Below are 288358 nucleotides of genomic sequence, written 5' to 3' on the forward strand. Positions count from 1 at the left end.
TTCTACCACCTGGCTTTTCTTATTTTATCCCTTCCAAAGGCTTGATGATAGTTGCCTCTCAGAAGAGGAATTAACAGATCATGGACAATGTAGAAGATCTTTTGTTCCTTGTTTTCTGGCTCTGACCATAAAACTGTAATTTTTCTAGGGGAAATAGCTACAAGGCATGTTAGACACTCAATTTTTCTGATAACAAAGCAGCAGTTAAGTTTAAGGGAAGGGCCCTGACAGGAATGTAGATGATACATAAGGTAACATGAATCTCCCCCCGCCTTTTAAAAAATATTCCCAGCCTTGGTTTGGTTGATTTGGCTTAACTGGTCAGATTCATGAACTCTTTGAGTTTCAAAAATACTTAAAAAAAAAAAAAAAAACTCTAGGAATTATTTAGGCATTCTTCTCTTTCTCAGTCTTTGCTGGAGGCCAAAATAATAATAATAATAATAATAGGCTGTGTACTTTCTTAGCTTGACAGATCCTAAAGAAAATAAAGAGAAAGGGAGCAGAAGATGTTTACTTTCTCTTTCTCTCTTGGTTTTAGATGGCAAGTCACTAACATTTTGGGAGGACTTATAGGTTTTTAGTTTCCTGAGTGCACTTGGATAGAGAACATTCTTGAAGAAGGTCTTATCTGACATTTTATTGAGTTGCTGCTTTGTATCAGAAAGTATGTTCTATTCAGATGACTCAAAGCCATTATTTCCATTGCTACCCCCAGTTTCTAGACAGCCTGTTGCACTCATCTGCTTGAAGGCCCCACGAACATCTTGAGAACTCCCTGTCCCTAAATTAAACAATAGCGGGACTGCACACACTTACTCCATCCCTGTTAAACAATGTTGGTGCCAAGCAAAACAACTTAGCTTCTTGATCCAGGAAATACTCTTTCCTGAAAGCTAAGACTGTAAGCCAGTTAGACAGCTTATTCATCAAGACTTGCTTTAAGAATTTTGCCTCAGTGTGCCCACTGATCCCTACCACCCTCCTCCTTGTAAACTGTACCTTAAAATTCCCTAGCCAGGCCTTGAAATTCTATAATGTTCTTGCCTTAATATTTTGAGATGTCACAAACTGTGTCACATTGTAATAAACTTAGCATTGCTTGATTAACAGGTTTTTCTTTAGCCTTTTGGGGAATTGACAGCCAACAACCTAAGTTCAATATGTCAGTTAGAAACAGAGTTATCTTTGACTACTTTCCCTCACCGCCAATAAATAATCAATTCCAAAGTCAGTAATTTTGTTCTTAAATATTTTTCAACTTTCACCTTTCAATTTATTGTTGTGGTCTTCTTCTTTTCCCTTTCTTTCTTTCTTTCTTTCTTTCTTTCTTTCTTTCTTTCGAGAGTATGAGGTGAGGAGAGGCAGAGAGAGAGAGAGGGAGAGAGAGAATCCAAGCAGGATCCACACTCACTTATGTGAGGATCAATCCCACAACCGTGAGATCACGACCTGAGCTGAAATCAAGAGTCGGGCGCTTAACTGACTGAGCTACCCAGGCACCCCTCTTCTCACTTTTTTCCATCACTGCCCTGAGAATTCTAGGTGATTAATTTCACTTACCTGGTTAGAATACTTTCAGGTTGGCATCATGTATGCTGCTTAAATCCAGTGCTAAACCAATGCATTTAGGACCAATGCTAAAATTCACATCCTAGAGAGAGGGTTTGGAGGCTTCCCACCCCTCATCTTTCTCCATGGCTCGGGAAGTGGGATTTGCTGGGCTCTCTTTCCTACTTAACTAAAGATCCCCTTACTTAAACAGTGCCACACCTTGCCCTCAGCCCCACAGTGACTATTACTGTTGCTTTTTACTTTGGTGATAACACATGAGATTTTGCTTGGACTATGCGGGAAAAGTGAGTTTGAGGCTATGAAGATGATTTTGAAGGCAGATAATTTTTGAAGGGGAATGCTTTTGTCTGTCCAGAGTCCAATACTCCTTCAAAGAAAGGAGCAGGTTCTCACCCCACCAATTCCATACTGGCGGCCACAGGAATGAAAAAGAGGTGGCATTATCAATTTACAATCCCATGCACACCTCATCATCTCATGGGCCACAATTTTTAACCTTTTAACCAACCGTTTGACATCCTTTGACTGTCTTCTTTTGTTTCTGAAACTGGCTAAGAGCAAGGTTGATGGCTCAAAACTGAAGTGTCTGGATCTTGGCTTGCCGAGTTCCCAAAGGAAGGAGCAACCAAGATGGAGGTCTTCAGTTGTTGACCTGCAGAGGCAGCCCTGCCACAGGGCCTTCTCGTGGAAGAAAATGTGAGCCCTAAGTAAGCAATTGCCAGGGCGTGAGAACTCAGAGTCACAGACTTCTAACGTGAGCTTCCTGTATGCTAAGAGAGGTGTGCACGGACCCCAGTCACTATATTAGGTATGTCTCGTTGCCCTTGATGATTAGATTACATAGTTCAGTGTTATTTTTAGCTGCATCGTGAGGTCAGTAACATACTTGGGCATGCCCTATCACAAGGCGACGATCAAGGTTCGGTTTTTCGCTTTTACTTTTGGCCCCCACCACCCTACCACCCCACCCCTCCCACCAGGGAGTAAGATTAAAATAAGATTAAGTTACTTGATTAAGTACTTGATTAAGTACTTAATTGATTGACTCAATTAATTGATTGACTCAATTAAGTACTTAATTGAAAGACTCAATTGTAACTTGATTAAGTTACATTTATTGAATGCTAAGCAAAACCCTATTTGTAAAACTTTATGAAGTAGGTATATTACTCTATTAATTTTACTGATGAAGAACAGAATAGGTACAGAGAGTTTCCCTAACTTTCCCAGTTACACAGCACCTAATGGTAGAGCTTGGACTTTCCCTGAGCCTATGCACTTTGCCATTTTTAGCAGGGCTTCTCAAAGTGTGTTCCACAGGAAAGCAGTCCTACAAGATTCTTCATAAGAATCATTCTAGCGACATACAGGTACCTTAATTTATGGCAATTTACCACAAACGTTACCACATAAAGGCTCTGAAAAGACCTGTGTAACTTAGTATTACAACAACGTTAGCAAACTTATGAAAGCACAGCCCATTTGCTGCATAACTACCACTACCACCCCAGCAAACACGAACACGGAAGGATGGTACAGGATGAAACCCCACACTCTCTTTACATCCTTTCTGGATCCAGACACAACATGCCACAAAGAGGTTTGCTCCATATTTCCCAACAATAGAAATTCTTTCACATGAATCTCAACATCTACGACATGTGTCTCTGTGTGTGTGTGTGTGTGTGTGTGTGTGTGGTCTTTAGCTTTGCCTGGTGGATGACCTTCCAGGGTAAACCTATCAAAGTCCAGTATGTAAGATCACTAATTAAAGTGCTGGACATGAGTCGTAACCTCTCTGTGGTTTCCTAAAAATGAAAACATAAAATTGTAGTGTCTCGAACCCAGCTGGCAGCCCTCTGAGGTCGGCCAGAGTTTCTACAGGTAGGCAACTGCGAAAAATTCAGCTGGTTAGTTCATAAAAGGAAATGATCATGTAGAAATAAAGAAAAGGGACAAATTCAGAAGAAGTTAATTTTTTCCTTTCCAAAAGATATATGCACTCCACAGGACTCATAGGGACAATAATTTTCCAACACAAAATCCTTCTATCCAACATTGTATAGTGTTAACAGTGCACCCTGGCTCTGAACAAATACTTCTCTTTACTTCAGTTTCCTTATATGAAAATGAGATCATGTAAGTCCCAATCCAAAAGGTTGTTATGATGATTAAGCAAGATAATGCATGTGAAGTGCTAACTCAATGCCAGTACATAGTAAATGCTCATTAAAGCTGGTTATGATGAAGAGAGTAGGAATTCTACAGAAACGGCTTCTGTCAAGTCACTTCCTCCTTCCAAGTGCCTGCTTTCTTGTGTTGACAGTTTTCTCAATAATTCCTTGGCCTACAAAAAAAAAAAAAAAAAGCAGTGGGAAAAGGTGGCCTCATTGGATACAAACAGTCTATGAAGATACAACTGGTCTCAAGCTGACACACAGATTCTGACAGAAATAGGATGAGTTCCCAATTCCAGGACCTCTGGTCTTATGAGTACTAAAATCATTTAACAAAACACAAATTAGAGTTCCCTGAATAAAGCAGGACTTGGTGTTAATCAGGAAGAACCTTGTTTTAATTGTTATGTTATTCACTAATGCAAAGTTAAGGTGGGAAGTATCTTCAAACGATACTAAAAAAAGCAGCTAAAATGCACTGAGGTCTTATCATACATTCTCTGGGCAAAGCACTTTATAAGCCTTCTCAAACTGGATGCTCAAAGTAAACTAATGATGCTGGCACTATGTTTATGCCAATTCTCTGGACAAGAAAATACATCCTGAGAGAGGTTAAGGAACCAGTCTGAGGTCACACCCAAGGTAAATGCTTTGATCTGATCCCAATGAGTCCACGTCCAGAACTAGTCCATTCAAGGACTCTGCTGCACTGTATACCTGGGCCAAACCCACTGCCCCACTGAGATAATCCATTGTAAGTCACCTACAAGAACATAATGTAGATGCATGTTTTCAATGACTAGAGAATTGACCAGAATGTTCTCTTTTAGACCAGGACACTCTGCCATGTTTCACCAACATTTTGTCCATCGCTGCACGGTTTCTAATCACCAGAAACTCTTGTGTTATTTAAATAATGCCAACTGGATATTTCACTGGTTAAAAAACATCTTAACTGCATATGACCTGTTCATGAGTCTTCCTAATCTCTAAATAGGGATTGGTCCTCAATACCACAACTTCTGTCTTCAGCTAAGCCACTAGCAATCCTAGGAGACAATCGTCCTTAAGATGAAAGGCAGTGACAAAGTTTAGGGATCCTAAAGTCATATGGATGTTAGATGGAGTGATTATATGATAAGGTCACCAGATTATTTCACTAAAAATGAAATCAGCCCTAGAATTTAACTATTCTGAAACCAGAGGCTTGTGATGGAATTGGTTAGTTATTTGTTGTGATACTGTGAAGGGCTCGTCTTTCAACAGTCTTTTTTTTTTTTTTTAATTTTGAAAACAGTCTATTTTTTGGTTTGACAAACATGTAGCACTTCTGCATTGGGTAAAGACATTAATAAAGAAAGCCCAGCCCTTGAAAATTTTAATGAACTCAAAAGTAAAGAAATTATAAGAAAGATATTTAAGAAATGTTAAAACAGAAATATTGATGCAAAATGGTGGTTACAGTCTAGTCATTATACAGATTATTTTGGCACCAACTTTGTGTAGCCAAGCAATTTTCTAAGTTGATGCCACTGGTGTACAGGCCCCACACAAATCGCAAATGTTGACGTATGTCTGAATTGGAATGGACACAAATGATGATAATCTCACTTACATAATGTTTTCTCTGTGGCAGACAATGTTCTCATTTCATCTTCAATACAGCCCTATAACAAAACTGAGGAAGTGAGCCAATGAGGCCAATAGAGGTTCAGCAATTCACCTGAGGCCACACAGCTTGCAAGTGGCAGAGCTGGGACTCAAACTCGGAAAATACAGCTTCAGAGTCTGGGATCTTCACCCTCATGCTCCAATTCAATATTATTCCCAAGATGTCAGCTTCAAGCACAAGACAACTCCTAGTCATAGGAGCCCTGGGGGAAGAAGTTCATGCTCTAGCCTTCCACTCAGAAAATACTGCAAGAGCGACCCAGACTGAGAATGACTGGAAAAACACAAACTGACTGGCCCAGCCAGGGCCTGCCAAAATGGCCAGCCTCACAGGACAGCCTCCTACTGAGAGACTGTCTAGGATGTCCACCTAGGTCAGGATGTCCACCTAGAGTTGCCGATTGACGCACATGCCCCTCTGGCCTGCTGTGCTTATGTTTCAGGAGGGAAGAAGGGTCTCTGTCATATATGAATTTCCCTGGAGTTTCCCCCTACAGAATGTAAAGTGTCACATCAGGTGACCGATAGGGACTGAGGATAGAGAAGTCATAGGTCTATGCCTTCCAGAAAATCATATTCTAAAGTTCCTTACTGGCAGCTATTCTTGATTCTTGTTTCCCTCCAACTTCCCTCAAATATCTGTATTTAATTTTCAAGAAATGCATATTATTTTTTAAAATTTTTATTCTTTAAGTAATCTCTACACCCAACGTAGGGCTCAAACTCACAACCCGGAGATCAAGAGTCACATGCTCTACTGACTGAGTCAGCCAGGTGCTCCAAGAAATTTTTAGTATTACATATAGGTTCCATCTTTATCAAACAGAGAAATGAGTTGACTTTCAAAGTTAATCCATTGACTCATAAAAACCAGCCAAACAAGTTACAGTGAATCTTGCACCCTTATGCCTTGCTCTGATTCAGACATAGGTGTTAGTGAGATTAAGGATCTGAATGAGTTGACTCCCAGCACTACTGATATCCTTCAGCTATGGACTCTGGGACTGATCGGCACCAACGACCTTGGGACAGACAGAGGACTTTGTGCTACAAAAACAACTTAATCCCACATCTATATATGCCAAGCAATGACAATTCAGGAGTTATTTGACAAAGCCAACACCATTTGGTACATTCACAACAAGCTGGAAAGTCATTACCAAACTGCCTGAAGTGTGGTAATAGGAAAATTAGAAGTATTCAGTAGGGGTATTGCCTACTTCAGAGATAGTTTGAATAGAGAAGAGCATTTATGAATTTTGTGATAGAGACTAATGGTTGTTAGTCCAACAGCCTATCCCCTTCTCCCCTACTGAGAAAATCCTGATTTGACTGTGTACTTTCCACAATGTGACACTGTGAATTCTGTCCCCCAGAGATGAATTATGATTGATCTTAATCCAACAGGACAATCCCATTTTCCTTTGCTACTGATCGGTTTAGGGGTTGACTTGTGACCTATTTCTGGGCAGTTGGATGATAGAGCAATATACTAGAAAGGCTCCTGGGAAGGACTGTCTTCTCTATTAAGATAGAAGTATATGATAGATATGCTCTCTTTTTACTAAGAACATTGTTCTGTGCAAGTAGGATACCTGGAGGTGCCACCCCCATCTTGTCGACATTGTCTATGTGATAGGATCACTAGAGCCTTAATAACACGATCAATCTGTTGAGCCACCCTTACAACCAACCATTTTATGACTTTCTGTTATGTGAAATCATAATAAATAATTTAAAAAAAAATTTTTTTAACGTTTATTTATTTTTGAGACAGAGAGAGACAGAGCATGAACGGGGGAGGGGCAGAGAGAGAGGGAGACACAGAATCGGAAACAGGCTCCAGGCTCTGAGCCATCAGCCCAGAGCCCGACGCGGGGCTCGAACTCACGGACCGCGAGATCGTGACCTGAGTTGAAGTCGGACGCTTAACCTACTGAGCCACCCAGGCGCCCCAAATAATTTTTGACACAAATGCACAAAGTACATTGTCCCAGGCTCAAAGATAACTAATAGGAAGGGCTGAGATTTCAAACACAGATATACCCGATTCAAAAGCCATTGGCTTGGTCCTCTAGGCCAGGCTGAAGAAGTAAAAAACTGAGAAAGGAAGAAATGAATATTAAATGTCCTGGTTCTTGCCCTGGCATACCACTAAAGTGGATATCCCTGTACTGTATACTGGGCAAGTGCCAAATTTGTTCAGGAGTTTCTGCCTTCTATGCCTTAAGTCAAGGTCAGCAGCAGGGCAGGTAATAGCATTCTAACCGGTAGAGTTTAGCTAAAAGATTCAGAACAAGACTGTTCGGTTTAAAACTGCTTTAGGGGGGCGCCTGGGTGGCTCAGTCGGTTGAGCGTCCGACTTCGGCTCAGGTCACGATCTCTCGGTCCGTGAGTTCGAGCCCCGCGTCAGGCTCTGGGCTGATGGCTCAGAGCCTGGAGCCTCCTTCCGATTCTGTGTCTCCCTCTCTCTCTGCCCCTCCCCCGTTCATGCTCTGTCTCTCTCTGTCTCAAAAATAAATAAATGTTAAAAAAAAAAAAAAACCAAACTGCTTTAGGTATTCAAATCCAAATGTCAGAAGTATCAACAACTGTTGATAGTTTTCAATCTAAACGAACATTGCCTGAATAAGCATTCTTCTTGATCTTTAGTTATGCATAAATTACCTTCTTTAAAAACTTTCCAGAGCAATCAAATAAATGTCTGAAGTTGTCCACATTAGGTGAAATACTTTAGCAACTTCTTTTTCCTGACCAAATTTTGAGTCATCTTGTAACTGAAAACAGAGGTATATGTTTCTCACATATCAAAATTAATTTAAGAAGGCTACGGCAATTCGAAATACTCCTGGAGAAAGAACAACATTCTCCTGGCATGGATAAAGATGACGGTGGCCTCAGGAGAAGAAGCGCCACCTGGGAGAAGTGCAAGTCAAAACCAGGAATATCACCTCATGCCTGTTAGAATGGCTACTGCCCAAAAGACCAGAGATAATGAATGCTGGTGAGGATGTGGAGAAAGGGAGCCCTGAGGCAGTGTTGGTGGGAATATAAATTGGTACAGTCACTATAGAAAACACTATGGAGTTAAATTTAAAATAGAACTACCAGGGGCGCCTGGGTGGCTCAGTCGGTTAAGCGGCCGACTTCAGCCCAGGTCATGATCTCGCGGTCTGAGTTCGAGCCCCACGTTGGGCTCTGTGCTGACAGCTCAGAGCCTGGAGCCTGTTTCAGATTCTGTGTCTCCCTCTCTCTGACCCTCTCCCGTTCATGCTTTGTCTCTCCCTGTCTCAAAAATAATTAAACGCTAAAAAAAAAAAAAAAATTAAAAAAAAAAAAAGAAAAGAAAATAGAACTACCATAGGATCCAGCAGTTCCACTTCTTTATCTGAAAGAAACAAAATGCTAACTCAAGAAGATATATGCCCCTCACCATGTTCATTGCGGCATTATTTACATTAGCCTGGGCATGAAAAGAACTCAAGTGTCCACTAATGGATGAACAAATAAAGAAAATGTAGGAGGTGTGTGTGTGTGTAATGGAATATTATTCAGTCATAAAAAAGAATGAAATCTGCCATTTGCAACAACATGAATGGACTTTGAGGGCATTCTGCTAAGTGAAATAAGCCAGACAAAGAAAGACAAATACAGGAAGACCTTGGTTTGTGAGCATAATTAGTTCCAGAAATATGCTTGTGACCCAAAGCACTTGCATATCAAAGCGAACTTCAAGAACCATTGGCTCAGTGGTGATCATGTGACACTGGGCATCACATATTACTCGCATTGGAAGATATCACTCATTCATCAAGTTAAAATTTATTAGAAATGTATACTTGTTTGGTGGAACACTCACAGAACAAGTTACTCACAATCCAAGGTTTTACCATACTGCATAATATCACTTATACATGGAACCTCCAGAAAAGCAAATTCACAGAAAAAAGAGAACAGATTTGTGGTTACCAGAGGCAGAGCGCAGGGGACAAAGGAATTGAGTGAAGGTGGTCAAAAGGCTCAAACTTCCAGTTATGAGATAAATATGTCCTGGGGTGTAATGTACCATATGATGACCATATTTAACACTGTTGTGTGGTATATTTGAAAATGTTAAGAGAGCAGGGGTGCTTGGCTGGTTCAGTTGGAAGACCATACAATCCTTGATCTCAGGGTCATGAGTCCGAGCCCCACACTGGCTGTAGAGATCACTATCAATAAATAAATAAATAAATAAATAAATAAATAAATAAATAAACAAACTTAAAAAAAGTGCTGACAAAGCAAATCATGCAAGCTTTCCTCACAAGGAAAAAGAAATTATAATCATATGAGGTGTTGTTACGTTAGCTAAACATTGCGGTAATCCCTTTGTAATAGATGTAGGTCAAGTCACTATGCTGAACATCTTAAATTGACATAGCACTCTATGTCAATTATATTTCAACAAAACTGAATGGGAAAAAAAGCAATTTCTGGGAAACAGAACGTATGTTTTACAAAAGGCTTTTTTTTTTTCTTCTCCAGAACTGGACAGTGGCAGGAAGAGAGAGAGAAATAAGCATCTCAGAGCCTTGCAGTAGCTCTGGCTCTGGAGGTCCTGGAATCAGTAGCATTGGCAATGCCTAAGAGCATGTCGGAACTGAGCATGCCCAGACCTAGAGGATCAGAACCCATGAGTTAATAAGACACCCAGTGATTTGTATGCACTTTACAGTTTGAAAACCAATGGCTTAGAGCAATGATTCTCCACCTTGGCTGCACTTTGAATTTTCTGCAGAGCTTTAAAAAAATACTGCTGCTAGGTCAACCCTCAGAACTTCTAATTTAGTTGTGCTAGGGTCCAGTCGGTGCACTGAAGTTCTTTAAAGTTTTCCAGTGATTTCCATGTGCAGCCAAGGCTGAGAACGACTGATTTGGTGAGCTGATGGCAGCCATTCCAGCTTATTTGTTCTCCTCAGTGACACTAGGGAGTATGTAAGTTTCTCAGTCTTAGACCTGCAGCCATGGGATCCTGTGACAGGAGAAAGCTTTGTGATTAGATGTAGGACATCAACAAGAAATCAGGGAACTCTGAGCGCAGGCGTGATTTACATCATGTAGTAGATCTTTCCTTACAGCTGTACATGTTCAATATATCTTTATAAAGAAGAATAATTTTTGTGCTCTTCATATCTATTGCACCCTGTGCTAGACAGCTATGTCTATTCCTCTGATAATCCCATAAGCTCTACAAAGAATATACTATTGTCCCTCTTTCACAGTTTTGGAAACTGAGGCTCAGAGATATTAAGGCATTTTCCAAGGTTGCACAGCTGATGAACGGCACTGGCAGGATTTGAGGACAGGTCTTTCTGTCTCCAGAGTTGATGTTCTTTCCCTTAATCTAATTGCTTTTGTATGAACATAAGTCATATTTCGAATTCACCAAGTTTATCACTTCTGAAAATATACAAGATAAATCACTTTGAAAAAGCAAAGAGTTATTTGATGCAATCGCTCCTAATTCACCTTCTTCATACACTACAGAGTTTACATACATTTCCCAAAGGCGTGCAGTCCAAGCTCTGATTTTATCACTCAACTGGGTGAGCCTGAAAACAAGGAATCAGGGTTACTTCACCTCCTTCCTCCCTGCTGTCCACTGTCCCCACCCCACCTCTAGCCTCGATTCAAACGAAATGAAAGCGTTACAGACCAAAAGAGAATCACTTCGTTATTGCCACGTGAGTATATTCAACTTTCTAATTACTTGAGCATAAGGAAGTAAGGAAGGAATAATCAAAGCATGATTTCTCTGTATGGGCCTTAATGGGGGCAATTTTCCCTATAAGAAACGATACAGGGCCAGGAAGATGATACTGGCACCCAGCTCTCAACTGTGTAAGAATGATAACTTAGCCTGCGAAGGACTCTCCCCACAGGAACACCTGGCGGGGCTTCTTTTTAAACGTTCATGCCACAATGTACCTCAATGCGTCACTTCTTCAGGATCAGAGCACTCTTTAGTTTCAGGGTCCAAGAATTGAGTCTGCCTCAAGTGAATTTATTAACCGACAAAAATGACCTGGGATGGGTAGAGAATTTTCCAAAATGTCGTGAGCAGCGCGCAGATGCCTAAGCAGATAAAAACAATGCCATAAGGAGTCCGTCAAATAACTATTTTACATGTAAATATAGTGTCCCCTGTATTTAGAAAACAAGCCCTATGCTAAGTACTGTCTGTGCATCATTCCATTGAATTCTCATATCAGCTCTGCAAGAAGGATTCTGTTAATTTCATTTTGCAAATGAAGATGCTGAGGCGTGTACAGCTTAAGTGACTTGTATAAAACCATACTGCTTATAACTGGTGGACCTAAGAAATGAAGGGCTGCAACCCAAGTCCAGAGCCCATGTTTTTAAGCCCAACACTGCCACCTATAGGTAAAAGGAGATATCATTTCCTGTAGGGATAAGGTTTAAAATGGAAAGTCCTACCTAGATAGACCAGACCAGCATCTATTCTCTTTCCCCTGCCCAACAGATCTCTGATTTCCTTTAAGGAAATACCTGTGGTAACCATGCAATATTCATGCATTAAGCACAATGTTAAAACGGACTACTCACTTCCAACCCCAAGTGATGGTCAGTTGGCATAGTCTCATACCCCTCGCAACAATGATCAATGTGCCTTGGTTCAACCTTAATGAAGAACTGGACACATCATGTGATATTGTGAGAAGTGCTACCTTCTTCCCTGGAAATGGACAAGGAAGCAGTTGCTGCGGGTAGCCATCTTTGTGACTGTGGGGTCACATGGTGGCTGAGGATAAAGCCAGAATGAAGAGAGAGAACCAAGATCTTGCCTAAAACATGTCTGATGCTGGATCCTCCTTTGGTTTTCAGTTACATGAGCTAATAAATCCACATTATTAAGTCTCATTTACTCAGATGTTTTGCAACTGAAAGTTCTTAACTGACATGTAGATACCGATACTGTATAGTTTGGTGCCTGAAATAACTTTAGAAGAAGGATTTACTTTCTACATGCTATATTTTAGTAAGGACTTCGTTGTAGATACCTTCTTGAAGATTAAAAAACAAAAAGATCTAGAATTGTCTCCAGACCAAAGCAGTGATAAGATTATTGTCAGGCAGCTCGTGTAGATTGTGTAATTTGAAATTCATCATGATCGGTTCATAAAAATAAAGACATTCACACTGAGCCAACCATATTACCATTCACCAACTTGTGTAACAGTGTGAAATACAATTTATGTCAAACTCAAGGAAAACAAGCCTCATTTTCTGAGAATTTGGAGGAAATGTTATCAGTCATAGGTACGTTTCCTTCTAAGAACAGGAAATGATGTTGAGAAATAAAACATGACCCAACCGCTTGTTTCTCGTTGCATTTAAAACTATTTCCGCCATGAGGTTTTCCTTAGGAATCCAAAGAATTAGATGTATGGAGCATGACTCAGTCTCTCCACTGACCTTACTTACTGACAGCTGCAAAATTTGACTTCCTCCTATTGCATCTAATACCGTACCAGAGCACTTGCCATTAAAACAGACCCCTCTCCAACCTACATCCTATTTACCTCTCTGCATGTTTCCTGGGGGCATCTTTCTACCTACCCACAGGTGGCTGGATCAGCTCTGCTCAAGTTAGTAGGAAACCTCAAAGTTTCAAAGTGACGTACAAGGAAATGACAAGAAGTACACCTAGCCAAACACAAACTGGATTGTTATCTCTCCATAAAATTGTGTAAAGAGAGAAATATGTAAATATAAATAGCTATGCATTTATATATATACACCTACATGCATATATGAAAATATTGGGGGAGGAGGAAGAATGCCAAACATTTAACAGAATTGTTGTTGACCTATTACTTGTCTGGAGAAAAGCGTACCGAAGGTTGAGGAAATCAGGAAGGAAAATACTATGTAAATTAGAGAAGCTAACCTGGAAGTCTAGATTAAGATCAATTGATCTTTTGATTTAAGATCAATTGATCAATTCTAGCCAATGTTTATGTTGAAACTACTCACAGGTGAAGTAAAGAAGTTATCCTGCCCCAACCCAGCAGGACATCACAGCAAGCGGTATGTGTTGCTCTTTGAGAGAGAAAGTGCACCATGGGGAGGGGTGTCTCACTAAAATGCCATTTGGGAAAACTTCTGTTAGAACTGGCACTTGTGTTAGGACATTTGGGGACAGGGCTGGGAAGCAGAGCTTTGGTCTGGGTTGCATGTTGTCAGGAAGGGGGCAATCCTATGACTGGGTCTGTAAATAAAGCTTATCCAGCTTGGGGAAGTCTGGAGCACCTGAGACTGTAACCAAGCAGCAAACACTCTGAGTAGCCAGAATAGGGGGATGTTGGACCATTTGGGGGGCTTGAGTCACGTTTGTGATTTTGTCTGTGTACAGACGTGGTTACGGAATGCTCTCGTTTGTGTCTTCGTCCACCATGGTCACAGAGTGGCTTCTCTGATGTCGGTGCTCTGTGAAATCCTTTATTTCAAAAGGAGAACACTGCGGTCTCATTGGGAGTGCCAGGCCAGCTCCTGATGTGAGGGGCAGCTTTTCTCTTTCTCAAAACCAGACAAGTTTTCCAGTATCTAATCACATAAAGCAAATCTTCCCAAGAAACAAAGAAACAGATCCAAAGGGACTGACCAAAGATTTGTAAAGTTATCGTGCAGGTGAGTAGGGAATTGTTTTATCAACCTAGCAACTTTCATTAGAGCAAGTTGGTAAAATTTCTCCTCTTCACCATTCAAATTTAGATACATTGTTTAGACTGGGTCAACATAAAATTTCAAAATTAGCTGAATTATTATTTTATGCCAAGAAAAACTGGGCAGAATTTTTAATAGTCCACAAATACCCAAGAAATATGTTATTTTTCTCTTTTTAAAGAATATCTACGTAGAATAAAGCTTCATGATCAGTGTTGCTAACTCAAAGCCCATGTTTATGTTTATACCTCCCGATGACACCTGTGGCCTAATTGCTTTTCAAAAGGATCGTGGAGATTGCTGTAGCATGTGTCAAAATACATGTTCCCATATAGCCCATGCTGTGTGTGGAAATGTTTACAAAGCATGGGCCGTAGGGAAACATATTTTAAAAAAGAAAAACTACATACTTAAGATGCTATCATCAAGTTTTTTTATGGTAATTAAAATTTAATTGCATCCTAATTTCAAACAACAACAGAAACTTTAAGTAAATTTGCATTTAAATCTTTTAGTCTATTAAGTCATAACTTAAACGATCATTACTGGAGCTGCAATGGTCCATCAGAGTAATCCTGCTTTGAGTCAAATGAGTCTTTATACCTCCACCGTATCAGTCATTGGTTCTGGAACCAGTGGTTTAATGGAAGGGTCCAGAAAGGTATGACCTTGGCGGGGTGACTCCACAGCTGAGGCAAACGCTGAAGGATCTGAGCTACAGGCCATCTGCTCACAGTACCTCAGTAACTGGGGCAATGCAGGAGAATTTGGGGGCATAGCTCATGTCTACTGTGGTCGACCCTCAGCACTGCCGGGATGGACTTCTTCACGTACTTACAGGAAGCAGCTCTTCCAGGATCTTAGGGGTCTCTCTTCCTGGGAGAAATGTGGGAGAAGAAATTAAGTGGGAAGAACTACATTCCCTGAACTGCAAATGGTCTTGGGATTGACTGATATTGTCTCCCTTCTCCATTATCCCTTGTAGATTACCCTTCTCTTCAGCTTGACTTTGAGTCTTCCTGGTGCCATGATCCAGAAACTCGTCCTTGCAGAGCCTAAAGTCCTGATCACTGTGGCCTTCTCGAGCCAGGATTGCTAAACTTGTCTATTGACCATCAAAACTGGGCAAAAGAGTGCCAAGAGTCACCCAAGTGGATCCCCTGAGCGTGAGCCACTGCTATGGGATCCCACATAATTTCATGTCCAATCAGGACATGAAATTCCCTCAAAGGAGATGAACGAATCAGCCCATGACTTTGAGCTCCACTAGTACTTAACACAGTGTTTGGCACCAAGAAAAGTACCATCATTCTCAGCAAATGTGGATGGGAGGAAAAGGGGTTTACTATGCAGATGAAATGGCTTAGTGTGTGTGTGTGTGTGTGTGTGTGTGTGTGTGTGTGTGTGTTTCAGTTGAGCCTAAAACATGGTGGTTGCTCAATAACTATGAATTGAATGAACTGTAATTATGCATGTACATCTTGTGAAATAAGGAATTTTAATCATTGACTTCTCCTTGCTATCTCTAAGCACAGGCAGTGCCTGTCCAACCATGGAGAAAAGGTGACTTTATGTTCGAGAATACAGACTTTTCTATACCAGTTAAGTTCTATTACATATTTCATTTTTATATTTATATTATGTTAATCCTTCTAAGGGTTTCTCACACTCCTGTATTTGCCACTCCAGTCTCCTGTCTGCAGACTGGGGCGAAAAGGCTAGTTACTATTCATCACAAATCAACAGAATGTATGGAAAACAATCTGTTGTATGGATAACACGATTAGTTACTTTTTCGCCAGCTCCGGTGGCAGCTCAGGTAAGTCTCTGAATCCATGACCTCTGCTGTAGAATAAAGCAGCCGGAATCCAGCTCCTTTCCTTTCTAACAGGATGTTTGTTGAAGGTTATACAATGGAAAATGCGGCTGTGGCTGCCACAAAAGAAAAAAAAAAAAAAAAAAAGGCATTTCAGTTTCTGCCACTAGAGGGCACCGCAGCCCAAGACCTAAGATGAGGCTCTCGCTAACCTCACTGCACTGCAGGGGCAGTGAGACATTTCACTGTATTGCATTGCATGGTTTTTTGGTTTTTTTTTTTCTGTATTGTACTATACTGTATTATACTGAATTGCATTAAGTTACATTGTGTCGTATGGTATGGGTTTCTAACGGTATTTAATTGGATTGCCTTAGAGAAAACGCTATTTGCTATTATCTTTTTAAGTTGATGCCTATCCTTGATGCCCATGATTGTCATTTTCGTTAATATCAGTGGCTGAAATCGAAGCACAGAAAAAGCATAATTCATCTCCAGAATTCTTTATCAGGCTCATTGAGGAAGATAGGAAGAGACATCACGTTATACATGAAAGTGCGTGGGTGATTCGATCAATCTTGTGAACCATGGCCTAGAACTTTGCTTACACAGAGTAGGCATTCAAGAACATAGTTCGGTGAACTAGACATGATTCTATTGCATGTGTGCTATTATTGGGTGAGCTTGGGAAGACTATTTAATTAAATATTTCTGGAAGTGGGTCCCCTGATTACCTATAATTGAATCATCTGGGTGTTAGTTTAAATGTTATTACTTTTTTTTTTTAAATGTTTCATTTTTTGTTTTTGAGAGAGAGAGAGAGAACACATGTGAGGGGGAGACGGGCAGAGAGAGGATAGAAGATCTGAAGTGAGCTCTGTGCTGACAGCAGAGAGCCCCACGCAGGGCTCGAACTCACGGACAGTGAGATCATGACCTGAGCTGAAGTCAGTTGCTCCAATGACTGAGCCACCCCAGGAACCCCAAGTGTTTCTGAAGCTACCTTAGACCTCATACACCAGCACCCCTGTGGTGATGGTGGCATTAGCGGAGAATCTGCATTGTTTTAACATTTTTTTAATGTTTATTTTTATTTTTGACAGAGATAGAAAGAGAGACAGACAGACCATGAGTGGTGGAGGGGCAGAGAGAGAGGGAGACACAGAATCCGAAGCAGGCTCCAGGTGCTCACCTGTCAGCACAGACCCCACGGGGGGGCTCGAACTCAGAGACCGCGAGGTCATGACCTGAGCCAAAGTCGGAAGCTCAACCGACTGAGCCACCCAGGCGCCCCTAATCTGCATTTTGAATAAGCGTCTTATGTGTGTATTAAAGTTTCAGAACCAGTGGCTTAATCTCCTGCTGGTCTTGGTTTTCTCCCTTTCTTCATCTGAGGGACTAATGAAGAAACTAAATCAATTCTTCGGTACTGGTGCGTCTGTGGAGTCATCACCATTTGCCAGGGGCGGGAGATGTCAGTTCTCATAGTCACAGAAGCAAAGCTCAGCAGGAAGAGTGAGACTGAGCTTATTTCCATCCACTGCTTCCAGTCCCTCAGCCACCGGCAGCATCCCTGGATGTGAAGCAAGGGAGCCTGGACCTGGGCACAGCAGACAAATCCAGCCGGGGAAAAGAGGAGCAGCAAACAGACATCAAATCTGTATTTCAAAGTCTGATCCCTGAGCCAGCCAGGAACTTGTTTAAAAATGCAAGTTCTCAGGTTTCACCAAGGACTGAGTCAGAAGCCCGGGGACTGGGGTCTCGTAGTCTGTGTTCTGACAAGTCCTTGGGTGATTCTGAAGCGCACTGAAGTTGGAGAGCCAGTGCGCTGCCTGTCTCCAGTGCTCCAGGGACAGCAGAACCTGAACAACTTGAGTCACTGTCCTGACTCCCTATGGCCCACGGCTTTTGGGTGGACAGTGCTGCAAGGTTGGACCTCTCCTTCGTGAACCAAACAGGCTCTTTAGTAAAAAAGATTTTCCTTCCTGGAAAACTGCCCAGACCCTGACATAATTATTAAAAACACCTGTATACACATAAATGCTCATTTAGACTGATGCCACTTTGAAGCAGAAGAAAGGAATATATCACCATTTTGTCAATGGCTTCCATGCAACTAAACAAGAAGAAAAGGGCTCTGCTTTGTCAAGATTCAAGGGGAATAGTCCTTTTAAAATTCTCTATTGGAGCATATTGCCTATTAGGCTAAAAGTTTCCCCCAAAATATAGTATTCTCCTGAGATGTTCAAGTTTATAGATGGGAATACTACTCAACTTTATGTCTTAAGGCCTCAAGAAGGGCTTCAGTATATGTTTGGTAAACTGCAAAATAATCCACCATCACCAGAAGGACACTCCCTTCTGTAATAGAGGGCCCAATACTATAAGGACTTATTAAAAATTGGCACCATGTCTTTTACCTAATAATGTAGTCTAAAGTAAATATATTGGGGTGCCTGGGTGGCTCAGTCGGTTGAGCGTCCGACTTCGGCTCAGGTCATGGTCTCACAGTTCATGGGTTCGAGTCCCGTGTCGGGCTCTGTGCTGACAGCTCAGATCCTGGAGCCCGCTTCTGATTCTGTGTTTCCCTCTCTCTTTCTGCCCCTTCCCCACTCATGCTCTGTCTCTCAAAAATGAATAAATGTTAAAAAAATTTTAAAGTAAATATAATTATCAGCATATTCATTCATGTGTCAATTTTAATCTGCCAACATATATTTGTTAGTGTCTACTGTGTTCCAGGCACGATTAGAACCACTAAGATTACAGCAGTGAACAAAAGAGATGAAAATCCCTGTCCTCATGAGGATTATATTCAAGTGAAAGAAGATTAACAATACACAAACAGAAAAATGAAAATCAGTAAGTGCTGTAGAAAAAATAATGCAGGGAAGGGAGACAGGTGGTGCTGGGTGGGGGTGGGGTTGCAATTTTAAGTAGTTAAAGAAGGAATCTCTAGGATGGTGACTATTCAGCATGCTGTGTCTCCTCTGGGGAAATGTAGGTCAGGTAGAGGGAACAGCGATTGCAAATACACTGAGGGACCACCAGGAGGCCAATGTCACTAAACAAAAAACAAAAAATAAAAAACAAAAAACCTGAGCAGTGTGGAAAGGACAGGAAAATGGCCAGTTGTGTCATGGAGAGCCAGACTGCACAGAGCCTTGAGAGACATTTGCAGGACTTTTACTCTGAGTGAAATAAGGAGTCAGTTGAGCTTTTTAAAACAGCATGAATGGTATGATCTAAAATACGTGCTCTACGAGGACCACTTTGGCTATGGTGCTAAGAATAGGCTATGTGGGAGAAGCAGAACGAAAGCAAGAGAACAATTATTAGGTTTTCCAAAATTCATGAGTGAGACAATAATGCCTCCGACCAGATGATAAGAAGAGGTGCTAATAGTTGGAACATTCTATATATATTCTGAAGATAGAACAAATAGGACTTGCCCATTGCCTGGATGATGGAAGAGAGAGGTTGGGGCTATGTCTGTATTTTATGGTTTGAATAATCGGAAGGATAGATTTTTCATTTACTGAAGATTGAAAAATGGCAGTTGGGGTGGGTGCCAAGCAGGAGTTGGCTTCCAGACATTAGATTTGAGATGCCTATTGAAAATCCAAGTGGAGGCGTTGAGTTGGCATTTGGAAAGAAGATGTGGTATATATACATGATGGAATATTCATCAGCTTTCAAAAAGAATGAAATCTTGCCATTTGCAATGATGTGGATGGAGCTAGAATGTATTATGCTAAGTAATATAAGTCAAAGAAAGACAAATACCATATGATTTCATTCATATGTGGAATTTAAGAAACAAAACAGATGATCATATGGGAAGGGGGGAAGAGAAGAGAGGGAAACAAACCACAAAAGATTATTAATGATAGAGAACAAACTATGGGTTGACAGAGGGAGATGGGTAGGAGATGGGCTAGATGGCTGATGGGTTCTAAGGAGGGCAGTTGTGGTGATGAGGACTGGGTGTTGTATGTAAGTGACGAAACGCTGAATTCTAATCCTGAAACCAATATTGCACTTTATGTTAACTAACTAAAATTTAAATTAAAAAAAAAGTCTGTAGTGGAGGGGCAGATTTAGGCTAGAGATATAACGTTAGAAGTCAGCCATATATGTAGACTACAGTTGTCACGAGAAGAAAAGAACAGTTTTATAAAACCAGCTTATAACTTATACAAGGTTGTTCAGAGCCACTCCATTCATAATTGTTTAAAAGTGGAAATAGTTCAGGTGTCCAGTAGTAGGAGAATGGATAAACAACCTGGATATACAACAGTATATATACTGTACTATCACTCAGTCATGAAAAGGAACATGCCTCTGAAAACGGCAACTACCTGAATGAAACTTACAGAAATGATAATAGGTAAAAGAAGTTAGACACGAAAACTACACACTGTATGATTCCATCCACATGGAATGGGCAAAACTAATGTGTATGGGAAAAAATCAGAACAGCAGTTGCCTCTGAAGGGTTACCTCTGCAGGAATCAATTGGGAAGGCAAATGAGAGAACTTTCTGATATAACGGTAACTTCTGTTTCTTGATAAAGGATTGGGTCGCATTGGTATATGCATTCATCAAAACTCATCCAATGGAACATTTAAGATTTGTTCATTTCACTGTATGTAAGTTACATCTCAAAAAGAAGCAATATTTGTTCATATGCAAGTATTGAACTCTAGCTAATAAAAATGATATGCATACAAAGTTTAGGAGTAAAACAAACTGATTTCTATAATTTACTTGGAAATATGTTTTTAAAAATATGATCATAAAGAATGGATGGATGGATACATTGATATACAATTTTAAAAACAAGTATAATAAAGTGTTAATTGCAGAATTTATGTGGTGAATATTTAGGTATTTGTTGTAAATTCTTTCTACTCTACATTAAAAATTTATTATGAAAATTTTGAAATTGAAAACTATGAAATTACTGAAAAAAAATCAGACTACTATGGGTTCAACGCATTGGTTGGTTACTTTTATACCCTTCAACTTCCATCTGAACTTACTAGAGTGTAAGTCCCATGGGAGCACAGGGTCTGTCTTCCTACATGCTGCTCTGTGATGGACACTTGTCACAGTGCATTGGGACACTCCCAATGTATATATATTTGATTGTGATTGACTCAGTGGCTCAATCACAAGGTAGTCTCAATTTATCTACTCAACCGGGAGACAGAGCCGCAGTTAACTTAATGGGGGTTGTACTGGGGGAGAAGAATTTATCAATAAATTTGAGGAAATACAGGAAAAAAGAAAAAGACTTCACTCTTCAGGACGTCTTTTTAAAATTTGTTTATTTATTTTGAAACAGAGAGAGACAGAGAGAAAGAGAGAGTGAGAGAATCCCAAGCAGGCTCCGCACTGCCAGCATGGAGCCCAATGCAGGGCTTGGACCCACAAACCACAAGATCACAAACCTGAGCCAAAATCAAGAGTTGGATGCTTTTTCAGCTGAACTATCCAGGTGCCCTTCATTTTTTTTTAATGTTTATTTTTGAGAGAAAGAGACAGAGCATGAGTGGGAGAGGGGCAGAGAGAGAGGGAGACACAGAACTGGAAGCAGACTCTAGGCTCTGAGCTTTCAGCACAGAGCCTGACGCGGGGCTTGAACCCACGAGCAGTGAGATCAGGACCTGAGCCAAAGTCAGGTGCTTAACCGACTGAGCCACCCAGGCGCCTCATGTGCCCTTCATTTTTCAGGACATTTTCAATACCTCTCCCCACTCTCTTATGTTTTGGGGCTCCAAGGAGAAGTTGGATGTAATTCTTCTCTTTGCCCTTCTATAGGTAAGAGGTTTTTTCCTTTGGCTTCATTTAATAGTTTTAGTCATCTTCTGCAATTTAAATACTAGTTTTGGCATTTATCCTGCTTGGTGTTCTCTGAGCTTCCTGGCTGTGTGTTTTGGTGTCTGACATTAATTTGGGGGAATTTTTCAATCATTCTTGCTTCAAATATAGCTCCTGATTTTCTGTCCCTTTCTTCTTCTTGGGGTATTCGCATTATGCGTACTTGCCCCACCGTTCTTAGATATCCCATTCTGTCTTTTTCAGCCTTTTTTTTCTCTTTGCTTTTCCGTTTGGGATGTTTCTACTGACCTATCCGCAAGCTCAGAGTTTCTTCCTCAGTCATGTACAGTTTACCTACGAGCCCATCCAAGGCTTTCTTCATTTCTCTTACAGTGTGTTGGATCCCCAGCGTTTCTTTTTTATTCTTTCTTAGAATTCCCACCTCTCTGCTGACATGGCCCTTCTGCTCTTGCAATGTTGCCTACTCGGCATATTAGTTATATGAGTTTTACCTCCAGGAGCTCTACCAGGTCCTCACGTTAATCATAGTCTTAAAAATTTTGTGAGGTTAAACTTACATAAGTGACCCCTCCACCACCAATAATGGATCCCCCTGGAGTTTCTTTAATGTTTATTTATTTGGGGGGGGGAGGGGCAGAGAGAGAGGGGGACAGAAGATCCAAAGCAGGCTCTGCACTACCTGACGCTGGGCTCAAACTCATGCACTGTGAAATCATGACTTGAGCCCAAGTTGGACACTCAATGGACGGCCGGAACCACCCAGGCATGCCCCCCCACCCCTTGCCCCACATGGAGTTTTTAACTCTCTGACTTGTCCACAGGAGCCTCCAGCAATTCAACAATTTCAGGTCAGGTTTTCTTACCCCCAGCACTGGTTGCCTGGACTTTTCTGCTCCTGTGTTTCTCTTCTGGTGAGTTGTGATTCTCTACGGTTACCTGTTTTCCGGAGAGCAGTTGGCCCCGCTAATCCCCCTCTCTTACGGATTTAAAAATTTTTGGTCAGTTCAGATTTTTACTTGTTGTTAGCAGAACGGTGACATCTAAGCTCCTTACATTCCAGACAAGAAACCGGAAGTCTCTCCTTTGTTCCTGAGATTTGCAAGTGAGGCAGAGAAAGAGAGGCAGCCTTCAGAGGGAGGATTCTCTGAGGCCTGGACCTGAACAGTAGAATTTAGGCTAGTGACGGGGGGAGGACAGGAGCAGGAAGCCTCTCCTCCTAGATGTATTCACCACTTTGGCCCCTCCAGACGTGACATTTTGGGAAGCCTCAGGATAAAACACTCAGGCTTGGGCATCAGCCTTGGTCCCAGCAGAAATGCAATGGCAGTGAAAGGGGTGTGGCTTCAAATGGTTGCAGCCAGGGGTCAGGAGAAATCTAATCTTCCCCAAGCCTGGGGAAATCTAGAAGCCCTTACTTAGAAGGGATTTTGCTGGGGCTGAGTTCTGGCGCCCTTGAGTTAGAGAACAAATGGCCGTGAAATATGGGGTTTACCATTTACCCCATGTTGAGCCACATTTCACCCCCTTGGGAGTGTCCACATCTCCTCTTACAGCGGTTTCTGGGTTCAGTCAAATGATTAGAGCAAAGACAGTCAGGAATATTGTGACTCTTTGGTGACAGCAAAGAAAATATGTTCAAATTTGCAATGCAACAGGCCATAAATAGGTCAGATACAGTTGACCCTTGAACAAAGTGGGGGTTAGAGACACCAACTCCTGCATGTTTGAAAATCCTTGTATCACTTTTGACTCCCCCAGAACTTAACTACCAATAGCCCACTGTTGACCAGAAGCCATACCAATAACATGAACAGTCAGTTAACACATTTTGTAAGCTACATGTATTATATCCTGTATTCTTACAATAAGCTGGAGGAAAGAAAATGTCATTGAGAAAATCATAAGGCAGAAAAAAAATGTTTATAGTACTGGACTGTATTTATTGAAAAAACCCCGCCTCTAATTGGGCCCACATATGTCAAACCTGTCCTGTTCAAGGGTCAACTATAGTAACATGTGTAAAAGGGGAAACTGGTGATTTGTGGCCCGGAACTGCAGTTTCAACATCAGGAGTTCAACATCATGGGTCCCTGTGGCTTCAAGTTCCCCAGCTGTAGAAAATAATGTCAACAAAACCAGACTCAAAGTGAGAGATGGACAGGAACCAGGGAACCCTCTGGCTTTAAAACTGCAATGGAAATGTGAGCCCCTAAGTTTCAGGTTCCAGGGATCTGTACCCACAGGAGCCTGAGGCTAAAAAAGCCAGTCCACTGCTTCGGATGACAGCTGATGTGGAATTTGGAAAGGAGGTGCTGATGTGTTAGTCCCTTCTTGTGCAACTGAAGCCCAGAAACACATCCTGAGTCCTGGTCGCAGGACGCTGGTCTGGATGCAAGATGCTTAACTGCCTGCAAGTGAAACAAGCTTCTTAACTCCCTTCCCTGCCTTCTATCTTCTTTCGATTTTTCCCAGGCCTTAATTTTGCTAGGGCTGATGCCAGGGGATGGGGCAGCCAGTAGGATTGACGTGTTTGATGTTGACACATGAAATTAGGAAGCGGAAGAAGAGCTACTCAAACAGTAATCTTCCCCCTTCCTTGCTACCCCATGCACTGGCTATGATGAAGCAACACTAGTCCCTAGAAAGATGCTGTGGGGATTAAAACATTCTTCCTCTTGTCCACTGCCTTTGATAGCTGCAGTATTGAACACTCATTAACGCCAAAGTTCTTTTAATTGTATACAGCAACCTAAGAAGATTATACACAGCTTGACATCAAGATTATCAAAACCTCATGTGTGTATTTATCTTTATATTTATGTGTATACGAGTACACGTGTGTATATGTTGGAAGGGGGAGGCGCAAAAACTGACAACTACTTTGGGCGTTAAATTAATCGCTAACATTATTTACCATAGCCAAGATATGGAAACAACTTAAGCTCATAGATGGATGATCGCATAAACAAGTTGCAGTATATATACAAACAAGGAGATTCTGCCATTTGCGATAACGTGGATGGAATCTGAGGGCGTTAAGCTAAATGAAAAAAGAGAGAGAAAGACACATACTAGGTGATCTCACTTCTATGTAGAATCTAAAAACAAACAAACAAAACCAAAGTCACAGAAATTGGGATAAGATTAGCAGTTACTAGAGGTGAGGCAGAGGGGGAGTTTGGAGGAATAGAAGGAAGGTGGTATAACCTCCAGTTATAAAATAAATAGGTACTAGGGATATAAACGTACAACATGATGACCATAGCTAACACTGCTTCGGGAGATATAGATCTATCTATCTATCATCTATCTATTTATCTGAAAACAAGAGAGTAAATCCTAAGAGTTCTTATCTCAAGAAAAAAAATATTTTCTTTTATTTTTTGCTTTCTCTTTTTATTGTTTTCTATAAGAGATGATGGATGCTGACTAAATATATATGGTAGTTATTTCGCAATATATGTAAGTGATACATATGTAATGTATGTAAACATGTTGTGCACCTTAAGCATATACAGCATTCCATGTGACCTATATCTCAATAAAACTGGGGGGAAAAGTTATTCTGTGCCAAAAGCTTTCCTAAAGGCTTTGCACATTCACTGTGTTTACTCATTTTATCCTGACAACAACTTTGTGAAACACCTATTACTATTTTCATCAGTATTCCGTTTCTAGGGATGGGGAGGCTAAGATTGCAGAGACGTCAGGAATGGAGAGGAATTTGGATCTAGGCTGTTAGTGCTACCATTCCTGGACTGCAGGTGCTCTCTTCCTGGGGGCCTGAACCTCTAGCAATTTCTGAGTGACGTCTTTCAGGTTTTCTATGTAGAGTCTCATGGCATCTGCAAATCGTGAGAGTTTGACTTCTTCCTTGCTGATTTGGATGCCTTTTATTTCCTTTTGTTGTCTGATTGCTGAGGATTGTACTATATTAAATAGCAGTGGTGTGAGTTGATATCACTCTCTTGTTTCTGACTGTAGAGGAAAAGTTCTCAGTTTCCCTCCATTGAGGCTGATATTAGCTGTGGATTTTCCATTTAAAGTCTTTCTTTTGTTGAGGTGTAGCCCCTCTAAGACTACTCTATTGAGGGTTTTCATCATGAATGAATGTTGTGCTTTGTTAAATGCTTTTTCTGCATCTATTGAAACGATCATATGCTTCTTATCCTTTATTTCATTAATGTGGTTTATCACATTGATTGATTTGTGAATATTGAACCTTTTGCAACCCAGGAATAAATCCCCCTTGACCGTGGTGAATGATTTTATTTAATGTATTGTTGGATTAGGCTTGCTAGTATTTTACTGAGACTATCTGCATCCATGTTCATCAAGGATATTGGCTTGTAGTTCTCTTTTTAAGTGGGGTCTTTTTATGGTTTTGGTATCAGGGTAATACTGGCCTCATAGGATGAATTTGGAAGTTTTCCTTCCTTTTCTGTTCTTTGGAATAGTTTGAGAAGAATAGGTACTAACTTTTCTTTAAATGTTTGGTAGAATTTACCTGTGAAGCCATCTGGTCCTGGACTTTTGTTGGCTGAGAGTTTTCATTTTGTGTTGTTTTTACTGGTTCAATTTCTTTGCTGGTTATCAGTCTGTTCAAGTTTTCTATTTCTTCCTGTTTCAGTTTCAGTGGCTTACTTGTTTCTAGGAATTTATCCATTTCTCCTCGATGATCCAGCAATTGAGCTACTAGGCATTTGCCCAAAGAACACAAAAATACTCATTCAAAGGTATACATGCACCTCAGTGTTCACAGCAGCATTACCAACCATAGCCAAATTATGGAAACAGCTCAAGTGTCCTTTGACGAATGGATAAAGAAGATGTGGGATATTTATAGAATGGAATATTACTCAACCATCAAAAGAATAAAATCTTGCCATTTGCAATCACGTGGATGGAGCGAGCGAGTATTCCGCTAAACAAAATAAGTCAGTCAGAAAAAGACAAATACCATATGATTTCACCTGTATGTGGAATTTAAGAAACAAACAAAAAAATGACCATAGGGGGAAAAAAAGAGAGAGAGAGGCCAATCAGGAAAGAGACTCTTAATTACAGAATACAAACTGATGGTTACCAGAGGGGAGGTGGGGTGGGGGGAGGGTGTTAAGCAGGTGATGAGGATTAAGGAGGGCACTTGTGATGAGCCCCGGGTATTGCATGGAAGTGTAGAATCACTACATTGTACACTTGAAACTAATATTACACTGTATGTTAACTCACTGGAATTTAAATAAAAACTTACGGGAACCTGGGTGGCTCAGTGGGTTAAGCATCTGATTCTTGATTTTAGCTCAGGTCATGATCTCACTGTTCGTGGGTTTGAGCGTTGACAGCATGGAGGCTGCTTGAGATCCTCTCTTCTCTCTCTCTCTTTCTCTCTCTCTCAAAAAGAAATAAACTTTTAAAAAAGGACTTACAAAAATTCATTGTAGAAAATGTAACAAACAAACAAACAAATAAACAACTAAATAATACTGCATCCTCAAGGCTACCTAATTCTGCAATTCAATTTAATTCTCTAATACCGCTAAAAGAGCTTTTTCTGCAGTAGCTTCCTTGTTCAGATCTTTGCTTACAGGTACACATTGGGGGTTGGGACCTTTGCCTGTAGGATAGAAAAATGACAGATTAGGGGAATGGAATGTCACATTTCAAGACAGTCTAGGGAGAAAAAAAAAAAGATTTATAGCATTGGGTTTCTTTGACCTCTTCCTTCCTTCCTTTGAACAATGGCTGCCTGACATTCCTTCTCTCATTGACAGGCATCTACATAGTCCAAGACCAAAAGAAAATACCACACTTCTCCCCAAACTGTAAGTCTTCTGGGCATTGCAGGCACCGGGATGAGTGTGTCTGCCAGGTTGGTCGTAAAGGGTGAGCACAACTGAAATGTTAGAGAAGTTGATCAAATGTTACACAACTGAAAAAAAACTCTTCATCTCTGCAACAATTACGTAATTGTAATTGTAGCCACAATTTAATGAATAGCCACCATTGGTTGGGCATCTCACATGCTCTCACTAACCCATAAGATAACCTTATGTGTTATTATCCTCAGTTTACAGACAATGAAGCTGGAGCTTCTGATTCCCCCTCGGGCTGTCTTCACTCCAGCTACCCTGAATTTTTTTCAGTCTTTTAATTTTCCCTGCTCTTTTCCGCCAAAGATCTTTTGCATAGGCTGCTCCTTCTGATTGGATGCCATTTCCTCCACCCTGTGACTTATAATGCAGTTTAGAACTTATCTCAGAGTATAATCATATATTCATTAGTGTCATTTTTAAAGAATGTCTGTCTCCCACTTGATACTGTGAGGTCCATAAGAGTGGGGATTATAGATGCCTTTGCTCATTATCATGTCATAAGAAATTAGTACAATGCCAGGGACATGGTAGGCACTCAGTACTACAGGTTGCATTAATTAATTTGCCCAAATTCACAGGGCTAAGAGTCAAACCAACTTCTTCCTGGCTCCAAAGCCTGAACCGTCTCTATCTGTGCTGTGCAACCTCCAACATTTTCATGGCACTGTAGGAAAATAAATTGGCCTTTAATGAATAACCTACATAGAGATTCCATGGAAATGGAGCCCAGTAGACCACAGCACAACCACAGTTGCAAAATGTGGGTGTTGGTATGAATAACGTTGCAGATGCTTTCAGCTTTTGAATTTGCAGGGACTTCTCCACCTCTCTTCTGTCATAGTTGTCTGTCCATCCATCTATAGAAACCACTCTTCCTACCCTCTGCCCAACGCACCCTGAATTTCAGTGGCTGCCAGTCCATGTACTCGCTTCAGTGAATAGATGGACAGATAGATACATGTGATATAGGTACAGATGATACAGATTTGTACGCATGTCTCTCCTTTTGGAAAGGATTAAAACGGATGTTTGAATCACAGTGGAAAAATAAAACCTTCAAACTATGAATTTTTTTTTCTAAAATTGTTGTTCAGTATTCACAATCTACTTTCATTTTCCCTTTAGTTCCATCTCTCAGTTCTAATGCTGCACTTCAGTCTTGGAAGTATCGGTTTCTTGCTTTAGAGATCTTTGCCCTTTCCTGCTTGGGTCTCAGCAAACAGCAATATAGTTTTCACTTACTAAGCAACGATTACGTGTAAGGTACATAGCACTTCACCTGCATGGCCTTGAACAGTAGGACTCCCAAGGTCTCTGTCAAGCTTCTCATTGTACAGAGTAGGAAACTAGGGCTCCAAAAAGTGGAGTAACTTCTCATGGTCACACAACCAGTACGGAGCACAAGCAGAATTCAAATCACATCTGATACCAATGTCTTTCTGTTCTTTCTGCCACACTGAAAAAATAGCTAGAACATTTGAACCCAATTTAAAAGAAGTAATAAAGTCAGTCATCTCAAAGGCAGGGGCTGCTTGAACCATATGAAAACAGTAAGGGCAGATGACAAGCTACACTTACCTTTCCCTTCATTGTCTCAAGCTTTCTCTCCCCGCTTGCTTCCCATCTACACTTGCTCCTGCGTAAAGGAAACTAGGAGTGCTTGACTGGTCAATTGGAAATGTCTAAGAAACTAATTCTATATTTGAATTAAGAAAGATAAAAGATTCAGGGGCGCCTGGTGGCTCAGTCGGTGAAGTGCCCGACTCTTGATTTTGGCTCAGGTCATGATCTCACATGAAATCAAACCCTGCATTGGGTTGACATGAGCAGAGCCTGCTTAGGATGCTCTCTCCCTCCCTCTCTCTCTGCCCCTCCCCTGCTCATGTGCTTGTGCATTCTCCCTCTCTCAAACATAATTAATTAATTAATTAATTAATTAAAAGATAGAAAAATAGAAAGTAAATATCATGTACCTTCTTCATAACAAGTGCTTTACAAACATTGACCCATTTACAACAATGCAAAGAACACTATTCACATTTTGTAGGTGAGGGACACTTGGACAGGTTAAGAAACTAAAGCTCATCATTTTCTTGTGAGTCATTTCTGTTCCCTTTATAAACTTTTTCTGGCCAATTTCCTCCACATTCATATTTCAATCACCAGCTAAATGCTGATTACTCCCCAAATGTACTATTCTAGGTCCCACGCATCTCTTTGTTCCCAACCAACAATTCTCAACTTTTTTAGTTACTTGAAATCTCTTTACATTTTTCCACATTATTGACAACCCCAAAGAATTTGGCTTACGTAGATTATATTTATAGATGTTTACTGTGTTAGAAATTAAAACTGAGAAAAAAATCAATTTACCTGTTAATTTATTTAAAAATATAAATTCACTACATGTCAATTCTATATTATCAAAAATGGCTATATTTTCCCAAACAAACAAACAAAAAATGTACTGAAGAAAATGTCACTGTTTTGTAGTTGGCAAATCTCTTTTCTATCTAACTTAATAGAAATAAGTCTTTTTTTTTCAGTCTTTCAATTTTCAGTCATTAAATTTTAATTTTATGTGTCTGCATTTAATTCTCCTATCTGTTTCTGCATTTAACCTGCTACGATATTGACAAAAACTGGCATCATACGCATATATAGTTAGAAAGAGGAGTATTTTAATAGCCCCTCCTTTTTATTCTAAGTAATAAACAGACACTACCCAGAAGATACATAATTACATTACTAAAGTGTTTAACCTTGCTCCACCAGTATGTTGTGAATTACTTGATGTCACAGGAATTTGTCCCGGGAAGGATGCAAACAGGATATGTTCCAGGAGCTACTTACAGTGGGTGCAGCCAACATAAGCTCAACCACGTCCTGTTTTCTGAAACTATACAAGCACCTATGCCTAAGATATATGACCATATGTAGCTAGAGTTATCAGGGGATAGAAAAACAGTTGTGAGAGTTTGAGAACTTTTTAAAAATCAGTTAATTTATTTTGAGAGAGAGAGAGAGAGAGAGGGAATCCCAAGCAGGTTCCGTGCTGTCAGCATGGAGCCCAATGTGGGGTTCTATCTCACGAACTGTGAGATCACAACCTGAACTGAAATCAAGAGTCGGGCGCTTAACTGACTGAGCCACCCAGGTGCCCCAGAGTATGAGAACTTTTAAATGAAAAACTAAAAGAGAAAAAAAACAAAACAAAACATACACACACTTAGTTACTTCTACATGTGACTGCTGTGTCAAGTGTGTGTTATAAGCAACAGGGTGGTTTCGATATATGCGAGATGATGGGAGCTATCCAAAGTGTGGTCCCTTAGCAATAATACAGACAGGGGTCAAGAACACATCACTCACAGTCTGAATAAATGAGAACTGTGTTACTTATTTAACATTCATATGTCCCTGATTTCCTAGCAAATTCCTTTTTTTTTTTTTAATATGGAATGCTTCATGATTTTGTGTGTCATCCTTGCACAGGGGCCATGCTAATCTTCTCTGTATCGTTCCAATCCTAGCAGATTCCTAAATTCATGGATTCTGCCCAGAAAGCAGACCAAATGTTATGGTTTTTCTTTCAAAATATGGTCACTATTACAATACACCATTAAAGAATGTCCAGGCTGTGACTTGACTTTCAGTATCATTCCACTGCTTATACGGAGATGTAAGAACATTGACCTTAACTGCTTATATGGTGTTATTATTATTATTACTATTGCAGTTATTTTATTCATCTTTTTCCAAAACTGGAAGAATGTGAAGTGTGTGTGCATACTCTGGGGGGAGAAGGAATGAAGAAACAGAATGATATACAAATCCAATTGACTAACTGCCATATTTAGGAAAAAAGCAATCACTGTCACATTCTATTGGATGTCTTTATGCTTATACACAATTACCAATATTAAAAGGCAGTAACATTTGGAGTGGGAGAATGATGACTGCTTATTCCATTTGAAAAGGACTCTCCATTCCTTTAAAGAGTCCATTTATGGGGCATCTGGGTGGCTCAGTCGGTTAAGCATTCAACTTCTGCTCAGGTCATGATCTCATGATTTGTGGGTTCAAGTGCTGTGCTGATAGCTCAGAGCCTGGAGCCTGCTTTGCATTCCGTGGCTCCCTCTTTCTCTGCCGCTCCCCCACTCACCTTCTGCCTCTGTCTCTGTCTCTCTCTCCCAAGAATAAATAAAAACCTTACAAAAATAAAAATAAAAAAATAAAGAGTACATTTATCTGTTAAACAAAAATGTTGAGGCTCCCACCTCTTAAAATCTATCAAAACACCATCATGCCTTAGGTTTCTTTCTGTTACTGAATTTTGAAAGTATGTGTGTTTTGAAATCGCTTCTCTCCTGTGGCAGAGAAGACTGAATGAGGTCCATGTCCATGTTGACGATTGTGGCTTCTTGAGGGCAGAGACTGTCTTGTGCATCTCTATGTGGCCATCTCTGCATCTGCCTGGCACACAGCAGTTTTTCAATGACTGGGTAATTTGAATTCTCTCCACTGGCCATTACACTGTTGAAAAACAGTGTCTATTGAAAGTGAGAAACTTTCTCTTAAAGAGGAAAAGTGCTTAGAAATAGAAATTATTGGGGCACCTGGGTGGCTCAGTTGGTTAAGCATACGACTTCAGCTCAGGTCATGATCTCACGGTCCGTGAGTTCGAGCCCCATGTCAGGCTCTGTGCTGACAGCTCAGAGCCTGGAGCCCGTTTCAGATTCTGTGTCTCCCTCTCTCTCTGCCCCTCCCCTGTTCATGCTCTGTCTCTCTCTGTCTCAAAAATAAATAAACGTTAAAAAAATTTTTTTAAATAAAAAATAAATAGAAATTATTTGGATCATTCTCAATATTATTTTTCACCGTTCAAGTTGTGAACGCAGTTGTGTGGCATTTATCCCCATCATGAAGACGAATCATAGCCTGATTCAAAAGTTACTGTTCAGCCTGCAATGCAACAACAGAGGGTGAGCCTTTCTAAAAATTCATCAACTATGGGGCGCCCAGTGGCTCAGCCAGTTAAGCATCTGACTTCAACTCAGGTCATGATCTCACGGTTCATAAGTTTGAGCCCCATGTCAGGTTCTGTGCTGGCAGCTCAGAGCCTGGAGCCTGTTTCGAATTCTGTGTCTTCCTCTCTCTCTTCCCCTCCCCCACTCATGCTCTGTCTCTCTCTGTCTCTCAAAAATGAATAAATATTAAAAAAAATTGTTTTAATTCATCAACTATGTAAAAGTTTTTAAATGACCCAATCATCAAAAATAGCATGGCCTTAATTAAACTTTGGGAAGAATTTTAAAAGGGAATTTCTCCTCCCTTATCTTATCTTTCTCAACAAAGAAAAATTTTTATTTTTTTAAATCAAAGTTCGAAAGCCTTTGTTTTCATAGGAAATAAATTACATGTTCCTTAATCTAAATAGGAAATGATGGTTTACTCCTCAAGTTCAAGACAAATGTCAGGATTTTTCCCAGAGAATTAATATTATCATTGTTGTAATTTACTAAGATTTTGAACGTAAAAATTCCCAATTGTTAAATATATTTATTTTAAGCATTACATATTGGAAAAGTAATTTACCATGTTGCCTCATTATGAATGGCTGGCTTCCTTAATAAGGCAATCCAGTTTGGTTTTTACTGGGAGTCCCTTCAATGTTTAGAGTTGTGCTGCTTCCTTTTTTATTTCACTTAGTGCCTAGCATAGGCCTCAAGTACAGCTTCAGATACAAAATGAGGTGTGAGGTCACGAAACAAACTGATAAGAATGACCCACAGCAATTGGGTCACACAGTATTAGAATCAGGTAATTTCTTGTTCTTCGTGTATTTTCCTCAAGTTACAATCATCTCTAAATATTTTTCAGGAGTGATATAGTGGTCTGTGGAAATGACCTAACCTAATTATAACCCACATCTCTTTTTTTTCCTCCTTTTCTGTTCTATTGCTATGGGTCATTGTATTCCTGCAACAGAATTGTAGTAGAAACACAACGTAATCTAAGTATTCCTTCCGACTTTCAATTAATGATATATTGGCATGCATGCATGTTTGTATTTGTGTATATGACAAAACACACCAGATGTATTCATTAGATTGTACTCTAAAAAAAACCACCTCAAAACTTAGTGGCTTAGCACAACCACCATTGAAATAGCTCATAGTTCTATGGGTTGGCAATGTGGGCTGGGCTCAGCTGGACGGTGTTTCTGCTGTTCTCAGCTGCACTCATTTCTGGGTCTTTAGTCAGCTGCAGATTAGCTTAGTGGCTCTGCCTTTAGGCTGTCAGCTATGGTAATGGAGCAACTGGGCCAAGGGTCTCTCCTCATCCCACAGGCTAGCCCAGCCTTGTTCATATGGTGGTTCTGACTTGAAGAGCCCACCAAAGCTTAATCAACAGAGTAACTCCCGTGGCCCAGCTGATTTTCAACTTTCTGCTTATATCACTTGGTACTGACCCTTTGACCAAAGCAAGTCACATGTCCAAACCCAGAACCAGTTTAGAAACATCCTTCCAAAGAATATAGGGAGGCATGAACAAAGCAGAGCTATTCCTGTAGTCAATCTAGCACTCAGTTGAGTACCCTAAAAGAAGGTATTAACGAAGAAAACTATCTCCTCTTAGGAGACTTTCTCCCCTAGACCTGAAGTCAATTGATAACATGGATGAACCTGCTGGCCTAGGAGAAATTGCCAACAACAATGGTTAATGGTGAAATCACAAAATATAAACTAAATCATTATTATGCTATAGTGAGCAGCTATTTATGGTATTATAAGGCTAGACTAATCGAGAACATTTGAGAAAAAAAATGATGATCAAATTGTACTTCCAGACATTAAGCTGTACCATAAAGTTAGAATAATAAGAAACTAATGCCAGTATAGCTACATAGATGAATGAAATGAAACGTAAATTCTAGACTCGTGTTAAAAATATATATATACCTTAATACTTGCTAAAAGTATCATTTCAAGTTGGGAAAAAAGTAGATTTGTATTTATATACTCAACATGTATTTTTTAAGCCACTATTATTTGTTCCTCTACCAGTGTTTCTTAAACTTCTGACATGGGCCTAACATTGTTTTAGGCACAGAAGACAGAGCCATGAACCCAGAGGTCAAAGTTCCCGTTTTCTTAGAGCTAAAGTTTTAATGAAAGGAGACATAAAATAAACAAATCACCCAAAACAATAAATACATGCTCAGTAATAAAACAGTAAAATGAATTCAGATGGTGATAATTGCCATTAGGACAATAAAATAAGGGACTGTGTTAGAGAAATATTGGAGGCCTTATTAGGATATGATGGCCATGGAAGGTCTCTCTGAGGTGGTAACATATAAGAAAAACCAGAAAAATGAAACCAGCTGTGTTGAGAGCTGAGCTTTCTGACAGAGACAATGATAAGAGCAAAGGAAATGAGGCCTGGTCTGTTTCAGGAACAAAAATCAAGCCAGAGCAGCAACTATAGAGTCAGGACCAGGGAAACAGAATCAATCAAGTAAAAGAAATAGGGAAGAATTTGGTCACGGGAGCCTCTGAGGCCATGGAAAGGAGTTCAGATTTAGATTTTCTCCTGGATGTGGGGGTCAACCAGCAGAAAGGTTTTCAGCAAAGGAAATCAGAGGTAGTATTGTGATCTGATTTTTGTCTGTAGAAGATGTTGCTGGTTGCGGGTGGAGAATGGACATAGTGAGACAAGAGTGAAGGCAACGACCAATTAGGAGGACATTGCAGTGTTTGAGGAAGAAGTGATCCTGGCCTAATTTAGGGGGTAGTGAAGATACAGAGACTAAGATACAACATCAGGACTTGCTGATTTACTGGGAGTGGATGAAGGGAAAGAAAGGAGTCAAAAGTGACTATTAAACATTTGACCTGAGCGACCATGAGCCTGACAGTCACTGTGCTATATTTTGGGGATAAAATGGAGAATAAGACATAGTCCTTGCCTTGTGGAGTTTGTAATCTATATTATTTAATAAATGTTACTTGGTTAATAAACTACTAGTTTAGAAAAATTGTTAGATTTAAATATCACGGTTTTTCAGAAATATAGATCAATGGAACAGAGAACCCAGAAATGGACCCAAAAATGTATGGCCAACTAATCTTTGACAAGATAGGAAAGAATGTCCAATGGAAAAAAGGCAGTCTCTTCAAAAAATAGTGTTGGGAAAACTGGACAGTGACATACAGAAGAATGAAACTGGACCACTTTCTTACACCATACACAAAAATAAATTCAAAATGGAATAAAGACCTACATGTGAGACAGGAAACCATCAAAATCCTAGAGAAGAGAACAACCTCTTTGACCTTGACCACAGCAACTTCTTACTAGACATGTCTCTGGAGGCCAGGGAAACAAAAGCAAAAATAAACTATTGGGACCTCATGAAGATAAAAATCTTCTGCACAGTGAAGGAAACAATCAGCAAAACTAAACGGCAATGGGAGAAGATATTTGCAAATGACATGTAAGTAAAGGGTTAGTATCCAAAATCCATAAAGAACTTATCAAACTCAACACCCAAAAAAACAAATAATCCAGTGAGGAAATTGGCAAAAGATATGAACAGACACTTTTCCAAAGAAGTCATCCAGATGGCAAGCAGACACGTGAAAATATACTCAACATCACTCATCACTAGGGAAATACAAATCAAAACCACAATGAGATAGCACCTCGCATCTGTCAGAATGGCTAACATTAACAACTCAGGCAACAGCAGATGTTGGCGAGGATATGGAGAAAGGGGAATCCTCCTGCACTGTTGGTGGCAATGCAAACTGGTGCAGCCACTCTAGAAAACAATATGGAGGCTCCTCAAGAAGTTAAAAATAGAACTAACCTATGACCCAGCAACTGTACTACTAGGTTTTTATCCAAAGGACACAAAAAAATGCTGATTTGAAGGGGCACATGTACCCCAATGTGTATAACAGCACTGTCAACAATAGCCAAATTATGGAAAGAGCCCAAATGCTCATCAATTGATGAATGGATAAAGATATGGCATATATATTCATGGTATATATATACAATGGAATATTACCCGGTGATAAAAAGGAATAAAATCTTGCCATTTGCAACAATGTGTATTATGCTAAGTGAAATAAGTCAGTCAGAGAAAGACAAATACCATATGATTTCACTCATGTGGAATTTAGGAAACAAAACAGATGAAAATATGGGAAAGGAAGGAAAAAATAAAATAAGATAAAAACAGAGAGGAAGGCAAACCATGAGAGACTCTTAAATATAGAGAACAAACTGAGGGTTGCTGGAGGGGAGGTAGGGATGGGCTAAATGGGTGATAGGTATTAAGGAGGGCACTTGTTGGGATGAGCACTGGGTGTTATATGTAAATGATGAATCACTAAATTCTACTCCTGAAACCAAAAAATAAAAAAAATAAATAAAAAGCACAGTTTTACATCACAAAGTCTAGATGTGTTGAATGTTAAATTTAATATATGAATAATATCTAAATAAATAAGCTAGAAGAAAATAAATATGCATACTTATATACTTCAAGGACAGGAAAGCTTTTTAACAGATGTAACTGATAAGGAAAAATATTAATAGATTGAATACTGAAATTTTCAAACTTTTGAATGTAAAAACATCTACAATAAACAAAATTAAAAAGCAAGTAATACTTGTGAAATATATTCATAGCATATACGATGAAGAGTTGATGTGCCTAATAAATCAATATGGAAAAGATGAGCAAAGAATACAATAAGTAAAATAAGCAAAAATACAGGGTAAATCTATAGAAGGAATTTAATCTTACAGAAAATCAATAACGTACATATTTAAAATAGGACTTGATTGGTAAATAAAAAAATGAGAAGAATCTAGGAGTTATCCTAGGGGTATAAAGTTGACATTTTTTGGAAAGAAATTCTTTAAAAATACACAATTCCCTCTGAGTTGGCAGTTTCATTTTTGGAAATGTATCTAAAAGGCATGATCACGGTTGTGTGCTGCTATATATAAACATTTACTGCAGTCTTGTTTACAGTAATATAAATTTCTCACAATAAAGAACTGATTAAATAATACCTTATATGGTGTAATATAGTGCAGCTAGTTAAAATCACATTGCAGGAAAAAAACAACCGACTGACATATGGTAGATAGTTCATAATATGTTTTATGTGATAGAATCAGGTTATAAAACATCAAGCCAAAGTTAATTGCATTTTGGTAAATACCTGTAGAGAAACTACATCAATGAAGACATACACCAAATTGTTTATATATTTGAGTGTTGGGATCGTGGGTGACTTTTTCTTCTACATGTCTGTGATTTGCAACTTTCCACATTGCACATGTGTAACTATATATGTTTTATATTACAAAATTTAAAAAAGGTATATATTTATGGAAGGGTAAGTACTCGAAAATAAAATGAGTCACTGAGCCTCTAACTAAAGGTAACTAGTTGGAAACCAGAAGTCAGAATAAAGGCTTCAAGGATGCTTGTGATAAAAAATGCAAAACAAAGGTGCCCTGATATTGATAATAAGCAAATGATCCCCATAAGAGTGCAGGCAGTGAAGGTGAAGCATAAACTTAGACAAAGAAGTTCTGGAGTCTGGAGGCTAGAGACACTGTGGGGCCCGTTAGCCATCATTCAAAGGTCAGTCCATACAGCAGGGGATTATGGGGCCAACTAATCAAGTTAACACCCACAAGTAATCCCAACTTACACTGACCTCATATTCGAGGTTATAGAAGCTTTGACTGTGATCTAATAAGCCCCTTGCTTGATTCTGTTCAGTTTATTAAAATAACCCCCCAACGTGATAAAACTCATCATTCCTGACCTTCACACACAAGTTAAACAGATAAACTGTCTGACCTTTTGAACATACAGAATCCTTAAAACACTCCATTGATCAAACAGGTAACCTGTAAATCTAGAAAAATGGTCTATGACTTTGACATTTGAATTCAAAGGACACCAGAGGTCACATGCGCCTGCTGAACTCATTGTTGAATTATATTGAAATTCTTTTGAGGACTCTAAGGTTTACACTTGTAAAATAACTTTTTTAAAAAATTATCAATAGTTGCTTTACATGGGAAACATAAATGAACAATGATACTAAAAAGTTTGTGTGTGTGTGTGTGCGCGTGTGTGTGTGTGTGTGTGTGTGTGTGTAAATAAAAGCACTTTGCATTTCCACAGTATCTGTCATTGGAGGGTCTCTAAGTCTTTGGTGCCCATTTTGAAATTGGAGGTACTGAGGGAAAGCAAAGTCCCCAAATTCCAGTCAGTAGCCTAATGACTAAATAACTCTTTAATTCCTCTTTTGTACTTCATTACAACAGTTTTTGAACGTTGATACTTACAAGATTCTTCTTTGGAACTTAAAAAAAAAAAAAGTATCAGTGCCTGCGGTCTATCCAGACCTACTAGATCAGAGAGGCTCACCGGTGCGGAGGCGCAAGGCGTGCGGGTTCGGCGAGTTACAGAAGTGGTTCTGGTGTGCCCTGAGGTGTGAGAACCACTAGTCTGGGTGAAAAGGTGCCGGCAGGGAAGGAGCTGGCAATAGAACAAGGAAAAGAAAACTGAGACATTTCTAATTCAAAGCGAACATTTTTAAAAGAAGGACGTGTGAATAATGACATTCCTTCCCAGGTAGTGTCATTTCTTAGGGACCCTTCACCTGTAATCTGGGCACAGAGTCGAGGTTAGAGTCAGTCCAATTCAGTGGGTAATGTCAATTCACTTCTCACGATGTGTGTCAGGGAGCAAAGGAGTGTTCCTATCAGCTGCCCCTAAGAAAGAAAGTAAACACTCCCAACATGCACTGAGGTAAAGGGAGTGGCTCAGGTTTCTTACACGTCCCTGCTCTGGCGAAAAGGGGTAATAATTAACAGCTCCTGGGGCTCGATGATCCTGCGGAGGGCACTGCCAGGTGCAGAGCTGAGCAGCACGGGGCGTCGGGTCGCCCCTCCTCCACACTTGGCTCCGACCTCCAGGACAGGTGAGGGAGCCCTGCCTTTCCAAAGGACGCTCGGAATTGGTGAATCTGTGACTGAGCAGGGGAACAAACTCTCCGGAGCAAGTTCAGCTCAACAACTCAGGTAAAAAGCCTTCTCCTGGTAAAAAGCCTTCTCCTGGTAAAAAGCCTTCTCCTGGTGTGAATAACAGGTGACATATGGGCCTGGGGAAAAGAACCCCTCTAATCCACCCCCCGCCCCAGGTCAGGTTGAGGACACGTTATTAGAAAGCGGCATCCACGGGCAGCCAAGTTGAATGTAGGCATGCATCAGACCAGTTGAAACTCAGACATTGCTTTTCCTTTTTGATCGTTTTCAGAATACCCTTTCCTGACGCAGGTAAGCATGTGGGGAGGAGGGAAAGGCACGAACTGAAGTGTGGCCACTGAAGCCCTTCTCCCTTTCCTCAAGGGAAATAGCTCAAAGAGCGCTTTATCTGGAATTGCACTTAACCCTCACATCCCCCTTTCTCTTGAATCAGCGGACTTGAAAGGTCCTTTTAAGTGAGGGTTCCGCTAAACTTTCCACTCAGAAACTACAGAGCTACAGAGACATATCCCTCCAAAAATTGAAAACGATTTCTGCTATAATTTAAGAGTTCACCAAACAATGAATGAATGAATAAGCATAATTAAATGGGAGCCCATGAGTTAAGGATACAAGTTCTGAAGCAGGAGAGCCTTAAGTTCAAATCCTGGCTTTGCCACTTATTAGTTTGTCCTGTAGCAAGTACTTAACCTAGCCAAGCCTCAGTTTGTCATCTGTAAAACAAGCCCCATAACAGGATATGCCAATGGGGCTTTGATGGGAATTAAACACTTAGCAAGCATCCTATAAGTGGTACCTCCAGTTAGGATTAAGAAATTAGCAGTTCTGCCAAAAGGGCCAGATCAGGGAGGGTGAGCTAAGCTGGGGAGACCAGACAGTGTGGAGGTGGTAAAGATTAACTGGTTTCCAGAGAATGGGTCTCGGACACATGAGCGGATGGCCAGTGGGCAAAGAACTACCTCTGTGAACAGCAATGAAATCATCTGGCTTCTTGCTCCTTTTCAAATAGTGTACATAGTGGCAAATTCAAAATTATCTGCTACTCAATCACTTTTGCTTTGGAAAAGTCACGTTCATTTTAACTGTTATTTCTAAGCAGAAAATATAATTTTGTAGTAGGAGACTTACACACAACCCCAGATTGTGCAACCTGTGACATTTAGTTTTATAAGACAGATAACCCTTGAATGACTTTGATAAAATAGACCATGGTAGCACCCATATTGGATTGTTTGTATTGAAGTGATATAGACTTTCGTTTGTGTTTATGGACAGAAGCATACAAGAACAATACCTGTGTTTGTTGGTCTTCACCTCTGAACTTAAATTACAGGGAAGTGACCTTTATGAAATTTTATTTAAAGGGCACTTTTGTTAATGTTGCTGTTAGTTTTATATTAATGTTGGTAATTTCAAGAAGGGAACAAACTTAGAAGTTGCAACTAGCAACGTATTTTCATTGATGACATTTTATATTTTCATTACATTAATATACATTTAAATGGTTTGCAGTTGATCCCAGCTTAATATCATCATTGTTTTGATGGATTCTTATTTCAAACTGCAGATTTGAGATTCTCCAATGTACTTATAATTGGATATTTGCTAGAATTCTAAAGCCAACCAAACTGAGCTTTACTATGTTATTGTCCTCTGGGTCTTAATTGTGTTAGTGTTTATAGCTAAAAGCTTATAAAATATTCTAACCTATTTAGAATATAACTTTATGCCAAATATATATGGTTGGAACTTCTTAAACCAAATTATTTGATTTAACATTTTGTAATGTTGTATGTTTAAACAAACAGTAACCCCAACTGAGATAAATCTACTTAACTGTACTTGAGATTAATATGAGATTAATTTATCTAACCACATAACTAGATTAAGTCTTCCTAGTTAAACTCTATTTTAGTGTACATATGTTCCTCTACTATCTCCAATATGAATAACATTTTAAGATATACTATTAAATGTATTGGTCCATCGAGAGAGAGAGAAATAACCAGCAATGACTAAGAAAAAATGAACTTTCCCAATTATATGGAAGATAGTGTAACACATATATAATATTTTTTAGCATGTAATTCAAAGTTTCATATTTGATACTTGTTTTCACTTTTCCTAAAATAAGAAGCACCCTATACTTTTCACTGAAATGGAAATCTAGTCCTAATAGTCAATTTACCTGTACAGATTCATTGAAGGTAGGGAATTTAGGATTTATAGAGATACAGGAGATTCCTATAAAAGTTTAGATTTGGGGGATGCCTGGGTGGTTCATTCGGTTAAGCGTCTGACTCTTGGTTTCGATGTAGGTCATGATTTCATGATTCATGGGATCGAGCCCCATGTTGGGCTCCATGCTGACTGTGTGGAGCTTGCTTGGGATTCTTTCTCTCTCTCTGCCCCTCCTCAGCTTGCTCTCTCTCTCTCTTCCTCTCTCTCTCTTTCTCAAAAAAAATAAACATTAAAAAACATTAAAAATAAATAAATAAGATAAATGTTTACATTTTTATCTTGCCATTTGCAATGACATGGATGGAACTAGAGGGTATAATGCTAAATAAAATAAGTCCATCAGAGAAAGACAAATACCATGTGATTTCAGTCATATGTGGAATTTAAGAAACAAAACAAATGAGCAAAGGAAAAAAAATAGAGGGAGAAACCAAGAAACAGACTCTTAACTACAGAGGGCAAACTGCTGGTGACCGGAGGGGTGGGGGGTGGTGGGATGGGGGAATCGGTGGTAGGGATGAAGGAGAGCACTTGTCATGATGAGCCCTGGGTGATGTATAGAAGTGGTGAATCACTATATTGTACACCGGAAACTAATATTACACTGTATGTTAGCTAACTGGAATTATGATTTTTTTAAAGTTTAGATTAAAAAAAAATTTTTTTCAAATATAGGTCAATCAAAGATACAACCTCTGAGAAAGAACTTCTGAATATTCTCTCTTTGCCCTAAGGTCTAGTGTTAGAGAAGGTTGGGTTTTGTTGCAGAAATTCATCTGTGTCTTTCAAAGCTATCAGATACGGTGATTATATCACTTCATAACATCATTTCAAATTGCAGACTAATGTCACTGCTTTCAGTAGTGGAACGTGACGATGTCTCCCTTTTAAGTGATGACAGTGTAATCTTAATCACCTAAAGGACCACTTCCCCGTCACCATCCCAGAGCCCAGTAAACGGGGTTCAAGAGTAGAAAGTGCTCACTCTGCAGCCAACATACAAATAAGAACAAGAACAATGATTCACCGTCCCTGTGAAGTCAAGCTTAGAATTTCCTCTTGGAAACTAGATGAAGCAGAGAATCCTTGAATGGTACCACAGCAGCAGTTCCAGAACATGCCTTTGGCAGACTGAGCAGCTGCCTTCCAGACTGAGTGGTGGCAAGATGCCTTGAGTCCTGAAGTGGCTGAAAACCCATGTGCTTCTGTTACAGTTCCTGTGCCTTGAGGGAGCTCTGGGGACAGTCAAGCCAGTGCATTAATGTCCTGTCAATATGGAATAGAATATTAAAGGTTGGCATTTCAAATGAGATTCCACTGGGACTGACAGGAATGGTATATTCACATAGAAGCCTGGGTGTTTTTTATCCATACCCTGTTGAGTCCCGTCTTATATTCAAGCATTATGATACATTGTTATGCATTTCAAAACAAGCATTTCTTAACTGTAATAAATATCACTTAATAAAGTGATAGTTTTTATATGCCAGCTTCTCACTTTTGCCATCTTTGCAAATGAGGCAAATTCTTTAGAAAGATAGAGCCGGATATTTCCCAGAAACCACACTTCTCTGGACTCTTGTACTGTTTTACTAAGAACTGGATAATGGATAGAATTATAGATTTTTTTTCTCATTTCCTTGAAGTCATATAATTGTATATAGATCTGTTCTTCTGAACTTTAAGGTTCCTGGTCAGAGTTTAGAGAAAAAACTTTATTTTGGAACTGAATACATATTTGTAACTTTCCATTGCTTTTTCCGGCCAAAACAATGATTAAAAAAAAAAAAACCTTCATGTTTACTGCCCTGAATATAATCTTACTTCATAATTTAAATACACATTTGCTATTCCAATGTGTTACTTTCCATTCTTTTTTTTTTCTTAGTAACTTTTATGGTGTGTGTTATGTAAGATATGTTCCTTGTATATGATTTAGAAAGAACATATGAATCAAAAAGAAAATAATTATCATTCATGATTTCATAGCTTATATAGCTTTATAGTTAATATTTTAATATGTCTCCCTATATATTGCATATATTCATCCTTTTATATATGTTTTTACCTACATACTTGCATATATACACTCACTCTAGAAGGTACAAAAACGAAATAATCCATAATCTTGTTCTAAAGGAATAGTCAAATTAACTAAAGTAAAATTTAGTTAGAGAAAGCAGTAAGTAATTAGAAAGCTGCAGATATTTTGCTGTGTAATTTCAGAGGCAGGAAAAATATCCTTTGGCTGGGGAATGTTGGGAAGTTAGCACCTATATTCTTTTAGTTCATTGTAAAATTCTGACTGTTCGGCACCTCATGCACCAGTGATCCCAGGAATAAGGGGCTATGGACACAGATGTAGGCTACGCTTCCTGTGCCTAGCACAGGGGCAAGCCCAGAGAGGGAACTCCTGAAACATTTGTTTACTATACAAAGGAGTGAATCAAATTTTCCACTTGTTAAACAAGTGGCCATTTAATCCATGATAGGCCACAGGAAGGTACTTTAAGTGACTGGCCCATTTGAGTTCATTGGGGCTGGGATTCACCTCCCATCCTCTGGCCTCCTTCTGGTACCTGGCCAATCCAGGCAAGCACACGTCTTGGCGGGGTACAGGCAGGATACAGGCAGGATACAGAGCAGGTGGAGGCAAAGCACAGGTGCTCTCTGATGCTCCCAGGTCTCACTGTGGCCTGTGAGCTGGTGCTGTCTGCTCCTGCCTTCTCAGGCTCCTGATCTTGTCTGCTTGCTTAGACCTTGCTTGTCTGCTTTGCTTTGCTTTCTCAGTCTCTGCCCTTCCCTGTCGAGCCACCTAGGCCCATCTGAGCTTAGACCCATCTAGTATTTCCAGGACTGTTTATTTCTCCAGGACTTGATTACTGACCTAATTTCCTGTCTTGTGAGCTCCATCCTATCTGGACAAAATGAAAAAATAAGTAACCAAACTTATTCAATAATAATCTTATTTCATACACAAAGTCAATAAACTCTGGCCCGAGGACCAGATAGCTTGTGTGATTCACTCTCCCAGTAAAGTACATAGATTTGTAACAACTACCTTCCTCCTCAAGGCATAGTTTATTATGCCCTACCAAGCAAATTGTGAATGTCCAACATGAGACCTCTAAGCTTCTAGAATTATCATTTTTCCTTTTTTCATAAATCCTCATCTCTGCTAATCATGACCTCTCTTATCTTGCTCTTAAGGTTTTTGAGGTAACTAGCTCAGATCCTTAAATCTACCCAGTCTCTATAATTTAGGAGATATTCACAAATGTCCTACCAGGTTTTAAATTACTATGAGTCATAATTAATGGGATTGGAGAGGGGAAACTGTTTGAATTCACAGATCTATTTCTCACCTTGGCAATTAATAATAAAATGAGACTTTTACCTTTCGGGTATTTAGACTGTTTGAATATTTTGTTGAGCCAATTTTTAGATTCAGATATGGCCAATATGATTCCTATTTAATTAGCATATATTGCCAATGAACAAAAAATTTTATCCTGTTTTTTTCCCCCATAAATTCCATTTAATTGTCTTCCTTCCTAAGGTCAGAGAATAATGTAAGTGCTTTTGAAATCCTTTAATCACACCTGAAATCTTCTGATTGGCTTTAGCATAGCTCACCAGTTTGACAATATAATTCCACAGCAATTGTTTGGTATCTTTAATGACACCTTAGCTATTTTCATATAAATACAAATAGGAAGCCAACCAGGAAGTTCCTGCAGTGATTTTCAGCCCATCACTGTCAATGTCACTTTGTGATTGTAAGAAACTTCCACTGGTGATTCTTCAGTTCAATATATACCCAACTTCTAATCTCAGCAAAGCTATCATGTTAACTATGAGGTCAAGAAAGATTTACAAATACCAATTAATCAGGCCATATCTGCAATTCTACATTTAGTCAGTCACTCAGCAAATATGAATTGAATTCCTTGCATGTTCCAGGCAAAATTCTAAGAGCTGGGTGTATACAGATAAATACAAAAAGCCCTGATCCAAAGAAGTTCATGTTGTGGTTGGGGAAGACAGATAAGTAAATAAATAAGATCCTTTCAATTACTGTTACATACCTAAATGGAAATCATGTGGTAGTGGCTGACTGAGAATTGCTTAGGGAAAGCCTCTGAATGAAGAGATAAACTTGGCCCACGATCAGCATGATGGAAAACAGATGTGGAAGTCTAAGAGCAGGGTGTTCTAAGTAGGAGGAGTAGCAAGTATAAATCCCCAAGACGGGAATGAGCTTAGGGAGTGATGGAAAATCAGCAAAAAGGCCAATGTAGACAAAAGGTAATCAATGAGGAAAGTAATGAAGGGAATGAACACTGAAGAGATTGATGGGATGCTGTGGGTAATCGTAAGGAAGCTATATTTTATTCTATCTCATTCTTGGAAGTCATTGCAAGTTTTTAATCATCAGATGATGAGATTTATTTCAGTCTTTAAAAGGAATAAATAAAATAAAAATAAATAAGAAATAAATACAATAAATAAAATTATCATCCTAGCTTCTGTGTGGAGAATGGAAGACTAGTCACTGGTGGATGCTGGGAAACTAGCCATGAGGCTGATGCAGAAATTCAGGAGTTAAGGTGGTGATGATGATGATGGCTTGACTCAGGGTGGTAGCATTGGAAATAGAAGCTTTTGAGTTCAGGTGATAGATATGTTGGAGGTACAATTAGTAGGATTTACTTTTGAATTAGAATCTCGTTCTAATGAAAGAGGAAAAGATAAAACTGAGTCTTAGTTATGGTGCCAAATTGGGTAGATGGGAAAGAATTGTCAGGGAGGGAATTCTGGAGACTGAAGAAAGTCCATGGTCCTGTCTGGGCCATTTGTATGGAGATATCTTCTAGACTTCCAAGCACAGATTAAGTAGGTAGTGACATGGGTCTGGAGCTCAGAAGGGAAGTTGGGTTAGAGATGGATTCGATTATCTGGAAGAAAGTGTAGACAGAGAAGAGGACACGGGAGAGGATAGGTTAGTAGAACTAACCAGCATTCTGTGATTGTGCAGAGGAGTCTGGACAGGAGACTAAAACGTGGAGTCCCGTGAAATAGCAAAGAAACAAGGCAAGGTTGTTGTGGTTGCTGCTTTGTCTCAAAAGCCTCAAGAAAAAAAAAGGGGGGGGGAGTTCAAAAGCAGGAAACAATCAACCTTGTCAAATGCTGCTCAGAGAGAAAATGAACCACTTGTCAAGATATAGGCCATTGGAACATGGGAGGAGAGGTGCAGGGAGGGGTAAATTAAAAGAATAAATGGTAAATAATAGATATCCAGGAGAAGACAGTGTTTGGACGATGAGGTTACCACTAGGGGATTCTCAGTAGGGAGCAACAATAACCTTTTTTGTGGGTGATTCAAATGATAGCACCTAGAGGCAAAACTCAGGTTTTAGAAGCAAGAGCAAGGGCTATATAACGAAACAGCCCAGACCAAATCCTATGAATGAGTAACTGGGATCTGTTGGGCTCCTGGAACGTGCTGTATCTTTCTCGCAAGGCAGCCTAAAATACCCATGTAACTTCTGACTTACAGAGTTGATTTGCCTGATGGCTAAGCTTCTGTCCCTTCCATCACAAGTCCTCCAAGAGACCCCCTTCCAATGATGAGCTGTCAAAGAAGATGACATCCCCAACTAGAGGAACACTGTTCTTTCAGCAAGAAGATAGGAGTAGAAAAGGTATAAATCAAGAGCAATGATACAAGGTGAAAAGCAGAAAATGGCATCAGAGCAGTGCAGATAAGAGACTATCGAGAGACTTGATAAGTCCCACTTGAGCAGAGACTAGGAAGAAGCAAAAATCTGAACATCAACCTGTGGTGATGAGGGCCCTCTCGTGTGAGGGAACTAACTGGTGACAAGAGACTCAATGGCTTGAGAGCCATTGGACCAGTAGGCCTGGTATTTGAGAAAAATCTTCAATTTTAAGTTTAGAAGAGTAGATGGTTTGGTGGAATTGCAGAAAACCTGAATGTCAGGTTAGGAGACCTGGACTATATTTGCTAAGAATGAAATCCCAGGAAAGTTTGTGAACAAGAAGATGATGTGATGGTCCAGATAGTAAAAACATAAAGGGGAATTAGTCAGGCGTTCAGCTTAGAGACTATTACAATGTTCCCAGTGAGATGTGCTCACAGCTTTCAAATAGATTATATATTTTCAAATAATGTGCTATAATGCATCAGGGAATTTGTGAACATAGCTTTCCTTTTTTTTTTTTTTTCTTCTTTTCTTTTCTTTTTTTCTTTTTTCTTTGTTTTGGGCAGTGGGTGGGAGGATTGCTATTATCCTGGAGAAAGATGATATGAATACCTTCCAAACACCTTACTCCAACCAAATTAAGCTAATTTGGAAGTAAAAGGAGGAAGTCCCTAGCCCTCTTTTTTTTTTTTTTAATAAAAATTGAACTTTTCTCTCTAGCCTAGCCTTTTATCCTGGCTATATCCCCTATGATTCTATAGGCTTGAAGCAATAGTAATTAAATATGTAATTTCTGCAAAATGGAATGACTGGAAAACATTATATTTAAAATCTCTGGTCACACCCGAATGCCATTTAGATGAAGACATAAAGGAGGATGTTATTCACATCTGACCACGGTTTCCAAAGCCTGAAGGAAACTTGAAGGATGTTACATCACACTTAATCAACACTTGCGAGTCAGAGCTTGATTTTAGATGCCTGGAAACTTAAAATTGTGTTTGCAGGACTGGGGCACAGTTCAGTCAATTTGGGTTGAGTGGCTGTAATAGAAGAAATGTATTCCCTTGCGCAGAACCATATAGGAGAGAACTCATTCTAGAAATACTCCAAAAACAGACTTACCAAACTGGCCAATCCTTCCTTGCCTTGGACCACTGATTCTGTAGTTTTTTAGTTTACTTGGTACATTTTCCTCTTTTCTGCACATCTCCAAACATTGATCCAGGATTTCTTTTCTACTTTACCTATCTTGTCTTCCCATGTTGCCAAAATAATTTCAATGATTGTAAAATGCTTTTGGTAGGGCAGGGGGATTGTAGAAGCCTTTGGGACTTTAGTATCTTCCTAAAGAGAATAACACTGAGCTGTCAAGTAAGCAGAACTTTAAAACTGACTGAAAATTTTTTTCCACAAGTTTCTGGAAATTTCCTTGAAAATGTAATAAGAGCAAGACATCTAAATTTTTTTTCATAAATTTCTGGAAATTTTACTAGAAACTGTAAAACCAGCAAGGCTTCAGAAACTATTATTCCAGACAGTCAAAGTTCCTCATGTAGCTTCTTCTTTTTTTTTTCTTTTTTATACTTCTCAATAAAAGTAAGATCTGAACCAAAAAAACAGCAGTTTCAAACACCCCAAGCACACTTGTGCATTTATAGAGCGAGCAGGAACATAACTTTTGAATCACTAAAACCTGGTAGTACCAGAACTGTGGATAAATCGAAAAATGAAAAAAATCCTTAGAGTGCGTTCCAAATCAAATACTAAAAATTCAGAAGTAGAATTCCTGACAGGAGTTATGCCAAATTTAACCATACCGGATACATTCATTACCAGGAGCATAGCTAATACAGCCATCAACTGTAAAGTGATCATCAGCACAATTTTGACCCGGGGTTTCACTTACAAATTTGCAAATCATTTGCATTTAACACGGGCCAACATTGCGGTTTGTATTGTGCTTTCTTAGAAATATCTTTCTATCCTGTTGGCCTTTCTTTCTCCCTATCTCTCCATTCCATAGTTGTCAGTCTCTCAGGTTGATTACCAAGGGGAAGACTGGAAGTGAAGTTATATACTTCTGGCCCATCTAGTATTTCTTCATATGCCCTCTTTATCATCTTTATTCAGAGATTGTTAAAATTAAATTATATGTTCCTCTTCCTTTACTATTTTCCCTAAGAACATGAAGAATATAATTTTCAATTTCAAATGAGAACTATATCATGAGAGATAAAATGAATTTTTCTCAGAAGCACATATGGATAACAAAAACAGGAAAACACCTAAACATCTTAAAACTTATAAAGGTCAAGTGGGGGCAAGAGCAGAGAAAACAAGACATTATTACTTGCTGTCAAGCAAGTCACTTTGTGAAAAGTCATGAAAAGGTGGTTTACAGGATGCCATTTAGAAACTCACTCAAAATGTGTTATAGTTAAAACGCTGAACTGAACCTACTTTCTAACAATTAAAATTTTGGAGGGCATCTCACTTATCCTCAATAGTAATTCTCTTAGAAAAAAAAATATATCTTTGAAAAGAATCTTGGAATGGGCCAACTAATAGAAAATCAAAGATTGGAATTTGTATAACCTTTCCAAAATGCAAAAACAATGTTGGTGAAAAGAAAAAAAAATTAGAGGCCTTCAAGATTCAGACTTTGTTTCAAATTATGTGTCCCACTACTTACCAAGTGTTGGAAATAGAGGTAATAACATCCACACCCTGCTGGGACGGTCTGAGGATTGAGTAAGATAACATCTGGAAAGTGGCTCACAGACAGAGTATAAGATCTGTGGCACGTGGTAAAAAAAAAAAAAAAAAAAAAAAAAATCTTTCTCTTTCCTTCCCTTCCCAACCCTCATGCCCGTAGAAGAAACACTACTTAAAAACTTGTCCCAAATACTTTTACTCACCGGGGACAAAGCAAAACATTTCAATTTAAGTCAGAAACTAATTTATGAATGCATCACAGGAGTATACCATTAATGTTATCCTCACGTCTTAGGGTATCCTCAGATGATCTCAAAAAAGGAGAAAAGTTGAATATGATGGCTCACCAGTGCTCTTCCTGGATCTTCATCAATGAGAGGACATTCATTACCAGGTAATTATATGCCTGTATGTGTTATCCTACTCAGCAATCATTGGTGGATTAAGCCCCAGGACTTTGTCATTCTAAGTATGATGAATGAACCACAAAATCAATATGAATCAACAGTGCAGTCAGTGAGTACTAGTCCTAAAGACTGCTAACCCATAACCTCTCATGGAACAATCACTCATATTTTATAAATAGTGGTCTAATTTCACTATAGTTGGCAGAATTCTCAGGAGCAGCCTTAACTAACGGATCTAAGTCTCCTCATAAATTGGATATCCAAAGAATTGGTCCAGGGGCTCAAAACAGGCCTTCCCATCCTCTTCTCTCCCTCCCTTACTCCTTAGGACACACTTCATTTTCACTGTGTCCCTCTTGATGTTAGGTTATGCAATATATAGAACATCCACAGTGGTTTTCTTATACACAGCAAATAGCATCTTATATTGGTTTGGGAATAACTGAGCAGGAATTTGAAAACTCTAAGAGTAAAGCTGAGCACTGAACTGGCTGAGTTGGAGCAAAAGCAGATGAGAAAAAAAGACGGGGAAAAACACACACACACACACACACACGTGCACAATTGGCCCTGAAACATGACCCATGTCTCACTGGGAAGAGAAACAAAGCCAAACAAATGATAGGAGGTGGTGGGTATAAATTGATGCTGGATCGGGCCACAGGAAAGCAGAGAGAACAAACATGGTCAACAATGGAATTAAAGTCAGAACGGAGGATAAACATGAAATATAAGAGGTGGGAAGAAGGTGTGAAGTAAAAGACAGTGGATTCATCTATTCATTCCTCAAGTATGTATTAACTGCTTCCCAAAGACAGGTATTCTGGACCCTGAGCATTCAGCAATGGCCCGAACAAAACCTTTAGCCTTGTGGGGTGGCCTCCTCAAAGGGGGATGCAGTTGCTGTGTAAGATAAATGAGTAACAATATATATATTATTAGACACTGAAAGGTAGGAAGAATAAAATAAAGCGGGAAAGGGAATAATGAGTGCTGGAGGTGGACAGCTGGGGGTTATGATTTCATATATGATGTCCAGGGAAACCTCGGTGAGAAGGTAGCATTAGAGGAAAAGCCTGGAGGAGATGAGCAAGCCAGTTGTGTAGGTATCTGGCTGGGAGCAAAGGGGACAGCCAAGACCAAGCTCTGAGGCAGGTGCATGCCTATATGGATGGAGGAAGCCAGGCTGGGGTAAACGAAGTGGGAGGAACAGCAGAAGCGAAGGCTCCTGACGTCATGGGCCAGAGCACGCAGGATCTCGTAGGCCGTTGTGAGACTTCATCTTTCCCACCGATGGGAAGCCATTGAAGGATATTGAGCACTTGGGTGACTGGATCAGTGTGGCCGAAGAGGGCATAAGAGTGGAAGCAGAGAAATTATCAAGGAGCTGAAAGTTCAGGGGAGGGATGATGGTGCCTTGGGCCAAGGTATCAGTAGTGGAGGTTAAAAAAAAAAAAAATCAGATTCTCAGATATTTTGATGGAAGAGAATGAAACCACTTTTTTTGGGGCGGGGGCGGGGGGGGGAATATTTCCAAGGAAAGGTCTGCAATTCTGAAGACCCTTATTTTATGTCATATTTTAAATTGGCCAAATTGAGGACTGACAGTTTATATTTTGTAGCCCAGCGCCCCTTTCAGGCCCTGGTGTCTACATATCAGCTGGAACTCCAGTAAAATTTTATTACATTTACACAAACGCCAGACTTGAAGATAGCACTTCTCAAAATGTGGTCCACAGGCCGCCCACCTCCCAATCAGACAATTGTTGACAATGCAGACCCCAGGCTCCCCTTGACAGTTAATCAGATAGTTCTGATGCATACTGAAGTGTAAGAACCACTGCTCAGAGGAGGAAAGGATTAAAGTTCGAGAACTTCTGACCTCCTGAAATAAACAAAATCCCAGAGCCCGGGGAAATCTGTACAAAACACTTGTCAGAAATTAATACCACTGACCACCCAGGATATCCAACATGTCACAAATCTGACAGACACCTCCATTCATTTAGTCACTGGATGAGTAATCATTTCGCTCCCGCTCTGCGCTAGGCTTTGTTCCAGTGAACAAGGCAGAAATTACAAACTTATTAGGGATTTTTATTTTCCTGCACAAAAACATGTGAAAATAATGGAAACGAATAGGGAAATAGAATCGACTCAATGGAGATTTTGGCCTCAGCACATTGCATGAGAGCTACATTTGATCGATAAAATAAGAGGTTGTGACATTAATAGCATAGCAGCAATGGAACATTTAGGTCTTACTGCTGAATGAGGATTCTCTGAGTTTAGAAGCTTCCCTGGGTAAATGGCGTTGGCATAAGTCAGCTTCACGCTCCGATGACTAAGTTTCCAGTTGCCGTTTTCATTGCCTGGGGTCATCACTGGTCTGCTGCTTCACATGGTAAATATTCTAAGTGAGCAGAGTTTCAAAAAAAAATATATATGGTTGCTTTCAAAGTACTTTCAGGTGCTAAGCTGAAATCAGGGCACTTGAGAGGTGAGTAAATGCCAACCAGAGTACTTGAAAAAAGTTCAAATCCGGTTTTAGAATGCAGATCAGATTTGATTCTCTGGATTCCTTTGTCTTTGTCTCCTCCTCAGGGAGCCCAATGCACACTCCTGTGGGCTGCAGCGCTACCCACAGCCCACAAGCCATGTGTGCATTCCTGTCCTTAGTAAATAATTTTAATGAGCATGATGTAATAAATTTTAGCAGAAAGTGCATTATTCCACACGGTGTCTCTTTCCAAGCATGTTGGCCGGGCACCCTTTGCTGAAACAAAGGAACCAGCCACCTGCACCTCTGAGCACAAATTCAGCACAAAGAGCCAATGTTCCACAGGCTGCTTCTACCTGGCCAGTAGAGCTAGAGGGCAATGTTTGCCCAGTTTCCATGGCCAGGGTCTTCTCTAATCAAGGAAACTGGATCAAACACTGCGTGCCTCAGCGTGCCCTGCAGGTGGGTTTATAAAGAGGACACCCCTCTCCTGAAGGCCACTGGACTCTTGTCTTTTTTTAACTTTTTAATGTTAACTTAAAATTTTTGAGAGCGAGAGAGAGCAAGTGGGTGAGGGGCAGAGAGAGGGGGAGACACAGAATCCGAAGCAGGCTCCAGGCTCTGAGCTGTCAACACAGAGCCCAATGCGGGGCTCAAACTCACAAACTATGAGATTATGACCTGAGCCAAGGTCAGCCACTTAACTCTTAACTCTTGTCTTTAATAAAGGATAAGAGAGCCCTCCCTGACATTTGTTTTAAGGAACCAGGATTTTAAAATAGGTCAGGGGGCGTCTGGGTGGCTCAGTCGATTGAGCGTCCAACTTCGGCTCAGGTCATGTTATCACAGTATCTGAGTTTGAGCCCCACGTGGGGCTCTGTGCTGACAGCTCAGAGCCTGAAGCCTGCTTCGGATTCTGTGTCTCCCTCTCTCTCTGCCCCTCCCCTGCTCATGCTCTCTCTCTCTCTCAAAAATAAATAAACATTTTTTTTAAATAAAATAAGTCAGGGACAAAAAGTTCAAGACATGGTTGGGACCATCTCCTTTAAAAATGAGAAATTTTTTCTACATGGAGATCATTTTTTAAAATTTATTTTAACATTTCCACTATGAGGTTTGATAACCTAATGAAAATAACAGAAATGTTCATAATGAAAAATTGGATATACTAATGACATTAGTTACTATGTCAAAAAAAAAGGTGAATAATGTCCCCCCAGATATGTGAAAAAAGTTCATTTTTTTAAAATTTTTTTTTAACGTTTATTTATTTTTGAGACAGAGAGAGGCAGAGCATGAACAGGGGAGGGGCAGAGAGAGAGGGAGACACAGAATCCGAAACAGGCTCCAGGCTCTGAGCTGTCAGCACAGAGCCCCACGCGGGCTCGAACTCATGGACTGTGAGATCATGACCTGAGCTGAAGTCGGACGCTTAACCGACCAAGCCACCCAGGCGCCCCAAAAAGTTCATTTTTTAAAGCTTTCCTTATATCAGATATTTTTCAATGAGCATTGACAATCACGAAGCATATTAATGTGACTGTTATTCCCAACCCAATTTACTTATTCCACATTTACCTATTTTATCACTTTGGTCAGATCATCCATCTGTCTAAGATACACTGAAAATATTTCAATAGGCATCTGATAAAATCAAAATTCAAAGACTAGAAATATATTAACTTATGGAATTTACTTGAATTTCTGGATATGTTAAGTGGTGGCACTGGTAAAAGGTTTTTTTTTCCCCTCTAAAAATAGGTCAGAGTTTAATTTTCTATATTTTATTCCCTCAACAAATAATTATTGGGAACATACCACAAGCCAGAAGTTGTGCTAGAAACTGAGGTATGGAATTTTGAGCAAAAAAAGACAAGAGCTGCTTGGAGCTACGGATCTCCGATTTGAGCCTTCACTAGAATGACCTGGAGGGCTTGCTACACTAAAGATTGAGGGACCCACTCCCAGCTTGTGACTCAGTGGGTCTGGGTTGGCGTGAGCATTCCCATGTCAAAGTTCCCGGGTGGTGCCCATGTTACTGGTCTGGGAATCACACTTTGAGAACTACAGGTCTAAAGGCCTGATCGATAACAAACTGACGCAGATGTTCAGAAGGAAAGGGATCCTTTAGAGAATAAGGAACTAGCCTAAACAGTGGCGGGGGTGGTGGGGTGGGGCTCCCGATATCTGACCAAGGAGGAAGCTAAGGAGTTTAAGGAAGTGAGCAGGAGAGCATTCCTGACATAGGGAGTCTGCCTGAAGTCCTTATGGCCAGAGAGAGGTCAGGGTTCCAGCAAGTGAAGGGGACCCAGTGTGGGTGAGGTACAAGACACAGGGAAATGCATCTCTTCAAAGTAGGCTAAAGAGATGTAGCAGGACCTCCCCTGCTGTGATAAAGATTTGTAGTTTTTATCCCAAGAGCAATGGGAAGACGTTTAAAGATGTTAAGCAAAGCAAATGCTATGTCATGTTCTCTATGCTCTGTATAGAGTGTGGAGTATATGGAGGACACCCAGAGGAAAAACAAGGAGGTCCCTTAATATAAATTTTTATTTAATTTTTTAAAATGTTTTCTTTATTTTTGAGAGAGAGAGAGACAGACAGACAGACACAGAGTGTGAGCAGGTGAGGGGCAGACAGAGAAGGAGACACAGAATCTGAAACAGGCTCCAGGCTCTGAGCTGTCAGCACAGAGACCAACGCGGGGCTCGAACTCATGAACCACGAGATCATGACCTGGGCCAAAGCCGGACGCTTAACCGACTGAGCCACCCAGGTGCCCCTGTATTGTTTTAAACGTAAGGAGAATCAGTGGTCAAAGTCATGGCAGCGTCATAGAAGAGCGAGGTAAGAGCCTGTGTGTCAGGAGAGCTCCTGTCTTCAGCTCATGCTCATGTGCTTGGCCCCGAGGATCACTGGCCACCTGCTGTGTTTCAGGTACTCTGTTAACAATCCTAATGGTCCAAGAGGCTGTTAATGAATTAACAGAGTAGATAGATCATTTCCTCATCCCTAGGGAACAAGGGGCATCAGACTGTGGAGCCAAGGTCGTCATCCTCAACAAGCACACAAGCCTCCAGCTGTTCATACATGAAGGGTGTTATTTTACAGCCAGCCTGTGTGTGCTCCAGTAATGACCAGAGTTGTGTGGCACACTTGTGTTTACTTTTCAACTGGCTTACAAAAATGTTTAAGACTTGGATTAGAAAAAAAAAAAAAAAAAAAAAAAAAACGAAATGAAAGTTTAACTCATGGGAGAGTAAGACCCCAATATAAGCTACATACCAACCCAGCTGTGCCATTCCCTCATCTCTATACCCAGCCCCACAGCAAATCTAATTGGCTCCACCTCCAGAATCCAAACAATTCTCACCACCTAGTCCAAGCCACCATTATTTCTTGCCTGGACAACTGCAGCAGCTTCCTGCTTCCATTCCCTGTCCCTAGAGATCTGGCCTGGAGGACCTTTAGAACCTCATCTGAAACCACTCTTCCCTTCTTTCTCTCCTTCAAACATGCCAAGCTTAGTCTTGTATACAGGGCATTTCATCTCTTGCTTGGGACAGTCTCCTTGACTCTTCACATGGTTGGCTCTTTCCCATTATTGAGATTTCAGCTTAATATGGCGGGCCTCCTGATCACCCTTGCTGACACTTCCTCCACTATGCACTCTGTCACATGACCCTGTTTTATTGTTCTCAGAGCATTTATCCCTATGTAAAATTAGTGTATTTCTTTAAAAAAAATTTTTTTTAACATTTATTTATTTTTTTGAGACAGAGAGAGACAGAGCATGAGTGGGGGAGGGTCAGAGAGAGAGAGGGAGACACAGAATCCGAAACAGGCTCCAGGCTCTGAGCTGTCGGCACAGAGCGCGAAGCAGGGCTCAAACTCACAGACCGTGAGATCACAACCTGAGCCAGAGTTGGACGCTCAACCAACTAAGCCACCCAGACGCCCCAAAATTAGTGTATTTTGCTCTTTTGTTTTCCTCTGTCTTCCTCCCCCTCAGAATGTAAGTCCCATCAGTGCAGGGGGTCTCATTCACTGTATACTTTGCCGTATCGCTAGCATCTATTACATCATCTATTATATAGTAATCCCTCAAATTCTTGCTGATGATGCATTCCTATGGGAACTAAACTTCAAAGAACTAAATTAGGAGCTCAGTGTTTTGACATGTGCTACCCTTAAATACTGTTTCATATCTAAGGGCAAACTGATTACATCAGCGCTCCTCTTGAGTTTAATATATATGCAGATTTCCTGGGTATCTTGGTTAAAATACAGATTTTAATTTCTAACAAGATGCCTCCTATGTGTTCAGATGATATGAGAGGAGCCACTCTTAAATCCTGTGATAGGCATATTAATGGCCTCCCAGAGATGGCTACATTCTACTCCCCTGAACCTGTGAATATTTTACAGTTGCATGGCAAAAGGGAATTAAGGCTGCCAATCTGCTGACCCTAAAATAGAGAGATTATTCAGATGGGCCCAATGTGATCCCCAGGGTCTTTAGAGATGAGACAGGAAGGGGGCTCTGTGAGGGGAGTCTGTGTCAGAGTGGGCCTGGTGAGAATGACTCCATGGTCATTGCTGGCTTTGAGATGGAAAGGGGGACAGAACTGAGGAATGTGGCAGGCTCAGGAACTGAGAAAGCAAGGAAACAGGTAAATATGGTCTCTGGTTCAAAGCGCTACCACTATACATAAATCAGTACCTGTTCTCTCCAAACACTCAGCTACAGCAAGGGGCATCTGGGTAGCTCAGTCGGAGGAGCATCTGACTCTTGATTTTTGGCTCAAGTCATGATCTCGAGGTTCGTGGGATTGAGCCTAACGTCAGGCTCTGTGCTGACAGTGCAGAGCCTGCTTGAGATTCTCTCTCTCTGCCCCTCCTCTTCGCTCTGTCTCTGAAAATAAATAATAAACATTTTTTAAAAAGACAAAACACTCAGCCAGAGCAAGAAAACGGACTGTTTCATCAAAGTGGAGGTGGTTTCAAGTCCTTACTTCGGTTTGGAATAGAAATAGAAGCATCAGTCCTGATCTGTGAGTAGTGTTAGGGCTGTGAACCAGAGGCCATATTTCTCTGTGTTTCCGGCCAAAGACAGAGCACAGACTTCCCTCATTCTTTCCTCCCCGTCCACAAACTGCTCAGGCTGCCCATAAGGGTTCAGCTGCTGCAAGTGACAGCAGAGAACAAGGTCTGACACGGAGGCAGCTCCTCGCAGCTGCCAACTAGAATATAGTAGGTTGTGAATTTTTTTAAAATCTTTTTCATAAAAATCTTTGGAAGCCAAACCATAGAGGAAAAGGGAATAGATAAGTATCTTCCCTCGTCTGAGGCTGTTGGAAAACACGCCAGTGTGTCAATATATCAAATACTGAGATTTACCCTTATGAAAGGATTCTCTCAAAAATCCGCTATCAGATCTGGAGCACATTCCTGTTTCCTTCAGAAGCACCGGTATTTGAACAAATGGCACAGTCCTTTGCCTCTCCCTTCTTATCCCCTCTTTTATGTCTTATCAATGCCCAGTGGCATTGTTCTGAGTAGCTAAAGCCCCTGTCTTCAAGGGTAGAGTTTTCATCCTCAAGAAAACACTTTGGGCATTTTTCTTTGTTTTGTTATCTACCAACTAGCCATCACTTCCAGTTTCTTTTTAATACCATGAAATTACTCCTTAATCTTTAACCCTTTTGCCCTTAGCTGAGTTCTAGGGGTTGAGGACCCGAGAGAAACTGACACGTCTATCCACTAATGGCTCCAGGGCCATTTTTTACAGGCGTTATCAAGAAAAGATGAATGCCCAGAAAATACAAAAGTCACAATATGGCCAAAAGCAGTGAGGGGGAGTGTGGTGGAGGAGAGGCAGGTCTGGCTGTACTATCGTATTGATTAGATTACTAGTGGAGCTCACGAAACTCCCAGGCCCTTTTTATTGTGGGTTGTCAGCTCTGAAGAGGGAGTTAGGTCTTAGGATAGAACTGTTTGGGAGAACAAAGCAAACAAGTCAGGGGCACCATCATCCTGACCGCCAGCAACAATTACTGATATTTTAGCAGAATTACTAACAATGTTAGGAGCCCTTTCTTTTCAAAAAGAGCAGCCTCCTCAAAGGAAGCCGGGAGAGGCAGACAAATTCAGAGGTCCCTGATCAGTTAGGGTTTGCATTTTTCCTGCAGTCAAATCAAAACAGCCCTCCTTCCTCTTCCCAACTTCTCTCTTTTCAAACTGTGGAATCCAATCCCTTCATTTGCAATGGAAATGTGAATAACCTACTTTGCCAGCTGAGGAAGGTCTCTATGCAAAGGTGGAAAGGTAGTCTTCTTTCTTCATTGAGCCAGGAGCTGAGGCTAAAGGCAAAAAAAGACCCAGAGCTGTAGCCGCTTATAGAACAGTTGCAGAAGTTTGCGATTTGAATTCCAGGATTCAAGTTGACAGTAATGAAGGATAAAGCGGGTTAAGAGAATTCTGCTTCTGCTTGCAGACATCATGCAGACATCAGTAACATGGAATGATGGGTTGTCTTGGCATAGGGCTTAATGATAAGTCTCCATTTATTCTTTTCTGTTGTCCTCCTATTTCCTGGTTCCACCTTTCCAAAAACATACAGGAGCTTATATTATATATATATATATATATATATATATATATATATATACATATATGTATATATATATATATACATATACATATATATATGTATATGTATATATATATATATAAAATTTTTAATGTTTATTTATTTTTTGAGAGAGAGACAGACAGAGTACAAGCAGGGGGAGGGGCAGAGAGAGAGAGGGAAACAGAATCTGAAGCAGGATCCAAGCTCTGAGCTGTCGGCACAGAGCCCGACACAGGGCTCGAACTCACAACTCCTGAGATCATAACCTGAGCCAAAGTTGGGCGTTTAACAAACTGAGTCACCCAGGTGCCCCTATTTTATATTTTTGTTGGAAGTAAAATTATGACAACATTATAAATGCATTATGCACTTATTATATGAAGTTTGGAAACTATACAGAACTATGACCCATAAAATAAGTCACAATCTTTTTTTCCCAGAAAAATGGTCAATTTGTTACCTTTCCATGCTTAATTCATAACTATTTTATTAAAAACATATTAAGTTTTAAATTCAGTTTTGTAACCTAACATGAAATTGTTGATCTCATTGCTAGAATTTAACATTATGAACAAAATCCATGTGTGTTATGGGGAAAACTAAATGTTTAAGGCAGCAAGTTAGCATTTTTATTCTGCCTAAATTTTTCAACTCTTTGAAGATATCCTTTCAAATGATTTAGGCTCCTGTCCTTAAACATGGAAATATGCACAGCAGGATGTTGTTTCTAATACTGCTGTCACAATGCATTTCAGGGTCGGCCGGATTTGGAGCCTGGACACTTTTCAACAAGTCTCCAGGAGGCAGAAGTAACACAAAGTCAGGAAGCTCAGCCGTGGCCAAATATGCCTTTGGTGGCTGAGTTGGGTTGTGTTTTTCTCTGGTTTAGTTTGTGTCATGTGTAGCCTCTGAAGTTTGTGTTGGGTTACATTGTACAACAGTGTTTCTCATTTGCCTTTATCGGGTCCAAATAGTCAGAATCACTTAGCAAAGAGGGGGCCAGGGTTTTTGGTTGCCAGGAAAGGGATCGAATATCCACTTAATTACATTGCAAATCATTACTGAAACTAGAGAGAGAATTCTATTGCCACTAATATTTGACATCCATTCTGTCTATGGATGCAGGGCGTAACTCCGTTCCATCCGTCATGCTGTCCCACGTCCATGAATATTACACTTTTATAAGATCAAATAAAAATGGTTTCTTCCGGCCAGCTCAGTAGCATGATAAGATTGAGGAGCTCATTTCTTGCAAAGTCCATTATTCATGGCAGACGTCACTATGTGGGTAATTCCCATCTGCTGAGCAGCTGTAGTTCGGGCCACAAAGTACAAAGTTCACCTAAGCATTTTACAGTGAATTCTGGATCCACTATTGCTCATAAAACCAACCTGGGAGCCTTAAAGGAACAGGAGCCTGGGGCCCTCCTATGCATTGTTCCCTGCACCTGTCACCCCTGTATCAAGTCTCTCCTGCCTGACACTCTTCACGAGCTGCGGTGAATAATTCTGGGTGTCCACCAGCAACTATCAAGATGTGATTTCTGCCCAGCCAGCAGACGGTGCCAGCTTCCGTCTTGGGAAGCTTATGATCCTATGTCTTCATGTAGGTTGGAAGTCCAGTTTATACGGAAGTTTGCCATTCCTCAGTTTTGTAAAAACACTAATCCATATTATTTACTGTGTGGTTTAAAAAAAACACACACCTTGGGGCGCCTGGGTGGCTCAGTCGGTTAAGCGGCCGACTTCGGCTCAGGTCATGATCTCACGGTCCGTGAGTTCGAGCCCCGCATCGGGCTCTGTGCTGACAGCTCAGAGCCTGGAGCCTGTTTCAGATTCTGCGTCTCCCTCTCTCTGACCCTCCCCCATTCATGCTCTGTCTCTCTCTGTCTCAAAAAAATAAATAAACGTTAAAAAAAATTAAAAAAAAAAAAAACAACACACACACACCTTGTTATATATTATGATGCGGTATTTCATGTTCCAAAAAACCAAGCTCTCAGAAAGTCATTGTTTTAGGTATCAAACATAAACTGTATAGGCTATTCGATGTTTGTTTCTTGGGTATCTCTGTGACTTCTAAATATCACAGAATTGTAAACTGAGAAGATTGCATGTGGAATCTATTTCTTGTCACCCATTTTATAGCTTTGTTAGGGCAGCTGAATAGTTGCTAAGTGGTCTGATCTAGGCTGGGTGGGGGGCTTTTTTGGCAGCTGAGAGGAAAAGGTACACAGATGCCTGTTTCCTTTTTTGATGGGGGAAGGAAGGTCCATATGTGACATGTAAATGGACCCAGAAAAATCTATTATAATTACCATTGACAAGGCACAGAGTGTATTAAATCCCTGTCCCCTTTCCTGACTAGGGACTGCCTAGATAGCGCTTTAGTGATTAGATGTCCTAAATCATGTATAGGTCCCATCTAGACTTCAGACCCTTCTGTACATGCGGGACACTTGACCCCATTTCCATAGAACACAGCCTTGCTCATGCACCTTTACCCCAGTACTGTTTGCCAATAGTCCCAAACATCTTTCTGTTTCCATCTTGTCCTGAAATCTGTCTTCTGTAAGTTCCCTAGTGGCCCTTATCATCATGTCTTTCTTTTGCCTAGAACCTTCCGTAGCTGCCCCCTGCTGGCAGGGCGAATGTTAAACTTCTTAAAATGGCTCACGAGGTTCCTGCCTGCTTCTTCAGCTATTCAATTCTCACCACTCCCCATTTACATGTTCTACCCTTAGAATCCCGGCACTATGAGCTTCCTCCACAAAAACTATGGAAATAGCTACATGTCCTTGTGAAAGGTATTTTTGCCTGGTAAGCTCCTCACACGCTTCATGTTTAATCCCTCCCTTCCGAAGTTCACTGTAGGAAGCATCTATCCTTGAAGCTCTCACCCATCCTCAGAATATGAATGAAAGCCCTCAATGGAGCTCACACGGTGACTATATGACTGTATGAGAGAATGACCGTTCACTGTTGGAAGACACAGTTTGAATCAGTCTGCAGATACAGGTGATCGACTTGACAATAACTTCTTAAGCCCTTGTGCCTTCAGTGCCAACGTGTAAGATCACAATGTTGCAGGCTGGGTTTCATTACTACCAGCGTTCTATTAGACCCACTGTTCCATCAGATGAGCAAAAAAATCATCTTCAAAAGTTCCTCTGGGAAGGGATATACAAATCAAATGTAATGGTGCTTTAATATTTGCAATGTATTCACTTTTGCTATAGTTGTTTACATAACTTGTGAGGTTTTGTGTTTGTTTGTTTGGGTTTTTTTGTCTAATTCTTCACTTTATCCCAGAATCCTTCAAAGTCTCATTAATATTCGGTCAGAATGATCCTGCCTATGGTAAGAAAAATATGGATGACTTCTGTGGTGTTCAGCAACAGCCTATGTTATACTTGGGGAGGGGTGGAGGTTGGCTGACCCTCTCTGTAAAGGGCCAGATAATAAATATTTTAGGCTTTGTGGGTCATATGGTTTCTGTCACAACTATTCTACTCTGCATTTATAGCAGGAATGCAGCCACAGACAAGAAGCAAGCAAATCAGCGTGACTACATTATAATAAAACTTTATTTATAAAAACAGACAAGCTAGGACCGCAGTTTGCTGACTCTCTGGGTCATCTGGAGACTTATTTCTGTAGAGGAAGATTTAGTCAGGTTCTGTTCAGGTACAGAAACATTTTCCAAGTGGCTTGTTCCCTGAGAATATCTTTCTAATTATACATGATTCTTAGGTAAATACTTTGAAGGATATTTGTACCATATCCTATTATGCAATTTTATCAGAAACAGAAGCTGAGGGAATAAGATTATATAAAAATTCATTTGCCTTAATAACAACCCTCACAGCTCAGCATATCAGGAATTGCATCTCAAGTGAACCAGAAATTTCTATATGCTGCCCTAGCACTCAATAATGAGAGCTATAAAAAGTGTTCATGCTCCTCACCAGTACAATAATTTTTAGGAGATATCCCACAGTAATGACTCCAAGGGAACGAATCTCTTGTGTGTGCAATGATATTTAGAACAGAAATATTCATTAACATTGAAATTCTAAAGTAACTCAGTTGGAAATGGAACCATAGCATGGAGGAATTCTGTAGAACTTTTTTTTTTTTTTTTAATGTGGCAACTGAAGTGTATTGAACCTTGAAAATCTGTGTATTAAAGTTACAAAGTGAGGGGCGCCTAGGCGGCTCAGTTGGTTGAGAGTCCAACTTTGGCTCAGGTCATGATCTCCTTGTTCGTGAGTTCGAGCCCCCCCATTGGGGGCTGTCAGAGCCTGGAGCCAGATTCAGATTCTGTGTCTCCCTCTCTGTCTGCCCCTCCCCTGCTCACACTCTCTCTCAAAATAAATAAGCATTAAAAAATTTTTTTTTGATAAAATAAAATTGCAAAGTCAGATGGAAAGAGTATGTCTACATGATATCAAGCATAAAAATCAATATACATGAATTCTGTCATTCAGCATTTAATAAATCTTTATTGAATAAGAGCCTACTCTGATCAAGTCTCTGTTCTAGCACTGGGAAGACAGTAATGAATAAAATAGACCAAAATTGCTGCCCTCATGGAGCCAATATTCTTATGGGAGGGAAACAGATATTGAAGATCGAAGGAATTTTAACAAATGATATATTTGGAAATTTAATGAGGTTTCCCACCCCATCCCCCATAAAACTATTTATGTAAAGATGTTTTTCCCCCTTTATTTGGCATGTTTCCATTTTTAGGAATAAGAATTTCTATGATCATTTCATTCAACCAGTGTTCATAGGGTTCTTACTATGTGCCAAACACTCTTCCAGGCACATGGAACGTAGTGCAAGCAAAATATACAAGCACACCTATTCTCATGGAGCTGTGGTCTGGTGAGAGAGACCGAATATAAGACAAATAAGTAAAATACATGTAAGGTTAGATGGTGACTAAGGAGCAGAGATAAGAAAGCAGGATAGGAATGTTGGGAGAAGGCAGACCTTTAGATCAAGTGGTCAGGAAGGACTCCTTGTAAAAAGGACTTCTGAGTAAAACATTAAAGAAAATGTGCTAACAGTGTGACAGTGGGGGTAGGGTAGGGGAGCTCATTCAAGACAGGGGGATGAGCAAGTGCAAAGGTCCTGAGGTGAGAATGTGTCTGACATATTCAAGGAACATTAGAGTCCAGGGGCTAGATAGTGTAGTGAGTGAAGGAAAGAATAGTCAGAAATGGATCAAAGGGAAACAGAAGACCAAATCACATCTGGCCTTTTAGGTCATCAGAAGGCTATTTATTGGCTTTTACTCTGAATAATGAAAAGATAATTGGAGAGGGGCACCTGGGTGACTCAGTCGGTTGAGCGTCCAGCTCTTGATTTCAACTCAGGTCATGATCTCACAGTTTGTGAGTTCAAGTCCCACATCAGGCTCTGTGCTGACAGTGAGGAGCCTGCTTGGGATTCTCTCTCTCTCTCTCTCTCTCTCTCTCTCTCTGCCCATCCCCAGCTCTCACTGTCTCTCAAAATAAATAAATAATCTTAAAAACATTTTTTAAAAGATAGTGGAGAGTTTTGAGCCAAGGAGAGATGATCATGTTTGCACCAAAATAATACCTACTGTTACAACAGACTACAGAATCAGAGAGGCTTTTAGGAGACTGTTGCAGTAATCCAGGGATGAGAGGATGGCTTGGACCCGTAGGTTAGGTAGGGTAAGGATCTTAGGCTGTGGTGGCAGGGGAGAGGAGAGAAGAGTGTCAGGAACCAGTATTCCCACGAGCCCAGCTGCCTCACAGGAAAAGTAACTCGGGAGCAGTGACCATTCCTGAACTGTGACTATACCGCTGGTGGGAAACACAATGTCAGGCACATACTACGTGCTTAATGTAGGCTGCTTAAATGTTGCAAAACCAAAAAGAAATGTGAAACCAAATCTCTATTTTATGGCTGTCTCCTGTCTACCAACAGTCTTCTCACCACTTTCCCCTCATTTTCCCTCCTTTGGTGATTTATTTGTGAATTAGCCCCTCCAGCATTTGTCGATGTCCCAAGAAGACTTCCATTTTCAATGACCTGCATTAAGGTAAAACCACAGAACAGTAAGGATTCCATTGAGCCATTTCTATCTCATACCTTTGCGAGCTGAATGAATATTATTGCCTTTTACTGTCCAAGGGCATGAGTATAACCAAATGTAACTTTTTTTAGGGAACAACTCAACTCTTTATTGAAGACCTATAACATTTTTTATGAGAACCAGAAAAACCTGCATATTTTATGTGGACAGGTAAGCCCATGAAACTAATGCAAAATATGGTTTAATTCACAGAAAGAAATTCCATAGAGGTTATATAAAGGAATCAGGATGGGTTGGAGTCTATAATCTAGCAGCACAAGTGGTCTGGAAAAACAGGTGAATCTTTCACTGGATCATGACTTTCATATTTAGACTCTATCACCAAATCCCAGTCCTGGGACATGTGACCTTTTAAGCAGCTTTGGGGACAGGAAAAGCATTTAAAAATCATTTTAATGACCTGTTTACTTTCTAGTTTTAAAACAGTGTATGAATAGATTTTGAACAGCAGTTCCACTAGAAAGCTATTATAATACTTTCTTGCAAATGTGCCAGAACAGATAGAGAAGGTGGTGTTATCCCGTGGTGACATCATTTGTAATGGAGAGAGTATCTTCAGTCCATACCAATGGGGAAATGCTCGAATAAATACGACGCAGGCTGTAACATAGTTTGATTTGGTTGTTAAGATGAATCAGATTCCAATGACTGTGTACTGTGGTATAATAACAAATTTTAAAATGTGAAAGAAACACTTCAGAAAAGTCCTGAATCTAGAAAGTATTTTTAGGAGTGCAAACTGGCCTTAGACTTTTCCTTTCTTCCTTTTCTTCTCCTTCTTTGAATGCTTCGTTCTCCACAGATCTCTCCACTTAGCCTTGCATTCTAATGGGACTCGCTTCACATCGTTACGGTATATTCCTGGCCGTAAGGAACATTGGAATTTTGTACCTCCTATTAAAATCTTCACATTTGATGGTACAACATTGAGTTTAGGCCACTGTGGTTTGACTTAAAATTGCAGTTGAACACAGAGAAACTTACTAGCCACTCTGGCCTTTACTAGTGAAGTTAAATGAGTTAGTTTGATTGAATATTTCAGTTACCTTCCCATATGTAATAGAAAAAGGAAATAACTAATCTCTTTACAAAGAAATGGGCCTAATTTTAAATTATTTCAATATCATCCTATATCTTAGATCTCTAATCTATATCATTGTAAAGATAATTTAAGAAAAAATCCAAACTTTAAAAAAATGACTATTTATATTTTAGTTCAAGTTTCTACAAAGTTCACGATGTGAAGAAGTTTGTTTCCTTGAGGAAAATGTTCGAATTTTGATGTTATGAACATATAATGTGAGGCATGTTCTTCCCAATTCTGCAAATCAGTGTTCAATTTACCATACAAAAGTCATTTAATTTTTTTTTTTAATTAAGTGAAGTAAAGTCCACAGTGAGACTGTCAGATTGCTTTAACCTTTCCAACTTTACTCACTGGTCAATGAAGTGAGAGTCCAGAATTCTCAAAGCATTCTGACTGAATTTCAATAATAGACACTGTTAAAGGGGGCAATATGGAGGACGACATGTAGCTTTCTTAATCTCTGGTTAAGTAAGCAAATATTGGTTGCCTACCATGTGCCAGACACTGTTGTAAAAGCTGCAGATAAAGCAATGAAGAAATGGGACATAATATCCTGCCTCGATGCTTCTTACACTAGAGCACACTGACAAGAAACGAAATATGTAGTATATCAAATGGTAATAAGGGCCAGGGACAACAGCAAAGCAGGGAAGAGAGCTCAGGGATCTAAGTGGGGAAGGGGAAGAGGAGCATTTGACCTGAGACTCTGAAAGATGTGAAGAAGCAAACCTTGCAGAAGCCTCTGGGACGCACATTCGGGCAGAGACAGCAGCCCCAACAAGGGGCCGGAGCTGAACTAGTGTCGTTGAAGTACAGCAGGGAAGCCAGTGGAGCAGAAAGCTTGTGGGAATGGGGAATTAGTAGACGATGCAGCTAGAGAGATAACTGCGGAGGAAAGCACCAGAGCGTCTGGGTCTTTAGATCATTGTGAAGACCGGAGTGTGTACTTGGAATGAGATGGAAAGCCACTGGGGAGTTTTGGGCAGAACAGTGACATTATCTGAAAGGATTCACTTTACAAGAATCTCTCCAGCTATGGGGAATATATGAAAGGCCAAGAGAAGAATGAGAAAGAAAACTCCTGCAGTAATCCAGGCAAACAATGAAATGGCATGGACCAGAACCATGGTAGTGGATATAGTGAGTACAGTAGTCACGTTAGGGATATATTTTCAAGGTGGAGCTCATAGGATTTGCTGTTGCATTGGATGTTGAGTACAAAAGAAAGATTAAAGGTGGCTCTAAAATTCCTGGCCTGAGCAACTGGAAGGATAAGGCTGCTATTTACGCAGATGGGAACAGAATGACTTGGAGAGGAAAATATTCATGGGAGAAAGATCAAGAGTTAATTAGGAGCATCTTAAGTTTGATGTCAGGAAGGCAGTCAGACGATTGGAGTTTAGGGGGAAGGTTTGGGCTAGAAATATAAAGTTGGAAGCTATTAGTTTAGAGATGGCATATAAGGATCTTAGAGACTGCCAAGGATACTGGTATAGATCTAGAAGAGAAGAAGCCTAAGGATTTAGACAATGAGATTAAATTAGTGTAAACAAGCCTTTGGTGACATATTTAGTTCATCTATAAAGAGATGCTTTGTGAAATTAAAAAAAAAATTCTTGTATTCCTGGGACACCTGGGTGGCTCAGTCGGTTGAGCATCTGACTCTTGATTTCAGCTCAGGTCATGATCTCACAGTTGTGAGATCAAGCCCCACATCGGTCTGGGTGCTGTGCATGGAGCCTGCTTAAGATTCTCTCTTTCCCTCTGCCCCTCCCCTGCTCGTGGGCTCACGTGCACTCTTCCTCTCTGTCTCAAAAAGAAATATTCTGATATTCCTTACATGAGAAAACCTAATGTTGTCTGATAACAGTTGGAGTGTTTCTTCTTGAAAGCAAGAATGTGATCATCTCAGAAGAGCAGTTATTCTGTGAGTTTTTGATGTAGGGGATCAGTTGAAGTATAATTAAACAAAGAAGGGATGCTATACATCGGTAACTAAAAGTAGGACCCGCATCATGTGCTGCCATTTCAAAGACCAAATTATGTTTGGTTGTTCAAAACAACTGATGGGTATCCTGACCTCTCAGTAATCTGAAATGTGAACTCAAAAGCGGCAGAAAGGGCATAACTTTGTTTCAGGAGTGACTCTGAAGTTAGTTTATCAGCCCAAGAAATAATAAGCAACAACATTTATGAAGCGCTTATTAAATATCAGGTCCTATGAGTTAGGGACTATAATGATGTCCATTCTTCAGAAGCAGCAGGCTTAACTGTGTTCAGCATCTTGTCTAAGGTCACCCAGTGAGGAAGTGACAGAGCCCAGGTTCAAACACAGGTCTATCCGGTTCCAGAGTCTGGAGTGTTCATTACACTCTCAAATAACAAGTCCTTTACATTTTCTGATAATTGATTTTTCATAAGAACAGTAGTTATTGGATGTTATAGTAATTATTGGATGGTCGGAATGTGATTTTTCTTGGTTTCTGCATTTTTTGAAACCATTTTTTATGTTATCATTTCTGTAATGATAGCATTACTTTAATAGCAGAAAGACTTTTACATATACAAGCGAAAAATAGATTAGAAAATATATTCTACGCGACTATGCTTTGGCATTAATATTTACACCCACAGAATACGTAAGTGTTCACAGTCCGTGTTTGCATGGAATTTCCTTCTTTTGTTACATTTCCAACTTAAAAATTAGTCAAATGCTATTGATTTTTTCCAATATGTAATTTCTGTTATACATTTTACACTGTTTTTCATACATTTCTAACTCATTCAGCATAATAATTTCGTGAGTTAAAAATTTCCTGTTCAGAAATGAGCAAATAGCCACTAAATCTCTGAAGAGGTATTCTTCTGATTCCTAGTTTAGTATAGTTTTCAATTCTGCTTTAATTTTACGTTGACTAGAATTAAACTTCTACCTCATTGAAGAATCCTGGAGTTCAGAAAGCATTTTAACATGCTCTGCCCTCTGGTGGGCATATCATTACCATTATGACTTACTTTACTGGTTAGAGCTGTTTTCAAAAATAAAAGAATGTTTCCAAAATTGAATTATTTTGAGGATAAATTGAAAAGCCAAACAACCCTATCGGGGAATTTCTTTTTATCTATTAAAATGTCTTATAGACTTGATCTCTCCATTTTCAGTTAAAAGATTAACCTTCTATAAATAACACAAAAACAATGTTTGAGATGATTGGTTTCTTCTGCAGACAGAAGATGGCAAACTAATTGTTGAAGGAATGTTGGACATTTTCTGGGGAGTAAAACGGCCTATACAGCTAAAAATACAAGATGAGAAACAAATCCCTTCTTTTACTAGGTTGAAATCACCAGATGTCTTTCCCAAAAGGTAAGCTATCTTTCACTTTTTTTTTTTAATGTTTATTTATTTTTGAGAGAGAGAAAGAGAGAGACAGAGTACGAACGGGTGGGGGGGGGATGCGCAGAGAGAAAGGGAGGCACACAATCCGAAGCAGGCTCCAGGCTCTGAGCTGTCAGCACAGAGCCCGACACGGAGCTCAAACTCACAAACAGCGAGATCATGACCTAAGCTGAAGTCAGACGCTTAACCGACTGAGCCACCCAGGCACCCCTGTCTTTCACATTTTAACTCCTTAGAAGATCATCCTCATATTGACTTACATTTATTGTGTGCACTCTTAAAGATGGGAGCTCTAAAGCTTCTAACACCATCTCATTTAATCCCCAGCAATTCTGTGAAGTAGGTGTTCAGAACCCAGAGCTCTAAGGGTTTCGGTAATTTGTGCAAAATGTCTAATTACCATGTAGCAGGACTGGGCTGGACCTCAGGTCTACCTCTCTGCTGTGTTGTTTCTCTCCTGGAAGATTGCATTCCTTCGTTAGAAAAGACAAATTTCATTAGCCCGTTAGCCTGGCCTTGTCACCAAAAGGGGAGGTAAAATTTAAATTTCTCTTTTCCTTGGAACAGAGGGCTCTTCCTGCTTTCTAGAAAGGAGATTTAATTATGCTCCACCTGACTGTCCTGATCTTGTTCAACAGGGCACAACAAAATGCAGTTGGAGCTCAGTAACAATGTGAAACCGTTCTCTGTGTGGGTTTATGCAACTGTACCTTGAATACATTAAGTTGGGCTGATTTTTTTCATTATCCTTTGCAATTTTTATAAAAATAAATACTCTGAGAAGGACTCGTGCATGTAATTTTTTTTCTTTTTTTCTTCCTTCCTCCCCACTTTCCCTCCTTTTTAATCCTTAACTTTCTGACTCCTCCCCCCTGTTGTGCGTCTGTGGGAGGACCGAGCCTTCTCTCCCATCCTGCCATCTATAACTGGATGGGCTGGGGTTCTAGGAAGAGGGGATGGAAAGAGAGCTGCCAGGACCTTTTCCTCAATCTGATCTTGGGCTATAAGCAAGGAAAACCAAGGATCGCCTTGAGGGAAGCCCCACTTTTTCTCTGGACGCCCCACTATGATTTGCACCTTGCCAATGTTCTCAAACATGATCCAGCAGTTCTGAACATTTCCTAATTCCCTACACATGCCATGCAGTCTCTTACTTTCCTGACTCCTGGAAAGTCTACTTGCATTTCAACATCGTTTGCCTGACTCCCCTCTCTCAGTCCTAGGAGACGCTGGTCAGGTAACACATTCTCCAGAAAGCCTTTTTCTGACCCTACAGTCTCTCCTAGGTGCACTGGCAATTTTTCAAAACACGCCGTTAATTGTGTTTTTATGCACCCACCTCGTGCTCTGGCCTGTGAGCTTTTTCAGGGTACGGAGCATGCCTTATTCGTCTGTTATTGGGGTGTGTAGCAGTGTGCCTGGAATGAAGAGAGTCGAAATACAAAATTGAATAAAGCCCCCATGATCCTGGTAGTTACATCACCTCTGGTCTGTTGTGAAAACTGCCTCTGTCTACCACTTCTGACTAGTCTCCCATCCAGGCTAAGGGTTGCCCATGGGCGAAGGGTCCAGTATTTGTGGAAGAGCGGAAGGGGGACCACAGACTTGGGCAGCCTAATGAAGCCCTGCAACCCTCCCCTTCAGGTCCTAGGTGACCGATGGGGCTGATGATTCTAAGTGACTAGGAGCATCCTTTAAAAGGAGAAATTACCCCTGGGCTCTGCTTTTAGATAACTGCACAAGAAATGAATTTGGCAAAATTAGCTATCATTAGTCATATTGCCGAAAAACTCATTGCAAAGTTCTCTGAGCAGCCGGCTGCTTTTGATGCAATTTAATTATTTGAGTCATGAAAACTTAATAAGTATGGCACATTAAGGGAAGATGTCAAGGAGATACAGTAAGATACTTGTATTATCACATTGTCTTTTTAAAAAAAAATAGCTACCCCCAAGATATTTTTAATTTTTTCAAATTAAAATTCAAAACACTTGTTCCTAAAAATCCTCACTGTGGGGAAAAGTTTCAAGAGACCAGGTAGACAAAGTGATATTGATGCCCGTCCATATACTGTGGCAGATTAAAAGTTAATATTTTCACGATGTGCCTTCCATGGACACCAACTGTGGTTTTCATTGTTTATCAGCACATTGCTGTGAACCAAAGAGGAATTACCTCCCTTAGTTTAAAGTTGAGAAAGAATTCCCTAGAAAACTTTGCTTGCCCTTTACCACAGTAATGAAACTTACCAGGAGAACATATGAAGTGAAGGGCACACTTGTGGTGTATCAGATCTTTCTGGAGGTTGAGAATTATCAGAAAGAGATCCTACTGCTCTCACACTCAAAAGCAAGATTAGATTCAGTCACGATTCCTTAGCCAAGAATCCTCCGTGGGAAGCAGCTGAACACTCAGCGGGAAGGTGCATATAATTTGGAGTGGCTGTTCCTTGGCCTCTGTTCCCTAGTGGGGTGCAAAACCACCTAAGGTCCTGTCTTTGTTTCAGTCTGGTCCTAGACACCTTCACTCTGGTTGCCATCCTTAAGGGTAGCATTCATTTAAATTCTGAGCCTTGAATGAAATCATATAAAGAAAGGGACTAGGGGCACCTGGGTGGCCTAGTAGCTTAAGTGTCCAGCTCTTGATTTTGGCTTCAGGTATGATCCCAAGTATGGTGAGATTGAGCCCTGCATCAGGCTCCGCACTGACAGTGTGGAGCCTGCCCGGGATTCTCTCTCTCTCTTTCTCTCTCTGCCCCTCCCATGTGTGCACATGCACATGCTCTCTCTCAAAATAAATAAACATTAAAAAAATAAAAGAAAAGGAACTATTCCCTCACTCTGTAACCCTCCTCAACTCTCCTTTCTCATACTGGGTTTCTGTGTGCAGAACTTTTTAATTTTTTTTTTAAGTTTTACTTATTTATTTTGAGAGAGAGAGAGAGAGAGAGAGAGAGAGAGTCAGTCCAAGGCAGGCTCCGCAGAGTGCAGAGCCTGACTGGGGGCTTGAACTCATAAACAGTGAGATCAAGACCCGAGCCAAAAACCAAGAGTCAGATGCTCAATCATCTGAGCCACCCAGGAGCCCCTGTGTGCAGAACTTCTACCTTTGGTCTCACATGGTCACTCATGTGGTATCTTCAGTGGGTGTGTGTAGAATAAAGGACGGGCGTGGAAGTTGTGTACTCAGCTGCAGGAAGGGCTGTGATCTTGTCTTTCTGTTCACCCATTGAGAGAATCATCAGTTTGTCATGCTAATTTGTTTTAATTATCTTGGAAATGAGTCACACTGAGTTAGCTTAAGGGGAGTGGTAGAAGCTTAAATATAAATCAGTCTGTTTGAACTGTGACCCCTTATGATCCTTTATGGAAACAATTCTGTGGGAAGTACTTTGATCTCTCATATCTGGTCCAAGTATTTTGTTTTGAAATTTTTTCAAAACCTAAAACAAAACAAAACAAAACCACCAAGCCTTATTGAGGTTATGTTTACTTGCACTAGTTTTCATTGCTGTTTTTAATCTTTCTAAAATCAGCTTTCGCACATTTTGTACAAATCATGACAGAATGACATAAAGAGCAGAAACTGGACAGGTGTACATTTGAATAACATTTATAGTGTAGGTTTTTGTTTTTTTTTTCTCCCAGCGCAGGTAGAAAAATAACCACATCCCGTTTGTCTATCAAATTACTACCTCCTTTTTTATTTTGCAACTCATTTGAAAACTTGCCCACAGTTTAAATTTACCAACGTATACATCCTGAAGCATGGTCAGGGCAATGCTAACAGTCTTGTGCTTGAGCAAGTTAAACTATTTGATGTTGCATAAAGTTCCACCTAGTTTTCTTTGAACGACTCCGGGTTAACTGCCCTCAAGCGTAGCCATGTGCACAGTTGCGCGTGGGTGACTCTTCAAATTACACAGTCCAGAGCTCAAAATTGGTGTTTTCTGCTAAGATGGGTAGAGAGGGGAAAGGGCCAGACACTCATATATGGAGCCATGTTTGTCCCCTGTATTTGTGTGACGCCACTAAACTGTAAGAAAGTGAGGACAAGTGTCCAGTCTACCAAGATTACCAAGGATCTATAGAATACCACTGGCCAGGCACTCTTGGGCTTTCTCATCTTCCCCCGTATGAAATAGCATCAGGCTGCCTTGCCGTTTTAGTTTCTGCTTTTTATTGATATTGGGCTTTTCCCATGACTACCACTCTTTCTGTGATAACAGCATCTGCTTCCTCTTGATAATTAAGTTCCTAGCGATTGGGGAAGATGAGCAATTTTATCTACCGTAAGAATAACTTGAATCTGAGTCAGGACCTGAAGAGGTTTCCCTTGGGTTAGTTATTATTACCTGTAGTTCTTGGACTTTTCTTACGTGTGTTTTAACTGGCTATGTTCTGGATAGTAGAGCTTACTGAAAAATTAACTAACAAATATGTTAAGATTACCTTGTTTACATTATAAGACTATTATGAGACTCAAATGACATAAAAGTTGTAAAAAGACACGAAAAGAATTCAAAGATCAAGGAGAAAATACTCGTGTTTGTCATATTCACCACCACTAGTCTGAATAAGCATTTTTTGTTATTGTTGCCACCAGTGACATTCGGATAGAAGCAATGTTACAAATGTCACATTTGGATAGAGCATATGCCACCACTTACAGTCTTTGGTCATAAGGAAAACAGACATTATGGAAGAGATTTTTAGTAAGAATAAGACCAATCCCAGCAATAACAGTATCCATTAACCTAGAGAAACCCAAGAATATCTTGGATCCCTAATGATTCTTCACCCATCATGAAATGGATACAGGTGACTCTGATGAAGAAGACGATGAAAATGATAACTTTGAACACATACTGAGTGCTTACTCTGTATTGGGCACTATTTCAAGAATTTTACACAAATTAACCCACTTAATCTTCTCAGCAACCTCACACTGTTATCATCCCCATCTTATAGATAAGGACACAGAGAAGTGACATGGCTAAGACCAGATAAATGAAGTAAAAGTGACTGTTGGTCCAGCTGGTAAAAATAAGTAGCTGCCCAGTTTTATGTATTGTAATTATTAGAATGCATTGAAAATTGTTAGTGTCCTATATATAAATCATGTTTTAGAAAAGAAGCGTCCCATACACTTTCCTCCTTTGTAAATTGCATTCTTAGTGGTAAAGAGCCTTAAAGGTAGGCACCGCATCTTATTGAGAGCCACTCTACCCAAAAATGCTTTGAATACAATAGGAACTCAAAGTATGTTGGCAGAATGAACAGTTTTATATCTAAACTCTCCTAAGAGCATTGTAAGGTATCTGTGTAATGATGGATTATGTTGGTTTCCACTAATTCCATTTGCATACACACATTTTAGAGAATCTATATAACCTTGTGTTTCAGGGTTTACTCAATTATTATATCAGATTTGCTCAAAATCAGTACAGGAATTATTTAAAATACCCACTGACCATCCCGGTATAAATATAATTTTAATAATATCATAAAATTGTTATAATTTAGGATATGCCTACCATAGTCCCTCAGTATCATATTAATACTCTAAATCTGAAAATCATCATAAGGCTTATTATGAATAGAATTGATGCCATTTACAAGATTTATTACTTTTCAGGGGAATGACACGCTGGGGGGAGTTTGATGATCTTTACCGTATTAGTGAGCTGGACAGAACCCAGGTTCCAGCATCTAAAGGAACAGATTCCCAAGAAGGTCAGTATCAAACTTTTATTAATGGAGAGACATTTTTTATGTAAATCACGAATCCTAAACGTTTCTCTGAAATTTAACAGTTTACACACCACTATTTAATAAAACTCTTATGTTAAAAAAAAATCTCTTAGGATCATACTAATTTAAGTCACTACAGTGCTCATGTGATGTTTAAGAACTTTACTACATAAAAATACGATGATTTTTAAAATTACATCAAGTCACTTAGATTTACTAGGTTAGGGAAAGCTAATGGTTTGAATAAACTTGTATACATAAAATTCTTTAATATTTTCCCCAAAGTTGGGATCATTTATTATACTCAGCAGCTTTTTATATCAGACCAAGCCCCTCACATTAAATTCTACATCTTTTTAGAAGCTGAATGTCTTAGTTAATGGATATTTGCGTGACAACACTTCCCAGAAAGAGGCAAATATACTGGAGTCAATATATTTAATAGTTGTTTCAAGCATTTATTTGAAAAAGAGAAATCAACTTGAACATCAAATGAATTCATATCAAACATGACAAACCAATGGTAAATGGCAGCTCCTATGGCATGTGACATCAGTAGTCATAATGATGATGTGATAGTTGTAATATTACTAGCTGTCATTTACTGAGACTCTGATAAGTGTCCGGTATGATGTCATATATCTTACATAGATTTGGTTTTCATATAATATGTAGAGATACAAGGAGGAGCTGATGACTGGGGTTGGGAGCAGAGTTCATGTTTCTGGGGTGGCCGTATTACCAAGCTGACTTCAGACTGAAAATAGTACCCTGCCGACATTACCTTCATGAATGCACCAACAACTTCCGATGTTGAGTTATTTTTTCCAAACGTTTCTCAAGTCAGTCTTCTCTGCTGTCTCTGTAGCAACCCATATTCAATAACAACCATGATACTCCTTCCAGGATTCCCTTATTTTTGTGTGATGGCTCTTGGCATCTTTTATATTAGGGTCCTTCCAGTTAGCCCTTTGAAAACACTCATCTAAACCCAAGGGAATTCTGATTTCTAATTCTAAATTCTAAGGGAATTCTATGGTGTCTTGGCACCAGAGATACCACAAAAACCTAGTTGCAAAAGCACCAATGCTAGAAGAAAATGAAATCTCCCATGCCTATGGGTTGGTACTCTAATTACAATAGAAACTTCTTTAAAATCCCAAGGTTAAATGGAATACTATTTCCCACTGTTTGATGCATTATAGTTCACTGCTTAGCTGCATATTTACTTATTAAATACATATACAATTTCACCCAAAGAGGTAGGCAGCTAAATGATATGGCCTTATAATCTTTATTCTTCCTAGATTATTTATCTTATCCCAGTAGCACTCTGAAGCCTTATGCAGATGAAGAGCCAGAATCCCCATTGCTCTATCGAACCATGAGTGAAGCAACCCTGGTGAGAAAAAGGATGAAGCCTCCAATGATGGACAGAAAAGACAGACAGAAGCATAGGGCCTCTATTAATGGGCACTTCTATAACCATGAAGTGAGTTTTGATTCCTCTAATGTCATTTGAAAATGATGTCTGTTTTTTTTAATTTTTTTTAATGTTTTATTTATTTTTGAGACAGGGAGAGACAGAGCATGAACAGGGGAGGGTCAGAGAGAGGGAGACACAGAATTTGAAACAGGCTCCAGGTTCCGAGCTGTCAGCACAGAGCCCAACGCGGGGCTCTAATTCACGGACCGCGAGATTATGACCTGAGCCGAAGTCGGACGCTTAACCGACTGAGCCACCCAGGTGCCCCCCCGAAAATGATGTCTATTTTAACAACACCACTCAATTCAACTTACAATTAAAAATAGTACTAATAAAATAGTGGTAGTGTATTTAATATTTATTGGGTACTCTCTATGTGTTAGGTTTTAAACTGTTTTAAATTGGATTTTGATGGATTATCTCATCAATCACTAAAACAATTCTTTGAAACAGGTACCATTATTTTCCCTACCTTACGTGAGTTAACTGAGGTTCACAGCGGTTAAGTAATTTGTCTTAGGTCACATTACTTTTAAGTAGCAGATCGGAACATGAATCCAGCTTTGTCTGACTCCAGAACCGTTATTAACCACCGTGATGAGTGAGCCCTATCTAAGTGGCAGGATCTGTACTAAACACTGGGGATCTGAAGATGATTCCGATGATGCCTCTGCCAGCATGGAGCTCAGGTGTTGGGCAAAGAAATCAGTAATCGACAAATGACATTAGAATAATATAAATGCTACGATGGAGATTGGTTCAAAGTACATTTGAACATTAACATTTAAATAGAGGGGAAAAAACTCCATAGACCTATTCTTCCAATAAATCAAACTTCTCATTTTGTCAACATCTCCTTCCAGGTCTTGTACATATACACATATTTTTTTATGCAAGGATTTTTATGCAAGGATTAGTTGTTTATAATTTTTATTCTGACATAATTTTTATTCTGATTTTTCACTTAATGTGTTAAATTTATGTGTTTCTTTTCCACAGTTTTTGTAAGACATTTCACTTTGCCGAAGGTAGGCAATGTGTCGTCTTTTTTTTTTTTTTTAACTCAAATTTTTCATTGTCTGGTACTTCAGCAATTATTCATCCATTCATTTAATAAATACTTAAAGAGCACTTGCTCTGTGCCAGGTACCATCCTAACCCCTTTCATAGAAAATGTTAACTCATTCATCGTAAGCTTTTTTCCTGTAGGGCTTTCTACCTTATTCCTTCCTCTACCCTTGGGAGCATATCCACAGTGTGCCTTTGGAGACTGGTGGGGAGAAACCTCCTTCGTGAATTCTTTGTTCAAATTAGATATCTTCCTGGCTCAAGCATTTACCCTTCGCCATAAAGTAATTTTGACAATCCCCCATAGATGTGCAATGACCAATTGTCCTGGTTTCTATTTCTCAGAATCATGCCGTGTCATCATCTTGTGGGGTGATTTGTGTTAAAGAAGGCTGTGAAAGCCACATTGTTCCAAATGAGCGGCTTCCAGATGGGACCCCTGTACTAAGAATGAAATTGGCACTAAGTGGGCAGCACGGTGTAGTGGCTAAATGCTTGGGTGCCGGAGCTTGACAACCTGATTTCAAATTCTTGCTGAGCAAAGTTTAAAACTACCTCCATCTCTTAGCCTTTATCATTCCTACTTTACAAGGTTGTTGATGGGACTAAATGGAATAAGGGGAGCTAAGCACTTAGCACAGCGTCCAGCACAAAGGAAGAACTCAATTTACATTAGCTTTATTGTCATTCGTTAAAAGAGATCAAGCTGGAACTACACATATTTCATACAGATGCCAGTCGCTGCATTGTAATAACTAGCAGGAAAAAAAAACCCAAAAAACATTCTATCCATGGATGGGCAGTGAGAGGCATCTAGGAGTTTAAGTTGATAGAGTCATTAGATGTGTTTTTATATCATGATACCCCACGAGAACACCAATATTGTTAGGACACGAATAACACTCATTTTAGAGGGTTAGATTATGATATTTGTATATAAGTTATGACTATTGACTTGACCTGTGGTATATTTCTATCCGTGCAATAAGGATAGATGATTTTATTTCATTTTGTGTTTTGGCCAACAAAACTAATCTAAAACTCTGAAAAACATGATTCCAAATTCATTGTATGTTGGTACTTTAGATGGGCTCTTGGGGTCATCTAGTCCCACTCTCTTATTTTACAAATGAAATCCTTGAGGCCTCTTTAGGCCTCAATGTGAAGTGAGTTGACAAAGTTGGAGTTAGAAGACACTATGATCCAGTTCTCCTAAATCCTAATCTAGTGCCGTTGCCAAACTCCGTAAAGATTCTTCTTATAGACAACATCAAGCCACATATGTAACATATCCTTGCCTTAGTGCCAGATGAACGTATGGCTCTCCAGGGCTCCACAGAACTCATAAGCACTGGTCTTATGTGTCACAGAGTGATTCATCAATGCCTCACAATGTCCACAAACATTGAATTTTCTTATACTTAGCAAGAGTTTATTCCAGACGGCCTCCATATATCTACTTTGAAAAATTATTTCCATATCCATATTTCTACTCACACAAGTGCTGTGCATATATGCACTTTAGTGTTTATTTTGACATTTATTTACTGGTTTCCCAATATAAGGCTCATCTATCTAACATTCCATTGAGCCACCCAGAACCCACCCATCTCCATGTCTGCTGAACCCACCACCCCCCTCTTCTAGAGTCTTGGAACACTATTAATATTACGTTTTATTTGTTCTTAGTTATAGTTAATTTATTTTAAATATTTGAACCACATTGAAGAATGGTATGATTATCTAGTGAAAATGTTTTGAACATCCTCAAATGATGTCTTACCTAACTTAATTCTAGAAACAATGTAAAGTTGCTTAAAAGGATGCATAGTATCCAACAACAAAGAAAGCAAACACGAGAAAACAAAACTTTTAAATTGGTAATTTGTGATTTTTCTTTCTTTGCCCATAAGAAGGCCAGTTTCACCAGATGCTCAATATCACTCATCATTGGGGAAATACAAATCAAAACCACATTGAGATACCCCCTCACACTGGTCAGAGTGACTAAAATTAACAACTCAGGAAACAACAGATGCTAGCGAGGATGTGGAGAAATGGGAACCGTCTTGCACTGTTGGTGGCAATGCAACCTGGTGCAGCTGCTCTGGAAAACAGTGCGAAGGTTCCTCAAAAAATTAAAAATAGAACTACCTTACAACCCAACAATAGCACTACTAGGAATTCACCCAAAGGATACAGGAGTGCTGATTCACAGGGGCACATGTACCCCAATGTTCATAGCAATGCTTTCAACAACAGACAAATTATGGAAAGAGCCGAAACTTCCATTAACTGATGAATGGATAAAGATGTTGTACACACACACACACACACACACACACACACACACAAACACACAATGGAATACTACTCATCAATCAAAAAGAATGAACTGGAGGATATTATGCTAAGTGAAATAAGTCAGTCAGAAAAAGACAGATATCATATGTTTCACTCTCAATTTGAGAAACTTAGATGACCATAAAGGGAAGGGAAGGAAAAGTAAGTTACAGAGAGGGAGGCAAACCAAAAAGATTCTTAAATACAGAGAACAAACTGAGGGTTGATGGGGGTGAGGGGTGGCCAAGACTACACTGTGTACACTGTGTGTTAGCTAACTTGACAATAAAGTATTAAAATATAATATAAAATAATATAATATAATATAATATAATATAATATAATATAATATAATATAATATTGGGCTCCTCAAAAAAGAAGTAGGAGAAGGAGAAGGAGAAGGAGGCCAGTTTCACCATATTGATTCTTGTTAGTTTGATGTAAGTTTAAGAATTTCCATGGCAATATTTTTTTCTTGTTGTTTCTAGACATCAATTTTCACTCCAGCCTTTGGATCAGAAACTAAAGTCAGAATAAACAGTAATATGAGAACTGAAGAAGTAATTGAGCAACTTCTCCAAAAATTTAAGGTAATCTTTATCACTAAACTGAGCTATAACTGTCTTGTATATAAGTTAACTATAGGTACATAAATGTACTCTTCTGAAAAAGACCTATGAACATGTACATATAAATTAAATGGTTCGTTTCCGAAGAATTCTTTCTCACGAATAACACCTTTTCATAATTGGGCCTTGAGAGATTATATTATTCTCTCAACAGGGAGCAGAAAAGGATTCTTGTCTAAAAGTGTATAACAAAAGTGAGGAAAAATATACAGATTTGGGGCCTGGCTGGCTCAGAAAACATCTGCCAATGACCAATCAAATATGAAAGAACTCATGTCTGCTTATTTTTTTTTCCATTGACAGATTGAAAATAGTGCCCAGGATTTTGCACTTTACATTATTTTTGCAACAGGAGGTAAGTGTGATCCCTCTTTTTACATGATTCCAGTGTGTTATAGTTTTCTGTCCACAGGGGAGGCCCAAGAGCAGCTAACCCTCTTTCTGTGGAAGAAAGGGAAGGAAGGGAAGAAGAAGAAAAGTGGGGAGGGTATTTTAGAAGATTATTCATATTGCACAGTTTCAGAGGTGGATAACCTATGAATAAGATATCCTAGAAGAGTTTATAATACAAAAGAGTTTGCTTTTTGGCCAGACATCAAATTACCTGAATGGCAGTCAGTGCCTGGGAGAGTCTATGGAGAGTTCCAAAGAATTGTTACACACTGAAGTCCTTGACTTCTGGACCTCTTTCTTTTTGGCTTTCCCTTCTCCTTCTAGCTCTTACTGCAGTCATCAATGCATACCATTTATCTCTGATCTTGTTATTACCTCTTTCTTACACAGTGTCTGACACACTGTAGGAGCGTTCTCTCTTCCTCAGTAGAGAAAAATATGCAGAAGTTGGCGGTAGGGAGTAAAAGGTTGGCATTGGGAAGAGGCTATATGTGGGGTGCTGGGAACAGGATGGAAGAGAGATTAGAGAAAAATCTAAGGCAATAGTGAAATGATCTTTTTGAAAACTCTTAAGTTGAAAAAAATTATATATTAAATTGTAGAAATATCTCCAGTTAGAGTTTAAGTGTCAGAATGTTTGAGCTGGAAATTGAACAGAATAAAATAATACATTTTGATACCAGGAAAACTGTAAGAAAATGGAAGTCGGATCTTCAAACATATACAAAATTAAAGTCCTTATTAATTTAAAGCTTAAATGTAAGAAATATAATATAAAGTTTAAAAATTCTAAGGGTGTGTGTATATATTCATATTCTAATTGTTTAGGAAAAAACTAAAAGTATAAAATAAAAAGCAGAGACAAGGGCACCTGGGTGGCTCCGTTGGTTAAGCGTCCGACTTCAGCTCTGGTCATGATCTCACAGCTCATGGGTTCGAGCCCCACGTCAGGCTCTGTGCTGACAGCTCAGAGCCTGGAGTCTGCTTCAGATTCTGTGTCTCCCTCTCTCCTCTGACCCTCCCCCACTCACACTCTGTCTGTCTCTCAAAAATAAATAAAATGTTTAAAAATTTTAAATAAATAAAAAGCAGAGACAGACTTATAAAAATGTAAAAGATAGAAACAGCAAATTATGAAAAATATCAGATAAAAATTTAATACGTACAATATCAAATAGTTCTAGCAAAGTGACAACAAAGACAACTCAATGAAAATAGAACCCACAATGCAATATTATCTCATATTTATCGGATTGGCGAAATGTTTTTGAAGGATTCTACCTATGTGTAGTGTGGTGAAGGGTAAAAGGGTATTTTCATGCAGTTTTGGTGAAAATATGGCTGTTTTTACTTTTTTGGAACTCATTCTAACAATATTATTAAAATTTACAGTATAAGTACCCTTTAACCTGGCAATGCCACTGCTAAAAATCTATTCCACAAAACTAAAAGGACCAGTACCTATAGATTTATGTGCAAGGCTATTTATAATGACAAAAAATTAAAGACAAAGTCACCTATCACAGAAGAATGATTGAATAAGTGGTTATGCAGCCATTAAATGGAATGTGTCAGATTATACCAGTTAAATGGAAGGGATTCCATAATATATATTACATGAAAGATGCAACATGACTAAAAATGTATACCATATGATCCCATTTTTCTAGAGGAATTACAAACCCCTATTTAAATATACGGGTATATATGATCATATGATCAGGAAGAAAGGTATGAAATGATAAATATGAAGTCACTGACACCACTTACCCCGTTAGGGGGTCAGGACAATGCAGGAAAGAGGATGGAAGGAGGAGGAGCACAGAAGGAAAAACAAAAACAACAAGTAAATCATTTTTTTTAAATATGTCTGCGATAAAAATAGCAAGTATGACATGACCACCTGTACGTATTGTGTGTTTGTGTGTGTGCATAAAGAGATATACGAAGGGTTGGCCACACAGAGGGTAAGGCTGATTGTCTCAGGGTTCTGGGATTCCAGGTGATTTTTACTTTCTGCCTTTTACTTTTCCCCATAGTTTCAATTCCAGTAGCATACGTGGTTTTTTAAGACTTTACTGGGGAAGGGGCACCCAGGTGGCTCAGTGAGTTAAGTGTCCCTCCGACTCCTGCTCAGGTCTTGATCTAGTGGTTTTTGAGTTTGAGCCCCACGTTGCACTCCCTCTGACACGTTGGAGCCTGCTTCGGATTATGTGTCTCCCTCTCTCAACCCCCTCCCCACTTGCTCTCTGTCTGGTCTCTCTCTCTCAAAAATGAAACATCAAAAAAAATTTTTTTAAAACTTTATTGAGGAATAATTGGGAATAACTGACAAATATAATTGCTATATTGAAAGTACAATGTGATGATCTGATACACATATACATTATGGGATGATTACCAAGATCAAGATAATTAACATATCCTCACATCACATAATTAAGGCTTTTTGGGTATGTGTGAGAATGCTTACGATCTACTCTCAGCAACTATCAAATGTACAATACCATACTATTAACTCTGGTCACCAAGCTGGAGATTAAATCCTCAGAATTTATTTATATAATAACTGAAAATTTGTACATATATCCCCCTCGTTTCCCTCCCTGATAGCTTGAATTATTTTTATAATTAGAAAAAAAATGTTTATTTTCACCACAACACTGTAGTTCTTTAAAACTTTATCTGTGAAAATCATGTTTTATTTTGTTTTTCGTGTCAAAAATGCTTGCACACAAAATCCAGAACAGAAGATAACCCTAAGTAGCACCTTTTAGGGATCAGGAACAGAGAAAAGAATGGAACCTATAGCACCTGTTTAGGTATTAATCTGGAAAATAAAGGCAGGTTCATTTTAACACCTCGTATCTACTAAGCCCAGGATCTATAACAGTGTTTTTCAAATTCTAGTGCACTTCGGGATTACCTGAGAAGTTCATTTAAAATACAGATTCCCAAACCCCTCCAGATCTAGGAACAGTCTGGGAATATGTATTTCTTAATAATTATCCCAGAAGCAAATTCATGAAGCAAGAAACCTTGCTCTGGAATATTAAGAACGCAACAAACAGAGGAGGCAGTTATACCACATGTAGAGGTCAGAAGAGGATTCTAGTATGTTATTAAGATGAGCCAAATTACCGGGGCTGTAGCCTTGCCTCAGAAATGCGGAGGAATTAAAACAATGAACTCTGACTCTGTGGAAACAAGAACGGATAATATGACTGACTTTTTCCTGGGGTAAGTCCCATCCAGGGGATGAGCACAGTTCTGATTCTTGAAACTTTTAAGTGCCTGACATAATTGATTTCCTAGATGACAGTGTAGAAAGGACTAACTGGTCTACCCGTTTCCCTTTTCAGTCTCTTTCAACATAGCAGACAGATTGTTCTTTTTTTTCCTTATAATTTATTGTCAAATTGGCTTAAATACAACACCCAGTGCTCATCCCAACAAGTGCCTCAATGCCCATCACCCATTTTCCCCTCTCCCCCACCCAGACAGATTGTTCTTTAACAATAGAAGTCAGACAATGTCATATCACTTCTCATCCTCCAGGGGTCTCCCTTCCCGCAATAAAGCCAGAGTCTTTATGCTGGTCCCAGTACTGTTCACTTCAACATTTAATATTCCTTTGCTCATCTTTATGTTAGCTTCCCTGGTCCCTTGCTGCTCTTTGATAGCATTAGGCATGCACTGACCTGTAGGATGCTCTACTTATTTACTTACTGTGTTTGGAACACACCTCCCCGAGAGCTCCATGGTTCCATACCACATCTGCTTCTGGTTGTTTTCAAATGTTATATCTTCAGTGAAGCCTTTCTCAGCCACCCTACCAATAATTGCATACTTGTCCCCTGTACACACCTATTTACACAGACCCATACTTTCTATCCCTCTCCTTGCTTTATTTTTCTTCTGAGTACTTATCACTAATACATGATAGGTTTTATTGGTTTATCCTCCTTATTGTCTGTGTCCTCCACTAGAACGTAAGTTTCGTAAGTGGATTTTACTCTGCTTTGTTTTAGAAGGTGCCCAGCACAGAGAACAATGCCTGACACATAGTAGGAACTCAAAAAATATTTGAGAAAGGAGGAAAGGAGACGAATGTAAGGACACAGTGTTCTGTTTGTGCTTCATTCTGATAAAAATGAAATGACAGATGTGAAATTATTTTGACAGAAAGTTGGAAGTGCTTTTGTGAGTGGGAGTATTTATAACTTTTGGAAATTTGAAATTCTTGGAATATACCAAATTGGAAGTTGTTTCCTTTCTCATCTCATTATCATGGCATGGATGAAGCCCACAGATGAATGAAATAATAAAAACACTGACCTGTGATGTGAAACACATTCTCAACAAGTTTTTAAGGAAGATCCAAGGATTTGATTGAGATGAGAAACAAAGGGATAATTGAGGATAGTTATAAAGTTTTGGACCTAAACAACTGGAAAGATGGAAATACATTAACTGAACTAGGAAAGAATTAATAAATATTTGTTGAATGAATGAATGAATGACAAATGATGAAGAATTTTTAGGTGTGTCGCTTGGTAAAAGCATAAATGGCACTGGAGATTTGTCTGAACATCCAAGCTAAAGGCAAGATTGAATTATCTGAGATATAAATCAAACCTTAAGATCTAGCAAGAGAAAGAAGTTCTCTTTGGGTTCTTTTAAAGGTTTTACTTTTAATTTACTCCTTTGAATGAGTGCCTCCTGTTGTATGTTCTTCTTAGGTCTTCTCCCCACGTGAGCTAAAGAAAGAAAATGAGTGGACAACTTGTCTTTCTTCTTTTTCTCTAGGATGGACTGCTAACTATAGTTGATTCCTGTTTTCATTTGTAGAGCGGAGGCGGCTAAAGAAGACAGATGTCCCGCTACTGCATAGGCTCGTGCAGGGACCTTCCAAAGAGAATGCTCGCATTTTCCTCATGGATAAAGATGAAAAAGAAATTAGCAGTGATGTATGGATACTGTCACCCTGAATCTCTCTTTGCTTCCTCCTGACTCAGCACCTCTCACAGAATCTGCATTCTTTTTTGTTTTGTTTTGTTTTGTTTCCCTTTTCAGGTGGCTCAGTACATTAACTTTCATTTCCCTCTCCTGGAATCCATCCTTCAAAGATTAAATGAAGAAGAGAAAAGAGAGATTCAAAGAACAATAACAAAGTAAGTTGGGAGTATGTATGCTGGGTGCCTATTCCTATAAGAGGTTCAGCGCACAAATTGTGTTCAATTTTTAATACCCTTTTTCTCCTTCTCCTTTTCAGATTCAGTACAGAAAAGGCTATTATAATGAAATGTCTCCAAAGTAAACGGGTAGTAAAAACTGAGACAACCGTTTAGCAGACCAGGCTGTAATTGCTGAAACTCTGAAACGCTTTAGCAAAATTAGAGGGATATTACTATTTGATGAATGCACAAATTCCATACTTGCATTCATACAAATGTCTGTGAACTTGAATCTGTGGAAAATTGAATGTTGAAAAAGCTTGTCTCCCTTTGAAGTGATGAGTTTACCTAGGCTTCACAGTTGCACTGAAAGGAGCTGGAATTTGTTTCAGGAACTGAAACACGCTTGGATACTGTGTATCCAAAATACTTTCTTATAGTAAACCACTCCATGAACTTGAATCTAAATGATGTCTTCAGATATCATGTACGGTAAACTTCTTTCAGCTTGAACTGTCAAGAGAATTAAAAAATCATCAACGGATTCTCACAACTGATTCAGAAGTAAAAGCTGCCAGCTCTTGAAATAAAAAGGAAGCACACTCTTACCCTACAAAGGAGTCTGATAGTGAGTGATGGTGTTTCTCAGCTCCGTGCAAACTCTAGCTTCTTCATGAAACCCAGGGCTGTCTCTATATGGTTGGTGGCTTTTGGCTATTTGTAACTTCAGAACTATCTGTCCTTTGGGACAGAAAAGATGATTGGATTTCTGTTAAGAAATCCAAATTGCAATTTCCTCAATCCGAACTCTTCTTTTTTTTTTTTTTTTCTGTTCTTCTCATGACTTTCAAAAAGTATTTTTAAGCATTTTTTTTTTTTTTTTTTTTTTTTTTAGAGAGAGAGAGAAAGTAGGGGGAGGGGCAGAGGAAGAGGGAGAGAATCTCAAGCAGACTCCACAGTCAGCACAAAGCCTGGTGTGGGCCTCCCAGCTCATGACCCTGAGATCATGATCTGAGCCAAAATCAAGAGTCGGACACTTAACTGACTGAGCCACCCAGGTGCCCTGAGTTCTTAAGCATTTTTAAAAAGTCAGTTAAACTGGTTTTCATTATTTTTCCAAACAAGTATACCACAGAGACTTAATACGTTTAATGGGTTAGGACATTGTTGATCCACAATAACCATTTGTTGCCAGATGAAAACAAAGGATAACGCAACTGTTGTAGCAAAAAATAGGCAGGGAATCTGGAGCTCTGCTCTTTTTCTCCAAGACAACTCATCCCACAACTCCCAAGATACTTAAAAGTCTGCTAAAACTGACTTGAAGAAAGGGGGGACAAAAAACTGGTAATGCCACAAGTATCACCTATGATTTTATTTGTGAACTCTATGTTAAAATGGAATTTTATGCAACATTGGTCCATTCCCTAAACCACTTTCCTTCACATTCCTCATAGGCATTGTGTTACCTGGTTTGATTACATTACATGTACTAAGGGAAAAAGTTGTATGTAACAAGCCCAAGTTCGAAGACTATCAAAATTAAAATATGAAACATTTTTAGACAAAGCTATTACTTCCTAGTGTCACCAAAACCGAAACCTAAACTCAATGAAGGTAAAAGTGTGCTGTGACCTTTGAGTCCTAGGAAATCTTTTATTGAGGAAAACAGAGGCTTGCATCATTATCTTTCCAGCTATCGGTTAATAAGAAATTATGTTCTCAGGGTGCCTGAGCATCTGACTCTTGGTTTCAGCTCAGGTCATGATCTCACGGTTCATGAGTTTAGACCCTGCGTCAGGCTCTGTGCTGGTAGCACAGAGCCTGCTTGGGATCCTCTCTCTCTCCCTCTCTCTCTGTCCCTCTCCTGCTCACATACCCTGTCTCTCTCAAAATAAATAAATAAACTTAAAAAAAAAAAAAAGAAAAATATCTCATCTTCCTAAAGTAGGGCAAAAGAAATTGTTAAAATTCAGAAAAAGTCTCATCTTGCTAAAGTAGGGCAAATGAAATTGTTAAAATTCAGTATACTTATAAAAATTTAAAATAGTGTCAAGTGCCTTTCCTAAATGACAAAAGATTAATCATTAATATATTGAAAGTCTACAGGATATGTAAGAAAAATTCCAAGACATGGATAGAAAAAAAGAAAAAAGACATGAAAAGTAAAATCACAGAAGAAATACAAAGAGCTACTAGGTGTGTTGTGAGAGGAGACTTGTATCTTAATGGTGATCAACTGTATCCAGCAAGGAGACAGAAACACAGTAATTTAAGCAGGAGAAGTTTAATATAAAGAATTAAGCTGTGGGGCGTCTGGGTCGCTCAGTGGGTTAATCGTCTGGCTCTTGATTTTGGCTCAGGTCATGATCTCATGGTATGTGAGATCGAGCCCTGCCATCAGTGCTGAGCCTGCCTGGAATTCTCTGCCCCGCCCCCACGTCTCTTTCTCTCTCAAAATAAATAAATGGACTTTTTTTTTTTTTTTTTAATTAAGCTGTGATGATAGGAGAATAACTGTAAAGTAGAAGTGTGTGTGCCAGGATTGGGAGCTATAGGGGCCTCTTTTGCAGGAACCCAGTACAACTCTGTGCATCAGTTGGGCTGCAGTATCTTTGAAGCTGTGTGGGACAGAGGGTGGTCAGGTAGCTTACTAGATGGCCATCCCCGGGGGCCCTCTCTGTGAGCAGGCACTGAATCCAGGGGGTGGTGTGGAAAGCAGTGATTTGTGTTCAGGTTAGGGTTAGCTCCAGGCTGTGCCACCACAAACCCAATCGAAAGATGAAGGAGTTGGGGGAACAAACGGTAAAGAAAGCTGCACCCTACAGGCAAACTGCCCTGGAGAAAGCACTCTGGGCAAAGCAGTGGAGGAAAAAAGTGGGCTTCCCCAAAGCCTTGTCAGTCAGCCCTGGGAATCTGGAAAGACCAAATTTCCTGCTACAATGCTTCTTCAGCGCCCTCTACCGACGAAGCAGGACATCATGCACAATGCAAAGGAAACACACTTAAAGGGTCCATATCCATTTTCACAGAACCAAGAGCTAAGAACAAATTTGGAGGAGAGAGTCAATAAAATAATTCTAAAGGGTCCGTATCCATTTTCAAAGAACCAACAGCTAAGGATGGATTCGGAGGACAGAGTCAACAAAATAACTCGGATGTCATCAAAACACAAAGTTAAGAAAAACAAAATGCACTTTGTGGTCTATTGGCAAAGATTAAGAAATGAGATTAAATACTCAGCAAATTACAATCAGATGGCCACTGAGACTACTGGTGGAAATACAAGTGGATATAACTTTTCTTGAAAGCAGTTCAGCAGTAAGTTCATCCTATAATTCAGCTTAGAGGATCCTATATTGAAATAATCAGTCATACAAAGCCATTGTGCAAAGATACTTATTATATTGCTATTGTGATAAAAATAATTAAATAGTCTAAATTTTCAAAATTATGGAAAAAAACAGAAGGAAAAAAACATTTACCCACAGAATATTATGCAGCTATTAGAATTATGTTTCCAAATAAATTGTAATTATGGAAGAAATTCTTCTTACATATCCGATATCTAAATAAGAATATACATACAAATATTCAAAATATCTGTTATCCATAAAATATGTTTGTGTGTGTGTACACTAACCAAAAACACATTAGATGTGGTTATATCTGAATTGTAGAATTATGGGTGAATCATTTCTTATTTTTCTATGCTTATTAAATAGCCTATAATAAACACGTGTTACTTTTTGAATTAGGGCATAGATAAGTTATGATTAGAAAGTTACCAACAAGAAGTAGCAAGTACATGCAAGCAGAGTCCTACCAGATGCAGAAAAATAAAATTATTTAATAAGACATTAACTTCGCTTCTGTGGTAGTTTTAAAATATATTCATAAAGTCTTTGATATTCCTCCTCTCAAGAGGTGGGGCCTAACCCTTCCCACCTTGCAAATGGACTGGACCTAGTGACTCAATCCTGATGAGCAGAGGACAGCAGAAGTGACACTGTGTGATTTGGGCAACTAGGTCATATAACGCTGTGGCATCCTTCTCGCTCATTCTCCTGGGTCACTGGCTCTGGGGGAAGCCGACTACCACGGCGAGAGCAGCCCCAGAGAAAGATTTGCATCATGGGAACAGAGACCTTTGCCAGAGCCAGCAACAATTGAGGCCTCCTGTCCACAGCCAGATGAGTGGGCCATGGGCTGGTCCCGGTCAAGCCTTCAGATGACACAGCCCTAACAGTTTGACTACAGCCTCCTGAGACACCCTGAGCCAGAAAACCCAGCTAACCCACTCCTGGATTCCTGATCTTTGGAAAATGTATGAGAAAATAAATGGCTGTTGTAGTATGCCAAATTTTAGGATAATTTGTTACATGGCAATACAATTTCAGAGAGAAAAATCTGTTCGGAGGTATCTTTGCATAATACAAGAATATAAACTTTTGTCATAAAACTCTTTATCCTTGCTTCAGGTGGCTCAGGTTTTTTATTACCAGTTACATATTAGTTCAAATTCAACCCCATACTTATTACCATACTTATTACCATACTTATTACCATACCATACCATACTTATTAATGGTAGAGGACCTGTTACATTCATCTTTGTATACTTGGCTGAATTTAATGCTGTGTTTTGTATATAGGATGTGCTTAATAAAAATCAATTGAATAAAAGACTTAATGAATTAGTGAATCAGTGAATAAAAGAATGTGCAAATGAGTTATATGAAATGTTTTTCTAAAAGCTCCTGTATATATGCATCCTTTTCACAAATCGGACCCAGTAGCTAAAGAAATATAGATCTTTTCTGTATGGTTTTCTCTGATTTGGTGGTATATTTTACTATCTCTTGGTTATATGAAATGTTCAGTTAGGCAGTGTTGCTATGGAATTTTGCTTAGGGCCGTTCACATTGGTTTCAGGAACTGAACGGGGAAGAAGTCCATTTTCAAGGCAGCCTATGAGGTGGACAAGATGGCAGGTGTAACTGTCATGTTGCTATATCTACACGGGAAAGGAAAGAAAGGAATAGGATGCATTAGAACAAAACCCTTCAATGGCATCCATTTGTCCTTTTTTCTTCTTTTCTTTTTTCTTTTTCTTCTTTTTTTCTTTCTCTTTTTTCTTTTCTTTTTCATTTGTCTTCTAAATAACAATAGTTAACACCTATTAGATTGATTGAGCCCTTTGAAATTGTCAATATTTAACCTACCAAACTGGCAATTTCACATCATTCAAATTAATAGCACTTACCATTTGTCAAGTACTGTTTTAAGCTTTACCTATATTAGCTGATTTAGTGTTTATTATAGTCCCACAAAGAAGCTACCCTTTCAACCCAATTTTATAGATGAGGAAGGCCATGGAGAGGTTAGGAGATTTGCTAAGGTCTTTAGAAAAACTGGGTAGGATTTGAACCACACTCCGGAATCCACACTCTCAACCCCCATAATCTATGGCTTCACCCTAAACTACATTCTGTCTGGCATTCTTATTTGTCCTCATCTGTAAAATGGGATAGTAGTACCGACTTCACTGGATGGTTGTGGGAGTTATAGGAATAATACATGTCAAGGCTGGCACCTTACACGTTAAAAATGTGATAAACCTTAACTGTTGTTAAAATTAAACTACAGTATGTCCCCACCCACCCTTATATCCCTATCTTCCGCTGGATCGCACTGCCCACAACTACTTAATTTTTGTCTTACAACAGACCAAACTGAATCACTCACCATTCCCCAAAACACCTCACATCCCACCACTTCTCTATCTGTTCAAACCTTGCCTAATTTCCAGTCGTTGGGCAGGGTCACTTCTTCCATGACTTTTCCTGGTCTCTGTGACAATTTGTGAACTCAGACTCTTGTGAATCACATTACCAGCTCTGCTCTTGTGACACTGGAAATTTGAAATCTGCCCTTTGTTGTAATTCCTTATGTGTTTGTCTCTTGTATAAATGCATTAGTTATCTGGTCTTAGTAAATTCATATTCTTCTCTATAGCACCTAGCAGTGTATTAAACACAATAGGAACTTGCAAACGTTTTTTCACATCTAATTTGCTAATGTATATGAACATGTTGAAATCACTGGAGTGAGGTAAAACTATTTAAAATCAAGGTGAGATGCAATATAATGAGAATTTTTTTCTCTAATCAGAATAACTCACTTATTTAGTAAGCACTACACTATTACTGCTTATTTTTTATTAAACACAAAAAAATCTGGAAAAATAAACATAAGTCCAAATGATAAGTTCATTATGTCATTGATCCTAGGATTGCTGGGGAAAAGACTACTACACAAATCATCACCGAAAGCTCAAGTTTATAAACATTAGGGCCCCTGCATTCCAATGTCAGCATCACATACATAGGGTAAAGATAAAAGGTGGAAGGATGAGAAAAATGCGCCAAGGGGGTCAGAACTCAATTTCAAAGTTTAAAGAAAGAAATGAGCACATATAGAAAAAGGAATTAACAAATATATATTAAAGAGATGAGAGAAAGAAAGAGATAGAGAAAAAAGAATGAGAAATTGAATGAACCTCTGAGGGATTCTTCCAAGGCGTTGGTGGCAGAATCAATGGTTAAAGGAGACGGAGCGAGTTATTTGGTTCGCTGTTCACAGAAGGAATTAGCCATTCTCTTCTCAACATGGTGCAGAGAAAACTACCACTGTTTGCAATCAGTGCTTCAGGGAGATTACTCTGCTATTGAGTTTTTAGATAATGATGTTCCTTGACATGACAAAAAAGCATGAATGCACTGATTAAGAGCCCAGTTTCTGGAGATGGATGGTCTAGATTTGAAACCTGGTTCCAAACCATCTGTGAATACTTGGGCAAGATACTTAACCTCTCTGTGCTCATCGTCTTGGTCCGTAGAATGGGAAGGTTACTAATAGTACCTTCCTCATTAGATTATGATGAGGACTAAATGAGTTTTTACAGGTAAAAATTTAGTATCTGGCACCATGCTAGTTATTATTACTGTAGCCAGTGACAATAATAAGCAAGAAGTTACGTGTAATGATGTGTCTTTAGGACACCGGCTGTTGCAAAAGCAGACTTATCTGGCACGTAGGAGACAATGTACGGCCAACAGAACCTATTCCCCACCTCAGTTATGACCTTTTGTAGCTTTGCAAGTAACTCAAAGGCTCTTGGCAAACAGAACGTTAAATATTTTCTTGATTTCATCATGTGTTCAATGCCATAGGCACAAGGCAAAGTCCTAGTTAGTTCAAGTCTAACTGATGGTGAAAGAGAGAGAGAGACAAAAAGAAGGAAAGATATGTTTTCACCAACCTCCCCCAGAAGGTAAACATGAGGAAGATAGGGATTTTGTTTAGTTTTTCATGGTCACCGATGTATCACAAGCTCCTAGGATAGCGCCTCATACACTAGACCCACTAAAATCTATTCAATGAATGTTATAAGCAGTTCCAAGTACCCTCCCGGTTCCACACTTTCTCAAAAAAAAAAAAAAAGCCAAAGCAATTCTAAAGTTAACATTATAAAGCACATTCCATTCAGTTCATCAATAATCATTTTCAGCAGTGATATAGACAGAAACTTCCAAACTGCAGGTGGGTCTTTTTCACTCTGGAAACCCAGCAGCCAGTTTCCAGCTCAGTGTGGCAGCCCATCGCGTCTACCTGAGGCTTTGAAAGGCCCCTTGATTTCATATTTCTGGTGCTGCTTCTGAGAAGCCGAAAGCTTAGGGGAGAAAGGAAGAGTGTAAGCTGGTTGTATCAGGGTTACGATAAGTAGGTTTCTCTGAGTAGAAAAGGAGAGATTTAGTGTAGCCACGCTAGTGTTCTTGAGTAGCATTGTGAGTAGCTAAGAAATGATTTTGTTGAATCTTATTTTGAATCTCAGACATGGGTTTGATTACTCATGAAAAATAAAAAGCGGATCTCACCAAAGATTCCGCACTGACATTTTCTGGGGTCATTTGTGTCCCAAGAGAGACTGGCACTTTTCAATCAGTTTGGACCCCTAGAAAAGAAAGCAAGTAAGTACATCGGTAAAGAAAGAGAAAAACAGAACAAAAGAAGACACCCGAACATTTATGATCCCCAAACAGAAAAATCTTTAAGACTTACCTGTATATGCCTGTTGAGGGGCTCTTAAGTGCTCACTGCTCAAGATCTTAGAATTTCTCACAGCCTAGTCCCTTAGCTTAAGCTCTTACTTAACTGCAATACCTCTCTCACTCTGAGGACCCCAGATTTGGATTTTAAAAAAAAAACTTTGCTTTTTCCTCACAAAACTATGGGACTCTTTTGGCGCAGGGTAAAAACAATCAACATCAGTTTCTCAATGCATTTTAAAACTGCTCTAGGCTAATCCCATGCTAAATCATTATACAATTAGGTACAAGAATTCAAGAGGATCAAAACCACGAACTTCGATCCGTGTCCTTACCATCTTCGTATACACTGGTATTGACCTCTATTCTAAGTCCAGCAGTTTTCCCCAATTTTTACCTGTATGCTCTTTATTCAAATGAAAGTCATTCTTGGAAGCCCAGAGAGATAGGTAAAAGTTAAGTGATCTTTAGTGAAGTGGGAATAGGGCCCTAGAATTCCATTGCTAAGATTAGTGCATGAGCGAGTGTGTGTGCGTGTGCACGTGCATACACACACACACACACACACACACACACACAAGCCCGCGCGCCCTAGTGGATAGGTGACCTGAACTCCCCAGAACTCCTAGCACCCTGTGGGACATGCTTAAAAGTCTATTAATTTAGCTTTTCTTCCTACCCTCAAACAGTACCACATCTAAATTATCTAGAGACTGGAATCTATTTAAGTTTGGTTTTCAAAATAGCTCTGCAGTTTAAGGAATCTTTGTTTCTCTGGGAACCCATGACATTTTAAATCAATCTTCATGGGACATTTTCCCATAAGCTCAACCTCAAGACCCTCATATTTAATCTTATCCATTTGCTCTGAACCTAATATTAGTGGGTAAGTCCCATTTCTCCATATCCGTCCTTCCTGACTTTATTTATTCCTATTTATTCCATAGTTCCTTGGTAAATTTCTCACTTGTAATGATGACAGATGCAGAGGTGGGGGGAAAATGTTTCTGGTAAAGGTAAGGTAAGGTCGAAGAAAGGAATCTGAAAAACTACTGTAATAATGAGAAATGTCCTACATGAAATAAGGGATAACTCAACATCTTGCGGCAAAGCACAAGCAAGATTTAGAAATAGAAAGCATGGACTCCTGTTCCATGAGGTGATGGAATGCAGAGAACAGAGAAAAAGAGGAAACATTTTCCTTACACTGACATCAAATTAGTCACTCTAATGTCCTATAATCCTGGACATGTTGGTAGACTGCTAACAGGTCACCCATCCTAAGACTTTGGGATAACCATTACCAGTCAATTTCTCCATATCCTTGTGACATGCATTTCAATCCTTTTTTTTCATTCTAGATACTCTCTGGACATAACAATCAGCTAATATCCTCTTAAAATGTGTTTTCTCTCATCTCTTCCAAGACCCCAGTGAAATAATGGTAAAAATGCTTTTAAAAAAGAAGAAAGCCTTCTCGATGCTAAAAAGAAAAAAAAAAAATCAATGTAAGAGATATTGATGAACTGCTAAGGGGGAAGAAAAAGGCCATCAGTATGACATTGACCAAAATATCAAAGTGCAAAAATAGGGGCGAAGAATAATGAAATGATGATATGTCATAGCAGTAAAATATCAGAAAGTCACTAATTTCTGAGTTGCTTTTGGTTTTGGTCTACTGCTCAGCTTGTTTTTCAAACTGTAGCTGCCACTATTCTTTCAATAAACTAATATTACTTAGCCAGAATTTGATCCTATTGTTTACACCTAAAGAACCTCCATTGACATATCAGCAAAAATATTGTGCAAATATATGGACAAAATAATATTTTAAAATACAAGAACCCAATGGCCCCTGGGTGACTCAATCGGTTAAGCTTCCGACTCTTGATTTCAGCTCAGGTCATGATCTCATGTTTTGTGGGATCAAGCCCTGTGTTGGGCTCTGCACTGACAACACAGAGCCTGCTTGGGATTCTCTCTCTCTGCCCTTCCCCAGGCTTTTTCTCTCTCTCTCTCTCTGTCTGTCTGTCTCTCTCAAAATAAATAAATAAACTTAAAAAAATAATAAAATACAAGGACCCAGAAAGTTTATATATTATTTTGAAATAATACATACATACATATGTACATATGTTAAGAATGTAGCCCAACAAAACGTAAACTAGTCCAAGAAAAAAACAAAAAAAATTGTATTTAGAAATAGTCCAATTTACCCAGGATTACACTAAAATGAAACCCTATGTGAATAGCCATGGATAAGTCCAGAAATAACTACATCTGATTGAAAGATTAGCTCAGAGGGCTTTTTGAAATATTCTTTTAAGATGACAGAATATTCTATTAAAAAACTGTCTTATTAAGAACTTAAAAGAGTCTAGTAATCTGATGAAAGTGCGTGCTTTATTTGCCAACAGAGAAAAAGAAAGGAAATTAGAAACTCTTAAATACAGAAGGATATACAAGAAAATCATAGTCCAAATATGTGAAACTAAATAAAAGTGGCATGATTTTCTGCAGCTGGTAGTGGTAAGAGAAGAGTGTTCATTTAATTTCTACACCTTTTAACAGGGTAAATCATTCGGTTGGTCAATCCATTCATGGTACTGATATAAGTAATATTCAAAGTAAACACACAATTAAATATACTATTGAATCATTTCCAGTTTTTAGCATTAACTTCTGAACAAAGCATATAAACTTTGTATTTAATAAGCAGATACATAAACCCAGACACTGTAGAACAATGGTATAGCTTTAAAGAGTAAACTTGGCAGGAAGTCAAAGGAAGTTTAGACATGTTACTTATGTTTGGGAGAATCACTAGATGCTGACTGGAACTGAAGGGCCAAGAAATAGAAGCAATAAAAGAACTAAAAATACTTTTAAATAAATTAAGAAAGAGTCTCTGGATAGGGTTCTTGAAGTCAGCAGAAGCACACCATATTCATTATGTGACGTGAATATTTTGAATATTTTAGGAAACTATTAAGGTGATGATGGGAATCACTAGGAAAACTAGAAGAAAGAACTCAAAATTGGGAAGGGGAAATGTACCCTGGTGTTCTGTTTGAGCTCTTGTTGTGTTCATGTATTGCTTATATTATTTTCAAAGCTTGTGTAATGTATTATAAGAAACTGAACATAGTAACCTGTGACCACCTGCATTGGTAGTTCACCCACATTGATCCACCTACGTTGGAATTATCACCTTGCTTAACCTGGTCCTTGTTTTTTCTTTGGAAATGCATCCAAGACTACAGTGACTCTGACAGTAGACCCATCAAGTTGTTGGGTACAGACTACTTACCCAGCAGATCTTTTCCCATGAACTTGTGTTGAGTCGCATCTAAAAGTAGACCTTCGCTTTTTTTCATTGTGAAATTGCATGTATTATTTTCAAAGCATTGTTCCAACCTGCCCACATTTCTGCTAATTCATGTTTGCTTTCTTCTATATTATACTCTGCTGGTTGACAGAGAAATATCTCAGGCTATAATTATCATTCCCCGTTGACCTGGCAGAGAGTATCTGTGAGTAGGGTTTTCTCCTTGAACCTGCTGAGGTCTACAATTTGTGTTATTATTTCATGAAATGTGAGAGATGCCTGTTCTTTGGACAATCCAAATTCACCCTCTATAGCTGAGTTTCTTTTTTTTTTTCCTCTTATATATTCGTTTTTCTCTTGTCAACATTCCAACATTGTTGGTTCACCCTTTTTCTCCTTAGAATTTGGCTTCCTTCTCAAACTATGTCCTCCATCTTATCTAAAAATGCTTTGTCCTCCCAACAGCCAGAGCTAGAAAGGCAGTCTTCAAACCTGCTCACCCTCTCTTTTAGCAGGCAGGACATGTTTACATAATTGACTACTATAATATCAGAAAAGAAAACAAAGAAAATGCCCGTAGGTCCCTAAAGTGGTTAGTCTTTTATAGCTAACTTGGAACAGCCACAGACTGCCAACTGGCTGAGCCTCTGAGCTTCTGGGGTCATGGTTCCATGGAGGCTCCTAGAGTCTCTAGGCATTATTCCTCTGCCCTATTGTCAAACCTAGACTCCTTTCACAAACACAGAAGCATGGAGATTTGCACAAATTCTTGAGGATAAGATTCTAAAGTAGTTTTATCATCCATTCCCACATTTTTTGCTAAGCCTGTTTATATACTATAAGGTTATTTTGTAAATATTCCAGTCTTATCTTCATATCTAATATCCACAGATCCTTTCACTTCCTTTTATAAATGTTATTTTCCAATTGTTTCATTATTTCTGTTACTGTCCTTGGTTCCAACTTCTCACTGAGAATTAGACAATTCAGAAACATGGGGAGGGAATGGGGGAACAGTTTATGATTATCTACTTGCACCTTACTAAAGTGACCCTTAAAGTGGTCCCCAAACCAGCAGCACCAGCAGCACCTAGAACTTGTTAGAAATGCAAATTATCAGACCCCATCCCAGAACTACTAAATCAGACACCCTGGGGTGGAAAACACTGATTTTGTTTGAGTAAGCTCTGTAAGTGATTCTAATGCACACTAAAGTTTCAGACTCACTGCCTTAGAATAATCATACAAGGATCAACTTGACCAAACTTTAGAGATAATGCATAATTACAGATAATAAACATTTTTATCTGAAGAAGTAATTCTGGCAAATTATAATTAACATGATATATTCTTCAGATAGCTTCTGTTTTCTCCTTTAATTTGGGGGAGAGAAATCCTAAAAGAAAGTAGAGAAGGAAGGGGGAAAGGGGAAGATATTGGGCTTTTCAACCACTAAGTTGAAGATAACTGTTAGGCAAAAAATGTGGGGGAAAGAGCACAGAAATCTTCCTAGCAGGCCATTGGTTAAACAGTTTGAGCAAGTAGTATTCTTACTCAGGAGCAAGAATGCCTCAAGAAAATTCCCTTGGGAGTTCCCAGACTAGGCCCTTCTTCAAAGTGTTGATCTGTGTGGTTATGGAGTTGTCGCTTAGATGGAAACATGTTTTCTGAATGCTTTACAAAAAGTAAAAAGACTTTTTAAAATAAATAAATAGAAGGGCGCCTGGGTGGCTTAGTCAATTAAGCGTCCGACTGTGGTTCAGGTCATGATCTCACGGTTCATGGGTTCAAGCCCCGCATCTGTCTCTGCGCTGACAGCTCAAAGCCTGGAGCCTGTCTCAGATTCTGTGTCTGCCTCTCCCCTGCTCAAGCTCTCTTTCTGTCTTTCAACAATAAAACGTTAAAAAAAAAAAACTAAAATAAATAGATTCTAGCATAGGTGATTACTTTCATTTTTTGTATCAGCTAATCTGGGAGTCAGTGAAGTTTTTCTGTGAACAGCCTGATAGTCAATATTTGAGGGCTTTGCAGTTCATGCAGTCTCTGTCACAGCCACTCAATCCTGCAATTACTTAATTCAGCTGTTACAGACAGAAAGCAGCCATAGACAATATGTAAATAAACGGGCAGGGCTGTGTGTCAATACAACCTTATTTATATAAACAGGAAGTGGAGCCCATTAGCCTGAGAGCTGTAGTTTGCCTGCCCTTGGCTAGACTATAGATATGTGACTTTTAACATAAACACATGTACAGTTTAGCTGAATAGGTAGAAAAGAGCCACTGAAGGTAATCAAGGCATTCAGGAAAATTGTTACCTGTGAAAACATTTCCCTCGGCCATAGCTAGCCTTATTCCCCATCTGAACCATCCACAGCCTGTTTTCACTATAAAGACTACTTTATTATTATTATTTTTTAACTACACACTTGCATTCCTTTACTCAGATACTACAATATCTGAGTTTCTGCTCCTTGAATCACGTTCCTGGGAGAGCAGTTTGTCCTAGGTCCCTTCCATGAATTGACATGAATTTTCTGGGCCACAGCCTACCATGATATTCTTAGCAGTTTAAGTCCTATAACTTTACCATCTTAGGAAAAATCATTTACTTGGTAACCATATGCAATTAGATTAGTTACAGAAACTAATGTAGTAGTCAGTTTGGTGAGTAAGCACGAGCACTCTTTTCTGGTCATTTCTCTTTCCTCTCGGTAGTCTTCACCCCTATTCCAATGATCTTCTGGCCACTAAGAAAATGAAACCCTTGTCCCTGGTTCCTTAGTTAAGCCCCAATTGCATTTGGCAACTATTCCTGATTGTGCCCCCAGAAATTTCTGGAACAAAACTACAGTTTGCCCATAAGGTCTTCAAACTGTCATTTCTTTAAAATTTCACTCTATTTTTAAGGACACCGTTTCTCTACAATTACCAAAGTCTTCAGTTCATGTTTCTCTCTCCCACCCCCAATCCACCTCCATCTGGTGCCACGACTCTGGTATTCAATTCTAATGGTTTCCTCAAATAAGCATAAATAGTAACATAGCCTGAACCCAAATGTAGTCAATTACACCAATCCGTCTACACTGTGCTTTTCTCCCAATCCGTTCACGTTTGGAATGGAGAGAGTACTTTGTTTAGAACTTCAATAAATCCTAAGAGAATAGACAAGGAAACAGGGATACCTCTCCTCTGAAGCACATTTCACTTTCCTCTGCTTGGCAGCACGTCTCCACCAGGTGAGCGAAATCTGCAATAATTGATTGGAACTGCATCTCCGTTGCCCGTGGTTTCTGCTTCACAAGATTGCTCAGGAGCCTGAATCGGAAATCAGTGGCAAAAATGCAAGTGCTGCCTGAGTTCTAGATGGCCAGCCTGCACACCTGCCTTGCTAACTTAGAGCTGAACACCACCCACGCCTCTTTGTCACTCCCACTCTCAAGTTTATAAAAGGCCTGGGGCCTCTGGGTGGCTCAGTTGGTTAAGCATCGGATTCTTGATTTCCGCTCAGGTCGTGATCTCACGCGAGATCAAGATTGAGCCCCACGTCGGGCTCTACACTGACAGCTCCGAGCCTGGTTAGGACTCTCTTTCTCCTTCTCTCTCTGCCCCTCCCCCACACACATGCACCCACATGCTCTCTGCCGACAATAAATACATTTTAAAAATATTTAAAAGCCCTGAAAATGCCGTGGTGTATTCGTACTTTTCACACTGCCCGTCTCCATCTCTGTGTTTTATCCAACATACTTTTCTTCCAGTACATCTCTTTAACATAATTGATACATTAAATTTAATTATTTTACATGACTATTACTAGGGTAAACATGTTTGTTTTCTCTTTTCATTGCATTGGATGATAAATAGATTATATCTTAAAATTAAATGCTTTTTCCTATCGCATTTTGTAATGAACATTTATTCTGAACAACTAACTTCCAAATAAATATTACAAGTATAGCACACCTCGAAGTTGAGGGTCCTTCATATGTTATTAATGATAAACCAATAAACTAATATGAAACTATAATGGCTTGACAGTCATCTCCAATTTCCTTCACAAAAGAGTTTCCCCCACAACTGTAGTTTCTAGCCACTATGAATCTTCAAAAGTGTAACCTGGTTTCTGTGTCTCTACTTGATGAAATAGTATTCCAAATCTTCCAATGTTATCTTTCTCTCTCTCTCTCTCTCTCTCTCTCTCTCTCTTTTTTTTTTTTTTACTGTTTTAGACCAAGACAGATTTAACCACAAGGAAAATAAGGCATGAAGGGTAGGGAAAATATACATTAATCCGTCTTCTACTGTTTCACCAAAAACCTTTCCTTATTCTTCATTTTCAAGTTCACATGTATACTACCTAGTGGCCTTATTTGTGCCTTGGATGGGTATAAAAGAAAATATCTCAAAGCTCTAAGTAGCTACTTCTATGACAATTTAAACCAGAGGTCCAGTAAATAATTCCAGATAGTAAAGATTTTAGGCTTTGCCCACAGACAGGTAAATGGAGGCTAATATAGAAGTGCAATGCGATACTCCAAACCCCTGTTTGCCTGAGGTGGGCTGCCCCATGTGGCAGCCACAGTTTGTGTCCAGTTGCGTCAGCTGGAGAAGAGGGAGAAGAGGGAGAAGAGAGACCAGGCAATGAGGGAGGAGGTAAGCACTGTGGTTAGTTTCACTCTGGGCCCCAGACACGCCCTCCTCTTCTCCCAGCTACCTCAATGTGGGCCGCTGGCCCAAGCAACTTGCTGAGTCATTCGACTCCTGGACTGAGATGCCACCACCTTTTGCTGCCCAGAAGCGACCAACAGCGAAGTCCCCCACATGTAAGTGGCACAGCTCAGGCACTGTGCGGCAGTGAGCATGGTCACTCGCAGGGAAGGCAGGCACCGGGAGCAAAGTGGGGGACGTGGGTAAAGCAAACTTGGCCATCCGCAGCTCTCAAGCCTAGCCCAATCAAGCAGTGCCCTCAGGACCTACAAAAACAGCCGTGCCCTGTTGCCCATAGCATGCTGATCCCATTAAACAGTAAAATAAGGTATCCAGCTTAACATGGCAGCCCAGGGGACATGCCTCTTTGAACTAGCCGTTTCACCCTCTCCCACTCCTCCAACTCTCACATCCCTGCCACCTCCCCCCAGAAATATTAAAAATAATGGCAACGCCCAACATCTTCTGAGTATGCTGATGTTTACTATGATCCAGGCAAGGTGCGATAACTTATCGATGTTATCCCATGTAATACTGTCTGTTAGCTTTTTAATAAGGTTCTATGTCCTCTCCATTTTGCATTAGAAACATTCCCTGGGAGCGTTATAGTTCTGGGCATATACAGCAAACCAGGGAAGTGAGCCTCCCTCCCAGAAGGCATGAGGATTGGGAACCACGTGGGAGAACTCATCCCGACACAAGAAGTCAGGCTCATACCCTTCCCGTCCCGGAAGAAAGGCTTGGTCAGTGGAAGAAGCAATGATTCTGTGGTTCCCGAACCAAGCCTTCATTGGACTCATTTCTGAGTCACATGGGATCAGGGTAACTCTTTGAAAAAGCACCGTAAGAGAACTTTCGTTAAAGTTCTGCAAACCATGAAGACACACAGGAGCAGCCCCGCCCTGGTACCTGCTGAAAGGGCATAATCCTGGGAGTCAGGGGAAAGGGCTGTCTTTCTTCTTACAACAAAACATAAAGTAGCTTTGTCATTTCAAGGGATCCAGTCTGCAGCTGAGCAGGCGACAGCAGCCCCTGGAGGGCATGACTGTTCCCAGTGGCCCAGGAGTGGTGCCAGGGAGAGCATGCTTGGAGAATGCTCCAAGGGGGAGGGGGAGGGAGTTTCATAAGCTCTCCCCAGAGGACTCTAGGGATAATTGCTGGGACTGAAATTTGTGGAAGCAGGTAGTCGCAAGGCTGTGCAAAACTTGTATTATTAAATATTAGAACCACAAAGGGCAATTGCGGGAGTGTGCACTTGCATACATATGTGACATGTATTCTTATACTACACATATATTTATAATGGGTAGATCTGCAGTGTTGGAATAAAATTGTTATGATTTTTCCTTCTCTCTTGTGTACTTTCTAAGTTTTCTGCAATGATTGTGCATTACTTCAATAATAACATAAACCAATATTTTAAAAAGAAATAGAATAGTATCAGCATTTTTTCTACCCAGCTGTTCTGTACATATTTACTCTTCTAATTAGACCTAAACTTGATCCCACTTGAAAGAAAATGCTGTATTCGTTTCTAAGTGCCTCTATATAATTTAAGTCTGTATGGTTAGATAAATAATCAAAGAAGTTTACCCTACCTTCGAATAATCAGTATCGGTTTTTAAGAAATTAATTAGTAAAGGTGGAGAAATACAGGCTATTTCCCATTGGAATTTGGTGGGTTTTGTCTTAAAATATACTTTCCTATAGAACCAATATTACCCATGATGATGAAATTCACTGACCTATCCATGAAAGCATAGGATTACTTAAGTCCCAGGCAATAAACACTAGCTGTCATGGATACTTATACTGTGGGAATGACCCTATTTCCAAACACTCATTTGGGGCTTCTGTAGTCTGGCTTAGGGGATTCAGCACCAAAAGGCCAGAAGCTGGTATAGGAAGGGGACAAGGTTTACCCCTGGTTCACGCAAAATCTGGACTTCTCTTTCCTTCTAATATCCTATAGAGGGCACAGACTTTGAAGTCAAACTTACTTTGGTTCAACTAGTTAGTGTGATGGTAAGCGAGATTCTTAACCTCTCTGACCTTTATAAAAAGTAAATTTGAACACCTACATTGCAAGGTATTTGCAAGGACCAAAAATAACGTATTAAAGAGCTGAGTACAGTAACTGGTGCACTTAAGGCAATAAATAATGTCAAAGATAATAAGAACGATGAACAATTATAATAATCATAGCACAACTTGCTTCCATTTCAAATTAACGGTTGCTTCCAACCATGGTTCCCGTCCTCCCTGACTCCCACAATAAATAGTACATTGTCACAGCTCTCCTCCTATTTATTCACTTATTCATTCAGCAAATAATTAATGAGCATGTTTACAATTCCCCTGAGGATTTGAGCTGTAGATCCCACAGTAATAGAGAAACCTAACGGGAGAGGCAGGAAAGCTCCCTTGTCTATACCCTCCTCTTGTCTCACAAGCTGTGGGATCCAAGTGTGTTCATGGCTTGGCCCCTCCCAAACTCTCTAGTCTCACCCCCAAAAGTTTCTCTCCCTTCCTTCACTTATGCCTGAGTCACCCGGCTTTCCTCTCTCTCCTGCTGGGTGGGCTGGTTTCCAAAGGCACTTCCCCAGAGGGACCAGTAGGGGGAAAACGGGCAAGACTGCTATGTTTCCAGAACACCAGACAGCAACTGCTTCTTTCAACCACGAGAAACACTCCAATCGTCCTGGAACCAGCAAGGGGAAGAAAAGGATCCCATATGAGAAGACAAAAAGTCTGGGAATGAGATTCATAGCAGGGGTATTAGGATGTCATGATATCTCTCCTTAAAACCCCAGATATAAAGGCTGCTGCTTCTAAAATGGGGGATTCTGTGCCACTTAAAAGCTTGACTTCCTCCCCCCCAGACTGCCACATACTTGTGACCTGCTTGGAGTTGATTTACCCCTCCTGACCACTTCCTTCCTCTCCCACTCTGATCTTTCTACCTACCAACCCTACTGCTGTTATGTAAAAACAGTTCCCTTAAAAAAAATTATAATAAAAATTTTTAAAAAGCTCCCTTAATTCTTTATGTTTTTAGCTTAAAATTTTTAACTTACCTTTTTAAATCTTAAATCCTAGTTTTGATTTTCAGTACCATCAACTTGTTTTCAGTTTTTCATTTCTATGATATTAATCTTTTCTTTTCATGAAATTTACCCACCACTTCATTTAAAGCATAGTCTAGTCTTTATATACTATCTTAAATCTTTATATACTCTCTTAAATCTTCTCATTGCCACTCAGTATTTTTAACTCAATTAAATTCTTTTACTTCGAACTTCTATTTCCTTTTTATTGTCTCTGTCTTATTACATGATCTCAACTCCTACCTTCTCTTCTATCCTGCTGAATTTTTCTTTCCTCTCCAGAAACTCCTTTGCTTGGTTTTCCTTTTGTGTTTTTGCAAATTTATGCTGTGATAGCCAGCCATACAGAACCCTTGCCGCTATCCCAGGAAGTAAGAAGGTTTTTTTCCAGCTTGACCCTTGACTCCCAATGTGGATCCTCCCAGAATATTCCAGAAATCTCTACATTAACTATCTGTATGCTATTGTTTTCTCCATACAGAGAACACAGTGATTTCGCCAGGACAGGGACGATTCCTAATATTTTATACTTTTTATTATCTAGCCTTTATAGAATAACTCAATGTTTAAAAAATTATAACTAATATTATAACCCCTTGATTCTGGCACACTAAGAGCTATATGTTGGTAGTTACAGCCAGATAGCTTGGGTGAAAATTGCAGCTCAACAACTATTTACCTGTTGCATAGTCTCATACTAAGTCTTCTTGCCTTCTGAGCCTCGGTTTCCTTACAATTAAAATGGCATATAATGTTATCTCCCTCATAAATTTGTGTGTAAGAATTTGATGAGATGCCATACATAGAGTAGTGCCTATCTATACTCAGAGACTTCCTCAAGAGGAAGAAAATTTGCACGCTAGAAGTAAAAGAGACCTTGTTCTTCCACATTCTCACATCAAGCCTGAACTAAAGAAAGAATGGCTAACTAAATGTCTCAACAGTCTTTGGGTGTTGACTGGGAGGTTTTAAAGGCTAGTTTGTGATTGGCTCCCCTTGGAGAACTGAAGAAAGGATTTCAAGGGTCAGCTGGCATAGGAATTGCAAGTACTGTGATAAAACAGACCAAGCAACAACCTGTGCTTGCTGCCCATGAGTATGTATTCGTTCCAGAAGCAACAAAAACTTTGCCTCACTTGGCAAGATGATATTGTTGGACCAATAGTATTTAGACCCTGCAAATGCATGTCTTCGAGTAAATAAATTAACTAGAAATACAGTAAGCTATCATTTCTAATGAAGTTGGGGGAGAAGGAACAATGAGGAGGAGGGCTTGCATGTTTTCTCCTGAGGACATGATCAGGGGCATTAGGAGGGAACCGCCCGCTGTCAAGGGTAGGAGTGCTTTCAATGCATCCTGCTGATTCAGGGATATTAGAATTTCACCCTTTGGCTTTTTCTAGAACAGTGACTTTTGGCAACTCCAAATGGGGCCTCTAACATCACATTCACCAGCAGCAGAATTCCTGCTGAGGGAGAATGCCTGGACCATGAGAATATCTTGGCTCTAAGCTCAGGAGCTGAATGGGAGCGAAGAGATGGATGATCAATGCCACTAAGAAAGATAATTCTTTGTCTTCAGCAGCAAGCAAGTAGTCTCTTTACTAAGACCTGACAATGAGTTCCGTTCGATCCGTCGACGCAGGAGTGGGGAGAATTGGAGAAAATGCCAACCACCTGTGAGATCTTAATCACCTGTGCTGTCAGTGGCAAAGAGCAAATCAGCTGCCCTAAAGTTTTCTGTGCTGTGTGTGCTACTTCGAAAGCCCAGCCCATGATACCTCTGTCACCTCAGCCTCAGTCACAACCAGAAATCTAAGCCTCCCAGATCATCTGTCATCATGCTGATGTTTCTATGCCCTTAATCTGACCCATCCCCTGCTCTTTTGGTCCTCTGTCTCCTCTGTAACATGAGGCTTTCTCAAGAAAACGTTCCCAGGGCACCTGGGTGGCTCAGTCCATTAAGCGTTCGACTTTGGCTCAGGTCATGATCTTACGGTTCATGGGTTCGAGCCCCGCATCGGCTCTGTGCTGACAGCTCAGAGCCTGGAGCCTGTTTCAGATTCTCTCTCTCTCTGCCCCTCTCTCTCCCCTCCCCCCTCTCAAAAATAAACATTAAAAAAAAAGAAAACATTCCCATATCCACAGCTTCTCTTCTGAACTTCTCTGTCTTGCTCTAAACGAAAACAGGAGGCTACCCAGAGCACATAACTTCCCCCAAGACCTTGCAAGATGAGACTGTTTTTGCTTGAAATCCACTTACCTTTGTATCTAGTTCTTTTTTACTGCTTTCAATATAACTCCTTCATTCTCATTTGAAAGCCACAGCTCCTTTGAAGTACAAGTTATCAAACTCTGACACCCCTTATCTTTACTTATTTCTGCCGCATATAGAAAGTCTTGTCATCCCCCTCATTTCTGATGACTTCAGACCCAGTTAACCGCCTCTTTTTCCACCATTATCTTGACATTTGTCATTTTCTATAGTTTCAACAGCTATATTAATGATCCACAGGTGGCTGATAGATTACAAAAATGGACCAATTGTCCATCTTTCTCTGTATTCATGTCCTTTATGATGTGACTTCCCAACCCTTCCTATCAAGAAATGAAGTCTATTTCCATACCACTTTAATCTGGGCTGCCCCCATGACCTACTTTACAGAAGCATTGGCATTGCATGCTTCCAAACCTGGGCCTCATGAGGCCTCCACACAGCCACTTTCTCCCAGCTGCCATGTGAAGAAGCCTAGGTTAGCCTGCTGGAGGACAGAAGACCATGTGGCCCAGGCCAGCCAGCTCCCAGCTGACTTAGCAGCTGACCATAGAGTCTTCTGAGCAAGCCCACTGAGAATGGTTGAGGCTCGCCCCAGATCAACAGACTCATGCAGTCAACCCACAGACCCCATTGTTGACTTCATCCAGAAACCCTTTTACATTAGAATACACATTGGGAAACCCTGTTCAAACGTAAAGACGTTGTATTCTACTGGCAGCATTTCTGACCAGTAGACTTCAGTATTGGTAACAGCAGCCAAATCAGAATAGCACTTTGCAAAGTAATAACTTATGTTCATAAAATTATCTAATTTATAAATGTTTTCATATGCATTATATATGTATATGTCACACACACATACATGCATGCACCCACGCACAAATGTTCCAAATTTTGCATTTTAGGAAAAATACTTTAATGTACTTCTCTGTCAATATTTTCTGACCAATAGACTCAATCTCATTAACCGATCTGATTGGGGTAGCAACCACGATAGCCATAGTTGCAAAATATCCCAACATTCTCAATTCTACTGGACCTCCAACATAACATTTAGCTGATCCATTCATTATACAATGTTTATATTTGAGCCCAGTTTACCGTTCTCCGTACCTGCTCCCCTGCTGGCAGAACAAATTAGAGAACAAACTAAACAAAGATTCTTACTTTTGCTTCTCAGTTTGGAATTGCTCCTCCCGAGCTTTGCACAAGTCGTCTTTAAGGCTGATGACTTGGTCACAGGATAAAGGTGGAGAAATGTAAGTTCTATCTACCTGCAGATCATCAAAGCATGGCTTCCTGAAGGCATAGGAGTCCTCACAGCAGTGACCCACACCAGCATTGATAGGCTCTGCTTCGTGTCTTCTGCATAAAGCTCCAAGAATTAGTTTTGCCTTTCCCAGAAGAGAATTAAAATAAAAGCCATAAGGTTGTGGTCATTTTTTGTGTTTTTTTACTCCATAGAAAATAGGGCTAATAAGTATTCTCAGATTCTGGTTTCTGCTAGTTCATCCTGGATTTCACTGTTTATGAAAAATCAGGAGGGTCAAGTGCAGCCTGGTTCCCAGACTTGTCCTCCCTCTTCTCATCCTCAAGTTGAGCTCACTTGGACTCCACTTCCAGGTTCCTCTCCAGTCCAGTTTATAGACCAGGGTTGACTTAAGGTTGGAGTTTCTTATGTTCTTTTAAATTAAAATCAAGCCTCAAGTCAACAGCACTGCTAATTTGACTCAGTTATATGACTGAAGCTCAAATCCAATTTGTTTCTGTTTTTTTGTAAGTGGACATCTGTAACTGCCACAGAACTTGGCATATGGTAGATGCTCTATGAATATTTGCCGAATGAATGAATGATGAGAGAAATCCTTGGATCCTATTTCAATTATCTCCTTCATTTTCTGGTCCTCTTCTAAAGCTGTCACCTTGCCTTGCTTCTGTGGTGTCTGATTGTTATCCTGATGCTCTCTGCAAGCCTGCCCATGTGCCTTTCCAAGTACGACTACCCCCAAATCCCTATCATTTAGGTATTTGGGGATGAAGTTATTGAGGCCAATAAGCATCAACATTTCATGTATGAGTTTATCCATTTTAAATGCAACCAAAGAGATCACCTAAAAATAAGGCTTTAGGAATCTAGAAGTCTAACTGAAAGTCCTTCCCCAAGAAAGGCAGGGACTAGATAACAAAAATTTATAATAAAATAAAAGGGAGACAAGGCTAGATAATAATGTTTTAAATCTGCAATCAAAAAAATTATATTTTATCAGAAGAAAGACCAATTTAGCATGAAAGAATTGTTCTATCAAGAACATAGGGCAGAGAAAGCTGTCACCACACAAGAATTTAGTAGTGTTAAAATAATACCACTCGAGAGAGACCTGGAGCCTACATCTTGGAGATGTGAGCGTACAGGTCCCTAGAGGGATGTTCTCCATTGTGAGGAAGACATAATTTATCATTCTTCACTATAGCCTGGAAGAAATATCCCTTAAGACTATTCTTTCCCTTCTTCTGATTCCATTTGCACTAGTCATATCCTACTTCATCGTCACAAGTATTCTGATCCAGGAAAAAGTGCAGTCTAGTTGTTAGGCCCAATTATTGCTGTCATTGGAAAGACACTTCTCATTGTAAATGAACACACTGGTATTCTGTCTAATAAATTTAACACTTGTGAGTTTGATATGAGATAATAGAAAATATAAATATTTGATCTTTGACCCTAGATCCTGCCAACTGTCTTCTGAAACCCTTGTAAATTCCTAAGTGATAAGAGCACTAGGAGCGTCTTTTGTCCTAATGAGGCAACTTTGTGTGGGCTCGTGGATGGGCACTGGTCCCCAGAAAGACAAAGTAGTGATTAGAAGCTTGGAATTTTAAGTCTCCCCCATCCATTTTCCAGAGAGGAGAGAGGGCCTGAAAATGGAGTTAATAATTGATCATGTATATATAAGGAAGTTTTTATAAAATCCCAGCAGTATGGGTGTTGAAGAGCTCCCAGGTGGGTGAACCCATCCACATACTAAGAGGGTGACACACCCCAACTCCACAGGGACAGAAGCTTCTGCACTCAGGATGCTCCCAGACCCTATGTATCTCTTCATTTGGAAGTTCACCTGTATCCTCTATCATACATTTTACTTATCTTGTAAACTTAAGTAAGTATTTCTCTGAGTTCTGTGAGCTGCTCTAACAAATTAATCAAACCTGAGGAGGGAGTCATGGGAACCTCAGATTTATAGCTCACCAGTCAGAATCACACAGAATCACACAGAATTACAATTGGACTTGTAATTGTTATCTGAAGTGGGATGGGAGCAGTCTTATAGGACTGAGCCCTTAACCTGTGGGATCTGACACTATCTCCAGACAGATGGTGTCAGAATGAGACAAATTGTAGGATAATCAGCTGGTGTCACACAGAATTGCTTGTCGTGGGGGAAAACACTTGGTGTCAGAGATGTTGTGAGTGTGATAGTTATGTAAGATTAAAGGAGAAACATGGGAAGAAGACTAGTTTGTTGCTGTTGTTGTTTTCCTATACATTCGAGTTAGTTTAAAATCAGCATTATCTTTGAAGTTGTTGGCAAAGTCATTTTTGTTGACTTGAAAATCCAAGAATTAGACCCTAGAGTATGATCCAGACAAAGACGTGTTAAATCTGATATTGCCACCATTAGGGAAGTGACAGTCTTACCCCTGCTGCTAATCAAGACAATTGGCATTAGTTGGCCTAAAAGAATTTCTCCTGAGGACAGAAGTATTATGCTCCATTGACAGTTCATGAATGTGTCCACAAATATGAGATGGATTGCTGGAGGTTGGGGATTAGGACTTTAAGAACAGGCAAACATGAAGTCACAGATGTGCTTACCGAGTCCTCCATGCAGACAAATCGCTGCTCATCTCTCAGTGGGCAACATTTGGTGGCAGCAGCTGCCATGTTCTTCGTGAACGTAACCAACTCTTGAGCAGATAGTTGTGGGACTTTCTTAGTATAAAGGATTATGAGCCTGAAAGAATAATTTCCTCTTACTCCTGGCAACGACTATGTGCCTATGATGAAGAATTCTAGAGTTTTCCTTAATATTTGACAAGCTGTGGTTTAGGCTGAACAAAGCATTAAACTGGGTTTAATTCTTTTTAATCTTTATTCCAATGGCCCAATAACTTCATCAATATACCTGGAATTCTCTTCTCACCTCACACTTTGCTCTACCCTGATCCACCAAAGATACTATGACAGCTAATTTGGATGACAGCTTCTGAAATAATTGTACACACAGTCATTAAAGATTGCATTGGTTGTCTACAATGTGTAGGAACAGGGGCCTACAACAATGATCAGCAAATAGTGCCTACTCTCATGGGGCTCACACCGTACTGGGCAAGATAACAGGTACCCTTGAGGTAGTGAGGGGAGTACACAGTGCTGTAGATACACATGGAATGGCAAGCAGTCCCATCCCAGGCAGGTCAGGTAGGCCTCCTGGAGGAAACGACACGTGAGCTGAGATCTAAAAACAACAAAAATGAACCAGGTGAAAGGGAGTGCAAGTGGGAGGGGAGCCACTGAATGTGATTTTGGTTTGGTTTTGTGGTTTTTGTTTTGTTCTGTTTTGTTTTGTTTTGTTTTGGGGGGGGGCAGGAAATTGGGAATCAGAAACAGAACAAGAAAGAAAGCTCAGTTACAGAATCAGAACTGCATTATTTTTAGGGTAATTATAGTTGCCATATAAAGAATGAATGGAGGTGAGCAAGAAGCAATGTGAAGGAAGAAGCAGTTTGAAGACTCTTCCGGAAATTCAGTTGAGAGACGCTGATACCCTGAACTAGGAAAGTGGTGGGAACAGAGGGACATGAGAAAGATTTTTTAAGGAAGAAGACTCTTACAGACCCAGATGTGAAGACAACAAAAAATCAGACTCGATCATTGCATTTTATATTGAAATGGAGTCAGGGAAAGAATTTAGTTGTAACATCCAATGAAACAAGCAACCTAATCCAGTGGTTCTCAGAGTGGGACTCCTAGACCAGCAGTATCAGCAGCCCTGGGAACTTACTAGAAATGCACATTCTCAGGCCCCATCCCAGACTTACTGAATCAGAAACTCTGGGGACGGGGCTGTATTTTAACAAGTCCTCCAGGTAATTTTGATGTATTGTAAAGTTTGAGAACCAAACATCTAATCCTTAAACCAGATATTTGCAACCAAACATAACATAGAAGTAATAAGCCAAATATTCTCTCGGAAAGAATACGTTTTTCTGGATCTATGATTCTGGACATCTATTTTAAGCTCAATATTATTGGACACTATATCAAACTGATTTTTTCCCCAACACTCTGCTTCTAAATAGACTATTACAGTAAGATCCTAAAGATTACTAAAAATTGGTTTTTGTTTTTGGATATACCAATCTTTTAAATACAGTGGGTTCCACCAGTCTCTGCACACAAGAGGTTTATGTATTCTCACTGGCAAATAGCTATGGTATCTCTACCCTAGGTGCTGAAAATACTAAATTTGCTATAGGAACTGACTTGAAACTGACAAAGGGACCCTAGTTTAGATTGTTGTAGCTTTGACTTAAAACTGCAGGCAGGGGTGCCTGGGTGGCACAGTCAGTTAAGCGTCGGACTTCAGCTCAGGTCATGATCACACAGTTTGTGGGTTCGAGCCCAGCATTGGGCTCTGTGCTCATAGCTTGGAGCCTAGAGCCTGCTTTGGATTCTGTGTTTCCCTCTCTCTCTCTGCCCCTCCCCCGCTTGCACTCTGTCTGTCTGTCTCTCTCTCAAAAATAAACATTCAAAAAACCCTGCAGGCAAAGCCCCCCAAACTAAATGTGTGAGGGAGAGATATGAGGGAGGGGTGTGAGGGATATGAGGGAGGGGTGTGAGGGAGAGGACCCTGAAGAGACTGCAGGACGGGAGTCAAGGCCTGCTTGGTTCCCTAACCTGTGGGCGTTGACCAGAATTCTGGAAACTGGCCTGGAGAGCCAGGTAAAGGCACATAAGTCTGCGTAGATATCTGTATTATTAAGACAAAGATAGGTTAATTTTGAACTCACATTTTCCTTGGCCTCTGACATTTTAAGGTTCGATATAGACTCATAGCAGCTCTCAGCATCAGGAGTTAGCAAAAACTCACCAACAAACATATAAACCTGGACAATATCTTGGAAGCATACCTGTCATGGAAGTTAGCATCTCCTAATTTCTCACGTAAATCACAGTAATTTTTTATACGCTCATGGCTTTCACCAACCACTCTTTGGAACATCTCTTTCTGGAAAATAAAGATAATCAATGTTTATCACTGTAACAATATATCTTGAGGTAAGATTGCAAAACCGTCTTCTGTAACAGTTTAATGTAACTGTTTTCCTAAATCCAGGGCTTTATTTACTTAGTGAGTTTGCAAATCTTGAAAAACGTGTTTTGGTAAAGCAGGAATGTCCATGTACTTTGCGGAGAAAAAAAGTGGTACGAGATTGATGTTTAGTTTCTGGTGTATAAACTCATTTGTGGGTTTAAATGGCATATTTTATAAGAATAAGGCAATCATTCATCAAGGCAAAAAGAGATTCCTAAAGGTAGTTTATAGAGCTAAGTTTGATTGGTCAGAGTGTGTTGGTTATATTTAATAAGACAGCCTTTTTACATAAACAGCACAGATAAAGAGATATAGATATAGGAATAGAAATACAGATACAGGGCACCTGGGTGGCTCAGTCGGTTAAGCATCTGACTTCGGCTCAGGTCATGATCTCACAGTTATGAGTTTGAGCCCTGCATCGGTCTCTGTGCTGACAGCTCAGAGCCTGAAGCCTGCTTCAGATTCTGTTGTCTCCCTCTCTCCCTGCCCCTCCCCTGCTCACACTCTGTCTCTCTTTCTCTCTCTCTCAAAAATAAATAAATAAACATTAAAAATTTTTTAAGAAATAGAGATACATATTAAGAAGTCATGGTTTAATAAAAACATCTACCAGCCTTCAATATAGTACAGCACTCCACAAATACACATTGAAATGAATCAAATGGAATTCTCAGAAGTAACCGCAAGTTCAAAGAGTTCTTCAGCCATGCACATAAAATTCCAGTGGGAAAATACAAGCGACCTTCTAACCTTAACTCTTCAGTAGGAGGACTGGTTATCATCTTAACCAATCAGACCCAGTGCACCTGATCCTAATAAGCAGTGTTTGTTACAGTGAAAATGTTACCAGATTTGCAAACTATTTACCTGGACTTAACCCTTAGCCTTGTCCTTTACTGCCTGTGTGATATTGAGCAAGTCTTTTAAACCTTCTAAAACTCAATACCGTCATCCAGAATACAGTTAATAATTCTGGCATTACCTATGTTACTGGACTGGTGTCAGGATCAAATAGGACGCTGGTGGTAAAGTCGCTTTGTAAACTCTAAACACCCACGCTCCTGTTATTAACGTTCATGCTTATGCTATTATCATAGTGATTATTGTGGAGGTCTACTGGCTACAAAAGGGTAGACCTTTTGTAGGTCTACCCTGGCTCACCTACAGGGGACTAAATTACCTTCATCGATCCTTCCCTCTAGAAACAGAAAGATGATAGATGTACCTGCTTGGGCCCAGACAGGACAAGGGATGCCTTCAAGCCTCCACCAGCACTCCACCCTCTGTAAACATGTAAGCCACTGCTTAGATAACAAAAGCCAGAGTCACTTGGTTCCTGGTAATCCGTGGATAAGTGATCACCTGGTCAGATTTGTAAGGTCACCTGCTTTTTTCATGTCAAATGCATAACAGAGCTACTGCCTGTAAACAACATCATCTGGCCTGAAATAAGGATGGTTTCCGGGACTGCTTGTTGGAAACTGTCAACCTTCCCATACCCTAATACACTGTGCTTTCATGCTGCTAGCTACTATGCCCAGGAGACACTCACTAAAAGAGGAGATTGCACAGAGAAGGTTTCGTGAAGCACAGAATGTACAAGACAGGGATTCATATAGAGAACTGCTACAGTATGACGATGTGGCCTTTGGTTTAGAGAAGAATCACATTCCTTGTTCAGTGCTCGCAATTCACAAGCATATGCACGATCATTTTACAAAATAGGACACTATTAACAGCGCTGGAATTATTCTCATGTTTGTAATCACTTGTGAGTAACAAGTTAAAAAATAAAAAGGAATTTACCCCATGGCTATAGCATTCCAGAGGATTTTCTAATTTACAGCATTTTCCCAATAAATTTTGATATACTGTATACACTCTTAAAATCACAGAAACTGCCAATTCTGAATGTCTTCTTGAATATTCATAAAGAAACCTATATCCATATGAAACAGATAGTAAACAGTAAAATTTAGAAGTCATGAGTTTTCTCTCAAAAGCCAATTATGATTATAAAATTTATTCAATATTGTAATTGATTTTAGGCATTTGGAAACCTTGAGAGGATGGCAGGGAGGTTTTACTGACTTCATTTTGAGAGAAGGAAACCAAGTCAGTAAAATTATGTGATTTTTCCAAAGTCACACAGGAGTGGGTGTCAGATTCAGAATCTGAAACTAAAACAATCTGATTGGCTGATGGGTTCCTGGCACAGGAACTTTTATGAGAAATTAATTTCAAGTGTTTGAATGAGAGTACATTTTTCTCAGGCATCTTTGAGGCTAGATTTTATAAGTATTAGAATTTTTTTTGAAAGAAAGTGCCAGCTAGGTATTAAATCACCATCTTCCCCTCTTGTCCAGATAAACATTCAAACCTGAGTAGTCCAAGCATAATCTACACATTCTTCTGTGTTACAAGAAAGAGAAATTTGGACTCTAGGATATTTACAAAGGAATCACAGAACCACAGGAGGCAAACTTATCTTATCCAGCCACCTCAGTTTATAGCTGGAACACTAGAGCCTGAGGAAATTAAGTGGCTTGACCTACATTCCAAAGCTTATGCATGACAAAACTAGACTTGGAACTCTGGTCTCCCAATTCATAGTTTAATGTGATTTCCACTAGGAAGGTGAGCCTATCGGCTTTTCCAGTACCAAATGCAAGTTTAGGAATGAGTAGTTTCAGGCAGTGACATTTACTTTTATAAGCCGTATCAAATGTAATTTTGGAAATATAGCTAAAGTCATTCTACAAAGAACTTTGAAGAAAATTCAAATTCTTATGCTTTGTTGGAGTTTAGTTGCTTCAAATAATGCTTCACAAAGTGACTTTGGAAATACTTCAATCACACAGCAATATTGTTTTAATATTACATATTGAAATCAGTTTGTCTTGCACAAATTAGTATGCATTTCTGAACGGACACCGGAGATGTTAATAGCCCATGTCTCTAATCTTTAAATGCCCCACCATGGCTTTGGTAATAGGTATTAAATTAATTAGAATAGAAGAACTGACCAGGTATACCAATCTGAAGCCCTTAGAGATGAGTCCCTTAGAGGAAAACTTGCAAACACTTAACCCTCATTGTGTTCTTAAAAATGCCTGTATTAGTTATCAGTATTTAAAAAATCAAGGGACTTCCAGCTTCTTTCAAAATGCAGTGGACCCAACAGCCCAAAGCCTGCATTCCCACATGCTAACAGGTGGCTGGAGCTGTGCAAATAACTGCCACCTTTTAGACTCCACAAAGCATCTCCTCTGGATCACCATTCCCATGCAGCCACTCATTTACGTCATGGGCCAGCCTCCGTCATCATTCAGGTTTACAACCTTTCCCCCCAAAATGCATAAGTATAGTATTCCATTAGTAAGATTTTACAATATACATATATATATGTACATATATGTACATATATATATGTACATATATATATATATACATATGTACATATGTATATATGTATTACTCTGGCAGGAGATCATCTTGCTTATCGATGAATTGCTTGCATACAAATCGGTCTTCTGTAAACCTGCTGAGTGGCCAAGATGAAAGATCAGGTTTGTCATCATTTTCTGAGTTGATAATGCATTCCCCTCGGAATGGCACGGACAGTGCACAGCAGGGAGTGATTTTGCTGGATAGGGTCGACTGTTTAGAACAGGTATCGTTCATAAGCTGGCTCTATAAAACATGAAAAGGGTAGTTATTTTTGATGACTTCATTCTGAACTTATTTATTTTTGTTGTTCTTGCTAGAAAACCAGAGAAAAACTTGGCACTCCTTTACTCTTGGCAAATTGAGAGACCGAAAAGGTCATTTATAGTGACTTGTTCTAATAAGGAGAGCTGCTCTGTTTGATCTTCCTCAAGTGTCACAGGCTCTTTCAACATCTCTTGCACTTAAAGGGAGACAGACACAATAATAGTGTCCATGGTTAGCCCCACAAAATACGAATGAAGAGAGGAGTTTTATTGTCCTGCTATTGTGGTTATTGTTTTAGGATTCCAGTTCGGAAAACATTTTGTCTCTGTCATTTACCATATATATTATCATATTACTATTATGTTTACATATTTAACATATTTACTTACAAATATTATGTGTGAATGATATTTACAAATATTAAATTTTACAAATTTACACGTAAATATTATGTGCGTGTGTGTATGAATAAGCTAATCTCTCTACACTTAAGAAACAATCTAATTCGAGAGTCAAATAATTAAACAACAATCGTAATGCAGTATAATAGAAGTTGTAAGAGAAGTGCATATGTGATGCTTTGGAAGAAAAAAGATTGGCAATCCAGACTGGATGGAGTCAGAGTGAAGATCTTAAACAATTTGAGTCTTGATGGACAAATAAACTTAGTTGGAAACCAATGAAAAGGAAGAACACTCGAAAGTTATTCATCTTTATATATAAAAATCTTGGAAGTGAGAGAATATGACATATTTGGGGAAATGATATATCGGATATATCGGATTTTGAGAAAATGTAGTTGAGAAATGATGGAGAACAGTATGGAAGTTCCTCAGAAAGTTAAAAATAGAACAACCCTATGACCCAGCAGTTGCACTACTAGGTATTTGCCCAAAGGATACAAAAATACTGATTCAAAGGGATACGTTATCCCTGATGTTTATAGCAGCATTATTTACAATAGCCAAGATCTGGAAGCAGCCCAACTGTCCATCAATAGATGAATAAAGATGGCATGGTATAAGTATACAATGGAATATTATTCAGCCATAAAAAAGAATGAACTCTTGAGGAGCCTGGGTGGCTCAGTTGGTTAAGTGCCTAACTTTGGCTCAGGTCAAGATCCTGCGGTTTGTGGGTTCAAGCCCCATGTCTGACTCTCTGCAGTCAGTGCAGAGCCTGCTTCAGATCTCTCTCCCTCTCTCTCTGCTCCTCCCCCACGGCTCTCTCTCTGTGTCCAAAATAAATAATTCAAAAGAAAAAGAATGAAATCTTGCCATTTGTAAAGACATGGATGGAGCTAGAGCATATTAAGCTAAGTGAAGTAAGTCGATCCGAGAAAGACAAATGCCATATAATTTCACTCATATGTGGAATTTAAGAAACAAAACAGAAAAACATAGGGGAGAAAAAAGAGAGGGAAACGAGGAAATAAACTCTTAACTATAGAGAACAAGTTAACGGAGGGGAGGTGGGCAGGGAGGTGTGTTAAATGGGTGATGGGGATTAAGGAATGCACTGGGTGTTGTATGTAAATTCTACACCTGAAACTAATATTACACTGGATGTTAACTAACAGGAATTTAAATAAAAACTTGGAATGGAGAAAAATAAGGGAAAAAGAAAGAAAAAAGGAAATTATGGAGCTTGAACCAAATGAGTGATTGGGCAGACGTAAGAGCTGACGCATAGAATTGACAAGATTTTCATAAACGATAATTAGATTGGAGGCAGGGGGTGAGGTGAGGACGAAGAATCTAGAAGGGTGTAGGACACTGAGGTTAGCACTATTTACTGAAGTTAATATTCAAGAGAAATTAACAGATTTTAAGAGAATAGCCAAAAAGGGACACCAAAGAGTTAAGATGTTTTAAGGCATCTATTAGGCATCTACATGGAGATTTCCTCTAAGCAGTTAGGACTTTAGATTAAGGACTCAGGAAAAAAGAAGAAAAATGAGCAAAAGGCCTAAATATGAAAGTAGTAAGTTGAAGCTACATCAACAGGGTCACACTGAGACTGTTAGGGGAGATTCTGTGCATTAGTTAGGTGACCAGCAGGCTTTCAGTGACTTACTAGAAGTAGGTTTGTTCCTTTCTTAATAAAGAAAGAATGCCTTGTGAGAAGACAGGCATATTGCCTCCAGGCAGTCATTGGGGGTAGGAGTAGTTCCAGGCTGACAGAGGCTGTGTCATCTTGCCCTTGTGGTTTCTAACATTGCCTTTGGATTGGGGTGCTTGGGCCAGGAGATTATTATGGGCCAGGCCTAGAAATGGCATAAATCACTTCTGAACTCAGAAGGCAGAAGGCAGAACTCAGTCAGGTTGCCCTCACCAAGTTGTGAGACAGGCAGAAAATGTAGTTCATGGCTCAGCAACTCATCTAGGTCATGGAAAAGGAGAATGAAAGATGGCCAACCATCTTGGACCATATGTGTAAAATAAGAAAGGAAAAGGCCAAGAACAATTTTTAAAGCGTAGTAGAAGAGGGGAAGAAAATTGATGAGAGGAACTGTAAGAAAACAGGCATTCCAGGTAGATGAAAAACCTCTCCCACCATTTCTTACCTTCTAAACACACCTATGCAGAAATAATAAATGCTTCTGAGAACTTATTTGACTGGAAAAATAAACCAGTTGCCGTGGTTGACAGCTTTAGCTCTAAAGTCAGACTTCCTGAGTTCTAATCTTGACCTTGCTACTTCCTAACTGTGTGACTTAGGCAAGCTACTTTGCCTCTCCATGTCTCAATTTCCTCATCTATAAAGTGGGGTTAAAATAGTACTTAACGTCTTATGGTTGTGGGAAGTAAACAGACTAGTAATTGTTAGGAACAAAGAAAGGAGCCTGGAACAGATTAAGCACTAAAAAAAAAAAGTGTTCATTAAGTAACAATGAAATGCTTACAATTAATGCCTGGCACACAGAAATCATTTTTTAAAAGTTTGTGCTATAGCAATTATTACACAGTCCCAGAATGTCGGTCTAATAGTGCCTTGAAGTCAAAGAAAGAGAAAGAACTTTACAATGTAAAATTGAATTACATGGACTGTGTATTATAATAGACTGATAAGCCCTACTAACTCATATCACTTAGTATTAAAACATCTAGTATAAAGATTATTTGCTTTTTATGTTGGTGTGGTGTTGTGAAGCATCATGGGATGATATAATAAACATTGATAAAAACAAAAAAGCTTTCTAGGACATACAATTTAAATGTGTACAATCCATACAACATTCCTGAAAGCATTGGGAGAAATACTCTATTAAAAGACAATTAGATCGAGACAAAAAATAAACAGTAGAAAGGGTATCCTTTTCATGGTGAGTGCTGAGTAATGCACAGAATTGTTGACTCACGATTTTGCATACCTGAAACTAGTATAACACTATATGTTAACTACCCTGGAATTGAAATGTTTTCAACGGAGAAAGAAAGAATGAAAAAGAAAGAAAGAAAGAAAGAAAGAAAGAAAGAAAGAAAGAAAGAAAAGGGAGATGGGGGAGGAAGGGAGGGAAAGAAAGGGAGAGAAAGAGAGCTAAAGTTCTTCCTTCCTTCCATCCTTCCTTCCCTCCCTCCCTTCCTTCCTTCCCTCCCTTCTTCCGTCTTTCCCTCCCTCCCTTCCTTCCTTCCTTCCCTCCCTCTTTCCTTCATTCCTTCCTTCCTTCCTTCCTTCCTTCCTTCCTTCCTTATTTCGCTTCCTCCCTCCCTTCCTCCCTCCCTCCCTCCCTCCTTCCTTCCCTCTCTCCCTCCCTCTTTCCTTCCTTCCTTCCTTCCTTCCTTCCTTATTTCCTTCCTCCCTCCCTCCCTCCTTCCTTCCCTCTCTCCTTCCCTCTTTCCTTCCTCTTTCCTTCCTTCCTTCCTTCCCTCCCTCCCTCCCTCTTTCCTTCCTTCCTTCCTTCCCTCCCTCCCTCTTTCCTTCCTTCCTTCCTTCCTTCCTTCCTTCCCTCTTTCCTTCCTTCCTTCCTTCCTTCCTTCCCTCCCTCCCTCCCTCTTTCTTTCTTTCCTTCCTTCCTTCCTTCCTTCCTTCCTTCCTCTAGTGGAATAGAGTGTATCAAAGAAATGATAGTACAACTGAAATAATTCTTGTTAACAAAATTATTAAAAAAGAGTAAGTACAAAAAAATCTAAGAAGTCAACCCAACAATTGAGATAAAACACCTAAGCGAACCTGAGAGAATAAAATTAAAAGCATAAACGCAGTAGAAATAATAAATAAGTTTGAGAACTTTCTCTTGGAGAACACTGATACATGAAACAGGAGGTTTGCAAAGCTAATTAAATAAAGGAGAAAACACAAAATACATGGAGAAAAGGAAGTATAATTACATATTTGATGTTTTTAATTATCAAATAATAATATTATGTGGAACTTAATAGGTAAATAAGAAAATGCTGACAAAGGAAACTTTTTAAAAAAAATGTATATTATAGGGTGCCTGGGTGTCTCTGTTGGTTAAGTGTCTGACTTCGGCTCAGGCCATGACCTCACAGTTTGTGAGTTTGAGTCCCACAATGGGCTGGGTGCTAACAGCTCAGAGCCTGGAGCTGTTTCAGATTCTGTGTATCCCTCTCTCTGCTCTCTCCTGCTCACACTCTGTCTCTCTCTTTCTCAAAAATAAATAAACATTTTTAAAAATGTATATTATAAAACCTGACCACAAAAAGGTACAGTTGATTCTCATTAGTCACAACAGTCCAAAATTCACTGAATTTGTGAATACTGAATAATGAGCCTTAAGGGAATATAGGATCAGGTTCCTGTAAGCCCCTGGTCACATTTTCATTGTCAACAAATCAAGACGTAACTTTGTTTTGTGTGTGTTTCTATTTAAAGACACATTATAGGGCACCTGAGTGGCTCAGTTGGTTAAGTGCCAGACTTCGGCTCAGGTTATGCTCTCACGGTTCATGAATTTGAGCCCCACATCAGACTCTGTGATGATAGCACAGAGCCTGCTTGGGATTCTCTGTCTCCCTCTCTCTCTGCCCCTCCTCCCCTCAAAATAAATAAACTTAAAAAATTTATTTAAATAAAAAGACCTTATTTAATATATATTGTTGACTTATTAATGTTGAACTAATACATCTAACACATTGTCTTCTCCAGAAGCACATCATGACTTTTTGCGTTTATGAACACCAGATAGCACTTCAGCACTAGGCTTGGGGGCCACTTCAAATAGCTAAATCGCCCACAAAAAAACCCACAAAATGTGGGAAATGTGGCACTAGACTGTAGGAAGGAAGCTTATTTACAGTATGAGAGCTAAAACAAGAAGGTGAGCCTGGTCGTATTCCCTCCCAGCTGGGACCCTGTGCATCAGGCAACTCAAATGCTCCACTGTTCTGAGCATGCCCCGGTCTGTGGATGACCACACAAGTGCTCTGAGTATTAATTTGGGGGTTACAAATAAATTCTGGCAAATAAGTAATTCACAAGTACAGAATTAATAAACAATGAGGATCGACTGAAAAATGCTAAAAGAAATCTATAGCAAAAGAAATGGAAAAGCTGTCACACCAATTTCTTGTCTCAGTCTCTGCTTCAGTCTCATGGACAAGTTCTTTCAAACCTTCACAAAACAGGTAAGACCCAATACTATTATATTATTTCAGAGACTTCAAAAGGAAAAACAATGCAATTTTTGGAAGTTAGCGTGACTGAATACCAAAACCCGGAAGTTCTAGATCAATCTCACATGTAAACACAAATGCAAAAAATTGGAAATTATGTCCATATAAAATCCAGAAATACAGTAAAAGGAGATTGACTTAAGCAATCTAAAGATAGTTAAAAATTAAGAAATCTGTTAATATGATTCAACGAATAAATTAAATGAAAATCAAATGATCATCCCCAGAAGACGAAAGAACACTTACTAATGTTCAGAATCCATCTTAATTAAAAACAAAACCATCTCTAAACTGGAATGAAAATCTTTTAACACATAAACAATATCTTTGTCAAGCCAGTAACTTTGAACTTTGTACATGAAAGTCTGGACAAAGACAGGAATGCTAGAGCAGTCCACAGTTATTTTACATTGTTTGTGAACACTAGCCAATGCTATGAAATCATTCAAGACTGTTCTGGCATTCCTGACATGGTGTAGAACTACAAATGGACCAGTTCTGGAGTTACTGGTTTGGGGCAGGTATTGTTTCTGTGTAAAGGATATTAGAGATTTTGTTTTGTTTTATTTTAATTATGATTGATTCTGTCAGTCCCCCAATTTCTCTTACTTTTTCCCCAAGTTCACCTAATCATACAAATAACACTCTCTTAGCCTGTCCTGAAAAGCCAGGACTCCTTCTAAATATGCGGAGTAGAGTTTCTTTTTTTTTGTTTTTAATTTTTTTTTTTTTTTGTATATTTATTTTTGAGAGAGAGAGGCAGAGAATCTCACGAGGGGCAGAAAGGTGGGGAGAGAAAGAGAGAAGCGGGGTTCACCAGAAGTGGGGCTCGTGTTCCACCTGAAGCAGGCTAGGAGCTGACAGGAAGCGGGGCTCGAACTCGTGAACCATGAGATCGTGACCTGAGCCAAAGTCAGACACCTGACGACGGAGCCACCCAAGCGCCCAAGTTTTTTAAAGTCTGAGTGAGTTTTAAGAAAGGGGAGGCTCTTACCCTGCCAAGTACACAGGCTACCACATCTCCTTCACAACAGGTCTGATGCAGATTTTTAACATCCCCGGCCAGTTTGGCAATTTCAGAAAAGTTAGCTTTCGGTTGTTTCTTAGTCAGCAGAACCAATTCCCTGAAAAGAAAAAGAAGTGCATTTTAAACCGTATTTTGAGTTCAATGCTTTCTAAAATTAGTTCTAGTTCATTGAGTAACCAAAATAATAGAAACACATTTGCAAATGTGGGATGAAGAGACTATGTTTTAAATGCTTTCTGTTTCTTCAATGATAGCACTCAGAGCCACGCAAAGATGTCAATCACAAAACAAACACCATTCGGTTCATGATCATGCAAAATATAGTCATTTTCAACATTTAAATTATCGCTTAAAGAAGCTGAGTTGCTTAGATGGGTAATTTGGAAATTTCTCTGACCCAACTTTCTAAGTAAAATCCTTCATCACAAAGAAAATAATTATAAGAGTCTTGGGTCTCCCTTGCCTGTCCTTGTGAACAACTGAGCAGCATCCCTGAAATTTCCCTGGCAATAGGGAAAACGGGCCTGCCTTATAAGGAGAACTAAGCTTCCATGCAGCTCAGGTCTGTCCCAAATTGGGGAAGAAGGTGATAAAAGGAAGGATACATCTGGGCCAAGAAAGAGGCACACAGAGTAACATCAAATTCTCCCACACTTTCCATCCCTACCCTGAAAACGTCACTAGATTTTTCTATTCTTTTTTTTTTCAATTTTTTAAAGTTTATTTATTTTTGAGAGACAGAGAGACAGAGTGCGAGTGGGGTAGGGGCAGAGAGAGGGAGAACAGAATCTGAAGCAGGCTCCAGGCTCTGAGCTGTCAGCACAGAGCCCGATACAGGGGCTTGAAATCATGAACTGCGAGATCATGACCTGAGCCCAAGTCAGCACTTAACTGACTGAGCCACCCAGGAGCCCCTAGATTTTTCTGTACTGCAAGACACTGGAGCCAAAATCCTTCTTATCTTCACAGAGACAAGAATACATTTTATCTTCCAGCCTTTATCATGCAGAACAATTAAGTGCCTGCACCTGAACCTACAGAATCTTTTGCGCACTAAGGCAGAGGATTAGGGATCTGAGCAGATAGAAGAAATTGAGGCAGGAGATAGTGGGTTTAGATGAGGAATAGTGTGGTTTCAAGTCAAGCTTTATGTGCCCTATTGAACAGGCAGGTAGCATCCGTATGGAGAAAGGAACCAGGTTTGTACTGAAAGACATTATTAAATGAAATAAAAATGATTTTTTGACCAGAATGGGGTGCCCAGGTGGCTCAGTTGGTTAAGCGTCCAATTTCGGCTCAGGTCATGATCTCACAGTTCATGAGTTCGAGCCCACTTCGGGCTCTGTGCTGATAGCCCAGAGCCTGGAGCCTGCTTCAGATTCTGGTCTCCTTCTCTCTCTGCCTCTCCCCTGCTCATTCTCTCTCTCTCTCTCTCTCAAATAAACAAGAAAGAAGAAAGAAAGAAAGAAAGAAAGAAAGAAAGAAAGAAAGAAAGAAAGAAAGAAAATTGATTTTTCAAATGAGTTTGATCAAATGGGGTGATCCAACAGCAACAAAGTTCACGTATCTCAATCAGTAACTTACACTGCTTTTGATACTTTGTGGTTGAATTTAATCCCAATTTCACATAAATGGTGATGCCTCAAAGATATTTCTCTCACGTATTTCCTGATAGGTTCTAACTGTAATCAGAAAAACAACGGATCAAAGACATGTGGTAGTAATAGAAAAAGTTAATCTTGTCATTAGTAAATAAGAAAGAAAAGTAAAAGTTGTGTATCTCAAAATTAGAAAGTCCTTATTGTTTTCTTTAAAAGATACCAAATCCAAAAGCACAACGTGGTTGGTTGGTTGATTTCATAAAATAGCGTCTCACTTCCCAGAGATCACTTGGTCTAGAAGCTCAAACCTTTAGAATATAAAGAAGACAAGAAAGTGAGCACGCAGAAGTCCAGACAGCACTAGAATAAAACTGCAACAATGTCTTACAGTTGTGTTTTATTTTTATTCAAGTTACTAGCTCTGTCATCTGGCACATGTCTCCTATTGCAAATCTAAAATATATGCTCTCCAGTTTTGCAATATATATTAATGGAGTCCCTCCCCGCCCCACCCCTCAAGTATGTTTGCCATTTTCAACCTAGGATTTTTACTTTGGAAACTATCGCAAAAAAATTCATCTAAATAAATAAAAACATAATTATGCAAAAATGAGAACATGCATGTTTTGTTATGAGAGCAAAAATTTAGAGACAAACTGTCTCAACAGCAGAGTGATGGTAAGGTAAATAATGGCATATTAATTTTGGCAAAATGTTTACTCTTAATAAAAACTTGGCATTTTTAAATCTCAAATCAAAGCTATATATTCAGTGTGATCACAACAATGCACAAAATAAAATCTGTGAGTGGAAAAATGAATAAAAGGATATACACCAAATTGGTATCTCTGTATGCTGGGCATATTAGTAATATTTTAAAATTTCTGGACAGTTCTATATTTTCACTTAAGAAATTATAATGACTATAGATTGTTTTTACTTTGGGTAACTGCACCTTACAGTGCTATTTTTAAGAACAAGTTAGAAAATACATACAAAGGCAATATTCAAACCACAAAACTGGCAAAACAATTATAATTTAATTTAATAATTATGATTAAATGTAGCTAATTATATTTTTATAATACTTACACATATAACTATTACTTTAGTCATTTTGTTGTATTATACTCATTTAAAATCTAATACAAACAAGCCCATACACTTCTTCATGAGAGAGTCTCTGAAGACTTAACTCATAAACCACATTCTTTGATCATAGACACAATTTTTATGCACTTGCTTATGGAATTTTCTCTGAGGAAGCAGCGAGAACTACTGGGAACAGACACCCTGGAAGCAGCAATACCGTAAAGATCATAAAGTGGGGGAGAGAAGGGAAGAACTCTTAGCTAACTTATAGGGGCATGTTTTACATTAAGGAAAATTCTCCAGTGAGAAAGGTTAAGATTAAGAAAACTTTGTAACTATGGGCACCTGGGTGGCTCAGTCGGTTAAGCATCCGACTTTGGTTCAGGTCATGATCTCACGGTTTGTGAGTTTGAGCCTTGCATCGGGCTCTGTGCTGATAGCTCAGAGCCTGGAGCCTGCTTCAGATTCTGTGTCTCCCTCCCTCTCTGTCCCTCCCCTGGTCGCACTCTGTCTCTCTCATTCAAAAATAAATAAAACATTTAAAAAATTTAAAAAAAACTTTGTAACTTAGAAGAGGAAGCATGTTACTTAAAAAAAAAAAAAAACTAAACTCCACAAAAAGTTCATTCTTCAGAAATGCAAAGTAATGAGACATAAGACTGCACGATTTTTTATTTTTGTTGTCTTTAATTAATATAAAACCAAAAGAAAAAAAAAAGACTGCCCTGCTTAAAAATTCAGAATTGGCTTCTGAAGGCGTCACTAGGGGACAAATAGTAAAGGAAGTAAGAAATATACATATAAATAGTTTTAATGATAATAGCTATAATTATTGAGTACTTAGCATATGCCAGAACTCTTTAGATACATTATTTAATTTCTCACACAAGATAAATGATGAGGAGCTCCATAGGAAAAATAGGTGTAGAGGAATAGAGAAATAGGGGTTTGAGGAATATGAGATAAATTTGCACTGAGAAAACCAAAGAAAACAGAACAAAGTAGCACTGCATTTAGTCTTGAGGAATTCATCAAATGATTATCAAACTACTACTCATTTAAACACAACCTTTGGAAAAATCCATGTAGTGCCTTTTCTAGTAAAGATGGTTATTTTATGTTGAGATTTAGAACCTGTAATGAGCATGCATACAAAGTACTTTTATCATAGAACTAGTCAATGAAGGAGAAAAGGCCACATGGTTAAAATTAAGAGCGGTAAGATTGTATTTTCCAAAGATGGCTGCAGCAATATCTTCCGTCTGTGTTCCTCTTACAACGAGTCTTTGACAATCTGCTCCTCAAGAGGTACAGTATATATACTGTCCCCTTCAAACCGGCGAGGTGTTTCAACCAATAGACTATGACGGAAGTTATTTCTGAGGCTAGGTCATAAAAGGCCATACAACTTCTGCTTTATCCACTAGAATACTCATTCTTGAAGATTTGGGCCATTTGTAAGCAGTCCAGCTGCCCTGAGGCTACCATGCTGTGAGGAATCCCGAGCTAGCCAGGGCAGAGAGACCACATGGAGAGGCCCTGAGATTATATGAAAAGAAAAAGGTGTTGAGCTAACCCCCAGGTGCTTCAGTCTCCCAGAGTCCTAGATCTAGCCACTGTCTGACTACAACCACAAGAAAGATGAGTCAGAATAGCCCAGATGAGCCCTTCCCGAACTGAGCCCCAGAAATCATGAGAGAGAATAAAATGATTGTTGTTGTCTTGAGTCAAAAAATGTTGGGGTGCTTTGTTATGCAATAATAGTAACTAGAATATTAAATATTTGTAATGAAGTACTGTCTATGCTAAATTATGCTTTCATATTTTATTGACAATACGAATTGCCTACGTATCTTGTTAAAATGAAATCTTATTTAGTAGGTTTGGAGAAGAGCTTCAGGCTCTGCATTTCCAACAAGCTGCCAGGAGGTAGGTATGATGCCAGTTCACAGTCCACCCTTTGCATAACAAGGCTCTAAATAACAATTGACAAATATTTTACCTTTATCTGGAAGCACTCAGTTTTGTTTTCTTCTTGGCAACATGACCGAACAGCTGTTTCATAGCAAGCAGACATGGTCAGAATAGTAGGTCCATACAAGAATGGATGCTTTCTAGATGTTTCATAAATGTACCTGTAATGTGGCAAACGTGGAGTTGTGAAATTTAGAATTCAAGGACATGTGCCAACACTGTCTCTTAAAAACTTAGGATTCATTTTGTTTTGTTAACCTGAAACTTCTAGAATTTCGTGGTGAAAGAGATGAGGCAGCAGTATACATAAATGCATCCCACGTTCACACACACCACTATGGACAGATCCCTGTGAAGTTAGTCAGACATTCCCTGAATGCCCTTGAAGTGGCCAACTGTAACTACCAGGCTGGTGGGGAAAGAAAAAAATAATGAAAACCTGTCGCTTTTATATAAGGAGTGGAAGGTAGAAAGTTCAATAGTCCAAACTGAATTGTAAATGCACAATTGTATAGCTGGTGCAGGAGGATTACATTTAGGAGCTAGTGGTGGGGGTAGAGGAGTCTCTCAAGATCATCCGGAAGTTCTTTCTAAGTTAATGTCACTGCCCTCCAAGATGTGCCCCTCAATATTTGGGTTTGTTACTAAGTCCCCAGTTTTTATTTCCCTCTCAGGTTTATTCATTCTTCCTACTCATAGAGCTTGGGCTTCAGGTCTGCCTTTCACTTATAATTATATCTCCTATATGTGCAAAGTTTGTTCCAAATACCCCACAGACACGCATGCAAATATACTCGACAAGAGGACATTACAGGCAAAAACCGTCTCGAGGCTCACACAAATTCATTTCTTTTCCTGTTTGTACAGGGAGAGTCTTACTTCAGCCTCCCTTGCAGTTAGGTTGGGAACATGTAACTGAGTCCTGGATGATGAAATATGAATGAGTGTGCTCTACACCGCTTTGAGGTGTGGCTGTTAATGTCTTAGCACAGTTCCCTGTTTTCTCCTTTTCTGTCTCACAGTAACCGTGGAAACACACGCTCCAGATAATACAGAGATGGAAATGTCTTGCATTCTTGAGTTACCGCTTGGAGACGAATTGTCAGGGACTGAGCCAAGTTAGAGAGAGATGAGCTTCAAAGTGTCAGAGCAGCCAATTAAAACAAATCGAAAGTAACACTTAAGATTTTAATCACTTACGAGGATAGTATGAGCAAGAGGTTAAACCAGAGAAAGTGCTGACTCCCCACCCTGTCCCCTTGTCCATTCCCAACCCCCCTACCCCCACCCCATGGACCTGCACCAGTCAAGGATCAGGTAGATCATCACAGATGTGAGGATGGCTTACTCCTGAAGGAGTCCCAAACAAAAGGCCCCTGTGGTTTTAAGGACACTGGGTCAGGGGGGATGGGGAAGGGAAAGGTCTGAGAGTTGGAAAACTCTGAATGCTGAGCTAACATGCACAAAATTCTCTCCAAGTTTCTCCCTTCATCTCCCCCCCTCCCTATTAGAAAGTCTCAATAGAGGCACCTGGGCTAGGAATGAAGCTAGGCACAAAAGTATGGCCAGTTCGGAGGGAGGAAGGGACTGAGTCCTTGACTGCGACTCCTTCAGTGACTGAAATGTGTTTTGCCCCAATCTGGAATGGGAATGACAGCTTTACCTCATGAGGAATGTCATCTGTAATTGCCAGGCCTGAAAAAAATCATGCTCAGGATTCAGCCAGGAGCCAGACTCTTCAAGAGTCACCAAAGAGAACTACCCGATTTAGACTGTGATATGAACAAGAAATAAATCTTTATTAAGTCAATATTTAGGATTTTAGGATTTATTTCTAAACATAGGATTTACTTGTGACCACAGAATAGCTTAGTCCATCCTGACTTTATAAAACTTAATAAAAGTTTAAGATGTAATGTCTATAAAGTAGGCATATGTCACCAGAAAAATGGTGACACCAGAAAACCAGGTTTTTAACATTAAAAGGATAATGGAGGAGATGATAGATAGAACAGGGACTTGGTTCATGTTTTAATTTCCTCCTGCCCCCAGTTCCTTGGATAACACATAAATCTTTATTCCTGCAACTTCTCTAACTCCAGTTTCTTTTGGGATACCAGCTAAGGACACAGCTGCTGCAGGCATTGAAGTCAAACAACAAGTTGGTATTGTTGCCTTCCCTGAAATGATTGAAAAAAACAATTATATTTCATGACAAATGGCCAAGGAAATGCTTAAAATATTTGAAGAGAAATCCTCACGTGTTACCGGGTCTAGAAAACAAAATCACACCCAAGAAAGTGGCTAGAGTTTCTGGAGTCAGGGACTATATCCACATGGGACTGCATTAGAAGAGTATTTCTTGCTGCTTTCTGAAGTTTAGGGCCAGATTGAGAATAATGGCACCATAATGAAAGATGAGAGATTTTGCAGGAGACCTGAAGCACTAACCAAACAGAGACCTTATTTACAACGGATGTGTTTAGCAATCTTGTGGTAACATTTGCTTTTGGTTAAAAGTACAAAATCTTTTCTTGTTGGTGGAGGACCAAGATGGTGGCCATTAGAGTTGTTTACTAAATATTTCCAGTTCCCCTCCTTTCAGGCAAGTGGTAGGACTGTACATACCCGACCCCTCTGAAGTGAGGTATGACAATGTGACTTGCTGGTTAGTGATGTCTGAGTAGAAATGATGAGTATTTCTTCTAAACAAGCTTAAGAAACAGTGCATGATTTACTATCAGCCCCTTCCCTTGACATAGGAATCAAAGAAGCAAGTGTTGGGTCTTTCTCAACCTAGGTCTCTAAGTGACCGTGATAATCAGGCCTCCTACCAATCTACATTGGACAGATAGCATGAGTGAAGAAAAAAAAAAGTTATATTGAGCTGCTGAAAATTAGAGATTGTTTGCTTATTTGCTACCACACTAAATTTAGCCTATCCTTTTGCTCTTTAAAAACCTATAACGGAAAAAAAACCATCTACAAACCATGGAGGGGGAGAAAAAGGCCAAATAATAGAACCGAACATGATTCATTAGCAAGACTTAGAAAAGTAGGTGTGTGCTCGGCAAAACAAAAACAAAAACAGAAAACAAACAAACAAACAAATCCTCTTCATTCTCACCAAGGGGCTCTCAAGCCCTTGGAAGTTTAGTCAATAGATTTCTATCAGCAGAGTTTCTCAGGCCCAACTTGTAGAAACACAAGAGCAGAACTGATATTATCAACATATACCGGGCCTCCCAACATAAGGCAAAATTCTTGATCAAAATGAAATTTCACCAAAGCCATTCAATACCTCTGCTCTCTACTGTGCATGCTAAATTAAGAGTTCATTACTGTGCTACAGTAACTTAGTTCCCTTGGAAGATATTCAAAATGAGCCAACCTAATTTCAAATCTCCAAAGGCAAAGTTTAATTTAGTATAAGGAAAAGGTTTCTAATAATTACAGCCATTTACACAATGGAATGTCCCTATTGTAAGATAACATGGGGTCATGCTTGACTGGAAGTTGGGTTCCATAGTCAGACATACAATGGAAGCTTACAATAATTAAAACTGTTATTGAAATTTTCTTAGATAATCCAAAGGTACAGTAACTATGGTTTTGTGTATCCGTATATTATATGTACCTTTTGAAAAGTCTAAAAGAGCTGACTTTTCACTCCAGCTTTGATATATATGTTACTGTTTCCTTGGTTGAGAATTAAGTAAAGTTATTGCCTTATAATTAGGAGAAAAGTAGTTAGAAAATTATTTTTCCCCTGAATATTCATAGTTGTCTGCACATAAGTAAAGATTATCATAGGAAGAGAGTTAAAATGACAGAGTAGTGGGGTGGGGGGGGACCCTATGCTTGCCTTGTCCCTCAAGCACAGCTAGATAAATATCATATCATTCTGAACACCCAGGAAATCGATCTGAGAACTAAGAGAACAAACTACACATCTAAAGAGAGAGAAATGGCCACATTGTGGAAGGTAGAAGCTATGGAGAGTTGATTTGGGGGACAAAAGAGTTGTGGGTGCTGTGGAAGGGAAGGAACCCTGATCATGGAGAGCAGAGAGAGAAAGAGAGAAAGCAGCATGCATGGGATTGCACAAGAAAAACACTTCCCCAAAACCATTGACTGGGAAAAAGAGAGAGGCTGATCATCACAGTTTTTGCAAGCAGTGGAGTTCAATGTCTGAAGTTTTAGAAGTCTGGGCCATCACCGGGTAGAGGCTGATAAGCTTTGCAGTGTTCCTGTGGAGGAGGGCAGAGACACTGGAGTGGACAGGGTGCTCTGAGGATCCTCTGGGCCACACTGGGAGAGAGAGTTCCCTTTCTTGAAGTGCATTTAGGAGAGGTGGCACTGCCTCTCAGGGGACAAAAGACATGGTGGGCACCATCGAGGAGCCCCATTAATCAGCAGCAGAGACACCTGCTGAAGGCAGCTAACATGGAAGTCAGCTTTTGGCATTGCTTCACCATAAACTCCGAGCCCCTGTGTGTTCATGAAACTGCCCTTTTGGGACAAATTGACACCAGCCACAGCACAAGACCCGCCCCCAGAGGATTAGCATGGGTCTGTGTCATGCCTGGTCCCTAAAATTTGGAATTTTGAAACCCAGGCCCGTGCCTGAGATAAAACACAAGAGTACTATGCCACAAGGCAGGCAGTTGGCTCAGACGCAGACAGGGTGAATGCAAGGATCTGACGGAAGCCTGAAACACAACAGAGATTTTTCGCTCCTCTCTTGAGGGCTTCCCAAACAGCAGCAGGTGCAAACTCCCCAGTCCAGGATGAGAGAACTAGCTGATGCCATTTTCCCCCCCAGCCCATCAGCACAGATGGATTTCCATAAGCAGCACAGCACCCCCAGTGGATGCTGGAGCCACTTACCCCAAGCCCCACCCCACTGAGCCCTGTAGGTGCATCTTTACTAGGACAGGAGTGCCTGAGAACCAGTGCAACAAGACTCTCCCCCAGAAGACTAGCACAAACCTCCCACATGCACCAAGTCTATTGATCATAGAGTGCTACAAACTTCAGCTCTAGGGAAAATAGAAACCAGCCGTTTACAACAAGCACACCAAAACACACCTAGTTAAAACTCACCACACACTGGACAAGGTTCAAACGCTTCCCACTGCAGGCAAGGAGAAACTCTGCAGAGAACTGATCTGAGGGAAAGAGCAGCCAAAACATAACAGCAAAGTGCACAGGCATACACCAAAAAAATCTTCTTGAAGTACCAAGGCCTATACAGTGTATGACTTCGTCTTAATATAGCCATTACCCTCAGGAGCAGGAAATGCAATGGTATTTCCTAACACACAGAAGACAGAGTCTAGCAAAATGCCAAGACAGAGAAATTCATCCCAAAAGAAAGAACAGGAAGAGGTCACGGCCAGGAATCTAATCAAAACAGATATAAGTAATATTCCTGAATCAGAATTTAAAACAACACTCATAAGGATACTAGCTGGGCTTGAGAAAAGCATAGAAGACATTATGGAGTCCCTTACTGCAGAGATTAAAAAAAAAAAAAAAAAAAAACACTGGGGCACCTGGGTGCCTCAGTCGTCTGAGTGTCCGACTTCAGCTCAGGTCACGATCTCGCAGTTCGTGGGTTCGAACCCCACGTTGGGCTCTGTGCTGACAGCTCAGAGCCTGGAGCCTGTTTCAGATTCTGTGTCTCCCTCCCTCTCGACCCTCCCCCGTTCATGCTCTATCTCTCTCTGTCTCAAAAATAAATAAACGTTTAAAAAAAATTAAAAAAAAAAAACACCTAAAAACTACTCAGGCTGAAATAAAAAAAATGCCATAAATGAGATGAAAAACCTACTGAATGTATTGACAACAAGGATGGAAGAATCAGACTACTGATTATATTACTAATTAACAATATAGAAGATAAGATTATGGAAAATAATGAAGCTGAAAAGAAGAAGGAAAGAAAAACATTAGATCATGAAAGTAGACTTAGGGAACTTAGTGACTCCATAAAGTATAATAACATTCTTGTCACAGGAGTCCCAGAAGAAGAGAGGGGGAAGTGGGCAGAAGGTTTGTTTGAGGAAATTATAGCTGAAAACTTCCTTAATCTGGGGAAGGAAACAGACATCCAAATCCAGGAGAGAACTCCCATCAAAATCAACAAAAGCTGTCCAACACCAAGGCATATCATAGTGAAACTTGCAAAATGCAGAGATAGGAATCCTGAAAGCAGCAAGGGAAAAACAAATTCTTAGCCTACAAGGCAAGACAAATAAGGTTTGCATCAGATCTCTCCACAGAAACTTGGCAGACCAAAAGGGAGTGGCATGATACATTCAATGGGGAAAAAATGTAGCCAAGAATATTTTATCCAACAAGGCTGTCATTCAGAATGGAAGGAGAGATAAAGAGTTTCCCAGACAAACAAAAACTAAAAGAGTTTGTGACCATTACACCAGCCCTGCAAAAAATATTAAAGGGCACTCTGAGTAGGAAAGAAAGGCCAAAAGACTAGAAAGAAACCGAGAAAATCTCCAGAAACACTGGCTTTACAGATAATAATATGGCACTAAATTAATATCTGTCAATAATCACTCTGAATGTAAATGAACTAAATGTTCCAATCATAAGACATAGGTTATTAGAATGGATAAAAATAATAATACCCATCTGTATGTTGCCTATAAAACACTCATTTTAGACCTAAAGACACTTGCATATTGAAAACAAGGGTATGGAGAACCATTTATTATGCTAATGGATGTCAAAAGAAAGCTAGAGTAGCTGTAGCTATATCAGGCAAACTAGATTTTATTTTTTAAAATATTTTTCAAGTTTGCTTGCTTTGAGAGGGGGGAGGGGCAGAGAGAGAGGGAGAGAGGACCCTAAGCAGGTGCCAAACTCAGCGCAGAGCCTGACACGGGGCTCAATCTCATCGCTGTAAAATCATGACCTGAGCCAAAATCAAGAGTTGGGTGCTTAAACCAAGCCACCTAGGTGCCCCCAAACAAACTGGATTTCAAACCAAAGACTACAGCAAGAGGTAAAGAAGGGCACTATAACATAATTAAGGGGTCTATCCAACAAGAAGATCTAAAAAGTGTAAATATTTATGTCCCCAACTTGATAACACCAAATATATAAATCAGTTAATAACAAACATGAAGAAACTCATTGATAATAATACAATAATAGTAGGGGTCTTTAATACCCCATTTACAACAACGACAGATCATCTAAGCAGAAAATCAACAAAGAAACAATGGCTTTGAATGACACAGTGGACCAGATAGATATAATAGATACATTCAGAATATTTCATCCTAAAGCAACAGGATACACATTCTTTTCTCCTTTTTTAAGTTTATTTATTTGTTTTGAGAGAGAGAGAGAGAGAGTGCAACACATGAGTGAGGGTGGGAGGGCAAAACAAAAGGCAGAGAGAGAATCCAAAGCAGATTCTGTACTGATGTGCACAACTGTGAGATCATGACCAGAGCCGAAATCAAGACTCAAACACTGGACTGACTGAGCCACCCTGGTGCCCCAGAATACACATTCTGTTCAAGTGCACATGGAACATTCTCCTGAATAGATCACATACTGGGTCACAAATCAGGCTTCAATAACAACTAAAAGACTGAGGTCATACCATGCATATTTTCAGACCACAATGCTATGAAACTTGAAGTCAACCACAAGAAAAATTTGGAAAGACCACAAATAATGGAGGTTAAAGAACCTACTACTGAAGAATGAATGAGTTAACCAGGAAATCAAAGAAATAAAAAACACATGGAAGCAAATATCTCTGGAGGAAAGGGAACAAAAGCAAGAATAAACTATTGAGATCTCCTTAAGATAAAAAGCTTCTGCATAGCAAAAGAAACAACAAAACTAAAAGGCAGCCGGAATAGGAATAGGAATAGGAGAAGATATTTTCAAATGACATATCTGATAAATTGGTTAGTATCCAAAATTTGTAAAGAACTTATCAAACTCAATACCCAAAAAACAAATAATCCAATTAAAAAATGAGCAGAACATGAATAGACATTTTTCCAAAGAATACATACAGATGGCTAACGGACACCTGAAAAAGATGCTCAACATCGCTCATCTTCAGGGAGATACAAATCCAAACCATGAGAGATACCACCTCAAACCTGTGAGAATGGCTAAAATTAACAACACAGGAAACAACAGATGTTGGGAGGATGTAGGGAAAGGGGAACTTCTTACACTGTTGGTGGGACTGCAAATTGGTACAGCCACTCTGGAAAACAGTATGGATGTCACTCAAAAAGTTAAAACTCGAACTACCCTACAATCCAGCAATTGCCCTACTAGGTATTTACTCAACATATACAAAATAGTGATTAAAAGGACCACATGTACCCTGATGTTTAAAATAACATTATCAACAATAGCTAAACTATAAAAAGAGCCCAAATGTCCATCAACTGGTGAATGGGTAAAGAAGATGTGGTATATATATATATATATATACATATATATATATATATATGTATATATATATATATATATAAAGATTACTCAGCCATAAAAAATGAAATCTTGCCTTTTGCAACAATGTGGATAGAGCTAGAGTTTATTATGCTAAGCAAAATAAGTCAGTCAGAGAAAGACAAATACCATATGATTTCACTCATATGTGGAATTCAAGAAAGAAAACACATGAACAAGGGGTAGGTGGGGGAAAGGAGAGGAAAGCAAACATAAGAGACTCTTAAATATACAGAACAAACTGAGGGTTGCTAGAGGGGAGGGGGGCAGGGGAATGGGCTAAATGGGTGATGGATATTAAGAAGGCATTTTTTGTGATGAACTCTGGATGTTATATGTAAATGATGAATCACTAAATACTACTCCTGAAACCAATATTACATTGCATGTTAACTAGAATTGAATAAAAACTTGCAAAAAAAAAAAAAGATTAACATATAACATAACTCCTTAACATTGATTTCATTGTAAATTCTCAAGAAGAGACTAGATTCACTGCCTGAGTATTGGTCAGACTTCGTAATCTCTGAATGTTCAACTCAAACCTGATTTTAGACTTCTCCTTAGAGTGGAGGAACTACAGTAAATAGGTAGCTGGGTCCTATTTTGGTTTGGTTTCCCCTGAAGTCAGATGAGTTGTAACCTGCCCAACCTTAGTCCTTTCTACCTAAGTAGCTGGGGCCAATTAATTTCCTTTTGAAGGCTCGTAATCTCTGGGGGCAATTCTGCCCTTATATGGGTGAATTAAAGGAGTTTGTATTATTCAGCATCAAATCATCCTGTCTGCTCGTTTATCTGTGGTCTAAAATTTTATGTCTAAAATCTGAAATAAAATCACTACTATGCTCCTTGCAGTCTAGAATCAACAATCAGACCTTTGCCTTATTCCCATTGTCTGAACCTATCTTGATAAGATGGCCAAAACTTCATTCCTTGAGAACTGAAGCTTTGTGTTTCTCTTGTCATTTCTATCTCTCTAGGCATTGGTTACCTGCCTCTAAACCCCAGTCACTTGCTCACACCACACATACATAGACCTCTATGCTCACAAGAAGAAAATATGACCTTGCCTACCCATTTGCTATAATGCTATTTACTCCAGGTGGGAATTATAGAATCAGACTTTATGAATAGAAAAGCATCTCTGTCTAATCTGCAATTGTCACTTATTCCTAGGTTCCATATGACAGGCTCTCTCCATGCCTATCAGGTACCCTCTCTGCTATCCCTTGATGAGTCTCCCAAATGCCAGCCTCTTGCCAGAGCTATTACCTGCTCTCTGTCCCCAGTACTCTCTGTTTATTATCCTTGGCCTGATTGCTATACCTTGTAACATCATTTGCTACTGGTCTGACTAATCTAACCAATAAGGAGGTGGGTTCTTTACATTGTCCTAGTCATTTTTAAAATTTATTTAAATATTTTTTTTCATCCTAGTCATTTTTAATGCCTCTATACACAGACCTGTATATTCACTAAGACTGTAATTGTCCTTCTGAGGGAGAAAAATATATATTGTAGCTCAAACCTTTACTTCAATTCCATGTAATAAAGCATTGTGTTGTCAGAGCCCATATATTAAAAAAAAATCTGTCTTCAAAATGGAAAACACTCTTCTTCAGAGAGTATGGCAAGGAGAAATGACTTACCTCTCCTTCACTGATGCTTGATTCTCTTTGTCTACCTCGCAGATCTGCTCGAGATTTGGAATTTGGAATACATCGCTATATTCTGTGTCATCTTTTTTGTATAATAGGAAGCACTTGAGTCTTGCTTTGTTATTTATATTGCAACAGTCAGAAAACTCCTGTTTGTCAGCCATTCCTTGGTTATTACAAACATGCTCTAGGAAGGTAGTCATCTGTAGGAGGAATAATAATAATTTAAAGGTGAAAAATGTGTGATCTACATCCCTAACCACAGGAAAGTTAAAGAATTATTTCAGGAAAAGACCACTGAGTGTACAACTTGTATTTAACAGTCCCTGGACATAGCTCTTTAGAGAAAAAGCTTTTAGATTTTGAAGTCTAAAGTCCCACATGCTGACATGGGCCCAAAGGAATTCATCACTCTCTCCTTTCCTATGTAATTGCTTCATTTTCATATAGTTGTTAAGAGGTATTAAACACAAGCCAAAATTACAGAGCCTAACGAAGTTCAGGTATTTTTTTATGAGAACTATCCACCAAGAAATAGATGGTAATTTGCTTTCCTTGCTTCCTAATTGTTTTCAGTTTGGTTTCCATGGGAAGTTATTTTAAGAATGCAACTCTGAGGCAGTGTGTATTCAATGTCAAATATTCAAATGAAAATGTGCTAATTTAGTTAGTTTTCAAATACCTTTGAGTGGCAGTAAATGTGTGGGATGCTGTAAACCTCAAAAGACATACATTTCTAGATTTAGGGGAAAAAGGCAAAAAAAAAAAAGGCCATCTTTTGAAGTAGAAATAAGAAGTAATCACTATAAAGTAAGTGAGACTAGTCATTGGCAGAAGCATTTCATTTAAAGTGTGTTTCTCCTAAGACTGATAATTTTTCTGTCTATTTAGAGTCTAGTAAAAGATAGGTGAGTTTTAACTCCAAGAAGATGGACCTAAAAATAAAAACCTCCCAAGAAATAAGAAAACCACTGACTTGTAGTTTAAAGTGTTTGGCATGAGGTAAGTGATCCATAAAATATGTAGATTGTACAAATATGTTGTTAGTGTTTATCAAGAATTCACTAATTACAAGACAGACATACTTTATGAGATAGTAATAGTCCCCAAGATTTCCTACTAACTGGTAAAAGGAGCCTATAATAATATTCACCTCTTTCTTCTTTTTCATATTCTCTTAGAAACTTTTTTAAATTAGTACTTTGATTTCCCAGTTACCTTTGTATAAGGATGTTGGACAATAGTATTCCAGAGGCAGAAGAACAACCAATTTAAATGAACAAATTGGCATTTTAGGTTATAATAGTCGCTTGAGTGTTTTGTTCTCTGAGTCTGACCTCCCAGCAATGAAATGAAAAACTATAGGTTTATAAACCTATAAAATTTACATTTTGAGTGTGATTCACGTACACATCGCTGCCTTAAAATCCCCTACCTAATTGTTCAGCACCCCACCTCATAACAACACCTTCTGGCTGGAATTTCGGTTTAAAAAAAAAAAGGGAGAGAGAAAGACAGAACACAATTCACCTACCAACTGGTGAGAGCATTCGGACGGTGATTCCTGTGGCTTGAGGACCTTGCACTTCTCTGCACGATCTACCAACTCTTCAACTATGGTTTGTACTTCTTGATAAGTTGATTTCTGAAGAAACTGAGCAACCATAATGCTAGTACTGAAACATAACACTTGTGAGAGTGCTAAAGATAGAATCAAAACTCTTCCCCCATCGTTGTGAGATCACTGCCCCCTACCCCCTCCAGAATAAGTATGATTTCAAATTTCAGACAAAAGAATATCAATAATACAACTCACATGTCTCTTAAGTTCTCTTGCAGATAATTCTGGCTATTAGTGTGGTTCAAGGCTGAAGAAAAATGAGATTTTATTTGCCTAAGAGGATATTTTCAAAATTGAAATCTCCCTGTATAATTCTGAAATGTATATTTTTTTCACTTATGAATTTCCAGGTCAATTCCATTTGCCCTCAAAAATTAAAACACATTACCAGAATTTATATTCACTCGTGTTTAAACTGCATTCTGTGAATAACTTATTTCTGTTCAAATATATTGTGTACTCAAAATCTGTCATTGGCCTCCCATTAAGTTGCGTGTACTTGTGTTGACACACTTGAATTAATTAATGTGATTTGGTTATTTAACTCTTTATGTTAGAAGTTACTAGAACATCCAAGGAATGCTAAGAAAATTAAGGTTTAACATTGGTAGCAAACATACAAACATTAGCACTTTGACAGGATTCATTTGGCAAAGACATTATCTCACCCATTTTGGATTTACTCATCAACTTTATCTTTCTTATCACCTCCACTCACCGCGCGCGCGCGCGCACACACACACACACACACACACACACACACACACGTTCTCTATTGAAAACAATACCTTCTGCTTATACTAATAGCTCCTAAAGAGCTTAGCAGCTACCTATTAAATAAAGAAATCATTGTTATTTACTTGCCCTGTTAATTTAGAGAAACGTTCTGGAGTCAGTTACTCTGAGTTCAACTTCTAGCTCTAATACTGACTGTGGTCTTGGAAAAATTACTTAAGCTCTCAAAGTTGCTGCTTCTCCATCTACAAAATGTAAATAAACTCTACCGCATTGGATGTTTGTTAGGATTAAATGGAAACATGTGTGACGCACCGAGCACAGTGCCTGCCACAGAATAGGTACTGAAGAAGATAGATCATAATATTATTCCTGCTACTATAAATACAATTACTTTATCCAAAATCATTTATCCGATTTCAAATACAAGTTTGAAATGGATCATTCCATCACCAAGGATGGAAGTAAGACTAAAACGAGATCTTCCTGTGTGTGTTGCCTCAATATGTTAGTTCTCTTTCTGCATCCGTTCCACAAATTAATTTCTAGCCATTTCCAATGACTCTATTGACAATGATGAGCACTGAGAAAGATAAACCTTTCCATACATATTTAAGTAGTTGCTATGCCTTTACTTCCTGGCACATGGGATATATAGAATGTAAATAGGATCCCTACCTGCAGCTAGTAAACTTCTCTGTAGAGTTTGGCATTGAACGTAGCTGAAGAAAACAAGAAAACATATGGGTCTAAGATTCTTCATTATTTTAGATGAACCTTTAAAGAAGGTGCTCTATCACCTGAAAAAAATGAAGAATCCTTTTATACTCTTTTCAAGTAATTACTATTAATAATTAACCTTTTCCTGGTGAATATTTTTTCCAGGCCAGGACGACCCTGATAAAATTTAAGAATCTCATGACAATGAAGAAATATTGTTAATAGATGGCATTCATTAATGAATACTGGATTTTAAAATCAGTCATGTCAATCTACTTGTTTTTTCAAGATTATACCATGTAGGCCTTGTAATAATCAATATGCGCCTTTGGTAAACATCTCATTTCCTGGAAATGCTTGTTGACATGTACAAAGTTCTGAAGTGGCAGGAGGAAAGTAAACATGAACTACAACAGATTCAAATAAATGGCTAAAGCCCTGATTCCAGTGCTGGGCACATTTTCAAGTCCCTGGTGAGAGTGGGAAACATAGGCTTCGGAAGCAAACCCAAGGAAACGGGACCTAATTTACCGAGTGCTTATTGTGAATCTGGTGCTTTATATGACTGTATTTAGATAACACTTTTCTTGTTTCTTGAAGAAGACATTAAGACTGAGGATCATATGGGCCTGCCCACCATACTTGGTAGCCAGCTAAAAGTGGCACCTGGGAGCCTCAAGTTCTGGAGAAGGCCAGCAACACATTGTGCAGTCTGTCTAAAGACCATGAAGCTGCTGACAGCACTGGTGAGAGTGAACCAAGACAACAACATGGACAGGCTCTTGGCCCAGTGGCTGTATGAGATTGAGAGCATCACGAAACTCAAGGTATCTTGAAACTCAAGTACTACGTGGAGCTGCTGGACCAATGAAGCCATCAGGATGCAAATGTGCAGATGAAGTGCATCCTTGTGCTAAAGGTGCACTATGAGAAATGGGAGTTGGCAGTGAAATTGGGCCTTTTCTTCATCAATTGAAGGAATGAATTTTTTTGATGACCTAGGACGGGCAACCAGAAATCACTTTCTAGTGTATGCTGCTCTTGAGGCTTATATCTGAGGCAGACACAGAGGACTTAGATTTGCCCTGACAAATTGGGGTTTGCTCATGGGATTGGGAAGCCAGCCAAAAGCAGCACCTGGGAGCCTTGAGTCCTGGAGAAGACTAGGAACACATCATGCAGGCTGTCTATAAGGTACAGGTGGAGGAGTCTGGACTGCTTTGCAAGGACACGGCTTGGCAGACTGCAGGAATATCCTTCACTAAGAGATACCTGGGAGCCCTGATTACTGGCAGAGCAGACAAATCTGGAAGCCTTGCAAGAACTGACTCCAGCATGCTAACCATGGTATCCTCAATAAGAGACACCAGAAATCTGGTTTGTTACAGAAGCCTGGGACTTCAGAAAACAAGCAGACTTAGAGGACTTGGATTTCCCTGCCATGTTGGAAGCAGGAAGAAATAGAAAATTTGAACAGACCAATTATCAGGAATGAAGTTGAATCAATAACCAAAATCTCCCAACAAACAAAAGCCCAGAGCCAGATGGCTTCACAGGCAAATTCTACCAAACATTTAAAGAAGGTTTGGGGCGCCTATGTGGCCCAGTCGGTTGGGCGTCCGACTTTGGCTCAGGTCATGATCTCACCGTTCGTGTGTTCAAACCCCGCATCAGGCTCTGTGCCGACAGCTCAGAGCCTGGAGCCTGCTTGGTATCCTGTGTCTCCCATTCTCTCTGCCCCTCCCCCCCTCATGCTCTGTTTCTCTCTGTCTCAAAACTAAATAAACATAAAGAAGAATTAATACCTACCCTCTTCAAACTACTTCAAAAAAATAGAAGGGAAAGGCAAACTTCCAAATTCATTCCATGAGGCCAGCATTATTACCCTGATACCAAAACCAGATAAAGATGTCACTAAAAAAGAGAACAACAGGCCAATATCTCTAATGAATATAGATGACAAAATCCTCAACAAAATACTAGCCAGCCAAATCCAACAATACATTAAAAAAAATCATATACCACAATCAAGTGGGATTTTTTTCCAGGATGCAAGGGTGGTTCAATATTCACAAATCAATCAGTGTGATACATCGCATCAATAAGAAAAAGGACAAAAACCATATGATCATTTCAATAGATGCAGAAAAAGCATTTGACAAAGCATTTGACAAAGTACAACATCCATTCATAATAAAATCCCTCAACAAAGTAGGTTTTCAGGGAACATACCTCAATATAATAAACCTATGAGACACCCACAGTGAACACCATATTCAATGGGGAAAAACTGAGAGCTTTTCCCCCAAGGTCAGGAACTGGACAAGGATATCCATTCTCGCCATCATTATTCAGTATAGTACTGGAAGTCCTAGCCACAGTAATCAGAAAACAAAAAGAAATAAAAGGTATCCAAATTGGTAAGGAAGAAGTAAAACTTTCACTATTTGTAGATGACATGATACTAAATATAGAAAACCCTAAGGACTCCACCAAAAAACTACTAAAACTGAAAAAAATGAATTCAGTAGTCACAGGACACAAAATCAATGCACAGAAATCTACTGCATTTCCATACACTAATAATGAAGCAGCAGAAAGAGAAATTAAGAAAATGATCCCATTTACAATGGCACCAAAAATAATAAAATACCTAGAGTAAACTTAATCAAAGAGGAAAAAGACCTGTACTCTGAAAACTATAAAACACTGATGAAACAACTTGAAGACAATACAAAGAAACTGAAAGACATTCCATGCCCATGGATTGATTGGAAGGGAAAATATTGCTATAATGTCTATACTACCCAAAGCAATCTACACATTTAATGCAATCTCTGTCAAACAGCATTTTTCATGGAACGAGAACAAACAGTCCTAAAATCTGTGTGGCACCACACACACACACAAAAAAAAAAAAACCAAACGGACAATCTTGAAAAAGAAAAACAAAGCTGGAAGTATCACACTTCTGGACTTCAAGTCATATTACAAAAGTGTAGTAACCAAACAGTATGGTGCTGGCACACACAAAAAAAAGACACACAGATTGGGATGGTTAGGTGGCTCAGTTGGTTGAGCATCTGACTTCAGCTCAGGTCATGATCTAATGGTTCGTGAGTTCAAGCCCCATATCAGACTCTGCACTGACAGTGCAGGGCCTGCCTGGTATACTCTCTCTCCCTCTCTCTCTGCCCCTCCCCCACTTTCTCTCTCTCTTTCTCTTAAAATAAATGAATAAATTTAAAAAATATAGACAGCCAGATCAATGGAACAGAATAGGAAACCCAGGAATAAACCCACAATTATGTGGTCAATTAATCTTCTACAAAGGAGGAAAGAATATGCAATGGGAAAAAGACAGTCTCTTCAACAAATGGTGCTGGGAAAACTGGACAGCTACATCCAAAAGAATGAAACCACTTTCTTACACCAGACACAAAAATAAACTCAAAATGGGTTAAAGACCTAAACATGAGACATGAAACCATAAAAATCCAGGAAGAAAACACAGGCAATAATTTCTCTGACATAGGCCATAGCAACATTTTTCTGGATAATGTCTCCTGAGGGAAATAAAAGCAAAACTAAACTATTAGGACTACATCATAATTAAAAGTTTCTGCACAGTGAAGAAAACAATCAAAAAAACTAAAAAGCAACCTATTGGATGGGGAGAAGACATGTACAAATGACATATCTGATAAAGGGTTAGTATCCAAAATATATAAAGAAACAATACAACTCAACAACCAAAAAACAAATAGTCCAATTAAAAAATGGGCAGAAGACATAAACAGACATTTCTCCAAAGAAGCCATCCAGATGGCCAGCAGACACACGGAAAGACACTCAATATCACTCATCATTAGGGAAATGCAAATCAAAACTACAATGAGATGTTATCTTGCACCTGTCAGAATGGCTCACATCAAAAACACAAGAAACAATAGGTGTTGATGAGGATGTGGAGAAAAACAAACTTTGATAGACTGTTGGTGGGAATGCAAACTGGGGAACCACTGTGGACAACAGTATGAAGGTTCCTCAAAAAGTTAAAAATAGAACTACCCTGGGATCCAGCAATGGCACACCTGGGTATTTAGCCAAAAAATACAAAAACACGAATTCAAAGGGATACATGCATCTTTATGTTTATGGCAGCATCATTTGCAATAGCCAGATTATGGAAGCAGCCCTAGTGTCCATCAATAGACGAATGAATAAAGAAGAAACGGTATGTGTGTGTGTATATATATGTATATATATGTACACATATATATATATATGTATGTGTGTGTATATTACACATATGTATTACATATACATATATACATATATATGTATATATACATATATACATAAACATGTATATATACATGTATATGTGTATATATATATATATATATATATATATATACATATTTGTAATGGAATATCACTCAGCCATAAAAAAGAATAAAATCTTGCCATTTCCTACAAATGGAAATGGATGGAGCTAGAGAGTATAATGAGAAGCAAAATGAATCAGAGAAAAACAAATACCATATGATTTCACTCATGTGGAATTTAAGAAACAAAACTAGCAAAGGAAAAAAAAAAGAGAGCGAGACAAACCAAGAAACAGACTCTAGAGAACAAAGACAGTTACCAGAGGGGAGGTGGATGCAGATTAAGAGTACACTTATCATGATGAGCACAGAGTAATGTATTGAATTGTTGAGTCACTATACTGTATACCTGAAACTAATATAACATTGTATCTTAACTATACTGGAATTAAAATTAAAAACTTAATTTAAAAAAATGATCAGTAGCAACAACAGAATCAGGATCATGTAATTTACTCATGGATTCACAAGTAGAAATTCAGGTCTGTCTGGTTCTGGAGCCCACACCACCCAAGAGCTAGTATTGAAAACTGAGATGTCAACATTCCTCAGCTATTGTCCCCTCTACCTAACATCCAGTTTGGGGACCTAAAGGAAGAAATAGGTAATTACTGATTAAATAAAAAGTCTAAGATAAATGTAAAGTCCAAAAGTTTTGTAAATGGGAGATCACTGGTTACTACCCTAACAATTCCTGTCCTTAGTTTCCTCATTTATATATGGAGGATTTGGACCAGATAAGATCTAAGGCTGTCAGTCCATTGCTTAATTCTACTACCCATATATTCTCAATTCTGGATTCCTAGGCAAAAAATATACCACAAGTAAGAAAGATATATTTACCTGAAAAATAATGACAGTTCTGTTATTATTTAGGTTTGGGACACATTGGCCAATGATAAAGAATATGGATGATGTGTGATGGAAAACTAGGGTCAACAAAGGAAAAATTATCCTTGGCAGGTTTTTATAATCCTCTTCAGGGTCCTCTAGACAGTTCTAATGCCCAGCATCTCTTCTGTTGTACATTCTTAGAGCCGTGCCCTTGAGATCTTACTGTGAACCTCCTGGAACAATCAGAAACGGACCTGTTACTCAGGAGTGACAAATCCCTTGGATGAGTGCTGACAGACTGTCACCCACTGCAGACGTTACTAACTGATCACTGCACTCTTTCTCTTTGAACCTTGGCTCAGCCTTAGGATTATTCACTGCACAATGCCACAAGAGAGACACTATCAACTGATTGGAGCTGATGAAAAAAACAAAACACACAACAACAAAACACTATATGTGTGCTAAACTAATTCTTCTTTTTAAAAAACTGGAGAAAACTAACATCCTATTGGAACTTTCTTCTCAGAACAAGAGATTCTTGAAAGCATAAAAAGATGCTAAGTCCTTTGTCAGTGACTAATGATGGAATTTCAGACCAGAGGAAAAACAAGTAGTGGGGATTATTTAAACAAAGGCAAGGGGATGAGTTTTGTGATAATACTCAAAAGACAGCACAGAATTTGTTCTCTGAAAGAATGAGACCTTCGCATTGACTTTTCAGATAAAAAATGAAAGGTATACAAGTATAAGACACAGTGATGATTTTTAATAAATACTATTTCACAACAAAACTAATTCTATTTTTTCTTAGAGAGAGAGAGGGCATGCATGCATGCAAGTGGAGGAGGGATAGAGGGAGAGCGAGAGAGAGGGAGAGAGAGAGGGAAAGAATCTCTTTTTTTTTGAAGATATAACAATCCTTTTTAAAATTTTTTTAATGTTTATTTTTTGAGAGAGAAAGAGAGGGACAGGGTGTGAGTAGGGGATGGACAGAGAGAGAGGGAGACACAGAATCTGAAGCAGGCTCCAGGCTCTGAGCTGTCAGCACAGAGCCCGACGGGGGACTCAAACTCACGGATCTCGAGATCATGACCTGAGCTGAAGTCAGACGCTTAACTGACTGAGCCAACCAGGCATCCCAAGAGAGAGAGAATCTTAAGCAGGCTCCGCACCAGGTGCAGAGCCCAATGTGGGGCTCAACCTCATGACCATGAGATCATGACCTGAGCCAAAATCAAGAGTTAGTACTCAACAGACTGAGCGACTCAGGTGCCCCATAACAAACCTAATTCTTAATTGAGTCATAGAAAGAGAGTTTGAAGAAAACTTAGAAAGACCAGGACTGGGGGGCACCTGGGTGGCTCAGTCGGTTAAGCGTCTGACTTCAGCTCAGGTCACGATCTCGCGGTCTTGGGTTCTGGGCTGATGGCTCAGAGCCTGGAGCCTGCGTCCGATTCTGTGTCTCCCTCTCTCTCTGCCCCTCCCCCATTCATGCTCTGTCTCTCTCTGTCTCAAAAATAAATAAACGTTAAAAAAAAAAATTAAAAAAAAAAAAAAAGAAATACCAGGACTGGATCCCTGGATCCCACCTGAAACCTGGGTGGGGGTTGCTCATGCACATGCAATCTTGGCACTAATTATTGTATCGTGAGTCTTATCCCACTGAGGAACAACATCTCTAGTACTAGTAAATTCTTCATGTGCTGAGTGCTGGTATGTTCTATCCACTGGTGTGAGTTCTGTCTGAGCAATACAGAGTAAGTGTGAGTTGCCCTCATTCCACATCCTCTCCTCTCTAGGTAAAATATATCTTTTGAAGAAACCATCCTCTTTCCTTTCCCTCCTTGCCTCACATCACACTGTTTACCTGCTTTTTACTAGTGTGTTCTCTGGCGTATCAGTAGAGAGGTCTTTGACAATACTCTCTGTGATTATAGAGTCTTGTGATGGCAGCAAGTTCCTGGATCTCTGGTTTCATATCTGCCGTGTTTAGCACAGTATTGGACACATAGCGGAATCCACTGTTAGGTACAAAATTGAATTAGCTAACTGTGCTCTGATTCGCTTCTGTTTGCTAAACTTATTATCCATTATCTGAGTAAAACTTTCTTCCCGCTCTCCTCATTAGTAAATGGAAGTGTTTGGAAAATGGCAAAAGGACAAAATAACGTTACAAAATAAACATCTATTATCTGCTGGCCATCGTGTTGGGTACTTTATACAGTAATTTAATACATTTCTCTAAAGCCTTTGTGATGTGGAGAATATTCTCCCACATGACACAAAGAAATAGAGGTCTTGGAATGTAGGGAACTTATCTGAGGCCATACAGCAAGTTAATGGCAGAAGGCATTTGATGCCCACCCCTTCTCACTTAGATTGAGTGCCTGTGCAATGTGCTCCCACAGCAGAGGACTTTTTCTATCCCTATGACATCATATGTGATTGCTTATTTACTATCTGTCTCCCCTGTCATGGGGAACCATCTCTAATTGGCTCACATTTGTATCCACAGTGGGAGACTAATAACTATTTGTTGGTGAAATAAATCAAAATCCCAAGACTTCATTGCAAACGCTATGCCAAAAAAATTCTGTGACTGTTCTCATGTATTACCTACTAAATGGTCATCATCTTCAATTTCAGACACTGAAACACTAAGAACATTAAAAGTTTAGAGAACAGTCAGGCTCTGAGCCCATGACCAACCTTCATCTCCTCTCTGTTCCCACCACGCTCTCCTGAGACATGACTGACAAGCACTTACATCTCCAGCATTCACAGCAATTATGGCTTGGAATAGCAGGAGAAAAGAGCCATTGTCAAGGATCGTGGGTGCTCCTCCCTCTCTATGAATAACAGATTTTGTTTGTCATTCAACATGGCCACACCTAGGAGGTACTGTGTACAAAATATAGTTCTGGGATTGGAGGACTCAGATTCAAACCTTGGTTCTGCCAGTTACCAGTTGTATGACATTGAACAGATTCGTTTATCCCCCTGAGACTCAAGTTGCCTATTTGTAAAGTGGGAATTAAAATGATATCTCCTGCATAGAATTGTTAGCATTAAATGAGATAATGCATGAAAAGTACTCAGGACAATGTTGGCTACACTGAAAACATTCAGTGCCAGCTGGTAGTATGGGCAACAGCAACAGCAATGCTTCCTGCCCTCAGCTCCCCATTTCTCTCCCAGTAGGAGCAAGAACAGCATCTGTGAGGATTCTGTCCACACCATTGCTGTCTTGGAGCCCCATGTCCCTTGGAGCTATGTACCATTGAGCCAAAGATTCTGATGGAATGAGTGAATCTTGACTGTTTAATTTTGTTATCAAGTTGACACATAACATCAGTCTTTGAGAAATAACTTGATGATTTTGTTGTTTATTGCTTGCTACAATAACACGATTTCAGGTAAAGGTTACAGAAGAATCGTTTCACTGTGTTCTTCTCAGAAAGTAAAATCCACCACAGGACGGATAGGAAGCAGGTCAAGTCGGTGTTCCTCTTTTCCCCACAACCTGGGAAGAAAAAATAGCATCTTATGCGGCACAAGAATGTGAAATAGTGTAACTTGGGCGATGGGAAGTCCTGTGCGCGGTAGAGCACCCGGGTGGCTCAGGCAGTTAAGCATCCACCTTCGACTCAGGTCATGATCTCACTGTCTGTGAGTTCGAGCCCCGCGTTGGGCTCTGTGCTGACAGCTCAGAGCCTGGGGCCTGCTTCGGTGTCTGTGTCTCCCTCTCTCTGTGCCCCTACCCTGCTCGTGCTGTGACTCTCTGTCTCGCAAAAATAAACAAACATTAACAATTTTTTAAAATAAGTAAATAAATAAACTGTGTGTGGTAACTGTGTTGTGCTTCTTGTAAATCCAAACCTACTTTCTGTGGTGGTGGTCCAGGTCTCTCTTCCCCGACACTTGAACATCATTTTGTTCCTGAAGTTTGTGTATGAATCTTACATAAACTGTGGAGGAGAGGGCATCCTTTACATATCTTTGTGAAATCACAAATATATCGCTTTGCATCTATGTACATGCTGTTGCAGTAAGACTCGTAGAACGGGTTTACTGAGGGGGCGTCTGGGTGGCTCAGTCAGGTAAGCCTCAGACTCTTGATTTCAGCTCAGGTCATGATCTCACGGTTTGTGAGTTTGAGCCCCACGTCAGGCCCTGCACTGACAGTGTGGAGCCTGCTTGGGATCCTCTCTCTCTCTGCCTATCTCTCTGCCCGTCCCCCACCTTCTCTCTCTCTCTCTCTCTCTCTCTCTCTCTCTCTCTCTCTTTCTCTCTCTGAGCCCTGTCTGCCCATCCTAACCCCTCCTCTTGTCAATATTCAGAGTTTCAATCGCCTCTCTGTTCTGGTCCAGACAGCAGATTGCGGTGGGAAAAAGGCGGAAGAGAAAAAAGAAAGGCTACTCAGAAAGCTTGAACAGTGAGAGAAGGTGCTACCACAAACACACCCAGAGAGACATTAGAGGATGAAGGTGGGGTTTGAGGTCCAAGGCACATGGGATGAACCAGAAATAGACACTGAAGCATGAGAAGGGAGAAGCCCCGGTGGACCAAACCGGCTACAAATACATTTGGCATTTGACTGAAATAAGCAGGTATTACCTTTGGCGGGTTTTACTTTGTATTTCTCAAGCAGCCTAGCATTTGGCTGCCACTTTGGGGCCCTGAGAGGTGGGAAAAAGAAACAAAAACACATAGAAAAATTTAAGACATTATTATTTAAATTTGGAGAAGCATGTCCCCTTGAATTTTGAAAAGAAAAACGAAAGCTGTCCCATGCTGTACAGGGAGACAATGAACACCGTTTCTTCAAGTGCCTTTTATGAACTGCCAGTGAATGCATCCCTCCCTTTCCATGGCCTCAATGTACACACTCACTCAAGTAAATGCCAGCTGTTGAGAACCTCTGATTACGTTAAACATATTTTTTAAGCTAACGATTTGAACCGCGCACACACACAACATTCCCACAGACTAAGCACCCATTTGGACAAAGTAGAGGGCTGTCGAAAGCTGCATGTGAGTCCGTGTCTGAGGATGCAGGAAGGGCACAAGTGGTGCCAGTTGTGTGTGCGCGCGTGAGAGAATTCACATACTAATACCCTACTGCTCCCCTCCCTTCAGAGCTGATGACGATTTCCTTTGCAAGTCAGTTTGGCTATTTGTCTTGTTTAGCTGATGCGTGATGGAAAACAGAAGAGTAAGGGCCAATGGTATAAATTCAAGGATAATTATTACCATCCTCATTTATAGATGATGAACTACGGTTTGGTTTAAGTTACATGACCAGGACTACTGGAATTAGAACCCAGGTTCTCCTGACATCTTTTCTTACACCATTTTGTCACCAAGGAGACAGTGCCAAAGTCCTTCCACAGAGACATCTGCATGTTAGCCTTGCGGGAACTGTGCCCTCAGGCCTCAGAGACAGAGGAAGCAAGGTCCCATTGGGAGTTCCATTTTATTTTATTTGACCACGAATACCAGCTGAATTTCAATGGAAAAGAAATAGGACTACCTCTTCATTAAAGCAGGCTTCAGGCCCTTCTGCTTGGCAACACTTGACCACCACATTAGTGAAATCTGTAAGCAATGACCGCAGCTCCGCATCTGGAATGTCAGGCTTTAGCTTCACTACATTGACAAGAAACCTGTGACCCAAAGATGTCAAATAGAATTCATTAAAGATTTCTTTCTTAAGCTCTCCTTCTCCTAAATGCTTGTCACAGTATCACATGTCTTGGGGGTCTTGATTTGGATGAATATAAGAAGTTAAGATATTCCACTTTGAAGGGATTTTCTGAAACTTTCCCGCTCAACTTATGGGATGGATTTCATGGTAACATTCTTTGGAAGGTTATGTAATTATAAACAAAATGATATCAAATCTAAACATATATTAGGTCTTCATTATGCACAGAATTGTAGATTACGTGATTACTTTTGATCTTTCTAGAAAATCCGTTCTCAAAACAACCTCCATTCCCTCTTTCTCAGTAGCTGAATGCTGTTTCCACTCAACTTGATAGAGACACTACCTAATTCCTTCCCCCTCCCCGAAAAAACTTTATTCTTTAGCATTTATAACATTGTGCGAGAAAACAAAACTAACACTCTTGTCCCTTTTGGGCCTCTCCTTTTTTCAAACATTAAGCAAGATTCTCGAGGCAAACATCTATGCCATTCCCTCCAGAAAGTCCAGTTCATTATGAACTTGCCCATGAGCTTTTATGCTGGCTGCCCTAACTCACCTTTGCAAATCATAGTGTATTAGACACTCCAAGTCTAGCAAAAGAAAACACTAGCTAGGTTTTGACTTATAAGCAATGGCAATAAATATGCTCCAGTGTTTTTCTGAATGGGAGAGATTGGACATTTTGAGGCAAGGAATAGGATTATAACACCAAAATCATATATGCATTAATAGTACACCTTCCCATTAATACATTATGTGCCTTCAGGCTGAAGAAAAGATGAATGGAAGAGAATGCTTATACCTGTCTTTCTTTCTCTGGAGCTCCTCCTTATGAGCCTGACATAAGTCTGTGTGAAAGGTAAATAAACCTTGAAAGGTAGATGGAGGCACATATGCTTTATCAGCTTCCAAGCCTTCAAAGCAGGACCTTCTGAAGGCAAAGTTGGTTTTGCAACAGTGGTCCACATCAGGGTTGATGTTCCGATTTTCATTTATTCCACATAACTCTCCAAGAACTAAATCCATCTGTGCCAATGAATGATGAAATTCAAATATAACTTTAAAACTTAAATAGTTTTGAAATATGATTAGATAAATCGTTAGATTGTCCTAAGGTGATTATTAACTGTACTCAGAAAAACCCATGCACTTATAAACATAACATTACACACGAAGCAAAGTAGAAGCTCGCATTATGATAAAGTTTCAAGCCATTGTAATTCAAATGCCTATAGGTTAATTTCTTGTTAGCATATATACAAATCTGTAATTGTGAACAAAGAGCTGCAAAACAGCCAACTGAAAATGACAGCCAAACACTGTGGCCCTTAGATTTATTCTCTTCCTCGGATGTTCCCCAGAGTAGTCTCCATCCCAACCCTAAAGAGATACACCCAAGTTGTGATTGGGCAGGAAGCATCAAGTCTCTTACCGACACTGTGGGGCAAGACTGAATTTGTAACTTTACTTAAAATTATAAAGCTGCTTATATTGTTCTGAAACAATGTCATTATTCCTGCCTTTTGCCCTAACAAATTACACATAAGAAATTAGTAATAAGAAGAAGTAAGAGAGATGATTTGGAGAACCCCAAAAAAATATTTAAAACATTCTCTTGCTTCTTAGGATTGTGATGCAGTGAGCCTCCCCAAAGAACTTTGACATTCCTTGCTTAACAATGTTGAAACAATGAAGAAAGGTAGATAACAGCCTAATGGCTATAAATCAATTAGTACAGCAGATTTCTTTTCTTCCTTTTGTTTTTCTTTTTTAGGAATAATTAGGTACACGTGCCACGCTTACCAAATTATCAACGCAGGCAAACTCTTCACTCAGTGTGCAGCAGGTGGTCAAAGCTGTCACCATTTCCTTGCCAAGAAAGGTCAGTTCTTCAGTGGAGAGCTGGGGGGCTATCTTTGTGAGTTTGATAAGGTAGCTGAAAGAACAGTTGTCTAATTGGTTCTAAACAAAACCGAATACCCGTTTTCCCTTGTCTAGCTACTTGAAACCCTAACTGTTCAAGTCTAGGGACAACCAATGTAAGGGCAATGTGAACCACAGCTCTCCCATAAAATGATAGGTAACTGTCTCTTTACTCCCTCTTTTCCCACACTCTGCATTTTTGGCTTCCTTATAATTTCATGGTATTCTCAGAAAGTCTCAGATTTGCCCGTCCTGTCTTACCTGTGGGTATAGGAGCTCCCTGGAAGCAAATACTTTGGCTAGTGTGTAAAATACTGCTTGAAATCTGCATGATTAGTAAACATTTTAAAGGGAGAATTTAATAGATATATGTTGGAAAGGGTAATCAGAGATGAAGGAAACTAATATCTTTAATGGGCTGAGTTTGACTTCTCTTCACTGAAGCGACAGTGAAATCGTATGTTTTAAACTGTTTTGATTTGAAGATACTTGGTTTAAATGCACACTATATTAGTCTGGTAATTAATTCAGAAAATCCAGAATAAACTGTGTATTGCTCACAAATACTAACAAGAACACTAAAAAAATAAATATTAAAATGTTAGGCAAAACCAGAATTATTTCTGTAAACTTGGTAAGGTGGCCTCAAATTCTGGGCAAACCATCTTTGCCTGGGAAATTGTAACAATCTGAAGTTCGCTGTCTCTCCTGCCCTCCCAAATAGGTCAGAATCCAGAGATTCTATTTTGGGATTGAGAAAAGCAAGACCAAGCAAAAACTAAAGTATTACAGGATCAATTTTTTAGAATCTTGTATTTTTTAAAAAAATTTTTTGTAATATTTATTTATTTTTGAGAGAGAGAGAGAAAAACAGAGTGTGAGCAGGGGAGAGACAGAGAGAGAGAAAGAGGGAGACACAGAATCCCAAGCAGGCTCCAGGCTCTGAGCTGTCAGCACAGAGCCCAACCCTGGACTTACACCCGTGAACTGCGAGATCATGACCTGAGCCAAAGTTGGACACTTGATGGACTGAGCCACCCAGGTGCCCCATAGAATCCTGCATTTCTTTAACTTCTAGCGTCATTCTTGGTAAAGTCTTACTATGACAGCTCAATATGCATTCTTGACTTTTGTGTTTTTATTCTTTCCCAGTTTATGAACTTGCTATAACTGAAAGACTGAGTTGAATTTTTAAAACTTTGTGTCACTCTTTATTTTATCCTGGTCACAAGTGCCAACCTACTTGTAAGCAAGCAACTTACTAGTATTTCAAGTCCTCTTTCCCCAAATTCTGGGAACGTTCACATTCTCGTTGTACTATCTTGAGGCTTTTCTCAGTTGTCTCGTTGAATCTGTGTTCCTAAAAATAAGAACAATCATATTCAGGAACATTTTATCTAAAATGTAAACACAAGCTTCATGTCAACTTGACAAATAGCTTTTTTTATTTGCATAGTATTTTCAAACTATCATTACCACTCATTGCTCACTAAATTGAGAGTAGTTTTTTTTTTAATCCATGTGTGTCAGTACTGAAATCTTCTCAGCTATAAACACAGATATGGTTTACGCTAAAATTTGAAATCTGCAAATTTTTCGTCATCATGTACATTTTTTAGAGCTTCCCAGTTTACAAAGTATAATTCAGATCTTATGTTGACAATGAGCGTAACTGATTATCACTTTCAACTGGCCAGAGCAAGCTCTCGTTTTTACATAAAGGAAATTAGCCTCTTATGAAGTCAAATGACTTGCCTTAGAATGACCCAGCTAGTGAGTGTGGCTACAGAACATTTTACATCACATTTATCTTTATTTTGTACCCTCCTTTTCATCATTTAGAATTGGAACTTTAAAACTCCAACAATTGTCTTCAAATATTTGACAAACTCTATCTCGTGCAGCATAAAATTGGATATCTACTGAGTGGCCAGACAGAAAACTACACACCAGTGGATGGATGCTGTGGGACAAATTGTGCCTCCATATGAAAAAAAACCCAGAATTTTCTAGCACTATGATTCATTCATTCAAAGGTCAGGAACAGACTTTCTCATTAGGAACAAAGCTAGACTGGAAGTCAAGCCTTCTTGTTTCATGGCTCAAATATGAATGGGTGTAAGGTGGCTTTTATGGCAGGTGGAAGCAATTTTTTAAATAAGGCAAAAAAGCAGCACATATCAAATGAATGAGAAACGAATTCGAAATTTCAAATAATTAGTTTCTGTAATACATAAGGGATGACTATGAATTGATACTAAAACACACTAATTTCAACAGGAAAATGGATAATGGGCACGAATAACTTGTTCACAAGAAATTTATAACTGCAATAGCTAAAATCAGATGGGAAAGACTTAATTTCATTTAAAAATCAAATAAATGCTTAAAACACAGTCACTATTTTTTTTTAATCTAGCAAAGTTAATTTCCATATGCAATGATGGTGACAATGAGGGTTTGGGAGATTGGCGGGGAGGGGGTGAAGTGAGTATTGTCAAGCACTGTTGTAGGACTGTATGCTGATAAAACTTTCTAGAAAGTAACTTGACCGTTTGGATCAAATGCGTTTTTTTTTAAGTCTATACACTTTGACCTAATAATTTCCCTTCCGATAATCTAACTTAAGACAAGAGTCATAAATATTAATAAAGATGAATGAAATGATATATTCACTTCAGGGGCACTTACAAAATTTAAAACCTAGTCAAATGTTTAAAACGTCCACTACACGGTAGGAGGACAGTTGAATAAATTACTATGATGAAATTCCATCATTTAAAATAAAGTATATTTTGAAGTCCGTTTAATGACCTAACAAATTTGCTGTGATAGTAACTAAAAAATAGGCACAAATATTTTTCTTTTTTAAAAAATGTATTTATTTTTTGGGGAGAGCGCAAGTGGGGGAGGGGCAGAGAGAGCAGGACAGAGGATCCGAAGTAGAGTCTGTGCTGACAGGCTGACAGCAGGGATCCCCAAGTGGGGCTTGAACTCATGAACCCCAAGATCATGACCTGAGCTGAAGTTGGACGCTCAGACGACTGAGCTACCCAGGTGCCCTAGATGCAAACATTTCTTAAGAAAGTGCTATTCCAATCTTTTTTTTTTTTAATTTTTTTTTTTTTTTTTTTTTTTTTTTTTTTTGCGTGTGTTTATTTTTAAGACAGAGAGAGACAGAGCGTGAACAGGGGAGGGGCAGAGAGAGAGGGAGACACAGTATCCGCAAACAGGCTCCAGGCTCTGAGGGTCAGCACAGAGCCCTACGCGGGGCTCGAACCCACGGACCGGGAGATCATGACCTGAGCCGAAGTCGGAAGCTTAACCGACTGAGCCACCCAGGCGCCCCTCCAATCTTATTTTTAAATGTGCACACACATATATGCATGTTTGCATAGAAAAGATGAAAGAAAATGCTAATTATAGCTATTTCTCAGTGACAGTATCACAGTTTTTATATTTTGTCTTTGTAACTTTGGGGATTTTCCTAATAATCGTCAATAATCATTTATTACTTTTACAATCATAAAAAAATCCAATATGGCTTAATAAAATGCAGAATACATAAATAAAGATATAAGTGTAAAATATTTAATGGGAAGATCTTTTTTGCATTAATACCCAGAATTAGTAGTTCAAATGGTTGTGCAGAAACCTAACACGATGTCAATCTTCCCAATGATCGTCCTTCACTGAATTTAAAGTAGACTCAGATGGGGTGCCTGGGTGGCTCAGTCGGTTAAGTGTCTGACTTCGACTCAGGTCATAATCTCACAGTTCATGAGTTCAAGCCCTGCGACAGGCTCTCTGCTGACAGCTCAGAGCCTGGAGCCTGCTTTGGATTCTGTGTCTCCCTCTCTCTGCCCCTCCCCCTGCTTGTGCTCTGTTTCTCTCTGTCTCTCAAAAAAAAATAAACATTAAAAAAAAAAAAATTAAAGTAGACTCAGATTGGTCAAGCACATTTCTACCCCTAAACTAGAGTAAAACTTTGATTCAGTTTTGAAGTGTTCGTTGTTTGGCTTTGTTTTGTTTAGTTCTGTGAGCCCAGAACAGTAGAACCTACCGCGTGGCGGTAACAGTCTGGAGGGTTTTCTGTGTGACAACACTCTTTCAGAAGATCCTCGTACACGCCAGCGATTCTTAAAAGCTCTGGTGTAGACAGTTCCGGATGTCTCCTTGAGTATTCATAGAGAAACCTGTGATGTGTAAAATAATTTGAACATTAGAACTTAGAGAAAACAAAATACCAAATCCTGCCATCTTTTAAGCTAGTCAGATCTTGTAATACTGAGTCTGCTCTCAGATGCTAACTTCTTCCTCAGGTTTGCTCAGGCAGTGATTTAAGAGGGTATTTTGACCACGGGAGATCTATTTTGCAAAATTCTCTTCTGTAGCATGTTCTCCACTAACTGTTTTCACTTGAGAGAATAGAAGGATTAGAGTTATTCAGAGTTAATTATAAAATGATTTAATCCATAAAACATCAGAAATAGTGTATCATGCCACCAATACTTTAGAAAATACATGCGGGGTAGAATTCTGTTGGAAAATACATTCAGACCTCCAACTTGAGATGGTGGAAATATGGCTTGCTCCCCACTCCAGGGCCGCCTCGGTGAGAGACTGGGAAACAGCTTTGCCCATTACTTCATCCTGTCACTTGTCAAATATGGGAGTAAACACCCCTCTAGCGCTAAGTCATTGGCAATGGTTTCCGTGACCCCAATGAGAGGCTCCGAGGGGATAGGCAGTGTGATTTGGGGAGAAATGGGAAAGCGAGAGGAAAGAGGCTAACACTTATTAAGCCCTTAGTAGGTGCTAGCACTGGATCAAGCTCTGGGCATAAGAGATAAAGAAACGCTTCCTAGCTGCTGGAAACACTTTTCTCGTTTAACTTCACCAAGTCCTCAAGATAAGTACTATTTTATAACTGAGGAAAAGTCTCAGATGGGGTAAGTACCTTGCTATTAATGGAAGTGCAACATTTGAACCTATATTTCATAGGATGCCTACTTCATTCTTTTTCCAAACCAAGTTGACTCTCTTTGCAGGAGAGGGGTACCTTCTTTAAGCACCTCAGCTGTGCTATTTACAATCTTCTTCATAAAAAAATCTTATCTGTTCATTCAAAGTAAGTTAAAATGGCTTTCTATGCTTTGTGAGAGCAACACCTCAGAAAAGTTTCTCAATTCCAGGCAACTCCTTATATCTCTTTCTGTTTCGCAGCCTTTGATTTCCTTGATTAATCTTGGTCTTTCTGACATAGTCTCTCCTGCTTCTCCATCCACCTTCTCAACCTTATTTGTGGAATATATTCCCAGATCCTAAAGCAACAGTGTTTAACCTTCAGAGAATCAAGGACTCCTGCCTTTTAATATCTGATGTAAGCCAGGACCCTTCTCCAGGAATAAAACCACACCTAAAAAAACACCCAACCAAAATGCTGCAAACAAAAACTCCTAGAAGCCTACCCTTGAGGCAGATCCATTGAGATCTTGTGCCAAATGTTTACATCCAGAAAGACTACTCCTTACAACTCTGTTTCTGGCTCAGCGTGCTCACTGTTGCTCTGTGATTTCTCCTCAAACACTATGTTGGATGATGATGATGATGATGATGATGATGATGATGATGCAAAACTTGCTTCCACTTGGTGAACACATGTGTCAGGACAAGTGAAACTACCTCTATCATTTTGTTAGGTTTAATTTGAGTTAATACACTCATGAGAAGCAATAGAGCACAGTGCTTATAAGAAAAGGAGTCTGGAGCCAGACGGCTCGCCTTTGAGTCCTGGCTCCACCCCGTAATACCTGTGTGACTTGGGAGCAAGTTACTTCACTTCTGTGCTTCAGTCTCCTTACCTGTAAGATAAGGATGGTAAAAGTGTTCTAACCATAAAGGGTTGTTCTGAAAATTAAATTGGTTAGTAGATGAGAAGCACTTAAAATTTGATGTTTTCCATAATCTGTATCTTCCAGAGCTCTGGGTTCACATATAAAATTGTCTCATGATATTTGAGACAATATGGATGGGCCTGGAAGGTATTATGCTAAAGTAGTCAGACTGCAAAAGACAAATACTGTATGATTCCATGTATGAGTGGAAAAAAAAATAAAGCAACACTAAAAACAAGCAAATAAACAAAAACAGCAGAATCAGACCTATAAATACACAGAACAAACTGATGGCTGCTGAGGGGGGGTGATGGGCAAGATAAGTAAAGGGAAGTGGGAGATGCAGAGTTCCAGTTATGGGATAAATAAGTCATGGGAATAAAAAACTCAGCATAGGGAATATAGTCACTGGTCTTGTAACAGTGACATATGGGGTCAGATGGTAACTGCACTTGGTGATGAACCTAGCGTAACGTATAAACTTGTCAAATCACTATGCTGTACATTTGAAATTAATGAGAAGTTGTGTGTCAGCTATGCTAAAAAAATTGTCTTGTGACCTTCCTAATTAATTACTCTACAGATAGCTCAAAGTCAGTGCGGTCAGATCCAAACATATTCTCTTTCCCACAAAACCTTCAACCCATACTTCCCATCTCATTGAATCTGAAAACTACTTACCCAACCACCTAAGCCCCAAACTGGGATTCATTCCAGATGAAGTTTCTAAAAAACAAAAGTGATTTTGTCCTTCCTTATTCTTCAGTGAAAGCCCTTTAGTGGCATCTTGTTACTTAGCGTGCCTGTGTGATCTGACCCCATATACTTCTCGCTACCCTCGACTCTCACCACAAATGAGAAATTTTACTAATTTCTCACCACCCTACACAAAGCCACAAATGCACCAAGTGGTCTTATACTTTTATCCATGATCTACCCCTTCTGTCTAGATTGCCAAAATTTCTTTAAGTACCTCCTCCCTACTGAGCCTTCCCAGGTTTCTTAGGTACAATCGACCACTTCCTCCTCTGTGCCCACATTACATATTACGTAGTGCTACTGAAAATAAAAGCATGTCTTGCACTCGTTTATTTATAAGTCTGTCTCTTCCCCCATCACATCCCCTATTGATGAAAGCTTACCGAGGATAAAAGTCCTGTCTAATGTACTATAGTCCCTGAATTATATTTCATTACCAATAAACTTAGAATGAATGAATGAATATTCTTACATGAATTTTATATATGATGTTGTAAAACACAAAGAAGTTAACTTGTTCTAGTGATTCAACAGGACTCAAATCTAGTCCCTTTGGTTCCATGTCCACTAGTTTCCCTTTGACGGCTATGGAAAGGTATAGCATGGCAGTTCAGCCTGGAACTTCTAAGACCAGATCTCCTCAGGTCAAATCCTTACTCTGCCAGCTTTTAGCTATGAATCTTCAATAAGTTATTTAACTGCTCTGTACCTCAGTTTACTTGTCTGAAAAAAAATGGGGGTAATCGTATTGGTTTTACATGACTGCTACGAGAATTAAAATAGATAATCTACATAAAGTAGTCAGCCCATTGTCTGGCACGTATCAAGCACTCAATAAATGTTAGCCATCCCTGTAATAACACAGTTGCATCTTTTTAAAATCATGTGAAAATACTGTAATCTGTAGCCAGGATTTTTAAAAATTATGTGATGCCCAATGATTTCAATGGTTCTCATTCCTCCCACCCAAATTAGCTGAAATAGGTCAAATCATAAGTTTCTGTTTGCCTTATAAATTTCAGTATAGACTTATGTTACTCAGCCATGAAGCTCGTTTGATTAGCATCTCGTTCTTCACACACATTTTCGCTTTCAGTAAATTTTGCTTCTCTTAGAGATAAGTCCTTTGGTCTGTCATCTTTATTTGAAGAAATTATGCACTCGCCACGCTCTGGTATTTTCTTTTCACAACACTCTTTGATTTTGCTGGAGATGGAATCTTGTTTTAAGCAAATATGGCTCATAACTTTGCTCTGTACAAAATAAGAGTGAAAAATTCATTTATTTTACTAATTTCTTCAGGGCCGGATTTTTCTTCACAATGAAATGGTTGCATGCAAAACCAACCATGAGCATGACATCTGGAGTTGTTCCATCAGATAATTTGATAATAATATTTACTTAAATTTTGTATTCATTTAGCGCACGTGAAGCTTTCATATGAATGCAAATTTTTTTTTAATTTTTTTTTTTAACGTTTATTTATTTTTGAGACAGAGAGAGACAGAGCATGAACGGGGGAGGGTCAGAGAGAGAGGGAGACACAGAATCCGAAACAGGCTCCAGGCTCTGAGCCGTCAGCACAGAGCCTGACGTGGGGCTCCAAACCGCGGACCACGAGATCATGACCTGAGCCGAAGTCGGCCGCCCAACCGACTGAGCCACCCAGGCGCCCCGCAAATTTTATTTCTCAAGATTTTAAATGATAATTATGAAAATAGACTCCGTTGTACATTTACATTTTATTGTTAAATATTAATCTTTAAAATACTTTACTCTTATTCGTGTGATATATTGGCATTTTAAATTCTAAATGTTTCTTTCCCATAAGAGTTCACCTGTGTTTCAATGAAGGCCACCAAAGACATGCGACTATAATATCTATAATACTAGATGTCTTTCTTCCCTCGTGGCCTGAAACTATATTGCCAACACAAAGTAGAAACTCAATAAATATTTAAAAGGCGAATGAAAAAATGGTAAGTAGATGAACTACTGTAGCAACTACCAGATAAAGACTTCTCAAACATAAGAAGCTTTCCTACTCATTGTTATCATTTTCCTATGGTTATGGTTATTACTAATTGGAAACTGTTCAAATTATCAAATAGTGTACAAAACAGAAAACCTTACTGTCTCTCCTCTTTATCCCGATTATGACCCCTACATGAAATTGTGAGAATAAGAGAGAAGGTGAAGTTTTCTTACTTACACATTAGTTGGACAATCGCTTTTTATTTTTTAATTTGAGAGAAAGAGAGTGCATAAGCAGGGAAGAGAGGCAGAGGAAAAGAAAGAGAGACAGAATCTTAAGGAGGTTCCATGCTTTGCACAGAGCCAGGCATGGGGCTCAATCCCAAGACCCTGGGATCATGACCTAAGCCAAAATCAAGAGTTGAGCCACCCAGGCTCTGCCAAGTTGGATAGTTTATTAAAACTGATCTGGTCCCTAACCCCTTCTCCAGACTCTCCAGTGTGAGCCTGCACATTCTTCCTCCTCTCTGTTCCAGCTTCACATGTACTAGGCTGAGTTCCATAAAATGCCAGGCTATTCCAGGTCTCTCTGACTTTACTCAAGCTGCTCCTTCTGCCCAGGACCTTCTTCTGGCAAACATTGAGGATGAGGAATGGGATGAAGCTCTGGGATGAATTGAAATATGGAATGGGGGTTGTTGGTACCATGTCTCCAACAAACCATACGGAACCAGGAAGCCAATCTTTGCAAACATCTACACATCTCACTGAAAGCCATCACAGTTCTGGACAGCACATCTCTTAATGTCTGGAATTCACTTCTGTTTTGAATAAACTACAATTTAATTCCTCTTATTTCTCCATGAAGGCATTTTAAAAAGGGATATTAAGGACATAATATGATCTCTTCATTTCAGCTTCATACTTCACAGAAAACTCTTAAATTATACTCTAATTTAGTATATAATATTTAATATTATAAAACCCATACTTCCGTAAACAAACAATACAAAACTAAGTAGTGAGTGAGATTGCTTCTAATTGGAGTCTGATTAAGAGCAAAATAATTCTTTGGGACATCTGTTGTCCCTGCTTGAAACAAAGTGTATATATCTTTATATTTTAAAATTCAAGTTAATTAATTAACATACAGTTTCACTGTGAGTTTAAAACAGTAAAACTAATTAAAAGTCACTGAGAAAAAGTCTCATTTCAACTAAGAAGGCAGGATTATTTTTAATAAAATTGTGTTACTTTTATGTGCACTTAAACTTTTACTGAACAACTTAAACTAAGTCAATATGTTTACGAGTAAATATATTCTAAAAATCCAGACTTTTAGAAAATCACTTTGAAGAATAGTGTAATAGTTATTTCAAATTAACATATCCACTTATTTGAAAATACTTCTCCTAAATAGCTGGAGGAAACTCAGAGGAAGCCATTCTTAAAAATACAATGGTATTTCCATTCTCTGAGTTTTACTATTTAATTTCTAATATCTCTAAAAGAAGAGTTGCAATATTTTTTTTGAAAAGTATTTTTTTAATATATATAATTTGTTGTCAAATTGGCTAACATACAGTGTGCAAAGTGTGCTCTGGTTTTTTGGGGTAGATTCCCGTGGTTCATTGCTTACATACAACACCCAGGGCTCATCCCAACAAGTGCCCTCCTCAAAGCCCATCATCCATTTTCCTCTCTTCCCCACCCCCCGGCCCCCCACATCAACCCTTTGTTTTCTGTATTTAAGAGTAGAAGAGTCACAATATTAAAGAACACTTCAGTCTACCTTGAGTGAATGTTCACAAATTCTAAATTCCAAAAGTTTATGTCAAGGATGTTTAGCCATATAAATAGAATCTGCTGAGTAATCTAACGACAATCAATCCCATGTATTAAAAAAAAAATTACTTGACCTTATTTGTTGATATATCATTTTTGTTTTATTTATTTTGTTATTACTTAACAATTTATTAACATTCTGATTTCATTGTGGTAAAGTAGCCACAACAAAACTAGGACAACTTCAGAATTTAAAAATGGCTGCCCACAGTCATTATTTTTACTTGGTTTTAGAAAATACTTACCCTGCCACGGATGCACTGCACAGCATCCCCTTCACAGCATCCATGGTACTTGGAAGAAACATCTTCTAGAAGGGAGGTAAGTTCCTTAAATTCAATCTTAGGAAATTTTTGACTAAGTATAGCAACATTTCTGGAAAAAAAAATGAGGAACCACGGAAACAACTTGAACAGCAAGTAAAATAAGAGAGAATTCTTTGCTGATACAGTATAAATAGCTGCAGTAAGAATTAGTACCCTTGTTTTTTCACAGATATCTTTACCAAATAGCTGTGTATATGTTGTACAGCCTGCATGATCACTTGGAAACTCAGAGGCTGATATTTCGAGTCCCGGACCAGGACTGGAATAAAAAGTTCTGCGAGATATTCCCCCTTCCATACTTATATAGCAAAACACATTTTGTAAAGACCACCGCTTCCTGTGGCGAGCTTATGGCAGGCATAGCCCGTCACAGAACACTTTCTTGCTGATCTATTTGAGATCTCAGAATTTTTCTAAAGATATGCAACAGCACCATTACTAATTAGTGAGGATGAGCACTTGAGATAAAATTTATCCTTATAAGGCTGCCTCCTAGTCATTAGAGTCAAAGATGGATGGACGCATCACATCTAAAGCACTTGAAGGCTTTAAAACCCTGATTGGGAACTCCCAGACCAATTCAGATTTCCAACTAACCAAAGAATATCTCAGAAGTAACCTTCTTTCTCTCTGGGGTCGCCCCACCTCCCAGGTCTTCTTGCATTCTGACCTAATGTCCTGGTTCTGAGCTATCCATGTGGACTGAGACCCACCTCAACACTCCTGGAGAGGAGTAAAAATCAAAAGCCATCAACAACTTCACAAAAATGGGACACAGAGGAGAAAATATAAGTAAAGACAAGATACATATTGTAAAACTCACATAAATTCTAAGACTTGCAATCCAAATTTTATAAGTGCCCCACAGACATTTTTTTGAAAAGAAGATGATGCTTTTAAATATTGTATGACAGGTTCTGCCTGAAGGAAAAAGAGAAGATTCTATTGAAGCAAAAGCAAAATCTCACCAATCTCTTATTTCTTAACTACATGTCAACCACATTTTCCAAAATTTGCTCAGAAACAGAAAATCAATGGGATTTTTATCCTGATAAGTTTATATATCAAAAGAAATATGCATTTGTGGCACATTATAAAAGTTAGGCCAGTCTTCCTGATGACTGAATTACACTTGATGGGAAGGTAAGTGGTGCAGTGTGCTGTGAGCTTGTCCACCTCTATTGGGATGATTAAATTTTATAAGTAGTCAAAAGAGGACATGTCCAGGATAGATGATAAAATGACACCTTTACCCTAGATATTCACTCACTAGGGCTTCCTTCCAGTTTACATGGAAGACAATGCCAGAAGAAAGACCCCGGAAATAGGCAATTGTCTTTCAAGGTCTCAAGTAGTAAGAAATTTAAATCAGCAGCCAGTAGCCAAAGGGTTGAAAAACCAGTGGAAGTGGCAAGGAAATGACTGATAAATGATAAACAACCCTTTGCTATAATTTACCTTTAAGTGAGGACCTGCAGTTTGGGGTCACCCCTTACCATTTTAATGACATAAATGCAATGCTCACTTTTGTTCGAAAGCAGTTAGCTTTGTCTTGTTCTTCACAACATGTTTTAGTCATCTCCTCAAAACGAGCAGCCACAGTTAGAAGGGTAGGGGCAAAAACAAAGGGGTTCCTTCTGGAAACTTCATATATATAACTATAAAAGAAAAAAAGAGAAGGAAAGGAAAAGGGAAAAACACAGAATAAAAACGAAAAAAAAAGGTAGATGAGGGATGGAAAGATAGGGAAAGACAAGAATATCAAGTTGTAAAACTGAAGGTAAGCCTTCAATATAAAACAACATTATCTAGCCTCCAATAAAAGTTTTATCAATTAAGTCTCAAACTTCAAAATCAGAGTGATGGTTAGTTTTCATCCTGAACACTGAACTAAGGCTGCTGTCCTTCCTTCCTTCCTGCGGCTGCCAGATGGTCAGCGGCTCTTCCTTCCACATTCAAAGAGCAATTACCTGTGTATACTCTGTTTGAGATTTGGGGATTTTATTTACTTATGTTCAAATAAACTTATAATTTAAGTTTTGATGAGCACACCAGCTTTCCAGGAAAAAAAGGCCTCTGCTTCTGCAATTACTGCACTATTGAAAACCCATTTTTGGTAGATATCCATTGATTGAATGTTTACCCTCAGTAAAAGCTGCACCTTCCCTTTAGGAAAACCAGATTATTCCCTCCAGTAGCAGATTGGCACCACGCACACACTCTGTCTTAGGACTTGCCACACTGAAAAATGTATATCATTACTGAAAGAATCTTGAAAGTAGGTTGCATATCTTGTTCATATTTATACCGTGAACACTGGACACAGAATCTGACACACAACACATGTTGAATGTATTCATCCCTCAATGAAACAAGCTATGTTCCTTTGGAAGAGGTATTGGACTTTGCCTGAGAATAGTTCTTCAATTAGATAATTCTTCTACTAAAAGTAAACTTACTTGTTCAGAAAAGATTCTCTGTTATTTTTATAAGTCTGGCATTTCTCTTCAGGATCCAAGGTAGGAAGAGGGGGCAGAAATCCTACATCAGCTTTCTTATGATGGAAGAAACAAAGTTTTTTTTCCAAGTCGACCTTACTGCAGCAGTGTGAAAAATTATGCTTTTGTGGAAGTCCCTCCAAAGCACATATATTTTCCAGTAAAACATCATTCTGGACAACAAAAAAGTAAAGGGCATCTTTTATTCATTGTAAAGTTTTTCAGCTTTCTGAGATGACACAATGAATACAGTGAGTAATGAGTGTCACCCTTTGCGAAGGAAAGTCCAATTTTCCCCAAATTACTAGCAAAGCATTCTTACCCACATCTTTGACAGCCATCCCACACTTGGGGAAACTTTCTCTGTCTTATCCTGGCGCCCTTTAATCTCTTACTCCTTCTTTGCTGCCTACATTTCCCTTATATAACAGCTTTTTTTTTTTTCCTTTACTCTTAAGGTGAAAGGGCCGGAGAGTGAATGTATCGGTAAAGTATTAGCAGTAGTTGTTAGCAATAGTCTTCCAGAAATGCAGATGGTGACTCTATTTGGCAGAGGCTAAGAAAAAGGGGGTGTGATGGTAAAGCATACATTGAAAGAGGCAGCTAAGGAGGGTACCTCTGTACTTTTGTGCACTTTGTCAGACTATTGGTTGCCCCCCTTGCCTACATACATATGGCATGGCTGCAATCTCATAGCCAAGTGCATCATAATGCAGAATTGCATCTCTGCGAGGAAAACACCTTATCCTAAATTCCAAAGTCAGGCAAACTAAACTAAAAATATAATGGGGCATAGAGCATCTCTTTTTTTTATATTTCAAGCCAAAAATTCTGTTTGAAAAATAGGCTTATTTGTTTAAGAAATACAGACAATTTACTTACAGCTAATTCAGAACACTCTGGGAGTGTCATGTCAGCCAAGCATTTATCTCTATATTCTGTCATGGTTTTTACCAACATCTCCACTTCTTCGAAGGAGGCCTCCTGAATATATTGAGCAAATATGATGATGGTGCTGTAACAGTCCACAGGGTACACAATGATCACCCGAAGGATCTCCACTTCTGTCCAACAAAAACTTGTAGAAACATTAACTTGCTGAATAGTCTCAGGACATTATCAATGTCTGAGGGCCATAAATTTTATAATTTTTGACAATTCAATTGCCTCATCTGAATTTTGTGAGTAATACTGTATTTACTTTTTAAATATGGCTTTCTATTGCATTGAATTACTTTTGAGAAGCATTGACATTTCTGAAATATATCAGATAAGATCATGATAAACACCATCATCATCAAAAATAATTTAGAGAGGGGCACCTGGGTGGTTCAGTCGGTTAAGTGTTTGACTCTTGGTTTCAGCTCAGGTCATGATTTCAAAACTTGCAAGTTCGAGCCCCACATCAGGTTCTGTGCTGACAACTCAGAGCCTCCTTGGGTTTCTCTGTCTCCCTCTCTGTCTGTCCCTCCTCAACCCCCCCCCCACCACTCTGTCTCTCTCAAAAATAAATAAATAAAATTTTAAAAAATAGTTTAGAGAAACTCACATATATCCAACATTCTCCTCTATAAATTTCTTAGTAATACTGACATCATCTGAAAAGCAACAATATTTAGGTTATTATGTATCCTGGTATTTAAACATTTTCCCACCAAATAATTGCATGATATCTAAATTTATAAAGTATAAAAGGGAAAACTCATTGTAGAAAATAATTTGGCATACTTCACAAGAAGGAGAAAAGTCATATGAACCAAATATGAGATCTTTATCACAGCTTACTACGTACTCCAGACATATCCATTAAGTTGAATTGACTTGACATAATTTCAAATCTGGGTCCAGCCTTCGGATTTGCCATTGACAGCTCCTCAGCCACAAATGCCAAATCCAAGCACCATGTCCATGCTAAGTATCTATCATGTATGACTTCTTAGAAGAGTCATATGAAGGTTAAATGATATGTGATGTAATGCTTCCACAGGGCCTAACAAAAGATATCATAGTGTGCTAGTAGTTAATATAGTTTATAATGCTAGCAAGACACAGATATTTAGATCATCTCTGGACCAATCTAAAATCATCGATTCCCTCCCAAGGAACACACTTACATTTGTCCACATAGCCTATTTTTATAGAGTCCTTACTTTTGCAAGGTATTGTGCTGGACACTATGAGGCAATCAGTAATAATTAAGACATCTCCCCTGGACCTCAGGTTTCTAAGTACTCACTGTGCACGTGACTTACGAACATGACTATAATCCAGTTTAGAATGTACATGATATTCTAAAGTAATGTGGGTAAGTATATGACAAGAATGCTTTATGATCCCTGGGTGAGAAACCAGAAAAGGATTATAGGAAGAGTGGCATATGAGTTGAGTCTGAAAAAATGCACATAGCAGTGAAATGAGGACGCTCTTCTCTCTGTGTGGAGAAAATGATGAGTAAAATTACAAAGATAAGAGATTTTGAGATATATGTGGGGAAAGTAAATTAATTTACTTTCATGAAAGAGTGGGTCATAAAGAACAAAAACTATGATAGAAAGGACTTGGATCCATATTTTGGAGGTCTTGCATATAAAGCCTAGGAGTTTGGGCTTCAATTAGAAGCTGTGAAGATCCATTAAAAATGTTTATATAGAATAGTAATGTGATTATTCTTTTTTTAAATTGAGGTATAATTAACATACAGTGCTGTATTCATTTCAGTTGTACAGCATACTGATTAGACAATTCTATATACTACTCAACGTTTACCACAATAAATGTAGTCACCATCTGTCACCCATAAAACATTATTGCAATATTAGTGACTGTATTCCTTATGTTGTGCTTGTCATCTCCATGACGTATTTATTTACTTTATAACTGGAAGTTTGCACTTCTTAATCCCATTTATTTATTTCACCCACCTTCCCTTTGACAACCACCAGTTTGTTTTCTGTATTTAGGGTCTGGGTTTTCTGCTTGTTTGTTTGTTTTCTATTTTAGATTCTACATATAAGTGAAATCATATGGTATTTGTCTTTCTCAGTCTGACTAATTTTACAAAGCATAATACCCTCTGGGTCCACCCATGCTGTCACAAATGGCGAGATCTTATTAATTTTTTTTATGGCTGAGTGACATTCTGTTGTATGTATTTATACCACATCTTCTTTATACATTCATTTATTGATGGACACTTGGATTGCTTTTATATGTTGGCTATTGCAAATAATGCTGCAATAAACATAGGGGTACATATCCTTCAAATAATTGTTGTCATTTTCATTGGGTAAATACCCAGTAGAGGCATTACTGGTTCACGGCACTTCTAGTTTTAATTTTTTGAGGAACCCCCATACTGTTTTCCACAGTGGCTGCACCATTTTATATTCCCACCAACAGTGCACAAGTGTTCATTTTTCTCCACATCCTCACCAACACTTGTTATTTTTTGTCTAATTTATATGCAACCACCAAAGACCCACAGAGACACAAACCATCAATAAGATAAATAGCAACTTACTGAACGGGAGAAAATATTTGCAAATATTATATTCAGTAAGGAGTTACTATCCAAAATATATAAAGAACTTATACAACTCAATACCAAAAAGCAAACAAACAAACAAAACTCAATCCAAGTAAAAAAAAAAAAGGGAAGAGGATCTGAATAGACATTTTTGGAAAGAAGACATACAAGTGGCCAACAGACATACAAAAAGAAGTTCAACATCACTAATCATCAGGGAAATGCAAATCAAAACCACAATGAAGTATCGCTTAATATGATCATTTCTATATGTTAAGACATACGAGCCATGTAGTAGTATATATAATGTTCAGAGAATTAGAAATAGACACAGTACCTGACAAATAGAAAGTGACAAGAACTATTTGTAAATTAGATGGATGGAAGAATGAATGGATACAACACACAAAAAGCAAGACCCAGGAGCCCGTTAAAAACTTTTGTAATTGTTCTATTGAGAAATTAGCAAGACATGAATTTTGTTAAGAATAATGGAAATGCAAAAGAAAACGTCGATGCAAAAGATATTGAAGAAGATATTGAAGAGACAGAAATCAACAGGATTTTTGAAGAAGTCTTTAAAAAGAGCAAAGGAGACGAACTCAGGAATGACCATTCTTCAATCCTGTGACTGGTCTCGTCCCCCCCTACAGTATGTAGGGGGGACGAAAGTAAGACACAATCCACATTTTTCAGGGCCAATGCAATGCTTATGGCACCCTTGTGCAAGTTACAAAAAAGTCCTTTCTCCTTGCCCCAGGGATTTAAAAAGACACATTTTCTAAAGAAATGAAGTTCAAAATGTTTCCCCTTTGGGGAGAAAAAGTATGTCACCCTTCCCTGCAAACTGACACTGTTGGCCAGGTTTACGGGTATGTACAGACTTGAGGATATTTATAAACTATACAGTTAGTTGGAAGAAGCTGTGTTCTGCATGCCCTAAAGGTGTTTATCACCTAGTTGGGAGATATGTTGGACACCCAAAGATTATTGAAAAATCCCAATTCATACTTGATGTTCCACTTTTAACATACATGATACACGTTTTCAAGCAATACTAATATTTTCAAATCCAAATTACATATTTCAGCAACACTTTCTATACTGCCATAAAGCTGGTGTCCATTTCCCGAGTGTGATAAGTACCATCTCTGTCTAAAAGTTGGGTAATATGGCCACAAAAATACAAAATCTGGGAAGGTTAGTTCAGGATATCTGACCAGTATATATAAACTCATGGCGGGGGGGGGGGGGGTGAAAAATTAAATGGAAATGAAACAAGGTAAGAAAATAAGAAATTATCCCAACTAGTTATTCCTTAGCTAAGATACAAGTAAATTTCTTACCTACATCTTGAGGCTTTGTGGACAGGGTTAGGGATTCAGTCAAAAAGAACAAGAAAATAACAAAACCTGTAAGTTTTAACTGTTTCATTTTCTTTTTTTTTTTTTTAGAAATCACATTCACAAAAGAAAGTGATGTAACTGAGGAAGATCAAGTTTTTATATTATTCTTTGACACTATTAGTAAAAAAGTAACCTGTTTAACCTATTTCTCATATACCTCACGTTTGATTTTTATTTGATCACACTGCAGATTTTTTTGCTAATTATTAACTAGGAAAAATTATCTCTGTGTTTTACTGGAAAAATCTATTGAGTTAGAAAAAAAAGTCCACAGGTTAAGTATGCACAATACCTAATCAAATAGACAACCAAAGGAAAAAAAAAAGTCTTGAAACATTGCAAATGCTAAAGGAAAAAGGACTAGAATAAATAATTTACTAAAGAAGAAGCACAACTAGAAAGATGCTAAGTTTCACTGGAAATCAGAGGAAGTTAAATTTTTTAAAGTATATTTTTATACTCCTGACATAATTAGAAAAAAACAATTAAGATGTCTAATTCAGGTAAACATATAGTAAAAAAAAAGTTTCATATAATCAAGGCTTTTGGAAAACGAGTGTATAATAAGGATCAATAGTCTTAAAAATATTCATACTATTTGAGCCAATCACTCAAATTCTGGGAATCTATACTGAACGCATGGCCCTTAAATATGGAAATATTTGTAAGTATATGATAAACAGGAAATCTATTTTTTATTTATGTCCACTAAAAGGGCCAGCAACCAAGTAGCAAAGGCATTTAGTGCCCACATTTGGGGGTTCTAAACACTCTTTTCTACTACAAGGATCCTGGGCTTCTTAGAGAAATGAATAGTTTCAAGGCTGGGACATGAAAAGTGTAAGATGAGCTGAGAACATGGTGCCAGCAACTGAGGAAGTGCTCAAAAATGGACGGGATCAAGTGCAAAAAAGGTAGAAGACAATGGGACAATTTGACAACATAAATGATGACAGCAATGCATTATCACCCATCACATTCTTTAATAAGAATTTATGGATCTCTACCAATACAAAATTAAAACAAAAGTAAGGAAAGGAAAAGCTCTTCTCTACAAAAGAATGCCAACTAATAAATGTAGTTGGAAGCAAAGCATCACTGTTTGTAACACCATAGTAACACTAAATGGTGAGCTAATCACTCTGCAGGTTACCCTTGGCCTTTATAACTAATGAATATAAGGAATATATAATAACTGGAAATATTTACTACAAAATACTTGGAGAAAGAGTAGAATCTAAAATTGTTTATGTTATGTGTAGAAAGTGCTGACGTGAACAGACCTATTAAACCAAAAGAAAGGGAGAGAGAGAAAGAGAAAAAAAGACTGGGAGGAATAGAGGAGAGAGAGACAGAAAGAGATGGAGAGACAGAGGGAGAAAGAGAGAAGGAGGAGTGTGTTATGGACAATCAAGAGAGATAAACATACATCAGATTCAAATAGCTATCCATACACTAGGAGAATTCCAAATAGGGCAGACATCCAAATGCAAAAAGGAAAAACAAACATAAAAGTACTCGAAGAAACACAAGTAAAGTGGGAACATTTTTTCTAACTACGGTACAAAATCCAGAAACAGTTATAAAATCAACTGCATAAAGAGATGTTAAAGACTTCTCATGGAAAAATTCTCTAGGCAAAGTCAAAAACACAGAGGAAAACCTGATAAAAGATAGCTGCAATCTATATCATACAAAGAGCTCTGGAAATTTGAGGAGGAAAAAAAAGACCAAAATCTAATAGAAACATAATAAAGTGATCTAAGCAAAGAGTACACAAGGAGAAAAAAAAAACTAATGGGTTCTAAACATAAAAAAAGAGGCTCTCCTAATAAGAGAAATGCACATCTAAAGACCACAGCAGCATTTCTCACCTATATGATTGGCAAAAATCTGTAAGTCTAACAGCTCACTGTGAGGGTAAAACTGGGGAAAATAGTTCCTGTCATCCATGGCTGGTGGGAACGCAGATTGGTGGCACAATATTTATGGAAGAGAATTTGGCAATATCTAAAAACATACGCATTTGTCCCCTGAGCCAACAAATTTTCTAATAGGTACCTACCCTAAAAATACACGGCCAATATTTCTAAGTGACTGAAGCACTGGGCTATTCATTGTGGCACTATTTGTAATAGCAAAAGATTGGAAAGGATTCAAATGGCCACCAATACAAGGTCGGTTAATAAACTAGAGCATATCCACACAAAGACATTCTATGAAATTATTTAAAAACATCGAGGAAAAAATATGCGTAATATGGAGTGATTGCCAAGACTATGTTTTCAAGTGAAAAAGGCAAGGTAGAGAACAGTATACGGAATGGGTAACCTCTTATGGAATAAAGATAGAGTGGTATAATAGGAATATATTTATATACATATTTGCTGAGATATTAAAAATAAAGAACAGAATGATTAAACTGAGAAGTAAGAAAAGCTATTATTTATAGGAGAAAGGGAAAAGGGGAGACTAGAGTAGAAAGAATAATGTCTAGTCAGTTTGGACTATTATAACAAAATACCATAAACTGGGTGGGTCATAAACATCAGCATTTTATTTCTCACAGTTCAGGAGGCTGGGGTCTGTGACAGGGTACCAGTGGGGTCGGGTTCTGGTGAAAGCAGTCGCTTGTGGGCCACAGACTTCTGTTTTCTGCTGGTATGAGATCTCATATGGCAGAAAGAAGGTATCAGGGTGATGCTGGCTTCATGGGCTGAACTGGAAAATAATCTCTTTCTCTAATTTTCTGGAGCAGTTTGTGTAAAATAAGTATTATTTCTTCCTTAAATGTTTAGTAGACTTCAATGAACATCAGCCTGAAGTTTTCTTTGTGGGAATGACCCTAACTACATTTCCATTGCTTTCATAGATACAGCAATAATCAGATTATCTATTCTTTCAAGGTATTTTCCCATTTCCTTTAAGTTGTTTAATTTATTGGCAAAATATTTTTCAAACTAGCCCCTTAGCATTTCAGTAGCTAAGGTGATGTCTCTCTCCTCTCTCATTCCCGATACTGGTAATTTGTCTTTTCTCTTTTTTTTCCCTGATAAGTCAGGTGGGAAGTTTATCAATATTATTGGTCTCCTCAAAGAACCAACATGAGGTTCCATTTATATTTATCTATTGGTTTTTTTTCTGTTTTCTATTTTGTTGATTTCTGCTTTGATCTCTATTATTTCCTTTCTTCAACCTATTTTGTTTTAATTTGCTCTTTTTTTTTTAAGTTTCTGAAGGTGGAAGCTGGGTTCACTGTTTGAGATCTTCCTTTTTTCTAATATATGTTATCTGAAGATAACAGAGTGTTACAAATTATAAAACAGAGTACCTTTCGTGCTATAAATTTCCTTTAAGCGCTGTTTTACTGGCATCCCACAAATTCTGATATGCTGTGTATTTTCACTCAGTTAAAAATATTTTTTTAATTATTATTTTCAGAGACTGAGAAAGAGTCACAAGCAGGGAGAGGAGCAGAAGAGAGAGAGAGAAAGAGAAAGCGAGAATCTTAAGCAGGCTCCACACTCAGCACAGAGCCTAACATAGAACTCAGTTCCACAACTCTGGGATCATGACCTGAGCCAAAATCAAGAGTTGGACATTCAACCAACTGAGACACCAAGATGGCCCCTCAAAATATTTTTAAATTCCCTTTTAGTTTCTTCTTTTATTCATGAGTTCTTTAGAAGTGTATTATTTAGCTCATGAGCATTTTGGTATTTCCAGAGATCTTATTATTATCCATTACCAATATAATTCCATACTATCAAGCAATTTTCTGGAATCTCCCTTATCTCTAATTCAGACTGGCCTATGCTCACCTGCTTTCAACAGTTTGTCATCCCAACAGGAATTTAGGCCTATCTTGATATTCTGTTATGGACAACAGGCAGTCTGGGTTACTGCTTCTGATTTATGGCAATGAGGCAAGTGAGACTTCCTTGCAATTTAGTGTACAGACAAAAGCACAAGTTAAAATCTATCCTCCCTGAACCTTCTTACACTCTTGGTGGGAATGCAAACTGGTGCAGCAACCCCGGAAAACAGTATAGAGATTCCTCAAAAAGTTAAAAATAGAACTACCCTATGATCAGCAATTGCACTACCAGGTATTTACCTAAAGGATACAAAAGTACTAATTCAAAAAAACACATGCACCCTGAAGTTTATAGCAGCATTATCAACAATAACCAAAATATGGGAAGAGCCCAAATGTCCTTGTCTGATGAATGGATAAGAAGATGTATATATTTTTATACATATAAATATTTATATGTACATATTATATATTATAAATACATATTTATACATATAAATATCCAATATATATATTACTCACCATAAAAAAGAATGAAATCCTTCCATTTGCAATGACGTAGATGGAACTAAAGAGTATTCTGCTAAGCAAGATAAGTCAATCAGAGAACGACTAATACCATATGATTTCACTCATAAGTGGAATTTACGAAACAAAACAAGTGAACAGAGGGGAAATAAAGAGAGGCAAACCAAGAAACAGATTCTTAACTATAAAGAACAAACTGATGGCTACCAGAGGGGAGGTGGATGGGGGATGAGTTAAATAGGTGATGGGAATTAAGGAGTGAACTTGCTGTGATGAGTACCAGGTGTTGTATGTAAGTGTTGAATCACTGAATTCTACACCTGAAACTAATATTACACTGTATGTGAACTAACTGGAATTTAAATAAAAACATGAAGAATAAATAAATAAATACAATCTATCCCTCCCAATACCTATAAACTCTCATGAAAGATAGCTACCTTGGACTACCACTCACACCATATCTTTTTTCTTCTTTTCTTTTCTTTTTTTGTTTTTGTTGTTGTTCTTGTTTGTTTGTTTGTTTGTTTTGAGAGAGAGAGGGAAAGAAAGTGTGCCCATGAGGGAGGGAGAGAATCCTAACCAGGCTCCATGCCCAGCATGGAGCCCAACACAAGGCTCAATCCCACGACCATGAGATCATGACCTGAGCCAAAATCAAGAGTCGGATGCTCAACTGACTGAACCACCCAGGTGCCCCCCCACACACCAGATCTTAAGAGTCTTTAACTTCCTCAGAGATTTCTCATGTTTTTATGTAAATTTCTCAGACCTATGTTTCTCCCTCTTTCTGATGTGACTTGGAGAAGATGAAGCTAGCAACCTCTCTTGTTCACCACCTTATAATAAAAATATAGCCTGTGACATGTGAGATTCACCCACGTATCCAAAGAATATTTATAGAATGCTTATTATTTTCCAGGCACCGTTCTGTATGCTGAGGATAACAGAAGTGAACAAAACAGACAAAAATCGCTCTCCTCAGGGGCTTACAAGAGGGGGATAGACAGAAAATAAACAAGTAAAATCTAGTGTATATCAGATGGTGATAAGTGGTGTGGAACATGGGTAAAGGGATACAATTTAAAATAGGTAAGTCTGAGTGTGGTTTTGATTTGTATTTCCCTGATGAGGAGCGACGTTGAGCACCTTTTCATGTGCCTGTTGGCCATCTGGATGTCTTCTTTAGAGAAGTGTCTATTCATGTTTTCTTCCCATTTCTTCACTGGATTATTTGTTTTTCGGGTGTGGAGTTTGGTGAGTTCTTTGTAGATTTTGGATACTAGCCCTTTGTCCGATATGCCATTTGCAAATATCTTTTCCCATTCCGTTGGTTGCCTTTTAGTTTTGTTGATTGTTTCCTTTGCAGTGCAGAAGCTTTTTATCTTCATGAGGTCCTAATAGTTCATTTTTGCTTTTAATTCCCTTGCCTTTGGGGATGTGTCAAGTAAGAAATTGCTGCAGCTGAGGTCAGAAAGGTTTTTTCCTGCTTTCTCCTCTAGGGTTTTGATGGTTTCCTATCTCACATTCAGGTCCTTTATCCATTTTGCGTTTATTTTTGTGAATGGTGCAAGAAAGTGGTCTGGTTTCATTCTTCTGCATGTTGCTGTCCAGTTCTCCCAGCACCATTTGTTAAAGAGACTGTCTTTTTTCCATTGGACATTCTTTCCTTCTTTGTCAAAGATTAGTTGGCCATACTTTTGTGGGTCTAATTCTGGGGTTTCTATTCTATTCCATTGGTCTATGTGTCTGTTTTTGTGCCAATACCATGCTGTCTTGATGATGACAGCTTTTTAGTAGAAGCTAAAGTCTGGGATTGTGATGCCTCCTGCTTTGGTCTTCTTCTTCAAAATTACTTTGGCTATTCGGGGTCAAAACCACACTCAGACACCACCTCACGCCAGTCAGAGTAGCTAAAATGAAAAAATCAGGAGACCTATAGATGCTGGTGAGGATGAGGAGAAACGGGAACCCTCTTGCACTGTTGGTGGGAATGCAAACTGGTGCAGCTGCTCTGAAACAGTGTGGAGATTCCTCAAAAAATTTAAAATAGATCTACCCTATGACTCAGCAATAGCACTGCTAGAAATTTACCCAAGGGATACAGGAGTGCTGATGCATAGGGGCACTTGTACCCCAATGTTTATAGAAGCACTTTCAACAAAAGTCAAATTATAGAAAGCCTAAATGTCCATCAACTGATGAATGGAAAAAGAAATTGTGGTTTATATACACAATGGAGTACTACGTGGCAATGAGAAAGAATGAAATATGGCCCTTTGTAGCAACATGGATGGAACTGGAGAGCGTTATGCTAAGTGAAATAAGTCATACATAGAAAGACAGATACCATATGTTTTCACTCTTATGTGGATCCTGAGGAACTTAACAGAAGACCATGGGGGAGGGGAAGGAAAAAAAAAAGGTTAGAGAGGGAGGGAGCCAAAACACAAGAGACTCTTAAAAACTGAGAACAAACTGAGGGTTGATGGGGGGTGGAAGGGAGGGGAGGGTGGGTGATGGGTATTGAGGAGGGTACCTGTTGGGATGAGCACTGGGTGTTGTATGGAAACCAATTTGGCAATAAATTTCATATTAAAAGAAGAAATAAATAAAAATAAAATAGGTCAGTCAAGGAAGACACTATCAAGCAGATGATAATGAATAGAAGCATAAGGAGGTGATTGAGTGAGCCCCACATATCTGAAGGCAGTTTTCCAAGCAAGAAGAATCACAAGGGCAAAACTCTGGGCAGGAAATTAATTGGTAATTTGAAGAATAGCAAAGAGTCCATTGTGCCTATGCAAAAAAATCCAATGGAAAAGAGGCAAGAGAAGAGGGCATAAAGGTATCATCATGTAGGGTCATTGCACAGACTGAATTTTACTCTGAGCAAGATGGGAAGCCATTAGAGGTTTTAAGTGGAAAAGTGGTGTAATGTACTTAGATGTAAAGGATGATTTCAATTACTATGTTGAAACTAGAGCAGGGGATGGGGCAAGGGTACTTGTAAGGAGACCAATTAGGAAGATATTGCAATAATCCATGTGTGGTATTATTGGGGCCTGTACTAAGGGTATGGAGAAAGAGTCGTATTCTGGATATCCTCTGAAATAGAACCAACAGGCTTTGCTCATTGGTTGAATGTAGGGGTGATATGGAAGAGAGAAGCCATAGATGGCTCTAAGTCTTCTGGTTTGAGCAACAAGAAGGATGGACAAGACAGAGGGAGACACAAGTTGGGGCAGGACAGAGTTCAGTTTGGAAGTGCTATGTTTGAATTGTGTCTGCATTATCAACATGAATATGTCAGAGAGAAACTGACATGGGAGCCTGGAGCTTAAGGGAGAAATCCATGGTGGGGATATAAATATGTGTTGTCAACTCCTAGATGGTATCAATGAGCTAAGTCCAGATGAGATCCCCTGGAGAGCAAATTTAGATTCAGGAAAAGCTGCTCTGAGACACTCCAATATTTAGAGGTTAAAGAGTTGCGGAAAATGCAGTGAAGACCAAGGAGATACAGCCAGTAACGTTGGAGGAAAATGTAAATGTCAAATGGGAAAATGTTTCAAGGAGAAAGGAGTGATCGATTGTGTCAACTGTGCTGAGAGAATCCAGGTAAGCTAAGGACTGAGAATTGACCACTGGTTTTCAGTATGGAAGTCATCCATAAACTGGACTAGAGAAGTTTCCACTTTAATGTTTGCCTAACTTGTTTTTTCAAAGAAGTAGAAATGCTCTAACATCTCCAATTTACTATTATACTTGTGATACTCTGTCCTTGTGTTTCCGATCATTTTTGTTCTTTATATATATCAGGGAAATGTCATTTGACTCATAGATTTGACTAATAGTTTCATCTTCATTAAACTTTCTTCTTAATAATAAAAAAATGTTTTTTACCATTTAATGCTTTTATACTGAAGTCTATTTTATCTTATTGTGATCTCTGGGTTACCTTTTAGAATTACACCAAAATCAGACAAGGTCCCCAGATGTTACAACAGAATTGAAGAAAAAAATGTAAAGTGCAAAACAACTGAGTTAGAACTGAAAGCTCGTTTTATTGCTCTGGAGCAATTGTTTTGCCCTGGAGCAGAGGCCAAAGCATGAGTGTAATTTTTAGATTTCTATTCAAAGCTAATATGATAAACAGGCCCCCTACTGGTGGGCTGATCTTTTTGCATCACTTGCTGATCTTGCCCCTCTGCTTTCCCCTGAGCACACTCCCCATACTCCTTATCTCATGAGTTATCCTCCTAAAAACTAACCATGATGACTCTTCTCTGTTCAGATCTCACTTTGGTATTCTGTTATAAGATATTGTCCACACCCTTTGGAATAAAACTCATGAGAACCTGCTCAATCCTTCATAGTTTTTATATCTGGCTTCATCTTCTATATCTATACCCTTCCTACTCACCCTGTACACCCCCAAGCCATTCATCATGTTTTGTCATAGGCTATGTTTTCCTCTTTAATGAATTGGACTTCTTTACTTGAACTAATGAATGTCCACTCATCTTCTAAGGCTCTTCTTTAATGTCTGCCTCTTTCAGTGTGAACCTTTCCCCCAGTCAGAATAGGCTTCATCTACCCATTGACTCACTCCATAATTTGTTGCCACCTCTATAGTGTCCATAATCTTGTTGCATTGCTATTAGTTGTGTCCTTCTCTACTGGAGGACAGTGACTGCACCCAGAACGGGACCCGGTACCCAGTGAGTGCTCAATAAATACTTGTGAAATAAGGAAAAATCAACTGTTAAAAATATTAATTATATTCAATCAAAATAACTACAATAAACACTTGCATTTTTAAATGTCTGTGAATAGAGAACTGAACAGCATTGAGAGAAAAAAAGTAGATGTTAAATCTTGAGTAGCATCATCCTGGATGGGTCCCCTAAAAACATAAGAATTTCTTTTTCATTTCCAGTGTATCTGTTAGAATACTTAAGCGTTCATTTAATGAACAATGGTTCCTGGCAGCAACACAGGGCTTAACTTGAACAATTTTTAGGGCACCAAGTAATCTAGCCTTCATTTTTTTTAATGTTCATTTATTTATTTATTTTGAGAGAGAGAGAGAGAGAGAGGGAGGGAGGGAGTGGGGGCAGAGAGAGAGGGAGGATGGGGAGTGCTAACAACCTAGAGTACAAACCCACGAACCCATGAGATCATGACCTGAGCCAAGATCAAGAGTCATATGCTTAACTGACTGAGCCACCCAGGCACCCCATAGCCTTCAGTGTTGTAAATCCATCCTTGAGTTGTTTTAATCTCCTACAACAACCAAGACTCACCGCTTTTTTATCAGAATCTGCTTCAGACAGTGGTATACATAATTGTTTTTTAAAATCATTTATAAACTTTCATAAATAAGCAGGCTAGGAAAAAGGAAACATTTGAAGATACTTTATTTATATGACAGAGAAATCTCATAATAAAGTCGTTATTTCATTAATTCACAAAAAGCACTATCTCAGTTAGAATTAAAGGAAAAGATGCACACCAAACCATGAAGACTTATTTTGTCTTCTTCTTCCCCCTGTAATACAAACAAAAATATGTTAAGTACTAATTAAGTGAATGGTGCAGCAGGTAACTGGTTCTATTATTTTGCATCGGGGAAGTACTAAATAGATGGGAAGATCTTCTGATGGCATTCTCTGAAACCTTAGAAAAAACCTAAGAGAATTTTGAGTTTGTTGAGTCACTGATTCAACATTGTGGACACAATTTTGTTCCAGCATTTCTAAAATAAACTCTGTATTAAATTGCATTTATTTTTTAAAAAAACATTTTAATGGTAGGTCTCAGGATGTATTTTGCTATGGATCAATATTTTGGGAGAATGACCATTAGATTTATCCTTGTCCGAATTTTCTGTTACCTGCAGTAATTTAAACTCCCAAGGCAGCACGGGTTTTTGAAATCAGTTTTGGACCCTGAAAATTAAAAGCAAATAAGAATCATCAGATGAAGAGATGGATGGCTCTGCCATTTTTACCATTAACTCTCCACCATCTAGGGGTGAACTCACATGGGGCTCAAACTCATGAACCGTGAGATCATAACCTGAGCCAAGATTGACTTGCACGCTTACTTGTTTTCAAATTTCAAGTACACCTCTGATGCTATCAAGCTGGGACCATGGAAGCCAAAGAACACAAAAATCCACTTGTACCAATAGTAGACATAGCTTGTTCTCCTACACCAATCTCCAAATTGTTACCAAGCCCCACCACACCCCTCACCTTCCTCCACAAATCAGTCATAGAAATTGGAAGGTTTGCAGAGAAAGTATAGCTGCTACGTGTTAATGTTCTCTACATCTAAATGAAATGTCTTCCCATATCAAGCGACATTTATCTTTTTGTATCATGTTCATCAGAAAAGGTTTACATCAAAACTTTTTTATCAGTTTTGTTTTATCTGATTTGGTTATCTGTGTTCCACCCTCTCTACTAAAAGCACAGGCACATATTGATAAGTGTACACCTGGCAAAAAGGCTGAATTATAAAATATCTTTCAAAATTGTAATGATGCTATATTCAAATATATTTAGTGACCTAAACTAAAGGCTTATAAAATGTAGGCAATTACAAATCCATTTAAAATTATTAAATAATAAGTTTAAGATAATTCCTAATTACTAGTCTGTTGATATACAAAGGCATGATCCTAAATGAGTTCAAAAATATTTTTTAGAAATATTCCCCCAATGAGGGTTGATGGCGGGTGGGAAGGAGGGGAGGGTGGGTGATGGGTGTTGAGGAGGGCACCTTTTGGGATGAGCACTGGGTGTCGTATGGAAACCAACTTGACAATAAATTTCATATATTAAAAAAAAAAAGAAATATTCCCCCAATATCTTGTTTGCACAATTAACTTGCTATTAAGTCCTTTTACTCCATTTAGCTGAAGCGATCAGTTCTAGGCCAGAAACTATCTAAATTATCATCAATTAATTATATATTCAGTTCATAGTTCCCTCTATCAGGAAATAAGTTGAATTTAATAATTTTCTTAACATATTCTAAAATTATGCTTCATTCTAATACTAGTGAGAAAACTGATTATTTCTTATATGTCATAAATTCCTTCAACCTATTTCCAAATACATTTAAATCTCTGTGGCATTATTTTAAAGTTTTAGATGAGTGGAATATTCTTTCTGTTATTCATTACAGAAAACTCCATCCCAAGTATTTTGAGTGTGAAAATGAGCTTCACATACCTCTTCTGCAAAGCAGGCTTCCTGCTCTTGGCCTTGGCAGCACTTTTCCAGTAGACCAGAGAAATCTGCAATGACAGCCTCAAGTTGTTCTTCTGTTATTTGAGGCTTTTGCTTCACAAGGTTAATGAGAAATCTATAATTTAAACAAAATAAAAGAGAAATCTGTTATGCAAAGGTATTTTTCTAAAGACTTCCTAGCAGAGTCTTGAGAGTCCTAGCAACCCTCCCCCTAAACCCTCACTCCATCAACCCATCACCAGATTTACAACATGCACTCTGTCTAACACCTTCATCAGAAATACTGAGGCTAGAAATGGGTAGATATCCCACTAGTCTGGATTTGTGCAGATGATTGATGAAACATGATTTTATAGTGCCACCATACTGATATGTAGTAAGATACAGTCTTTTTCTTACTTGCCTGGAATATCCTTCCAGTTCTCCAGTCTAACTTATATCCTATCAATACTCAAAGACCCAGAGTTCCAAGCTCCTGCCATTCATAATTACCACACCCATACCTGAGCATTGGTCCCACCAATCACCTGCACTACTCATTTAGCAGCACTTTCATGTTGGAACCAATGTTGACTGGAGACTAGGGAAGACTTTCCAAAGGAGGCAGCATTCTTACTGTACTTTGAAGCATGACACAGATTGTGACAGCAAAAAAGGGAAGGAAAGGTTTCCCAAAATGAAGGAAGACAATTTACAAAGCAAGCGAGTAGGAGCACCTGGGTGGCTCGGTCGATTAAGCAACCCACTCTTCATTCTGGCTCAGGTCATGATCTCATGGTTCGTTGGTGAGATCGAGCCCTGCGTCAGGCTGTGTGCTGTGAGGATTCTCTCTCCCTCTCTCTCTCTGCCCCTCCCCTGCTCTCTCTCTCTCTCTCTTTCTCTCAAAAAAACAAATATTAAAACAAAGCAAGTGAGTACTAAAATGCATGGGAATTTGGAGAACATAAGTTCCACTAGCGTGTGTTAACACACTGTTACAGAATGCCTCCCACAATGAATTGAAATGTGCATTCCATCTCATAACACCCATACTTCATGGTTGACTCAAATATTATGGTTACTCTCTTCAAGAAGTAAACAGTGCGAAAAAAAGTTTCAATAGTGCTTTCCCAGTGTTTTGGAATGGAGGTACCCAAACTTACTGCAAGGACATATCCTAATTCCCCAAAGTAGACTGCCATTTTTCTCAGTCCCAACATGTATCACAACAGTAGTTACAGAGGATACTGTTTTTACAAACAAAAACTTGTCCGCCCTAGTGAATTTTTCCAGGCCTATGCTCCCATGAGGCTGTGAAGGCACTGAGACAAAACTATTTTAAAAGCCACTGTAAGTGCTTTGGGGCAATAACATTCTCCTAATAAACCCAAGATTGTTGGGTATGTAAGGTAGAAATCTCAACTCCTATTTGGTGTTGTTGGTCTTCTCCCTGTTAGCAAAGAACCATTTCTTACTGCTGCTTCATTGTTTGCAGTGCTACACCCTGAGCTCGGCACAGATCCTTATGGAAGATGAATCTGTCAGCAGAGAATGGCAAAGGGACATATGTTTCATCCACCACTAAGCTGCTGAAACACGGCCTCCTGTTGGCATACGAAGAAGTGCAGCACAGGCCAACACCGGGGTTTACAGGAGTCTCTTCATGCCTGATGCATAATTGTCCAATAATAAGATCAGCCTGGTTAGGACAACAGGAAAGAAGAAAGCAAGGAGATTCAGCATGAGCCGCTATGTTGACTCAGGCTTCCAGAAAATTCTTGCAGTTTTTAAGGCAGTAATTTATAATCAGTATTACCAAAAAAATCTGCTCCCTGGGATCATATGTTGCCACATTGTGGATTCTTTTTTCACTCATTGTTGGGGATAAACTTCACATTTAGTGGCAAATATTTCATAGGTAATGTCAAAGATAGTCCCTTCAGTTATTTGAAATATGCTTCCAGTTCCATACATACTTCCAAAGGCAAAAAATTATCTACCCTGATGGCTTAAATACATGGTTTAAATTTTTCATGTATATCTATCTAGTGGAACTTTCCATTTTCCTTTTGGGACCCAGAGAATCGTTTTCTGAAGGTACAATTTCACAAGCCTCATCCTTTCATATACATACATACTTGCACACATCATACATGCATACAGGTACACATATGTATATGTGTGTGTGTGTTTGTGTGTGTGTATAATACTAATTGAAAAGAAACAAGGCCAGCGTGTGTATGTGTGCATGTGTGTGTGTCTTTTAAGGCTTTCCTCTTGTAGAGTCCTCCTACCTTCCACACTTCAAAGATATTTCTTAAATACCTGGCAATAACTTGTAATAATGGCCAATATGTTTTGTGTGCATACTATGTATCCAACCAGTTCTGAACAAGTTACAGGGATTACCTCATTTAAGACAGTCATCCTATGTGGGTGGTACAATTCTTATTCCCAAATGTCAGATGAGAAAGCTCAAGCCAAGTGCTATAACTAGCTTTTCAGTGGTGACAGTGGACGGGGATGCAGGCAGGAGGCCTCCAGAACCTACACTCCCAATCTGCTACAACAGCCCATGTCCCTGCAGTCTCTCAGCACGTGGGATTCAATCAATGATAAAGGTGATGCTTAATCACAGGAATTCTCCTTCCACTCTTACCTTTTGTGGAAAATTCCAAGACATGAAGACTAGCTAGCAAATAAGTCCTTGGCATCCGAAAGAGGAAAGGGGAAACGATAAATGTACAATTTGGTTCACAATTATGATTTTAAGGGAAAAAATAATGAAAAAAATCAGCCTGTCATTTTATGACACTAGTGACATTAGAAAGTAAAGATGATTGGCATTACTAACGAGAAAGTCATTTTCTTATTCAGCTTACCCTGTTCTAAACTCTTTACCCTGTTAAAGGGGTGAGGGGGGAATGTCCCTAATATGATAAGATGATTATACTACAAAAGGCAAAAATATAAGTATACTAAAAATAAAATGACTTGTAGGGGCATCTGGGTGACTCTGTCAGTAGAGTGCCCAACTTCGGCTTAGCTCATGATCTCACAGTTCGTGTGTTTGAGCACCCAGTCAGGTTCTGTGTTGACAGCTCAGAGCACAGAGCCTGCTTCGGATTCTGTGTCTCCCTCTCTCTCTCTCTCTCTCTCTCTACTCCTTCCCTGCTCATGCTCTGTCTCTCTCTCTCTCTCTCTCTCTCAAAAATAAACAAACATTGAAAAAGAAAATTTTTAATAAATAAAATGACTTACTTTCATCTATCAAAAGTGAAGCTTTTTTTTTTTTAACTCAATTCACATTTTTTTCCTTGTGTCCATTAGACCAAACTCAATGCTTATGGATGCACAGTGGAGTAACTAAGATCTATGTGTGAACTAGATGCAGTGGGATAATAGCACAGCAGCAGTAGAGGCATGTGCAACCAGAAAGGAAATTGTGAAGAAGGTATGGCATTGGGTGTTGGAGCCTGGGCTCTGGGAAGAGCTGCATATGTATTCAAATATCAGCCCCACCATTTACTACCTGGGACATGTTGGTCCTAATGTAATTTCTTTGAGCCTCATTTTGCTATAAAATGGAGATGGTAACGGGGCATTTCAAAATTGATTTTCTTTGTCTTCTTTTTTTAACATTAAAGTATTTCGTGAACAAAAAGAGGAAATCATTGAATTGAATGATGTGTTGGTTATTCTCTTTCCGGTACATAAAGCTTGCTTAGACATCTTTGGATAAACCGGTTGCACTCCCCCAGCCTTTCTAGAAGGACCAGAAGCCTGGCCACACGCCCAACTGTTCAGAGCTGAGTTCATGCCCTCTCCAACTGTAACTAATCAAACAAGTGTAGTAAAACCATCTCCACAGTGGTTTTTACCATTTCCCCTAAATGGGAATTATGAGACCATTTCAAGTCAAACGGGGCAGAAACACAATGGGACTAAACAAAACACTCACCGCTCCCTCACCACAGGCCAATTGCTTGTCCTCACTGAGTTGGCAGCAAGTCGCTGCTGCGGTTGCCATTTTCCTAGTGAAGGCCATCAGCTCAGGTGGGGTCAGCTGAGGGGCTTTCTTTGTGTAAGCAACAAGAAACCTGAAAGAAGCATTTTTTTTTTTTTTCACCAAATCCTGCTGAGCCATTCATGAGTTTTTGACTCCTCACTCGTTCTCAAAGATCCTCTCTTGGTATCAGAAGCCATGATGTCAGCTCATTTGTATTACCAACAAGGTATTTGGACCACCTTTCAAGATGCATTTGCTCTAACCACCACTCCCTATACTTCTATTATAGCGACATATCACAATGGGGAAACAAACTCTGGAGAGTAGCCTGACACCTATTCCAATCTCCGAAGTTTCACTGATACTAGCTTTGATCTATTCAGTGATTCCACTCTGACAGACTGCAACAGAATAAATATCTTTTCTGCAAAAATGTGCATGATTTGGGGAACCCAGAGAAGTACCAATATCAGACTTTTATAAGCCATTCTTCTTGCTCTCTAGAAGAGGGGAATGGGGATGACTACCTTCTCCCAAGGGAAATTGGGTGATCAGATTACACAGATTTCCAATATGAAATAGGGGCTGAAATTAGAGTAGCCCTGGGTGACTAATTTAGGTTTATATTTCCCTCGCACTACAAAATTTGAAATCACTGAAAGTGCTGTTTAAAAAAACATACGTGTTGGGGCACCTGGGTGGCTCCGTTGGTTAAGTGTCTGAATTCGGCTCAGGTCATGATCTTGTGGTTCGTGAGTTCCAGCCCCAAGTCGGGCTCTGTGCAGACAGCTCAGAGGCTGGAACCTGCTTCACATTCTGTGTCTCCTTCTCTCTCTGCCCCACCCCCACTCACACTCTTTCTCTCAAAAATAAGTAAACATTAGAAAAAATTTTTAAAAACGTACGCATTTTGTAAATAATATTCTCCTAGTTTCTGGAAGAGGCCACAGCTTCGCTTTGCCAACGCTTGACTTTCCTGGATATATTTCTCCAATTCTTCTTCCTGAAAATACAAGCATTATTATGTACATTTTCTTCTCTTCCGGGACACATAACTTTGTATGTAAAAATTGACCAATAATATATTATTCTGACACCAATCTTAGAAAAACCAATTTTAGAGGGTTTTTTTTTGTTTTTTTGTTTTTAACGTTTATTTACTTTTGAGACAGAGAGAGACAGAGCATGAACAGGGGAGGGTCAGAGAGAGAGGGAGACACAGAATCTGAAACAGGCTCCAGGCTCTGAGCTGTCAGTACAGAGCCCGACGCAGGGCTCGAACTCACGAGCCATGAGATCATGACCTGAGCCGAAGTCGGCCGCTTAACCGACTGAGCCACCCAGGCGCCCCTAGAGGGTTTTTTTGTAATACTAAAGATAATGCGAGTGTGACTTGTGACAATTAAAATAAATGGACCGGGCGCCTGGGTGGCTCAGTCAGTTAGGTGTCTGACTTTGGCCCAGGTCAGGATGTCATAGTTCACAAGTCCAAGTCCCGCATCTGACTCTGTGCTGACAGCTCAGAGCCTAGAACCACAGCTTCAGATTCTGTGTCTCCTTTTCTTTCTGCCCCTCCCCTGCTCGCACTCTCTCTCTCTCAAAAATAAATAAACATTAAAAAAATAAAAATAAGAACAAATGGACTTTGGGGAGATTAAGCTTAAAACTTTGTGAATCACCAAGTTATGTGAGGACAGAATTCAATGTTTGGATAAAGGATTACAGTTCTTTCTGTACAAATTCTTGCTTTTCTGGAGCTGTTCAAAAATGAGTATTATTGTTATTCTGTGTGTCAAGGAACTTTTGGTTGCCATTTTTCTTCCTACATTAGGCCACTGGTTGTTGACTACTAGTTAATAACTACTTAATATCTAGATGACTACTTAGTAGATATAACTAGCTAACTACTAGTTAATAACTAGATGCTTTCATAGAAACAGCATTTTTAATGGATAATTTCTATGCAGTTTTTCAGACTCTCCCTAAAAAGTAAGAGCAATTTACCCCTTTATCCTGGCATTCAAGAGGGTTTTCAGACTGGGAACACTTCTCCAATAACTCCTGGTATCCTTTAGCCACTCTTAGAATTACTGGGACAGCAAGTTTAGTATGTCTTCTGGAATATTCATAGGTAAATCTGAAATGAGTGTGAAAAAATGTCATGTTGTTGGAATTAAGAGACAATTTATTCCTGTGTTATATGGCATGCAAACGTTAAAATTCAAATGCATAAGCCTGGAAATCAAATATGACTTGAACTATATGCACAGTAAAACTATTAATACAAATTATAATCCATCCAATTGTTCTAAAATGCTATTTTGTTTTCTTTTGCACTCTTCAGTTGGGTTTTTCAATTATGAGCTTTACAGTCATTTATTCAACAAATATTTTTCCAGTGCCTACTCTATGCAAGCATTTCTTTCAGCAGTAAGGATTCAGTAAGGTATAAGATAAAATGCCTGACCTCTCAAAAGCATACATTACAGGGAGACAGAAATGAATAAACAAAACTAGGTCATCGAATTCAGGTGGTGATAAATGAGTGAAGAGAAATAAAGGAAGATAGAATGTGGGGGGAGTGAGTCTTAATTTAGAGCATTGGTCAAGAAATGTCTCTTTGGGTGGCTCTTTTGGAACAGAACCCTGGGTGAAGGAAGCTACACAAGTACCTGGAGGAAGATCATTCTCAGCTGAGAAAATTTCTACTGCAAAGAACCTTTCTAATTGAAGAAGTGCTTCTATTAGATAAACAATTCTTGTTGGATGTGTGGGTGGGTAAGTTTAAAGATAATTCTTGAATTTACTAATTGTATTTCCAAGTCATAGATATAAGTAATATTTCGTTCTGCCACCAATAAATTGTCAGTGTGGGTTTCTTCAATTTGGACTTTGTTCTTGTGTGTGTAATTTTATTTAGCAGTGCAAATGATGTGAGAATGTCCAATCTGAATGCAAGTAGAGAAGGATATCCTTAGGGAATATGAAAGAGACAACTGGGCCATTATTTGCATTATTACATTAGAAGCAGGCTTTTAAATTTATAAAGACCCTTAGAGATCATTAAGCCTGAAATCCTAAGAGCTACACAAATCCCTCCTCGAATAGTGTCCATAGATATACACTGTACAATAAAGGAAAATGTATGAACTTGACTGCTTGCTTCCTATCGGTTATATTACAATAAAGTACTATACTGCAAGTATCTCTACACATTTTTATTTTCTTACAAAAATAAAACACATATTAAATAAATAGCAAATAAACTGTTCTAATAAAAGCCCTTCTATCTACCATTATCTATTGAGTTATACTTCGGAAAGTTTTGAAAACATGCACAGTGAAAAAGCACATTCATAACCATTAGCCCTTATTATCACAAAATATCCATATCTTATTTGGAAGCTCAGTAGTAGTCTTCATACGAGTAATCCATACAAAGATGACAGTGCTTCTGATCCCAGAGAAATTGATACAAAATAAAATATAACTTCAGTTAGTAGCAGCAATAGTGAAAGTCTCATCAGTATAAGATAGATCTCATTTCCTTATTCCCTACTTATCTGCTTAAATAGATTTTGGTTCAGAACATTCTAGCATCACCCAAACATACTGAGTTCAAAACCTGTAACCATCACTCCCCATTTCAGCAACACAAAACTGTCAGCTACATACTAATCTTTACTCATGTGAACATACATTTACAGAGTGTGTTACCTTGCCATGAAAAGATCTTTTTCCCTTGAAGAAAATTGGTTGAAATCTCTCTCTCCTAAAAATCTATTTAGATTCAGAGATAATCCTTCAGGTGTGTCATCATTTTCTGCATGAATTATGCATTGACCAAGTTCAAGTATGGGCAATTTGCAGCATTCTGCTATTTTGCTTGACAGAATATCTTGCCGAGAACATAGGTAGGACATAATTTTTTCCTGTAATAGGAAGATGAGGGAGGAAGGGAGGGAGAGAAGGAGAGAAAAAAAAGAAATAGAAGACATTTTACCTTGTCTCTAATGTTAGTGCTTTCTCCCTACTTTGCTTTTCCTTACTCCTTTCTACCTACCCGTTTGTTCAATTCTTCTTTTCATAGTTGTCAACTAAAATCAATTTTGTTGTATTAGGAAGATTTTGAAAACAAGATAGAAATATACTCTTCAAACCAAATGACATGCACATAGGTATATATCTTTCTATTCCTATTAAAATGGGCTACTGGACAACGTTTGCTGTTGATGTCCTCATCATAGAGAGCAAACTTTCTGCTCCACGTTAACAGACCAATCTGCAGTGACCCACCATGACCTCCAGAGGGCAGGCTATAGATGATGAAATTTCAGCACATCTAAGAATGGAACAGAACTTCCATATCCCTGTCACGGGACTAAAAATCCAAGCCTTCTCAGTAAGAGCAATTAGAACCCATCATTCAGCCATTAAAACCAATTGACACACCATGTTGAAATTAATTTTTCCACTTTAAAGGAAAAGGGTGGTAATGAGCTCCAAAAATGGAAAAATAATTTAAGTGCCTATAGAAATCAGTAAAATCGTCTATTAAAACCAAGACAACTAACTTCAAAGAAAAACAAAGTAATTTTTCTAATATGCAAGTAAAAAATTTGTAAAAGGTAAAATAAATGAAATAGGAAATCTGTCTTTGGGAATCTTCCCCAGCTCTTCACACCAGGATCTCTGCCTTTGCTCAGAGATTGCCTCTTTCAGCCAAACTGCCATGGGACTGGCTCAAATGAGCATTTTATCTCCACATCCAACCCTTTGGAAACCAGGTTCAAGCGTGGGTTTCTAAGCCTCTTGAATATCTAAGAACAATGGTTTGAAGCCTTCTTGGAGAAGACGGTGTATCACCAGGGACCAAAGAGGAAGGAATTTGGGGATAGATAGTCCTCTTGTACAGTATCCAGGAAGCCTAAAGTTGGCCCAGAATAGATGAATGCCATGCTGCTAAAATGGCGACTAACTATGGCACGTTTGAGGATTCTGTTTGGGGGATTTTCTTTTGGTTTTTAATTCTCCTAGAGCCCTTTATCCACGCCTCTCTCTGTGGCTTTGTATCTTGTGGAACAGTTTCTGGTGTTGTTTTTGTTGTTTGTTGTGTCATTTTGTTGTATTCATATAATAAATATAATAGAGCCCCTTCTGTGGCCGAGGCATCGTGCAGCCGGCCTGTGGAGATAACAGCAAACAGAAGACAGGCCCTACATGCCTCATCTCTCCCATCAGACTGTAAATTCCCCGAGCGAAGCTTCTGCCTTAGTGTCCTTCATAGTGTCTAGCACACAGAAAGTATTCCGTATATATTTGCCAAATGAAATGATAAATGGCTAGAAAAACCAATTGGTTAAAAGTAAAGAGTCTCTCCCCCAAGATTCTATGTGGAGTTTATGATCATTTTCAGAAGAAAGAATGGGCCCTGGTGTCACGAGAGGAGAGTATCTCTTAAGTGAAAGGCAGGGTTAACAAAACACGGTTTCAGTTTTACTGTCAAGAAGTCTGTGACTTGACTCAGCCAGCTAGCTACCTTACCCTGTGACCAACTCCAACAGCCTTCTCCCATGTAGAAGGAGAGCCAAAGAAAGAAAAGGAAGTGGAATTATCTCTGTTTTGGGAAACAAGACTCTTTACCCCATCCTGCAGACACTCCAGCACGTTTCCTCTGCAACATTCCTCATGTATGTGGGCCACATCCAGGACCAGTTTCTGAATTTCGGTAAAATTCGCTTTGGAAAACTTTTGACTCAATTTAGTAACAGTTCTAAAGGGGAAGGAAAGGAATTGGAAATCAATCCTGATTATCTACCAAAATTAAATAATACAGAGAGAATATTAATATAGTTGCAGTTCCAAAAAGAAAGAATTGAAATGCTTTCGCTGTTTGAAAAGAAAAGGGAGGGGCGCCTGTGTGGTTGCTTTAGGCTCAGGTCATGATCTCACAGTTCATGAGATCAAGCCCAGAGCCTAGTTGGGGTTCCATGTCGCTCTCTCTCTCTCTCTGCCCCTCCCCTGATTGCACTCTATCTCAAAATAAATAAACAAACATAAAAAAATAAAAGAAAAAGAAAAGGGAAAGCATTATAAGTCTTGTCAATTCCAACCAATCTTTGAAGGCAATGGTTCTATAAAGTGACCCATCCCCACAAATACTTTGGACATTATTTATTTGTCTTTAAAACCTTTCCTGTGAACTGGGATGAAATCTATCTTTTTGCTGCTCATCCGTGATGCTGAGTGCTTATAATCATCATAGTGAGTGGGTGGGAAAAAATTAAAAAGACAAACAATTAAGAAATGGAAAATTCCATGAAAATAATAATCATTTTTTTTTTTACTTGGGAGAAAAAAAAATACTCTGAGAATACAGAAGGGGCGTATATGTGCAAATACATGAAACAAGACAAGAAAGTAGAGCCCACCGAACATTCAGACATGTCAGCATACCAAGAATGGAGTGTGGCCAGAAGGGAAATAAGAAGTAAAAAAGCTTGTTCTTTCTAGATATTTCCTTAAGTGTTAAGAGATGTCTAGATGAAACCACTACCCCCTAGAGCAACTGGTGTTGCTGCTTCTGATAAGGATAGATTTTCTTTATAAATTTATAACATTTAAGCTTAATCACTTATGGAGAGCAAATAATAAATACAACCATTATAATAATAACTTAATTTATATTTTATTAGTAAGAAAAAATTGAAGCAATTCACGAATCAGTCTAAGCTTCTAATAACTAGAGTTGGAAGGTAGTTAAAGCAAAATCTGACCTATTCTAAGAAAACATTTTAGAACTAACTCCATGACTAACTTTAACCTAGGTCTCCACTATGTATAGTAATTTTTAAATGTGTCATTTAACAAGCACACAAACAAATGAACGTTGAATGCATGTATTTAATACTCGTCAATTAGCATCTCAAACATTTTCCTACACTAGAAATGCTTCATTGTAAAGGTTGAAGAGCACTTTAAACCAGGTATGTAGTTTAAAATTTTCTAGTAGCCACATTAAAAGGTAAAGAGGAAAAAGTTAAATTCACTTTAATAACATGTTTTTAACCCAATATATCAAAAATGATACCATTTCAACATAGGATTTCATTCATATGCGGAATCTAAAAAAGGAAACAAATGAATCAACAAACAGAAAAGCAGATTCAGACCTATGAAAACGGGGAACAAACTGGTGGCTGCCAGAGGAAAGGAGGGTTGGAGGATGGGCAAAATGGGGGAAGGCAGAGGGAAATACAGGTTTCCAGTTATGGAATGAATAAGTCACAGGGAATAAAAGGCAGAGCATATGGAGTATATTCAATGATATTATAATAGCGTTGTGTGGTGACAGGTGGTAACTACATCTCTATAGGTGAGCGCAGCAAAATGTACAGTGAAGTTGAATCACTATGTCGGGTGCAACCTGGTGCAACATTGTGTGTCAACTACATGCAAATAAAAAAATTTATTTAAAAAAATATTTTAGGGGCGCCTGGGTAGCTCAGTCGGTTAGGCATCCGACTTCGGCCCAGGTTCTGACCTCATGGTCTGTGAGTTTGAGCCCCGCATCAGGCTCCGTGCTAACAGCTCAGAGCCTGGAGCCTGTTTCAGATTGTGTCTCCCTCTCTCTCTGACCCTCCCCTGCTCATGCTCTCTCTCTGTCTCAAAAATAAATAAATGTTAAAAAAATTTAAAAAAAATTTTAATATGCAGTTAACATAAAAACCAATTAAGACGATATTATACATTCTCTTTTTCATACTCAGTCTGTAAACTCTGGTGTGTAGTTTACACTGGGAGCACAGTTCCTCATTCACATCAGCCAAATTTGGAAACGGTCAGGAGCTACATGAGGCCAGTGGCAGCCTTGCCCTGTAGTACAGCCTTAACCCCTTGGTAATTCTGATTCTTACATCTGATGCCAAAGTCTCAACTGTCAGGATACAGACAATTCGAGATCACTGGCCTAGTAGACGAATAGGAATCAGGAAAATAAATCACGATCAGGACGTAGAAACACTGGGCTCTGAAGACTCGCAGTGGGGTCCTGAGTAAATTGCTTTAATCTCTCTGGGTCTCAGTTTATTCCCACGTACAAATGAAGAGGTTGGACTGTCTTCCTCAGTATCCTTACAGCAAAGACAGAATATGAGACAGAGGTAAATTAAGTGTGCTTCACAAAGAGTTAAGCAGCAGACTATGGGTTAGCTTCCTTCCACTCCTGGGATTTCAGGATTCTAATCACATCAACTCTCATCAAAGGAAACTTCATTCTCAACAACAGAAACAATGAGAAAAATGAGCTCAAACTGAAAAATAGTGGTTTTGCACATATCACCCTCTTCCCTACTTATAGGGCGTAAACTTACATGGCTCGGAAGGTTCGGGGTCCAAAATTTCTCATCACTGCACATATATGTTGATTTAACAAACTGCTTTCTCTTAATTCTTTTGTAATCAGGGCTGTCTAGATATACAAGAAACAAGTTGTCAAGAAAGGATGTATTTTCCTTTGCAGGTGCTAATAATTAGAAAACCAACAGCTTCAAGGAAAGCATGAGACCATAAGGAATATTACAAAAATTACAAACATGATACATTTTTACATTTACTCTTTCTTTTAGGTTGGTTTATATACATCTATGCCAGACAGATTTATTAAAAATACTCTAAAACAAGAACATTATAACTGTCATACTTGGGATACTGAGTGCACAACTGTACTTTTAAACTCATTGAAACCTGATGATTTCTTAAATGTCTGCTCTGTCACACACATAAAAGTGAATAAATGATAAGATCGCATCACAGACTGACGTTCTGGGAATCATCACAGTCTTTCGGAAATTTTTGTTGTATGACTTTTGTTGCGGCAAGTAATTAATTGTGGACGTTATTCTCATACTCCAAACCCAAAAAAGCTGCTCACGTCTCCAAACCTACATTTCCTTTCATTAGGTGATGATGATGTTTACACCTCAAATTTGTTCTTAGCATCAAAAGAAATAATGAACGTAAAGTATTTGTCATAGTTTTCTTTCTCTTTTTCCTCTCTCTTTCTGTGCCTCCTTTTCTCCTCCTGCTCCTTCTACCGCACCTCCTTCCACCTCCTATTCCTCTCTCTTTCATTTATGTTATGACCCGTACCTCTGTCTTCCTTTATCCCACCCCCAGACTCATGTCCTTAGTCATATAATACTTGTTGGCCAAAGGAATGAATACAAAACAGCAAATCCAGCTGTTTTAGCCCAAAGAATATCAGACTGCTAACATATGCTCTATTCTGAAAATGGTAGTCTGCATACAAAGCATATTCCCATTTTTAACTTTGTTTCGTTTTAATGAGCCATAGCCAGATTAAAGGATTGGTTCAGATATCTGTACAAATATAATACCTTTGTTTGGAAGCATTCGACTGCATTTTCAGTTTTGCAGCAAGGTGGAATTATTTTGCCATAGTGGGTAGCCAAAGAAAGAATTGTGGGTGCATACAGAAAGGGGTGCCTTCTTGCTATCTCATAGATGTACCTATGAAATGAAAAGGCACTGTAAGATTTACAAACATATAAAACTAGGACAACCATTAGAACTGGAATCCGGAATCATCCACCTCGACAGTCCCCATGGCAAAGATGGTATAAGGGCAGGCTCTCTATTTCTCTGGCTTAGACATGCAAGACAGCAGCATGCAAGGCAGAAGTGATTGAGAGTTACATATAGGATCCCCTAACAGAGAACCTGTGTTCAAATCCCTGCTTCGGAATGTACTAGCACTGTGCCCTCAGCCAATTATCTCAACTTTCTAAACTTCAATTTCCTAGTCTGCAAAATGTGAAGAAGAGTGAAGTGAAAAAGGACAGGCTTCAAAGGCAGGTAGTGAGCACTAATCTGATCACGCATGCCAAGCACACATGGTCCTACAAAATCCTAAGTGTTCAATAGCTGCTAGCCATGTTTAACGTATCTTAAACATTCCTGAATCTCTAATTTTTTTTAATTTCCGGGTAATTCAGTGAACACGAAACACCAAGTATTTGGCTCCAGAAGGAACCACTTTGTGCGGTACTAAAATATTCCTGGGCAAACTAAAATGGAGAGATTAGAAGGAAGGAAAAACAAAACAAAACAAAACAAGGTGTATCTCACAACTGTTGGGTCCGGTGAGTGTTGTGTACTCATCTACCTAGCATGCTATGGAAACAAAGTTGCACTTCAAATGGTCGGCCTGATTTCCTAGTGCAGGACCTCAGCTGGTGCAAAACTATTGCCACTTCTCTGCCTTTTAGAGTACCTCTGTAAATTGCAGAAATACTAGATTACGCTTGGTACTACTCTCCTTCTGGGGTTTTAATCTACCTTTAAATTGGATCCTTACCTGTTCAGGAACATGTCCCTGTTTTCTTCATATGCTTTACAACTGGTGACAGGTTCTGGAACTTGGAAGGGTGGGATGGATGACGGAGTAGCCTTTTTGTGTGCCAGTAAACAGCTATGTCTTTCCTCTTCACTTTGGCTGCAACAATCTGAGAGTCCATACTTTTCAGAAATTTCCTTCTCATGGCAAATTTCGTCCAGAAAGGCAGATAGCTATAGGAAATATTTGTTTTTAAAGAAAGACAACTAACTGTATTTTGAAATTCTGTGAAACACATGAGTTTTCTAATACCCAAAATCAGAACTACAAATTAAAAATACAAATTCCAATATATTTTATTTAGTTTCAGCCAGATGAGAGCTTTCTCTCATGTCTTTTGGGAAGTGGAATTTTGGTGTACAACCTTGAGAAATACACATGACTATTAAATTACTTTATCTTATGGCCAAAATGAACAAATCAGGAGACTATAGATGCTGGAGAGGATGTGGAGAAACGGGAACCCTCTTGCACTGTTGGTGGGAATGCAAATTGGTGCAGCCGCTCTGGAAAGCAGTGTGGAGGTTCCTCAGAAAATTAAAAATAGACCTACCCTATGACCCAGCAATAGCACTGCTAGGAATTTACCCAAGGGATACAGGAGTACTGATGCATAGGGGCACTTGTACCCCAATGTTTATAGCAGCACTCTCAACAATAGCCAAATTATGGAAAGAGCCTAAATGTCCATCAACTGATGAATGGATAAAGAAATTGTGGTTTATATACACAATGGAATACTACGTGGCAATGAGAAAGAATGAAATATGGCCTTTTGTAGCAACGTGGATGGAACTGGAGAGTGTGATGCTAAGTGAAATAAGCCGTACAGAGAAAGACAGATACCATATGGTTTCACTCTTATGTGGATCCTGAGAAACTTAACAGAAACCCATGGGGGAGGGGAAGGAAAAAAAAAAAAAAAAGAGATTAGAGTGGGAGAGAGCCAAAGCATAAGAGACTGTTAAAAACTGAGAACAAACTGAGGGTTGATGGGGGGTGGGAGGGAGGGGAGGGTGGGTGATGGGTATTGAGGAGGGCACCTTTTGGGATGAGCACTGGGTGTTGTATGGAAACCAATTTGACAATAAATTTCATATATTGAAAAAAAAAATTACTTTATCTTAAAAGGGAAAACACCATGCAATATTTTATCCCCCCCAGAAAAAAATATTTGAAATATTTCATTTTCCCCTCTTATTTTATCAACACTTTGGCTCCATGATATCTATGAGCCTTTTAAAAATACGTAAGCCACTTTTTTTGTTGCCTTAATTTTACCAACATCGGATGATGAGACCGATAGTCCTAAGAATGCCTTAGAAATACATGTTTCATTCATCTCAGGAAATTTTGTATAGCTTCTATAACTGCTAATATTTAGAGAATCCTACAGCTCTTAAGCAAGACTTTGAATTCTCAATCCACATAAAAATCATGCCTTTAAGTTTACAATGATAAACCGCCAATCTGTAACATTAACGTGAACCTCTCACTGGACGTAAAGTTGCAATATGGAACGTATTTTGCTTAATTTTTACATTAGCAGGACAAGCCAAAAATAGAGATGCAAAACAGAGAGTTTTATGAAATCATCAATTTCAGAGTTGCAAAGTATTTTATATCTTTAAAAGGGCATCTCCTCTAAAATATTCCAAATACATTGACTTTTGGCCATTCATCAATCCCACCATGAGAGAAGATTCTCTGGGCATTTTGTCCCATAATTGGGTAACTCTAATCATTACAAAGTTCCTAGGTTTTTTTTCTATTGAAATAAAATAAGCAATAATAACTATTATTTATTGATCTTCTACATTAAGGTATATTTAAAAAAAACTATTCATTGTTTAACTAAAACTCAATTATAAATGAGTTTCATATTTTGTTATTGTTTGTTAAATCTGGCAACCCTCAGTATGTGCCTCACTTTCACTACAGTGTAGAGTATAGTGTAATGAAGCCAATAAGGGTGTTAATTTTAAAGCCTGACGGCCTAGTTTAAATCCTTGTTCTGGACTCCCTCAAAAAAAGTTACTCAACCTCTCTGTGCCTCAGCTTCCTCAACTGGAAGAATAGCATTTACCTCCTAGGATTATTGTAAGTATTTAATAAACTAATGTTTGTAAGCAAAGCTGACATTCTACCAGTAACCAGTAACCCCAGTGAGGGGTTCTTCTTCGCTCACTTGGACATCCATCTGAGTCATCAGTGCTATGCTCCATGTCATAAAATATTTTTATTATCAATGAGTATGTAACACTCCCTAGGATAATGTCTGTCACATTGTGTGATTAATAAAAAGTGACTTCTTCTGTTATTATTATATCCGTCTTTATGACAAACCTGAACTGAAAGCTACTATTATTCCTTTTTTTACAGATAAGGAAACCAAATCTCGAAGAAGTTAAGTACCATGCTCATGGTCACCCAGATATTCAACTTTCAGAACCTTTGCTCTTAGTCACCATGTTTATATTGTCTCTTTACAACAGGTACTCACTGCTTTTTCTTCAACAATTCAGAATTAATCCAATTCTTCTTTCATACAACAAGCGTTCAAATATTTAAGTGTATTTCTCACGGCATCCCTGTATCTGCTCTTTTGCCTGCTAAACTTTGGTCAAATACTATAGTGGGATATTATTATTATTATTATTATTATTATTCACTCACCTGATTTTCTAAACACCCTACAGGCTGCTCACTACCCGTGGATTTCTCAATTACAGTCAGTATATCTTTCACCATTTTGCTTACTTCTTTGTAAGTGGCTTCTTGAACAAACTGAGCAAAAAATATGGTAGCTCTGGAACAAAAATACATATGAATGCTTAAGGAATAGACATGTCAAGCTGCTTTTCTTCAAATGTAGTTTTCGTTTGTTTTTGTTTTCTGTTATGTGACTTGTTTAGGGGATGACTTTTGCTAAAAAAAAATTATGTGAAATTAGATTCTAGTCATCCAGAAAGAAACGTCAATCTTCTTGCCCCGTACCCCCAAAGTATACATATATCTATTAAAGAACTCAAAGTGGATTTTCCTTAAGAGTGGTTCCTGCTTTTGTGGTCACCCATCCACTGCAATGAACCTACAGCTGAGGGTATCTATATTCTACAGTGCCTTTCAAATTTAAGCAAAGAATTGGTCGTTAGACGTCTGCCTGTATCTACTCTTAGTTGATCAAGATCTGATCCAAGATGGTATTCATGGATTGACCAAAGAATTGTCTTAATAGGGTTCTGGGTACAAGCAGTAGCAATAAAACACTATTTTAAATTCCTTATTAGAAATTTCAGGAGCATAGAATAGACCGAACTCAAAAGAAAAACATACTCTCTACAAATAACAAAGTAGAATATTTTACCTCCTATTATTTGCTACTAGGATTTACATAGTATTCAGAATACAGAATATTGTAATATCATCTTATTGGTATTGATGTGAAAAACTCCTGCATTTATATATTGTGGTTACCACTGATCTGATACTAATCTTCAGTTTCTAAAATATGATTTGGTTTTTCCCATGGAATTTCAAGGACTCTAGAGGTTAATTTAATCTAAGGCATGGACCAACATTTCAACCTCTTCAATATCCATTTGATATCCAATATAAATAACTTCTTCAATTAGCTTTTGTACTTTTCAAAACCCATAGGGCTATCCGGCCTCATTTAATTACCTAACTAAAATGATTATTGCTTTGCATATTTGAAGTGCATTTATATGAGCAAAACTTACAGGTCAACGAAATTCATCTCTGCAGAACATTGGGAAGAATCCAATATGGAAGCTGGAAAGCAAAAGAAACTCCATGAGAAATGGTGTTTTCAACTGCAACCAGGAAAGTGACCGTTCTTATATGTAAATGTGTATGTTTAATTTAGAACTGCACAACTGAGAAGACATTAGGGAGCATCTATCCAAACATCTTAACTTTGTACTTGAGAAAGCTAGGAAACTAAGGAATAGCTAAGATAACAAGAATAATTTATAGTAGACCTAGCACTAAAATTCAGTTGTTTGGTTTCCCCCTGTACTGTGATGCTCTAATTGGCTTGGAAATCAAAGGATTAAAAATACATTTCAGACCTCCTTTTGAACATGATTGCATCACAGTTTGCTTTCTTATTTATATCCCAGCCACATTGTTTCTTCTTTAGTCAAATAATGATCCATTTTTTTCTGAAGTAAAGATAAAGATGTTACTTATTTTATCAGTCTGAGGGGGTTTTATATGTGAAGGAGCCAGGATTATAGACTCATATATAGAGATATAATATAAATATATTTCAAAGTTAGCATGTATGACAATTATATAAATAATGTACAAAACATTAATTCAACATGGAATGTATAAGTCATTCGTAGATAACCTGGAGCACTGCCATGATTTTGTAAACCTCTTGTAAAGCTACAAGTTTATCATACATTTAAAGATATTCCCCATTAAATATTTTTCTTCTGTGTGGAGCAGGAAGTATAAATAAATCAGGACAAATGAATAAATTCAAATGTAAGAATTTTGATGTAGAGAAAAGACAAAAAAGAAAACAAAATATCTTACCTATTCCATATGCATTTCTGTGCATTGTTCGGGGTTCAGAAAAATTTAGTAGGAAAGTTAAAAAAATTGATATGACCCACTTCATGGTTGTTAGTTATTTTTTCGTTGGCAATGATGGGGGGAGAGTATTGAAAATCATGCTGAAATTCTTTTATACCCTTCTCAAGCAACGCCTGTTAATTAGTAATCTTCTGTTAGTATATCAGTATATGTGTTACTTTATTTCCTTAGGTTGCAAATGGGACAACTTGTCGATAATTAACAGCACAGGGATTATTTGCATTTTATGTCCAAGGACACAGACCTCTTTTCAAAGGAAAAAAGGGGGAAAAAATTTGCAAATTCATCCCATGTTGCAAATGTTAACAAATACTCTCCTCAACCTACAGAGTATTCAAAGAAATGTTTTTTCCTGAATTGCACAATAATGAATATATTTCAAATTAAAAATCTAATGGAGCCATAAAGATGAAGATTCCAGACTTTGTATGAAATTCAGCTAAATGCATTAATTCCTTTAAAAAATATTAATTGAATGCCTGTAATATGCCAGGCACTGGACACAGTATTTGACCAAATCAAACTTCACTGAAGAATACATTCATTGCTTGATTATTATATGGATTAACTCAAAAATCCTCTTCACCTAATTTCGTGCCACTACAGTCCATTTTTAAGTATTTAGTATGCTGTGTATGGCTTAACAGAAAACTTAGAGCACAAACTCTGATGAACCAAGCCCTATAATAATTTTGTTACAAAATAATTTTGCATGTATGCCAAACTGAAGTGGGTCAGTTGCACTCTTCATTCAGCAACTCGAAATGATTTTGTTAACACTAACAAAGGAGCACTTACAAATGCCACCTGATTCTAGGAGGGGTTCACCTTGTTAAACCACTGGAGGAACTTTTAAAATTCCTGTTGCTTTGACTGAACCCCATACTAATTAAATCAGAATCTTTGCAGGTGGGATCTAGGCATCACTATTTTCTAAAATCTTCACAGATTATTCACTATTCTAAAGTTAAGATTAAAAATAAATGAATTACTGTAGGAAATAAATAGATATGGTGCATTCATTTAAAAAAATTTTTTTAACATTTATTCATTTTTGAAAGACAGAGCATGAGTGGGGAAGGGGCAGAGAGAGAAGGAGACACAGAATCCGAAGCAGGCTCCAGGCTCCAAACTGTCAGCACAGAGCCCGATGCGGGGCTTGAACTCTCAAACCGCAAGATCATGACCTGAGCGAAGTCGGACGCTCAACCGACTGAGCCACCTGGACACCCTGATATGGTGCATTCATTAAGTGGAGTGATATTCAGCCACCCTAGTAATTTTGTGGCAGAATACTTAATGATATGGAAATATGCTCATAGTATGTCACAAAGTAAAAAAAACAGGTGTAAAATTACTGTTTTTGTAATTCCTCCTTCCTGCTCAAAAAAAAAAAAAAAAAAAAAAGTAGAAGACAGGAATAGTCGATGACAAAGTTACAACACTGGGTTTCTCTGGATGGTGGGATTGCAAGTGAATTTCTCTCCCTCGCTTTCCCTCTCTCTTTCAAAACTTGTTCAATGGAAGTTTGATTATGTGATTTAAAAATAAAATTTAAAATACTAATTGAGTGTATTTTTTAAAAAGAAATTATACGGCTTAAGTCAGAGAAAGACACATACTATATGATTTCACTCATCTGTGGGATTTAAGAAACAAAACAAGTGAGCAAAGGGAAAAGAAGACAGAAAGAGGCAAACGGAGAAACAGACCCTTAACTGTAGAGAACAAACTGATGGCTGCCAGAGGGGAGGTGGGTGGGGCAATGGGATAAACAGGTGATGGGGATTAAGGAGTGCACTTGTGATGAGCACTGGATGATGTATGGAAGTGATGAATCTCTGTATTGTACACCGGAAACTAATATTACACTGTAAGTCAGCTACCTGGAATTAAAATAAAAACTTTAAAAAATAAATAAATGAATTATAATGCAACTCACTAGGGCAACCATTTAGGCAAAGGTTTATCAATGCCTTTTTACATAAACTTCTAGCCCTTCTGGGAGATTTGGCATAGCATCGACAAGTTCTTTATTGCTTGCTGGTCAAGTAAAATTCCCATTTTTTTGATAATGTTTGTTTATTTTCTGCCACGTGTGGCTACACTAGGTTTTGCCTCCTAAGGAACACACTGATGGGAACAAACCTCGTTCCTCACTCCATAGTGAGAGGCATTGCTGACCTTGCCTGCCCATTTGAGTATGGGTGGGTCACCACTCTCCTACTATCCCTGATGAGGAGTCTTAACTCAAATATATGAAAACAACAGCATTAATTATGAAGAACTAACCCCATTTTATGGAACAAACTGTAAACAGTGTTGCTAGGCAGGGGCAAAATATCCCAAAACCCTTCACAGTGTCAGATCCATAGTTAACCCTTAGTAACATTAACTGAATGAATGCTGAATGTATTTGTTCAGAGAGGAATTTAAGGTGGAGGAAGACCGTGCATTTGGCAAATCTCAGATTCTATAAGCTCTGAGATCTTTGTATCTTTACAAACCATATTTCAAGTTTTATGCTGGTGTGTGTGTGTGTGTGTGTGTGTGTGTGTGTGTGTGTGCATATATTCTGCATGGCTGGACAATCTAATGTCATTAGTTCATCAAAAGGTTAGAAGGGTCATATGCAAAATGCCTGGCAAGAAGTAGGCATTTACTAAAGTGTAATCATTTCAATACGATAAATAGTCACATAACTACAAATACTATGTGCACATCAGGCTGAGGCGTGTTGTGTCAGCCACCAATTGATCAGGCTGCTGACAAGCCTAAACCAGGAGTAACAACCTGTCTCATCAGCCCAGGTCCTATTTGAATCTTTCCTCTGATAATAAATTGGCTTTGTGCCATCCTTTGATCTCCTTCCATATTCTCCATTATGGAGCAAGTCTCTGATATTCCCTCCCTGTGATCAGAAAGGCAGTAAAGTGTCACTGTTCAACATGTGAGCTCAGGTACCATGTTTGAATTTCTGCCCAACCACTTAACCCTACATGACTTTGAGTGAGTTAACTAATTTTTCCGACCTTTATTTTCATCATCTATAAAATGAGGATAGTGATAATACCTCATTCATGACTAGATGAGGATAAAATAAATTAATGAATGTGAATGGCTCAGAATAGGGTCTTGGGCAGAGTAGCACTTAATAGATGGAAGTTTTATTTATTCATTCAAAAAGTTGAAGTCTGCATACGAGACACTGCTTTGATGGGAATAATCAGCAAAACCTCTCACTTGGGAGTAAAGAGCAAGGACTGTTCGTGTTAGCATGTTCCTTAGGAAATGAAACTAGGGTGGCCACACATAGCAGAAAATGAACAGAAACCATCAAGTGAATGGGAATTTTACTTGACAAGGAAGAGGCACCATCCCTGCTCTCACTGAGCTTACATCTAATAGGAGACAGACAGTTATGCCCACAATCGCAACATGGCATGATGGATTCAGTGATAAGTGGGGTCTGGAGGAACATGGGACATTTTTCAAGGGGGTTAAGGAAGGCTTCCTGGAATAAGTAACCTCTCAGTGGAAACCAGACTAAAAAGTGGAGGTGGACCAAATAGAGGGAAGAGTGTGCTGGGCAAATGTACAGAACAGCACAAAGGCCCAGAGGTAGGAGCATGGTGTATGTCAGGAACTGGAAGAAATGCAATTTCAATGAAATACAAAGTTTGATGATGAGGCAACTTGCTCTCTAAAGAGAATGTCTGACACAGTTATCAGGGGCCATATCTCAAACACTTTTTACATCAAGTTTACACCTCCTCCTAAGAGAATGGCAGACTAAAAAGGGAGCTGATACAAATCACATTTGTGTTTTGAAACCATCTGTCTTATCATAAAAGGGAACACGATTGTGAAGACCACTTAGGAGGTTTTTGCAATAAAGTGGTCCAGTAAGCAGCCTGGATAAGAGTAGTGCTAATGGGAAATGACAGTTGCAGGTAGAGTCAAGTGATATGAGTGAGATGAAATATATCAGTTTGGGATATATCGAGCTTAAGATAGAGTGGCTGGTTTACTCAAATAGTCCTTGTGTTACCCTGTTGACTTAGTGTAATTATTAAGCAGAGCACCTTGGTTTTGCATGTTGAAGTATCTTTAAGACCTCCAAGTGGAGAAGTTGATGGGCAGTTGAATAGTACTCCTTGTCCTTTGGAACAATATCAAGGCTGGAGATGGAGGTTCAGGAATCGTCAATTTGTAGAGGGTCATTGTAGCCGTGTGATCGGAGGAGAAAGAGAGACCGTAGTGAAAAGTACCCTGAGGAACACCAAGTTTCAAAGAAGAGCTTTGAACCACAGTTTGCCTACTAACTGCAAACAATCCTTGATCTATATGTCATTGTTCAAAGTTTAGCCCTAAGTACACAGTTCACATCAAACACGTTTCCATTGGTTTGATTCTGATTCTGTTTACTTTTTATAAATTTGTGAAACTGCTCAGAAGCAACGCAGCATGGTAAATGGGATTTTGGTATCAGATTCCAATCTTGATTGTGCCAATTATTAGCCATATAACATTTGGCAAATAATTTGCTTTCTCTGATCCTTAATTTTCTTACATATATAATGAAATGATAATATTTACCCTGAATTTTTATATATATTTATATATCATATAAATCTCTCTATATAATATATATTCTCTCTATATAATATATTATATATACATACATATATATACATATATGAACTATACATATATATATATAGAGAGAGAGAGAAGTAACGTACTTAAAGTATCTGATACCTAAAAGACATTTTTTAAATAACAATAAATACCATCATGATTATCATTGCTATTAGTGTTAAGTGTGAGACGTACTCTTCTTCCAAGCAGTTAAACTGTATGTGTGTTTACTAGAAAAATGCCTTCTCTTATTCTTCTGGGATAATTTTCATATTTGTTGGTTTGAGTGGCTAGTTGTTTGAACATTTGGCTTTTATCTTTTATATCACTTTCCCTTCCTCACCAATGCTTGTAAAAACTTTATCTATCTTTTAAAGTCTATATAAAATAATTTTCCATGACCCCTAACTAGAAAAGAACTCTCTCACCTTTGACAACTTATAACACCCTTTAGACTGTTTTCACATGGTACTTCTTTCGACCTTATGTCATGTTGCTAAGTTTACGCGATTCTTCCTGCATGGTTGACTTCTTGGATTCAAGAACTCATCTTTGTCACTCCTATAATGCTTAGCATATTGTCTGGCACAGAGCAGAACCTTTATAAGTATGAAATGAAAGGCAGTGAGTCAGACTGTCATCGTCAGGATTTATGAACTAACTGCCCTCACTCATTCGTTTGAGTCAAATACCCTTCTCATGTTTACATTTATATTTTCTCTGATATTTGGAGTCTAAAAGCCCTGGGACAGATCTGAGAAGACGATAATACTGAGGGTCTTGGGAGGAAGCTGATAAGTCTGGTTGCAAGTCCTGTAGATTAAAACAAACTCTACAGAGAAGACATAACCCACATTCCAGTAGGATGAATGTCTTCAAAGTCCTCTAGCCCCAATTGAGTCCTCTTGCCCCTTTAGATTTAATTACGTTTAGTCCCATGTTGATCCCACCTATAGAGAGCAACCAGAATTACCACTGCTGCCCTCCCCAGTTTTCTAAAGCTCCGGGAGTCTTACACTTGAGTCCCCCTGGGGACTACTGCTTGCATTTATCCTTGATATCTCTGGTTCTTACTTTCTGGTGCTGCTAAATTCTCTTTACCTGTGCTTTCTCTTTTCTGCTGTACATTTGCCTCTTCCCAACCCTGAACCCCATGTTGCATGTCCCCCAATCACTTTTTCAAAGAGCCCCCAACACAAGTTTGTATCAAAGAACTTGAAATCAAACATGAAAAGGCCTTTTCAGTTCTATCAATACCACCTGATTCCTCGTTGAGCCCTGACTAACCTCCTCCTTTCTTGTTCTCTCTTCAGTCCTCATTTCTTATCTTTTCTTATCTTGTTCTGTCTCCTACACTCCCCTTCCTATTACTGTTTTCAGGCAGAGCATATCATCTCTCCCTTTGCTTAATTTGAGCCTGTCTAAATTATGCTTTGGAGGGAAGAGGCCAGCTTTCACATTTGCCCCCCCCCTCCCCAAGAAGCTATCAAAGTATTTTCCTTCATTCCTTTATCAAAGAGATTTTGCCTCTGGTTTTTAGAGGGGATTTTTTTTCCTTCCTCCTACACAAAGAACAAAGTGAGAGGGGTCAGAATCAGAAAAGGCAGGCAATCTGCCTGTCAAACTTGAAAGGACAGCAGTGTCATGAGGTCAGTCAGCAAGGTGAAGGAAGACATCAGTATGAGTCAAGCACAGATAGAGTGAAGTCAGTTAAGGGTCAATTGGAAATACATTTCATAGAAACCTGTGTTCCATTAACAGAATTTCTCCTTATGTGGGTCGGCTGTTTCTGGTAGGTTAGGCACGGGTCCTTAAAACAGCTGAACTGGACCACATACTCAAATAGATGATACTACTTGAGGAAAACAATCATACTTTGTGAGCATCTCCAAAAAGTCCTATACAATAACTTGTATAGAAAAAAAAACATTTTCTAAACACTTTTTGTGCAATGACATACACTTTCTCTGATGAGGAAATACTTCTGACCCCTCTTTTCCTGCCTGCTATAGCAATGACGGGTTATGAGACATAACAAAGGGAGTCTTTAGCCTTACACCATCATCAGTGTCATTACTGGATACTCTCTTTCCTTTGCAAGGTTGTGAGATGGCTTATTTTCATAGGAAATTTAGAAAATATCCCCTACATGATCCAGAGATTTCATATAATTCTTATGGACTGAACGTTTGTGCCCTCTCAAAATTCATGTGTTGAAGTCCTACACCCCAATGTGATGATATTTGGAGACAGACCTTTGGGAAATAATTAGGTTTAGACAAGTTTACGAGGGTAGGACATTCATCATGGGAATAGTGTCCTCATGAGAAAAGACACAAGAGAGCTTTGTTATCTTTTTTTTTCCTCTCTCTCCCTGCCATGTGAGGACATTGCAAGAAGGTAGCCATCTGCAAGCCAGTAGGTGAGCGTTCACCTGAAACTGAACCTTGGACTTCCCAGCCTCCAGAACAATGGGAAAATAAATTTCTATTTAAGCCACCCAAGTTAAGTTTTATATGGTATTTTGTATGTCAGCTAAGGTGGACTAAGACACACACACACACACACACAAATCCCTGTAAATATACATTCTTCTCCTGGAAAATACATGGAATACGGGGAGCCTGGGTGGCTCAGTCGGTTAAGTGTCCTACTTTGGCTCAGGTCATAATCTCGTGGTTTGTGAGTTCGAGCCCTGTGTCGGGCTCTGGGTTGACAGCTCAGAGCCTGGAGCCTGCTTCAGATTCTGTGTCTCCCTCTCTCTCTGCCCCTCCCCTGCCTGCTTGTACTCTGTCTCTCTCTGTCTCTCAAAAATGAATGAATGTAAAAAAAAATTTTTTTAATACATGGAATAAAAAAAACTAGAATTATTATCTATTATTCTTAAGGAAATCACACTACTTTTCAGAACATAGACTTTATATTTCTAAACAAGTCCTCTTTATTTAGGGAAATGCTTCTTCCTTTTGATGTTCCTAAAAAAGCATAAGAGCTACGTGTTTCTAGTATTGTGTGGGAGATAAGAAGTTTGTAGTGGTTTGAACTATGGCCCCACAATTTCTGTCACGAGAAAAGTAATAAAATGGGCCAGAGCATACTTCTATTTCCATCCTCAATACCTCACAATCATTCTTGCACTGAATCAGCTTTGTTTCAAACAATAAATCTGTGGTCCACCCCATCACAAACTTAGAAAGGCTAGCTCTCTTATGCAAGACTGTTCTGAATATAGAAGAGCCATTCTTTCATCACTGAAAGAAAGCAATGGATCAAATATCTGGATTTTTTGTGGTGGTCTACATTTTTTTTCTTATTGCAATTAAAAAAAATCAATGGATCATCTTTCCAATAATGCAGTCTTCTTAATTTTGCCACATACTCTGCTTGATAGCCACTGGAGCTAACTCTGCACTCTGCTCTCTCATAGCCTCTGCTCTTGTGCCCAAGTGGCAAGCCCAAAGTCATAGGCTAACCGAGTCTGAAACTTTAGAGTGTTCTGCCTTGTTGAGGTCTCCTTCTATCTCCTTCTTGACTCCTAATACTCAGCTGTGTGGCTCCTCACATCACCAACCAATTATCTGACTCGAGTAAGAGCCTTCACCTATTCAGACAGGATGGACCTCCTGTCTCTGTCACTTACTACACCCTCCCCCCTCCCCGTGTTACTGCCTCTTAGTTTCCAGTGACACTGTCTTTAATTCAGTTCTTCCCTGGAGGTTCTTAAGACCAGCTCTGTAAGAAACCAGCCCTTAGGGTGCAGATATCAGTGGATAAGCAAATAAATGAAGAAATATGCAACAGACAGAACTGAGTAAGACCTAAGTGGAGACAAAAAGTAAATTTGGAAAAATGATCTGTTCTTTGGCATGCAGTATTTTTCAGCTGTTGTCCTGGTAACTGTTTATAGTCTAGTGCTAAAGAAATTACACAGTTTCACATGAATTAAGTGGACAAAATATTGTTAATCTATATGTCAACCATCATATGTAACATTTTATAAACAAAAATTTTTCATTAGGCAGAAAAAGACTCTACCTTTCCCAAAAGATATATCACAAAATGCTAACACACTTTCTTTGGTGTCATACAAGTATTCACGTACTTATTTGTCAGTTATGCACATAAGAGATAATTTGGGTAATTTTAGATCATTTGAGCTGATGCAAAAGTGACACCATCAAATGGAACTATGGCTAATCAGCTTTAAACATTCAGTTCTTGAGGTATCTTAATTTGGGGTAATTTCCTTTATTTGACATTTTTAAATAAAATGTATCATTATTATTATTATCTTAAAGCACAAATTTGCATGATTCAAATTTGCATAAAATTCACTTTACTATATTTACTATTTCTGAAGTTCAAGAAATTATTATAAGCAAGGATTCTGTGATTTATACTTGAGAATATTTATAGCCCATAGCATAAATCAGTTTATTCCTCTAATTTTTATTGAATCTGCATTATGCAGCAGGTTATGTTAAATGCCAAGAGATATACATAGACTTCTTTTTTTTTTAATTTTTTTTTAACATTTATTGATTTTTGAGAGACAGAGAGAGATAGAGCATGAGCAGGGGAGGGGGATAGAGAGAGAGAGGGAGACACAGAATCCAAAGCAGTCTCCAGGCTCTGAACTGTTTGTTACACAGAGCCCGATGTGGGGCTCAAACTCACAAACTGTGAGACCATGACCTGAGCCGAAGTTGGATGCTCAACCGACTGAGCCACCCAGGTGCCCTGAGATATACAGACTTCTAATTGATGCCCTGTCTGGTGAGAAACACTATCTAGTTGGAGACAGAGATATATAAATGAACTGATACCATTAAATGGGCCTGCTCTCAAGAGTCAGAACCATGTGTATTCAAATTCCAGGCCTAAGATTCAGATTTTACATTTCAAATGGATATAAAATCTCCTATAATTATAATAAAATGTGAATGCTATAATAATTTAAGTTCAAAGAGTGAAGGGGCATCAGGAAAAGAAGTGAGCCACTTAATGCAGGGAAGTTTCCTCAAAGAAAGTGAGTTGAATTAAATGAGTTGAGTTGAGTGAATTGAGTTGAGTTGAGTTGAATTGAGTTGAATTGAGTTGAGTTGAGTGAGTTGAGTTGAATTAAACAGATAAAGAAGACAGAGAAACACATCCCAGGTAGAAGGAAAAAGCATACATAAAGAAGCATGGTGTGTTAAGGAATAATATGAAGTTCAAACTGATTAGAATCTTGAAGGGAGGGGCGAGTTAGTAGCTCAGCTGGTTAAGCATCTGACTCTTGATCTCGGCTCAGGTCATGATCTCATGGTTCATGGGACTGAGCTCCACATGGGGCTCGGCGCTGATAGTATAGAACCTGCTCAGGATTCTCTCTCTTCCTTTCTCTCTCTCTGCCCCTCCCCTGTTCTCTCTAAATAAATAATTGAACTTAAAAAAAAAAAGAATCTTGGAGGGAAAGTGAAAAAGATACACAAAAGATAATCACTTTATAAAGTGACTGAAGAGGAGCAAAGAAAGATTTAGGTGAGAAGGATGGGTAGAAATTGTGTGATTCAAGGTGTAATGTCCATATATGCCACACATCTGGTATAACGCAGTGGTCATTACACTGTCAGCCACCCTTCGGAAATCGAATTCCTAAAATGTTGGCAATATTGATAAAAAAATAATTACTGGGCCCATGTTGTTCAACTCCAGGTGAATCCCTTCATATTTTATTCCATATTAATGATGTCCTCCAGGTTTATGCAATACCAGCATGGGCCCATGTGAAGTATACTCATTTATCACTTAAGATTTAGAGTAATGAATAGAGAAGCGATACTTACATATTTGTTTATTGTACAGTCAGTGCACATGAAGTTTCTTCCTAATGTGCAGACAGCCTATCTTCCTGTTCAGATCCAGGTATCATCTCTTTGTTGGTACTATCTTCTTTATTGTCAAATGCATCTCATTCTTGGCTAATTTTATATCTGCCATCTCAAGAGTAAGGTAGTGATGTTGTTATTATTCACAATGTGATGGCTCCTTGGAGCCTATTTGTATTGAAACAAATAAATCTTCTTGCCTCTGTACTTCTCAATTGTCATTTACTTAATGTGATATTGGTTACATCATAATTCGTGGTGATGCATCATTCATCATGTCACTGTGAATTCTGGCTTCCAATGATTCTCTTGAATGTTACTGTGCTTCATTGATGACAATCACAAGTGCAAGTCTCTGGTCATCTTAAATCGATCATTATGACTTTCTTAGCACAAACATAGATCAGCACATCTTCCACCCGTATTTTCTACGGAACTCTTATTATATCATAATCACTGCATTTCTAGAATGTGATCTCTTTCAATATTAACTGTGTTTTGGTTTCAACACACAGCCACCAACAAGGACGATGGGTGAGGGTTCTGTGGTGAAGAAAGGAAAGTTATTCCATTTCTGCAAGGGATATTTGGCAGGGTGTAAAACCAACCCTGGGGAGCATGACATAACCAAATTGACAGAGACAAGAGAGGATGTCAAGTGGAAGGGCCCAGTAGCATTGCAGAGCAACTGTCTCCAGAGCACTTGGAATAGATAGACATGTCCACCTCTGAAGACGACATGGCTTGATGTGGAGTGTTTGAAGGATTGGAGTGACCATCCTGGGTGTCCATGGAAGGGAATACGTAAAGGACACCTGTCACCACCCACCATCTTTGTGTACTGCAGACAGAGACTGCCCTGTTGGAACACAAACAAAAAAAAGCTACTGGGTGGGCCCACACATGTAGCTCAAGCCAAAAGTCAGTCAACCTCCCAACCCTAAATTCGTCTTGGGTCCAGTGTGAGTGAGTCACCCAAAACTCACCAGTCACAACCTCACTGAAGAGGGTAGGAGAAAAATAACTTTGAAAATAACTAAATAACTTTGAAAAATAAGGTATTGACTGGAAATTATAAGTTGTATATACACCGTACTCTAGTCGGTAAATGTGTTTCATATGGAGATATAGGCCAATAAATTTGAAACTCCTTCATACGTATCCTGGGGTTGAACAAATAAGTAAACACATGGTAGATAATGGGAGCCAAGTTTCTCCCTATCAAAGAGGGAAGTAACAAATATGAGGAAGAGAAAGACTTGAGTGAACTTTGCGGTTCTGGAGTAGTCAGAGACATCAGTACGAACTCATATATACGTAGATAGGTGATAAACGATGATAGATAGATAGATAGATAGATAGATAGATAGATAACAGATGATACAGAAATAATTACAGGTATGTGTGTATACATGTGTTAGTATACACACCTACATTTCTTAGCTCTGTTCCCTGAAAGAGTCTAGAAGCAGTGATACCTCACTAACAGCAATTGCAACCAGTACTCAGATCATTGTCTAAATACCATTATCTGTGAAATAGAACCAGGGCTCCTTGAAGAAATGGCTGTTTTCCAGGTCTGGGGGAAGGGAAAATAATAAGATGGGCCTGGAGTGTCTCAAAGTGCCAGAAAGTAGTGTTCAAAAAACAAAGTACGGTGGCATATCAAAGGGACCCAAAAGCCAACTGAAAGAACTCACAAAGGCCAAAGCTGAAATAATTTGAGTAACAAAGTAAATAATGTAACATTGAATTATAACCCAAAGTACAAAGCAAATATATATGAATTCATATATAAAGTGAATGAATAAATTAATAAAGTGACAAATCTTTCTTACAGAAGAATTCTAAATAATACCTGTCAATACTCGCACTTCCAGGAGCTTCATCCTCTCCCTCCCTCATTTTAAGTGTAGACTAGATTCAGTGACTGGCTTCCAAAAAGACAGTATGTAAAGGGAAAAATAACTTTACAACAGAGTAATCTGGCAAACGCTACCTCAAACAAGTGCTTGATCTTAACATCCCTGGTAATAAATCATACAGATACCATGTGTTCCCTGATATAGTATGAAGAGCACTTCACACACACACACACACACACGCACGTGCACACACATGCACACACAAACACACACACACACATACATCACTGTGTCTGCACCGTTCTGGTGGCCCCATCAGGTACACTGTGCAGCAAAGAGCACACTGCAACAACTATCCAGCCTGAATGATGTGCTTTCCAGGCTGCCCTCTCAGAAACAGAGCCGGCCTTGGGCTCCTGGACCACACAGGCTCAAATGTCTGAATTCCCTGGGGGAATCTGACCCCTTGGGAAGCAGGGAAGCCAGACTCTGGGAGTTCAATGTTTCATAGGATCTTTTCCGAAAGTCTGAAGTCCTCCTTCAGTGTCAAGGTGGCAATGCCATCCAGACAGGGCCCCCAGACTTTATCCCGTGTGGGTTCAGTTCTATGAAAACATCTTATTCAAAATTTCTAGATCTGCCTCCTGGGCCTTTGATGGGCCAGTGCCTACCATCTCCACTTCTCCCCTTCTGGGCTCTCTCCCACCTTTGTGATGATTACTTCCAGTGTGGAAAAGTATTTGATACAGTCAGTGATGAGGCTAAAGTGGTGGGTGAGAATGGGTAGGGATAGGGAGGTGGGGAACTGTGGAATGAAACATTCCAGAAATGGAAGGATCCGTTTTTAACTTGGTACTAAAATCTTTTGTAAGCTTCATACTTATAATGAAACTATAAAGTAACATTATTAGGGACACAATAAGCAAGTTGTGGATGGCATGTACATATGAAACCAATTCTATAAAAATTCCTAAAGCACAATAAAACTAATAAGGCTATAAATGACTTTAGGTATGTAAATTCATTTTAAAAAGTATATAAATTCATAGATAATTTCTGGTATCCGTGGTTGCCTCTGGGAACAGGGATAAGGGGTTAGGTATTGACATCTCAATTTTTACATCTCAATTTTTACAAGAACATTTTACTTTCCAATTCTTGCACTCCCTTACTCCTATATATCTGGCTCACTCTCTCTTGTACTTTTGTCCAGATCTTCTGTCCCCTCCCCCAACAGTGCTTCTCCAAACTGCTTAAACTTCTTACACTTCATGTATTGTCATCGTAAACTGCCTTAAATCTCTATCTAGCCTGTTTGTTTTTTTTTTTCAGTTCATTAGCCATCCTTATAATTACCTCTAACTTCTTTGTCCCTCACATTTCTTAGTCCTCGGAGTACTGAAAAGCCATGTTCTCATGGCTTTGCCCATACTAGTTTTCATTTTTTCATTCAGAATGATCATAATGTTAAAATATTGCTTTGAATGTTTATAATCCATGACTCAAGAGAATATTCATGTTTCTTTTCATCAATTAGCCCCCAAAGAACAAGACTAAAGTGCGAAAAGAGAGGCCAGTGGGACTTGTACAGACCTACAAAAATTTTCAAGATGGCGATTCATCTGTGAAACATAACAGCCTCGGACAATTATGTTAGATTATTTTCATTTTTTATTAATTACAGCACAGAGAAAAAGGGCAAAATGTTTAAAGAAATGTGTGTTTTCTAGACAGGGTGTTGGTTTTGCACCAACAGAAAAGAAAAACAGATGAATAAGCTCTAGATCTTCATTTCTCTTATTCTCGGGGCAGGCTGAAAAAACGAAAAGACAGATATAAATACTGTTAGTAAAATGGCATGTGTTTGACAAACCTATTCAAGTGAATAGTAAATTGCTTAGATTGCCTTCCTGCAATTTCTACCAATGAAAGCCCTTCAGCCTGTCCTGGACTCTTGATTCTTCTGTTGGGCTGGTGGAGAGGACACACCGATAAGTGTTGTAAAGTCCTCACTTCATCACTGATGTCATAAGCTCCTCAGGCTTCAAGGTCCCAGGTTTCATCATCCTTCCTCAGGGTCACTTACTTAACTCCTGCTTGTTACCTACGTTAATGACCAACAAAACAAGTGCCTTCTCAAAGTAATACCTTTCAGAAGAAATTCTTGCCATTTAGCAATAAAACAAATCACGTTTTGAAAAGGTCAAATTTACAGAGATACAAAGTTACTTCCTCATCCGAATGCACAATATGTAGGTATTATCAAGTGGGCAGAGAGTAAGTGACAACCAAGTAGAGGTGGTAGGCCTTACAGTCAGTTTGGAAAATATGAAAATAAATTCATGTTAGAAAATAGTTGGACAATTTGTTTAAAAAAAAAAAGGGGGAGTTGAGGGGTGCCGGGGTGGCTCAGTTGGTTGAGCATCCAACTCTTGATCCCACTCATGATCCCAGGGTGGTGGGACCAAGCTCTCTGTAAGACTCCATGATGAGTGTGGAGCTTGCTTAAGGCTCTCTCTCTCTCTCTCTCTCTCTCTCTCTCTCTCTCTCTCTCTCCCCTCTCTCTCCTCTCTCTCTCTCTCTCTCTATCCCTCTGCCCCTCCTCTGCTTACTCTCTCAGTCTAAAATAAAATGAAATAAATAAATAAATAAATAAATAAATAAATAAATGATTTACAAATTAAAAAAGAGAGTTGATTCTATTTTTTAATTTTCCCCCAAATATTACAACCCAAATCACCGAAACATGTTGATGTTTAAACATTTAAATTTTGAAGTGCACCTTAGTAGCAAATTAATCACTATAAAGTGCAAGTTCACGTACAGTAGATCTATCATATTCTCCAATGAAATTAATTTGTTACTGGGCTATTAGGTTGCACCATGTGAAATCATTACTATGCAATTGGTTTTTATCTTTAAAAAATGCATTTGCGTATGGTCCAGCCTAATACCTAAGTACCCCACTGCTGAGCCATCATCTGGTTTAGTGATTCTGTCTACTATGTCATAATAGGTCAGAACAGGACAGTGGTTAATTCTCAAGCTTTGGTTTGGATTTTGAATTGTGGCTCCACCTCTCACTAGCTGGGTGGTCCTTGGGTAAATTATGGAAACTATGCTGTGATCTGTGCCTTCATTTTCTCATCTGTGAAACAGGAAAAATAATGACACTCAATTCAGACAACTATTGTGAGAATTAAATAAATTAGTATATATATAGGTCTTAGAACAGTGATTGGCACTGGCCTATATGGCTCTTGGTAAATAGCAACCTTTGCTATTTTAAAAATAACTATTATAATTACTTTTTTAAAAAAAATAATGCAAAGTATAGTTACCTGAGATGTTGTGATTGTGTTGTTTTAGGCTAAGGCAGCTTGAGTTGTAGCAACAAGTTTTGGACCCTAAATAAAGAAAAATGACAGATTTGGGGAAAATATTAGCGTCACTATTAGGATAAAAAATTAACATTTATACAGCCTTTTGTGATTACAAACTAATTTTACATGCATCACATTCTTTAATTCCAGTTTAGTACTAGAACATCTACAAGGAAGCTTACTGACATCCACTGTTTCCAAAGGAATAAAAACATTACTGTCAAGTCATAGAGGGAAACAGTAAATATAAACTTCCCCCATTAACCTGTAAAATCAAACTCAGATTCAACCAAGTTACAAACCAGCATTTTTCAAGAACATGTTTAAATAAATTAGTGTTCTGGCTTCATGCTATCTCTACCAAAGACTTGAGCCTCACAAATATCTATCTATATTCATAAATATCACAACTTTGGAAACAGAACAAATACTGTAAACATTTCCCAATATGCTCCAGTGAGGCAGGAGATAAAACAAAAACAAGAGCTATTTAAGTAATTTTGTTGGGTAATTGTATGTGGAATAAGATTCTGATCCTAAATGTACAGAGTATCCCTAAGATAGATGAAGCCCTAAGCCCTCGCCTGATCGAACATAACAACAAAGGAAATCAGCCATATGAAAATGAAGAAAGTCCAGCACCTCCTCAGCAAAGCAGGCCTCCTTGTCTTCAGCTGCGCAGCACTTGTCTACAAAGCTTCCAAAATCCCCCATGACAGTTTTCAGTTGTTCATCTGTTGCCTTGGGCTTGTGTTTCAACAGCTCAACAAGTGCACTGCATTTGAATGAAAACAAAACAAGAAAGATAAAAATCAGAAAAAAGTTTACTCACATAAAGAAAAATGGAGATGGAAGGAGAGTGGGAGATGTAGGCTTCCACTTATGGAATGGATAAGTCACAGGAATAAAAGATGACAGCTTAGGGAATACAGTCATTGGTATTGTAACAGTGTTGTGTGGTGACAGAGGGGAGCTAGACTTGTGGTGAGGACAGCAGAATGTATAGACTTGTAAAATCACTATGTTGTACACCTGAAACTAATGTAACATTGCATGTCAACTACACTTCAATTAAAAAAAAAGGAAAAAGAAAAATGGAGATGGTAAAGATAGCTGTATTATTGTTTATAAGTCTTGGAGTGAGGCAATTCTGAGCTTGAGGCCCAGGCTTACCACAATAAGCTTTAATATTCTCATTTGCATAATGAGAATAAAATCTTCCTTCCTAGGGTTGGTGGAAGGATCAAATGAGATAATCAATGTAAATTGCTCAGCACATCTAGTGTCAATAAATCTCAATAAATCAATAGATCTCTTTACCGTAAATGTCTAGAAAGGATAGGTCATTGCATTTTTACATTCTTCACATTTTAGAAGTTATACAATATTGAATTGAATTTTATAGTGATTTAAGAGCTAAAACTGATCCTTAAAAGTTTAATTGTCTTGTTGGACTTCATCTAAAAAGTTTCTAAGAATCTTTATATTTGGTCTGTGAAATTTACTCCATTCAGTTAATACTGGGAAGGCCATCAGTAATAAAACTAATCAAACTTCTGGGAGGTGATGGTTCTCTTTCACTGACATCTGCAGAGATAATAGTACTAGAGAGAGAGTCACATGGGTATGATAAGTTTTTGCAATATTACTCGTAAATCTATGACTATGATTAGAACCTCGAGAGATGATAGCAACTTTACGGTGCTAAATGTCATGCACTTTTAACTCCTGTGACATCAATAGGGCATCAAGCCTCAGAACTCATTTTTCTAGATGGTTTCCACCCAAGTTCCATTCTCAAAAGTTATATCTTGAGGATCTGCCTTGTCTGTTGGCTGCCATAGAACAAACTTAAAATAGCCATTCATGCCTAGAAATAAATTCACCAATTCTTTCTACTAACTAACTTGCTCTTTGCACAAATGTATCAGTTAACTGTTCATCTTTTTCTACTGGACTCATCTTAAAACATTATTCCACTGCAGCTTTTATCCACAAGATTATTCTGAATGATTTGTAGGCAAGATTGTAATATAGAGGTTTTTTGCTAGGAAAACAAAAAGCTATCCATTTTATTCTTGACACTTTAATCAGCTTACTAAGGCCAACACTTAATTAAATACTCTTTTCTAAGGAATATAATCACTGCTTCAGAAAAAGTTACTCATTTCAATTTACAATTCTCACACTCAAAATGATAAATGCTTACAGTAATGAAACACTACTCACGATTGTTTCTTGATTTGTTTCTCAGCCTCAGGAAGTGTGCATAAATCTGCATGGAAGGTGAATGTTTCAGCACTAAATTCTTTGGGAACATATGTTTCATCGACTTGCAGAGCAGAAAAGCATGGTCGTCTGTTCACCAAGGACTCTGTGCAGCATTTGGTAACTCTCTCGCTCACAGGGGTCTTCTCATGCAACACACACAACCGGTTCAGGACCACGGACAGCTAAAGAACAGGTGGAAGAGCAAAAATTGAAAAAGCATAATAAAAGTTTTCCATGAACCTCTACTTTCCAATGGACGAAAAAACATGTTATATATTAACTAGCAAGACTGAATCCAAGGTTGATTTGAGGTAGCGATTTGCTTATCTTTAGAACTACAAGTAATAAGAGACTTTTTAAAGTATTTTCTCCTTTAAATATGTCTACATTTTAAGAATTATTCACTTGAGAAAATAATGATTAAAATAATTTGATGTGAGTCCTGAGATATGTGTTGGAGTGGGAAGGAAACGGTCTTATACTTTAAAAAAGACTCCAAAGATTAAGAAAGATTTTTAAATGCCAGGGGAAACATTGAAAACTCATGGAATTTTTTTCAAAACAATTTATCATTTTGGGGATCTTATACAAATTCTCACTGTGATGGCCTGGGTAATATAAGTGGCCAAGCCCTGGTGGCCACTACCACACACATACACACATGTGCACACAAGCACATGTAGTCCACCCTGCTTCTGAAAGTTAGCTTTGTCAATATCTAACGGCAAAAATTCATCACGCTTAACTTATTGTACTTAAAAGACTCACATAGTCTTCAGCACAGGACAGTCTTTCTGATTCGGGATGCGTACAACACTTGCTGCCCACTTTTCCTAGGCTTCTTGAGACCTCCACGAGAGTTGGAGTTGACACTTGAGGTACTTTCTTGGTGTAACGAACTAAGAGCCTGTAACAAAATAATCCATGTGTTTTCAGCCAGGCAAGGAACTGTCTTTCTCAAACACAGCAGGTCAAACAAAGAACACTTAGCCAAAACCAACAAAATGACTTTCTGTTCATAAAATTATCTCCATATCCAGGTCAGTGGAATAGCATGGGGGAGAACCTTGTCCTGAGTAACTAGGTAAGCCTATCTTTGATTCCACCTGTGCTGTATACTCTTAAGAAAGTGACTGACCTTATTAGAATTCGGTGACACTAGTATATTTATTAATTGCTTCTTTCTTTCAATAAAACCTACTGACAGCTTAATATATATCAGCCTTGTGCTAAATTTGAAAGATATGTATAAATTTTCTCATCTATAAAATGGGAGAAACTCTACCTGACTCAATAGGGATGGTACAAGTATTAAATTAAATTTTTTAAAAAGCACGCAATCAACCTGGCACGATATCTAGCACATCGTAATCATTTACTCAGAATTCCAATCACCACTGAAAGTCATATATGACTATAATCTACTAAAAGGAAGAGACTATACCTGGTTCATTGCTGTTGTTATCCCTAATACCCATAGTTAGAAGAGTGCTAACATAAATATCTACTGAATGATGTGTCTCTTCTTGTCTTTACCTCCATAGATAAGGCTCTAGTAGATCAGGACATTTGTCCATCGGCTTATATATTATTTCTCGAGCTACTATCATTCAAAGCCTACCATTTCCTCCTTTGTAAAGCATCACTGTATTTTGTTTGCCCATAAGCTATTCTTTAACCTTCAAGGGGCATCCTCAGCTCCTATATTCCAAGATGTGGTATTTTCCTTTCCAATCTCAAGAGACCAATTTTTTAAACCACACTCAAACATAGGATTCTCCATCCCATTAACCATTTTCTGTCTCCTCCTCCAGTTTTTCTTGATGGAGAGAGATGAGAAATATATACTGTATTTTCGTGATTAAAATCTCTATGATAAATGGTATCTATATTAAGTTTTAATAAATTACAAATTGATCAAGAAAATAATCAGCCGATAAACAAAAATACATACGCATTTTGGAAGCCATATTCTCCAAGTTTTTCAAAAAGTTCACAGTTTGTTTTGACTAAATTGTGAGGCTCTTCCACAAGAGGTTTAAATTCATCAAACTGAAAGAGAACAGAATTGTTTTGACAGAATTCTGCCTTAGGACCATACGAAGGTTGCTTTTCATCCTTCCAGGCAGAAAGAGATCCTTCCACCCTTTGCCCAAAGTCATTAATTAGATCTTTGATGCCAAATCTATTACAATATGTTCAAACTATTTATTTTATTTGGTGAGACTGTATAGTAAAAGGGATTAAGAAACTCAGGCTCTGGTGTGCTACTGCTGGTTTTTGAGCCAGGCCACTTGACCCATTTTCTAACTATGTAACTTTACTTTCCATATCCAAGGTTCAGAACCCTTACCTCTACAATAGGGATGAAAAAAAAAAAAAAGAAAAGAAAAGAAAAATAAGAGAAAAAAAGAAAAATAAATAAACAAAATGGGGATGAAGATGGTATTCACCTCAGAGAATTGTTCTATAAACCACCTGAGTTAATACAATTAAAACAGTACCTGGAAGATAATAAAAGCTCAATAAATGATGGCTACGACTTTATGTATCATTATCATTAAACCATATCTCTAGTTGGATTCTGAGCTCCCTGAGATAAGAGATTTTACCTTGGTCAAGGACTCCAGTATGGTACTTGGCATAGAGTAGGTTCTTGGTAGAGCAAAGAATGACTTTTCTTTGATTCTGAAGTTTGGAAACCACTATATGTGCCAGGAGTGCTAACTATCTTAAACATGTTACAATCTGTTGGGGATGGCTAAATATGGCAAAAATCCTCCAGAACAGGTTTTCTCTCCTTACATAAATTCTTGTAAGACAATTCCTAAACTTTTTCCAAAAATTTTGAAAATATTCTAGGTGAATAGATCTCACAGTCTTCCTTAAGATGCCAATTCTTTTTTTAAGGAATATAAAACTATTTATTAACCACTGTTTACCAGCATTTACAATAAAGTAAACAATGTACAGCTGGATAACATTCTAAGACTCTACTTCTTGATATTTGATCAATCTTGGAATCCGGTTAACTATATATCTAAGTCCCTTAATTGACATTAATATTTATCTTATTTTGTTCCCAGGAACACAAAAAAGAAAAAAGCATGGTCAAGATTTTTTTGAAATTAGAGGTTGCACCCTTTAGATCTTTCCCTTCTAGCCTATTCTAAGTCTTATTAGCCATCTATTTTTCCTATAATGTTTAAGAGCACAGAATTAAAGCCATGTCAAGAAAAGATATAAGTTGCACTATTTAACAATTTACATTCTTGCATTATTTTTCTTTCTCATTATGAAGGATCACCAGCCAGACAGCTCCATTTTTTTTCCCTTGAGAAACCTACCACATGGGCATAGCAAGTAGGAGGATCATCGGTGGCACAGCACTTCTCTAGAGTGGCTTCATATTCCTTGGCAAGTCTCAGTAGCAATGAGACAGAGTATTCAGGGTGCCTTCTTGAGTATTCATACAAAAACCTAATTCAGATGAAAATAAAATAGATTTAATTGGACGAATGAGCAAGACAAATCACCTAACTAGCCTCAAGAGTAACTCATATCCCAAAGATCTGAGTTCGACTAGACCCCATGCAAGGAAGGTTAATGACTAAGAGTCTGGGGTTCAGAACTAAAGCTACCTGCATTCAAATCCTGGCTATGTCACCTATTTTACTATATCACCTTAAGCAACTTATTAAAACTATTACAGACTTAGCTGCCTTCTCTGTAGAATGCAGATAATAACAGCACCTATCTCACAAGGTGGGTTGCAAGAAATGCATGACATAATCAATGCAAAGCATACCCTGTCTGGCACATATTAAATGTTTGATGAGTGACCCCTGTTTTTATTATGTATTTTTTTTTTATAATTTGGACTATATCTCAAAAAGGTTCTGATAGATAAATAGAGATATATTCTTAATTGTTTCTTTTTCCCCACTGCATGAATAAAATCTTTAATCTTTACGTAAAATACATAATGCACATTACACTGTTATAATCCAACAACAGAAATGCAAAGTCTAACACCCCACTTACTGACTATATGTAATCATTTATTTTGTCACAGAATTTCATGCTGCCCTGCCATGCTACTGTTATTTCTGGTCTGTTCAACCAAGTATAAAGCAGACTTTATGAACAACCAAATATAAAGCAGATTCCAACTTCTCTTTATATTTTTTATATAGATAGATAAATGGTAGATAGATAAATAGATACAGATATACAGAGATATAAAGATGTATTATGTATATTCACACATATGTATTGTAGTAAGTTCAAGAAATGTTCTTTGAATGAATAATATGTGTATAATTTATGTATATACAAATGTTCCTAGAGGTATTTCCAGAAATATCCCTGAGGAGAAAAGGAATGGAATGGGGGCAAGGATAGAAACTTTTACTACTTCCCTCCTCTTCCCTATTCTCTGTTGATTGAGTTTTTACCATAAGTATGTATTCGTTTATAATAACTTTTTAAAACTAATTAACTTTTTCCAAAAAAAAAAAAAACTTAAAAACTAGAAGAGGGAAGGATTAAGAAGTATTGTAGACAACACAGAAATTGTAGCAATGCCAAAGGAAAGCCTAGTATCTCTTCCTGTATCTTGAGACCATAGAAAAACTGTGGAGGGATTATTCTTTATCCACTTACGTGCCCAGGAACACATCCTTTGCCTCCTGATAGTTCTTGCAAACTTCCTTATCTTCAACAAAATCAGCAGCTAATGGGGCCAGGTCAGCAGGCAACTCATCTCTTTCCGCCTCGCTGATGCAATGGGATTTTTCCAACACAGGCTTACCACAGCATTCCTTCAGCTTAGTGGAGATTGAATCTTGATTTTCACATATATACTTGGCAAGATCCGCCTGTAAGCAGGTTGATAAAAATTTTTCAATGTAAATTGACATCACTACACTTTCTCCTCAGACCTTTATTATGTTGGCAAAACATCTTTATTGTATTCTAAGACCATACACATACCAACATGCCTTCCATGAACACTTTCAGTCTGCGCTCCCAAGACTAGAGACTCGGATAGAATTACTAAAATATTTCCACTTGATTACAAAAGACCGGTCAGTAACAGGGGCCCATATAGGTTACCATTAATTTTATATTTCTACCACTAAGGCATTTAAATTTTTAAATTAAAACTCAGTACTATTTTTCCAAATATTTCCCTCAAATTAAGTACAGGCATTTTGAAACCAGATAACTAAATAAAATGTGAGATATTTTTGAAAAACTAGTCAAGACCATAGTCACAGTTTCTATTTACACATGTAAAATATTTGCCTTAAATTTTCCAGAAAGTATCCTGAGAGATTAGGATTCTGGTATTTGGTCATATTTTCAAGTTTGGGGAAAAGAGATCTCATGCTAAATATTTGCATAGTTAACAAAGATGGTTAACTAAGAGAATATAGAGGGGCAAAAAATTACATAATTTCCAAAGATCTCTTTAGCAACTAGCCCTTCTCCAATTCCACCCACCTCCCAAAAAAGTTTTCTTTGAAATCTACCTTTCTACCAGCTGTCCTACTTCAGTGTAAGCCTTTGTTCTCAGAATATGACTGAAAGGGTTACAAATTAGGGAATGCGTTTATCAGATCATTTCATGAGTGAGGTGGCCAGGTTTAAATAAACGACAACAACAAAAAAGTACCATAAGGCAGGCAAAGAATTGAGCAGATTGTGCATAGAAAACAATCTCAACCCACTGTCAGCTTCACCAATAATACTGAGCAAATTCATACTACCAACTGAACCATGTATGTTAGCAAAGAGTATACTTTACCCTGTCATCTGCACATTCAAGCAGGTCACCATGGCAGCATTCCTTGTGGATTTTGGCAAGATCTGTCACTAACTTGGAAATCTCTGCAAAGTCAGCCTTGGGAAATTTCTGGCTCAGACGAGCTACTGACCTAAGAAGAAAATTTCCCATCCAAACATTAATAACATGCAATATTTTATGTGAAATCACTAGGAAAATACTACTTGAACCAAGAACATTCAGGACAAAATAGCATAAAGAAATAATTTGTAAAATTTGTTGGTTCTTTTTTTTTTTAATGCTAGTTCTGAACCACACGGTTATCTTAGGACAAAATGTTTCTTTAGGGCAGAATTAGCCATTTTAAGAGTGTGTGTGTTGGATAGAAGTCCAGCCATTCATAAAAACAAAAATCAAGAAGAGATTCTAAAAGAGGCAACATAAGGGACACCAGGCTGGCTCAGTCAGAAGAGTTTGTGACTCTTGATCTCAGTGTTGTAAATTCAAGTCCTGCGCTGGGTGTAGAGATCACTTAAAAATAAAATCTTTAAAAAACAAAGTGAAATAAAATAGGCAACATGTGGAGAAGCATCAAGTTTGGAGCCCAGACCTGGTTTCTCAATCTGGCTTTATCACTTATTAGAAGTGGGACCCTAGGCAAGACTCAGCCTCTACCCAGTCACAACAGCATGCTAAATTGCAGGACTGATGTGAGGATTAAGTTAGTTGATCCATGCAAAAACATTTTACAAACTGGAACATGCCACGCAAACTCCTGTTATCTTTTTTTTAATCAAGCTCCCTGACTTCTAAAGGTGTCTGAGAAAAAAGAAATTCATAACTTCTACAAAATGAGGGAATTTTGATTAAGCATACTTTCACCAAGAAATTGATCCAACACAGTGTCTAAACTCTATGACATGTAAAAGGCGAATATCCGTATGCCTTCCCAAATCAAGTCAGAGTCTCCGAAATCTGTTCAAAGCTTCTTCTTCCCCCAGACCAATCACAGCCTGTTTAACTGTTTATCATTTCCTGTTGGGGTTGTTTTATTTACTGAGTTAGTTGATTTTGGTGGAGTGGTGGTAGACACGGCAGGCAAAGATAGCTCAAGTGATGGTATCTAGAGAGCTTGCAGAATGTCTATTATTTTCATTCCTCTCCTATTGCCGTTGATTCATTGTTGACTACCATGTGAGGTATAGGGGAGAGGGGATTTCTCTTGGCTTAGAAACTGAAGAATGGGGGCGCCTGGGTGGCTCAGTCGGTTAAGCGGCCGACTTAGGCTCAGGTCATGATCTCGCGGTCCGTAAGTTCGAGCCCCGCGCCAGGCTCTGTGCTGATAGCTCAGAGCCTGGAGCCTGTTTCAGATTCTGTGTCTCCCTCTCTCTGACCCTCCCCTGTTCATGCTCTGTCTCTCCCTGTCTCAAAAATAAATAAAACGTTAAAAAAAAAAAAAAAAAAGAAACTGAAGAATGTTCCTTCAACCAACGAAGTAATGTAAAAACAGAGGCCCCGACAAAAACAAGAGATTCACAACAGAGCTGAAGCTATAAGAAAGCCTCGATGGCTAAATTTAATTATCAGAACATAAAAGGACAAATATTTCCACATAATTGATGGGGAGGGTGGGTTAAATTAAGTAGAAGACACTACTGCTCTGTAAAAATACTGGATCATTAGAAAGGGATCTTTAGTTTTTATAAATAAGTGGGTGATTAGATACCTTAAAGACAAAAAAAGATACCCTCTAAATTCTTTGACTACTTAGAAAAAATATGATAAAAAAAATTATGAGGAATTGTCACTGATGTTCTGATTTTCACTGCTGTTGATTTCTGCCTTTTAAACAACCGAAAAGATGCATGTGAAAGCATCACATAAGGTGCCACATAAATGTACATTTTTGTCATCTGAACCATAATCATCTACATCATTACAAAGATTCAAACTAAGTTTAAAATACCATGCTTTGGGGGCGCCTGGGTGGCTCAGCCGGTTAAGTGGCCGACTTCGGCTCAGGTCATGATCTCACAGTCCATGAGTTCGAGCCCCGCATCAGGCTCTGTGCTGACAGCTCAGAGCCTGGAGCCTGTTTCAGATTCTGTGTCTCCCTCTCTCTGACCCTCCCCTGTTCCTGCTCTGTCTCTCCCTGTCTCAAAAATAAATTAAAAAATGTTAAAAAAAATTTTTTTTAAATGAATAAATAAAATAAAATACCATGCTTTGAAAGCTCTTTCTCCGAATTTTTGGAGGCTGGCACACTTGAGTCTCTCTTTGGCAGATGAAGCCAGTACTTTTTCTCTCAAAGCATCAACCTGCAAAAAAGAAATGATTTGGGAAAAATTAGAAAAGGAAAATTCTACGCAAAACACCCCTTCATAAGTTCAGATGAGACTGTGCCACATGGAATTTTAAAGAGATCATTTACACCTAAATTCCCAAGTGCTTACTATTGGCAAATAATTATTTTGCTATGGAGGAGGAGGACAATCAGTCTGGTCATAGCGTAAGCCTCTAGGTGGTTAAGAAACAGCATGGAGGCTTCACCAGGGAAAAGGGACCTGAAGGGAAATGTGGAGGCACAGAGTACACTAATATCCCAGGGAATACAATTTTTCTGACTTCTTAATTTCACTTACAATTGATCTCAACCCCTCCTCCACCAACTCTCACAACATCAATAAGCTCCTTAGAGAATACAGTCCATAATAAATATTTATGGAATGGGTGAATAAACCCAGCCTTCTAGAGGCAGTTGAATTCTCTGCTTCGAATTCCCTACCCAGTAGAAAAAAGGCTCGTGAAAAGATTAACAAAACTGTGGCCCCTTGCTGTGCAGTTTTACAGATGAGTTTCTGTATGTCACTGTGGTGACCCACGCCATAAAAGACGCAGGATATTTAGACACATACACAGTGATTTCCTCTATCAGATCCACCATGGCAAATCTGAGAAGGAGGAATGAGGAGGTCATAGGTCTTCAAAGAGGGTGAAAGATCTTTGGGGGAGTTACGAGCGAGGGAGGCTTTTCTGTCCATGTAAAGAAGTTTGTATCAGAGACAGGCGTTCCCTAAATCTAGCCATATGATGTGCAAAGTCTGAGGTTTGGTTATGAGTTGGCCCTCCTGTTCCGAGGAATACCTTTGGTGTCAGGCAGGCAGCTTTATCTGCAGCTTCGCAGCATTCTGTAAAAACTCCTTTGTATTCTTCGGCGTAGTAAAGGAGTTCTGGGGCATAAAAGTAAGGATGTCTTCTGGCAATTTCATATAAGTATCTATATGTTTAAAAAGAAAAACAGGCAGTCATGTTTCTGCAGCAAACAATATTACAGGAACAATTGTAATCAACAATCTCATCTAATTTACCAGTTAATCTCAATTTGCACACGATGACCTTGACTTTGTCATTCTGTAAGTCCATGAAAAGGCTAAACTTGTACATATAAATTATATATATATTTATATATGTATAAAGTTTTATATATATGTACACACATATACCCACACACATGTATAACATGGTTAAATTTTGGTAATATAATGTTTTTGACTAAAACAAAATCAGCTCTGAGAATAAATACATATCTTCATAATATTTTAACAGACCTCAATCTCAGTTTTTTATACAGAACATGTCCTGTTTTAATGAACTCCAAAAGATCTTTGATCACATTTTTTTATCATGGAGAATTTTGTAGTATCAAATATAACTTCTTTGAAAATTATCATTAGAATGAAAGCTTCTAAGCCTTAATGCTGAAAATGTTTTTTATGGTAGCAATTGTTATCATAAGCCTTGATCTATTTCCTAATGTTTCATTTTGCAGCATAAAAATCTTATTACTTACTTTCCCAGGAACCTCTGTTCATTTTCGTGGAAGGCAGTGCACATGGCATCAGCCTCTGGGGTCACCAGCTGACCGAAGCCAGGATTGTCATCTTTGTGCTGCAGGAAGCATTCGTTTCTCTCAGGTTCTTTTTTCTCACAGCAATCAGCCATCTCACCATACTTGTCGCGAAGAGAGGCAACTGTACACAGTTTATCTCCAAAGAGTTCGTGCTAAATGGAAGAGAGCAGACTTCAAATCATGGGGAGGTACTTTGTTTTCTTTGCACCCAAAGAGCAGTCTAAAAAGTTTCATGTATCGGTAAACCTTGGTTAGGAAACCATGTAAATTTAACATCCACTTTTTTCCTCAGGTGTAGATAGTTTCCCAGGATTTGACCATCTATGTAATTTTTGCAGGAATTAGCCATCACATGATTACTGACAGTGAATAAAAAGGAAAGGCAACAAGACAATCAATGGCTTTAAGGAATGAACATTGCTCCTATTTCTACGGGCTACAAGCTGGAAGAGCTAATAAAAAAATCAAGGGAAAATAGTCTTCTAAGTAGTAGGTGAATTCACATGAGGAAAGAAAATACTCAGAGAGTTTCTCATTTGATCTGCTCTTTTCTGAGGGTCCAGCTTTTAAGTAGATGCCATTCAAAAACTGAAGAGTAACACAATTTACTGTTTATTAATTATTATATGAAAATATAGATCTTTTTTATTCTAGAAACATTTGTCTCAAAACACATTCCATTAAATGTATTCTTTCTGTCCCCCTTAATTTTTATCATGAAAGTAATTGGAACTCCAGGGAAAATAAACTGCTGAAGACAGAATTAATTTGCAAAGCAAATATATTTCTAGAAGTCATATTTAGAGTCCTAAGATCATGTTAAAAATATTGAGTTAAAGTACCGATTCTACCTGGAGGGGAAGATACATGGAAAGAAGGAAGTAAGAGAAGGGAAGCCTTCACTGATAAATAAAAACTGACCTTGCCCCCAGCAAGGTATATACAGATTGAATGGGGAAAGAAACAAACCTCTCCCTGTATTGAAGACCTACCTAGAAACACCACAAGTTCTAAGTTCCTCAAAATGAATAAATGCCCTGATTGTTTATTGTATGTAAAAATATGACTATCCCTAAAATGAGGACTATATACTTATACTATCATTTTACCCAAGTAACAAAATTGACACAGAAATCAGATGAGTGCCTTCTAAAGATAAAAAACATGCTCTCACTATTAGCCTCTATGATAGAAAGCACACTTCAGATTTTAAAAAGAGACTTTTACAAATAACAAATTTCCATTTAAATACACTATCACTAAAGAAGAAATAGAAATTGGCAATGAAAAAGCAAAATAAGTCAGTCAGAGAAAGACAGGTATCATATGATTTCACTCATATGTGGAATTTGAGAAACTCAACAGATGAACATAGGGGAAGGGAAGGTAAAAGAAGATAAAAACAGAGAGGGAGGCAAACCGTAAGAGACTCTTAAATACAGAGAACAAAGTGAGGGTTGATGGAGGGGAGGGGAGTGGGGAGATGGGTTAAATTCGTGATGGACATTACCGAGGCCACTTTTCAGGATGAGCACTGGGTGTCCTATGTAAGAGAGAAATCACTGGGTTCTACTCCTGAAGCCAAGACTACACTATATGTTAATTAGCTTGAATACAAATAATAAAGAAACAAATAAACTATCACTATTGTGTGTGGTCTTAATAAAGAAATGTTTTTAAACCTCTGGCTGTAGCTAGAACGCCTCTATTGTAGAAGAAACAAAAGCTAGCCTTGCTTTTGAGACTTGCTTACAAAGGAATAATTGAGGAAACCAAACTTGGATTTTTTCCTTTGAAATTATCAGGATTACCGAAAAGAAGAAATGACAGTCAAAATCAGAATGTACTTACAAGTGACTTTTCACAGTTGGCTGCTGACTGGTCAGCCACACATCCTTTTGCGAACTCAGTTACTTCATTCACTAATTTTACATGATCTTCAAATGGACACTGCTGGAGATACTGAGAAAAGGCAACCAGTACCCTGAAACAAAGGACATAGAAACATGAAACACGGTGAAATTTTAATATAAAGTAGTTTGCTATGCTAAACAACAAATCGTGTATCTGTATGTGTTCTATATTTTATACAACTTACTATTAGCCAGAAAGTCTATCCACATAAGCTATTATCTGAAGCCGTATGTGGCTGTCTAAGCAAAGAAGACATGTATTTATGCCATGTTTAAATAGATGTGCACGCATGTCAGCAGATGCACAAACAGAGCAGGCAAGCAAACTGTATTCTAAATAAGTCTAATTATGAGGACTAGGGACATTACATAGGTACTTTGTCTATTTAAAACACACACACAGGGGTGCCTGGGTGGCTCAGTTGGTTAAGCGTCCGACTTCGGCTCAGGTCATGATCTCGCAGTTTGTGAGTTCGAGCCCCACGTCGGGCTCTGTGCTGACAGCTCAGAGCCTGGAGCCTGCTTCAGATTCTGTGTCTCCCTCTCTCTCTGCCCCTCCCCCACTCACACTCTGTCTCTCTCTCCTTCAAAAATAAATAAACATTAAAAAATTTTAAAAAAATAAAAAAATAAAAATAAATAAATAAATAAAACACACACACTCACATGTCTCTCATTTAATCAGACTGTAGCATGAAATTGACCTTTAAAAAATAAACTATTTTCTCACTTTTTATTAGATTAAATAATTTTAAAATGGTCTCAAGAGCCACAGACCTATTTGCTAGGTAAAGGAATTTAGTAAGTGAGCAGCAAAAGAAACCATATAATAAAGTCTTTCCCACCATGCAGGTTATGTAAGCATTCCAGAAGTACACTGTCCCATATAAGTGGCCAGTAGCCACATGTAACTGTATAGACTTAAATAAATTAAAATTAAATGCAACTTAAATTTTTGATCCTCAGTTGCACTTGCCACATTTAACATATTCAGTAGCCTCGTGTGGCCAGTGGCTACCATATTGAACAGCACTGGTATAAAATATTTCCATCAATGCACAAAATTCTATTGGATAGTATTGTTCTAGAGCCTGGACTCTGATAATATGGGAATATAAGATCTTTAGAATAATAACCAACTCTATTAGAAACTTTCAATTTGACTCTTCAATATCTTAACTTACAGGCCTCTGAAATGTTCTTCTCCCAAATCATTGAACCGATGAGCAATCTCACTCTGATCTGAAAAGGAGAAAAGAAAAAAAAAGATTTGTTTACATTCTGAAGAAAACAACTTAGTTATAATGTTACTTTTTGTGTTTCTCTCCACGCAAATTAGTCATTTGCTCCAAAACCTTGGCCTCTGATCCCTACAGAAAATCTGAGGATGATGGTGAACTATTTGTTCTGAATTAAAATGGAAGAGTTATTCTATCACCAAAGATACTATTTGAAAAATCATGAAAATTGTTAAATATTTATAGCTTTATATTCAAACTTGGATACGATCTAATGCTCCTGCAGTGTCCATTAAAAGCTACTGAGAGGACAGTCTGAAATGAAAAATATAAATTCTATTTATAAGATTAACAACACAGGTTTTGGGTTTTGTTTCTGTTTTGGGGTTTTTTCATATCTATACCTGTCTATCTATCTATCTATCTATCTATATCTCAACGTGCAGTACCTAGGCCTTTGGGAATGTGGAGCTATGAATTCTAACATTAAACTAAATTCTGTGAAGTTGAAGTCACTCTCGGCTCCTTCATGTGCAGAAGGAAATTACAGCTACTAAACAATTCTCACCATTTTTTTCACCTAGGATGTTAGAAATATATTAATAAGATAACTTCCTAAGGGATCACAAATATAAAATACCATCACAGCCTGGAAATAAATGCTAACGGAAAACACTTCTTTAAAGATGCAGGGTTTTCTAAAACCATTCTTTTACTAGGAAAATAAAACAAAGGTTGAATAATAGGAAAATAGAATTCTTACTTGCTTCTCGACGAGTCAAGCCCCTGGAATAAGCAGAGCTAAAGAGGAGGAGGAGGGAAATAAAGGTTACCCACTTCATTGTGCCAAAGGCTTGTGGGGTTGATAGAAGAGAAAAGGTAGGACGAACAGAGGGAAATTAGGCACTAATATACCTCTTTAACCAATAATTGTAGATTATTAACCAGACTCATCTTGGTATTTCATTGGCCCCCAACTGATTACAAAATTCATATTATTCTTGCCAAAAAAAAAAAATCGTTTGACTAAATCCATTGCGTATGTTTGCCATCTGGAACTGTTTTTTCCACAAGACCTTGTCAATTCATTAGTTATGTAAAACATCAAGTTTTACATAAGACTTTAAATGATTTGTCCCTATTATTCATTACCATGTTCTTTATTTGTGATTTACCATTTGAATATTTTAATTTTTAATATGTGCAAAATTCTAACCAGATCGATGACTTAAATTAGAAATTAAGACTTACTAAAAGAGCTAAGCTTTGAACTGTATCTATTACTAACTCCAGCTATGTTTTTATCATCAAGTAATGAAAAATTTACACACACACATGCACACATACACACACACAAGAGGGCTTCCATGTCATTCTCATTCTCCTGAAATGTTCTGTCTTAAAAAAAGTTGATGTTACCTCAGATGCAAGCTAAGAAAAAGCCACAGCCACAATAGCAACTAAAGTGGATGTCCAGAAGGTCTACATTCTTATCCCAGCTCTGGTCCACAAATGATTCAGGTCCTGTGGCAGGATATTTAGATGCATTGTAGGCATATCTCATAGAATTTTCAGTTAAGGAGACATGGGGAAGAAAATGGGCACAGTGACAGTAATGACAATCTTTGCCATAAAAATATACACAGGGCAGGTTGAGCCTTGATTAAACCTCTAGAGGTTATAAGAATCCTAAACCTTCACCAGGGATCACATTCTTTCCATCCCTGCTTCACACTTTTTTTCCTTTCTTCCTTTTAATAAAAAAAGTCGCATGTTCTTCTTTAATGTTATTTTTATTTCAAAACAAATTTAACATTATGTCTGAAAACAAAGCAAACATGACTCTTCCCGCCCAAGATTCTGATCTCTACCTGTGAAGGGCTGTTCTATCTCTGCTCTTTTGCTTTAAAGATAAAGAACCTTGGGGCGCCTGGGTGGCGCAGTCGGTTAAGCGTCCGACTTCAGCCAGGTCAAGATCTCGCGGTCTGTGAGTTTGAGCCCCGCGTCAGGCTCCAGGCTGATGGCTCGGAGCCTGGAGCCTGTTTCCCATTCTGTGTGTCTCCCTTTCTCTCTGCCCCTCCCCCGTTCATGCTCTGTCTCTCTCTGTCCCAAAAATAAATAAAAAACGTTGAAAAAAAAATTTAAAAAAATAAATAAATAAAGATAAAGAACCACAAATTTCAACCAGTAGGAAAATTGACTTTGTCTGACACTACAAAGCAATAATTAGTTTCAAGCCAGTTATTTCACTTAATTAAATAACCAAGTCGATCAAAACTGGCAGTCAAGTGTCGTATGGCACACGGAGGCATAGAGACTAACAAACACCCCAAGAGAAGCATTACCTTTTTTATTCAGCCACATGATGAAAGGAATACACTTTCTAGGATCATATTTTATTTTATGTCATTTTCAGGTATGGGTGCTATTTAAATAATCAAACACAGAAGAGGAGATCCTAGATAGGGAATAGGAGATAATAGGTAATAGATGATAGATACATAGATAGATGATAGATGGATAGGTACGGAGTTTTCTTAAGTAGCACCAGAGAGTGCTGAATAATGGAGCTATACTTATCTTTCACGCCACAGACAAAAAGAAATCAAAGAATACCTTCCTGTAGAATTATTCCCATTAGGATAGAAATGGAATAGAATAGACTAGAAAACCATTTTTAATTCCAAAAGCTTATATTAGAAAATTTAAAAAGAATACTATTTTATAACTTTCTAACTTTGTAAATAGAAAAAAATAATTTTTTTGGTAAATTATATGTAATTTTTTTTGTCTTCCAAGAGAGTAAGCATCTTTTATTTGAAGTCAGGGTGCAACCCTAGCTTTTCTTTTCTATCAGTCCTTGAGGAAGGCTTGGTCAAACAGGCAGTCCTCATCATTGGATATAATTGTATTGCTAAATCACAAAAACAGGCCTTTGTCATACACACATACACTTTGTGCATGTTCTTTGATGTAACAAATGAAAATAATATTAGTCTCTCCATCTACTTTACACGGCAATACTATATTGTAATATGATGGTAAATATAGATCACAAAAGAAAAATCAAATTCATCATGGTTCTAGAAACTTAGAATTGATTTTCCCATATTTATAAAGACCTCATAACTTTCAAATATAAAATTGAAAATGCCTGAAAGAATTTGTCCTAACGGTACCAATATGGTGTTTCCATGGACATATCCTTATGAGAAATTAGTAGATGGCTGAGAAATTAAAATATTTAATTCTTAACAGTATCTGCATGCTTAAAATACATCTTAATTAATAAGAAACACTTGAACATTTATATTTTGTGGATTCCCAAAGTAAGAATTCCTACATTTATCTTCTATTAGTTCTGCATGTACATTCTATATTGAAAGGAATAAAACCACATATTTGTTAGTTTTTCTAAATATTCTGTTCTTCAAGCTTTTAAACTCTTATGTTTAGTTAGTCATCAAAGGACTCTGGCATGGGAGTAAATGTAAATGTTTAAACCAAAAGTTATAAATATGGCTTACAGAATCTAGTTTCTAAGTAAATAAGAAACTAGCTCCAATGATTTTTAGACATTTTCCCATTTTTGTGGGAGAAGTTTAAAAAGAGAGTAGGTAAGAAAATTCCTTCATATGAAAAGAATAGTATACTGATCATTTAGAACAGGAAAAATAGCTTAGTTGAAATATAAATATACCTGGAAATTAAATCTAAGTCTTTATCCCTTTTCTTCTTTGTTTTGCTCTTTTTTTTTTTTTTTTTTTTTTTTTTTTTTTACCAGATAGAAATGGAAGTTTTGAAGCACATGAAACAACTCTTTGGACCAGTCCCTCACTTCCTTGTCACCTTCATCATAACCTTAAACCTATGTATACCTTTCTACTACCCTCTGGGATTCCTGAAGCTTCTCACCAAGTCATTCAAACCAAGTTTCCCTCCATCTGGCCATCTTCTTAGTGCAGCCCTTATGCTGTTTCTTTCTATAATAGATGACTACTACTGGATTACCTTCTCTTGAAATAAAGTGAGGCATGCATAACAATGTGGAAAACATCTCCAATAATAGCCTCAGTATTTTAACAGAAGCTTTCGAGAGACAAACACTTAAGTCATTCCAAAATATGAGAAATTTGGATCCATTTGGAGAGAAAATTGGAGACAGGGAAATCTTTTCATAACCTTCTTCCTACTGTCCTGTGGACATATGCAGGTTCTAGCTGACACGAAGGGCCTGCACTGCTACATAAGGAGTATAGAAGAGTAGACAAGTGAAAGACCATGAAGCATCAAACTAACCAGTTGAAACATTTAACTGAGTTAATTTCTTATTCACTTGTGAAGAATACATTTCCCATTAGAAATTCAGAAAATTAATTTTCAAAATGTATAGACTTACACAGACATTTCTGAAGGCAAATTAAAAAATTGTAATCCAAATATCAATTGTCCCCTTATCTCCCTCCATAAGCCAATCCCCCCCCCCAAATACCCACTTGCATTAATGAGAAATACAGAACTTGCTGGAGATTTCATAGAAGACAAGGAGAACATTTATATTATAATAACCACACTACATAACTATCTTTGGCTTGTTCCATCTCTTAAGTCCCTCCCTCTCCAAAGCTCCCATGACAGAAGGGCCCCTATTTCTGCCTCTCCTCATGGTACACTGATCCTGTGGAATTCACTGTGAATTTCACAACTCTTTACTATGCAGTTTAATTCAGTTCAATGTGAATTTCTAGCTCCAAACTCGAACACACATATCCATATATATCTCCATGCCATATGGGTCAAGTTGGATTAAATTATCTTTAAGAACCCTTCACCTTGAACATTCTCTGATTCATATTCCAAGGTAGCAGTCTTATAAAATGAGAAAAGGGCCTGACTGGTAGAAGGTAGAATGAATACATGAAGTTAAGGTTTTGGAATCCAAAGTTGAGAATTTGTTCATTGCTGACCTGCCCAATGGCTCCTCACGCATCACTCTCTACCTAGTTCAGGTTGACATTTTTAAGAAATAAAAAGATCCTTTAAACTTGCCTAAACTATATAAGTAAAATGACACTTTCTCATATCTTTTTATCATTTTTCCATTTCAAGAAAAATATAGCTAATGCCTGAAAGCCATGCTTATTCATTCTTCATATAAGTTAGCAACCAATAAAATCTATAAACATATATTTTGAAATTGATGCCAGTAACTCTTCTTTTATAATAATAACTACAAATGGAAATCAAACAAATGAATATGCTGCTGAGAGTTTAATAGTGCTAAAATATTCCTCTGCTGAAACTTTAGTGGATCATACACCTGAAACTAATGGAACATTTTATGCCAGCTATACTCAAATTTTAAAAACTAACACAACAGATGAATGGATAAAGAAGATGTGAGATATATATATATATATGTATACATATATATATACATATATATATATACATATATATATATACACAAACATACATACAAACAACATATAATGGAATATTACTCGGCCATAAAAAAGAATGAAATCTTGCCATTTACAATGACATGGACAGAGCTAGAAGTATCATGCTAAGCAAAATAAGTCATCAGAGAAAGACAGATACCATATGATTTCACTCATATGTGGAATTTAAGAAATAAAACAAATGAGCAAAGGGGGAAAAAAGAGAGAGAGAGAGAGAGAGAGAAACCAAGAACAGATTCTAGAGAACTGATGATTACCAAAAGTAGGGGGGAATGGGTGAAATAGGTGATGGGGATTAGGAGTACACTTATCTCAATGAGCACTGACTAATGAGTAGAATTGTTGAACCACTACATTATACACCTGAACCTAACAGAACAATGTATGTTAACTATACTGGAATTAAGATAATAAACTTAATTTTAAAAACTAACAAAAACTAACAACAACAAAAAACTTCAGTGGATCAAGTTTAGGAAGTTTTCATTAAAGGATGATTTTTTTTTCTTGATGTCTTCTAAAGCCTAGAATTTATTAGATGCTTTGTAATCTCCCAGTGCCAGAATCTAACTAAAACTAGCCCACCACCCAGCTGAACCTTGGAAGTTAAGTCTTGAAATTCTCATCAACTTTTCAAGCATCTATGTATGGGCTAACATTAAGAAGTGAATTATTTGATCCAAAAAAACTTGTAACTCTTAAGAAGTATATCAAATAAATAATTGGCCTACTTCATTTTTTTAAGAGAAATTCATTTGTAGCTTAACTTTAATAAGCTGTACAATGTAAATATTTTCAAATGATTTTTAAATATAATTATTGCACATATAAGCACTGAATTTTTCAAAATCAGTTTGTCATCATAGGGGCACTAATAAAAGCTCTTTTATTAGAATAATATCTACAGGAATAAAGTTTTTATATATAAATATAGTTAATTTAATAATAATTTGTTGCAACAAAAATATTAATTCAAGTAGAATAAAGAAATAATTTTAGTACCATATGATGTTGATAATGGCTCTCTGTTTCCAAAATGCTTCTGATTCAGTTATGAGACATCCAGTATATTTAACACCAATGGCTTAAGTTATTCAATAAAATCCATACAATTACTCTTTCAATTTAATTTTAATTTTGTCTTCCCACTAAATATTTATTCACTCATTAAAATTATATTAATTAATCTTGCAGCATTTAATGTCTTGAAGGCAAATGACGGTTATTGATGAGTCCAAATTTCTCGTTGTTGTTACACGGAAAATTGGCAAAAAAACGCACATCAAGAAAGATGGTATCTACAGCAAACATTGTGCTGGCATCAACAAACCCACTATTTATTTAAGAACACCAGCGTTCTTGCTGACAGGGCACAATCCAGAAAATCATGTTTTATACTTATTTTAAGTAGCACAATCTAGTCTTTCATTCATGCTAAAAATGTATCGACCACTGAATGTCAAGTATTTGCTGGTGTATGAGGATACAAAAGATTAATAAGACAGTTGCTGACTCCAAGGAGCCCCCAGTTGAATAAGGGAGACAGACACATCGAAAGATCATTATAACGCAACATTATAAATTACTGTGCATGTAGGATACAAGATACTTTATCCTGGGGTGATAAAGAAGTATCAGAGGGGCACCTGGGTGGCTCAGTCGGTTGAGCAGCCGACTTCGGCTCAGATCATGATCTCACGGTACATGAGTTTGAGCCCCGCGTCAGGCTCTGTGCTGACAGCTCGGAGCTTGGAGCCTGCTTTGGATTCTGTGTCTCCCTCTCTCTCTAGCCCTCCCCTGTCTGCGCTCTGTCTCTCTCTGTCTTTCAAAAATGAATAAATGTTAAAAAAAAAAAATTGTTTTTAAAAAGAAGTGGCAGAGAAGCTCTAAACACAAGGGCAATCTCATGTGTAAATAAGATGTGTGGGCTCTTAACTTCCTAACTAACTGTATAATTCAACAGGCTGTAAAGCTTCAAATTTGCATTCTCTGGTTCATTTTTGCTTGTGAGGTAACTCTGCCTGAAGAAATGAAATGAATGGGTATAGGACTGAGGGAAGTAAGGTTGGTATGAACACGTGTGATTTCTAAATAGCTGATAAAAGACCAAAATACAAAAAGCAAAGAGTTGGGCCCCAATTTAGAAGATGATGGAAATTCTTGCAGGAGTGAGAAAGAAAGGAAAGGCAGACTGGCAGACAGAAAAGAGAAGCAGAATTTGCAATTATTTAGATTTCCAGGTAAAGCTAAGGATGAGATTGGACATTTTAATATTATAAGCACAAAACAATATTCTTATAGAAACTTACAAAATTTCCGTGGGAAAATAGTTTATCTAAGATGATTGACAAAGCTGTGGACCACCCAAATGTTTAGTGATGAAAAATTGTTCCTGATTCAAGATATATTTGTTTAACCATGTGCCTAGAAGTCTGAGAGGGCTTTTCTAGGGATCTAACGTTTATGCTGAGGAAGTTTTTAAATGGACATGAAGAATAAGGGAAGAAAATAGCTTTCTAGGCATAGGGGACAGCATGTGCAAGTGCTTGAGGCAGGAGAGAGCATGAAAGAAACTGAGAAACTAGGCAGAGTTGGAGAGAAGCACTGTGTAAGATATGAGAGTAGATGGCTTTTATGTCATCCTAGCTCCGGTATTTTTGTTTTATTCTGAAAGCAATGAGAAGTTGAATGATTTTATTAGCGCAATGATATAATCTTATGGATGCACAGAAAGATTACACTGGCAGCAAGGTAGGGAAGGGACTAGAGAGGGCAAGTGTATATATAGGAAGACTAATCAGGAGACTAATGCAGTAGTCCTTGCAACAGATGGTGAGATCTTGAGTTACATCAGTGATGTAGAAACAGAGACAGGTGGACAGATTGAAGAGATATTTAGGGACAGTACTAGCCAAGCAAGAAATCCTCTTCTTTAAAACCCATGCTTTAGAAGGCCTCCATTGGCCTCTTTTGGCTATGCACTGTCTCAAAAGCCATTGAGTCCACAAAACCAAGAGAATGCAACCACCAAAACCTGTTTTCCTCCTTTCCTGAACCATGATTCAGGCACCCAGACCCTAGAACTCTGTCTAGCCTGCCCTGAAATTTTTCAGGAGCCTGAGAGGGCCACTAACTTGGGTATATCTTCCCAAGGGCAGACCATGTCACTGATATATTCACTTCTAGGCCTAAGAAGTGGCCAAGAGACAACTGTTTGGAGGAGATGTGGATAGAGCTGGAACATATGAGGAGGCATTTCCACATGTACATACCTGAGGCCCTTCATAATACAGAATGAATACAGGGGTAGGCAGAAAGGAGAGATAGGTCAGAGGTTGGCGCTGGTTCTTCCCAGCTCAAAACTTCAAGGAGATAAAATTAGCAGGACTTGATGTATTGAAAATGAATGATGAGAAAAATAGGGGTCATAATGACTTCTAGCTTTCCACCTTGTATAATTCAATGTTTGTGGTATGACGCACCGGTCCATGGTACATTAGACAAAGACCAGAGCGATGTAGAAAGATCATTCATTAGTATGACTTAGACATGTTTGGTTTCAGGTATCTTTGATACCTCTAAGAAGAGATGTCAAGTAGATGGTTATAGAGTCCAGAGCTCAGAGGTAAGGCCTAAGCTCGGAATATTATTGGTGAGTTAGCAAGAAGTACAGGATTGAGTTGGCCTGGGGAGTTGGGATGAGCACTGGGTGTTGTATGGAAACCAATCTGACAATAAATTTAATATTTAAAAACAAATCCTAAAAAAAAAAGAAAGAGAGGGAGAGAGAGACAGCCTGGGGACAGAGTTGTGTGAAACAAGGACAGGCCCATTATGAAGTACTGAGAAAGATCAAAGATCAAAGAACAGATGGCCAAAGAAGAGGGGGAGAAAGCAAGGCAATGTTATATCGGGACACATAAGTGGAAAAGGTAAAGAGTTACAAATATTACTGACATGAATGGTAGGCAAAAATTGAAAAAACGGGGGTGCCTGGGTGGCTCAGTTGGTTAAGCATCCAACTTCAGCTCAGGTCATGATGTCATGGTTCATGGGTTTGAGCCCTGTGTCAGGTTCTGTGCTAACAGCCCGGAGCCTGGAGCCTGCTTCAGATTCTGTGTCTCTTCTCTGTCCCTCCTTTGCCCACACTCTCTGTCTCCCAAAATAAATAAATAAACAAAAAAAAAGAATTGAAAAAACATCTGTTGCAAGGGAGTTACTAATTTCCTGAATAGAGCTGTGTTTGATTAGAATGATAATATCAAAAACCCAGATTGGAGTGGCTAGAGAAGTAAACAGGAGGTGAGAAATAAAATCTGCAGTATTAATAAATCTTCCAACAAATTTGGATGGGAAGGGGGACAAAGAAAGAAGGTTGAGAGTCAATGACTGTTATTACTTGTGATCATTTAGAAGCCAGTGAGAAGGGTTCCGCTAATTGTGATTTCATTTTCTCTGTAAAACAGTGATTGTTAAGAATGAAAGCTTGGGTGTCAACTATACTCAAAAAAATAAAATAAAATAAAAAAGAATAAAGAGTTTGGAGTTGAATATTTGAGGGAAATGGAGAAAGCTAAAGTAGTCATTAAAAATGAGGGCACACACTGAGCAGGGAGACTTATTGCTTTTGGCTAAATTGTAAAGTAAGAAAAATTAATCCATGGCACTCATCTCCCTCTCCAAACCCTCACCGGGGCTCATGATAATCCCTCTCTCCCATTCCACTGCCCTCTACAAACCTCAAACACATGCTTTGGACTCACCCCCAGCACTGCTCTTCTCTCAGGTGCCCAAAGCCCCCACTGGTACCCTGCCTCCAAGTTCTATGTGCCTCCTCTCTAATGGACACCCCACACCAAAACTGTCATTTCTGAATTTATGGGCAAATTCAGGTAGGTGTTGAACATCAACAATCACATAAAACTAAATCCACAAAATCTAAGAGCCTCTCCTTATCTCAGTCCCATGCTCACAATCTTCTCAATGCTGTGTTTCCTCTACAAAACCACACCTAACCTTCCTAGAAATAGAGCCATCTTAGAAGGGACTGCTCTGCTGTTGATGACTTCCTAATGGATGGAATCTCAGAGAGCTAACAAATGAAGGACAGAACCTGAGGATGTGGTTCCATGGTTCTTCAAATCTCGCCAGGTAGGTCCTAACCCACTAGGACAGAAGGTTCACTAACCCTTATAAATAACCACTGGGGCTTGAACTTGGTGCTTTTACTTTGGAATCTCTATTTGGTTGTTCAGAAACATTTTTCTTCTTTCTGTCTTTCTTTTTTTTTCTTTCTTTCTTTCTTTCTTTCTTCCTTTCTTTCTTTCTTTCTTTCTTTCTTTCTTTCTTTCCTTCTTTCTTTCTTTCTTCCTTTCCTTCTTTCTTTCTTCCTTTCCTTATTTCTTTCTTGCTTTCTTTCTTTCTTTCTTTCTTTTTCTTTCCTCCTTTCCTTCTCTTTCTTTATTTCTTTCTTTCTTTTCTTTCTTTCTTTCTGTTCAATTTTAATACTATAAAATTCCTTCCTTCCTTCCTTTCCCTCTTTCTGTCTCTCTCACCATTGAAGTTGTTACATTGACCTTTCCTTACAACTGAAATGCTGCAATATATGTCCTACGTCCTCAACATAAGGCCCTTGAAGGCATAAACCATGACTTATACTCACTATCTAACACCAGATCCATGAATTCCTTGGTTATAGGAATCATCCAAAACTTTCACTGAATGCCAGTTTAATTTGACTAATCAAGAGGCAACCACACCCACATGGTAAGACGCCTTGAGTAATCTGATATACCTACTGTATGTTTTCCCACATTTTTCGTTCTCATTGAATTTCAGTCTGGGAATTCATTTAGTTAGAGAAAATCAAGGTAACCAAGTTAGCAGAAGTTGACTTACTTTGATCTTGACCAACTTAAAAAACTAAAAACACTCTAGCCAGTAGGCTTACCAGGGTCTATTTAAATAACTCCATGATACATCCTGTTGGCTCAGGAGCCCCATTCATTGCCCAGAATGTTGCTCCATTCTTAGCATGTGCCATACAGCTGACATTTTCTTGCCCTCTCCATCCATATCCAACCAGTTCCAAAGCCAATACTAATTCACATTTATATTCTTTTGTATTCAGTTGAGTTGAGTAAGCAAAGGGGGCGCTGGGGTTCAAATATGAAAATCTTTCCAAGGACTCAACCATGTGAAGCAAGGCCATTTGTTGAGAAACTTTGTCAAAGGCACTTACCACATGAGTGCTATTGCTTCTTCATCAGCCAAATTAAACTGACAGCTAGTTAACCTAAGTCAGTCCATTTAGGAGTTATTCTGTGGTTCATTCGAACGATACCTAAAAAATGTGAGCACGTTCCTGGGAAATATAAAATATGAAATGTGTCTACCAGGATGGAGAGGGGAGGGGACTTTACTCTGTAGGAAAAATCTGGTGCAATCAAATATTAACATAGACATCCTTCCTTTTAAACTCAAACATGTTTTTAGAGGGAAAAATTATTATATTGCATACTATTTCTAATATGATTTGTTATCCATACTCTGTGGTAGGTCTAACTTATTCATATGTTAGAATCTCTCTAATTGTAGCCTTGATCATCTAGGAAGAATTTCTATACCCTGTGAACTTTATTTCCTAATGCCCTACAACACAATCCAAAATCTGTATTAGCTTGCTCCTTATTGCCAAAAATCTCTACAATCTACCAACTATAATAAGATACTGATTTTCATCTATCTTTAGAATAGTTTTTCAAACAAGGTCATGAAATAAATTTAGAGTAGCATGGTCAATATTTTTTAGTAAAATAAAATGAAGAGAATTGATCAGAGTGCATTACATATAATAGGATAAATATCATTCTGTGGAATATTTGCTATATACATCCATATCAGGTCATTGTGTGAAGTGTATTTCTTACTATGGTCACTGTCAAAAAACTTAAAGATCCTTTCCTCCCCTTAAAATCTATTTGAAATAAGCTCAGTATGTCAGTATGTTCAAAATCAATTTGGCATTTTCCCACCAATCTCACTTTTTTTCCAAATCTATCCATGTGGCTTATCATACTGTAATTCTCCATGTCATTCATTTGATACACTTATAGTAATTTTAATACTAAAAAATTTTTGATCCATCCTTCAAAATCTCACATGTATCCTTATCCCAGGACACTGACACAACTCTGGTTCAGGCTCTCACCAAATCATGCCTGAGTTATTAGAACAAACTCTTAACTAATAGTCTTACCTTGAGTCCCTATATACTCTGATTAGTCCTAAAATTTTCCTCTCCTTAAAATCCTCTGATGTTTATTTTAAATAAGTTCCAGGCTCCCTTCCCTAATATTCAAAATATCCAGGAATCAATTTCCACTAGTTTATAATATAAATAAAAGCAGAGCCTATATCCCCATCACTGCAATATTCCCAGTGGATAACACATGACTGGCACACAACGTATGTTCAATAATATCTGTTGAATGGGGGCACCTGGGGCTCGGTGGGTTAAGCATCTGACTTCAGCTCAGGTCATGATTTCTCAGTTCACAATTTTGAGCCCCCCCCCCCCCCCCATCAGTCTCTGTGCTGACAGCTCAGAGCATGGAGACTGCTTCGGATTCTATGTCTCCCTTTCTCTCTGCTCCTCTCTAACTTGCACACGAGCACACCCACTCTCTCTCTCTCTCTCAAAAATAAATAAACATTAAAAACTGCTTTAAAATAATATTTGTTGAATGGGTAAGTAAATGAATGAACAAATAAATGAAGAAATGGTCTCTGTAACATATCTTTTATTTCTCTTTCACCTGTCCGTTCCTCCAATAAGTCAGTGATACTCATTGTAACATTTTTGCAAGCCTACAAAGTATCAAAGTATACAACACTACACAGGTGAGAAGACTGTGTAAATTCATTTCCAGACCAAAGTGTCTCTTAGGCTCTCTTCCACCATGATGACTGACCCCTGCTTTCTATTTACATACATCCTCCTCCTCTTCAGAGCATACCTCAGAACCTCTCTCCCTAGCCTCACGTCTTTTCACTCTCTTCTGCTAATCTCTACTACTTTGTTTTAATTCTTATTCACATCTTTTGAGTTTTTATGGTTTTATTAAATTTTAATTATTTTGTAAGAATAAAGAGTTTTCCAATTCATTATATTCTCCACAAAATCTCAGTCTAGTATTAGACACTTAGTAGATACTTGTTAAAGCCACGAATTACATTAAATGAGTAAAACTTTGTAAAGTTATTATATTGTGAAAAACACTAAGGAAAGTTATTGAATACATTTATCTCTAGCAAACTTAAGATTCATATAAGTAATCACATGCACTTCTGGCACATGGTAGATTCCCCATAAATATTTGTTGCACGAATGAACAAGCAGCTTCCAGTCTAGTGTCCATAAGCTCCTTGATATGCATAAAAGCACAATAAAAGTTCATGAGCTTATTGTCAATACTGCAAATAATAGTAATAGAAATTTTGTGTTTATTCATGGTAAGGATGCAGACACAAAAATCTCAAGTGACTATCCATTAGGTTAAAACTGTATCGGCTCTGCTAAAGTACCGGTGAGTATATCAGAAGGAAAATGACAGTCATTGATTTAACATTTATAACGTGCCAGCAGTGCTCAGCATGAGCTCATTTGCTCTTTAGAACAACCTTAGGAGGACAGCACTGTTACTGTCTCTATTTTACAAATGAGGAAACTGAGGGTAAGGTAAAGTGAGATTAAGGAGTTTGCCCAAGGTCAGAAGTTAGTAAGCAACAAAGCAGCGATAATGAACTCACACAGTCTTGTGACAGGAGGGTATAGATCTAATCTATGTATAGATTTAATCTGGGTATAGATCTAATCTGTGAGGTCTTTTCAAAAAAATTTGGGCAGTTATTCTCTACTAATAGTCCCTAAAAAACTTCCATTATATTCACAAAGTTATGTCCATTGGCATTGGCAGTCAAAATATTTCTCCTCGAGTTTGAGCAGCAGAAGCTGGCATGGGGATATATCCCTTTTGTTTTCTGCTTTATTCTTTGTTCCCCTAAAATAAGGTCTCCAAGTGTCACACAGTCCTTGCTTTTTATAATGCCGGTGGCTATAGCAGCAAGATAAGTAGTTGGTAGAGGTGGTGGTGCTAGCCAGAAAGGAAGACAGACACTGGTTACCATGTCGGGAATTCAGCACTAAAGTATCCGTGAGTATTTTGAATTTTAAGTAATCTGACAATATGTTAAAGCTGGAATCCACTATTCCATATCATTTGATTCCACTATTATTAAAAGTCATACAAAGCTTTATTTTAAAATATATTTAACCAATATTCTTTTCTTGTTTTGTCACTTCTAGAAGACACGTAGAAGGAACACTCTTTCATAACTCTAAAGGCAAAGTCCTCCAACCCACACAAAGACCTGCCCTTCTAGGAAGATTAGGTTTGAGCTTGTTTGCAGTTTAGCTGTACTGATGATTGCCTTTCAAGTTGAGTAGGTTAGATGAGACATCTGTGGAATTTGTTTGAAGACAGATGGGTGCTCAGATACAAAAATGCTGGATTAAGCAGAGGCAGAGTGGACTGGAATGATAAATACCAATGCAAGCCATGTAAAGGCAGCAACCAAGAAAAAAAAAAAACAAGGTACTCATGGTGATGAGCATCCTTTTCATAATAATTATCTAGGAGTGTTGTGGGTGACATATATAGGCACTCCATAGAACTGCCACTGCACATTTTTCTGTCTCCTTCTCATTTCCATTCAGTTCACTCAAATTACTATCTAATGTCCATTAGATTTCCCATATACTTCTAGTATCTATGCTAGCTACCACGTGAAGCATTATCATGCATCGGTTAAGAGCACAATTACTTCAACGCTTTGTGCCTTGATTTTCTCTCCTCCATAATGGGGATAATGTTCATTCCCGGGGTTACTATGAGAATTAAATCAGTTAATGCGTGTCAAGTGTACCCAGTGCTTGGAACACATTGGCACTCAATGAATTTTAGCGAGCATTCCCATTATTACCATGAGAAAAAACAGGCTGGGACCAGCAAAGTCTTTTACCTAAAGAGTGCTCGAATAAAACTGCACCTATAGACATACATACACACATACTTTAAGAAGACAAAACAGCATGTGGCTAACCACAGACTGGCCTCCAGAGACTTGACAGTTGTCCATGTAGCAAGAGCTGGAGACAGCTCTGGAGGCAATGTACTCAGAGATGTGACTTGATCTAGGTCTAAGAATATGGGTTCAACCTGGACATGTTGCTATCTTCATTATTCAGATCAATAAAATTTTAAGAGACTAGAGCAAAATCTTAGGACTGGCTTGGGGAAGGGTGGGGAAAGGAAGATGGGAGAACACAGGCCAGGTTGAAGGAAGGTAATTGATAGCTCTGTTTGGCCCTTAACGTTTGGCCAAACTTAACGTTTGAAATATCTGTTAGACATCCTGATAGAAATATCATATTGTTCAATATGTGAATCAGAATTCAGGGGAGAAATCCTGGCTAGAGATAAAAAAAATTGAAAAACTCGTACAGAGATGTATTCAAAGGCCTGAATTTAAGTGAGATGATCTGATCACCCAGGAGGAGAGTCTAGACAGAGAAGAGATGGGTACTGAGGACAGAACCCTCATTACTACAAGATGGAGGGGTCTGGGGGTGGAGGAGAAACCCTCATCAGAGACAACTAAAGAGAAGGAATGGCTATGAAGTAAGAGGAAAATGTAAGAGTGTCTGTGGTGTAGAAATCTAGAAAAGAAGACCCAGACCTTATGCCAAGTAATGTTGCTGGTTACTGGAAGTTAAGGTATCTATTGCTACTTTATAGGTACCTTGAAGACAGCAGAAGCCTTAAGTTTCTACTCTTCTCATTTGTGCATCACCAATAGCACTTAACACTTAACTGGGTGGCTCAGTCGGTTGAGCATCCAACTCAGGACTCTCAGGTCATGATCTCATGTTTCGTGAGTTTGAGCCCCACATGGGGCTTGCTGCTGTCAGCACACAATCTGCTTTGGATCCTGTGTCCCTTTCTCTCTCCGCCCCTCCCCTCATTCACACACACACACACACACACACAATCTCAAAATTAAATAAACATTTTAAAAAAGCAGAGCTAAATATATGATGAAGCATACAGTGAGAACTCACTAAGTCATTGCTGATTGATTATACACACAGGTAACACAATCAAAAATCAAAACCAGATCTACCTTGATAGGAGAGGTAATAAATTTCTGTTTTTACTGATCTCTAGTTCCACTGAATTGGAAATGGGAATCTCTGTGTAATCCCATTTGGCTATCTTCATGAACAATTACTAATGATTGACTAGTCACATCACACTCTGATTTAGTGATGCAATATCTATCTTGGGGTCCATTCCCCAGATATCTTGACCCTAAGATTTAAACAATCTTGTGCGAAAAAAAAAAAAAAATGAGATAGATTTATTGTTGTGTTTCATTTGGACAAATAGCTGGTTGAAAACCTTTCTTGAGAATATACATTGTATTAAGACCAATTTGGGACCTTTATGAAATGCACAAAAATATGAATATGCACAGCAATTTCTCCCCACAATTTTACAAATGGAAAAGCAAAGACAGGCCAAACAAAATCTATAATACAAAACACTAGGCCATGATTGCTAGATAGAATTATAAGCAATATGCACTTCTATTCATTCATAGTACTTTAAAATTTTAATATAACTTAAAACTTTAGAATCACCTCTGTACTTTTTTCTAATTCCTTTTGCACACAGCAAAGTATCGCGTCGAAATCCCTCAGTATGCTAAAGAATGAATTCACTTACAGGTTTTAAAACTATAATATCAGACCATCCATTGCATTGAAGGTCAATGACCTGATGTTTACACTTTAATCCTTTACCACAGATAATTTGCAAAACCCAGGTGGACAGCAAATACTTTACAACTCTAATCAACAAAGAGTGAACTATGTTCATTGAAAAGTATACTCTGGGCAAATGAATTACAGAAAGTCCACACACAAAAAGTGACCCTCAAAGAGTAGCCTAGCTTTTGGGAGAAGGAGAAATGCTGAGTCTAGTATTTGCACTTTTAGTTGGGGAGATCTCATGAGCAGAGATTCAACAAATGAGTCCCAACATTCTATAACATGAGTAACAGCTAATAGCTCTGAAAAGCTTCGGTGATAAATACAATAAAACAGTCACTAACTTAAATGTGACGGTGATCTAATTTGGGAAAATACTAAGAAATATTCATTACGTCTCACATGTTCTGCTAAACCCATTTTAATGCACCAGTGGAGAGACATTTATAAGGGAGAAGGTGCTGAAGTAAAACTAGGGATTATAATACTAGTTTTCTATACCTGGAAAGATCACTTTACCTTTTCCAATATGAAAATTTTTTGAATATTGCCATGGGTGGCCATGGTATACCCAAATTAGAAAAAATAATTCCAGAGACATTAAGCTTAGTTTGTAGAAGTTCTTTCTCCCTCTAATCTGCTGTCAAAAACCCATGATGTACAAAAAGAAAACGTAGCTCTTACATTGCCACTTCTATATTTGGAGAGAGAAGTGACTAAGCACACAGACTGTCCAGGTATGATCCTGCCTCTGCCATTTAGTACCTTTTGCCATTGGACAAGCTACTTAACTTCTTTATGCCTCAGTTTCCTCAGCTATAAATTGGGGATATGAATTGTGTTTGAAAGGATTAAGTGATTTAATACATGTAAAATGTCTAAAAAGTACCAGACACATAGCAAGTAACTCAATATGTATTGGCTATTATAATTACATCTTTATTATTGTTATACATTGTAAGCACACAAGTACATGTGTATGTGGGTATTATGGTGTCTAAAAATAAAAATTAAAAAAAAACACAAGCAAATCGAAATGAAGCATCCAAGATGTTTAGCAAACAGAATATACTTTAAACGGCAGGAGAGAGAAAGAGGAGAAAATACATGGGCCCACTCACATATATCCTTCATTACTGAATGATATGTGCACAGTAACTCTAAGAAATATTTGCAAGGCTCACCTACACGCTCTTTGTAAAAACCTTTACATTTTCCCTGTTTCAAAGTCTTAGATTGATACTGTTAAAAGCAGCCAGACAAACAAAAAACCAGACTCTTAAACATAGAAAATGAACTGGGGTTTGCCAAAGGGGAGGTTGGTGGAGGGATAAGCAAAATAGATAAAGGAGATCAAGTGGTACAAAGTTCCATTTATAAGTAAGTAAGTCACAGAGATGAAAAGCACAGCATAGCAAATATAGTCGACAATATTGTAATACCATTGCATGGTGACTACACTTATGGTGAGCATTGGGCAAGGTATAGCATTGTTGAATTAGCACACACATCTGAAACTTATGTAACATTGTATGTCAACTATACTTCAATTTAAAAGAAGCAGCCAAGAGGCACCTGAGTGGCTCAGTCGGTGAGTGTCCCACTTTGACCCAGGTCATGATCTCACAGTTCCTGGGTTTTAACCCCACATCAGGCTCTGTGCTGACAGCTCAGAGCCTGGAGCCTGCTTCGGATTCTGTGTCTCCCCCTCTCTCTCTGCCCCTCCCATGCTCTGTCTCTCTGTCTTTCTCTCTCAAAAAATAAACATTTAGAAGAAGAAGAAGAAGAAGAAGAAGAAGAAGAAGAAGAAGCAGCCAACAGCAGACAAGACCTTCCAGCCTTAGCAACTTTAAAGATTTAAGAGTCAAAATTGCTCAGGGAGGGGAATGATGTGGGAAACAAACGCTGAAGGAAATGTAGATAAAATTAAATTTCCTTATAATCTGCATCCCATTGATAAATACTTTGAGGCAGGCAGAGTATAACATTTCTCCAGGAATTCCCTACTGCCTTAATGTTAATATTTTGCTAGAGGGAAAGACAACCTTAGCTTGACAATGGCTAGACCTCCAGGATCCTGTGTCTTCTTTAGCATATAAAAACCACTTTGGAAATTTCTCCTTGCCTTTACTTCCCCCAACTCTCAAGTATATAATCTGTCACTCTTCACAACCCTGGGGCACTTCTTCCTGCCCCTGGGTCTTGTCCCCATTCTTTAATAAAAATCACCTTTTTGCACTAAAAAAATTAATAAATAAAATAAAAGAAGCAGCCAAAATTAACCTGGGATCCCTAAGAGGGAAAAAATTTTAAAAATCTAGAAAATATTTTATTTTATTTTATTTTATTTTATTTTATTTTATTTTATTTTATATATGTATGCTAAGTGCCTAGAAAAGTGCCAGACACCTACCAGAATCCTGATATAAGATGAGTGTTAAAACAGTTCTGGCTGTGTTTGGAGTGAATTACTTCTCTGACTCAGCATTACAGCAACAAATGCAAGAGATAATAGTTACTCTGTATTATTTATAAGTTTCCTTCGGTGTTCAGGACCATTTAAATTTTTTTTAAATAAATTAAGGCTCACTGTTAAACAGTCCTACTTTGTCATTCTCCCAATCCTCAACAGGAGGGCTCATTTCTCTAGATTCTTACCTTCTGTCCTAATGTGACAATAAAGAATACCTCAGGGGGTGCCTGGGTGGCTCAGTCAGTTAAGCGTCTGACTTTAGCTCAGGTCATGATCTCACAGTTTGTGAGTTCGAGCCCTGCATCAGGCTCTGTGCTAACAGCTCAGAGCCTGGAGCCTGCTTTGGACTCTGTGTCTCCCTCTCTCTCTGCCCCTCCCCTGCTTACACTCTGTCTGTCTGCCTGTCTGTCTCTCTCAAAAGTAAATAAACATTTAAAAAAAATTTTTTTTTTAATTCCTCAGGATCACCTTGCTTCATATGAGGACTCCCAAAATCTTCGGGGTTGATGCTACGATCACTGGTTATTTACCAAATATTCAGAAACTGAAGATGACCTGTCCCTATAACATGAAATATCAGCACCTATGAAATGGGATAACATTTGATCTGAAAATTTTCTCCTTTTGTCCAAAAAATGTTGTTTTTTTAGTCATAAGTAGTTAGGCTATTCTATTCTGAATGCGTTGGAGGGGGGATGTTACAGGATGAAAAGCATGGACATAGTTCCTTTTGATGTTGACTTCTAAAACTTAAGCTCTTGGGGGAGCTGAAAGTATTTGTGAGGTACACAAAATGTTTGAGACAAGTATTTCAGGAAGAGCAAAGGACATGAGGAGACACAGGAAATAACCTATCAGGCTGGAGAAAGGAGACATGGAGGGAAGTACAAGAAAATGCTCCCTGGAGGCTGGAAAGAAAGCCTTCCCTAGAGACTCTTTTTCTTGAAAAGTAAAGGAAAGGCAAAGAAAAAATTAGCATCTTGAGAGAGAAGCAGGCCCTGTGTTCTATCCCAGGAAGGGCTTTGGGAGAGTGCAAGACCCCAGAAGAAATGACTGTGTGGTGTGTCTTAAGCAATTCTAAACTGATGAAGCTAAAACTTTCTCCACTGTAGCAGGTTCAAAATTGAAATGAATTTGACTTACAAAAAAATTAAGGAAAGTTACATTCTTGCACAGCTGCTTTACTTACAAAACACACGCATGGACACACACACATATACACACACACATATACACACACACCTACATGTATTTAAGTAAATTAAAACTAATTTTGCAGGGCACCTGGGTGGTTCAGCCGGTTAAGCCTCTGACTCTTGATTTCAGCTCAGTTTATGATCTCTCAGTTGGTGAGACTGAACCCTGAGTCGGACTCTGTGCTGGCAGTGTGGAGCCTGCTGGTGATTCTCTCTCCCTTTCTCTGCCCCTCCCCTGCACGCACGGGAACACACGCATGTGCACGCTCTCTCTCTTAAAAAAAATAAACTTAAAAAAAAACAACCAATTTTACTTTGAAAATTGATCTAGCCCTCCCCCAATTTTTAGCAAACTCCAAGACTTTCACAAATCCATGATACGTTTAAAAACCCAAGAATCATGTATAATTAAAAAATCATTTAAATATCATTCAGGTTCATTTTTTCTATTGTTTATAAATCATATAATTTTATGAAAATAAATAATATTCTAACATTTTCAGAAGAAACCAGATGTAAGTGCCATTTTCAAAAGCCCCTTCATTTTGATTACATTGTCAGTATCTTGAAATCAACATTTTCTAATACATACTCACAAAATTACATGTGTTTACACATATTCAATGACATCACATAAAATGTTTTAATAGTTTCAACTAGTTATTATCTTTAAACAATGAGAGCCAGATTACTGATTCAATCTGACAAACTGAATTTGCTACATCTTTCTGTTTTTGTTTTACTAAGTGTATTTATAGAATTTAATCATATACCCTACTCAAGACTTGTAGAGAGATCTTTAGCTCATTTTGAAATATATTAAGCATTCATTGTTTTAGTCAGTTATTTCCCATATATTTACCAGTGCCTGCAGTATGCCAGGAATTATGCTAAAGACATAAGCAAGGGGCACCTGGGTGGGTCAGTCGGTTAAGCACCAGACTCTTGATTTCAGCTCAGGTCATGATCTCACAGTTCGTGACATGGAATCCCAAGTCAGGCTCTGTGCCCAACAGCATGGAGCCTTCTTAGGATTCTCTCTCTCTCTCTCTCTCTCTCTCTCTCTCTCTCTCTCTCTTTCTCTCTCTCCCTCCCTCCCTCTCCTGCTGCTTGAACATACTACCCCCTTCTCTCTCTCAAAATAAATAAACTTTTAAAAAAAGAAAGAAGCAAAATGCTTTACTCCTGACACACATTGTTGAATAAGTAAAGAGTAAATATTTTCAACAAAAAGTTTTTAACATGTTTTCATCCAGTATATAAGTAAAGATTTTAGTGGCATGAGATTACTCTAGTAGGCTTCTGTAATTTGCTAAAAGTGTGAGAAATTGGAAATGCTAATGAAATACCATTAATTTGAAAAATCCAGAGGAATAGTTGCTCAGCTTATCTTTTTTTTTTTAATTTTTTTTTAATGTTTATTCATTTTTGAGACAGAGAGAGACAGAGCATGAATGGGGGAAGGTCAGAGAGAGAGGGAGACACAGAATCTGAAACAGGCTCCAGGCTCTGAGCTATCAGCACAGAGCCCGACGCAGGGCTCGAACTCACGGACCGCGAGATCATGACCTGACTGAAGTCGGCTGCTTAACCAACTGAGCCACCCAGGCGCCCCTCAGCTTATCTTTTTAAATTGCATGTCTTTAATGAAGTTGAAATGAAATGTATACTGATCATCTCATATTTCATTTGGTTTACATGATTCTTTTATGTTAATATGCCATCAGTTATAGATATAATGTAATAATCTAATAATAATTTAATTTAACAGTAACTTCTGTGAGGGGAGGAAAGAAGAAAAAAGAAAGCATTAAAAAACACAAATCGAAATAAATAAAATGAAATAAAAATGCAAATCAGTTACAAGATACTTCCTAATTTTAGACATGTTACAACAATAAAACAAATGTACATCTTAGATTAGGAAACTATGGTATTTTAAAAGCCATCTTTTGAAGTTAGTATTCTATTTCCCTCGAACAGAATTATCTGTACTTCAGCTGAGCGTAGAGAATATAAATCTAAATGACCCTGTTCCTTGAAAATCAATACACTTAACTTTCCTCAGGGAAAAATTTAGCAAAACAGGAAGCTTCACTGCTTCAAATAACAAATCTATTTGAACCTATCGATTGCCATCAGAATTGTTCAGCTGACTTTCATACCTAAGAGATTACACATACCCTCTTGTATACTCTATCAATTTTCAATATACATCAAATTCATAAATCACTGTAGTATCTGATATTCTTGTCTCAAAGTAAAAGAATTTCAGAATAAATTGTAGCAAACTTCATGTTTATACCCACACCCCATAGCAAGCTTACTACACGAACAGAGAAATTATAAAGCTAATAAATTTAACACATTTCCACAGAATTTAATTCAGTTTGATTCAAATTAATACCAAAAAATGGTATTCTGGGTGTTGGGGAAAAAAATAAACCAAAAGATATGTGATACCATTCAAATAATTAAATAATCAAATAATAGAAATAGTATAGGGGTGCCTGGGTGACTCAGTCGGTTAAGCATCCGACTCTTGATTACGGCTCAGGTCATGATCTCACAGTTTGTGAGTTCGAGTCCCACATGGGGCTCTGTGCTGACAGCATGGATCCTGCTTGGAATTCTCTCCCTGCCCCTCCCTTCCTCAAAATAAAACAATTAATTAAAAATAAAAAAATAAATAGTGTATCAGACCTAATTCATCAGAGTTAGTCACAATGGCCCTTCCATATTAAATACCCTTTTAAAGATTGAAATATATGAGAGAATTTACAGTAGATTTTAAAATTATCTCCCTATCTCTGAAGTTGCTAACACCATGGTAATGAGTTACTAGACAGAGCCATAAAAAATGGAAACCCACAAAGCAATATTGAAATACATGTGGGCCTGGCTAGACCCCTTAGGTGACTGGTTGGCACATAGTTAATGCACAACAAATACTTGTTCAGCAAATGAGAGAATAAGTGAGTGACTCACTCCACATACCAACATCCTCAATTAAAACGTATGCCTCAGGGCAATTATAAACTTGTATACACAAAGGAGCTCTGGAGTTGCTTGAAAATAGTTAAAACTGTGAGTGTTAAATCTGCTATTTCTAGAGATCTACCATGACAGATATGTATTGACTTAGGAGAGTAACATAAAGGTAAGCTCGATTGACTCCAACAAAGAACTAACAGATAACAAAGTTTTAGGGAAAAAACACTTTTCTGGACATGCTCCTTATAAGTAATAGCTGTCCTTTAAAACAATACAACTGTTACTGCCTGTATCTTCATGGGTGCTTTAGTCAATGTGGCACAGAAGATCTCATATGATAAATTGAATCAAACTGAATTTAATTAATTCACACTTAAGAGTTTTCATGCAGAAGCAAGTAGTGCAATAAATTTACTTTTTCTCGTGTCTTATCTAATACAGTGAGAATACTTTTTTATTATAGATTTTGTTTCTTGATCTTACTATAGACTGACACTTTGATGAAGCGAATTCCTTATATAAAATGTCTTAGACTGCTATTGCTCTATTCTCAGTGTTCTATGGTTTCCCTAATCCACCAATCCCTCTTGTTTTGTTTTGTTTTGTTTTGTTTTGTTTTGTTTTGTTTTTAATTTCATTTAATTGATCTGTCGTCAGCATCCGTAGCTTTATGCTGCTCTCTCTAAATAAAGGTTCTCATCTGTGGGTTCACACAACCCAGCAGAAGTATCAGAAAGCAAAAGTCAGAGTTGACCTGGAGAAGCACCACAAAGCAGGAGATTTGGAAATCTGAAATTTTGAAACAGCATATTAACAAGTTTCTCTGTACACATGAAATTTAAATGTGCAAAAATAGAGCATCTTGAATCTGAGAAAAAAAATTAATGTGTATCAGGAAACTTGAGGTTTTCTTATCTCCTTTTTAGCCTTGGGTGAATTGAAGTTCTTAGATCTCAGTTCAGCTTGATGGGTTTTTGTAATCAAAGGAGGCTGGAATAATTTGGATATTTCAAAACTGCAACTAGATTAGGGTGACCATCAGTAACAAAGCTATATTGGGTTTACCTGCCTAACGGAGTTTATTTAAAGTGATGTTAGACCAGTAACTCACTTCTTTGAGTCACAATTTCCTTATCTATGAAATAAAGGGGTGGAGCTCAATAATTTAGAAGGTTCTTTCCACAAGTTTGATTTCCCTGAAACTTCTAAAAAGTGAAGATTTTTCTCTGTGTCTAAAAACTGTAAGTCCCTAAGAATCAAGGCTGGGAAGCATCAGGCAGGGGAAATGAGTTTTTATTCCTAAAAAGAAACACTTAAAGAGTACTTATGATGAAAGGTACGTGGGTGGCTCAGTTGGTTTAGCATCCAACTTCGGTGCAGGTCATGATCTCACGGCTCATGGGTTCTGAGCCCCACATTGGGCTCTGCGCTGATAGCTTGGAGACTGCTTCAGATTCTCTGTCTCCCTTTCTCCCTCTGCCCCTCCCTTGCTCACACACACACACTCTCTCTCTCAAAAATAAATAAATAAACTTTTTTTAAAGTACTTATGATGAAACAAAACCAATGAACATAGGGGTAGGTGGGGAAAGAGATCCAAACCAAGAAACAGACTCTCAACTATACAGAAAAACTAATGGTTACTACTGGAGGGGAGGTGGGTGGGGGATGGGTTAAACAGTGATGGGTATTAAGGAGTGCACTTGTGATGAGGACCAGATGTTGTATGTAAGTGATGAATCACTAAATTCTACACTCAAAACTAGCATTGCACTGTATGGTAACTAGCTAGAATTTGAAAGAAAACTTGGGGGGGGGGAAAGTACTTATGATGGACCAGCGCCTGTTGTAAGCACTGTACATACATGCATGAATTTAACCCTCACAACTGAGGCAGGTACTATTATTATGTCCATTTACCAGATGAGGAACTGGAAGTATCAGGTTAAGTGGTCTAGCTTGTTCAAGGGTGTATGCTAGTAAGTAGTGGGGTCAGGATGCAAAGCCAGACAGCTGGCTTCAGGTATCAGTTCTCTTAACCACTCCAATCTGCTACATGTCTAAAATTTACAGAGCCCACACACTTGATCCATACAGTTAATGCCTAGATGCATGGATTTCTTCCAGATTCCTTACATATTAACCAAGGTCATGAGGCAGAACTGATTATATGTGTGTTGTCAGAGCTCTGGAAGGAAATATGTCAAAACTCCTGATGTTTTAACTGTGGTTAAAAGTAACCTATCCTTGGGGAGCCTGGGTGGCTCAGTTGGTTGAGCACCCGACTTCGGGTCAGGTCATGACCTCACAGTTCCTGGGTTCGAGACCCACATCAGGCTCTCTGCTGACCGCTTGCTCATAGCCTGGAACCTGCTTTGGATTCTTTGTCTCCATCTCTCTCTGCCCCTCCCCCACTCACGCTTTGTCTCACTCTGTTTCTCAAAAATAAATAAATTTTTTAAAAAAGGTCAAAAGAAAAGTAACCTATCCTTGTAAAAATATTAGAACCCTGAAATTCCATTCAACATTATAACGATATTTGCTATTACATTTTGAAAATAGAAGCCCCACGAAGAATTCAGCTCTCATGGCCATCCTTCTTATTACAGTCTGAATTTCATCTGAATCTCCACCCTGCCTTTTATTTATTTTTTTTAATTTTTTTTTAAACGTTTATTTATTTTTGAGACAGAGAGAGACAGAGCACGAACAGGGGAGGTTCAGAGAGAGGGAGACACAGAATCTGAAACAGGCTCCAGGCTCTGAGCTGTCAGCACAGAGCCCGACGCGGGGCTCAAACTCACGGACCGCGAGATCATGACCTGAGCCAAAGTCGGACGCTCAACCAACTGAGCCACCCAGGTGCCCCTCCACCCTGCCTTTTAAAGGCTTTCAGTGGATCCATCCTCACCCTTTATTATAAAACAACTCTCACTCTTTTTTATGTATTTAGTTTTTAATGTTTATTTATTTTGAGAGAGAGAGACAAAGTGTGAACCAGGGAGGGGCAGAGAGAGAGAGAGAGAGAGAGAGAGAGAGACAGAGAGACAGAATCTGAAGCAAGTTCCAGCCTCTGAGCTGTCAGCACAGAGCCCAATGGGGGGCTCGAGCTCATGAACCTCCAGGTCATTACCTGAGGTGAAGTTGATGCTTAACCAACTGAGCCACCCAGGCACCCCAAAACAACTCTCATTCTTGACTGCAGGCTCCTTGAGAATTGAAATTTTATCTGTCTTGATTATCACTTTTCCCCAGTGTGTAGGATACTTGACATTTAATGAGTATTTGTTAAATAAGTGTGTAGATAACTAACAAGTTTTTGTTGAATTAATAACATAAAACATGTAAAATTATTTTTTAGACAAAAGTAGCCAATGTCTTCTGCTCCCTCTTCTTTTGACAAAATAAATACATTTAAGGGAGAGCAATATTACTTCTGATATTATATTGATCAATTTCCTGTTTTCACAACCAAATTATTTGATCCATAAGTATGGCAAATTGTTACTTGAATTTTCTGAGACAAATTATTTTTTTATTTAATTTAATTCTGTCCAATATTGTCTTCACTAAAAAGCATAACTGAATCTGATTTAATTTAATACATTTTAAAGCTTACTATTTAAACTCATAAATAAAAATGATGGTGCACTTGGGTGGCTCGGTTGATTAAGCATCCAACTTTGGCTCAGGTCATGATCTCGCAGTTTGTTCGCGCCCTATGTCAGGCTCTGTGCTGACAGCTCAGAGCCTGGAGCCTGCTTTAGTTTCTGTGTTTCCCTCTCTCTCTACTCCTCCCCCTCTCATGCTCTGTCTCTCTCTCAAGAATAAAATAAAAAATTTTTTAAATTAAAAAAAATAAACTCACAAATGAAAATGAAATTATTTGTTAGACTATGAGTATTTATTTTTAGTTAAAAATATGATGTACAGAATTTAATTAAATAGGCACCAGTCTTTCATTTCAGCACCTTATAATCATTATAACAATGCTACATACCAATACAACATAATTTATTCTATAATTTTAAATATAATTCTTCCCAAAACACTGGGACACAAGGAGAATAGTCCAGAGAGAAGAACAAACTTGTCTAAAATTAAAATGCAAATAAATGGTAGAGCCAAGACTAAACACTAGGTTTTTCTAGCTGGGGTCTAGTAGTTTTTCATTATCCTAATTTTCATTGAAATACCAGAAGTAGATAATCAATGAAAGAATCGTGTTGGGGAGGAAAATTTTTTCTCTACTTTTCAAAGATTGTTCTGGCTCATCTAAGAATTAAACTGACATGAGACCAACTAGCAAGAGAAAATAAAATTTAACTTCCTTTGTTTGGAACCCAACATACATGACAGGGTTAAAAACAAAAAGGTAAAATGAGGTATATGTGTATCCTGAACTATAGAATGGAATACTGTCTTGGGCCTTCAAAGGGGAAGAAGGCAATTCACAGGGTAATAAGTAGCGATATTTGGTAATTAGATGTTTGCCCTGCCATACAGATGGGTCACTCAGATAAAATTTACCTTCAGTAATAACTCTTATTCTTGGAAAGATCTCCAATTTAGATTTTCTTACTGAGTGGGCAAAAGTTTTTCTCGGGCCCACAGGGTCGCAACTGCATACAGTTCAAAATAGTTCACATGTTAGCATCATACATTTTGGGGATTCTTGTTCCTTCAATTGGAAGATTTACCAATTACTATCCAAATATCCAAGAAGTGTATATGCTGAATATATGTCTAATAAAATATTTTAAGAGCAGCTTTTGCCAAAAAAAAATATATTTTTGTGTCATGGAACAGAATAAAATCTGGTTTTGTTATGCATTGTAGAGTAGAAAGAGAACTTTGTTCTTTTAGAAACTGAGAACTTTATCACATTAAAACTGGGGAGGGGGAAACTTGAATGAGCTTTAGGAGGTGCTCACTGAGTAAATAAATGTGCTTGCATACTAAACATCTGTTAAATGAGTTTTGATGAAATTCAACCCAAACCAATTATTGTTGGTATGTTTTCACTGAAAGATCAGTCTTTGTTAACCAGTGCAACAAAGAGCTCTTCAACTAAAAGTGAGATATCCGGTTTATAGAATAAAATCAAGTTCTATTTCTCTTTCAGCAACTAAGAAACTAAAACTAAGAAAGCCTAAACCTGAGTTCAGCAATTAAGTTGCAAGCCTAATCCTATTGTTTGCACACAACCTGTTGAAGACCCCTATTAACTGTTTTAGGCCACCTGACATTAAATTGAATAAACTGAATGAAAATTAAACTCTAAAAAGAGCTATTTCAAATGATGAAGCAAGGGAAAAAGCAAACCCAAAAGATAGTCACCCAGCTATAAGAACCAAATAATCTATAGTGGAATATGATTACCTGAATCTTGAGGTAAACATTAATGATTACATTGTGGATGATGGGTCTCAGATTAATAAATTTGTACTTTCACTGAGAGAGAGTCAAGGTTATCACTGCTTCTCTGAACAAATTCTAAAGCCCACGCATGGTAACCTTTGAAATTTTAACAGAACATCACCAGTCTTGCACTGATTGCTTCAGTTTACATGCCACTGGTCATAGAACTTTGAACTGGCCATTTTTGTTTGGAAAACTTGTAGATATTGTATCTCTTTAAGTTAAACAAACCCTTGGACATACACACATGCTGTTTAATGAGCGTTGTCCCCTACAAATGGAAAATTTCACGGGTAAAGAATCAAGTGGAATAGTACAAACCAAACCTAAGAGTTCCGAACTGAAAAATTATTCAAACATTCTGTCTTTTCTCTCACCGCACTTTATATGAAAAGACATCTCTACCTTTCTGTATTATTCTTCAAGGGAATGTTTCTGTATGATCTGGAGTTATACCTATTTAAAATTAATGTTAAAATATCTTACTATGATACCATAAATGTCATAAAACTTGCTTCTTTCTGCTTTACAATACCTTCCATTCAATACAGAGGAATTTCTAAGCAAATTTCTGGTACTGTAATTCTATTTTTCTATTGGATTTCATGAAAAATTATAGGCAAATTTTTATAGGGAAATAAAGAATCCCTTGATAAACTAAAGCCACATTTAATTCTATACAAATAGTGTCAGAATTACTTAATTAAATGAAAGAAATTAATTTCCCATAAACACTGCCAATAATGTTCAGAATATTAATAATATTATTGGCCCTTAATTACAACATTTTGCAATAAAAATACTAGACAGAAAACACACAGCCATGTGAAACTTTAACAGCATTCGTTTATATTTTGTTCTTTTATTAAAGTTTTAAATACATTTGCTTTTGCTTTTTGGGTAGGTTTTTGTACTGCTTCAGACTAGGCTAGAAGATGGAGGTTAGAATAAAGTATTTACAATGCAAATTTTAACCTATTCCAAGCCCTAGTATAATACCGTAGTTAGTCTTGGTAAAAATTCAATGAACTACTTTTATTATCTTTCATTTCCTAAACTTTTAACATAATCATGAGCAAAGATACGATATAAAAGCTGAGATCCAACCTATACATCCATTTGTTATAGGGCAAGTTGTATATGACTAGCCCATAACATGATAGTAGCAGAAATTCAGTGAGAAGTCCTTCCTTCTACACCTCAATCCAACATAAGTATTATTAAAACATGTGTTCAGGGGCACCCGGCTGCTCAGTTGGTTGAGCATCTGATTTTGGCTCAGGTCATGATCTCAGGATTCACGGGCTTGAGCCCTGCATTGCTTGCTGCTGTCAACACAGGGCCGGCTTTGACCTGTCTGTCCCCCTTTCTCTCTGCCCCTCCCCTGCTTGTGCCCATGCTTTCTCTCTCTCAAAACGAAATACACATTTTTTAAAAACCCACATGTGTTCAAATGCATATATTTTCATGCTGTTTATAGTACAGAGTAGTTTAAAGCGTTTTAATTTGCACACCATTGGGCGAGGCTCTCCTTATCCAGTTTACTACAGGATAGTCAGTCCCAATAATCTTACATCTATCCTAATTCATACATTTGTGTCACATCTGCCTAGTCTTGGTAGACAGTTGATTTTCTTGTGTTAAACCCACTGGTATTCCATCAGAACAAAGAAAACTTTAGGAAGATTCTCTTTTATCATGATAACTAAGAAGAAATTGATTATTTAAAAATCTGGAAACATCTATAATATTTTAATTCCCCCAATTAACAACAACAACAAAAAAAGGAGGGTGCCTGGATGGCTCAGTCAGTTAAGCATCCAATTCTTAGTTTCAGCTCAGGCCATGATCTCACGGTTTGTGAGTCCGAGCCCTGCATCAGGCTCTGCACTGACAGTTTGGAATCTGCTTGAGATCTCTCTCTCTCTCTCTCCCTATCTCTCTCTGTCCCTCCCCCACTCATGCTGTCTCTGTTTCTTTCAATAAACTTGAAAGAAAACATTAAGAAAAAAAAAGTATAGCCACAGCCAACAAGGGGACTGTCAGGGAGCCTGGAGCTCTGGTAGCTTCACTCCTGCTCTGAAAAAGGGATCCTGGGAGTACACGATGCCTGTACAGCAAGCAGAAGCAGGCTTCCCTTAAGGTAACAGATTAACAAAATGGTAAATCCTGCCAGGCACAGGAATCAACACATAAGTGCTCAGTTCTTAACAGGAATTTTCAGCTCAACTTGTAGAAAGGGCCTACCAAGAGAAAAGTGTGTCATAGCCATGGTCCCTGCAGGCACAATTACTTGGTAATGACAGCTGTATGACAACTTCTCATTCTTTCTTCAATTCCCTCCAAGTGATTTCTGTCTCCACCACTACTCTAGAACTTCATCTCACTGCAGTGCTCAACTCCAATAGGAAATATTTGCTACCTATTTCATGCATATGAAAGGACTCAGAGGCATTTGATTTGCCCCTTTTATGTTGACCTCGTTGAAATAACATTATTCTAGTTCTCCATTTTCTTCTTGAACCAATTGGTCTCCTTCTTTTTTTTTTTTTATAAATTTTTTTTTTTTACATTTATTTATTTTTGAGACAGAGAGAGACAGAGCATGAATGGGGGAGGGTCAGAGAGAGGGAGACACAGAATCTGAAACAGGCTCCAGGCTCTGAGCTGTCAGCACAGAGCCCGACGTGGGGCTCGAACTCACGGACCGCGAGATCATGACCTGAGCCGAAGTCGGCCGCTTAACCGACTGAGCCACCCAGGCGCCCCTTGGTCTCCTTCTTAAACACTAACAGCTCTCCCTTTTATTTTCCAACCGAGGGCTTCTTTGCCTTCTATTGAATCAGTCAGAAATCATTTAGTTCTTTCTTCTCTTGGTCTCTCGTTCACTCATTTCTATTTGGCTGTAGTCATGTATCAATGGGTATACATACTTCAAACCACAAGCAATCTTGCACATCCCTCTCCTCCAAATATCTTCCTAGAAGGTCATGTGTTATCATTATTCTCCTTCTGCTCAAAAATTTGTATGGACTCTCCTTCGCCTATAAAATGAAATCCAAATTAATCATGTGCTGACAAAGAGCACAGAGAAAAGCAGCATCTATTCAGTCTAGAAATGAGAGTCTTTCAGAATCTGTTTCACTCAACCAACTTGGGATAAAAAATGCAGGGTCTTTTAAGGCAGTGAAAAGCCAATGGAATGGTGTAATACAACATGACAAAAGGAGAAGATTGTACACAATGAACTGCAGAGCCAGGTCTCAATTATGGGAACAAAGTATTAAAGAAGAGATAAGAAATGGGCTTGGGATAAAAACATTAGGGATCCAAATGTGCCTAACACATAAAAGGAGGTAGATAAGAGGAAACAGTGAACTTAGAATGGCGTGAGACGAAAAAAGGAAAAGGAAAAGGAAAAGTAATGTCATAAGCTAGACGAAGGTAAAAGAAGTAATATCCGTAAAGATCTGGATGTCAACAGTGATCCACAAGTAACTCACAGGGAGAGGAGAACCTTAAAGTGAAAGCATAGGGTTATTTCAGAAGTAAATGTTGAGGAATAAAGCCAATTTCCTGAAGGCAAGAAAACAGAGACAAGATAAATAGACATTAACCTGAAATATATATACGTATTTAGCAAGAATGATATTTTTTGAAATATTTTCTTTTTGGCTTCCCTTTCTTGGGGAGAATTAAAACTGTTAGAGCAGGAATGCAAAAAGCAATCAGTGTTAATATTCACCTATCATTGTTAGATTTTTCAAGTGACACAATAATCTTGAGAGATTTTTGAGAAAATCTCAGAGAAAACATTTACTTTAATCGTGTTCATCCACATATCAAATGCAAAACTTGAATGCTCTCCACCTACATTGTCTTTCTTTTCTTTTCTTTTTTCTTTTCTTTTCTTTTTTCTTTTCTTTTCTTTTCTTTTCTTTTTTCTTTTCTTTTCCAGGCTTAGACAGAGAGAACTCTCAATGAGAATAAGGGACATTTCATTCTAAGAATAAAATGGAGCTACTTTCCAGAGGAAGAATAGGAGGCACAAAAGAGAAATTCAAAAGGAATGAAATTGGAATGAATACACGGCTAATGTCACCCTGAGACCTATTATCTCCAACAGGGAAATAAGATGAAGACGGAAACTCAGATGAGTTGAGGAGGAAGCCCAAAGCAGTTTCTACTGATTCCCATTTGGAACTGTTAGAAAGAAGACGTCTTCTCAGGGTGTTCACCTGGGCCAACATAAGGAAGCCCCTGAAGAGCAAAATTTAACACAATAGCAGAAAGGCACAGAGTTCTTTCTATGTGATCCACAACATTGTTTTGTTAATTTATAATTACATTTTACATGCATAAATGAGGTATGTGTGGTAAGATCATATGCCCAGCTCATGGGTAGAACAAACTTACTTGGTGAATTCATCTGTTATTATATCTGAGTGTAGCCAAATACAGTCTTCACAGGCCTTCATTTTAAGTACATAAAAGGCTGAATTTAGATTTTTTTTGCCCTGTGTAGATAGCACACTGTAGAATCTTGTGGAATAGGACAATAAAATTCAGGAATGCTAGAGAAAAAACTAAAAAGTAGTCCACAGCAATAGCTTTTAAGAAACTAAATCCTGATCATTCCTTTAACTTAGTTCCAAATCAAAAAAGAAATGAAGTACTGAACAGTGACCATCGTTTTGATCATCAATACTGACCTTCTTGAACTGCCTTGTGATAAGAACATGTTGTTCTGGGCAGTTCTCAAGCACAGTAGCCCAAACCATTAGGGAGTAACAGTCCCTTTGGCAACAGTTTAATCACTAAGTCCAATGTCACATGGAAAAATAATCTAGAGCATTCACAATGTGTCTTATTCCAGAGAACTCACCCACTCATGTTTGTCTACTATGTGCTCTACCACAAAATTTTACTACCCTTACAGATAGCCTATTGACTCTGGTCATGAAATAGTAACCATGGGGTTAGGGGTCACACACTACCTTCAGGTAGAGATCACTCACCTCCACCCTCCACCACCCCATCCCAACACAAGAAAGAAAGAAAGAAAGAAAGAAAGAAAGAAAGAAAGAAAGAAAGAAAGAAAGAAAGAAAGAACAAAAAAACTTGGGACAGGAATCTCTTTTTTTCTACTTTTCCCACTCTTATTCTCAATATTTTCTCATCATTCTGAACTAAGTGCCATATCTCCTTTATTTCAAATAGACCTTTGGCATTTATTTCTAGACAAGCTACAAGAATTCCTGACTTTCCTTTTTTTGTTTGTTTGTTTGTTTGCTTGTTTGTTTTTAATTTGAATTTCCTATCCTCACTTTCATAGAGAGAATTTCCTCTCTCTGACCCTTTATTTACTTCTAACTTTGATATTTGATGGGATTTTAAAATATCTGGCCTTTTGGAAAATAACCAGTAGCATTTGCCATTCTGAAGCCACCAGATAAATATGAACTAAAGTAACACATCTGCAATCCCCACCACCATTTTAAGGAGTAGGTCTCAATCTTTCATTTGCCTAAAATCATCAGTGGGGTAATAGGACATCTCTTAGCCAATCATATTTTTCCAACAATATTCCATACTAATAATGATTTATTCCTGATTTTAAAATTATTGCCCATATCTAAAGGTAATAGTGCATCAATTCAATGGAATATTTGCCCTGTACAAAGAAAGAAGAAAAAATCCTTATAAATACATTAGAAATGATATCTAAGGTATATCTTTCAGAAAAAAAAAATATGTATAATAAAGTAAAATAAGGGTGGTTATATATAAAATAGGAGCAGTGTGTAACATTCTACCACTTAGGTTAAAAGGCAGTGAGCATGTTGGGAGGGACATACTTATAAATACTGAATAGTTCATGACAAAACAATCTGTGGAAGGATTGCAACAAAAATGGATAAAAGGCTATGTAACAAAATGGTAACACTGACTCCTTGGAGAGGAGTTGGATGACAATGGAACAGCTATGGAATTGATGCTTTTCACTGAATAGTCATTTATGACTTTCTAAAAACTTGAATCATATTAATGCATTCGCCATCCAAAAATAACTGAAACTAAAATTGAACAAATATTTAAAACAAACAAACAGGGGTGCCTGGCTGGTTCAGTCGGTTAAGTATCTGACTTCAGCTCAGGTCATGATCTCACAGTTTGTGGGTTCAATCCCCATGTCAGGCTCTGTGCTGACAGCTCAGAGCCTGGAGCCTGCTTCGGATTCTGTGTCTCCCTCTCTCTCTGCCCCTCCCCCGCTCATGTTCTCTCTCTCTCTCAAAAATAAACAAACATTAAAAAAATTTTTTAAATAAAACAAACAAAAAAAGATTGAAGCTAAAATTAAATAAATACTTAGAACTGGTAAATTTTCTTCCACCATCACATTAATCCTAGGAAAGTATAGATGGTGTCTGAAATCACATATTTCAGATACTTTCTCATATAGTTGACAGAAAAAATTCTGCATTCTAGTTGGACACTAGACATGAAGCTATATTGATGGGCACTTTACTGAGCAGCTCTCTAGGACTGGGTGGTTTTCTCAGGAAAGACACCAGCTCTTATTCATCCCTGTATACCCAGTACCTGGAACAGTAATTTTCAAGTTATGCTCTATGGACCCCTGGGGTGCTTCAGACATTTTGCAATTACTTGATTTGGCTTATTTCTTTTAAAATATATATAGTTTAGGGGCGCCTGGGTGGCTTGGTGGGTTAAGCGTCCGACTTCAGCTCAGGTCATGATCTCACGGTCCGTGAGTTCGAGCCCCACGTCGGGCTCTGTGCTGACAGCTCAGAGCCTGGAGCCTGTTTCAGATTCTGTGTCTCCCTCTCTCTCTGCTCCTCCCCTGTTCATGCTCTGTCTCTCTCTGTCTCAAAAATAAATAAACGTTAAAAAAAATTAAAAAAATAAAAAAATAAAATATATATAGTTTAACACATACAGAAATCCATATATATATATATATATATATATATATATATATATATATATATGGCAGAAAGGAAAATATCCTTAGGTTATGAGTGAAAAAATTTTGTGAGTCTCAGTTGAGATATTAGGGAAGAAGGAACTACAAATTAATACTTAGAAATGCATGTGTCATGCTCAAGTAAAAGTCAATCAACATTTAGGTATATCTGCCTATTACATACTTTTCTCAAATCATAATAATCACATGTGCAAAGAAAAGTGAACTTCTAAGCAGGTAGCTAGATACCTTAAGAGTATCATAGTTTTATCACTCACTGTAAATTTGGTTGATTCTTGTCTGACATTTATGATAATGTAAATTGTTGTGTTAAATATTGTTGGTGATAGAGCTATGAAATAAAATTATTCTGTTATTCCTATGAACCGTAGTTATTCTGAGACTGAAAACTATTTTATGTTTCTTTTTTGATTTACTTTTTTAACCATTACCGTTTGCAACTATTTTTCTTTTTCTCCAGCTTTATTGAGGTATAATCAATAAAATGGTAATATATTTAATGTGATGACTAGATACATAGATAGATAATAGAAAGATGATAGAATATATATATATATATATATATATATATATACATCATGAAAGATTCCCACAAAAAGTTAATTAATACATAAATCACCTCACATAGTTACCTTTTTTTTTATTGGTGAGAATGCCTAAGATCTACTCTTTCAGTAAATTTTAAATTATACAATATAATGTTATCAACTATTATCAGTATTATAGTCATCATGCTATACAGTAATAGATCCTCAGAAATTATTCACCTTATAACTGAAAGTTTGTACCCTTTACCAACCTCTCCTCATTTTCCCACACATACCCCCACCAGCCACTCACAACTACCATTCTATGCTTTCTGTTTCTATGAATTCAACTTTTTGTTTTAAGATTCCACTTACAAGTGATACCAGGCAATATTTGCCTTTCCCTGTCTTGCTTATTTCACTTAACATAATGTCCTCCAGGTTTATTCATTTTACTGTAAATGGCAGGAATTCCTTCTTTTTTTAAGGCTGAATAATAGTACATTATATATATATATTTATTATTATTATTATTATTATATATTTATATATCATATTTTTGTTATCCATTCATCCATCAGTGGATACTTATGTATGTCCTGGCTATTGTAAATAATGCTGCAATGAACATAGAAATACAGATATCTCATCAAGATAATGTTTTAATTTCCTTTGAATATATATCCAGGAGTAGGACTGCTGGATCATATGGCAGTTCTAACTTTAATTTCTTGAGAAACATCCATACTTTAGTGGTTGTACCAGTTTAAATTTCCACCAGTTTACATTGCCACATCCTTGCCAGTATTTATGTCACCTTTTTAAAAAAAAAATGTTTAGTTACTTATTTTGAGAGAGAGAGTGTGTGTGAGTGGGGTGTTGGGGGGGCGGGTACAGAGAGAGAGAAGGAGACAGAGAATCCCAAAAAGGCTCAATGCTGTCAGTGCAGAGCACAACGTGGGACTCAAACTCATGAACTGTGAGATCATGACCTGAGCCAAAATCAAGAATCAGACACTTAACTGAATGAACCACCCAGGTGCCCCTATCTCATCTTTTTTAATAATCAATATCTTAATATGTGAAGTGATATCTCACGGTGGTTTTTACTTGCTTTTCCCCCATGAATAGTGATTTTGAGTGACTTTCATATACCTGTTGATCATTATGTTTTCTGGAAAAATGTATATCCAGGTCCTTTGCCCATTTTAAACTGAGTTATTTGGGGTGTTTTTTGTTTGCTTTTGTTTTAGTTTGGTTTGGTTTTTGTTAATTAGTTGTATGGGTTCCTTGTATATTTTGGATATTAACCTCTTATAGGATACGTGCTTTCAAATATTTCCTCTCATTCCGTAGGTTCCCTTTCCTTTTTGTTGATAGTTTCCTTTGCTACAAAGAAGTTTTTTAGTTGGGTGCAGTCTCACTTGTTTGTTTGTACTTTTGTTGCCTTCACTATTGTTGTCAAATCCAAAAAGTCATTGCCAAGACAAATGTCAAGAGAATTACCCCCTATGTTTCATTTTAGGAGCTTTATAGTTTCAGCCTTATATTCAAGTCTTTATTCTGACTTGATTTTTATATATCAAGGACAGGAGTCCAATCTGTTTTTTGTTTGTGGCTATCCAATTTTCCTACTATCATTTATTGAAGAAACTGTCCTTTCCCCATTGTACATCCTTAACTCTTTTATTGTAAATTAATTGACCATATATATGTGGGTTTATTTCTGGGCTGTCTATTCTGTTCCATTGATCTATGTGTTTGTTTTTATGCCAATATCATACTATTTTGATCACAATAGCTTTGTAATAGCCCCAGTTTAAAATCAGGAAGTGTGATGCCTTCAGCTGTGTTCTTCTTATTCAAGACTGCTTTAGCTATTCAGGGTCTTTTGTGATTCCATACAAGTTCTAAGATTGCTTTTCTATTTCCGTGAAAAATGTCATTGAAATTTATTTTTTTTAATTTTTTTAACGTTTATTTATTTTTGATACATAGAGAGACAGAGCATGAACGGGGGAGGGTCAGAGAGAGGGAGACACAGAATCTGAAACAGGCTCCAGGCTCTGAGCTGTCAGCACAGAGCCCGACGCGGGGCTCGAACTCACGGACCGTGAGATTATGACCTGAGCGGAAGTCGGACGCTTAACCGACTGAGCCACCCAGGCGCCCCTGTCATTGAAATTTAGATAGCAATTGCACTGAATCTGCAGATCACTTTAGGTAGCATGGACATTTTAACAATATTAATTCCTCCCGTGCATGAACATACTCCTATAAACATTCTCCCTGTGTATTCTGCCAACTCCTTCCCTCCGTGTGTGTCTGCCTCTGTGTCCAAATCTCCCCTTTTTACAAAGACGGCAGTCATGTTAGATTCAGGCCCATATTAATTACCTCATTCATCTTAATTTGGTTAAATCTGCAAAGACACTATTTCCTAATAAGATCACAGTCTGAGGTGATAGAAGTTGGACTTCAATATGTCTTCTTTTGGAGGATACAATTCAGCCTATAACAGCTTCTCTCCCCAAGTCTCTTAGGTTTCTGCTTTCTCCATTTAATGTTAAATCTTTTCCATCCACTTTCCAGATGTCAGAATTTTGTTACATATTTCTTCAGTGCTGTTACTCATTTTCCAGTTCTCTTGGTCCTTGTAAGTTTATATTTTTGTTACATTTTTACTATTTTGATCAGGAGTAGAGATAAGTAAGTGTGTGTGCTCAACATCACATATAACAAGAATATCCAGAATAATCTTTTTGAAAATTGAATCATATTACATCATTACCCAGCTCACACCATCCAAAGACTTCCCCTTAACACTTACAATAAAATCCTAAATCCTTATCATAGTCTACAAAGATCAGCACCAACTTGGGGCACCTGGGTGGCTCAGTGGGTTAAGCATCCGACTTCAGCTCAGGTCATGATCTTGCAGTTTGTGAGTTTGAGCCCCATGTCGGGCTCTGTGCTGACAGCTTGGAGCCTGGAGCCTGCTTCAGATTCTACCACTACCTACCACTCTCCCCTGACATGCCCCACTCCAGCCAAATGGTCTCCTTGTTATTCTTCAAATTTTTCATGCATGTTCCCAACTCTGGCCCTTTAGATCTGCTCATTCCTCTTAGGATACTTTCTGAGCAGTGAGGCTTGTATTCAAAAGTCTCCTCCTCAGACCACTGTCTGACTTTGATTTATCCCAAAACCATTTATCAGAGACCAGGAATGGGTGCAGAGTTTATATGGGAGGTGATCTCTGAAGGCAGAGTGAGGAAATTGGAAAGTAAGCTAAGAAAGAGAGGAAAGCTAATGAAGGATGTGGGTGGGTAGGTTGCTACTATGGGGAACTGTGGCTCCATCTCACTGGAGACTTCTTGTGTGACTGAATGGAACACACTTCAGAATTGTCACCACCTCTACCCCTCACTGAATGAAGATTGTTTCTGGGGACATTAATACCTAGAGTGCCCTCATAAGCTGTCACAGCAAGTACTTAAGGAGGCAACATAATAGGTTCCCAAAAAACATTTATCATATGAATAAATGGGATGTGTAGAATTTTTGTAGACATTGGATAGAATAACAATAGAAAAAAAACATGAAAAAATTATTGAAGTATACTAACGATTTAAAAACTAAAACAAGATACAGAATAGTGTTAGAATGTGCTTCTGCTTTTCTTCCTTTTTTTAAAGATATATATATATATATATATATAATATTCTTTAGTATTCTTTAGATTACTTTTTAGATTATTTTTTTAGATTCTTTAGATTACTAATGTTCTATATAACAAAAGACCTCAAAATACAGTGGGTTAAATAAGATACTAACTTTATTTACCTGTAAGTTAAGTCCAGATATAAGCAGTCTGGGACTGATAGGGTAGCCATCCATGATATGATGCTATCCATTTCTGAACTCAAGATAATTGCTCCACTCTCTCCATCCTCCAGCTGTGGGAAGAGGGAAAAGAGCTAAAGGGAAGTAGCCTCTTTCTTTTTAAAGGCATACCCAGAAAAGGTATACATCGTATTTTACTTACATCCCATTGGCTGGAATGTCGTCACATGGACAAACCCAGTCCCGAGACTGGCTGGAAATGCACTTATTATCTAGGGGTACTTGAGAGCCCATTAGAAAGGGAAGGTGGTATCAGTGGGCAACTGGCCACAGATGGCCACAGTGTCATGCCCACAGATTATTTACCTTGCATATGAAGTAGAATCCCAGAAGCTAGGTTACAGACTGGTTTACTTGTTTGGAGAACCATTTTGCATGGCTTAAAATAATTGCCATGTATGTATATCACTGTAGTGGTATTAAAAGTTATTCTCAATATACTCAGATGTGTGATAAAAATACAGCTTTTTTGTTTTCCACAAGTAATCATGAATCCCTCCCACTGAGTAGTAGGGAAATGGATACAATTTTATTTTTGAAGTATAGCATCCGTATTTGTTCAGGTTGCCATAACAAAATACCAGACTGGGTGGTTTAAAGAACATAAATCTATTTCTCACAATTCTGGAAGCTGAATATCCTAGATCAGGGTGCCAGCATGGCCAGGTTCTGGTGAGAGTTATCTTTCTGGCTTGCAGATGCCACCTTCTCCCTGTGTTTTCACACAGCAGAGAGAGAAAGAGAGCTCTGGTCCCACCTTTGTGACCTCATCTAAAGCCAATCACCTCTCAAATGTCTCATTTACAAATACAAGCACACTGAGGATTAGGGCCTCAATATACGAATGTTGGTGGGGGACACAATTCAGTCCATAGTAGTATCTTTACCCCTCCTACTTTAAATAGTCTGCTTCATAACTCTGTCTTTTGTTTTGTTTTGTTTTGTTTTGTTTTGTTTTGTTTAAATGCCTACTCTTTCAAGTTGCCCCTACCCCCAACATTTTCCCCTCCATGGCAGCAAGCTATACGAATACACAGGGTTCATAACATTGGGGAAGGCGGCAGGTCTGCGTTTGTAATTTGGATGTGCCCAGCTCCTGAGGTATAGGTGGTAAGAACTCATCTCTGGACACTTTGCTATCTGTTCCTGAATCTACAGCCTATGAAGAGAGAGGACACAGAGGGCAGAGTGTGAGGAAGGGTCAGGAGTGTGAAGCATCCCCTGTCTCTACCCATCCTTACTGCTCTACCTGTGTATTCTGTTAGTGTTCCCCTTGGTGAAGCAGCACCTCCCTGCAGAGCGGTGGACACCCAGCACACCAGAGGAGTGGATCATAATCCATTCACTAGAATAAATAGTGTTACTGACCTAACACTTCTCCCCTCCAGGATTTCAGCCTGGAGAGAGGAGGTCAGAGCATGTGTATCTATCTCATGGCTGTCTTGCCCTCTCTCCTCACAATCTCCTGGGGACAGAATAGGCAGATTCAGGCTTTCCTCTTTCCTCAAATCCCTCTTCTGCCCTAGCATCGCAAGCCTCATGGCCTAACCATCATCATTAGAGACAGTCAAAGTGGGAAGAAACTATGATCTAAGTCCCTCTGATCTGGTTCTTGACATTAACAGGAAATAAGCAATTTGGAAAACTCCTTTTTCTTCCTCCACAAAACCTAGATTTCAAGGCTTCTCTAAGAATTTTTCTTGGCAGACAAAAGTTGCACCATTATATTTTGTTTTCACTTTTTATTTAAAATTTGCAAAATTACGTAATAGCAGAGAGAATAATAAAATATATGCATCACCCAGGTTCAGAAATTATCAACGTTTATGGTGATGTTTCATCTGTAACTGATCTTTTTCTTCCGGATTATTTTTAAACAAATTCCAGATATCATATTGTTTCCTTTTTTTTTTTTATATTCCTTCCACGAGTCCAAATTCTACTAAGTCCCAAAAAATATCAGTTGGGTGCCTTAGGCTAACTAGGAAGAAAACTTTGAGCATGGAAATGCAAGAGAAAAAAACTTTCCTGGAAAATTGGAGAATCACCAAAAGACTCATGGTTTTCTTTGTTAAGTGCTTTCCATAAAAAATGCTTTTTATTGGGGTGCCCGGGTGGCTCAGTCAGTTAAGCATCCTACTTCATCTCAGGTCATGATCTCGCAATTTATGAGTTCGAGCCCCACGTCAGGCTCTGTGCTGACAGCTCAGAGCCTGGAGCTTGCTTGGATTCTGTGTCTCCCTCTCTCTCTGCCCCTCCCCTGATCATGCTCTGTCTCTCTCTGTCTCTCAATAATAAATAAACGTTAAAAAAAGTTTTAAAAATGTTTTTTTAAATTTTATTTTTACTGGTAAACGAACACTATTTTGTAATTATTATCTTATTTTGGCCTAAGAAATTTCACTTAAAAGTCTTACATATTTAAAACTTTACCATCCTTTCAGTGACCAATTTGCAACTGACTCACATTAAACAAAAAAAGTATTTGACAATTTATCTTTCCCTTTTGAATTTTCTGATTTGAAAGTATAAGAGTCATTAGGTTATGATATTAAAGGAATGCAGAATGGAAATTATGTGTGTACTGTGAGTATAATTATATTTAAAAAAATAGATACATAGGAGAAGAGAGTGGGTAAATTAGTAAACAAAATAGTCATGTGATTACATATCTTGAATTGAAGCAGAATTTTTCTCCCACTGAAGTTCCAGATATTCTATAATGTAGCTATAGCTATAGCACTTCCATAGAGAAATATTATTTTTTAAATAGAAAAATATAGATTCTAAGGACTTTTTATGTATAATCCCCTAATCCCTTTGTTTCTCATTGCATTTGGTGTCTTGCCAAATCACAAATTACGTCCAATGTTTACCCAGTTATGCAGTGTATACCAAGAGCTCCAGGTGGCTTTTTACAACAAAGTTAAGGCAATCTTGTTTCTATTAAACACACTCCATGAAAATTTTCAAAGGTAAATGATGCAAATATATTTTGACAGGGAGACCAAACACTTTAGAGTAATTAAATCTCTTATGTGCACTCCAGGGAGCATGCGAAAACTCTGTACTACCATCCGTAGAGTGAGAATTCTGCTGAGGACACAGAAGACACTGAGCGGGTAGTTAGGAAACCTGAGTTCTGACCTGTGATCTGCTCTAATTGCTCCGCAATTTGATGAGTTTCCTGACCCATCTGGGCCTCAGTCAGCATCTGCAAAACCAAAAGATTATCAGTTTCTCTTACATCAGAGTGCTAACAGGCTGACAAAGTTAGAGAGTGTTATTGTTATTTTAACATTGTTGGTTGTGAATCACAATCCAGGTTAACTGAAGATAATCATGGAATGTGTCTGATTAGCCGCAATACTGAGGCCTAATTCAATTCTACGAGCTGAATGGAAATCAGAGTTTGAGAGGAAAAACAGCAAGTTTTGTAATGAAAGGATAAGAAGAAAATAAGTTGTAAAATACCACAAAGTACTCAAAAGAAAAGCATGGAATTTTTCAGAAACATTAGCTTTAATTAGCCAAAAATGTGTATATTAATGAACTACTCCTAAATTATGTTTGCTTAGAGTGCCCCCCCCCCCATCCACCCTTTGCTAAAATGACATCCCTGATGGTGGCTTAAATTCGTGTGCTCTGCTAATCTTTGTCAATCAGTGCATGCACGTGGATGCCTGGCCTGTTTGCAAAGTTCTTTGGCCTCTTTTAGGTGCTCAGATCACGTTTGCGGAAAGAAATTGAACTGATTATACAGGCTTTTGACCGCCACTTAGTATATAGGCTGGTGCAAAGAAAGCTACCCAGTTCCAATAGGGGCAAAGGGCCTAGGAGAATTGCTGCTCCTTCTTAAAGACAATTATTTAAATGTCTAATAAAGGAACCCCTGGGTGGCTTAGTCAGTTAAGCATTGACTCTTCACTCATTCACATAAGAGAAAAAGAAAACACTGTGAAAAAAAAAAATCTGTCTCTCGGACTTCCAGGAATCAAAAATCTCTGAAGGGGAGCATACCCCATAAACTTACAATATAAAAATATCTTATTTCCCTAAATCTTAGGTACTTTAGAAAGAACTTAAAGGTAAAAATAGCACACATCTAAAAGGAATGTTTGGCATTGCCTTTGTGTATCATTAAGCAACTCAAATTATGTTGTCAGCCAGCTAATATTTCAACCACCTCTGGCTTTCTTGGTGTTTATCCAAATATTTGTTTTTTCACATAATGTCCACTCCATGGCCATGATAGCTTTTAAACATTAAGTTCCTCTACCTTTGGACTTCAGGACATTAGTAGATGATAGGTATCTCTATAATGTTTCATATGAGAGTAAAAATATTCCATAGTGCTTGAATATGTATAATTATAATAAAACCTAGCATTTACTGGGCAGTCATCATGTACCAAGCACTGACTTTTACAAATACTGTTTCATTTAAGCCCTCAGAGCAAATAAGGAAATTGAGGCTTGGAGAAGGTAAGTAATTTACCCAAGGCCATAGACCTAGTTAGTAACTAAATCAGGATTCAAATCCAGATCTGACTTAAGCACTGGCTCTTAGCACTCACCACACCATTAGGTGCAAGAGCAGTTTTTTAAATCTTACAGCAAATGCTGTGTTTCAGGAATGCAGTGTGTATACTGGGAAAGACTTGGATAGCATAGTCTTTCCAGTTCTTCCATATATAACCATGATTTTACCTGTGCTGTCACAAAAGAAGGAGAGGGAGAAGAGAGGAAAAGGGAGAGAAGGAGGAAAAGAAGAGGAGGGCATTTTGTATTTTTCTCCCCTGGAAAATGAAAGTTAAATTCCAAAAATATATCATTTGGATCATATTAGTGGGTTCTTAAGGGATTATCTCTCAGATCCAAACCCATTCTTCTTTTCTCTATTTTGTAAGGCGGGGACTCTGACTCTGAAAATTTTGTTTCCCTGTTGTAAGAAAATTCCTGTTAAAATCTGTCAAAAGGAGCAGCAGAAGGAGGTTAAAAGCAGGAAGAAGACCAATATATATAAGAAAGAAACAGCATGGATAAAAGCAGAAGCTGATGGAATGGGAAACAAAGATGAAACAGAAATTCATCAAAAACAAAAATGGTTCTTTAAAGATATAAGTAAAATTTTCCAACCTCTGGCACAATTGATCAAGAAAAAAAGAGAGAAAACACACCAAAAAATTGAACTGGAGAAAGAACACTTATCAGGAATTATAACAGAGATGAAATGATAATAATAATAATGGGGGTTTTTGCCTCCAGGCTTGATGGACCAGGTGATTTAACTCCTACAAATCAACAAAATTCCAACACCAATGGAAAATGTCCTAGAAATAAAGGGAAAATATGAGATTATCTGATCATCAGAACATATGATAGGAAACTACAAACATATACAAAATAGAAGAATAGTATATGAATCATGGAGGAAGCTGGGACCCGGACATCTAAGGAGAGAGCACCACTACAGTTGCTTGTATTTCTGTGGCAGCACAATAAGGCTGGTTCTGGAAATATACAAAGAAAGTGGAAACTAGGGGCACCTGGGTGCCTCAGTCAGTTAAGCATCAACTTCAGCTCAGGTCATGATCTCACAGTTCATGGGTTCAAGCCCCTCATAGGGCTCTGCACTGATAGTGTGGAGCCTGCTTGGGATTCTCTCTCCGTCTTTCTTTCTGTCCCTCCTCCACTTGCTCTCTCTCTCTCTCTCTCCCCTGCTCTGTCTCTCTCAAAATTAAAAAAAAAAAAAAAAAAAGGTGGAAACTTGAAGCAATTACTGTTGTCAGGGTAAAATTGCTATAGTAAAACTGACCTGAACAGCCAGCCTAACAAGAAGGAGCAAACAAAAATTAGAAAATATCAAAAATATATTATTCACAGCAATAGTGAAAGCATACAACATTTGTGTACAATAATGTACAATCTTTCTGAATGTAATGTGGCAATATGTACCAAGAACCATAAAAATGGTCATACCATTTGACATAGTAATCCATACTTTGTATTTTATCCAAAGACAGATCAGAAATGTGTCCAAAAATATATGCTCATAGTGGTTCATGACAGTATTAAAATTTAACTACATGCACAAACATGGTCTATGAAGATAGGGACCTCCCTTTTACCCTGGTTCCTTGATTACTTGCATAATTTCATTACACTTACGTAGAATGTCTTTAGCCCAGCTTCCAATTAAGCAATTCTAAAACACTAAAGTTTTCCCTAATAAAATAATATCACGATGGTCATTCCAAATGCAAGGTGATAAAAATAGTACTAGAGATCTGAATTGGACAAATTGCTAGTCTCCATTTCAAGCAACTGGATAAAGCATAATTAAGAATTAAGAGAGTAAAATTGGAAAATAAGCAAGAAAAAAAACTCATAGTCACATGATCGGCTATAAATCTTTGAAGGGTTAATTAAATAAGAGTTAAATTAATATGGGGAAGAAACAGAAACTAAATACTTTAACTCCACCAAGGAGTTTTCCTGAATCACCTCCTCTAGGAAGCCTTCACAGACAACCTGTGATCTGGAGTTATCACACTCTCTCTGAGCTCTTATTGCCCCTATATATTCCCCTAATACATTATTGCTTACAGTACTCTATAAGGTGAAGCTCTGTTTATTTCTCTTATCCCCTACCTGAGGGTGACCCTTGAGACTCAACAATTTGTGCCTCAAAACCTGCTCAAAGAAGGATTTGATACATGTTGATTGAATGAACTATGGATGGGAAAAGTAGGGAGGAGAGGATATTCTTTCATGAAAGGGGGACAGACCTGTAGAAAAGATAACAAACTGTAGGGATAAATTCATATTTCTTTTAGTTTAAAAAACATGAATCGCTACATTTCTCAGTTTATGAACAAGACCTGTGCTGAATTTGCTCCACTTGCTTCTCCATATCCATGCTACATTCTTCTCCACTCTGATATATGTCACAGGAAGCTAACCTGGGTGACCTGCACCAACCCAATCTCTTGCCCTCCAGGTGCCAGGAGCTTCTGTCAACAGGAAGCTCTGGTGGCAGACTGGGATTGGTCGGAGAATGAGGTGAGGATGTTAATTTCCCAGGCTCCCTCCAGGCTGCTCACCATGGATTGGCTGTATCTCTCTGTGGAAAGCTTCAGCTCTGGTAAGACAGCCTTCTCCCTACAGCTACCCTTCCTGGGTCCCAGTATCTGCTCCCTTCCTTTGTTTCTTGAGGCCTTGGGGAGCACGGTTCTCCCATTTTGCTAACCCTGGAATAACTTAGTTTTCTAAACTCTGCCCACACTTTTAAAGCAGTCCTCCTCTCAAATTGCCTACTTTGAGGTGCTTTCTGATTTGTGCCAGAATCCTGACCATTCAAAGGCCTTAGTTCACAATTCTGCATAAGCTCTTGAAAAAGGGATAAATTTTATGCTGGACGTTACGGTCTTCTAATGGGTTTAGGGAGGTTTTTAAATCAAAAGATATAATAGTGAATAGGAAGAAAATATTTTGAGGCAGTGTTAATTAGCAGAAAAATGTTAAGAGAATTACTGTGGCAAGGGTTAATGCATTTAGGAATTATTAACATAAACCAGTAGAAACTATAACTGTAGTTAGAAAATAATGAAAACAACCTATCAGTTATAATCCAGGAAAAGCATTATTATTACCAGTATACCACCATAACAATGATGCAACTTAATCCTGAAATTTTAAATAACAATAAAATATTAAGAATCACAATACAATAAGTTTCTCTGTTATGCTATCCATTTTTGAATCCCATTCTCTTAGTGTTTAGAACAGTACTTGTACATAGGAACTGAGAAAGTATTTATTGAATGAAATAATCAGGAAGAACAATGAAAACAAAACAGAAAATGTAATCTTACACTTGGCATATTGCATTCTGGTCATTACCTAACAATAATAACATGACAGACCTAAAAACAAACTCAGAAAATAGTAAATGCTCATGAATACATAAATGAAAATTATTGGTATGTAAATAAAATAAAATTATTGGACCTGTACCATAACAATAGATACCATTTATTAGGTTTCTATGCTGTGTTAGGTACTTTAGATATGTTATATATGTTAGCTTCAATCCTCACATTCCTGCCTGGTGGAGGCAGTCAAGGAAGGCAACTAAGAGGAGGTGACATCTGTGTGGACTTGGAAAGGAGGAACAGGAATCATTCATGAAGATGAAAGGACAAAAAAAGTTTTAGGTAGAATAATATCATGCACGAAATCACAGAGACAAGAAAGCAGGTTGCATTTCAGGAACTTTAGACATTTCAGTAATGAGAAAAGAAAAAGATTGGAAACAAAGAGGAATTTTATCCCAAATGCCACAAGGAGCCATTATTTCTGCCTAGAAATGTCATTGTCTAATATTTGCTTTAAGAGTGTGTATGGAGCAGCAGTGAAAAGATGATTGTTCTAAAGATTAAAATGGATAATAAAGATAAATAATAAGTATACTGTAAAGCACTGTCCAGACACTGTGTCTTATTTTTCTTAGGTTGTCACCATACTAAGTAACCCTCTGACCTCCTGTACCAGTCTACTTTCTCAAACCCACCTATGGCTTTGTGCCTGGTTAACTGTTCAGTCTGTTAGGCAGACTCCCAATGGCATGCAGACCAACCACATCTTTTGAAGTTGTGTGTCCTTTGTCTAATGTGCTGCTCTACAGAACTCAATGGGACAAGGGTGCCACCTCGTGTTGCATCACTGACTGTTCACAGTCCCCAACATGCTTTCTTTTCACTTGAGCTACTTGTGGATGCGGCCACTGAAGCTTCCCCCCGGTTGTAATTTGGAAAAGAAAATTGTTAACAAATGTTCTCACAAATGCAACAGAAAGGGAGCCCAGGACCTTTTCAATACAGTGATAATGCTAATGCTTGAGCTTTAGTAGATTAATTGCTATATGCTGGAAAATGCTTAGCCTATGTCCTTTAAATTCCTGCTATCATCGTTTTTAACAGAGCTATTGTTAAAAAAAAAAAAAAACACTTTAAAAATACAATGGGAATTATAATCTAGGAACTGAAATAAGTTAAGAAAAACCTGCCCTGCTCAGTCTCATAAAGGCTCATACTCAATAATAAGTTCTGAGAAGGGATTCCAAGAGGTTTTTTGAAAGCACATTCCTTGATGTCTGCAAAAGAGGCTGCAAGCCTTTGCAGGCAGACCAACTATTTAAACTATTTTCAAAGAATTATTGGAAAAAGAAGTTTCCTTAAATTCCTGGAGAAGGACCATGCATGGATTCTTTTTGCCTCCTCCTCCCCTCACTTCTTCACAAGCAGCTTTGCTTTATTTTTCTCCTCTTCTAGCTTCGCTTTCTCTCATATTTACTGAAAAAAAATGAGCTCCCAATACCTGGGAGCTTATTGCTATTTCTTAAAGTATAAGCCAGTATATTGCTATTGTACACACATGGTGAATATGTAATACAAATTAGCATCTGTCCAAGAAAATAAAACCTAACTTTACTGAACACTTGTCCATATATTAACTCATTTAATCCTCACCAAAGCCCACTAATGTAAGAAATATTGTTCCCATTTTAAAATGGGAAGTTGAAGCTAAGAGAGGATTATATAAGTTCACACATCTAGGAAGTGGTGCAGTCAGTTCAAATCCATAGCCATTATGCCCATAATCATTATGATTTATTGACTCTATAAAACCTCAAATCAAAAGGATATACCAGTACCAATGACCTCATAAGTACAACCAAAAGATGATTAAGTTAGGGGCACCTGGATGGTGCAGTCAGTTAAGTGTCTGACTCTTGGTTTCGGCACAGGTCATGATCTCACGGGTCATGAGATCAAGCTTCCCTGTGTGGGTCTCTGCACTGACAGTGCAGAGCCTGCATGAGATTCTCTCCCCACCCCCCCCACCCCTGGCCCTCTCCTGCTCTCTCTCTCAAAATAAATAAACTTTAAAAAGGAGATAATCAAAGTATGTGTAAATGTCAACACAACATAAATTTGGAAATTAGATGATCATTTTGCAGTAATGGAAAGCTTCAGTAATCAAGATAATGTGGTACTGGCATATGGATAGACATAAAAATTAATGTAGTAGAATTGAGAATTCAGAAATAAACCCATACATCTATGGCCAACAGATTTTAGACAAGAATGCCACAACTCAGTGGGGAATAGTCTTATCAACACACGGTACTATGACGACTAAATAGCAACATGCAAAACAATAACGTTGGACCTTTACCTCACACCGTATACCAAAATTAACTCAAAATGTATCAAAGATCTAAATGTAAGAGCAAAAACTATTAAACTTTGTGAAGAAAGCACAGGCAAAAATCTTTGGGATCTTGTATTAAGCAATAATTTCTTAGCTATGACACCAAAAGCACAAGCAACAAAAGAAAAATAGATAAACTGGATTTCATCAAAATTAAAAACTTTCATGGCTCCAAAGGGCACCATCAAGAAAGTGAAAAGTTGGGGTGCCTGTGTAGTTCAGTCAGCTAAGCATCCGAATCAGTTTGGGCTCAGGTCATGATCTCACAGTTTCATGAATTTGAGCCCTGCATCAGGCTCTGTGCTGACATCATGTAGCCTGCTTGGGATTCTGCCTCCTTCCCTCTCTCTCTGCCCCTCCCCCACTCATGTTGTCTCTGTCTCTTTCAAAATAAATAAATAAACTTTAAAGAAAAAAACAAAAACAAAAACAAAGTCAAAGTTCAACCCACAGAATGGGAGAAAATGTTTGTAAATCCTATATTTGATCTGTATCCAGAACATAAAAAGGACTATTATAACTCAATAATAAAGTTAAATAATGCCAATTTTAAAATGATATACAAGTGATCAGTAAATACACGAAAGGCTGCACATCATTAGTCATCAGGGAAAATGCAAATCAAAACTATAATCAGACACCATTTCACACCCAATAGGATGATTATAATAAAAAGATAATAACAAGTGTTATGAATGAGGAGAGAAATTAGAACTTTCATACATTCCTTGTAGAACTGTAAAATATTGCAGTCACTTCAGAAAACAGTATGGAAGTTCCTCAGATGGTTAAACATAGAATTACTACATGATCCACCAGCTCCATTCCTGGGTATACACCCAAGAGAAATGAAAATATATTCACACAAAAATGTGTGCACAAA

At 38.4% G+C, this 288358-nt stretch overlaps 5 protein-coding genes, 1 long non-coding RNA gene and 1 other non-coding gene across 19 annotated transcripts; 1 reads left to right on the forward strand and 6 right to left on the reverse strand.

Annotated features, from left to right (window-relative positions):
* Nucleotides 1–31143: 31143 nt before the first annotated feature.
* LOC128776741 (U6 spliceosomal RNA) lies at nt 31144–31246 on the reverse strand. Its single transcript, XR_008421919.1, has one exon. It is a non-coding gene; the product is annotated as a U6 spliceosomal RNA (small nuclear RNA).
* An 8356-nt stretch (nt 31247–39602) lies between these two features.
* Nucleotides 39603–88312, forward strand: RASSF6 (Ras association domain family member 6). Of its 4 annotated transcripts, none has more exons than XM_019467704.2 (11): nt 39603–39825; nt 50770–50868; nt 66223–66301; nt 70466–70605; nt 76276–76373; nt 77699–77883; nt 81778–81879; nt 82222–82273; nt 87163–87281; nt 87388–87485; nt 87587–88312. In XM_019467704.2, the coding sequence occupies exons 1-11, from the start codon at nt 39632–39634 to the stop codon at nt 87660–87662; spliced, it is 1242 nt and encodes a 413-aa protein (XP_019323249.1). In that variant the 5' UTR covers nt 39603–39631; the 3' UTR covers nt 87663–88312. The 4 variants fall into 4 exon arrangements, with proteins under 4 accessions (XP_019323249.1, XP_019323253.1, XP_019323254.1 ...); XM_019467722.2 differs by lacking the exon at nt 39603–39825 and adding an exon at nt 62880–63033 and having other exon boundaries at nt 50765–50868; XM_019467708.2 differs by lacking the exon at nt 50770–50868.
* Nucleotides 66000–77679, reverse strand: LOC109277818 (uncharacterized). 2 transcript variants are annotated; one of them, XR_002085337.2, is made up of 4 exons: nt 77176–77679; nt 71978–72056; nt 71039–71111; nt 66000–66087 (listed from the first exon to the last, which is right to left on the reverse strand). It is a non-coding gene; the product is annotated as an uncharacterized LOC109277818 (long non-coding RNA). The 2 variants fall into 2 exon arrangements; XR_002085335.2 differs by lacking the exon at nt 66000–66087 and having other exon boundaries at nt 70855–71111.
* Nucleotides 88313–90665: 2353 nt separating the features above from the next.
* LOC109277825 (alpha-fetoprotein-like) lies at nt 90666–143771 on the reverse strand. Of its 9 annotated transcripts, none has more exons than XR_002085341.2 (16): nt 143655–143771; nt 142437–142488; nt 142155–142296; nt 140612–140823; nt 130477–130609; nt 127366–127463; nt 125749–125878; nt 118880–119094; nt 117208–117340; nt 115214–115311; nt 112896–113034; nt 110296–110415; nt 102112–102244; nt 95429–95505; nt 92060–92505; nt 90666–92022 (listed from the first exon to the last, which is right to left on the reverse strand). XR_002085341.2 is itself a non-coding variant. In XM_019467747.2 (15 exons), the coding sequence occupies exons 1-14, from the start codon at nt 143737–143739 to the stop codon at nt 95458–95460; spliced, it is 1845 nt and encodes a 614-aa protein (XP_019323292.2). In that variant the 5' UTR covers nt 143740–143771; the 3' UTR covers nt 93695–95223; nt 95429–95457. The 9 variants fall into 9 exon arrangements, 2 of the variants coding, with proteins under 2 accessions (XP_019323292.2, XP_019323307.2); XR_002085338.2 differs by having other exon boundaries at nt 110189–110415; XR_002085344.2 differs by having other exon boundaries at nt 110189–110415; nt 142155–142274; nt 143655–143716.
* Nucleotides 143772–152290: 8519 nt separating this feature from the next.
* On the reverse strand, nt 152291–174862 carry AFM (afamin). Its single transcript, XM_019467780.2, has 15 exons — nt 174729–174862; nt 171406–171454; nt 170739–170871; nt 169818–170029; nt 168884–169016; nt 168182–168279; nt 167278–167407; nt 164252–164466; nt 160621–160753; nt 157820–157917; nt 156438–156570; nt 155437–155660; nt 154458–154590; nt 153542–153603; nt 152291–152447 (listed from the first exon to the last, which is right to left on the reverse strand). Exons 1-14 carry the CDS (start codon nt 174814–174816, stop codon nt 153577–153579), a joined length of 1806 nt encoding a protein of 601 aa, XP_019323325.1. The 5' UTR covers nt 174817–174862; the 3' UTR covers nt 152291–152447; nt 153542–153576.
* Nucleotides 174863–184539: 9677 nt separating this feature from the next.
* Nucleotides 184540–205504, reverse strand: AFP (alpha fetoprotein). Its single transcript, XM_019467793.2, has 15 exons — nt 205373–205504; nt 204547–204598; nt 203480–203612; nt 200765–200976; nt 199785–199917; nt 198759–198856; nt 196030–196159; nt 194104–194318; nt 192391–192523; nt 191292–191389; nt 190339–190477; nt 187853–188076; nt 186381–186513; nt 185033–185087; nt 184540–184687 (listed from the first exon to the last, which is right to left on the reverse strand). Exons 1-14 carry the CDS (start codon nt 205455–205457, stop codon nt 185043–185045), a joined length of 1830 nt encoding a protein of 609 aa, XP_019323338.2. The 5' UTR covers nt 205458–205504; the 3' UTR covers nt 184540–184687; nt 185033–185042.
* A 13952-nt stretch (nt 205505–219456) lies between these two features.
* On the reverse strand, nt 219457–237209 carry ALB (albumin). Its single transcript, XM_019467802.2, has 15 exons — nt 237078–237209; nt 236261–236318; nt 235015–235147; nt 233104–233315; nt 232398–232530; nt 231474–231571; nt 229275–229404; nt 228128–228342; nt 226810–226942; nt 225417–225514; nt 224231–224369; nt 223421–223644; nt 221834–221966; nt 221150–221215; nt 219457–219621 (listed from the first exon to the last, which is right to left on the reverse strand). Exons 1-14 carry the CDS (start codon nt 237154–237156, stop codon nt 221174–221176), a joined length of 1827 nt encoding a protein of 608 aa, XP_019323347.1. The 5' UTR covers nt 237157–237209; the 3' UTR covers nt 219457–219621; nt 221150–221173.
* Nucleotides 237210–288358: the final 51149 nt, after the last annotated feature.

Source organism: Panthera pardus, unplaced genomic scaffold (assembly GCF_024362965.1).
Source record: "Panthera pardus isolate Hobbes unplaced genomic scaffold, ASM2436296v1 HiC_scaffold_13, whole genome shotgun sequence".
Lineage (NCBI taxonomy): Eukaryota > Metazoa > Chordata > Mammalia > Carnivora > Felidae > Panthera > Panthera pardus.

What these genes read in the sequence shown, in the direction of transcription:
- RASSF6 (XM_019467704.2), top strand. Translation starts at nt 39,632, where the DNA reads ATGATCCTGCGGAGGGCACTGCCAGGTGCAGAGCTGAGCAGCACGGGG. An exon ending in TGCATATTTTATGTGGACAG is followed by an intron (nt 66,302 to 70,465) that starts GTAAGCCCATGA and finishes TTTCTTCTGCAG; the next exon opens with ACAGAAGATGGCAAACTAAT. An exon ending in AACTTCTCCAAAAATTTAAG is followed by an intron (nt 81,880 to 82,221) that starts GTAATCTTTATC and finishes TTCCATTGACAG; the next exon opens with ATTGAAAATAGTGCCCAGGA.
- AFM (XM_019467780.2), bottom strand. Translation starts at nt 174,816, where the DNA reads ATGAAACAGTTAAAACTTACAGGTTTTGTTATTTTCTTGTTCTTTTTG. An exon ending in CAGACTGTTACCGCCACGCG is followed by an intron (nt 157,918 to 160,620) that starts GTAGGTTCTACT and finishes TCTTATTTTTAG; the next exon opens with GAACACAGATTCAACGAGAC. An exon ending in TTGCCTGCGTTGATAATTTG is followed by an intron (nt 155,661 to 156,437) that starts GTAAGCGTGGCA and finishes TCATTGGCACAG; the next exon opens with ATGGATTTAGTTCTTGGAGA.
- AFP (XM_019467793.2), bottom strand. Translation starts at nt 205,457, where the DNA reads ATGAAGTGGGTCATATCAATTTTTTTAACTTTCCTACTAAATTTTTCT. An exon ending in GAGATGAATTTCGTTGACCT is followed by an intron (nt 203,613 to 204,546) that starts GTAAGTTTTGCT and finishes TTTTTGTTCCAG; the next exon opens with AGCTACCATATTTTTTGCTC. An exon ending in CCCCGAACCTTCCGAGCCAT is followed by an intron (nt 196,160 to 198,758) that starts GTAAGTTTACGC and finishes CTTCCCCTTTAG; the next exon opens with AACTGTTACTAAATTGAGTC.
- LOC109277825 (XM_019467747.2), bottom strand. Translation starts at nt 143,739, where the DNA reads ATGAAGAATCTTAGACCCATATGTTTTCTTGTTTTCTTCAGCTACGTT. An exon ending in CAAGAGAACTTAAGAGACAT is followed by an intron (nt 142,297 to 142,436) that starts GTGAGTTGTATT and finishes GTTATGTTTCAG; the next exon opens with TACTAGCATTATGGTTGCTC. An exon ending in CAAGCATCAGTGAAGGAGAG is followed by an intron (nt 130,610 to 140,611) that starts GTAAGTCATTTC and finishes GCCACATTACAG; the next exon opens with GTACATTTATGAAACATCTA.
- ALB (XM_019467802.2), bottom strand. Translation starts at nt 237,156, where the DNA reads ATGAAGTGGGTAACCTTTATTTCCCTCCTCCTCCTCTTTAGCTCTGCT. An exon ending in CTGCCTGCCTGACACCAAAG is followed by an intron (nt 231,572 to 232,397) that starts GTATTCCTCGGA and finishes TCTTTTTTGCAG; the next exon opens with GTTGATGCTTTGAGAGAAAA. An exon ending in CTACTTGCTATGCCCATGTG is followed by an intron (nt 225,515 to 226,809) that starts GTAGGTTTCTCA and finishes GTTCTCTTTCAG; the next exon opens with TTTGATGAATTTAAACCTCT.